Source organism: Pelobates fuscus, chromosome 12 (genome assembly GCF_036172605.1).
Source record: "Pelobates fuscus isolate aPelFus1 chromosome 12, aPelFus1.pri, whole genome shotgun sequence".
In the NCBI taxonomy this organism is placed as follows: domain Eukaryota; kingdom Metazoa; phylum Chordata; class Amphibia; order Anura; family Pelobatidae; genus Pelobates; species Pelobates fuscus.
This window is the reverse complement of record NC_086328.1, coordinates 7,064,483-7,306,203: the sequence shown is the minus strand read 5'-3', so window position 1 is coordinate 7,306,203 and position 241,721 is coordinate 7,064,483. Positions and strand designations below refer to the sequence as shown.

Sequence of the window (241,721 nt, the reverse complement as noted above, 5' to 3'; positions counted from 1 at the left end):
TGGCGCCAGCAGTCATTTTGGAGTTGCTGCCATAATTTTATCACAGCCACACCGCTGACTAAAAGTTTTCTACGGGTTGTGCTATTTATTTATTTTTTCTGGTTTTTTTAATTCTTTATAGATTTTAATTGATCTGCTTTGTGGGACAATAAGCTAACCCGTATGGTGCCACAGGCATAGTATACTGTGTGCCCATGTATACAGCCCTGCTGGAGAAAATACAGAGTGGACATTGCGTTCATACGGAATATCCCTTGTTACGCCCACGTTTATGTGAACCCCGAGCATCATCGGGCTGCAACCTTGCTTTAGGCAGGACAGTCCTGATTTCAGGGTCCTGTCCTGATCTAATTCCCTGGTGGCCCAAATTTGCATTTTTTGCGTGGTCCCTGTAGGTTAGAGGCCGGCTGGGATGTGGTGCACCAACCCTGCATGCTTGATGCCGGGAGGGCACGCTCCCTTCAGGGATTGAGCTCACTCATTATGGGTGTGAAGTTGAATCCCTGGTTACTCACCCTGGAAGGCACCCACCCATCCTGATTTTATACCTCCCAATATTGGGAGTTATGAGCTAGGGGAAGTCTAATTGTACAAGCTAATCCTTTCCATAGGAATGGTGCGGCCCTCGAGAAGTCATGTAGATGAGAATAAGCACTATGGGAACGAATAGAGGACAAGAGAAGGTCATTTAAAGTGCAAAGGGAACAAGAAGGGGTTTACATGCTATTTACATAGGACCTATTATACGGCCACCCCTTAGTAGTTTGAATTGGATCCTGAAGGGTGTGGGCTGCCCGTGTAAGGACTGGCAGAGGGTCACTGTGTAAAATCATGGAATAAGTGTATAACAGGTTTACCTTATAGTGGGATGTTGTGTCTAATGCAGAAAACTTGTGAAATACATCTTAAATGTGTAAGAGAGGGCTGGATGTGAAGGGAAGGCAGCCAGCTTATAGGGTGTGAGATTCTGGGAGGGTGCGTTGTATTCAAATCTGCATAGATAAGGAGTTCATCTTTAAAAAGACTGAGTTTTAGGAAACGTGCAGTCACCCAGTTAGAAGGGGCCATTAGTGACACATTCCAGGTGAGAGATAGGGGGGAGGAAAGGTAAACCACAACCTATGTATAGCTGCTAATTGAACCCAAAGGAATGAACTCCAGCATGGATGGGTATGAGTTAAATGACCAACTTCGGCGGTACCCCAAACCCCATTTATACCCCAAATCTTACATTGTAAGGCTTTCCCTAAAAAAGCACGTCATTTAAACATAAACAGTAAAATTACTTTTAAAATACCCATTATTCTTAAATGACAAAAAAGTAGAATTTAGTTCTTCAAATACATGTGATTTTTATCCCACCTGCGAGGTGCCCCTGCGTCTCATTCTTGGGGATACCACTTATTGTTCCAACTAAGAGACACATAAGGGGTTAATTCCCTAAACTGGGAATTGTAGAGAACTGACGAACAATGCAAGTTTTAGGTAAAAAATAAATAAATAATAAGCTGAATATTGAACAATCTCAAACTCTGTTATTTTCCCGCGTTGGTTATTTGTTGTTCTGTTTTTTCCCCGTCAAGTCTTCCCAATTCTTAATTTAGAAAATACAGCCTGGGTTACACTGTTACTTTGCCTCCCGATGGCGTGATTGACAGGGAGTGTTGCCATGTGCCGCTCTAGCTGGTAATATCATTCAAAGATGCACAGGATTTTTACTAACCATAATTCCTGTATTAATATATCACCAATGAAAGTTGGACAGGTTTTTTTTACGGACCATAATTCCTGTATTAATATATCAATGAAAGTTGGAGATGTTGTTTTTACTAACCACGTCGGCCTGATGAGCAGTAAGTGTACTATACAGTGCTTGCTCAGTAGGGCAATCATGGTTTACAATAACCTGGCGTTATCCCAGCCAGATCACCTTACTGCACTCCCTGCTCATTCATCGGAGCATTACTCACACAAAAGAATCTAATGAAAGTTGCAAACAATAAAGCGGCTCAGAGTTGGAACGTTTTATTCATTTAGTAAGTTAGAAATATGCAGAAAATTCCTTTTAAAAAAACAATAAAAATGAGAACAAGACAAGGAACTCGAGGTACCAGTGATCATTAATCCTTGTTCTCTCCTAGGGTGTCTGATCGGACCCCATAATCCCCTGTCCAGCATAGGTTTATGGAAATACATAGTGTAACTGAGCGCAACAGTTCCAATCGTCAGATCTGATGAGTGAAACGGCTTTATAAGATGGCAGCCATACTGCGGCTGTATAATTAATCTACAAATATGTCTGTGAAAAAATAATTATTCATAAACTTTACGTTCTTCTAATGTTCAAATTATAATAATGATGAGGTTGTTTTTCCTTCTTCATACTATACGGTCTGCAGGGTCCTGGTACCCACTGCACAACATGAGTGTGTCTGATACTCTCGCACTGTGCTGCCTGGTGTCTCCGGTCACAGGACACAATAAAACTAAATCGGCACAACAAGATAGGACCCTGAAATTGGGACTGTCCCACCAAAAGCGCGTGGTACGGGGAGGTGTTGGGTAGACCTCAACCATTGATTAAAATATCATGTGGCAAAGAAACAACCAGCTCTCCCTGCCCAAACTGGCTGTGCCCCAGGTAAGGAGCGGACGCCTCCGTTTTACATACTGTACCTACCACAACCACCATCTGTAACCGTGTACTCTTCTCAATTGGTATTTCATCTCTGCAATGTTGTTATAGTAACTCTTTTAGGAATATTGTCTCCATCACAGATACAGTAATAAAGGTTTCCATATTATATCCTGTCTTTTTATTCATTATCCACAAGTCCAACTGATACAGCATAAAAATACAGATATGTCAGAACTTTAGGGGGACTTCATTATTAGTAATTGTTAGCACCAACTCTCAGTATACACTTCCCATAATATTAAACCGTGGGTGTAGTGTCTAACTAGCCCAGTACGGATTCTATGGCCGTTACTGTGAGGGAATGAGCAATGACCAGCTCCAGTTTCAATTAAACGTCTATTGTGTTCCAATGCTATTGTTGGAGCTCTCTATGTAATTTCTGTGAGGGTAACATGACCAGCTGCTGTGATTGTCATGTCACATCGTGTGAGTGACAGAACGATTCACGGTATTAACTCAGGGCTATGGAAATCCCCAGCCTTTCAGCTTGTCACTCAGTTAGCCATTAACTGCAATTAGAGTTTCCTTAGGTGTGAATGCTCTCTGTGTATATCTCAAGGATCTACCATTACTTAATATGCTAATTTAAAATGAAACTTTTTTTTTAATGTATTATTTATTGGAACAGTCACTTTTCACGTCACACATACATTAGAATTATAATATAGTGCTTGATTTTTTATTATTTATTTTACGAGGAAGTGACGTTTTTATGTATAAAATAGTTATTTAAATTTCCTCCCCACTCCCTTTTGTCCATCGATTTTTAGCATAGTGTAACGACTCCTGGTAGTGATGTTGCAATATGGCGCAATCATTGAAAGGGGACATTAGTTTCAGCGGTCAATAAAATGACTTCACTCTCGGCATAGACTGTGACACTTGAACCCAGACACAATGGAATTAACGTGTTTAAAATAACTGAACACTTGTGTGACCTCCCAGAATACTGGAGTGATATGCACAAATAGGTAGAATCTCCTTAGAAGGGCTGGCAATGTCTTGTAAGATTAACTGGAATGGTAAAGCAGTAGAATCCTTCCCCTGTTTGATTTTTTTGCTGTTTTGTCGCAACGATTTCCATATTTCTTGGACAATATGTGAATATAAACCTAGATGAAATTCTCTTAGTTTATTTTTTCTCAACCAGAGACAAACACAATGCCTGTTACATTGCAGTATCGCTAATTGATCTCCAGTCTCCATCTGATTGCAATTATGTTCTCATCATAAACTTTCTAAGTCATTAAAGTACATCATTTATTTGTACGATATTTGATATATTTTAAGCTTAATATTCATTTTTTTTAATCGAATTGGTATTTGGCTTTTTTTAATTTTAATTGTTATATTTTTTTATTTCCTTATGTGTGTTTAACAGGTTTTTTTTTTTATATGCCGCCCTATGAAGTATGTGCGGCAAAGCCGCGCATGCGCACAAGAGAGCAATGATGCTTCCGAATGGAAGCGCCTGATTGCTCCCTGCTCGCGCCCGCCTATTTCGTCATTTTGACAAAATAGGAGGCGCGGTTTCACAAGGCTCTCGGCGCTGGAACCAGGTGAGTAAAAAGGGCTGCCTGGAGTGTCCCTTTAAGTCTCTGCCATTTAGAGGTAAATCACTTTTCTTCATGCAACCCTAGTCACACCTCCCTGCATGTGACTTGCACAGCCTTCCTAAAGTCTTCCTAAAGAGACATCTAATGTTTACACTTCCTTTATAGTAAAGTATGTTTAATTTAGAATTTCTCATCTCCTGCTCTGTCAATAGACTGCTAGACCCTGCAGGAGTCTCCTGTATGTAAATAAAGTTCAATTTACAGGAGATGGAGCTCTAGGGCAATGGCTCCCAACCCAGTCCTCAAGTACCCCCTAACAGTCCAGGATTTAGTTATTACCCAGTTGTGTTTAAGGTGTTTTTGAAAAGAAAAAGGAAAAAAAACTTTAGACACAACAGGGTAATCCCTAAATCCTGGATTGGTAGGGGGTACTTGAGGACTGGGTTGGGAACCACTGATCTAGGAGGACGAGCGATGATGTAAGCATGCATGCGCGCTTGCGTCCTGCTGGTGAGCTTGGGAAGGAGACAAGCGGACACAGTCTTAAGGCGGACAAACGAAAACTTGCAACTGCACGATTGAGGCTGATGCCATAAACTAAGGAGTCGGCGAGTGAGCTGAAGGGGGTCAGATTAAGAACACTGCGGAAACCTGCAAAAAGAGGCTACATAGAGCTGTTTAATTACCAACGAGAAAAATGTGGCAGGCAACTTCCAATGCCAAGACACAGCGAGTCTGGTACATTAAAGTGTAAAGGAATATAAATGAAGACTGCTTTGAAAAAAAAAAAACCTTTGGAAAAAAAAGATGGACAAGTCAGAAGCAAAGTCAGCGGAGAAATGGAAGATAGAGCTGGACGCTGTAATATAAGGACTAGAGGTATTCCAGAACATGTGATGCAAACCCATTTGGAAAAATATTTGATAGAATTTCTGACTTTCTTAGGATTACCCCCGAACAAAGATACACTTTCTAGAACGGTTTCACCGTGTTCCTACGGTCGCAGATAGAAATATTAATACTCCAAGAGACGTTCTGATATGCTGTCACACTTTCAGATACAAAGATCAAATTATGAAAGCAATGTTCGAAAACATTTTATCAAAAGGTTCTTCATATGAACAAATAAAGGTTTTTTTCAGTCTTAAAAGAGAGTCCTTTGATACAGCAATGAAATTGAAAACGTGGATGCTGCAAGAAAATTATTTGGTAGCTTCAATATCAGGAGGAAAGATCTGAGGACAGGAAAATCGAAGTCAAGAACATTAGAAGAAGAAAAGTGACATTTTCTTTTCTTATTTTAAGGAAAAAGAAAGGGGGGGGGGGAATGAAAAGAGATTTTTTTGTTTTGTTTTGTGAAAGTTGACCCAGTAAAGACAATTAATCTACAACTTAAAGGAACTTGTCCTGTGCTGAAGAAACCTGGTTTATTGGATATACTTAACAGAACTTTTGAAAATGAAATACAACTTGGGATTGTCAGCCTTACTCTAGAAGTGTTTTCTCTCTTTCGTTATAATTGGATGTACTTTAAATACAATGGGAATGGCACAATGGATTATTGTAGAGAGTGCACCTAATGATCTAGTAATATAGCTTGTACTATTATTCCTTGCACTTTAAATGTACGTACACTTCTTGGATTGATTATATGCACGTTACTATTTTTTCACTTACTTGTATACCGCAAAGGTGTAAAAGTGACAATATTACGAATATTAAGGAATGATTAAAGACACAGGTTAAATTAAAGGGGTATTAGAAACACCATAAAACACTATAAAGAGTTTAAGAAGGAAAGAGAATGGAAGGGTAAAAATTAGCATAAGAACACGATAATACTTATTAGTCATCCAATTATTTTATTTCCGTTGTCATTATTTTCGCTGAGGTAGTATTAGAGGGGAAGTTCATATTAGAGGGCTATCTGCTGGGCAGGCGGGCGGCGCGCGAGGGAGCTGATCAGACAGCTCAGAGGAAGTGCTCCCTCGCCAGCTGCCCGCCCGCCCAGCAGATAGCCCGCCAGTGCCGCCCGCCCGCCCAGCAGCCACTGGACCACCAGGGAGAAAGAGACCCTCCCAGCATTCCCAAAGGTAAGGAGGCTGGGGGGAGGTTAAATAAAAAAAAAAATATATATATATATATATATATGTTAATGTTAGTTTGTGTGTGTCTGTGTGTATGTGTGTGTTAGTGTGTGTGTGTCTGTCTGCCTGTGTGTGTGTTTGCCTGTTAGTGTGAGTGTGTGTGTCTGTTAGTGGGTGTGTGTTTCTGTTAGCTAGTGTATGCGTATCTGTCAGTGAATGTGTGTGTGTTTGTATTTAGAAGGTGGGGCGGGGGGAAGGGTTGGGTGGGGGGGAGGGGGGCGCCTGAGTTTTGTCCTGCCTAGGGCAGCACAAAACCAGGATACACCACTGGTGGGGATGCGGTCTTCCACCAAGATTTTTTTGATTGTCTATGGCTGATCATACGAAGGGTAGTGTGCCAGACATAAAAGGGGAGTTTTTACTCCTATGGGACTGGGTTCTATAAAACCTTGGGTTATATGTTTATGTGTGTGTCTCGGTATAACTGTGAGGATATTGTAAAGGTGTCTCTGCCAGGACTAGTAAGAGAGAAAGGGCTGTCATTTATGAACTTCCTAAAAGATAAAAATTTGAATATTTTCGCTAAAAGCGCAAGGTATTAATTTGCCCCAAAAAAGATATACCCTGATATACCCTGTTCCAATTTCTTGAGAAAGAAAAAGTTGAAATCTGTGGCCTGCAAGAGACCCACTTAGAGGGTGGAGGACCATTCTAGGATAAATTCCAGAAATGTTCCTCTCATTCTTGGGGCTTCTTGAAAAGAAAAGAGGAGTGGCTATTTTGTTTTCAAAGGAACTAGATGTAAAGATTTAATTTCAAAAGTTTGATCCAGAGGGAAGATATATAATTGTAGTAGGAGAAAAAAAATCAAATGTATTATATACGATGGTTACTATATATGCTCCTAACCAGTCTCAAATTACATTTATAAATAATATCTTTAAAGAAATAGGCTTAAACAAGGGTATGTGGTAGTAATGGGGGATTTTAATTGTGACATGGACCCAATGTATAACTGTAAAAATATCGGGGTTCCTAAAATCGACAAAAATACTCAAAATAATGCTAAAAGGCTGAGGGAATTAATTGGAAACCATGCCTTGTTAGATCTTTGGCGTGTGTTTCACCCAAAACAACTTGATTTTACTCATTTTTCAAAAACTCGTCTTGTATATTCAAGAATTGATCTCATATTGAGTGATATCAATCTGACCAATAAGATCAAAAAAGTATTTATAATAACTATTCCTTGGTCGGATCATACGGGAATAGTTTTAGATATCCAAGATTTCTATATAAAACAGAGAAAGCAATGGAGATTAAATGATCAAATTCTTACGAAAAAGAGTAATTTGGATTTTCTAAAGACAATGGCCGATCTATATTTTAGGGAGAATAGAGACAATGAGGTAGACACACATACTATATGGTGTGCCTACAAAAGTGTAATTAGGGGTTATCTAATTAAAATAGGGGTAAAGGATAAAAGAGAGAAATTCAATAACCTCCCGAAATTATATATAGAATTTGGTGGTCTAAATAATAAAAATAAATCAAACTCCTCTAATACTACCTCAGCGAAAATAATGACAACGGAAAAAAATAATTGGATGACTAATAAGTTAAAAAAAAAAGAAAAAGCAAAGAGATCAAAAATAAAAAATGGGGATAAATTGGTGATGTCGCCTAAAGAGATTGGAGAAACTTTTATAAAACATTGTATAATCTTCCAGAACCAGGTCCGACGTTTTGAAAACCTTAATCTACCTAAGATGTCCCAGGATCAACTAATAGAACTAAATCAACCTTTCACCGAGGAAGAAGTTGAACTAGCCATTGCAAAATTGAAAAAAAGTAAAACCCCTGTCCCAGATGGGGATAATAATTTATTTTATAAATTGATGAAAGACAACACCAAGACAACATTACTAAAGTCTTTAATGAATTTGGGAAATTTAGTAAGATCCCAGAGTAAATGGTCCAAGCCCATATAATCCCCATTCCTGCAGAGGAATTTAGATAGACTGGGGGACTGGGCACTCAAATGGCAGATGAAATTTAATGTTGAAAAATGCAAAGTTATGCAGTTCGGCGTAAAGAATGCACAAGCAATGTATTTTTTTATTTTTTTTGCCTTCTTTTGGATTAACAGCAAAAAACTATTGTGAGGAAGGCTGAACTTGATGGACGCAAGTCTCTTTTCAGCTATGTAACTATGTAAACACGGTAAAGACCAAGATAATGTACTGAATTATTGGCCAATCTCATTATTAAATGTAGATATCAAACTTTATTCATCAATCATAGCGGAAAGACTTAAAAACATTATACCCTCTGTGATAGATTTAGATCAAGTGGGATTCGTCCCTGAAAGATCTTCAGTATATAATATTAGGAGAATGATAGACATTGTAGATAAGGTCAAATTGGAGCAGAAGCCCTTGTTGAGCCTGTGGTTAGATGCCGAAAAGGCCTTCGACAGGGTCAACTGGGCCTTTATGAAAGAAGCATTATTGGCTTTTGGCCTACATGATGAGATAATGGATAACATTCTAACCCTTCGGCAAGGGTAGTGGGGCATGGTTTCAAGTCTACTTGGTTTCATCTTAGGAACTGAGTAACACAGGGTTGTCCCCTTTTACCTCTTTTTTTTGTATCAGTTGAGCCTTTAGCAGTTTCTTTCCGTTATAATTAAAATATTGGAGGCTTTGAGAATAAAGAGGAAAACATTACAATCAACTTATGTGCCGATGATACTATTCTAACGTTACAAGATCCCTGTACATCCATGGAAGACTTAATGAAAGAGATTAGAACGTTTCCCTTTGTTCTGGCTATAAGTTAAACATGGAAAAGTCAGTGGCTCTTGCAAGTAATATATCCTCTGATATTAAACAATTTTTGAGTAGTAAATATGGTTTCATTTGGGCTGACCACTATATCAACTATCTGGGCAGACCCTAAGAATATCGTGGAAATAAACTTTCTACCATTATGGACTCAAACGAAGAATAAACAACTGAAAGAATGGAAACCACATCGTGGGGCAGAATAAATATTATTAAAACTTATATGCTGTCAAAATGGTCCTATTTGTTTCACTGATACATACATACACACACAGACCGACACACACAGATGGACACACACACACACACTCATACAGACATATACACCAGGGCCAGATTAAGAGCCCAGTGGGCCTGGTGCTGACAATTATGATGGGCCTAATTACAAAATCTTATTGACCAAAAACACTAAAACAGTCCTACCTCCTAAGCATCATGTATCTGATGGAGATGGTGCTGGAGGGAAACTCATAGGATGCAGCTATGAGAAAATACATACCCTATGCTAATCTCACGCTTTCATCTTTCAAGTAAACCCATACCCCCTAACAGCAGTGTCTAGTAAAGCAGGAAGTCTATGGATGGGGTAAAAGGGTGGGCCACTGACAAATCACATAACAGGAACTGCTATGAAAGGGACGAACATACACAAAAAGGGGGCATGTCTGTGTCCCCATGTCTCCTAGTCCCTTAGTGTCTGTGTCCCCATGTCACTAGGACACTAGGGGACATTGAGAGACATGGGGACACTGAGATACTATGGAACACTGGGAGACCTGGGGACACCGAGACTCTTGGGGACACTGGGATACATGGAGAAATGGGGACACTGGGTGACTTTGGGACACAAGGGAACACTGGGAGACATGGGGCACTGAGACACTGTGATACATAGGGGACACTGTGATATATAGGGGACACTGGAGACTTGATAAAGACCTGGGTACAGGTCAAAACGTTGCGTTGTCCAATAAACCTGCTTAAATCTATCACAGTGAGTGCCTGAGATTTTTTTCTTCTATACTAGGGGACACTGAGACACTTGGGGGCACTGAGAGACTAGGGGACACTGAGAGACTAGGGGACACTAAGGACACTGAGACACTACGGACACTGAGAGACACGGGGCACTGAGATACTCTGATACATAGGGGACACTGTGATACATAGGGAACACTGGAGACTTGATAAAGACCTGGGTACAGGTCAAAACGTTGGTGTCCAATAAACCTGCTTAAATCTATCACAGTGAGTGCCTGAGATTTTTTTCTTTTGTACTAGAGGACACTGAGACACTGAGAGACATGGGGACACTGTGAGACTAGGGGACTTTGGAAGACTAGGAAACACTGAGACACTAGGGACACTGGCACACTATGGACATTGAGAGACACCAGGGACACTGGGAGACATGGGGATACTGAGATATGAGGGACACTGGGAGTGCCCCATGTCTCCCAGGTCTCAGTCGCCCAGTGTCCCATGTCTCAGTGTCCCCATGTCGCCCAGTGTCCCATAGCATTTGTATCCCCATGTCTCCCAGTGTCCCAATGTCACTAGGACACTAAGGGACACTTAGAGACATGGGGACACAGACACTGGGAGAGACATGGGGACACTGAGAGAATAGGGGACTCTGGAAGACTAGGGACACAGACACTAGGGACTCTGGGAGACTAGGGGCCACTGTGTCCCTATGTCTCCCAATGTCTCAGCGTCCCCAAGTCTCTTGCAGGCTCAGAGCTGCTGTCTGCCCTCTCTGTGCAGAGCTGCTCCCCCGCGGATCAGTGAGTAGAGAGAGGCAGGGAGGGAGATGCTGTAACTTCTTATCCATGCCTCTCTCCACACAAACAGCTACCCCTACTGGCCGGCGCTGGTATTGCAGAAAAATCTCTGTTTATACTGAGACAGTCATTTGTATTGCCGGTATTACTGCAATACCGGCAACGGCTAGGCAGCCTCAAATACCTGAGAAATACTTCTGAGAAATACCTGGCAACCATAAGAAATACATGAGAAATACCTGGCAACCCTAAGAGTAGTGTGTGTGTGTAAAAAAATAAATATATATTTTTTTAAATCAATGGGCCTATTCCCTGGGCCTGGGCCTGAGCCTGGAGCTGCAGCTCCATCAGCCCCTATGTTAATCCAGCCCTGGCCATCACGGATTATGAAGATGTTCCCTGAGAGAGGGGATAGGTGTTGGAGATGTGAGATATATAAGGGGGATTTTATGCACATTTGGTGGCAATGTGAACAAATTCAAATATTTTGGAGGAACATATGTAATAAAATCGAGACAATATGTAAATTCACACTAAGATGTAGACCTGAGGTCTGTCTCCGGCATTTAGATCCCCAAGAGTGGCCGATACAAATAAGACCTGTAATTATTCATATCCTGGTAGCAGCTAAATTAGTAATAGCTAGGCACTGGAGATCTTTATTAGCCCCCATTTGGCCCATGGCCATAAATCAAGTGCTATTCCAGCTCAAAATGGAGTTGGGAATTACTAATCCATTTAAAGGAGGTTTTAAAAGAAGAGATGATTTGGATAAATGGATTAAAGAGAATAGAGGAAATTGAAGAAGGCCTTTGAGGGAATAGTAAACGGTAAAGGAAAAGGCTGGTTTCCTTCGCTGTGGGTATTGACTGGCCTTTTGTTTATTTGCCTTTTCTTTTTGAGGATAAGGAGATAGGGGCAATTGGAAGTTGGGAAGAATATTTGTTCCCTACGTTAATTAAGGCAGGATCCCTGACAGAGATACTAAATGTGAATTGTTTTTGTAAAGCGTTGTCTTAAGTTGATATAGGTTTTATACTCTGATTTCATATGTACAGGTTTACGTATGACAGATTAAATGTCTGTAGACAGACTGTTATTAATAATCTTATGAAACAACCTGTATTTACGTATAGACTAGCCGGACCACAGCTTAATTATATCTATAATCTGAGTGTACATAAAGGGTAGGCACAGCTATGTGCCGAGATTGTGTGTGTATTGTTTTGTCTTGTTTTTAAATGTTTAATGTTTTTGTCCACAATCAGTGAAAGAAAATGAATAAAAAAATGTAACAATTAAAAAAAAACAAAAAAAAAACTATTTACAAAGCAGGAGATAAAAACTTTTAAAGTGAGTTACATCTGATTGAAAAGGAAACCATTTTCAAGCAGCCAGGGGAGCGCCAACGTATTCTGCAGCGCTTTACTATAGTATTAGGGGGAATTTAACAACAAATGAGACAATCCTGTTTGAGCACATGTACAATCTAGAGGGGTTGGGGTATAAATTCACAATAGGAAGGGCAGTGTGGGGTGTGAACCAGGTCACAGGGTGGGGAATTCTCAGAGTTTGGGGGTGAGCGTGGCCTCGCTCATTAAGTTAAGAGAGTTAGTAATAATCACTGTTATGTCCAGGCATGGCTAGTACAGAGTGTAAATAACCCAAAAGACCATGGGTCTGTAACCGCTTGCGGTTCCCTTATTTACCTCTATAATGTCTTAAAGCATAGAACTTAGCAGGGCTAACCATACAGATATCTTAGCCATAATGTTATATAGTTAGTAAGAGATCCTCTATTTAACATATGTAAATAATTGAGAATACAATATAAAATAAGGATTGTCTTGGAAGCAATAGTTTTGTCTTTTAGATATTTATTATATAAAAATATAAATATAGACATATAAAATCCATTATAGCAGAGTTTATAAGGTGAAATTAAATGCTTGCAATATCATTAATAGGTTAACATACCCTACTGAACATGTCATCATGTCAGCCTCTCAGTCATTTTCAGATGGAGCAGCGTCTGTCTCCAAGTCTCTCCTCTGTGTGTTAACATTTAAAAGTACACTTATTTATACCTTAGTTCATATATGAAAAAGTAACTTGTCTACTTTAAATCAATTTAGGACCTCCCTTAATTTGGCAAAGATACAAGGCAATAACTAAAGGGTGCATACGTCATGGAAATTTTCCTGACTTAGTTCAAGATGGCATCTTAAAGTCTGAATAGCTTATCTGTTGTTTATACTAAGACATAAGTGCACAGTCGTGGGAGATTCCCGGATTTGGGGAAGTTCCATTAACTTGGGGTTACCACAGTATATTGTGTACTGAAAGAGTCGTAGTATAGCCTTGAAACTTGTTTATGCGTTATTGTTATTGTAATTCGTCCGGGACAAAATGGCGCAAACATATTATGCACTGAGGTTATTGCTTAAAGAAACAGTTATGAAAAACAATATGTTCCATTTCTAACACCTTGTCAGTTTGCAATATCTCTTAAAGACAAAGTACACAGTTTAAGAAATACAACATTTCATTCTAAAACTTGTAATATTTGCATTTGCCCATAACAGGTCCTCATCCTATCCCTGCCAGGTGTCCCTGTTTAGAAAGGACAATCCCTATTTTGGGCCAAAACCCACCGTCCCTCTCGTCTCCTTAAGGTCCCTCTACAGCAATACTACTCCAAGTAATGTGTCTTTGAACTACAATGAATGTGTAATAAATGAAATCCGTCTGTGTAAATAAGATATAGTGTTGTTCTAAGTGACATTTCAGTTGCATAAACTGCACTTGGTAAACCGTCACCTCAAACTTTTCAGAACAGCCCTTGCCCCTGGCCTCATCTCTAAAATTAAAGAAAGACACTCTTTGTCTGAAATGCTGGGAGGTATGCTCATTCAGTGTCAGTTTTGGGGAGAAAATTTTCTATAAACCATATTGTTTCAATGAGATGAAGTTATGATCCCTGGTGTGTCACAGATTTATTTTAAAGTATCAATTAATAGAGGATTCTATGATCTCTGTAAAAAGTCTATGAATGTAATTTGTATCAGCAATTGGTGCCCGCTGAAACGAGAGTGACAGGCTTTACTTTGTGCTCATTGCTGATATCAGATGACGTTATGGGTAAATCTGCTAAATAATTTAGCAGTGGGTGAAGGCATTGCCGCTCACTCTGTTTTCAAACACCGTAGAAAGAATTAGACAGACATTTTTTACTGGTACCAATTGACCACAAACACAAAAGGACAAAACACTTAAAGAAATATGACCCCCCCTCCCCCCCCACCTACAATTTTAAAAAGATTACTTAGATACCACGTGTTTTCCCTGTAAAAAATAAATAAATATTCCTACCCAAACGAATGATTATTCTTCATAAAAAATAGCAGATGATATAAATCTTTTTGGTTTATTGCAAGTAAATGTTAATTCAACATTTAAAAATATATATCTTTAATAGAAAATAGATCAAATGTTTTTTTTCAAAATATAGGTTTCTCCTTTAAAAAAAGAAATTACAGTAATATTTAATATTTTAATATCTAAATTAGATTAGATTTTTGTTGTGACCGAACACTCCAAGAACCTTACTGACTACAACACCGCTGTGGTAGTTATAGTACCAGGACTCGTGCCCTCCCTAAGCAAGTAGTCAAACTGGTTGAAAGCAGTCTGACAATTTACGTGGGTTGTAATGGCAATTGCTAAATCTTTAGTATACATTTAAAAGCACATTAACATGGAGACCAAATGTATGAATTCATCCATGTAATACTATTTTTAAGAAATAATAAGACATTGAAGCTGAATATTTCATTTATTTACAAAAATGATAGAAAATGTGTACAAAAAGTCTTATTCAATCTTTGCATCAAAATTTACAATAATTGAGCTATTTAGCAACAATCGGGTTTCTCTCAAACATAAGGTAACTAGGCAAAGTACTTAAACCCTTAAGGACCAACCTTCTGGAATAAAAGGGAATCATGACATGTCATGTGTCCTTAAGGGGTAAACCCATGCCAAGGTTTTTAAAAACTCAGAAGCCTGGTTCTGATTGGCATCTGAGAAGCTACAGTTTGGTATGCTGTAGAACAAAACAAGGAGCGTACATGATTAAAGGGATCTGACATCATTCCAATTGCTTACGTTCTAGGGGAAGGCCACCCACATTTACTAATGCACGTCACTGATCCGAGGGGTTTGTTACAATGGTGTGACAGCTTACGGAGGAGTTGGCATGAGGAGGGATTAATGGAAGGGGTTTAAACTCTGGTCTCCAACTATTTCGATTTCCAAAACATGACAGGGGATTATGGGAGTTGTAGTCAGACAACTAATGGGGGCTTGAATTTGATCCCCAGCATTAACTTCCCCTCTTAATTCCTTTTCTTGGACCAATAAGACATACTAACTTCCACCAAATCATGAAGTACAATTAGGAGCCAGGCCTAATTATACCAATCAAACCAATATGGCTTCCCAATTGAAGCTTGAAGAGCGATGACTGATCTCACAGCGCCGGACACAGTTTATATTTATTGCTGGTATTGAATAATAAATGGATGCCTTCCCACTATCCGTGACATTAATCACCTCTGTTTTAAAGGCACAGTGACGTGAATTGCTGTCAGATATAAAACACATATTGGAGAAGTGTTTGCTGTGTATCACCAGATTACACAATGTCAGCCTCCCTGAACTGTAAATTCTGTTTTTGTTTTAACCAAGTATTTTCACGCACTGATGGTGTGTTTGGGATTTATTCCCCAAGTGGAGAATTATGGAGAACGGACTCCGTTGAATATCTTAGGCCGAAGCCATACTGGAGGTTTGTTTACAATATAGATAAATCTTGCCATTTTTTTCACAATTCTCTGCTTAGTGAATAAACCCTTTCTGTGGGAGAGCCTTTATTTCACATCTTGTGTTTGATGATAGCAAAGTACAATACATATAAAACAGCTGCTCGCTGCTTTATCTTCCAAAAAGTTTGGCTTAATCAGTTAGGCAAACACCCGCATCCCTTTTCATAAATAATAACTGCAGCCCCTGCGGCCGCTCAGCTCTGATGAGGTTTGATTGCAGATGGCATCCGCTCTGGTATTGTTGTTAAAACTTGATTTTGAAAAACAAACACTTTAACTCTTTCAAACACCCAGAGGAAGATAAGGAGGACACTGACATACTGAATCCAGGCAAACTTGATCATTTCCCAGAAGCCTGGCTGATACGTGCCACTGGTTAAGGAAATCTAGAGAGAATGCAGAAAGTTTCACACGTGGCATGGAAATGGCAGGAAATGGAAAGCATTCTGTCTGAACATAGTTAGATATCTGGTACGGCTGAAGAATACTAAACAGCAATAGCCAAAACATTGGCCCAAAGACAACAAGAACATGTGTGCCACACAGATTGGCCATATCCTGCAATCCTAAACTAATGGGGGGAGCGGGGGATAATCACTGAATAGCAAGTGTAGGGAATAAAGCTTATGCTTTATTACACTATAGAAAAATAATTGCTTCAGCTAATTTGGTTAACTACTATATACGAATCAGTGAATCCAAAGATATATCTTCCTTTAATGGACAGAGCTTTATGGGATAGGAAAGATGGAAAAACTGCCTATTGCAAGCCGTAAGTATTATTATTCCAAAAACAGAGATCACTTCCTGCATATTATGCCCATTTTAAGGAAGTTTATATAAAGAGAAATATTGGCATTAAATGCAAAAATCTTGCAGAATAATGTTAATGTTTGCCCCCAATTATAGAATATAAAAGCCACCCTAATAACGGGAATATATTACACATGTACCTAAACTTGGGCAACCTGTATATACTATAACACCATTCTGAACGATCAGAAGTTAAAAACACCCACAAATAAATATATATATATATAAAATGTAACCAGCGGATATACATCAAACCGGTATTTACATAAAGAAAATTTTACATATCTTGTAACAAGTGGTGGAAAATTGGAGAGAAACCCAGAAACTGTTACTGAGCATTTCTTAAGAAAATAATACAAATGTTAAATAAAATTGTTTCGATCTTGTGGCCACAATCTATTTAAATTGAAAGTATATTCACAATCTTTGATATTCCCCTGAAGAAAATATGCACATATGTACACCTGCTGTCTGCATCTTCTGCAAACCCTCCCCTTTATCCCCGGCTCAGTCTGTGCCAGGAAATTCAGCAATCACATGCTTCTCACTGAGACGCCTGTCTGCTGGAGCCACGAGTGTGCGTCTGTTCATAGCTTTCCTATGTTCTCAATTAACCTGAGTACCGGGCACTCTAGCCCAGCGCACCAGCCACTTCCATTAGCTATGTGGAGTTAACGGATTTGAAAGAAGAGCTTCCTGGTTGTCTGGGTGACAGCCAGGGAGGCATTTCAGCAAAGATTTATAAAAGTTTTTGTTTTGTTTTTATAAACTGTCACAAATATGACAGCAAGCTGAAATGCTTAATGCGTCTGGATTGTTGCTTTAATACCCCTTATTCAATAAGAGGTTTTATTTCTTTTTAAGAGACCGTAACATCTAACCTTACGTTGCTCTATTTACCATGTACACAGTCAGCTGTAAGATATTCAGTTTCACCTGTTTGAAATAAGAGGGAACTGGTAAATCAGGGGTACTTACCACACCTGTACACTTTGTTCCAAACAGGGGTACTTACCACACCTGTACACTTTGTTCCAAACAGGGGTACTTACCACACCTGTACACTTTGTTCCAAACAGGGGTACTTACCACACCTGTACACTTTGTTCCAAACAGGGGTACTTACCACACCTTTACACTTTGTTCCAAACAGGGGTACTTACCACACCTGTACACTTTGTTCCAAACAGGGGTACTTACCACACCTGTACACTTTGTTCCAAACAGGGGTACTGACCATACCTGTACACTTTGTTCCAAACAGGGGTACTTACCACACCTGTACACTTTGTTCCAAACAGGGGTACTGACCACACCTGTACACTTTGTTCCAAACAGGGGTACTTACCACACCTGTACACTTTGTTCCAAACAGGGGTACTGACCACACCTGTACACTTTGTTCCAAACCAAAACTTACCAAATTTGATAAGGTGGATGGGGGCAGTCAGGGACACTGCCTGCCTTCCTTTATTTTTAGATGGGCTTCCCAAAACCAGAGCAATGTTCCATGTTTGCACAAACATGTATTCAGATCCTTGGTATGTCTGCCAATGCAGAGAAGGCTCAGCCTAGCACTTTTCGTATGAAATTAGGTATTTTTAAAGTTTAATATTTTCTCTTTCATAATCAGTTTTATTATATATTGTGCTTCCTGTTGGGGGTTTCTTTAATTGGAAATCTAAATTTTAGCATTTGCTTTAATGATTGTTGTATAACCTCAGGCTTCATCACAATTAGATTTACTTTTTCCTTTTCCGAATTCCTATCTGTTACTTCAAATTCAATAATGAGTTTGGTTTTTAAAATTCTGGTATTAAGAAAATCATGACGTTCATATGCCCTTTCAAACTCCTGGGGGATATGTTGTAATCAGAGGGCCTTTCCCTGAACTCCAAACTCGCCACAATATACTGAACAAATACTTGTGTGATCCATGTTGGAGGTACATGGTGATAGGAGGAAGGACATCATATGCTAAAACATCTCATCAGACTCACAAGGAGTCTCAGAGATTAGAGGATTGATTTCATTGATCCAAGAAAACTACACAATTGACTATGAACTCGTTACTGACTTGTTAAATCAACAGAGAGTAACTGACTTTTGCATTGCTCACTCTGGAAGGTGAATGCCCTTTGGCCATGTATGTGCAGGTGGAAATCCCAAATGTTTTGCGTAGGTAAAGTGGACTTACCAGCCAGTCACTATGAATGCCATTTGGTAAGTCCAGCAGCCTCTGTCACACGATGATTAGCCCTGGAGGTGTGATTACAAACTCTGCCTCCTGATGTCAATGCAATATGCGTTGACAAAGCCTTTATGCAGAGTGCTACAATACAAGCATGTGGTTCTCTCGCAGTTATCCACAACATCCAGTGGCAGTGTGAGCCTTGGATACAGTAAGGCACCCAGTCCCAAGTATGCTCACTGTTAGACATATATTGTACGTCAGGCACTCATACCTTAATTAGAGGAAACTAGACCCTGGCTGAACAAATGTACAACTTATAAAGATTACATAAAGGATATGAAATTGTTTCCACTGGATATCGGATAGTCACATTTATAACAAATGGCTCAGCATCGGCTCTTCCGACTAGCCACACCTGGCTGGGGTTGTTCAAGACAGTAGTCACTGCAAAATGATAACATTTTGTTTTAGATGTAAAGGTAAAATAAAAACTGTTAATTCAACAACTCCTAATTAGTAGTTATTTTATTAAGCCATGCTAAAATTTCCTTACGGTTTCTCTGCTGGTAAGCTGCGATTATATTTGTGAGCTGATATGCATTTGCAAAGGGGCTTGATCCATTGATGACAGATACCTGCCAAAAAAACATCAACAATGGGATACTGTAAAAATCAAAGTACTACAGTCATTTAGGTTGGCAAAACAGTGGCATAAAATTAATGTTTAAACCTTTAAATTTCCTATCAAGCGGAAAAGGAGAACAGTCCCCCTCCCAACCATTTCTGGACTCCAGCTGGTAGTCTGCACACTTTCTGAACCATCAGATCTACATGTGTTTAAAAGGAAGGCAAACACTGCATTTTGTGAGGCTCCTGCCTTAATATGAAGAAGAAACATCTTGTTATTTGAACCTAGTCACACACGCTCTTTAGGCAGAGAAGCCAAGTGGAAGGCTACCTCCTGGCACCTTGGAGATTGATGGCCATACTGACTGGTTTCTCTAGATCCACTGTGAATAGATCTATTAGTGAGACAAGCCCTTTTAGTAATAATCCCAGCTTTGTTAGCATTCCTTCATAAGTGACGTTTGAATTGTTGGTGTTTCTGTCCTAATCCTGTTTGTAGAGCCTGTCCCCAGTAAAGCCCATCATGCCAGCTTTCACCGTCTGTATACTCGATTTTTAGAAAATGAGCCTGGAATGATTTTGCTTTCCTTTTTACTACAATAAAAGTGAGAAGAAAACCCTACGTTGTATGTTGTGTCCAGTCCCTGGTGTTGGAGAGGTTCTCTCTGCTGGAGTCTCAGGTCACCATTGATATACAGCTCAGCTCCAGGAATCGGTGATGCGTGTTGGATGAATATCATGCTCTGCATTATGAACGTGGACATGCGCTGGAAGACATAAGTTCTCAGTCAATCTCATTTGTGTTTGAAACTCGAGAATGTAATTACATAACTTTGTGGGAAAAGATCAGATGTGCACTTTTTAATATTGATTTCAGATTTCGTCAGAAAATGAAAACAGATACGCGTTCAGAAACTCTAGAAGCACAATTAATTCCGACACATACTTTTCTTTTGCCCCACCTTGAAGAATGATCCCAGACCTGCATTTAGGGCCAGCCACAGACCTAAGCCATTCAAGCATCAAGCTCTTTTAGAGCCAATATAACAATCTTAAAAGAAGTCATCTTACCGCTTCTATTATCTTTCATAAAAGCTTTGTTTGTGTATTATGTTTGCATTAATCTACTTGAGGAAACTCGAAGTACACAATCCATGAACCCCAGCTATACAATCAATGGGACAGTTGAAAATATTGAGCCACTTCCTCGTTCCTAGTGAACAAACAAAGGATATTTAGAGCAGAGGTGTTTTTTCTTTTCAATGTTTAATTTTTTTGAATGGATTACAAAGGGGGAGGAGAGTCCAGTCTGGAAGGTTGTATTTGGCAGGTATGGCAGCGAAGCTATGATACTATAGGCAGGCTTACAGCATTACAGGAGATGCAATCAACATGGGACATTCTCTTTGTCACAGTGACGCCCACACAAGATGCTAGATTCTGTAAGGTCACCTCTGAGAATAGGTAGGCAGGATGTTTGTACCTGCAGTGCTGTAACAAAGGGACAATACTGCCTTACCTTCATACAAATGTGCGTTAACCTGTGAGGCTTGTTGCCTCTGTAGATGGATCTATGTACTGCTCTCACCTGTGAAGCCCACTGAATCCGTTAAATGCTGTTGAATGTGAATTACTGGAGTGCAGAGGTCACTGTAAATGTCTGCCCCTGAATACTTACATAGAGCTGATATGAGAAGGTTAGCATAAGCTGCACACTGTAGACATTCTCTGTGGACTGAAGTGGAAGCTCTAATTTTAAAAATAACTGGTCCATCTTCCCATCACTGTTCTGGTCTTCTTCTCTTGCCTAGAATTTGCACAATATATATAGAATGAGACTGCAATACAAAGACACATACCAAGATATAGAGTGAATGCTGCAGAGGCCATTGGGGGCTAGAGGATGCAGATATTGAAATACCCTTTTTATTCTGTCACCAGTAAAGGCATTTTGAATCCTGTCAAGCTACATTTTAGTTGGTGATACATTATTGCAAGGAGACAGTGAAAGTGCCTTTGCAGTTATATTGCAGCTACTATACTATACCGTATACTAGCGTCTGGTTTTATATGTTAGTGAGTGTTCTAGAAATGGCAAGTAGGAGACGGTGGCAGCGCTAGAAAAAGTGATTCATCTTGAGTAACAGTGGACATTACCGATACTTGAGGCATTCTAAGCCGGTCACCGACCAAGCTGTTAAACTGTGGGAAAGTACTCCATGCCACGAAATCCCCGTTAGTACTGCTGGAAGCGATCAATAAGATCTCATAGCGGAAACGAACATTGGGCTGCTCTTGATATGTACTTTGCTTTAACCAAAAACCTTAAAGAAATAATAATAGGTTAGTACAATATATTTCCATTAACTGTCTTTATGCATTTTCAAGAAGAGGGTGGAATCTCACCTTGGCTCCTGTAGGCAACCAATAATGGTGGGATGTAGGTTAAAGCCAGTACAATCAGAAGGAATAGGGTGGCTGTGGAGCAAACCTTGGCTCGGTATCTTAGAAGGGCAGGGTGTGAGTAAACCTCATAGATCGTCATAGCGAGGCCTTTAACTGCGCTGAACCTTGACGGTCCTAAACAAATCAATTGGAAACAAATGGAGCAGGTGTCAAGGCTTGACAGAAAACATCAAACTTGAGTGGGGAAAATGGTAGGATTAGTATTTAGCAGGAAGAATTTCAGGCATTTGGGGTCCTGAATGTGTGTATTGTGTGCTAGGTGTGTACTATTTGTCACTGGCTCTCAGAATGTGATCCTATCTGTGCCACCTTGGTCTGTATAATATACATGGCTCTACCAATCCTGGATCTCTCATTTGTCTCACTCCCTGGGCAAATGCTGGAGACTCTTTCTTTCTCAACTTTCATTATATGGTTTCTACCACCTCTGACCCTATTTCAAAGTGTTTTCTCTAAATATCCCCATACCCCCCACTGTTATATGCCCATACTCTATAATCTTCCTATGTTTATATCCCCACCATCTGTTTATTTCCCTCTTTTTACACCTCTTCACCTTGTCCCTGGTACCCCCACTCTGTCTCTGGTAGCCCCTCTGTGAATCCCCGGTCCCCCTCTTTGTATCCCCGGTAACCCCTCTTTATATCCACGGTACCCTTCTGTGTATCCACAGTACCCCTCCCTCTCTGTATCTCTGGTACCCCCCCCCCCCGCCTCTCTATGTCCCCGGCACCCCAACCCTACTCTCTCTGTAAACCTGGTACCCCACTCTCTCTGTGAATCTGGTACCCCACTCTCTCTGTAAATCTGGTACCCCACTCTCTCTGTAAACCTGGTACCCCCTCTCGCTCTGTATCCCCGGTACCCCCACCCCCCTCTCTCTGTAAGCCTGGTACCCCCTCTCTCTCTGTATCCCCGGTACCCCCACCCCCCTCTCTCTGTAAACCTGGTACCCCCTCCCTCTCTGTATCCCCGGTACCCCCACCCTCTCTCTGTATCCCCGGTACCCCCACACCCCCCTCTCTGTATCCCCGGTACCCCCACACCCCCCTCTCTGTATCCCCGGTACCCCCCTCTCTCTGTATCCCCGGTACCCCCACACCCCCCTCTCTGTATCCCCGGTACCCCCTCCCCCCTCTCTCTGTGTCCCCGGTACCCCCCTCCCCCTCTCTCTGTGTCCCCGGTACCCCCCTCCCCCTCTCTCTGTGTCCTCGGTACTCCTCCCCCCTCTCTCTGTGTCCCCGGTACCCTCTCCCCCCTCTCTCTGTATCCCCGGTAGCCCCCCTCTTTCTGTATCCCCGGTACTCCTCCCCCCTCTCTCTGTATCCCCGGTAACCCCCCCCCCTCTCTGTGTCCCGGTACCCCCTCCCCCCCTCTCTGTATCCCCGGTACCCCCCCTCTCTCTGTATCCCCGGTACCCCCCTCTCTCTGTATCCCCGGTACCCCCCTCTCTCTGTATCCCCGGTACCCCCACACCCCCTCTCTGTATCCCCGGTACCCCCTCCCCCCTCTCTCTGTATCCCCGGTAACCCCCCCCTCTCTCTGTATCCCCGGTAACCCCCCCCCCTCTCTGTGTCCCCGGTACCCCCCTCCCCCTCTCTCTGTGTCCCCGGTACTCCTCCCCCCTCTCTCTGTGTCCCCGGTACCCCCTCCCCACTCTCTCTGTATCCCCGGTAGCCCCCCTCTTTCCGTATCCCCGGTACCCCCTCCCCCCTCTCTCTGTATCCCCGGTAGCCCCCCTCTTTCTGTATCCCCGGTACTCCTCCCCCTCTCTCTGTATCCCCGGTAACCCCCCCCTCTCTGTGTCCCGGTACCCCCTCCCCCCCTCTCTGTATCCCCGGTACCCCCCCTCTCTCTGTATCCCCGGTACCCCCCTCTCTCTGTATCCCCGGTACCCCCCCTCTCTCTGTATCCCCGGTACCCCCCTTTCTCTGTATCCCCGGTACCCCCCCCTCTCTGTATCCCCGGTACCCCCCCTCTCTCTGTGTCCCCGGTACCCCCCCTCTCTCTGTGTCCCCGGTACCCCCTCCCCCCTCTCTCTGTATCCCCGGTAACCCCCCCCTCTCTGTATCCCCGGTACCCCCCCTCTCTCTGTATCCCCGGTACCCCCCCCCTCTCTCTGTATCCCCGGTACCCCCCCCCTCTCTCTGTGTCCCCGGTACCCCCCTCCCCCTCTCTCTGTGTCCCCGGTACCCCCCCCTCTCTCTGTATCCCCGGTACCCCCCCCCCTCTCTCTGTATCCCCGGTACCCCCCCCCTCTCTCTGTGTCCCCGGTACCCCCCTCCCCCTCTCTCTGTGTCCCCGGTACCCCCCTCCCCCTCTCTCTGTGTCCCCGGTACTCCTCCCCCCTCTCTCTGTATCCCCGGTACCCCCCCCCTCTCTCTGTATCCCCGGTACCCCCACACCCCCCTCTCTGTATCCCCGGTACCCCCTCCCCCCTCTCTCTGTGTCCCCGGTACCCCCCTCCCCCTCTCTCTGTGTCCCCGGTACCCCCCTCCCCCTCTCTCTGTGTCCCCGGTACTCCTCCCCCCTCTCTCTGTATCCCCGGTACCCCCCCCTCTCTCTGTGTCCCCGGTACCCCCTCCCCCCTCTCTCTGTATCCCCGGTACCCCCCCCCTCTCTCTGTGTCCCCGGTACCCCCTCCCCCTCTCTCTGTGTCCCCCTTTCTCTCACTTCGGTCTGTTGTCGCGCAGTTTGATAACTCGCTCAATGAGAGCTGAAATTCTGGAAGCGGGTTACTGCAGAAACTCGGTCGCCATGGCAACGGACGCCATGACCCGGAAATAACTCCGAGCATCACATCCGGTACAGACTGACAGCTCCCAACACCTGCCCAGCACTGCATGGGTTAATATAACATAAAATGGGTTAATATAACATAACATGGGATAATATAACCTGGGTTAATATAATATAACATGGGATAATATAATATAACATAATATAACATGGGTTAATATAATATACCATGGGATAATATAATATAACATAATATAACATGGGTTAATATAATATAACATGGGATAATATAACATAACATGGGATAATATAGTATGGGATAATATAACATAACATAACATGGGATAATATAGTATGGGATAATATAACATAATATAACATGGGTTAATATAATATAACATAACATGGGATAATATAGTATGGGATAATATAACATAACATGGGATAATATAGTATGGGATAATATAACATAACATAACATGGGATAATATAGTATGGGATAATATAACATAATATAACATGGGATAATATAATATAACATAACATGGGATAATATAATATAACATGGGATAATATAATATAACATGGGATAATATAGTATGGGATAATATAACATAACATGGGATAATATAGTATGGGATAATATAACATAACATAACATGGGATAATATAGTATGGGATAATATAACATAATATAACATGGGTTAATATAATATAACATAACATGGGATAATATAGTATGGGATAATATAACATAACATGGGATAATATAGTATGGGATAATATAACATAACATGGGATAATATAGTATGGGATAATATAACATAACATGGGATAATATAGTATGGGATAATATAACATAACATAACATGGGATAATATAGTATGGGATAATATAACATAATATAACATGGGATAATATAATATAACATAACATGGGATAATATAATATAACATGGGTTAATATAATATAACATGGGATAATATAGTATGGGATAATATAACATAACATGGGATAATATAGTATGGGATAATATAACATAACATAACATGGGATAATATAGTATGGGATAATATAACATAATATAACATGGGTTAATATAATATAACATAACATGGGATAATATAGTATGGGATAATATAACATAACATGGGATAATATAGTATGGGATAATATAACATAACATAACATGGGATAATATAGTATGGGATAATATAACATAATATAACATGGGTTAATATAATATAACATAACATGGGATAATATAATATAACATGGGTTAATATAATATAACATGGGATAATATAGTATGGGATAATATAACATAACATGGGATAATATAGTATGGGATAATATAACATAACATAACATGGGATAATATAGTATGGGATAATATAACATAATATAACATGGGTTAATATAATATAACATAACATGGGATAATATAGTATGGGATAATATAACATAACATGGGATAATATAGTATGGGATAATATAACATAACATAACATGGGATAATATAGTATGGGATAATATAACATAATATAACATGGGTTAATATAATATAACATAACATGGGATAATATAGTATGGGATAATATAACATAACATGGGATAATATAGTATGGGATAATATAACATAACATGGGATAATATAGTATGGGATAATATAACATAACATAACATGGGATAATATAGTATGGGATAATATAACATAATATAACATGGGATAATATAATATAACATAACATGGGATAATATAATATAACATGGGTTAATATAATATAACATGGGATAATATAGTATGGGATAATATAACATAACATGGGATAATATAGTATGGGATAATATAACATAACATAACATGGGATAATATAGTATGGGATAATATAACATAATATAACATGGGTTAATATAATATAACATAACATGGGATAATATAGTATGGGATAATATAACATAACATGGGATAATATAGTATGGGATAATATAACATAACATAACATGGGATAATATAGTATGGGATAATATAACATAATATAACATGGGTTAATATAATATAACATAACATGGGATAATATAATATAACATGGGTTAATATAATATAACATGGGATAATATAGTATGGGATAATATAACATAACATGGGATAATATAGTATGGGATAATATAATGTTATGGTACTTTTTGAAAGTAAACCAAAATGTTCAGAGTCTATCTGTTCCTGTCCAAATCAATAAAATTAAATTGCGTATATACGCTGAAGTAATTAAGTCTGACACACGAGGTTCAGGTTAAAATAACTTCGAGAAAGTTTATTGGCAAGTGAAGAAAAAGCGGGCGCGCAGGCCCTTTTAAGAGGCATTTTGCGTCATCATTGATTATTAGAATATCAGCAAATAAACATCATCAATTGGATTAATTGTTAAGTGACGGAGTTAGTGTCTTACCTATTGGTTAGTAAATTTAAGAGGTTAGTCCCGTGCCCACCCATCAGAGGTGGGATTATTCTGGACACGGGTGGGGGACAAGGGGGTCCTAAGCGTCATTTTACACGGTCAGTGATATCAGGCTTTATGTCCAGGTGCAAGGTCTCTTATGAATAGAACATTTCATTACTACTGTGTTCTGTGGCCTTCAAACTATACTATCTTACAAGCTCTTAAGGAGTAGCCAGCAAGTCTTAAGGAGTAGCCAGCACCTCCTGGTACTCGTCCTTGAAGGAAACACGGTCTTTGTCTACTGTATTAATTGGGTTGAGAAGTTCAGTCACGTAATGTAGTTTTAAAATGAACAAGTTAAGTCATGAGGACAAAATGGAGGATTGAAGAAGTCAGGTTAGGAGGACAAAATGGAGGATGAAGTCACAGTATAAAGTTAAAATGGAGTTAGTACAATAATTCAATACAAGTACAATAAAGATTTTTAATAATTCCACATCAGTCCCCCCTATGAAATGTTAGATTCTAAGAGATAAAACTTTATTATATTAGTATCAGAAGACGTGTTAACCCAAAGGCACAGAAACCCCGTGGCCGCTAGCTAGGTGTTAATGCAAAGTGCAAGGCTGTCCCTAGGTCTGACCCTAATAGGCTAACCATCCGTCAGTATGGCTCTCGAACGCTTCACACCCAAGGGTATCCCATGGCAGCTAACCCACCACTTCTCCACATGGGGCCTTTACCATTCACTGACAGATGCTGTCCTTGAGCTAGTCCCTTCCTAGAATTCCTGCACTTTATCGACAAAAGGGAATGTTTGCAGCGGCAGACAGGGTGAGTTGATGTCTTGGAATTCTTGGTCATCAACTTCGAGATGGGTCAAAGTGGGTGCTGCTTGGTCAACAGTCTTCATGAGGGATTTTCTCAGACATGGGAGGACACAACAAAAGAGAAGAGCAAAAATAAAAAGAAAAATTAGTATAGCCATACCAATCTGCATTAAAGCCTTTTGCCATCCTGTCATCCAACCAAACCATCTTTCCCAGGGATCCTTTATCCCAGAATTCCTTTTTAACTCTTCAGACAAGTCATTTAATTTTTCTATAGCTAGTGTGACTTTACCATTAGGGCCTGTGTTTTCTGGGATGTAGGTACAACATGTCATAGTGTCGGGTAAAATCTTACAAACCCCTCCTTTTTCGGCTAAGATCATATCTAGGGCCATTCTATTCTGGAAAGTCATTTGGGATGTGGCCTGCAACTGTTCGGCCAACCCCTGGAGGGCGTCTCTGGTGTAATTGACAAAACGCTGTTGATTATAATAAATGTAATTTATCCAATTTAGATTCTTGTTTGCGGTAACTATGGTAAAAATTGATTCAAATCCTGCAGCAACTTCATCCCTAGCTTTAAACTCATTGGGCACCCCCCTGGGCACTCCAATGGCATCAATATATACATGAGGATCAAAACTTCCTTTCACTGGGGCGTCACGTTTAACCTTAGTGTGGCTGAACTCGTGGGTGTTGAGGTGTGTGTCAGAAATAATATGTATAGGCATAATGGCCTTAGTCAAAGTACACTCTCCCCACCATTCTGTGTCCATTCTGGATCTTAGCTGTAAATCCCCACACAACCAATAAATGTCCCCTAGTGACCTAGTGTGATGTTGCAGCAGACGTACAGGGACAGTTCTGTATGTAGCACAATAGCCTTTGGAAAAGTTACCCACAAATTTACCAATACCATCGTACATGGCATAGCAAGTGTAATTACCTTTATATACGGTAATACCATCAGGGGGTTTGACATCGTTGGCTAGGAGAGGATACTCCTTTGTCCATGCAATACATATGGACCTGTTAAAATTATAGTGATAGGCAAAAAGGCTTAAAATACATTCTTCTATATCTACAGGTAGGATTAAAGGTACGGTACCCAGGTGAGGCCGGGCACCTCCACACACGTAACATGCAGTTCTATTATGCTTATTAGCGTTATATTTCATCCATTCTAACCATAAATTTACATCATTAAAACCTGTTTCAGCGGCCATGGTATCTTCAAAAGTGGGGTTAGCAATGGCCATCATGTCTTGAAAGGTCTGGATATGAGGTTTTAATGGGTTAGGGACCATATGGGTGGCCCCTTGCCACTCAGAAGAGTTGCACATATCTTTAAGGTAGAAATGCCCTAACTTTTGGTAGGAACCCTTTTTCCAATACATTCCCATCACATACTGGTCTGCATCTGTTGGACTTGGATGCTCAATGTTAAGGATTAATTTCATTGGTGTACTCCCCCCAGGCTTTCTCAAAGTCATTCTCTGGAGGAGCGATCTACCATGATCATCTACTTTAGCTACGGCACTTTTTGGTTTGTAACCCCAGGCAGGCCCGGCATTCCACCCCGCCGCCCCCCAATGGTCACAATTGTGCCCCCATTGTTTGTCAACTACACAAACATATGGGTCTTTCGAATGAGGGATGTCTCTATAGATGCTCTGGATTTGTGGTGTGGGAAATGGGCATTCTACAATATCACAATAGTCAAAGGTATAAGTAGCCACCTGGGTGCATGATGAATTATACCAGAAGGTGTACCCACTAATGTCTTTGGTAATGGCTACTTGCTGGGCTTTCATGAGGCTAATTAAGGAGAAGATGTACCAGAGATACATGTTTGTGCGATATTCGCTTCCTCTGGGGCAGGAGATTTCTTGCAGTGGGAAGCGTGGATCCAATTTGGCCTACCGGCCAATTTGACGGAGGTTGCGGTAATCAGGAGAACTTGGAATGGACCGTCAAATCTCGGTTCTAGGGTATTTTTCCGCACAAACTTCTTAACCAGGACCCAATCTCCGGGGAGTAGGTTATGGGAACCTGTATCCAATTCGGGATCTGGAATTGAAGAGAAAACTTGGGCATGTATTTTGTTTAGGACATTTGCAAGTTCAGTTACATAGTCTACTAAAACATCTGATTGGAGTTGCAACTGCTGCGGATAATAACAACCTAGTCTGGGTGCTGTCCCAAATAGAACCTCATATGGGGACAGTGAATGCTTCCCTCTAGGTGTGTGTCTAACACTAAATAGAGCTATTGGTAGGCTTTCTGGCCAGGGCATCTTTGTTTCTTGTGACATTTTTAACATTCTGGTTTTTAGAGTGCCATTCATGCGCTCCACTTTACCACTACTTTGTGGGTGGTAAGGGGTATGAAAGGCTAGAGTCACCCCTAGAGCAGTCCAAATTTCTTTAGTCACAGTTGCAGTAAAGGCTGGGCCTTGATCACTCTCAATAACTTCTGGGAGTCCGAATCTACATACAATATCTGTAAGTAGGCGCTTTGCGGTTGTTTTTGCAGTGATATTGGCCACTGGGTATGCCTCTGGCCATCCTGAGAACATGTCCACTATGACTAGTGCATATTCATGGGGCCCACTCTTGGGCATTTGGATGTGGTCAATTTGAATTCGTTGGAAGGGGTACATGGGCTTTGCCAGGTGTTTCGCAGGCACCTTAATTGGTCTTCCTGGATTGCATTTTGCACAGATGACACAGGCCTTGCAAAAGCTATTGATCAATGTTGTGATTCCAGGTGCTTCATAATACTTCTGTATGAGGGCGGCCATCAATTCTTTTGACAGGTGCGCAGGCCCATGTGCCCATTGGACCACTGCTGGGTATAAATTTCTGGGAAGACAAAATTTGAAGTTGTTGTAATATATTCCGTCCTTTTGGACAGCTCCTTTCTTTTTCCATTTCTGGATTTCCTCAGGAGTGACTGCAGCTTGTTGTTCTTGTAAGATTCGCAAATCAGTAGGAAGAGTTTGCAAAGCAAAAATAGGGACTTCTTCTTCTTCTTCTTCTTCCTGTCCGGACACTTCTTCATCCACTTCCTGCAAATCCCTGGCCGCTAACTTAGCAGCTTGATCAGCCAAATGGTTGCCCTTTGCTTCATCTGTATCCAATTTCCCATGGGCCTTGACTTTCAAAACGGCCACCTCTTTGGGGAGTAGGAGGGCATCCATTAGCTCCTTGATTGCAGTGCAGTGTTTGACTGGTGTACCGGCGGTGGTAAGAAATCCTCTAGTCTTCCAAATAAGGCCGAAGTCATGTGCCACACCCAGAGCATATCTTGAATCTGTATAGATGTTAGCACGTTTTCCTTCGGAAATTTTGCATGCTGAAGTCAGAGCCTGTAATTCAGCTTCTTGCGCAGACATTGCTGGCGGTAAGGATGATGATTTAATGACTTCATCTGTTGTGGTTACGGCATATCCTGTGTGATATGTTCCTCCTTCATCGGCATATCTCGATCCGTCCACAAACAGGGTAAAATCCGGATCTGGTAATGGGTTCTCATGCACAGTTGGTAAGTGCACTGTTTCCATTTTCATCTGTTCAAAACAGTCATGAGGTGTTTCTGGGTCATAATCATTCTTTATGACTAGATCTTGGAATTCCTTCTCCAGGAAATGGCGTGGCCATGCTTCTAGAAGGTCAGTTGTTGGGTATTTGACAATACCATTTTCCTGTAGCTGTTCTTCGTTCATGGTGGCCCATAGTTTTGCCATAGGCCCAAGATCATTCCATGACCTTGTCTTCAACTTGGTAACAGGAATATGTGGGATGGCGGTATCCCAATGGCGGTAAAGGTAGTTAAGTTGTTGAGGTAGCTGGATCAAGACCATGCTATTGCCTTCAGAGTCACAATAGAAGTCTTGTGCAGTGAGCTTTACATCGGTCCGGTGGTAAAGCTCATCTTCATAGCAAGGTTCAGGAGTAATGTTCGGTTTGTACCACATGGTGCAGAAGGCGTAATCCGGGCCTTCACAGAGAGGTTTTTCGCCTTCATAAAATGTCAAATGTGGATGCATGACTTTCTTGATACATCCACAGAGCAGGTGAATGTAGGTTTCATCCGTGATAAATCCATAATAGATACCCCCCTCAGGGAGTGGAAGAAGAGTGGACGGATTAAGCACTTGACATCTTTGGATGGAAATGTTGTCAGGCAAAAGAAGATGACACTGTAGGCGCAGATGTCTGGCTGGAGACACGTGCTTGAGCTGGACTTGGTTGATGATGGCAGAGATGTCATGAGGGGCCAAAACAACCAGAGGGTGGCCAAGGACCAGGTCTGAGGTCCTTTCAATGAGTTCTCTTGCAGCAAAAACAGCCCTGAGACAGGAAGGAGTCCCTCTGGCCACAATGTCCAGTTGACATGAGAAATATCCAATAGGCCTCTGGCGACCTCTTAAGTCATTAGTTTGGGTGAGTACTCCTGTTGCGTGGCCTTGTCTTTCAGAGACAAACAATTTAAAGGGTTTGGAGTAGTCAGGTAGGCCCAAGGCAGGAGCAGAAGCAATGGCCCGTTTTAAAGCATCGAAATTGGCCAGGGCTTCATTGGTCAGACAGAACGGGTCAGACTTAAGAGCATCATAGAGAGGTTGCATAAGCAGAGAGGCTTCGGGGATCCATGCTCTGCAGTAGGAAATGAGGCCTAGGAAGGCATGAAGAGACTTTGAAGTCCTTGGAGGTGGAATGTCCAAAACAGCTCTCACCCGGTCCCGAGTAAGATGTCTGGTACCTTGAGATAGGCAATGTCCAAGGAAGATCACTGAAGATTGACAGAATTGTAGCTTGATGAGTGAAGCTTTGCATCCTTGTTCTGCCAAATAGCAAAGGAGACTAAGTGAACACCTTTCAGTAGTGGGTACATCATCTCCACATAGCAAGAGATCATCCACATACTGAAGCAGGACAACTTCTGGGTGCTCAGCTTGCCATGGGTCAAGGATGGTGCCCATGGCCTTAGCAAACTGACTTGGAGAATTTTGTGCCCCTTGGGGCATGACAGTCCAGGTATACTGTTGCATTTCATGAGTGAAAGCAAACAGGTATTGACAGGATGGGTCCAGTGGGACACTGAAAAAGGCATTGGCCAGGTCAATAACTGTAAAGAATTTTGCAGATGGTGGGACTCCAGAGAGCAGAGTATGAGGATTTGGTACAAGAGGGGTGTCCAGGACGGTAGCTTCATTAACAGCACGGAGGTCCTGGACCATCCTGTACTTCTCTGGTTCACCCTTTGGAGTTTTCTTTTTCACAGGAAATAACGGGGTATTGCATTCAGATTTACATTTTACCAGGGCACCCTTCTCCAAGAGTGCCTTGATGTGGACAGAAATTGCAGCGGACTGTGCTGGTTTTAATGGATATTGTGGTTTCCTTGGTAACTTAGCTCCTGAAATAAGCTTTACCACCACAGGGGGAACATTTAGGTGACCTATGTCCTCTGGGCCTGAGGACCATAACTTAGCGGGCACCTGTGTTTTTAATTCCTCTGGGAAATTAGACCTTAATTCTGCTGCCTCCTCACGGGGCTTTTCTAAATGCAGCATCAGAGGCAAAGAGCATAGGGCTGAAGTGTCTGATACAGACAGAGGTGTAAACATTTCTACCTGCCCATCCGGGGTAAAGGTGATGGATGCTTGCAGGCGTGAGAGAACATCAGCACCTAACAGGTTAATGGGGCATGTGGAGGATACTACAAAGCGAGCAAGCAGGCTAGAGCCAACTCGTAGTGGAGTTGTTAAAGGGCTACGTCTTGGCTGGCCATCCACTCCAACACAAGAGACATCAATACTGGACAGGAAGGATGGGTCTGGCAGGTCTTGTTCTCGTAGAACACTACGGGCTGCACCTGTGTCAACTAGAAATGTAGTAGGATGGTCTTCAATGGGCAAAGTCACTGTGGCAAGTGGCCCTCCCTTATCCCCTATAGACGCTGCCATTATAGGGGTTACAGACACAGGCTTGCCAGTTTCCTAATCATCTGGTTCTTCAATAATTGGAATCTTTTTCTCGGTCTTGGGGCCTGGGGCAGGCTTAGAGAACTTTCTGGGTGCCCCGGGTTCCTTTTTAGGTTCCGGACAATCACTTCTGTAGTGTCCCTGAGCCCCACAATTAAAACAAGTTACATCCTCTAACCTGGCACCCCTGGTGCCAGAGGTGATGGGGGTAGCGCGGGCCACCATGAGTGGAGCTGGATTGGGTCTTCTTGGGGTCTGAACAGATTCCAGACCTCTAGCAACTAAAAGCAGGGTATCCAAGGGAACAACCTTGTATTCAGGACGTGCAGCAATGATTCCTTTGCGTATAGAGTCTTTAACACCTTGGACAAACGCACCTGACAGCATTTGTGAATGAATCTTATCTGTAAGATCAAACCCCAAATCTGTGAACATTTGATACAGTCTTGCATGAAACCTTTCCACTGATTCTCCTTTATCTTGAATAACATCAGTAAGGCCAGCAGCCTGATCTGCAAGTTTGTCCTCAGCCCATTCTCTTAATTGGGTGCAAAAAGTTACTCCAGAGGGGTAATCAACATCACTGCTGAGCAGATCTGTACTGAGGTGTCGGGCCATACTTGGCCAATACGCATCCCCTGCTTTGATAGCACAAATGCTCAGTAAATCACGCCATGCGGCGGAATAAGTCTTTTGAATTTGAACTATCCCTCGGTAGAAGGGCATAGGCTGCTTTTCTGGGTCAGGGAGTGATTTCATTAGAGCACTAGCTTGAGTGGGATTAAAAGCAACATATTTAGGAGGGGCCTGTTCTCCCCGACCCTTGTGGCCAAAGGGGTCATCGATAGAACGATGAGTTGGGGCTCCCGCGGCAAGTTCCGATGAGACATGGGACACCCTGTCCATCTCGTCATCATCGAATTCTATGATATTGGCTCTTTTACGCGGTGCAGGGCCCGCATGAGGTGAAAGGGTCGGTGGTTGGGAACGAGCCCCGGATGCAGGGGTGGCTAGCGAGTCATAACCTGGGGATAGGTAGTCACCGGGAATTACCGGCATCAGGGCCGAACTGGGGGCCGCCATATTGGTGGCCGGAAAAGGTGTTACATTAGGGTTAAGGGAAGGAGTGGCGGCCATGTTAGATGTGGGCACACCCGGAGCAATCTGTGCCGGACTGGGCATAACCGGAACTTGGGGAGTGGCTTGTGGAAGGGGTAGTGGATATCCGGGATAGGGCAGGGCCATGGGATAAGGGAAGGGGTAGGGCCAGGCTGGGGAGGGAAAGGAGGTGGGGTATTGGGCTGGGGCGGAGATGGGAGGGGACGGAGAGGGATTGGTAGGGGTGGGTGTAGAGGGAGGAGCCGGGGTGAGGGTGGACGAGGTGGTTGGCTGGGCGGATGCAGAGGGGAGGGGATCATTAATGGAGAGGGATTGTAGGGAAGGGATGGCAGATGAAATGGTAGGGGAAGGTATAGCAGGTAGCGTAGGGATGGATGAGGATGATGGGAATGTCAAAGATGGGGAAGGGGAAAAGAAAGATCCATCAGAATTCAGGACCGGGCAGACAGGGGAGGTAATGGGATGGGTGTTAGGAGGATTGGGAGTGGGGAACATAGTCGGCTGGCTATCACTTATGGCTGACTGAACCTTGGGGATAGACATTCCCTGGGCGCCGGTTTTGGGCGCTGGCTGAGGGTAGACCCCAGCAACACAATTATTATGATACACAAACAATTTCACACCTTTGTGATTTATCTCTTCCTCAACCCAACCTTCTAGCTGAATAGCCTTCGCTACTCTATACCATGCTTCAGCAGTTTTTAATAAACCATTATCTGTAAGCTTGCCTTTCTTTTCTGTCAGTAACCTACGCCAACTTTCTGGTTGCAATCTTCCACATGTCGGTACAGCAATTTTACATACTTTTGCAATCTTTTCAACACCTTTAACCATTTCCTCACCCTCTCTGTCTTCGACTAAATCACATGCTAACCAGCCCTTACTGGGCTTGTTTAAATCCTGTCCCATAATCCCTTTACCCCTATACCAGCGTCCTAGATATAGGGAGAGAGAAGGAAAACTGAACAAGAACGTCTACAATGCTCGACTGCCACCCGAGAATCGTGGGATTTTCTCAGGTGCGTCTTCCCAAAACGTAGACTAGTCACTGAATCCGCCTACCCGGGGTGGTAGACACGGATTGGAGCGAGGTGAGAAGTGTGTGACCAATCACTTCTCTTTCAAGAGAAATGGGAGTGGACAGTATAATAATATAGGAAGTTTAGAAAAGATGAAAGGTAAGGAAAAATCCTTAGAGACAGACACAGGAGTTCATGAGACTCCTAATAAAACAGACAAGACAACAATACAATTGAAATACAGTGCATGCATTACAGTTCAAATAAAATCAGCAATAATCCCTTTCCTTCTACATGTGCTTACTCCAAAGTCACCTTTCTCAACCTCGTAGTGTCCCCGCTCGGAGAACGACTTTCATAAGTCTCACTACCAGCGGCCAAGGATAACAGCTAACACCGGTCCGAAATCCTTTCCAGCCTCCCTCTACTCTGCAGTCCACAAGAATGTGGCCACGTCTATCCTCACTCCCGTAGTGCCCCTATAAATCCCACTTTATAAGTCTCACTACTACGTGATGCGAAAAACAAGCAATACCTGCCTGAATTCCCCCAGGAAACAAAGTCCCCTGCCACAAGGCTAGGTCTCCTACCACAATTAAATAATCGGTGGGCCCTCAGCTCAACTAGAGCCGAAGGGTCCGGGTCAGGACGTCCCCAACTCAACTAGAGCTGGATGGTCCGGGTCAGGACGTCCCCAACTCAACCAGAGCTGGATAGTCCGAACGCGCACAGTGAAGCTAGCTAGGCTATCAAAGTGACACAAAACGGGATCACAGGGAAACTGTGATTCTACACAGATCCCACAGTTCCACAAACTTCTTTTTCCTTACAGCCACAGCCACGAGGCTCCTAAAAGAAGTAAACAGGCAAAGAAGACCCCCCAGGAACACATCCACGGGTCAACCCCTCTTTTTCCTTACAACCACAGCACCGTGGTTCCTAAAAGAGGTAAAACAGGCAACAGAAGACCCCCCAGGAACACATCCACGGGTCAACCCCCCTTTATCCCAAAAGAGGTAAAATACAAACAGACAGACACACTGAAGACCCAGGCAAGTCCCCTCAGGTCCACCCCCCTTTATCCCAAAAAGGGGAAAACAAGCAAGACAGAACCCCAGGCAAATCCCCTGCAGGTCCACCCCCCCTTTATCTCAAAATGGGGAAACAGGCAAACAATTCAAACACACCCAGGCAACAGATAGACTAAAATGCAGGTAAACAAGTGAGTAACGAGACACCGGGCAAGATATTACCTGTCTTTGATGTCCTCCCGGGAAGCAGTCACAGACACGTGGACGGGTCAATCAAAGGGGCTGGAACGTACCGGTGGCTCTGCAGAAGTCTCTACCGTGTATCTGGAGGTGATCAGTCTCCCTTCCTTCCCCCTGGATTCCTCCGTCCACCCTTGTCTTCCTTAGGACGGCTCACCGGCCAGACATAGCCCGGTGCCCCACGTTGGGCGCCAAGTTGTTATGGTAGTTTTTGAAAGTAAACCAAAATGTTCAGAGTCTATCTGTTCCTGTCCAAATCAATAAAATTAAATTGCGTATATACGCTGAAGTAATTAAGTCTGACACACGAGGTTCAGGTTAAAATAACTTCGAGAAAGTTTATTGGCAAGTGAAGAAAAAGCGGGCGCGCAGGCCCTTTTAAGAGGCATTTTGCGTCATCATTGATTATTAGAATATCAGCAAATAAACATCATCAATTGGATTAATTGTTAAGTGACGGAGTTAGTGTCTTACCTATTGGTTAGTAAATTTAAGAGGTTAGTCCCGTGCCCACCCATCAGAGGTGGGATTATTCTGGACACGGGTGGGGGACAAGGGGGTCCTAAGCGTCATTTTACACGGTCAGTGATATCAGGCTTTATGTCCAGGTGCAAGGTCTCTTATGAATAGAACATTTCATTACTACTGTGTTCTGTGGCCTTCAAACTATACTATCTTACAAGCTCTTAAGGAGTAGCCAGCAAGTCTTAAGGAGTAGCCAGCACCTCCTGGTACTCGTCCTTGAAGGAAACACGGTCTTTGTCTACTGTATTAATTGGGTTGAGAAGTTCAGTCACGTAATGTAGTTTTAAAATGAACAAGTTAAGTCATGAGGACAAAATGGAGGATTGAAGAAGTCAGGTTAGGAGGACAAAATGGAGGATGAAGTCACAGTATAAAGTTAAAATGGAGTTAGTACAATAATTCAATACAAGTACAATAAAGATTTTTAATAATTCCACATCAATAACATAACATAACATGGGATAATATAGTATGGGATAATATAACATAATATAACATGGGTTAATATAATATAACATAACATGGGATAATATAGTATGGGATAATATAACATAACATAACATGGGATAATATAGTATGGGATAATATAACATAATATAACATGGGTTAATATAATATAACATAACATGGGATAATATAGTATGGGATAATATAACATAACATGGGTTAATATAACATAACATGGGATAATATAGTATGGGATAATATAACATGGGATAATATAACATAACATGGGTTAATATAACATAACATGGGTTAATATAACATAACATGGGATAATATAGTATGGGATAATATAACATAACATGGGATAATATTATATAACATAACATGGGTTAATATAAGATAATATAACATGGGTTAATATAATATAACATAATATAACATGGGTTAATATAATATAACATAATATAACATGGGATAATATAACATGGGTTAATATAATATAACATGGGAAAATATAACATAACATGGGAAAATATAACATAACATGGGATAATATAACATAACATGGGAAAATATAACATAACATGGGATAATATAATATAACATGGGATAATATAATATATAATATAACATGGGTTAATATACTATAACATGGGTTAATATACTATAACATGGGATAATATACTATAACATGGGTTAATATTAGAGGCAGGATATCTCTATACACAGTATAATTAATTATTATTATTGATTGACAGACAGGCCAGGCTCCCCATGTGCTCTGACTCAGTTAAGCCCCGCCCCTTTACTAGCTCATTCTGGGGGCGGGACCGTAGTCTGCCGGAAGTGTCGTCATAGGGAGACCCCGCCCTGTTGTTGTTGTCGCTCCTGTCACGGCTCCGGTAACATGAAGTGGATGTTTAAAGAGGATCACACGCTGGGTGAGCGACCCCCTGCCTCCCGTCAATCATATTATACCGAATACCCACCCACCCACCTACATCTATAACATACTGCAAATAGAATGTAACCTGCCCTGACACTACCCCTCCCCCACTGTAACCTGCCCTGACACTACCCCTCCCCCCACTGTAACCTGCCCTGACACTACCCCCCCCCCACTGTAACCTGCCCTGACACTACCCCTCCCCCCACTGTAACCTGCCCTGACACTATCCCTCCCCCACTGTAACCTGCCCTGACACTACCCCTCCCCCCACTGTAACCTGCCCTGACACTACCCCTCCCCCCCACTGTAACCTGCCCTGACACTACCCCTCCCCCCCACTGTAACCTGCCCTGACACTACCCCTCCCCCACTGTAACCTGCCCTGACACTACCCCTCCCCCCACTGTAACATGCCCTGACACTACCCCTCCCCCCACTGTAACCTGCCCTGACACTACCCCTCCCCCACTGTAACCTGCCCTGACACTACCCCTCCCCCCACTGTAACCTGCCCTGACACTACCCCTCCCCCCACTGTAACCTGCCCTGACACTACCCCTCCCCCCACTGTAACCTGCCCTGACACTACCCCTCCCCCACTGTAACCTGCCCTGACACTACCCCTCCCCCACTGTAACCTGCCCTGACACTACCCCTCCCCCACTGTAACCTGCCCTGACACTACCCCTCCCCCACTGTAACCTGCCCTGACACTACCCCTCCCCCCACTGTAACCTGCCCTGACACTACCCCTCCCCCCCACTGTAACCTGCCCTGACACTACCCCTCCCCCCACTGTAACCTGCCCTGACACTACCCCTCCCCCCACTGTAACCTGCCCTGACACTACCCCTCCCCCACTGTAACCTGCCCTGACACTACCCCTCCCCCACTGTAACCTGCCCTGACACTACCCCTCCCCCACTGTAACCTGCCCTGACACTACCCCTCCCCCCACTGTAACCTGCCCTGACACTACCCCTCCCCCCACTGTAACCTGCCCTGACACTACCCCTCCCCCACTGTAACCTGCCCTGACACTACCCCTCCCCCACTGTAACCTGCCCTGACACTACCCCTCCCCCCACTGTAACCTGCCCTGACACTACCCCTCCCCCCACTGTAACCTGCCCTGACACTACCCCTCCCCCACTGTAACCTGCCCTGACACTACCCCTCCCCCACTGTAACCTGCCCTGACACTACCCCTCCCCCCACTGTAACCTGCCCTGACACTACCCCTCCCCCCACTGTAACCTGCCCTGACACTACCCCTCCCCCACTGTAACCTGCCCTGACACTACCCCTCCCCCCACTGTAACCTGCCCTGACACTACCCCTCCCCCCACTGTAACCTGCCCTGACACTACCCCTCCCCCCACTGTAACCTGCCCTGACACTACCCCTCCCCCACTGTAACCTGCCCTGACACTACCCCTCCCCCACTGTAACCTGCCCTGACACTACCCCTTCCCCACTGTAACCTGCCCTGACACTACCCCTCCCCCCACTGTAACCTGCCCTGACACTACCCCTCCCCCACTGTAACCTGCCTTGACACTACCCCTCCCCCCACTGTAACCTGACATTCCCCTTCCACTGTAACCTGCCCTGACACTACCCCTCCCCCACTGTAACCTGCCCTGACACTACCCCTCCCCCCACTGTAACCTGCCCTGACACTACCCCTCCCCCCACTGTAACCTGACATTCCCCTTCCACTGTAACCTGCCCTGACACTACCCCTCCCCCCACTGTAACCTGCCCTGACACTACCCCTCCCCCACTGTAACCTGCCCTGACACTACCCCTCCCCCACTGTAACCTGCCCTGACACTACCCTTCCCCCCCCCCCTGTAATCTGCCCTGACACTGCCCCTCCCCCCACTGTAACCTGCCCTGACACTGCCCCTCCTCCCACTGTGTGTATATAATGCAGTGTGTTTAGTGTGTGTATATAATGCACACACTGCATTATATACACACTACACACTATTCATTATATACACACACTATACAAACACACTGCATTCACTTTACGCACACTACACACTGTTCGCTATACGCACACCACGCACACGGTGTTCGCTATACGCACACCACGCACACGGTGTTCGCTATACGCACACTACGCACACGGTGTTCGCTATACGCACACTACGCACACGGTGTTCGCTATACGCACACTACGCACACGGTGTTCGCTATACGCACACTACGCACACGGTGTTCGCTATACGCACACTACACACACGGTGTTCGCTATACGCACACTACACAGACGGTGTTCGCTATACGCACACTACACAGACGGTGTTCGCTATACGCACACTACACACACGGTGTTCGCTATACGCACACTACACACACGGTGTTCGCTATACGCACACTACACACGCGGTGTTCGCTATACGCACACTACACACGCGGTGTTCGCTATACGCACACTACACACGCGGTGTTCGCTATACGCACACTACACACGCGGTGTTCGCTATACGCACACTACACACACGGTGTTCGCTATACGCACACTACACAGACTGTGTTCCCTATACGCACACTACACACACACTGCGTTTGCTATACACACACCACTCACAACATTTACTATACACACACTACACAAACAGTCACTGCATTAACTATACACACTACACAAACACACCCTGCATTCATGATATACACACTACACATATACACACAGCTCCCCTGTCTAAACACACTGCATGTGGCTTGTATATTTTGTGCATTTACCTTTAGAAATAGTTTATTTTTTCAAAATGGTAAATGCACAGAATATCGGCAAGTTATCGGCTATCAGCCTGAAAGTTCACAGATTATCGGTATCAGCTCTAAAAAATCAATATCGGTTGATCCCTAGATGTCAGGCAGTCCCTCAAATCGTAATTAATAAAATGACTTAACGAAGTAAAAATATTACATAATATATATATATATATACACACACACACATATGTATTTTTGTATATAGTTATATATCTAATTTTGTTCTGAGTGTATTTTGATATCAGTATGTATATATTATCAAAATACAGTTAGAACGAAATTACGCATGTATATATAATTTTAACGTATTTTATTTTAAAAAATGTTACTTTATATTATATAGATTTATAAATTACTGTTTAAAACTTTACTTCAGGCACAGGATGACTGCCTGTCATTCCAGGCAGGCCCCTGCAGGCACTGCTGTGGACAGCTATTCCGTCCATGTGATTGTGACATCATCGCAATCACATGGTCCGGGAGGGCCAGATCAGCCGCAGGGGGACTCCCTGGGATGCCAGGTAATTCCCCTCATCGCGATCGCCAGCGATCAAGTGGGAAGGACGGCGGGGACGTACTATGCCGCCCACATGCGTTTAGGACTGGGTCCCCAAGAACGGCATAGTATGCCCACCGTCCTTAAGGGGTTAAGATTGTTTTTTTTTTTTTATAGCGAAGAGAATGATTTGAGCTGGTGGGCAGATTGTGAACCACTTCATACCGTCAAATTAAAAATATATATCTTATAGATTTATACATTAAATAAAAAATTAAAGTTTACTCACTTACCTGTTATATTTGTCACGCAAACACCATATAGTGCTTATAGTGATTATTCCCCCTTTCAAGGAAGGTTTCACAGACCGTAGCCTGCATGAGTTCAGCCCTCCACTACCCATATCCCTTATCTCACTTGGACATTTTATGTTTTTACAGAACACAGGTGTGTGGAGTCGGCGAAAATCCGAGCCAAGTACCCAGACAGAGTTCCGGTAAATATTGGTTTGTTTTTACTCCGTACTACTAAATTATTTAGGTTTTCATGCAATACACTTTCTGTGGGCACAACTTTGCAATTATTGGTTTTGGAGCAGTGTCTGCGCCGGGAATAAAGGGAATCTGGGCCAAGTATGGCCCCCTTCTTTTTTAAATGAATTTGTCCTTCATATATGATTAGATTTGAGTCCAGTGCCTTTAACTTCTAAAATAAACTTTTTACGCTTTATTTTCCAACCATGGAGGATGCGGACAGCTGACATATTGCCATCACAGTCTATGTTTCCACTTCAGAAACTGCACACGCTGCCCACAGCCTCCAGTTAGGATGTTTTAAGCCTGCTGTATATTGCGTTATTGTGATCAGCTCAGCATAATAAGTATGTTTATCTGTATCCCTATCAGAACTAGCATTTCAGTTTACAATTAGTACAATCGCATTATATACAGTAGCTGCTCAGAATTAGGAATGAAGTAGGTGAATTTGCCCCAAACACATAAAGCAATGCTAATGAAGCAGTTACCTGCACAGCGCACACTCCTCCTCTCTGTCCCCATAGAGTCTACACTAAACAAAGAGTGTGCTGGGGAAAAGCAGCTCAAGTGTTATTGAGAGATGTGCGGTTTGTCACCACCCGGAATGGCCCATGGTGTCCGTAATGTAAATAATGAAACCCCAAAATATGGGCAGACTAACACATAGTGTAATCAGGGTTATTCACTAATGTGAGAATTCAAACTGATTTAGAGAGTTTGTTTCAGTTTGGCCTTAAATTTAAAATTCACTTTGAATTCTCCGTTTAGTAAATAACCCTAGGTGTTGTTTTCTGGGCTGTCCTCTCCCTCTCAGATGAGCTTAAAGAGACACTACAAGCACCAATACATCTCTCAATGCATTTGCTATTTTTCGGCCTCATAAACATGCTGAAATCTATCCTATGGTTTTAACACTAAAAATGCTGCATCATAAGCCTGTCTCTTAACTCACACCCTTCCCTCCAGAAAGAAGACTTCCTTATCAGATGTATGTACACAGCTCAGCTACTGACAGTATTAAATCGATCTGCATTACCCCAGGATATCACTACCTGTTTGTCACCATTCTGACTGTCTGCAGCCAGGTTATCCCTTAAAAATGACTAATTCCACGCTGTTAGAGGCCGAGCTGTGTACAAACATTTGATAAAGAAGTCCTGGTGGCATGAGGGGGCAGGGTTATGGTGCAGAATTCTGCAAAACATTTTTTTATGTGCAAAAACTATAAAGATTTGTGTATTGAAAATTAAAACATTAGCAGCCCTATCAAAAAACAAACTATAAAATGTATAAGTTCAAATTTTATTAAAGACACGGAGGCTCCTATTATGCTTCTCTTTCTTTAATTCTCCCTCAGCAGCGAAGAGAGATATATGCAAAAGAGATAAAAAAGAACAAATAACATAAGCATATTGACAGTGCTATCATGGGTATCCACCCCCTTAGTATATAAGGTGTAGCACTTCCTGTTTCTTCCTCTTTCTTCGCTGCTCCCTCAGGAGATAAGTACACCTCCTTTTATCTATAATGTGCTCTGGTGGGATTTTTCTGTTATTGTGCTGTATATAACCCGTTTTTTTTTTACTTATATTGGGATAGACTTAACGTTTATTCCCCTTTTTTCCCACTAGTTTACTCCATTATCTGTTTTTTACTGTGCCTTTACTATATCTCTTGTGTGACCGTGTTACCCTCCCTTCCACCTTTGGGCTTATCTGTTTTCGCTCCCTCCCGCCCCCCCCCCCCTCCGGTTGGGGCTCCCCCCCCGGTCACTCCATACTGGTTTCGCCGACGGGACTCCACTGTCTCCCCCACGGCGTTTCCCGGCACTATTTTCAGCACCGGCGGCCGGACCTACTTTCGGCCGCGCGGCGATTTCACTTTACTTTCGTTTTCGCCGCTCGCGAGCAGCGCGCATGCGCGGTAGCTCGCGGCGGCCATTTTATTGGTTTCTGGTCGCCGGTTATGGCGGCGGCCATCTTATGATCCGTTTATCGTGCTTTGGTTCGTTCTTGCACGCTGATTTCGATCCTCTCATCTCTCCAGGCGGGTACAGTGTCTTCCTAACCTTTTATTCTTTGGAGCTACCCTCCATCTCCCTGTACCTTCCCATCTTGTACCTGGGTTAATCAATCCTAGTACTCTAGTTCACCTTTTAGCTTCATTTGTTATTTTCTCACTTGCATTCATCCTGCTACCATGCAATCTGGGGATAAACTCCCTGGCATACTTAGCCCCTCTATGGCCAATGCTATCCCTGACCCCATAGTTGACCCTGGGGTCATGGGCTCGGAAGAATTTCAATGCCTCCTGGACACCACCATGTCCAACTCTATTTCTAAGGCCATATCATCAGCCATGGGAGCTATGTCCTCTACCATCTCAGACTCCATCGCACAAGCGCTCAGGCAGGTCCAGCCCCACACTACCCCTGCCTTGACTCATACCCCCCCTGAGGGGACCTTGTCAGGACGCAAGGCTTCAGGCAAACGCAAGCACTCACAAGACCCCCCCCCCATGCAGGTTGACCCTGCTCTGATTGACACGCCTCAGGCTGTCCATGATGGCGCGCAACAACCGCGCAATAGAGCTTCTGGGCGAGCTACGGCTACCAGAGACTGGAAACGGGCAAGAGCCCAAGATATACTGTCTGATTCAGACGAGGAGGGGGAAGAGGGGTCAGACGTCCCGTACTCTGATCCGTACGAGGACGAGCTCTCAGAGGGCGAAGGCCTGCAGGGTAAACAATTCCCCTTGGCGCCAACACGTACCTTGGCGCACTCAGGGGCGCCCGGGGCAGAGCCTACAGGCGACCCTAAAGAGGTTCCGCTATTTGACCCTGACAACTTGAGACACCCACGCTCTGCTGAGTGGGAACCACCCGTACACATCGCCCAATACCTGGCCCTCAGGGTACGCAAGTCCCTCTCTCAGGAGGGCCGTAATAAGTTGAGAGCGGAATGCCCCCGACCCATTATACCTGATGCTGTGGCAAAAACCCCAGAAGTGGACCCCCAATTAGTCCAGTTTCTAGCCAAAACCGGCTGGAAACCTAGAAGGGGATTGGACTATTCCCTCCGTAATTGTCAGGACAAGTTCCTAGACACCCTGGGTCCCGTCACTAAACTGTATGAACTGCTGGAAGCAGCTCAGTCGGGTGAGGCACCATTAGACTTTGAGGTGGCATTTGGCTGGCTCCAACGCCTGGTCTGCATGATTGGCAACGCCAATACTGCCATGTCAACGGAGCGCAGGAAGGCTATCCTGATGAAAATTGAGCCCAAACTGGCGAGCATGGCCTCCACTGAGCCAGGGGCCGCGGCTAAGGGTCTATTATTCGGCGAATCATTCGTCAAAGACCTAGGCTCCTATGTCAAAACCTTCACGGCTCTGGATAAAGCCCAATCATCCATAAAAAGGGTCTTCCACCAAAAGGTTTTCGGTGGGGCCGGTAGAGGTAGGAGCCGTCTACCCGGCCGCAATCCCCGAGGTTTCTCCAGACCGGGCAGAGGCTCCTTCAGCACACAGAGGCAAAACCAGGAGCGCTCCTACACTCCATCCTACACTCCATTCTTTCCCTCTCGAGGAAGAGCTTGGAATACCCGTGGCGGCAGAGGAACGGCCCCAGGAAAACGCCCTTATGGTGAGTACGATCTTTCCCCATTTTTCCCATATAAATGTGGGGGGCAGATTGGCTTTGTTCTCTCAGACTTGGGCCACTATCACGTCCGACAACTGGGTGTTACAGACTGTAGAGGGATATCACCTAGAACTGACGGACCCCCCTTTTCAGGTTTGCCCCCCAAACGTACCACACATGCCACAGTCACACCGCGACCTCATCTCCGCAGAGATAGAGGTCCTTCACAACAAAAATGCCATAGAGGAAATCCCTCTAGATACCCCAGGTTTTGTAAGCAACCTGTTTTTGGTACCAAAGAAAGGCGGGGGTGTCCGCCCGGTTATCAACCTAAGACCCCTCAATGCCTTTATCCGATACCATCATTTCAAAATGGAGGGCATACACTGCCTCCGAGACCTCCTTCTCCCAGGAGACTGGATGGTGAAACTCGATCTGCAAGATGCGTATCTCACGATCCCGATAACTCCTACACACAGGAACCTATTACAATTCCAATGGGACACAAGGAAGTGGCGCTTCCGCTGCCTTCCCTTTGGTCTATCCTCCGCCCCCTGGTGCTTTACGAAAGTATTGAAACCAGTGGTTACATTCCTCAGATTACACGGAATTCGTCTCATCATCTACCTAGACGATATCCTCATACTGTCAGAAACGAGATCCCTTCTACTATCACATCTGTCGTGGACTCTGCACCTCCTACAGAACCTAGGCTTCCTAGTGAATTGGGAGAAATCGGTACTACAACCATCTCAGCAGATGGAATTCCTGGGATTCCGAGTCGATTCGGTACAACAGATTCTATGTCTCCCTGCGGACAAGATGTCCAGCATCAAGAAGGAGATCAGGAAGATAAGACACCGTCCAAATATCTCCCTGAGACAACTAGCCCGAGTAATCGGATTACTAGCGGCCTCCATACAGGCGATCTTCCCGGGACCACTCCACTATCGGGCGTTACAGCGCCTGAAAGCTTCTTGCCTACGGAACGGGCAGTCGTACGAGTCCAACATCACTCTAGACGAGGAATCCAAGGAGGAGTTGGACTGGTGGTTGACCCACATGGAAGCATGGAACGGACGAGCGATCTTCGGTTCCACTCCGGATATAATAATAGAGTCGGATGCGAGCTTACATGGCTGGGGCGCGCGCTGCGGCTCCATCTCCACAGGAGGCAGATGGTCAGTAGACGAATCCTTCCTCCACATAAACTCACTGGAACTACTGGCAGCCTCATTTGCCATACGCAGCCTCACTCCCAGGAGCGTCTCTTGCTCAATCCTCCTCAAGTTGGACAATATCTCGGCGGTCAGGTACATAAACCATCTGGGAGGTACCAAATCACGCATCCTGGCGGTTTTAGCTCGAGACTTCTGGCACTACTGCTTACAAAACAATGTGTCGGTGACCGCGGAGCACATACCAGGCCTAGACAATTACGCCGCGGACTGGAACTCCAGATACCTGAGGGATCTGGGGGATTGGAGGCTTCAACCGAAGGTCTTTTCCAAGATCGCACGGCTATGGGGTCCACTGAGTGTGGATCTCTTTGCATCCAGACTGAACACACAACTTCCTCAATTTTTCATCTGGCGACCGGATCCGGAAGCCTTGGCAACAGATGCCTTTCTTCAAGACTGGACCGGGGGACGAGCATACGCCTTTCCCCCGTTCAACCTGATTGCTCGGACTCTGGCGTACATCCGACGGTTCAAAGCAACAGTAGTTTTGATAACACCATGCTGGAGATCTCAACCCTGGTTCCCTCACCTTCTGGAAATGGCAATCGATTTCCCACATCTACTGCCGGATCACACGTCCCTGTTAACCAATCCGGATGGGGAGAACCACGACCTGATAGAGCGGGGAATGCTCCGTCTCATGGCATGGCTCCTTTCAGGGGACCCTGGGAAATCACGGAAGTTTCGAGAACAACTACCCAACTCTTGGCGAACGCATGGGCACCAGGAACTCGGCGCACATATGCTGCGGCATGGAGAGTTTGGTCCGATTGGTGCCTGGGAAAATCAGTGGATCCCATATCAGCTCCTGTGAAGACAGTACTAGACTTCCTCACTCATTTATTCGAATCGGGCAAGGCGTTCCGTACAGTCAACATCTTCAGATCGGCTATCTCGGCTGGTCACGATAATGTAGACGGAAGTCCTCTCGGACAGAACCCCCTGATCTGTCGCCTGCTCAAAGGCATACGTTTTGCACGGCCTCCAAAATCCAGATACGGGTCCTTTTGGGATGTCAACATTGTGTTCAAATTCTTAGAAGAGTGGCCCGACAACTCGGCACTATCACTTAAACATTTGTCTGCTAAATTGCTCATGATTTTATGCTTACTATCCTGTAAACGAGTATCAGATGTACGAGCCTTAGACTGGCAAGCCCGCACATTCACCCCGGAGGGGGTGTCATTTGATATTTCACGAAGAACTAAGTCAGCGACTAAGCATGTTTTCTATCCACGCCTCCCGAACCAACAGAAGCTGTGCCCAGTACTGTGCTTGAAAGAATACGAATCCCGTACTTCTTCCCTCCGACCATCAAACGAAGGCCCATTGTTTATTTCTCTGAAGAGACCGCACCTCCCGGTATCTACACCTACGCTTGCCCGTTGGGCCAAGTGGTTATTAGCTTCAGCAGGGATAGACGTAACAGTTTTCTCGGCCCACTCGGTGAGAGGCGCTATGGCTTCTAAAGCATCGACGATAGGATGTCGATTAGAGGATATCCTGAAGGCCGCAGACTGGTCTACGGAATCCACATTCCGGAATTTCTACTTTAAACCAATCCAACATTTTTCGGAAAGAGTTATTGCTCAGCTTTGAAAGAGCATAATAGGAGCCTCCGTGTCTTTAATAAAATTCCTAGATTTTACTATTAACATGACGTAAAGTCATGATTTTATTAAAGACACGGAGGCGAGTATTATTCCCTTCCCGCCCTCCCTGGGTGGAGGGATTGGATTTAGCAAGGATATCGACCTCAAGCGGATGTAACCGTAAGTTCAAACTGCCTTTTACAGGTTTTCCTACATCCTTCAGGTAAGTGACTCTACGTGCTACTGTGGACATAATCTGATAGATATCTTATGTGTGACGTCATGACGATAATGCTGTACACATTAATTATAACTGTTGTGGGGGTATATGATACAACCAGTCATCAACCGAATATTACCATATTTCTCCTTTCATTTTAGCCTGAATTATACTGTCATGGTGTTGAAGTACCGTTACTAAGTTCTACAGTCCATCATCAAAGAATGGAATTTTGACTACCGCCCACTGTTCCTGTTCGGGCCAAGTTTATCGTTCAGTTATGGATCTGGTCTTCGGATCGCAGAAGAAAGAGGAAGAAACAGGAAGTGCTACACCTTATATACTAAGGGGGTGGATACCCATGATAGCACTGTCAATATGCCTATGTTATTTGTTCTTTTTTATCTCTTTTGCATATATCTCTCTTCGCTGCTGAGGGAGAATTAAAGAAAGAGAAGCATAATACTCGCCTCCGTGTCTTTAATAAAATCATGACTTCACGTCATGTTAATAGTAAAATCTAGGAATTTATATTTAGTTTGAAAGCAAACCTGTGCATTGTATGTATATCCAGTGTCCCTTAAATGCATACTATAATGCTATACAAACCTGTATTCCTAGAACGTTACTTCCCACTTACCCGATTCCAGTGCCGATGTTCCTCTGCATTCTTCCTCTTCCACTGTCATCAAACTGGGAGGGGAGGGGGGAGGGCTTGGGGCAATACACATATGCGGTGAGTGCCACAAGCTTATTAGGCCCTAAACATAAAAGCATTGACTCAATGCTTTCCTATGTGGATTGAACGGACACTGGATGGCCTAATGGAGACCGTGAGGACACCCAATGTCAGGCAACAAAGTCCAGTAAAATCCCGGAAGCGCCTCTAGTGGCTGTCTGGTAGGTAGCCACTAGAGACTCTTAGTGCTGCAATGTTTTACCTTGCAGGACTATGGGCAATAGGGACACCGTAGGCACCAAGACCACTTCAATGAGCTGGAGTTGTCTGAGTTGCCTATGGTGTCCATTTAAGATGTAAGTCTGCATATCATAAACTAAATAGCCACTTACCTTAATGGTGAAGGCCTGGCAATACAGCTATTGGTAAGTAATTCCATGGTCTTCAGCCTTCCACTTCAAAACCAGAACTAATCCATTAGGAAATGAGTATTAAATGGTCTTGTCTTCCTTAAATTGTGTGGATGGTATGCAAACCTGTGGTAGATGTACATTTAATCTAGACATTGTGCAGGCAGCGACTGACCCCTTCCTCACTAATAAGCTTTGGTATTTAGATCTCTCTGCAATTAACTGTAATACATTTATACACTGTCATTGTGCAAACAATTTTAGCTTACACAGTTTTGGTGTATTCTCACTGCTCCATTATCTGCCATTTAGAAGTTTTTTTGTTTATGCAGCCCTAGCCAAACCTCCCCTGGCTGTGACTGACAGCCTGTATGAAAACAAAATTGTTTCATTTTTGAATCAGGTGCTAACTGCTCTGTAAATGTAAATGTAAATTTAATCACACACAGGAGGCTATTAAAGGGCGGGAGATAAAAAATTCTTGGGGGCGGGGCCTGGGCTTCATGGCGGCTGGACGTGCTTCGTGTGAGCTCCGAGCTCAATCCTCCCATGCAGCCTGATTACCTGCACTCCAGCCAGCCCGGACCCTCACAAACGCCAGAAGCAAGTCTCACCCACCCCAGGAACCAGTCAAATTGCCCTGGGTCTGCCGCCCGCGGGTGCACGGAGCGCCTGTCGAGGGTGACGGGAGTGAGGCCTAGCAGTATCGCCGGACGGGTGAGGCGGCCGATCCCCCGCTCTGTGCGACCTAGTGCCCTCCCAAGCTTGCAACACAGCCCTGTTCCCCCCCTCTGGACCGGCGGGGGTTATCCCGGTCCGCACTAGCCTGCACCACGCATCAAGCAACAACCTCATTCTGACTCGCTGAGACACTGCCCCAGCAGAACTCCACAAAATGGCGGCCAGACTAGCCCTGAACGGCGCCAACTCCCAGCAACCTGAGCCGGAGCCTCTAAACTCGGCTCAGATCACCCACAGGAGGCTGGATGAAATCTTCACCCACTTCTGGGCCAGGTTGGAGGCACGACTAAACGCACCAAAGCTCCAACACCAGGAGGACGACCGGGAGGCTGAGGGCCGGATGGTGAGTGGGCCCCCTCCGATCACCCAAGTCCCCAAACCACACAAACCTCCCCACAAGAGATCACCTAGGCCGAGGGCCACCAGGGGCAGAATCCCGCGGCACCGTCCACACAGGCGGAGGACCCTGCGCAACAAGCGGCCACCTACCACCATAACCTCCTGCCTACCCCCCAGAGGGGAGGACTGGGACCCCAAGAGTCCCCAAGTCCGTGGCATGAAGATGCCGGCCTATCAACCGGCCTGGGGCTGGAGGGATACCCATCAGAGCCGCCAGAACGCTACAGCCACCCTCGTCCTCCACACACAGGGCTCACGCTTCCCATCCTTGGGAATAGGCTGAACTCTAGCTCGCTGCCTAAAGCTGAAACGCCATTATGGGACTAAGCGCGAACAACAGTCACCACTGCTGATCCCTGACACAGAGAACATAATGTAGTATACTCATGTTTTTTGCCTCTAACGTGAACTCTACATATATCTTGCATATGACTAGTTTACCTGACCCACCTGCACTAGCCAGCCTAAATAACTAGCGCAATGTAATCTCTTTTATACTTCACCAGCATGATACGTTGATTAAGCTCAGTTTTTTTTTTTTTTTTTTATTATTATATACTCTAATCTCTTATTTTTTGTTTGTAATGCGCTACGAAGATATACACTTAAACGACCAGCCAGCTCCATATCTTAAGCGCAATTAACATTGTTCTATGCATGCCTAGCTTAGCCTGCCATAACATGAAAACGAGGTTTAATAGCTTGATACTCTCATTTATTCTAAACAGTCGTAAATATGGTATAAGCGTCAACGTTTGACCTACTCGGGTATGCAATACCATAGCTATGACGTAACATTTCACGCGATCTTAAACGCGACTAAACCACTCACAAGCTTGTCTAGCATAACGTTTGTAACCTTACCTAATATTGTTAAACAGCCTGTTATTTTCATTTTAAAACAAAAATGTGCAAACCTCTCATGCCACTGCTAATCCTATGTTTAACCATTCAAACACGCTGTTGTGGCGTATGTTTATGCTTTGTAATCACCTGCACGTCAAAAATAAAGAATTTAAAAAAAAAAAAAAAAAAAAAATTCTTAATTAAACACAATGTGCAACAAAATAACTTTAAACATTAGATCTCTTTACAGGAAGTGTTTTGGAAGGCTGTGTAAGTCACATGCAGGGAGGTGTGACTAGGGCTGCATAAACTAAGTGATTAAACTCCTGAATGACAGAGGATTGAGCCGTGAGACTGCATGATCTATACACCAAAACTGTGTAATTAAGATAAAGTTGTTTTGGTGACTAGTGTCCCTTTAATTCCTTTATCTCATTTCCCTCTCATTGATGTCACATGAAGCATTGCATCTCCTAGGTGCTGTCCATGTACTTCTAGGAGTAAACACTATTGCTGTGCGTTTGGGGTTTCGAGTGTTCCTTTAATACAGACTAGCAATGTACCAATAGTTTGCTATACACATTACTTCTCACTTGTCACAATAAGTATTCACACCTCATGCTGCTAACCTATACCGGGATATAAGCCCTGCGTGTAAAATTTACCCACATTTTATTTGTACTCCTGCAGGTGATTGTAGAAAAGGTGTCAGGCTCGCAGATAGTGGATATTGATAAACGAAAGTACCTGGTACCATCGGATATCACTGTCGCACAGTTCATGTGGATAATCCGAAAACGAATCCAGCTTCCATCAGAAAAAGCAATCTTCCTCTTCGTAGACAAGACTGTGCCCCAATCTAGGTGAGGTTGTGTTTTACTCCCAGCACGCTGTATCGATTTTGTGATGAGGGATTTTTGGTTTTCTATTTTTAGTTTAAAATGAATTAGGATTTTGGAAACTGTAACAAGCTTAGCTTGGGCAGAGATCTTCCAGTAGATCTCAGATAATCCTGGCACCATAATCACTACAGCACGCTTGGAGTTCCTTTACCTTTAATGAAAACAAACTCTTTCTTTATAGATTTTTAGTAAACACTCTGAGCACCATAACAGCAGCATGCTGTAGTGGTTGATACCCATAGTAAGTAGTCAAACCGTTTTAGAACAGTTGGACTTCCTACCTAGTTCCACCAGGTGCTTCTTGCTGTTAGAGCTGGGCCGCGCAGTCGACCCATGCTTTGTAAATGCGGTAGCGGAGGCAGTGAGTGCTACCTAATGGACCTCCGGTAAGTAGCAGAACTGTTTTACCATTTACAAAGGAGATGGGTGGGGGGGGTATTCAGAGAACTCCATCCACCATAATCACGAAAGCCTGCTGGAGTGTTCCCTTAATATGTAAAAGCAGTGGAATTCTAGGTTTCTGGTGCTACCTGACAATTACTGATCACATACATGAATGGGAACCACTGGTGCATGAGCAGTACACCCACAGCTACATGTGTGCTATACTGCCTCTGACATTTCATGCTCAGTGCTGCAATCTTCCCTCCAATGCTGACTAAAATGAGTTACTTGTTGTACAAGATGGTGTGGATGTTGGTTCTAGCAGTGTTCTGGCCTGCAGTGTTTGAATGTTTTCTCTTTTCCCAATTCCAGCCTAACCATGGGACAGCTGTATGAAAAAGAAAAAGATGAGGACGGATTTATGTATGTGGCTTACAGTGGCGAGAACACCTTTGGCTATTAAATATGCTGACAGCTTGTGAATCTTGTAAATAGGTGGTTTGATTTTAACACGATGCATCACTTTTCTCCCTGTAGTCTCGATGTTTCGGTTGTACAGACTTTTTTTTTTTCTTCCTCTCTCTGTGTATGTGACCAGCTGTTAAAATGTAATGTCTTGAATTTCTTGTGCTTTGTGAATTAACCCTACAGCTGCTGGGCTTGCATTGCAAAGCCAAACAATGTGCCCTCTCTGGCACTGGTGGATGTTAACCCTGTGGCGTACAAGATAGCTATGTAACAGCTTGTGTGGCATCCTCTCCTGGTAGCCAATGGGTTAACAGTCTACCATTCTGCATTTATTGAATACGGAGATGTGAAATTAGTGTGATCACAGTCCATATTCAGACGAATCCTGGATTCATTTTTAGAAATGATTTGCTTATTTAAGAACGTAGAACACAAACTGTTAGTGGGTAATATATAATCATTCATTTATCTTGTTACTGGTGTGTAACTAAAATACTAAACTTTACAACTTCCTGCAAATAAGGTTCAACCATATAATAAAATAAAAATAGTGAATTGAAATGTTTGTAGTTGCGGTTTTATTTTTGGGAATGGGAAAGCACTACATTATAGTAGAGAAGTGACAGGGTCTAGTATTCCCCTTTATCATCCTCTATGGTCTGAGAAGAGTTTTTAAAGGGATAATCTGCTTCTATTAAAAATCAGACATGACTTCAGAATTGTACAGCCCACAATTGGAAGGGCTGGCTGATGCAGAATCAATACGAGCCCAGCCAAGCGAGAGAGGGATTTAGAATCTCCACTGATATGAGAGAACTTACTTATTTAAGGGGAACAGTGAGTGAGTGTTTCACACTGGAGGTATCAATCTGGCTAAAATAGCAAGCATGCTAGAAAAATCAAAAACTTAGTTTAAGATAAAACTGTGTGTACTTGTACATTCACTCAGACCATTTCATGTCATTGCAGTTTCCCTGCCCCGTTTACATTCTAGAGTTAACTCCACCTCTAGTTTCTACCACACAGTGACTGCAAGTGTTTCCTGCTCCCCAGCAGAGCTTTACTCTGTGAAATGATGTTGGGTGTTCTCATGCATTGCATGAGGAATGTCCAGTGTCCCCCCAAGAAAGTCATTGATTCAATGCTTTTCTATGGGGAAGCTTTGATGTGCACACAGCGAGCACATCACTCATTAGATCAGACAAGCTCCGTGACTTCACAAGAGGAGACCTAGCCAGTACGAATTAATGTTAAGTAAACAGTCATTTCTAACCCTTTACGTTTTGGTATAGGGATCGGTATTATGGACAGAGGCACTACAGAGTTTTAGGTTTGTATTCCTAACACTAAAGTGTTCTTTAATCAAGTGCTGGTTCTGTGTAGCAAGAATACTATGTGTTTACATACTCTCATTACATTACTCCAGACAGAGTAATGATTTGCAGATCCCTTTCTGCCGCATTCTAAACTATAACCTGCAGGAATGGTGTCTATAGATCCCGATCATCGTGGTTCTCAAGGCACACTAATACACTAAGATTTAGGAAACTGGTAATGCTGCTCCAATACTGACTAAAAGAGATATGATGAGAGATCAGTGAATTGGATTTGCAGTGATGCTACGAGTGACCAATTTCTAAATCTCACTACACCCTCATTTTTACATCACTATTTTTACTGTAAACTTCATTACTTGCAAATGCTGAACAGATTTTAAATATATCACAAATGTGTGAAAACAGCTCTGTGTTAAGCAGGTCCCACTGTAATTTCAAGATTCAGTTCTATTCTCAAACAGTAAGAATAATGATAACCTTTAATGCCTCTTAAAGGCGACCTGCTGAAAATGAGGTCCATTACAGCTGCCGTGCCGTTTAACGCTACTTGAACTGCCGTTATGGACAAACACCAGGAAAGAAATAAAAACAGTACAGGTCTGTAATTTGTATCAGTGGAATTTAATAATATATTAAGATGGAGTGTCTGTCAAGAGCTGCTCTCCAGTAAACTGTAGGTAATCGCGTGACGTTCTGACCCACGATGTAAATGCTTGTTCGCGTAACTGCTTCCATGCTTCCTGGTAGGCGATAGCTGCCTCTTTGTAATCCCAGTAGGTCTTCAAATCTCTGCCCCTAGAATGCAATTATAGGATACTCGGTTGCGTTACAATCTTTAAAGCATTTCTGACAAAGTACTGTCAATTTATCATACACTCAACCTAGTAAACACAGTGCACCAAAGAAAAGTACAAACACACTAACCTCCGTTGTACGTGTCCAAGATGACATCACCACTTCATGGAGCACCTGTCTAAGTCTATATTTAATTAGCAATCAGCTAAAAACCTGAGTCCATTCCATTGCCGACAGGCATGGTGGTTACCAATGTACCTTACAAGTAAACATATACATATCCCATTGTTCATTTAATGCAAGGCATACTAAATAGATTGCACAATAATGTACATTGTGTGCAAATAACCCCATCCTATGTGAAATTAACCTGTAATGGGGGTCTGCCTTCACGGAACATGTGTCAATACAATCAAAGGTTTCACAGTGAGACCTGGTACAGGCAAATGCCATGAATTACCTTACTGTAACCCTTTCAAGCCCACAGCAACAGTTACAGTAATGAGAACGTAGAGCTTCATTAGCAAAGCACTGTATGTCCTGATTATTTATATAGCGCTGTATATAAAGAGTTCCATCAACACAATTACATCCAGGTAGATACATTCACTCATTGTCACTAACACAACACGTTCACTTCTCAGAGCTACGAAGCTACCTGTACTTAATCTACAACTTGTGTTAATCATGTGCGACATGGCACACCTACAGTGTATATATCAGAGCCTCACACTAACATGTTAAAGTAATGATACCCGTGACCCCTCCTATAATGGAGTGCTGGGTGAACACCGACATCGCCAGCCTTTTAACAGTTTCCCTAATGAAAGGTTTCAGGGTTTTAAATCCAAATGACATTTAGGACCAATTTAACTGAAATCTGAATGCCAAATGTTTGACTACAACAGCTGGTTTGGAGAGATTTCCCAACTCACCTATAGTCAGAAACCCATAATTTGGCACAATTTTACCCTTTTAAAGTTTAGTGAATAATGGAGGATGGATTCTGCCCTATTAACCAGCCAGGATGAGCGAGTGCATGTTGATTTGTGTATAAAGCACAGGGACTCAATAGAAAAGGCGTGCCCTCCAAGTAATAGCTACAGCTGTATAATTGGATCCAAGTGCACAGACACCAAGCTGGGGAGGGGTACGGGTGAGGTCAGCTTCCATGGGAGAAGTACAGTTACAAGTAAATAGTTTATTTGGGGTTTCGGAACATACACGCTCTCCAAGAACTCACGTTCGCCTGGCAACAGAAGGCTCATTCATGAATCGTGCGTTGTGACGCTGACACAACTGCTGGAATGGCTTGTAGACATTAGCCAACATTTCCTGGCGATGTAATGGGCTGTGCGGAATCAACACACGACTCCCTCGAGGATAATTTAGGGAATGTCTGTCCATACGGTATGCCAGTAATCACTATCTAGAAACTGAACAACGGCAGTAACCACAGGAGATTATCCAATACATTCAGTACAAGGGACTACCTGATAGACAGGTCTAAGAAGCACTCTGCGTTGTGAGGGCTAAAGGGACACTATAGTCACCTGAACAACTTTAGCTTAATGAAGCAGTTTTGGTGTATAGAACATGCCCCTGTAGCCTCACTGCTCAATCCTCTGCCATTTAGGAGTTAAATCCCTTTGTTTATGAACCCTAGTCACACCTCCCTGCATGTGACTTGCACAGCCTTCCATAAACACTTCCTGTAAAGAGAGCCCTATTTAGGCTTTCTTTATTGCAAGTTCTGTATAATTAAGATTTTCTTATCCCCTGCTATGTTATTAGCTTGCTAGACCCTGCAAGAGCCTCCTGTATGCGATTAAAGTTCAATTTAGAGATTGAGATACAATTATTTAAGGTAAATTACATCTGTCTGAAAGTTAAACCCGTTTTTTTTTCATGCAGGCTCTGTCAATCATAGCCAGGGGAGGTGTGGCTAGGGCTGCATAAACAGAAACAAAGTGATTTAACTCCTAAATGACAGTGAATTGAGCAGTGAAATTGCAGGGGAATGATCTATACACTAAAACTGCTTTATTTAGCTAAAGTAATTTAGGTGACTATAGTGTTCCTTTAAATTCTGGGGCTAGCCACCCGTCACATTAAAAAGTAAAATAAATGAACGTCTATGGGGGTCAATATGACTAAACTAAGGGGGCTCGCTATGCATCATTAAAGAACAGCTGTAGAACCAGTGCTTGTACATTTTGTGGTTTACACACTGAACTGCTAACTGGGATAAGGAAAATCCACTTCGAAGGACAAAATAGCTCAGCAGGAAAACTCTCAATTGGGGGTAATTTAAATTTTTTTGCAGAAAAGAAACACACGCGCCGTGGAGCTAAGATAAACCTGATTGGCAGAAAATAAATCCTTACTTAACGAAAACCTGATATAAACTGAATAAATAAACAAAACCACTTCGAATCACGCAATATTACGTGGAAATACCAATTGCCATTTAAACAACATCTCTTCATAAACACGCCATTGAACAAATATAAGAATCATTGTCTAAACATTAGGCTGTTTCATCAAGAGGAAAGAAATAAAATAAGATGCAGCTAATCGATGTCCGCCTTTTAGCATAGATCTGATAGAAGCCACAGATTATACCGTGCTTAACTCCTTAGGGACCAGTGAAGGTTTATGCCATCGTCATTAACAATGATTTTACAAAATTAAATGTCCCAGTCAATGAGCAGTCATGGGGTTTTTAAAGAACAGATTGTTCTGACAGCAAAACACATAACGGGTTTAAAGCAATTGGGGTTCCTCTTCCTGCAGAAAATAAATTATTTGAAAACATTTAAATCAAAAATCTTACATACGTACCTTATGTATGGGGATAGCTATAAATCTTTAGGGGTTTTAATGAAAGGAACATTAAAACAAATCATTTTGGGTATGGGTGTTGATTGGCCTGGGTACCGGCCACACTATCCTGTGCTACAGAAAGTCCCACACTTCAGTATACGGGCTGCCGAAGTAACAGTCACTCACTGACTGCGTCCTGTAGGGGAACTTATTTTTACAAGCAATAGGTAGATGGGGCCCCAACATATTCTCTACCACCAAGGGCCACGCTGCTGGAAGCACACCGATACAGTCATTATACCCTTTACCCACCCGCCAGCAACGACCCACGTCTATTTCCACCATTCAGCCTTTAGTTAACAATTCACTGTCAGAGATACACGGGGCAGCAAGCTGCATGACGGACACCGATTTGGGATACACGGAGGACTCCGTGAATTCTTTACCTGAGAGAGTCCGGAAGCTGCTCGGATGACAAGGACCGCACAATCCTACGGAACAACTGAAATAATTCGGCTTTACAGATCCGAGATCTGGAAAATAAAAATAGGAAAATATAAGCATATAACTGCATTTTATTCCAGAAAGAAGCAATATTTCCTGTACTGTTAGACATGAACACGGACTCTATCATCAAAAGAGACATTTCGCAGTATTTCAGAAGAGTATCAGGGCTAATCACTAAAGTAGAAATTAAAAGAGAATTTCAAATTTAAGACCAAAGTAGCCAAACTGCAGAGATTTGGCTATTATGACCTTAAACTTTAAATTCAATTTAAATTCTCACTTTATTGAATAACCCTGGATGTCTGGCGTATATCTCAATGTTGCCAGCACCCAGAAATGTAGCAGAGGTAGAGGTGTTCTATACTGCACAACGGGAAGAGAAACAGTTACTAGAGAAAGGCTTCAGTTCCCCTTTAAATCTGGAGCTTGCAAGGCAGTACGTCTTGTGTGTCCTACCTGGATTGCGGGCTTCCAATTGCTTTTTTGGTTGTTCCTTGTCTGTAGCCATTAGCAGTGACATCTAGTGGTTGAAGTGGTACTGCGCTCCAACTAACAGCTGCAGAAAATGTTTGAAGATTTTGTCAGTCTGCCAAATGAAGGAAGTAAAAATGATTTATATTCTAATTATCAACGGACTCTACTGCCTTAATTAATTAAGAGGAACTTTGTTTTAAGGTTGAGATACTGCAAGGTCAGTCTTATTGCCGAACGAATTCCACTTTCAGCACCGAGGACCAGGAATTCTTGTTTTTTTCCCTATTATTTGGGATCTAAAAATGGAGGTTTCTTTCCAGTCCAAAATACTCTTGCTGCCTTCATTAATCTCTTGACCAACCAGGATTAAACGTCTCGTCTGTTGGAAAAGTGGCTAACTTACTTTCTATAGACAGATGGGCTCCAACCACATGCCTTAGCGAACAGGTTTAAGGTTTTATAAAAAAATTTAAAAAAAAAGTGTTCTTCACTAAAGTATGAATTGTCAGGAATTGAAGGAGAATTTAAACTTTTAGGCCAATGTAGCCAAGCTGAAAACACAGCGGACTTAAAATAAATGTTTCGAGTTTGGCATATTGTGAAAATTAGAATCCCCTCTGAATTCCTGACAATACACAGTTTAGGGCAGAGGTAGGCAACCTTTGGCACTCCAGTTGTTCTGAACTACCTCTCCCATAATGCTGGCAACGATGTAGTTCACAATATCTGGAGTGCAGAGGGGTTTTTTTTAATTCGTTGAATTGACTTTTTGTGCAGACCAAGACAGAGTTTCCAGTTTGCTAGGGGAACCTGCACCCACCTAGATCAGAAATAACACAATGGTCACTATATGGGGGCAGCACCAAACTCACGCTAAGCATCTGCACCTTTATCCTGAAAGATCCAGGGGAGACCTCACCTGCACCACAAGGAAAAAGTTTTTTGGTATTGTTTTTTTCAGTCAGGGCATCCTTTCCATGATGGAACTGTAGGCTGGACTGCGTGATATCCACTGTGTGTGTCCTGAACCCATCTGGAAGGGAAGTCACCTTCTGGCACCTGTAGGTAAGATCACAACCACAAACTCATGTTCTCCGCTCAGTCTTCTAACCATGAATCGCAAATACTTGGACAGATCATCATACCTGATGTGAAGAGCTCTCTCCATAGCTTCCGTGCTGTACGGACATTTTCCAACCACAATAGCAGACAGGTAGATAGGATCCTGTAAGCAGTGCATGAGCAGGGCTCCCTGGCAGCCCAATATGTTCCAACGCGCAATTTTATCACTGCAGGACATGGACCAAGAGCGATCGCCGCGACCCGGCTTGACACGAAGAGCCCCCACACAATGATAATCGACTCCTGGTTTATGACTGTCTTGGGGTTCTCCAGGAACACACTTTGCTCCAGTCCTGTATAAATCCACTGAACCCGAATCCTTATGAACAGGGATGATCACCTCCCCATCCACAGACCCTCCATCATCCGTTTTTATCTTCTTCTTTGTGCTACAAGAGTCTTCCCCACTCTTTTTCCTCTTGCGTATCAGATCATCACATACACTCACATGGTCAGCAGGTGCCTTCTTACAAATCTCAGACATTAGCGTCGGAATTAGCTGATCCTCCTGGGAGATCACAGGTATAATAGATGCGTCGCCACCTAATGCACAAAGGGCTCTACGTCACATCATGTCAATCCAAACAAACCAGATGGTACCAAGAACCAAGTCACTAACCGACACACTGTCAAAAAATATTAGCATAACATTTACATAAAACACAGAGTGCAATGTTAACAAAGACAAAAACAGCAAATTTGTTACAATTTGTTAAAAACGTTAGCATAGAAACATTTCCCCTCCCCTCTCACCCCATAATATAGATGTGACAAAATAAATATAAAATGATGACATGTACTGGATATGGGCAATTTTAAGGCGCCTAATAACAATTTAATGGAGCAGCCCAGAAATCTCGCCTGAATGTAACACTAGCGTAAGTGGCCATAATGCCTACATACAGTAAGTACAGTTACACTAAACAGCAGTACTACACAGGGCTTTGTATGTGCACTTCTCAACTACTAGAATGAAACCGTGAGGTTATACCTGCAAAGGCTGCTGTATATGGGAAGAGATAAAGGATGGGAGGGTTTCAGCAGAGATGCAGAAATACATAAAGGAGCTCTAGCATAGCAAAACGAGAGCCGGCGTATAGAATTGGGAAGGGGGGGGGGGAGGGGAAGAGATATTGATTAATATTGAATGAGCACAACTAATCGTTTTATTATAAGAGGAAACTGACGGTGCACTCTATTACTCACACGGAGTGTGGCTAGTGAAAAATACATAAGATATCTCTGGTTTTAGTTTCCATTTCCCCTTGTCGGTACTTGGTATAAACGCCGAATCCTCCTGGCCTTTAGTGACCGCCAGTGACAGCTGGTGCTGGAGATACCTATTGAAGAAGAGAGGTTACAGTCTATGGTGAGACAAAAGTCGTATGTTTCCAAAAGTACACAAGATGAAAGGACCACTAAGCCCAATTTCTGCTCAGTTACAGAAACAGCCTCTCTCTCTGTGCTGTAACCCCGCAGGTTTCTGTCCTTGGAGTGAAAGACATTACACACAATGTCTCAGTGTCTGCACTCCAATAGCTGCAGAGAGTCAGGACGTCAGAGACGTGAATTGGCCTTTCATTCTCCCTAATGCTTGGTAGTTCAGAACATGCACTATTTACACACATATAAAAACAACAAACTGTAGGGCACGAATGGCTAATCGAGGCACTGCAAATGTCTGCAAACTGCGTTTCCCATGATGCCCAGCCAGCTACCTTAAAAACCATAGTTCCCAAATGTCTGTAATTCCATGGTGAGCTCCATACATGCAACAGGCCGGGGAGATCCAACAGTGGCCTCTCAGACGCATCCGAGCTAGATTATTATTTTATTATTTATATATCGCCAGCAAATTCCGTAGAGCTGTACAATGATATCGCTTGATGCCCACCGTCATTAATGAGTTATTCTGAGCACCATAACCACTACAGCCAATTGTAATGGTTTTGATGCCAGGAGTACCCAAACCCTGTCCCCTGGTAATGGGGCAAACCGTTTTACAAAGTCTCACTGTGTTACCCAGATCTCTCCCGGGTAATTAGGCTCCTTGCAGGTCTGGTGACGTGCATCCGGCTTCTGCAGAGTGGATTTCATCGCCATTCGTTCGGTGAGAGCATCAGCTGATTACTCTCAGCCAACGAATGACTTTCTGTCCAAAGAAATATTAGCCAGCCAAGGACTCTTGTTGCAGGCTGGCTAATGACGCTGCCGGATGTAGTGTTACACCTTAGGAAACGCAGCATTTTATAGAGAAACTCTGCACATACAAATTCAAAGCACCATGACCACTTGAAATTACTGAAACTTGGCTGGCTGAGCATTCTGGGAAATGTAATTCAGAAATAACCAGTGTTAACCATCTCTGCTATAGAGGATGAGAATGATGAGAAACCCTAAAATAGAATTATTACCAACTAACTACTTCCACTCCGGTGTTGGATTTTTTTTCCTAATCATAGAGGTATGAAGATTCTGAAGATTAAAGTGGACAGAATGAAAGCGATTACAATCAAAGGGGTCTAGCAATCTTACAGTTAGACCACTTGTCTCTTGAACAATACAGCCTTTTCACGTATTAACGAGATCTGTTACGGTCTAATGAAAGTGATATTAAGATAAAGAATCTCTACCTCTGAAAGCTCCTCTTCGCAATTATCTCTGCATGACTGTCTTGCAAGATATCACCTGCACGGGAAAAGCAGAACAACGTTCATTGAGGATGTCTTCACTGTGGGCCTCAAAACACAAATGGAATACAATTTTCTTTTGCACATCTGTACCTGCGCTAGAAGCAGGTTGTCAGGGGAGGGAGCAAGGGAAAAAAGGGAGGGGGGGCATGGCTAAATACCCCTTGCTAAAGCATTTGAATTAAAATGACTTGATTGCAGCACCACATATTGCCACTAGGTGGGTCCGAGGATAGCTGAATAAAATCTATACATTACATCTTTGATATCAGTCAGCATTCGTTGAGCTAGTGACTCTTCTATACTAATCTATTATGCTGCAAATTGCAAAATCCCCACATTTCACTGGAATTAACACTGGAAGATGTGACATTGTTTGGGAGTTGGGGCAGATATCTTTTATGGCTTAACAAATGGAAATATCATGAGCACAGGGTGCAGACTGGATTTTAAATACTATGTAATGGTGCAGAAACTTTCTGAAGAAAGAAGTAAAAGCCATACATGAGACACATTCTCCAACACAGGCAGATTACCTGTTTTGCTTAACTTTGATTGGCCAACACATTTAGTTCCGGTTCCCATAGAGACCACTGTAATTGAAAGAAGACAGAATTAGAAAGAATAACGTAAGTTTATTTTTTCATCAAAATACTGGAAGCTCGGGTATCATTCACAAACAGCAAGTACGGATCAAAATGCAAACTAAAGAAAGCTGGCACCTTGGAGGTGCACAAATATATAGCCAGAGCAAGACAAGAGAAACAATAGCTATACTGTGAGCACACCACCACCAAATGTAATCCGTCAAACCATTTAGTAGCAGTTTGACTTCTTACCTGGGGTATGCTGGGCAAAACTCCCTGCCCGCTCAGCTCTGAACTAAACCATGTGATGCAGGCTTAACCCCTTAAGGACACATGACATGTGTGACATGTCATGATTCCCTTTTATTCCAGAAGTTTGGTCCTTAAGGGGTTAAAGGAACTCATTGATGTGGTCTGGGGGCAGAAACTACAAGAAACACATTGCAGGACTAAGACTGCCTCTAGTGGCTGTCAATCAGACAGTCACTAGAGGCACTTCCTGGATGCTAATGGGCTAATTTGTATTTAACACCACAGAATCCCTTTAATAATCAGCTGATGCTCCCAAACAATCAGCAGCCCATTCAGGAGATAGGAAACAGCACCCGGCAAACCCAAGGTAAGAAATCAAACTGCTAATACTGGACTACTAACATTAGAAGGGCACATGGCACTCTAGGTACCATAACCACTACCATAAATTTAAAGGGACATTATAGTCACCAGAACACCTACAGCTTATTGCATTTGTTCTGGCAAGTTGAATCATTCCCTTCAGGCTTTTTGCTGCAAACACTGTCTTTTCAGAGAAAGTGCAGTGTTTACATTACAGTCTAGGGATACCTCCACTGACCACTCATCAGATGGCTGTTAGATGTTTCTCCTGGGGCAGTACTGCACAGTGTGACTGACATTCAGTGTCTCCACCCTCTTCATGGAGACACTGAACTTTTCCCATAGAGATTCATTGCTTCAATGCATCTCTATGAGGAGATGCTGATTGGCCAGGGCTGTGTTTGAATTGTGCTGGCTCTGCCCCTGATCTGCCTCTTTGACAGTCTCAACCAATCCTATGGGAAAGCATTGTGATTGGCTCAGACCACCACTTCTGATGATGTCAGCAGATAGGTCAGAGGCAGACAGCGTTCCTTTAATAATAACCTCTTGCACATTGATGTAACATAGAATGGTGCTTTCATGATTTCATGGGCTAAAATTAGACATTATGCATTGCAAAAATAATAATAATATTTTGTTTATATCAACAGCTAGAAAATGCACAAATGTTGAGTCAGTGCCAGATTGTGCCGCCAAAAACTATATATAGAGTTGGAACAAAAGAGAAAGAGGGAATCTGTCCCTGGGATAAAAATACTTTATTAATGTGATTCAAAAGACGTTCCTAAAATAGACTACCTCTGACACTCTAATATGGTATAGATTGGTTGTCTAAACTAGACAGACCAAATAACCAACATCAGGTGCTGAGGGCATATATATAGGGGAAAAGGGGAATGAGGGAGGACATAAAACAAAAATAATAAGTGCAAAGGGAAAATCTCAATGCACAAAATATCGTGGATAATCTGGAGTAAAGAGAATAGTCTCCAGAATCCAACTTAGTAATCAAGCTAATAGCTGCAGTATAGAGATAACTATATGATTTGTGACCAGTAGGGTTCACTATAGATGTTTGTCTAAGTCCATTCACTTAATCTTTAGACACAATGTGTCTTCTCTTTTGTTCCAATCATTTAGGGTTACCCCCTTTTCTGTCCTTCTTACTCATCGGCCACCCTCTCGTCTTTCTTATATATAGAGTTGGGTCAAAATTCAGAGTAGGATTTGACGAGTAAATCATTTATTTGTGGCAGGTACAGATTATAAGTGATGTTTTACTGTTAGTGGTTTACATTTTGAACTAATCTGAATGAATGTTAATAAAGAGCCTGTTAAACTTAGATCTGGGTTAAATTCTCCTTAGATTACATGTAATGTGCAATAAAACCATCTTACCCTTTTTCCTAGTCACACTTTGATCCTGCCCAGATTCCACCTGTATAAAAGCAGCCATTAGGGTCCACTCCCGGCTTGGATTTGGGAGTCCCTGTTTGGGTAACCGTGTCCGGTAATGTTCATAACTCAGAGCGGCAATCTCATCTGCGGTCCACAACCTTTTAATACGAAGCAGAACAAAACCTCAGCAACTCCACTGTATATGTTGGTACTTCAAAAATCATCTGTAATAACCTGAAAGTGGCACGTGGAAAGTGTATACGGCACACACGGGATTAGTGATAAGGAAAGCCTATCATAGCTGCTAACCATGGCACCGCAACCTAACTACGTCAGTCCATCACAGTACCTGTGTATCTCTCTGCAAAGCAAAGAATGCATCATATGGGTTGATAATAATACTAAAGTATTTAACCAGGAAAGGTACATTCAGATTACTCTGGTTTACGTCCTGAGGGTGTTACCTTAGACCAACATCCAGGGGTTGTTACTATTACCCAATTTAATGGTACTCATTTTATCTACCTCGGGAGGATGAAGGACTGAGTCAACCCTGCCGGGATTTGAACCTGCGACCCAAGGGTTGAACAGATTCTTTTTTTTTTTTTTTAATTCTTTATTTTTGTAGTGCATGCATCGTAGACATTAACAGTTGTCATGTGATACAAGAATCAAGTAAGGCTTTATAACAACGGTTCTAGTGGTGTAAATTCGGTTAACCGCACCATTTTATATGTTTTATTTTCAGGTTGTGTCTCTCCAGGTCAGTCGGGGTCTAGTTTACTAAGGTTGGGTTTTGTGTGAGTGTATAGCGTTCCCAGAGACCTGGGTTGGTGGGCCTGGGTTTATGCGGGACGTGGGGAAGCAGGGTATGAGGTGGTATTCCGCATATTAGTGTTTGTGTAGGTTCGGTCAAGCTGTTACTGTGTGAGTAAGGTGCCTTGCTATGGGTCTTTTGTGCCATGCTGTGGGCGTTTTTAAGGCCCCTTTCTCTGTTGAGTGGTGTACCCCTTACCTAGGGGGCGTCGGGGGGGTGGGAGGGTTTAACTCGCCTGGGTCAATGCAGGTGTATGTGGTCTCAATCTGTCAGCTTTGGTTGTATCGCGTCTAAGTGGGTTGCACATGATGCTTATATAAGATCAGTCCGGCAAGTTTAAACGAAACATTAATGAACAGTGAACTAATCAACTTTTGGTTAACAAAGACATGTCCATGTTCTCGAGGTCGGTGTATCGGCTCAAGTCCCGGTCAGGGGTTGGATATTCAAATCCTTCATGTGTTCAGCCCTCTGGGCACAAAGGGTGTGATGGTGGCTGGGTCCCAGCTGCTGCAGGAGGTTCCAGGCGATGCTTGTGTGTCCGGGATTGATAGTCCCAGGGCTGCTAAGAACGCTGGTGAGTTGGACATCGAGTGAAGCGTGTGTGTAGCGCCATTGTGTGTCGCCACTAGGGATCCCATCGTTCCCCATCTGTACTGTACCCCTGAGGATCGGAGGTGAGCTGTGATAGGCCCCATGGATCTTCGCCACTGCAGGGTCGCCTTGGAGAGGTCTTGGAAAAAGTTTAGGTGTGTGCCTTCGAACTGCAGGGGTGTTTTGCCACGTAGAGCCGCCATAGTGTGGGCTTTGTCTGCGATAGAAGTGATGCGGATTATAACATCCCTTGGCGTGGTGGAAGAGTTAGTGGTAGTGGCGAGGCGGTATATGCCCGCTAGGGCGATTTTCTTGGCAGCTCCGGGTGAGAGGATGGTCCCCAGCAGCCGCCGGGTAAAGTGCGGCAGTTCCTCCGCCGTTATGTCGGCTGGTACACCCCTTATTTTTAAGTTGTTGCGGCGTTGTTGGTCCTCCAGGGCGGTCACTCTCTGAAAGATGTGGCTCTGCTGGGTGTGGAGTTGTTCTACCGTGCTGCTCAAGGAGGTCACCGTTTATTGGGCAGATTTGAGTCCGTCTTCTGTAGCTGTTATGCGAACGGTGTTGGCGTTGATCTCACGCCTGAGCATTGCTCTGTCAGCTTCCATCATCTTATGTAAGTCCGAGAGGAGCATTTTAAGGTCCCCCTTTGTGGTCGGAGCTGAGCTGTCTGTTAGTTGCAGACTCAGGGTGTGCTCCGGTGGTGGAGAGGGTGAGGTATCCCCTGTAGCGCTCCGGGTGTCGGGTGCCGGTACCGGCGTTTCCACATGCTCCAGAGACTGTGCTTTCTGTGCTGCCGGTCGTTGGAGCATGACCCCAATGTCCCTGTCGGGCTTTTGTGTGCGACGCCCCATTAGCTGTGTGTGGGGCTGCGGCGTCGGCAGAGTGGTTTCCGGCTCGTCCCAATCATATGCCTCCAGTAGGCCGTTAAAGAGTGTATCCAGGCCTCGTGTCTGTGGAGCGTGGTAGGCCCCAGACTTGCGTTTTTGCTTTGTGGGCCTCGGCGTGTACGAGAAAGGCATCAATCGGTGCAGTCCGACGCCTAGTGTGCAGCTTTGCGGTTTGTTTCAGTGTTGGTCGAGACGGACGGGTATTTTTGGCGATATTTGTGCGGATAGATGAGGAGCAAGCAGAAATGGCGTCCGCTCTGCTCCAGCGTTGGTCCCGCCCCCCCCCCCCAGGGTTGAACAGATTCTACGGAACAACCTCATAAAATGACTAACCTGTGATGAGAGAGAATTTTTTTGCCACTGGAATTTTAATCTGTCACAAATCTCAATTGAGTGAATAAAGTATATGGTTCACATTCATCATCTGCTCATTCTGTGATACACAGTGCTGTGTTTTCATAATGTGTTCTCTGAAAGGATTACTCTGACTCTTTTTAATATTTTCTTTTGTTCATAGTGCCCTATTGGAGACCAGTTAATAGATGCCCCCTTATTACTTTTGAAAACCCCTGAAAATTAAAAGTTACTGTAGACACCATAATCACTTCAGTTTAAACAATCACAGACTGCTCATGTTTATATCAACTTTCTACACAATAATAAATGAATGGATTTCAGACAGTGCAGACAAGGGGAATCTGTTGCTTTGATAAAGAATATATTTGCATTAAGTACCACTCGTGGAGTTTTCACCATCATTTGTGTGGGATTGACCAGGAAATTACAAATTTAATGGAATACTTGCAACTTTCCCTGTCACTTCAGCATAATTCCCAGTTTAATATTTAAACTCCTATTAGGATTATTATTTTTTATTAAACTCCAAGTCTGAGTGTTCTCCCCCAGATCACACCCTGTGCCCTGGATTCCTACCTGTTACTATTCATTAAACTCCAAGACTGAGTGTTCTCCCCCAGATCACACACCGTGCCCTGAATTGTGCCCTGGATTCCTACCTGTTACTGTTATTAGGAGTTTTATGTTAATACAGAGATATTCACTAATGTGAGAATTAGTGGCAAATTAAAAGTCAATTTAAAAACCTGTATAACTCAGATACAATGAAACCATGTAGTAAGTACCACCCCCTGTGAGGGACACCTACTACCCCCTGTGAGGGACACCCACCTGCCCTGCAGCCCCAGCTCCATATCTGTCAATACTCAGTCCAGCCAGCTCTGAGCAGCATGTGAGACCAACACACACTGACTTCCGGCGCACCGTCATGACGTCACGCACACCCAGAACCCGAATAAACAGTCCCCGGGTGGCGGGATTTGATGCAGACTAGTAATACAATGTCTGTGGGGGGTGGGGATCACTGTCCCGGGTCCAGCCCGTGATACAGGACAGGCTCACCCGCGATATCAGCGGCTCATGCCCTCCGCGCACAGAATTCTGGGACGTGTAGTTCTCAGCATTGGAATGAATACAGTGCGTGGGGGGAGCGCGTCATCACTCGAACTACAACTCCCATGAGCATCGAGGGCCCCACCTGGCCTGCTATACTGGCTAATGTCTAATATGAGAGGACCCAACAGATAATAAACAAACATTATAACAATAATTAACATTATACAGACTGGGCTTATTATCATTATTATACATTACTCCAAATTCTCCATCTTTTATTCTGGCTGTAGCCAGCCTCAACTTCCCTCTCACACATTATTATATATATTATTATTGAGAATTAGTGGCTGTACTGACAGGGACCCTCCATCTTCCTGAAATGCTGTGCGTGTCTGGAGTCTGATATTTGAGACGGTTTATAGAAGATCAGATTTCACAGCCTTTTATAAAGCCTCGCCAGCTGTCAGACACCCTGAGGGGGTTTCTTCCTCCTCCATTAAACCCCAGCACATCTGTCCCCTTCTCAACAAGCTGCGCTACAACGCATGGCGATGCATTCGAAGGCCTGAACCGTTGGCTGCGCATGTGTTTTGTTTTACCCATTGCACTAACAGATTATTGTATTTATTTATCTCTAAACTAAGTAAGAATTTGTTTTTCTGAATATGACCCACAGGAAAAGAAATCTTCACAAGATGTTAATACCTCTACAGAGTCAACATAGATAAGTTTACTTTAAAATCCATACAAATACATTGTTTCTATATTGGATGGGCTTTTGTGGAGACTCTGGGCTTGTACACACAGAAGATCTGGATTGGGAACAATCAACCGGTTTTCGGCATGAAAAGTTCAGCCCTCCCCATATCCCAATTACAGAGCAGGAGAAGGGGCTCCACAGCTTCGCCACATCTGCCTATTCATGATTTAGTAATCCTGGAACAAATTCTCTTTGAAAGCTTACAAAAAGAATGACTGTCAAAATCAACCCTCATTTGTTTTAATGCACCATATTGGATGATGTAATAAACAATTATACAAAAATATATGCACATTAAAAGAAAGGATGGAAGAGTCTCCACCAATCAGAAGCCCTTCATTCTGGTCCATGGGGGTCTGCTCTTATCTCCAGTCTGGCAGATATTTATGGGATAAATCCATTCTCCATCCAAAGCTTTGTTACATAAATGTACCTGCTGTATTTACTAGAGGCTGTAATACAGTTTATACATCTTACAGTCAGTTCTGTGAACAGGACAGTGTACATAGCTGTGGCTCAGTTCTCTCTCTGGGGAGGAGGGACCCTTTTTTTACTTATGTATACAAGTTAGACAAAAAATTGTAAGGAAGCATAGAACCGAGAATTCCAGCTAGTTGATTGACAGCTTTGCAAAAATAAAAATTGCTTCAGTTAGAAGCCACTCAGTCAGAGAACGTACCAGGTACTCAGTCACCATAAATTGCCAATAAATAAAACACGTAAAATTACACCAAAACCACCTCAAGTTCAAGTCAATATACACTTCTGACTGTATTCCTAAAAGGGAAATCCTAGGGCAGGGTGGTAACGATGTAGCAACACATAGGAACAAAACCCCCAAAAGATCCCTTCAAAGAAACTACAGCTCACACCCCCCTCCCATATAACGTTACCCATAAGAACTTGCGATTTAACACATTTACATAACATGAAGACCAGCTGGACAGATTGTGTATTACACTGAGATAAAGCATAATGCAGTGTATTTTATTTTCAATATAAAGACGGTAAGAGCAGTCAAGATTCACAGGACAGGTGTCTTCGACGAGGACACATATTAAAAAGGAGACAGTTCTTGAGGTTAAACAGATGTTCCTTCAGCATTCTGACTTGGAGGGGAATCTTTCTTGTTGTCATCTGGCTTCATCGCAGGAAACAGAAGGACCTCCTGTGTAAAATAATAGATCAGAGAGATATTCATTAGCCATTTGCATTAAAATACCCTCTGAAATGGATATGAACATGGTCTTGCAGATGGTGTGTGTGCACTCTCTTTAGAGCTTGCTACCCCCAGAGTTTTAAACCTGGTCGCATTCTTACAAATCCAGTAATTTGGTCGCTGATGGCTTCTATCACAGTTCATGTTATAAGAGACCCTTTTTATCACGGTAAATTAAAGCCAGGTTTTTCTATATATATTTATGGGAAATAAAAGTGACCAAGAGCGATGGTCATGGACGCTGCCCATGTCCTCTGAACAGCTGAATGATAAAGCAAGTAACTGGCAATGGTGAAACATCATTTCAAGTAAATAAATCAATCATGTCCTTAAAATAAATAAATCCAGAAGAGCCCCAAATAAAACATTCAAGTTTAGTGCCCTGTGAAACAAACATAAATGTACAGTTTATTTTACCTTTATATTATTTGAGTCTGTAAGGAACATGGTCAGCCGGTCAATGCCCATTCCCCATCCAGCGGTTGGTGGGAGTCCATATTCCAGCGAGGTACAAAATGTCTCATCTATAAACATTGCCTCATCGTCTCCCTCAGCTTTAGCCTGTAAGGAAGAATGCAAATACATGATACATTGCTAACATCACGTAGCCTGTATAAAGGTTAAAGGGCAAATGTATAAAGTCTCCGGGATTTATAGGCGGGTGGTCACAAGTATGAAGGTTATAGCATTTCATAACATGGAACTGCTGACAGAGGAAATACAGCACTAAATAAGCATAAGGGGATTTTATTCCTTATACCAGAAAGTGGATAAAACTGACAAAAGGACACACAATATCTCCAAAAGGAAAACAATTTAAAAACCCCACTAATTTATAAACACAACAGCTAAACTCTTTGCCTGGATGTAAATAGTGAAAGATTCACAGTTCGTGATGAATCCCCCTTTCCCAGAGATTGTGTTTTCCAAGGATATGAAAACTCGTACAGGTGTATCATTTGGGAATGTTGTCACAATTTGACCCACCAGCACCACCACCACTTTAGTAACATTTTGTGCGAATCTGTCAGAGACACTGAATATTGTACTGAAGTAAATGGCAAGCTGATGATCCCCCAAAAACGAATATCTATTATAAGAACATCTTCTTACAACAAACAAGCCTTAAATGATCCTACATTAAAATGGAATGTTCCACTAATTGAATGTCTCCAAGAAAAAACATTCCATACCTGGTACAGGTTCTTTAGGGACCCATTAAATATTTTTTATTTAACTGGTTCAGCATAGTCCACTAATCTCCATAGATATCAGTTCTTCTTAAAGCTACATTCTAGCAGATTAAAGGACCACTCTAGTGCCAGGAAAACACTTGTTTTCCTGGCACTAGAGTGCCCTGAGGGTGCCCCCACCCTTAGGGTCCTCCTCCCGCCCAGCTCTGGAAAGGGTAAAACTTACCTTTTTCAAGCGATGGGCGGGGAGCTCTCCTCCTCCTCTCCGCCCCGTCGGCTGAATGCGCACGCGCGGCAAGAGCTGCGCACGCATTCAGCCGGTCGCATAGGAAAGCATTTACAATGCTTTCCTATGGACACTTGCGTGTTCTCACTGATTTTCACAGTGAGAATCACGCAAGCGCCTCTAGCGGCTGTCAATGAGACAGCCACTAGAGCAGAGGTAGGCAACCTACGGCACTAGTGCCATGCACGGCACTCGAGGTGTCTTTGCACGGCACTCAAGGCTGCTAGAGCCAAACAGGCTCTGGCCTATTAGGAGTCCCAGTAAAACTTCAGATATCTGCTAATCCGGAAAGGTGGTGAAGGACAATCCTCAATTTATGCATTGCAGCACATAGAGGAAGTGATCTATGAATGGGAATCCACACAGTAGTAGAGCAGCACGCAGTTGCAGCTCCTGTCTTTGACATGTACCTGGCCGGCCTGGTCCCCACTGGAACCCAGGGAAGTCACCCACACTGCTAGATATACACAGAAATGCAGAATAACCCTTCCCACCATACAAATAATACGGACAGCCCACACACAAACATACGCACAATCCGAACAAACGCAACACCACTAACAATCCACATACATGCACACAACCTCACATGCAATACCCCAAACAGCCCCCACACACTACCAAACACACAATGTGACATATCCATCCACACACACAATTCCACAAGCAGCCCCCATACACAGCTTACATTCATATGTATCATACACAATACCATAAACTACTCATGAACATATACAATATAATAGCTCATATACGCAGGGCCGTCTTTAACGCGGGGCAAATGGGGCAGCTGCACCGTGAGCCCCGCTGGCCTCAACTATTTCTCACCCCCCGGCCAGTAATCCGCAAACTAAGGAGGCCCACCGGCTGGCCCATGCACAAGGGGCCACCCGGTGGGCTTCTGTCAGCAGGGGTCTGGTCGCGCGTTGAGGCGCTTTAACAGCGCGAGTGGACCCCTTGATTTTCGGCAGCAGGCTGGGAGGAAGGGACGGCCATGCATCACTTCCTCCCACAAAGAGAGGAGCGCACGGGAAAGAAGAGTACGCAGAGTGGAGGGGGGCTGGCCAAGAGAGCCAGACTCCCAACTCCCAACACCTTCAGCCACCAGCAGGAAAGGTAGGAAACTGGAGGGTGGGTTTTAAAGTGTAAATTTTGTGTGTGTGTGTGTCAGTATATCGGTATGTGTCAGTATATCGGTGTGTCTGTGTGTGTCAGCATATCGGTGTGTGTGTCAGCATATCGGTGTGTCTGTGTGTGTCAGCATATCGGTGTGTCTGTGTGTGTCAGCATGTCTGTGTGTGTGTGTCAGCATGTCTGTGTGTGTGTGTCAGCATGTCTGTGTGTGTGTGTCAGCATGTCTGTGTGTGTGTGTCAGCATGTCTGTGTGTGTGTGTCAGCATGTCTGTGTGTGTGTGTCAGCATGTCTGTGTGTGTGTGTCAGCATGTCTGTGTGTGTGTGTCAGCATGTCTGTGTGTGTGTGTCAGCATGTCTGTGTGTGTGTGTCAGCATGTCTGTGTGTGTGTGTCAGCATGTCTGTGTGTGTGTGTGTGTCAGCATGTCTGTGTGTGTGTGTGTGTCAGCATGTCTGTGTGTGTGTGTGTGTCAGCATGTCTGTGTGTGTGTGTGTGTCAGCATGTCTGTGTGTGTGTGTGTGTCAGCATGTCTGTGTGTGTGTGTGTGTCAGCATGTCTGTGTGTGTGTGTGTGTCAGCATGTCTGTGTGTGTGTGTGTCAGCATGTCTGTGTGTGTGTGTCAGCATGTCTGTGTGTGTGTGTCAGCATGTCTGTGTGTGTGTGTCAGCATGTCTGTGTGTGTGTGTCAGCATGTCTGTGTGTGTGTGTCAGCATGTCTGTGTGTGTGTGTCAGCATGTCTGTGTGTGTGTGTCAGCATGTCTGTGTGTGTGTGTCAGCATGTCTGTGTGTGTGTGTCAGCATGTCTGTGTGTGTGTGTCAGCATGTCTGTGTGTGTGTGTCAGCATGTCTGTGTGTGTGTGTCAGCATGTCTGTGTGTGTGTGTCAGCATGTCTGTGTGTGTGTGTCAGCATGTCTGTGTGTGTGTGTCAGCATGTCTGTGTGTGTGTGTCAGCATGTCTGTGTGTGTGTGTGTGTCAGCATGTCTGTGTGTGTGTGTGTGTCAGCATGTCTGTGTGTGTGTGTCAGCGTTGGGGTGGAGGACGTGATTGCACGCCTGGGGAGGAGGGAGGGGGGACAGGGTCCAGTGGGCCCCAAGCAAATGCTTTGCCCAGGGTCCAGTCAATATTAAAGACAGCCCTGCATATACGCACATATGCAACGATATACAACGTACAAGCAGAATACGGCAGCATACATACCTCAATTTAAAAAAAAAATAGGACCGCACGCTACGGGACATCACAATCCTATATCGGCACGGTGCTGCTAAAAGGTTGCCTACCCCTGCACTAGAGTATTAGGGGGAAGGCTTAACCAATTTATAAACAGCAGTTTCTCTGAAACTGCTATGTTTATAAAAAAAATGGGTTAACCCTAGCTGGACCTGGCACCCAGACCACTTCATTAAGCTGAAGTGGTCTGGGTGCCTAGAGTGGTCCTTTAAGCACCAACTACAATCAGTCCTACTTGTTAATGGAACAGCAACTTTGCAGATACCTTAGCTTGCTCTTCAAACATCTCCCTTTGTCTGATTGGGTCATTCAGCTCAGTGTAGGCATTGCAGATCTCTTTCTTCATAACAAATAGCTCAAATCTCTCCGTCAAGCCTTTCTCTGAGCGATGCCTAGTGCATTAGGAGAAACAAAACGTTAAAAGAAGGACTTGTGTAATACAGAAACAAATTAGAGGAGTTTACAATACAAGGATTTGGTGAGAGTCTTACCATTTAGCGAGCGGACTCATGATTTGTGGGTGGTCACAGATAAAGGTTGGATTAATGCAAGTTACCTCTAGAAAATCACCCACCAGCTGGAAGAACAAGGAATCAGAAATTAGATCTGTATCTAGATTGACAACATAACAGTCACATGACCAGCAGCCCAGGTACCGTATCCCACCTTGTCTAGTAGTCTCGCAGTGGTTCTAGGGGGCGGACACTCTACCTCTTTCTCCACACAAATGTCATCGAGGAGTTTGCGAGTTTCTGAACGCAGAGACATAAAATGCACGGTCACATTAAACATTTCACCATAGGAAGTACTTCTAAAGTGACAGGAATATTCACTTAAGGGAAAATGTGAGATTCCAAAGTCAATTTTATGTTGGGTCAATAATCTAGTTAGTGGAGAGAGCGGTACAATCTAAGCTTTACCTAGAAGATTTATAAAAAAATAAATAAAATGAAAGTTTGTCGAAAAAAAGGCCAATCTAGCCAATGTCAACTTCATTTTGTTTTAAACTTTATAGCCAGTGGGTTAGCTCAGTTCTGGAACATCTGGACAACCAGAAAATTCAATACACTGTTCCTAGTTAAACACGATTATTAGACCAGTAATGAGATATCTGCCGACAAACACATGCTCTATTTAAAAGTACATTTTATATTTGATTATATTGAGAAATAAGATAAAGTTTAATGCAACTTAAAAAAAACAAACAAAAAAAAACACTTAATACCCAATTTTGTCCAGAGTAACCCTTTCTGTACTGGTCCCCCTACTCAAAAGAAAACAAATTCTAAGAAGTTAATAGAGCAATAAATGCACAAAGACTACTTCATCTCAACAAATAAAGAGGAGGAGGAGGAGGCGGCAGCAGCAGCACCGAGGGAGCCTCAGCATTGTAGAAAAGGTAAATAAACTGCTTTTTTCCAGCTTTATTGCAAATGATCGGGATCAGATCCTAAAACTAATCAAGATCTAGGACACTCTAGTGTTAGGAATACAGGTTTTAGGTCAAAGCCTTAAAAAGTTACTACAAGCACCATAACCATTTCAGTGATATGAAGTTGCAACGGTGCCTGGAGTCTGTCTGAATAATTTCAAGATGAAACACAGCACAGAGTTTAACATGTGGCAGCAACATTGGGGCATCATTAGCCAGCCCAAGAGAGTCGTGGCTGGCTAATGTCAATTCGGTGCAAATTTTCATGTGCAGAATTGCATTCATTGGCCGAGAGCAGTCAGCTGACACTTTCAGTCATTATGGTGACCAATACCAGGAAACCGGAGCAGGGTACTCCTAGCATCATAGCCATTCCAGCTCACTATAGTGATTATGATGCTTGGAGTAACCCTTTACAGGTTGGCATGCATCCATTCTCTACAAAGTGGTTTACTCCATTAAGAAGGATTTCAAATCAAAATATCAAGTTTTATAAAATGATAGCCAAGTGGGAGAAAGGGAGGGAGGGGGGGTTTCAGCAGAACTGCTACCGCGAATGCACAAGTAGTTACCGGTAGTTTGAGAAAGGTTTTGCATTATCGAATGCATGTAAGAGGTATATTGTTTTAACCCTTCCACGACAAGTGTTTCAATAACAATACAATAAACAACATTAGAAAGTTACAACACATCAGTCAAGAAGGGGTTAAAGAAAACGAACATAATCTACAACCTTAGAACAATGGATTCTTGTAGAGATGAGATTTAACTTATATTGACTGGGTTCTCTTCAAATAAAGAAAACGGACTATTGAGTACATTTAAACCTAAACCGTCAAAATGGGGAAAAGGTCAATAAACTGCTCCAAAGTTACAGGATTGTGGTCGAGTCGGTAATTTGGTTATCAATGCAACTTACCTGATCTCCAGTAGTACATCCATTTCACAGGATTCCTATAGTTTTTATAGAATTCCTGTTAAATGATAGCAGTACCCAACAGCCAGCCCTGGCCTGCCCTCGCTGCCCAATTCCTATAACTCACCTTCGCTGTCAAACTGGTCAGTATTAGGCAGCTTTTTCCCCAGGACCTTTTCCAGTTCATGCACCATGCTAATTTTTCTGAATGGTGGAGTAAAATCTATTTCAAACACAGGACCTTCGGGACCTTCCGGATGGTAAGGGACTTTGTAGCTGCCAGTGATGTGTTTAACCATTCCTGCCACGAAAAAAAAAAAACATTAAGACAAAACATGGCACAGCAGGGGTTACATGTTGTTTACCAAGTTACACATTCTAGAGTCAAAATCAGGTGTGCCAGAAAGGTACAAACACAAAGAGTTTTAAAATAATAATAAAAAAAAAAAGACCAAGTGATTTATTCGCTAAACTGCAAATTGTAGCGATTTGAAAAACTGGCTTGAAAAACTTAGGCAGCCAAGCTGAAATCAAATAATTTGGGCAACGTCAGATATTCATGTATCATTTATGGTTGTTTTCCGATATACATTCTTTAACTATTGCAAAAATTAACGCACACGATTGCAGTTTTACTTGCATTGTACAATTCAGTTTGCAATGCGCTGTCATGCTGGCTCTCAGGAACTACCCGCCCAGTATAACTGGTCCAATTCAAAGGAAGTCACAGGGGAAAAAAATAAATAAATTGAAATTCAAAATACAAGCTACAACTGGGCAGCCTATAGGGTGTCTGTGCATATTATGCATAGGAAAGCACTCAGTGCAAATGAATGAGAGGCTTCCCGTACGACTGGAGCGTTCTCGATTTCTCACCATACCAGATAGCAGCTTTTCTGTTATTTCCATGAGGTCGTGGTAGTCCGCGTAGGCCATGTAAAATTCGCAGGTTGTGAACTCTGGATTGTGAGTGAGATCTATCCCTTCGTTCCGGAACTGCCTGCCCACTTCATATACTCTATCAATGCCACCAACTACCAGCATCTGTCAATACATTAATAAACACCATTCCTGTTAATAGTCGTCCTATGGATTCATTACACGCCCAGAACACACAGGTTGTTCGAACAGCTCACCTTGTGATACAGCTCTGGTGCTATCCTCATGTATAGATCCATGTCCAACTCATTATGATGGGTGATGAATGGCTTGGCTACAGCTCCCCCAGGAATAATGTTCATCATTGGAGTTTCAATCTGTCACAAGAAACTCATTGTTAGGGTAATTGTTAAGGTATCCGGCCAATACATACAGCATACATGTCCCTGGGTGTTACTCCTTCTGCTGGAAGGAAAGGTGTCATGCAGTTAAATGAATACTATAGTGTCACAGATACAAATATGTATTCCTGACACTATGTTTTAAATAGCCACTTAGGTCCCCACCCTCCGCCTTTTACAGCACCGCGCATGTCTCCTCGGCTGATATTATAGAAACTGACCATCTCCCAGGCCAATGCTTTACCACAGGAAAGCATTGAGAGGATATTGCGTATGTACGACAAAAAGCCGTGCTGCACAAATCAGCATCTAGTCAGATGCATTGAATGAATGCATCATTAAGAGGAGCGTTTAGCATCTCGTTACAGATCAAGGAGACGCTGAATGTCAATGATGCACATTGTGAACCAATGACCCCGAAAGCACCTGTAGTGTCCATCTAGATGTCAGCCACTAGATGTTCCCAAGCTGTAATGTAAACACCTCTCTCTGAAAATACAGTGCTTACATTAAAAGGCCTGCAAGGACAGACTATATGCACCTGAATAACAACATTAAGCTTGTACCCTTAATTGCTAAATCTTGCACAGCTATTATCCCACAAGCTGCCACGAGAGATTCCACTGCCATCAGATGCACATCACATATGAACTAGAGAAATTCCACTTGTGGTGATGGGTCAAAAAAATTGGCACCACCTCCCTAGTGGAAGAGCACCTTAGTGGACACTCCAGGAGTGTCCTGGGGCTTAACCCCTTTAAGTCAAAAGAAAAAAATGAATGATAATACTCAAAAGGCTGGAGTGATCCAGACTAGCTGAGTATAGTCCTGGAGAAAAAAAATCGATAGATAGATAGATAAATAAATAGATAGATAGACAAATAAATAAATTAATAAATTGATAGCTGTATAATGTGGATACCATATAATCTGGATAAGATAAGTAGATTAAGCCAAAATACAGTGATAACAAGCCCTAATGGCTCACCTCCATATATTACCAAAGATACCTAATATCCTATTCACTCAGAAAATCACAACTGGATACTGACTTTAATCGGCAATTGGCATGGTCAAGTCCAGTGGATTAGAGTGTACACCATAGGTAAATGTCAGATAGCTGACCCAGGTATCCGAGAAAGGTCACTAAAAAGTCTGTCATGCAGGTGAATGCCGAATGGCTATTAGTTGACGCCAGTACATACAGAGCCCATATTTCTACGGCTGTGGATAGCTGGTTAGATCAAAAAAAGCCCAAACTCGGCATTAGGGATAGCATGCAACTACACCTATAACTAGTTGCTATTGCACTATAGTGCTAACCTATACATGGTTATCATAGCTAAAAAGGAGATGAGTTCAGCATGCTTCCAAAGGTTACCCCATAACACCCAGAGGAACTCCCTCTATAGACTCCAATATAAAATAGTGACCCAACAGCAAAAGGAGGTGTAAGAAATAATTCAATTAAAGTGCCTCCATGTGCAGAACCATACTTAGGATGTTGGTTGCCTGCACATGGTGATAGATAGCTTAAAGTGAGATAAAATGTGTGAGAAAAGAGCCCAAAGAGCCCGACGCGCGTTTCGGTGCTTGCTTAGATGCACCTTCGTCAGGGGCTGACTGGAGACTAGTCCATAGTCTCCTTTTATATGTAGTCAGTTACTTGAGCCTCTAAGCTATGTCCAATCAGAAAGCCGGTGGTCCGTTCATTCCGGCGCCAAAACCCCACGTGGTGGTATGTAAATGAGCTGCCTTCCATCATCCAATCCTGTATCAGTGTTAATCTATCTCGGTCCAGCCTGCATTAACCCCCTCAGTGCCGGGTAAGGTCCCAGACACCCAGGTCTCTATGAGAGGGGTGGTGCTAGTGTAGCTGTAAACATAGCTACAGTGAATGTTGAAACTCACACATCATATCTCTGGGATCAAAAACGGCTCCGTTGTTTCAGTATACGTCGTGATGAAACAAATCATGTATCGTTTACACTGTGCTGAAAGTAACAGCCGACGGTGACAGTGATATTTACCGACTTTATATAAATAAGAGATAGAGATTCGTCGTATAGCCTAAGTGACGAACGGAGGAAGTAATGGGTTATATAAGATTGAAAATAACCCAACGAGTCCCATTCCATACTTATGATGATGGTGGTTCACCTCCCTTCGGGTATCTGTTAGCGAGATACCATTAATTGCTCACTAGGGATAGGGGTTATTATGAGCCTTTCCGAGTTTGTTAACCATCTGGGTGCCGAGTGGGTTCCCAGGCCTCCAGATGTATACGAGGGGTCAAAATGGCTTCAGTCATTCTCAGAGTTCCAAAGCACATCTCTGAAGTCTAATAAGGTTTCGTAGCTTGGTATCTACCGTTGTGATTTAAAGTAGTCATGGATTAGTAACTTTGTTGATGAAAAATGTAGTAGCTATAACAGTGTTTGCTGTTCTCGTTCTTGTTTGAAAGCAATTAATTCATGGCTATGTGTAGCTTGGAGAGACTCCGCTAAGAGTCCAAATATAAGTAGGACTAGAAAGTACCAATGCTTATTCTAATCAAAATTCATTTACTACGAGATGTGATGTGAGTTGTCACATGGCCTAATTGACCTATGATCAGCCAGGACGAGGATAAAGGTCGTTGGGGATAGTCAGCATTATTATATCAATGGTTCAATTCCTTTGAAATGTCAGGGATAGAAGTCCCGATGAGTTCATGCATGCAGAGATCTGAATAACTCAGCGAATTACAGCTGCTATCACTATGACAGTATGCTCCTCATCCTTCCTGTCATGTTTATACTAATCCTCAGGTTTACAATGCCATTTAAAGCATATGTGGAGATTGGATGGTGTGAAGGATAGATGTTAATACAGAGGAGGGGTTTAATATAGTTCTATTTCTAGGGACATGCCAGTTGTGGGTCTAAGAGGTACAGTGGTTATGGTAGAACGTATTTATATATTTACAAAATTTACAATATATACAGATTACATTTAATAATAGTCTATAATATTAAGGCATGCTCAAAAGATAGACATAGGCGATAGGTTAGAGATTACATAGTTTTCACAGATCAAATGAAAGGGGTATAAGAGAAGCCTTCGTTTAGGCCATTGGGAGATAGGGTTTTGAGTGTAAAAATCCAAAAGCTCTCACGTTGTAATAGTTTTACGTCTATATCTCCCTTTCTAGGTCCTAATTTAATTTTTTCAATGCCATTGAAACGTAGGCCCTGTGCTGAGCCATCGTGTCTTAGTTTAAGATGTCGAGAAATGACCGTATCAATTTGTCTAGAGGGGTTTACAGAGTTTACATGCTCTAGAATTCTTTTTTTAAAAGGTCTAAAGGTCTTGCCCACATATTTTAGATTGCAACTGCAGGTTAAGAGATAGATCAATCCTGTTGTTTGACAATTAAAGAAGGTATTGGTTATATGTGTTTGTGTGTTGGTTGAATCCGAAAAGATCTTAGACTTTTTTCGAATGTATTTACAGGCTTTGCATCACCACATTGAAAAGTGCCGGTTGCTGGAGTCCTCAGCCATGTATTTTCTACTTTTGGCAGTGAAAGATGGCTTGGCACCAGTAAGTCCTTCAAGTTGCGGCCTCTTCTGGCTGTAAGTGATACATGTGGAGTTAGAACCTCTTTGAGATGTTGGTCTTGATATATCAAAGGCCAATACCTTTCTAGTATCCGTTTCACCGGGTCCCATCCAGTATCAAAAGTACCAATACATCTGATCAGGTTTTGTGTCGTGTCTTTAGTGATATTGTCCTCTAGGAGAGTTGATCTATCAGTCATTAGTGCTCTTTTATAGGCGGTTTTAAGGCATCTATTGGAATAACCCTTCGCCTTGAACTGTAACCTCAATGACCTAGCTTTGGTTTTGAACTCATCCATAGTGGAGCAATTACGTCTAACACGAAGGTATTGTCCTACTGGTATCCCATACTTCAGAGGCCCAGGGTGATGACTTTGCCAGTTCAAGAAACTGTTGGTGGCTGTGGGTTTCTAAAAAAAGAATTTTTAAAAAAAAGAATTCTAGAGCATGTAAACTCTGTAAACCCCTCTAGACAAATTGATACGGTCATTTCTCGACATCTTAAACTAAGACACGATGGCTCAGCACAGGGCCTACGTTTCAATGGCATTGAAAAAATTAAATTAGGACCTAGAAAGGGAGATATAGACGTAAAACTATTACAACGTGAGAGCTTTTGGATTTTTACACTCAAAACCCTATCTCCCAATGGCCTAAACGAAGGCTTCTCTTATACCCCTTTCATTTGATCTGTGAAAACTATGTAATCTCTAACCTATCGCCTATGTCTATCTTTTGAGCATGCCTTAATATTATAGACTATTATTAAATGTAATCTGTATATATTGTAAATTTTGTAAATATATAAATACGTTCTACCATAACCACTGTACCTCTTAGACCCACAACTGGCATGTCCCTAGAAATAGAACTATATTAAACCCCTCCTCTGTATTAACATCTATCCTTCACACCATCCAATCTCCACATATGCTTTAAATGGCATTGTAAACCTGAGGATTAGTATAAACATGACAGGAAGGATGAGGAGCATACTGTCATAGTGATAGCAGCTGTAATTCGCTGAGTTATTCAGATCTCTGCATGCATGAACTCATCGGGACTTCTATCCCTGACATTTCAAAGGAATTGAACCATTGATATAATAATGCTGACTATCCCCAACGACCTTTATCCTCGTCCTGGCTGATCATAGGTCAATTAGGCCATGTGACAACTCACATCACATCTCGTAGTAAATGAATTTTGATTAGAATAAGCATTGGTACTTTCTAGTCCTACTTATATTTGGACTCTTAGCGGAGTCTCTCCAAGCTACACATAGCCATGAATTAATTGCTTTCAAACAAGAACGAGAACAGCAAACACTGTTATAGCTACTACGTTTTTCATCAACAAAGTTACTAATCCATGACTACTTTAAATCACAACGGTAGATACCAAGCTACGAAACCTTATTAGACTTCAGAGATGTGCTTTGGAACTCTGAGAATGACTGAAGCCATTTTGACCCCTCGTATACATCTGGAGGCCTGGGAACCCACTCGGCACCCAGATGGTTAACAAACACGGAAAGGCTCATAATAACCCCTATCCCTAGTGAGCAATTAATGGTATCTCGCTAACAGATACCCGAAGGGAGGTGAACCACCATCATCATAAGTATGGAATGGGACTCGTTGGGTTATTTTCAATCTTATATAACCCATTACTTCCTCCGTTCGTCACTTAGGCTATACGACGAATCTCTATCTCTTATTTATATAAAGTCGGTAAATATCACTGTCACCGTCGGCTGTTACTTTCAGCACAGTGTAAACGATACATGATTTGTTTCATCACGACGTATACTGAAACAACGGAGCCGTGTGAGTTTCAACATTCACTGTAGCTATGTTTACAGCTACACTAGCACCACCCCTCTCATAGAGACCTGGGTGTCTGGGACCTTACCCGGCACTGAGGGGGTTAATGCAGGCTGGAACCGAGATAGATTAACACTGATACAGGATTGGATGATGGAAGGCAGCTCATTTACATACCACCACGTGGGGTTTTGGCGCCGGAATGAACGGACCACCGGCTTTCTGATTGGACATAGCTTAGAGGCTCAAGTAACTGACTACATATAAAAGGAGACTATGGACTAGTCTCCAGTCAGCCCCTGACGAAGGTGCATCTAAGCAAGCACCGAAACGCGCGTCGGGCTCTTTGGGCTCTTTTCTCACACATTTTTTCTCACTTTAAGCTATCTATCACCATGTGCAGGCAACCAACATCCGAAGTATGGTTCTGCACATGGAGGCACTTTAATTTAATTTAATTATTTCTTACACCTCCTTTTGCTGTTGGGTCACTATTTTATATTGGAGTCTATAGAGGGAGTTCCTCTGGGTGTTATGGGGTAACCTTTGGAAGCATGCTGAACTCATCTCCTTTTTAGCTATGGTAACCATATATAGGTTAGCACTATAGTGCAATAGCAACTAGTTATAGGTGTAGTTGCATGCTATCCCTAATGCCGAGTTTGGGCTTTTTTTGATCTAACCAGCTATCCACAGCCGTAGAAATATGGGCTCTGTATGTACTGGCGTCAACTAATAGCCATTCGGCATTCACCTGCATGACAGACTTTTTAGTGACCTTTCTCGGATACCTGGGTCAGCTATCTGACATTTACCTATGGTGTACACTCTAATCCACTGGACTTGACCATGCCAATTGCCGATTAAAGTCAGTATCCAGTTGTGATTTTCTGAGTGAATAGGATATTAGGTATCTTTGGTAATATATGGAGGTGAGCCATTAGGGCTTGTTATCACTGTATTTTGGCTTAATCTACTTATCTTATCCAGATTACACGGTATCCACATTATACAGCTATCAATTTATTAATTTATTTATCTATCGATTTTTTCTCCAGGACTATACTCAGCTAGTCTGGATCACTCCAGCCTTTTGTGTATTATCATTCATTTTTTTCACATCACATATGAACATGCCTTTCCCATTAACATTCACTCGAAAAAGCTGAAAAGGGGAGTAAATTCCTTAGCATGTCTTGTACAGACCTGGAATTTTAGTGAAATTCTAAAATTCTGATGCAGCTGAATAATAAATTAATTTGAAGAAGAAGGGGACATAAATAAAACACACACACCACGTACACAGCAAATTAAAAGAAGTTTCAACATTAACGGTCACTTCACAAAGTTATTTAGTATCAAACAATGCTCCTTTTCAGAGCTCATTGGTGGTTAAATATCTCTGGACAGTCTTGCTTCAGGGAGGTCCCAGATTATCTGGGGAGCCAAGGAAGCACGCTCTGCCATAAAGAAATCAGGATATTCAGCAAGCTTCAGATCAGAAAATTAAGAAAAACCATAACCGTGAGAAGTAAAAGCAGACTTTTTGCCATATTTAAGAGACACTAATTTTACTCCAATCACAAAACAAATGCTTAATTTAACAAAGTAAAAATGACAAGGATTTTAATATTACCTCAAGGAAGCCCAGATCATCTAGAAATCTTCTGAGGTATGTGATAAGTTTGGCGCGTGTAATAAACTTCTGCCTTACGTAGTCATTCAAGATGAGATCCAGGTACCGCTGGCGGAATCGAGTTTCCTGAAATGATGAATTGATCACAAGATCAGATCACATGACACAAGATCAGATCACATGACAGGATAAGGTCAGGGTGACATGGACACATTCTCTCCGCATACCTTGTCTTTCAATCCAAAGTGGAGATGAGGCAACATGTGCAGACAGGGAGACAGCAGGGTTATCTCCGTAGGTATAATACTTAGTTCCCCCTTTTTGGTTTTTCCTGGGTTTCCTTTCACTCCAATAATATCACCGCGACGCAGACGGTTATTGACTGCTATAAACTCTTCTTCTGATTTGTAAAACCTGCATCCAAAAGTAGAGCATAATATCACTTACTATCACTCTTCACAAACAGCAGAACATGTTGATGATGCCTCTATTTAAAGGTATAGGGACACAGTCACCAAAACCATTTTATCTTAATGAAGTAGTTTTGGCTGTAGATTATATCCCTACAGTCTCACTGTTCAATTCTGCAGTTAAATCACTTTGTTTATACAGCCCTAGTAACCTCCCTGCATTTGACTTGCATAGCTTTCCTAAATGTTCCTGAAAAATAACCTATATATTTTATGTTCCCTTATTGCACATTCTGTTTAATCTAGAATTTCTTATCCACTTCTCTGTTAATATCCTCCTAGAGTCTCCTGGTGTGAGAGCAGGAGGTAAACACTTGTAAAGCAAGTTATCATCTGAAACCATCCACCCCCATGTAGTCTGTGTGACTCACAGCCAAGAGAGGCATGGCTAAAGCTGTATAAACAGAAAAAAAAAAAAAAAAACGACCGATGAGACAGCAGGGACACGACCCATAAAACAAAATTGCTTCATTAAGCTAATGTTGATTTGATGACCATAGTTTCCCTTTAAGCACCACAACCACTTCATCTCAAGTGCAGTGTCCCTGTCCCTTTAGCACTGCAATGTAAAATATTACAGTCTCACAGAAACTGCCAAGCACGCCTCTGGTTGCTGTCCAACAGACAGCCACTAGAGGCGCTACCTGCAATTCCACAGACTAACTCCATAAACGGATGCTGGATGTCTCACGCTTTGCATGAGAACGTCCAGTGTCTTAACATCCCACATAGGAAGGAAGTGATTTAATGCTTTCTTATGGGGAAGGCTTAACGTGCACGGTACTTACAGTGCATTAGGTCTCCACGTTTCCTACGTTGGAGGAAAGAGGTAAGGGTTAAAAGAATTTTATATTCTTAATGCTATAGTGTTCCTTTAAGTTCAATATCTAGTTACAACTCACCCTCTCTGTATCAGGATATTGTGTACATTACAGACATTGAGATGCTTTACACTAGGCCAAGTGGGTCTCGTATTCAGATTGTCACACTAGAGCTAGGACTATACAGTCCAATCCCTTTCATAATTACACTATTTGCCTTCCTACATTCGTAGTCATATTCACACATCCTAAACCCCTAGGTTTGAAACTCACCATCCCACAAACATTGCAGCCACATACCTAGACATAAAGGACTTACTTAGAGTTAGCCATAACTTGCAGCTTTGTGCCTTCTCCACGCAGATCGTAGAAGATCAGTTTGGCTCCAGAAATACGTTTGGCATGGATCCTGCCTATAATCAACGATATACCGTAAAATAAACATTACAAGATGATCATTGATACAGACTTTTATCATCATCTTAGACACATCTTCCTAAAATTACGCAAGCCGAATGCCAGCATATTAAATGAATAGGCCCATTGTGAGATGTTTCATGAATGAACAGTTGCTGTCACCAGGTTCCCATTCTTAAAACAACATTGTAACTAACCAATCTGGACACAGAGAGCAGGGAATGCATAGTTTGACGCTAGTTTACGTGCATTATTTGCCATAAAGTAGCTTCTGCTTCTCACACGGATAAAGAAATGTTGTAATAAAGACCGTCAGCCTGAGAATGTACAATACTTTAATGCTGAGGTTTTATTTTATAAATTAAAAGAGACAGTTTAAACTGCAGAGTGTGTTAAGATTTAGTACTCGGACTGTATATTTATTCTTTGCTATTGCCCTCTCGGTGGGGTATACCTTTATTAATGGGAAAAACAGGCAACCAAATCCAAACGCAATTTAAACTTTTCATGTTTTTTTAAGCTGTTTTAGCCGAAGCAGAGCAATGCTGAGGTCTGACAAAGGAAAAAGTTTGAAAATAATAATAATAATAATAATAATAATAATAATAATAATAATAATAATATATATATTAATGTTATATAGAAACATCTACAATTTCACAAGGAGTTTTCCTGATGAACAACCAGTAAAAGCTTCTTCTACAGTAAATTTCAGAAATTGTAGATGTGAATTTTCTAAGTTAGTTTCACTTCCTCTGCACTAAAAAGGGGGAAGAAAAACTGCTGAACAAGGAACTCCTCCCTCCCCCCCGAAACCCCATTGCGGTGCAGTTGTTAAAGGGAAACTACATTGCCACGCTCACATTAGGACTTCCCGTCCCATAAGAAAGCATTGTATAATGCTTTCCTATAGGGTTTTGGGTGACAGAGGATGTCCTAATGCAGAGCGTGATGATGTCCAGCGTAAGGCGATCAATAGTCACTAAACCGCCCAGAAGCCCCTCTAGAAGCTGCCTGATAGACCGCCAATAGAGCTGGAGTTAACACTGCAAGGTAATTATTGCATGGTTAGGTTACCTGGGAAACTGCACTCAGACCACTTCAATGAACTGAAATGGTCTGGGTGCCTATAGTGTCCCTTTAAGGGTGCAGGAGATTTTGGGTGCCGCCTTACCTTTTAACTATTAGAAATACACAAAAATTACCTGCCACACTGACGATCTCCGTTAAATGGTCCCCAGTCTCCAGACTGTTGTATTTTGTAATGAAATCTGTGAGAGACAGATCAACTTGGTACTTGTGTGGATACGGGTCATTCTTTGTTCCCTTCAGCTGCTGAATGGCTTGGGAGCGAATTTTGAAATATTGCTTTTGAAGAAGAAAAAAATAAAAAATATTGCATTAAGCACAACAAAGCATGGGCTATACATTGTTTAACACAGGACTAAACATGGAGAATAGTAATATTTGCAATCAGAGATCTATTGACATGATCAATCTTACATTAGGATCGAGCGTTTCTTCATCAATTTCTGTGTCCGCACTGGGCAATTTCTCATTTTGTTCTTTTTGCTTGGCATCCTTTTCAGCTGCTTTCTTCTCAGCTTTCAATCGCCGTTTGAGCTCACTGAAAGGAAGAAATAGGACAATTTAAGCAAACAGAAAACTACATTTCATGTCGTTGGTATCGATTGTAGTACTAGGTACAAAGCAGGAAGCACAAAACTAAAACAAGTTCAATGTGTAAACCATTAGGCTCCTGGTAATATTCCAGCTGGTGATTAATATGGATTTACAGGCTACCAAGATTGGCTCCCAAACAGGCCTGTCTGGTTACAGCACTGAATTGGAATCAATATCTGGCTAATACCCATGCATCATCCAACAGGCAGCATGCCCACAAGGGTAACAGGAGATTCACAGAATGAAAAGTTGGCGTAAGTCATAGTGAAACAGCACCAACCTTTTGTTCTGGTGAAGGTCCTGCTCCTTGAAGAGAGGTGAATGAGTAGAAAGGTGCTTCACCACGAACTCCTCTTTAAGTAATCTCTGCACCCAAAGTGGGCTTCTAATAAGCCTGCATAGAGAGGCTGCCATCACTGCACACAACTCCCAACCTCTAATGATGTTACCACCTAACAGGATGACAACAAGGCAGGATATCTGAGACCAGGAGACCTGTATATATTTACAGAAAATCAAAGAGCCACAGAGGACAAGACTGATCTGGGTTTCATCCTTACTGTAAATAAATAAGGCAAATTTTAGGACCAGATTCTAGAAAACAAAAAAAGTTATGAAATAGTATTTAGATATGCTCATTAATACAACCAGTATATTTTAAAACCTTTTAAAGAGACTCCCCAGTGTCTGTTTTCCTGGCACTGCAGGTCCCCTCTCCCTCCCACCCCCTTTCCCCGGTTGCTGAAGGGGTGAAAACCCCTTCAGGTGACTTACCTGAGACCCCGTTGATGTCCTTCGGCGGTGGTTTCTCTCTTGCCGCCGCTCCTCCCAGTCTTTACGTCGGCCGGTGGGCGAGACTGATCCCGTCCACCGGCCGGGGAGACCTAATGCGCATGCGCGGCAATGCCGCGCATTAGAGCTCCCCATAGGAAAGCATTGAAAATGCTTTTCAATGCTTTCCTATGGGGAATTGAGCGATGCTGGAGGTCCTCACACAGTGTGAGGATGTCCAGCGACGCTCTAGCACAGGTTTTCTGTTCTATAGAGCATGAAGTGCCCTCTAGTGGCTGTCTAGTAGACAGCCACGCTCTGTCTAGTAGACAGCCACTAGAGGTGGAGTTAACCCTGCAAGGTAAATATTGCAGGGTTAAGGGTAGTGGGAGTTGGCACCCAGACCACTCCAATGGGCAGAAGTGGTCTGGGTGCCTGGAGTGTCCCTTTAAGTATATTGAGGGACAAAAAATAAAATAAAAACTTCCCTCAGACAAACGACAGTCTTACACCTGGCTATTTAAAGAAAAGAGCTGGTCACTTATTCTGACAGCATGCGTGTTGTGCAAGTTATGAAACAATTCCCAATACCAAGCATTGCTACAGTGCATGACTACAAAGTTCTGTGTACGAGAGGAGCCCAACATAAAGCTCATAGCTTTCTGTTTCTGAATAATGGGCTAATACAATAGTTTACAAGTCAGTCCTCACGGCACACGGAACAGCCCAGAATATAGCCATTTCCCAACTCTGTTCCAGTGGAGATCCTGACAAAATCTGGTTTCCTTGAGGACTGAATAAGGAATCACATGTCTATTAGATGGAATGTAGTTACCCATTACCACCACGGAAAGCCATTACAGAATTCAACTCAGGACTGGACCAACGACAGTTCGTTTATTGCCCAGTAGCATTTACAAATAGAAAACATAGTTACGCTGTGTAGAAAGAATAGTTGTTTACAGACAACAAACTCTTTCTTTACCAATGCAATCTCTCCAGGTCCATTTAGCGGAATATTATGGGCCGGTGTATAGCTCCCCACTGTACTTCTACTATAATCCCAGGACCTTTACTCACTATAAATATGGTTTGTTTAGTGCTGGAAGCTGAGGAAATCAAATCCCTGCAGCTCTGCATTTATAGAAGTATCTCGAATAGTATATTATTATTTATAACGCACCAACAAATTCTGCAATGCTGTACAATGGGATATATGCTGCCTCCCTGCTAGCAGTGAGACACACTCAGTCTATGTTTGAGGTCTAGTTCCAGTCTGAGCCCGGCTAGCAGTGATTCTATGTTTGAGGCCTAGTTCCAGTCTGAGCCCGGCTAGCAGTGATTCTATGTTTGAGGCCTAGTTCCAGTCTGAGCCCGGCTAGCAGTGATTCTATGTTTGAGGCCTAGTTCCCGTCTGAGCCTGGCTAGCAGTGCTTCTATGTTTGAGGCCTGGTTGCAGTCTGAGCACAGCTAGCACTGATTCTATGTTTGAGGCCTAGTCCCAGTCTGAGCACGGATACAGAGGCGGCTCTCTAGTAAGGCAGCGGCCTAAGGCCTCGCGCTGGCTGGGGCCTTGCGGCCGCCTAAACCACCTGTGGGCAGACTGTGTCACTGACCTAGGACCTGACACCAGGAGGGGGCCCGGCGGCTTGCCCTGTATGCCGCTGGGTGCGAGGCCCCTCCTGGCTGCCCGGCCACCATCGCAGACATAGGTCTGCAGCTCCGCAGTGCGCAGAGCTGCAGACCACGTGTCTCGCAAAAACCGGCCAATCAGAGCGTTGCCGCGGGTTACCACGGCAACGCTCTGATGGTCTCGCGAGATTACACCACCCTCAGCCTCACCCCTCCTCCTTCCTTCTCACCCCCCCTCCTCCTTCCTTCTCACCCCCCCTCCTCCTTCCTTCTCACCCCCCCTCCTCCTTCCTTCTCACCCCCCCCTCCTCCTTCCTTCTCACCCCCCCTCCTCCTTCCTTCTCACCCCCCCCTCCTCCTTCCTTCTCACCCCCCCTCCTCCTTCCTTCTCACCCCCCCCTCCTCCTTCCTTCTCACCCCCCCTCCTCCTTCCTTCTCACCCCCCCCTCCTCCTTCCTTCTCACCCCCCCCTCCTCCTTCCTTCTCACCCCCCTCCTCCTTCCTTCTCACCCCCCTCCTCCTTCCTTCTCACCCCCCTCCTCCTTCCTTCTCACCCCCCTCCTCCTTCCTTCTCACCCCCCTCCTCCTTCCTTCTCACCCCCCTCCTCCTTCCTTCTCACCCCCCTCCACCTTCCTTCTCACCCCCCTCCTCCTTCTCACACCCCTCCTCCTTCCTTCTCACACCCCTCCTCCTTCCTTCTCACACCCCTCCTCCTTCTCACACACCCCTCCTCCTTCCTTCTCACACACCCCTCCTCCTTCCTTCTCACACACCCCTCCTCCTTCCTTCTCACACACCCCTCCTCCTTCCTTCTCACACCCCCCCTCCTCCTTCCTTCTCACACCCCCCCTCCTCCTTCCTTCTCACACCCCCCCTCCTCCTTCCTTCTCACACCCCTCCTCCTTCCTTCTCACCCCCCCTCCTCCTTCCTTCTCACCCCCCCTCCTCCTTCCTTCTCACCCCCCCTCCTCCTTCCTTCTCACCCCCCCTTCCTTCCTATATCCCCCCCCTTCCTTCCTATATCCCCCCTTCCTTCCTATATCCCCCCCTTCCTTCCTATATCCCCCCCTTCCTTCCTATATCCCCCCCTTCCTTCCTATATCCCCCCCCCTTCCTTCCTATATCCCCCCCCCTTCCTTCCTATATCCCCCCCCTTCCTTCCTATATCCCCCCCCCTTCCTTCCTATATCCCCCCCCTTCCTTCCTATATCCCCCCCCCTTCCTTCCTATATCCCCCCCTTCCTTCCTATATCCCCCCCCCTTCCTTCCTATATCCCCCCCTTCCTTCCTATATCCCCCCCCCTTCCTTCCTATATCCCCCCCTTCCTTCCTATATCCCCCCCTTCCTTCCTATATCCCCCCCTTCCTTCCTATATCCCCCCCTTCCTATATCCCCCCCTTCCTTCCTATATCCCCCCCTTCCTTCCTATATCCCCCCCCCTTCCTTCCTATATCCCCCCCCTCCTTCCTATATCCCCCCCCTTCCTTCCTATATCCCCCCCCTTCCTTCCTATATCCCCCCCCTTCCTTCCTATATCCCCCCCCTTCCTTCCTATATCCCCCCCTTCCTTCCTATATCCCCCCCCTTCCTTCCTATATCCCCCCCCCTTCCTTCCTATATCCCCCCCCTTCCTTCCTATATCCCCCCCTTCCTTCCTATATCCCCCCCCTTCCTTCCTATATCCCCCCCCTTCCTTCCTATATCCCCCCCCTTCCTTCCTATATCCCCCCCCTTCCTTCCTATATCCCCCCCCTTCCTTCCTATATCCCCCCCTTCCTTCCTATATCCCCCCCTTCCTTCATCCCCCCCCTTCCTTCCTATATCCCCCCCCTCCTTCCTATATCCCCCCTTCCTTCCTATATCCCCCCTTCCTTCCTATATCCCCCCCCTTCCTTCCTATATCCCCCCCCTTCCTTCCTATATCCCCCCCCTTCCTTCCTATATCCCCCCCCTTCCTTCCTATATCCCCCCCCTTCCTTCCTATATCCCCCCCCCTCCTTCCTATATCCCCCCCCTTCCTTCATCCCCCCCCCTCCTTCCTATATCCCCCCCCTTCCTTCCTATATCCCCCCCTTCCTTCCTATATCCCCCCCCTTCCTTCCTATATCCCCCCCCTTCCTTCCTATATCCCCCCCCTTCCTTCCTATATCCCCCCCTTTCATCCCCCCCCCTTCCTTCCTATATCCCCCCCCCTTCCTTCCTATACCCCCCCTCCCTATATCCCCCCCTTCCTTCCTATACCCCCCTCCCCACTTCCTTCCCACTGAGGCCTGGTTGCAGTCTGAGCCCGGCAAGCAGTGATTCCAGGCCCGGATCCCACGCTGCAAGCCGCATTGCTGCCAGTTACATCAGCCGGCTGCGAGCTGCTGGGAGTTGTAGTTTATTGCTGGGGGCGACTCATAGGACAGCATGGTCGATCAGACAGGATAGAACTACAGCTCCCCGAAGCCCGCGCGGTGGCACTCTCCGGCTCCAGGGGAGCTCTGGCCATTGTTGGCCCCTGGCAGCTCTGTCCGCGCGCTCTCTGTCAGTCAGGGGCCCCTGTCTAACCCGCCGCCCGCCGCCCACCGGGGGCCCCCCGCTCACTTTTTGCTCAGTTTGCTGTCGGTGTCAGCTGGAGCCGCCACTTGAACGTCCGCCATGATCGCTGGGAGCTCGGAGAGAACACTTTCAGTTTGGTAGCCAATCAGCGGCGAGGGCGGGGCGCGCTCTGATGACGTTTCCTTCCCCCATTGGCTTGTCTCATTCCATGCCTTAATGTGGATATACTGGGTGATGGCATGAGCGAGACCCCAGTGTCCCCCCTAACTACTACCATTCCCATCATCCCTGTCCAAACTACAACTCCCATCGTCCCTGTCCAAACTACAACTCCCATCGTCCCTGTCCAAACTATAACTCCCATCATCCCTGTCCAAACTACAACTCAAATCATCCCTGTCTAAACTATAGCTCAAGTCATCCCTATACAAACTATAACTCCCATCATACCTATCCAGAATGTAACTCCCATCAACCCTATACAAACTATAACTCCCAGTAGTGTTAAACCATATTCTAGTGGTTTAACACAAAGATGTTTATTTACTAAAGTGAGAATTCCATTGAATTGTAAAATTAAAGGCATAGAAGCCAAACAGACAGCATAGCTACCTAAGGGATTTCTCCTGTTAAATGTGACCTTAAATTATAAATTGACTTTGAATTTGCTTGGAATTCTCCCCCTCCTTCCCCCAGCCATGTAAAGGGTTAAATAATCCTTTAAACACTCACCTGATTCCAGCACCGAAGTCCCTCAGCGTTGAGTCGGGCTCCTCCTCGTTCAACTTCTCTTGCAGCGGTATTAAGGAGCTATCTACCAAAAGGCTGAAAGACCTAAATTGGTCTTTCAGCCAAATTTACTAATACTAAGTAAAGATTACTTAGTATTAGTAAATTGTGCCCCTACTCACTATACCGCGAGTAGGGGCATCTCTAGTAAAAAAAAAAAAAAGGGTCCCGCCTCCCTATCCCCCACCCGCGACTTAACTGTCAGTCTCTTCATTTACCTGTCAGAGCACTCTGATTGGATGGCTTAAACCCACCAATCAGAGTGCTCTGAGCCTAATTGCAGGGCGGGGCAAGGCTTCTGAAGATGGCTAAAAAAAAAATTGCGCTTGTTTTTTTTTTTTTTTTAAGTGCGTCGGTTATTATGGCTTTTTATTTGGCCTTTTTTGGCGCTGAAAAAATACGATTTTAGAAGAAAGAAAACATCAAATGGTAAGTTTAATTTTTTTTTTTTTTTTTTAATAGGTATGTAACGGAATGCAGTACATTAGTCCACGATATCCGTTGGTATCTTCAGGAAATCCACAGTCAGAGCAGAAAGCACGGCAATATTCCCCATCCTCCCAATAACCGGACGAAACACAGTTTGGGAGTCAACTAACTCAGTTTATTCGCAAGCTGGCATATTTAAGCAGTTCCCCATGCAAGGGGTTTCCACACAGATAATCCAGGGGATTTCTCCCAACATGCATTGTGACTTTCCCAATAGGCACCGCTGCACGAGAGGGATACTCCCACCAAAATGGACGATTAAGTGGATTATCCCCTCGTGCAGCAAAACCGACAATTGACTTTAAAATATATATTTTACACAATATTCGGTACTTTGCGCTGGCGGAACGTTCGGTAGATAGCTGGGGTCGGAGCGCATACTTTGTGAGAATACCGCTCCGATCCCAGCTGAATTGACCAAACGCCGCACAGAATACATTCAAACATTGAGTTCGGTTTAAAAGTACTGAATCGTTGTGGGGAACATAATGTACCGAACGCGGAACTCCCGAACGCTCTGGAAGTCCAGCGGTGTTCGGATCATTGAGTAGCCGTTTTCAGTTCCAGGCTCTCGACGACCGAACACCGCTGCAGAGACAAAGGATCCAAGATGGCCGACCGCCGCATGGTCGGTAGCCGATCGGCGGCCACCTAGGAGAGCCCTTAATTACCGATTGCAACATTGTTGCAATCGGTTAATTGGTGCCACACGACTTGTGAATGTGTGGTCTACCTGGGGAGCCCGCATTCGTACGGCGAACGGCCGGGATAGCCGTGTTTCGTCGAACAAATGCTTTGTATGCTGGCAGCGTACGGCTGCCAGTATGCGAACGGCCATAACATAGCACTTATACAGGTAAGGACTTACAGTATACATTCAGCCTATGGACAACCTGCAATACATATAGTTCAGAAGTGGCTAGGTTTGCCACAATGCTCCCCCAGAACCAAGCCGGCATACACAGTCTGATCCCAACGGATTGGCTTGGGGATGTCCAGGGGAGTACTCACAGATCACTTCTCTAGTTCAGTCTGTCTGGATAACCCGTCAGCGTTACCGTTTTGTTTTCCTGGCCGGTAGTGGATGGTAAAGTCAAAGGGCTGCAGCGCCAAACTCCAGCGCAGCAGCCTGGCGTTGTCCCCAGATACACGGTTTAGCCACACCAACGGGTTGTGATCTGTGAGTAAGGAAAAAGGTTGTCCATACAAATACGGCTGTAACTTTTTAAGGGCCCACACCACGGCCAGGCATTCTTTCTCAATGGCGGCGTAGCTCACTTCACGGGGTAACAGCTTGCGGCTTAAGTAGGCTACGGGATGCTCTCCGCCATCGGCTCCCACTTGGCTCAGCACTGCCCCCAATCCAAACATTGAAGCGTCTGTGTGGACAAGAAATCTTTTAGTTGGATCAGGAGCCGTTAACACAGGAGCATTAGTTAGGGCGGTCTTGAGCTGTTGGAATGCCTGCTCGCACTCTGGGGCCCAGACAACCAGTCGAGGAAGGTTCTTTTTGGTCAGGTCCGTCAGGGGTTTGGCCAGGGTGCTGTAGTCGGGTACAAATTTCCTATAATACCCTGCAGTCCCTAGAAACGCTAGCACCTGGGTTTTGGTCCTTGGGGTAGGCCACTTAGCTACGGCCTCAATTTTGGCTGGCTCGGGTCTCTGCTGCCCACACCCTACTCGGTGTCCTAGATACTGCACCTCGGCCATACCTACGTGGCACTTACTTGGTTTTAACGTTAACCCGGCTTCCCCAATACGGTCTAAGATCGCCCCTATATGTTGGAGGTGATCTTCCCAGGTCTGGCTGAAGATGGCTATGTCGTCCAGGTAGGCACAGGCATAGTCCTGGAAGCCGTCCAGTAGCCGATCTACCATCCGCTGAAAAGTAGCCGGAGCGTTTTTCATTCCGAATGGCATGACCTTGAACTGGTACAGGCCAAACGGAGTGACAAACGCCGGCTTGGGGATGGCATCATCGGCTAAAGGAATCTGCCAGTATCCCTTACATAAGTCAATGGTAGTGAGATACTGACCCCGTGCCATCTTATCTAGCAGCTCGTCTATCCGAGGCATCGGGTAGGCATCAGACACTGTCTTGTCATTCAGCCTCCGGTAGTCAACGCAAAATCGGGTCGTGCCGTCCTTTTTAGGCACCAGGACTACCGGCGATGCCCAGGGGCTATCTGAGGGTTCGATAACCCCTAGCTGCAGCATTTCATCCAGCTCGGCCTTCATATGGGTCCGGACTGATTCCGGAACTCTATATGGCGTCTGTCGCATAGGTAGCTGTCCCGGGGTTTCAACTCGGTGGGTGGCCAGCGGAGTGTACCCAGGTAAATTGGAGAAGGTAGCCCCTTTAGCTACGATCAGCGCCTGTATCTGGGCACGCTCGTGAGGGCTTAGCCGCTCCCCCAGTTGAACTCCCCGGGAGGGCTCTACCGGTTCTTCCGGTTCTAGCAGATCAGGTAGTGGCAAGTTCTCCTGATCTTCTACGGCGGAGGCACAGATTGCCGTCACATCCTCTATCCGCTCATGGTAGGGTTTGAGCATGTTTACGTGAAGCATGCGTCTCTTCCCCACCCCTGAGCAGGGGCCGATCACATAGGTAGTGTCGCATCGCTGCTCCACTACCTGGTATGGGCCTTGCCAGATGGCCTGCAGCTTGTCTGTGCGGACAGGTTTTAAAATTAAAACCTTCTGTCCCACTTGAAAGCTGCGGTCCCTGGCTCCTCTATCGTACCATCGTCGCTGACGTTGCTGGGCCGCCTGGAGGTTGGTGCGCACAGCCTGAGTTAGCGCCTCCAGACGGTCTCTGAACTCCAGTACATACGATACGATAGGGGTTTCGCTAGCGGTACTCTCCCCCTCCCAGTGCTCCCTAATCAAGTTTAAGGGTCCCCGTACTCTTCTCCCAAACAATAGTTCAAATGGGGAGAACCCGGTCGATTCTTGGGGGACCTCTCTATACGCAAAGAGCAGGTGAGGTAGGAACCTCTCCCAGTCTTTGTGGGTTTCCCCGAACGTCCGAAGCATCTGCTTCAGCGTCCCATTGAATCGTTCACATAGTCCATTGGACTGGGGGTGGTAGGCTGAATTGACTATTGGCTTAATGCCACATACCTTCCACATATGTTGGGTGACCTCAGCAGTAAATTGGGTGCCCCGGTCGGATATTATTTCCTGGGGAAACCCTACCCGGGAAAATACTTTCATTAGAGCTTCCGCCACGGTTTCAGCGTGAATGTTAGTGAGGGCCACCGCTTCGGGGTATCTGGTGGCGTAGTCCACCACAGTTAGAATGTACTTTTTACCAGAGGGACTGTGTTTTGGCAGGGGCCCTACTATGTCTACTGCTACCCTGCTGAAGGGTTCGGCGATAATGGGTAGGGGGCATAACTTGGCCTTGTGGCGATCCCCTCGTTTACCTACTCGCTGGCAGACGTCGCAGGAGGTGCAATATTGTCGCACATCCTGCGAGATTCCGGGCCAGAAAAACACATGCGTTAGGCGGTATCGGGTACGGGTCATCCCTAGGTGTCCTGACAAGGGGATATCGTGAGCAATTCTGAGCAGCTCCTGCCTATACTTCCGTGGTACCACTAACTGTTTGTTAGTCAAGGTGACAGACCCCCCCCCACGTCCTTGGCCGTGACACGGTACAATAACCCTTTCTCCCACGTGTAATGCTCCCCCTCTAGCCCGGTCTGGTCAGCTTGTGCCCGGTCCCTATAGACTTGTAGAGTGGGATCGGTCTGTACTTCAGTGACAAAGGTAGTCGGGGTATCCCAGGATATGGGAGTCGGGTGGGGGTCATGGTCTCTTACCTGAGCCTCAGAGTGTATCGGTGTAGCCGTGGTGCGAGCCTGTTGCCGTGTGGTTACTGGATGGGCTTCCTGGTAGGGGGCCTGTGGAACAAAGGCAGAGGTCATCTGACCCAAATCATTCCCTAGCACAACATCTGCTGGTAAGTTCTGCATTAGCCCCACTTCTACTGTCCCCTCTCCCGCACCCCAGTTCAAATGTACTTTCGCCGTGGGTAGTCGGTATACAGCTCCCCCGGCTACCCGAACAGCCACAGATCCGCTGGTATGCGTGCCCTCCGAAACCAAATGGGGGGCTATCAGGGTTAAGGTAGCTCCCGAATCCCGCAGTCCCTGAACCTCGTTCCCCTCAAGTGTTACCAGCTGTCGGTGATGCTGCCGGTTATCGGTGGCTCGGACCGACATTACTTCGTGTAAGATACCCAGAGGTTCCTCCGCATGCACACTCCATAAATCCTGAGTGGCTGGTTCCCTCTGGTAATGGTGAGCAGCCGCCCTGGGTGCGGGGTTTGGACGCCCCTGATTCCAGGTGGGCCTGCCGCGATTCTGGGTGCATTCTCGGGCCATATGCCCCCATTGTTTACAGGAATGGCACTGGATGTTGGCCCGCCCGTTGTATCTGGAAGGTGGCGGTATCTGTCCTTGTGAAGGACGGAACGGGGCGGCGGTGGGCGCTAGAGGTGGTGTAGCGCTAGGTAGTCCTGGGGGTCGGGAGTAGCTTTTGGCTACAGGTCCCTGGTGCCTCCGGGCATCAAAGTGTTGATCGGCCAATCTAGCCGCTTCCGTTAGGGTGAGGGGTTTCCTGTCCCGCACCCATTCTTGAGTCTCCGGGGATAATCCATTAAAAAATTGCTCCAGCAACATCAGCTGACGCAATTCCTCCATGGTGGTGGCGTTGCTGGCCTGTATCCACCCTTGGGAGGCTTGATCCAATTTGTGTGCCCATTCTGCGTGCGAATCTCGCTCTGGTTTGCGTAAGTGTCTGAACTTGCGCCGGTATGCCTCTGGGGTAATGGCATACCTCTCCAAGATTGCGCGCTTTACTTTTGCATAATCTTTGCTGTCCTCACTGGGTACAGCACGGTACGCTTCGGCTGCCCGACCTGCTAGTTTGCTTGCTAGCAGTTGCACCCATACTGACCGTTCTAGCTCATGCAGATCACACAGTCTTTCAAAGTCCTGCAAGTACCCATCTATCTCGTCCTTTTCCTCGCAAAAAGCCCTGAAGGCCTGGTACGGGATCTTGGGCTTTACCGGGTTGTAGAGGGACCCTGTGTTGGACTCGGTTCGAGTCAAGGTGTGTTGCGGGCTGTGTGCCATAACATATTCCTGCACATTTGCTATTACCATTGTCAACATGGCCTCCGATATAGGTTGCGGCAAAAATGCTAGCCTGGTCCTCATCTCTCTTTCATAGAGCGTTTCCTCCATAACTACTGGGGGTGTAGCGCTGCGGGCTTGGTCTCCCTCCATCAGCTCGGCAATTAGTGTAGCCTTGGTTTTGCTGCTGGCTACTTTCCCTCTGGCTTCCAGTAGTTCCTTTAAAGTCTGTCGTTTCAGTATGGTATAATCAATCTCCATACGAATTGCCTTTGCTTTCCTCGTTCGGTAGTTCCAGTTACACGAACTCCGTTTTTCGGCTGTAAGGTTCGGATCCCGTCGCTTGCCACCAATTGTAACGGAATGCAGTACATTAGTCCACGATATCCGTTGGTATCCTCAGGAAATCCACAGTCAGAACAGAAAGCACGGCAATATTCCCCATCCTCCCAATAACCGGACGAAACACAGTTTGGGAGTCAACTAACTCAGTTTATTCGCAAGCTGGCATATTTAAGCAGTTCCCCATGCAAGGGGTTTCCACACAGATAATCCAGGGGATTTCTCCCAACATGCATTGTGACTTTCCCAATAGGCACCGCTGCACGAGAGGGATACTCCCACCAAAATGGACGATTAAGTGGATTATCCCCTCGTGCAGCAAAACCGACAATTGACTTTAAAATATATATTTTACACAATATTCGGTACTTTGCGCTGGCGGAACGTTCGACAGATAGCTGGGGTCGGAGCGCATACTTTGTGAGAATACCGCTCCGATCCCAGCTGAATTGACCGAACGCCGCACAGAATACATTCAAACATTGAGTTCGGTTTAAAAGTACCGAATCGTTGTGGGGAACATAATGTACCGAACGCGGAACTCCCGAACGCTCTGGAAGTCCAGCGGTGTTCGGATCATTGAGTAGCCGTTTTCAGTTCCAGGCTCTCGACGACCGAACACCGCTGCAGAGACAAAGGATCCAAGATGGCCGACCGCCGCATGGTCGGTAGCCGATCGGCGGCCACCTAGGAGAGCCCTTAATTACCGATTGCAACATTGTTGCAATCGGTTAATTGGTGCCACACGACTTGTGAATGTGTGGTCTACCTGGGGAGCCCGCATTCGTACGGCGAGCGGCCGGTATAGCCGTGTTTCGTCGAACGAATGCTTTGTATGCTGGCAGGGTACGGCTGCCAGTATGCGAACGGCCATAACATAGCACTTATACAGGTAAGGACTTACAGTATACATTCAGCCTATGGACAACCTGCAATACATATAGTTCAGAAGTGGCTAGGTTTGCCACAAGGTACTTAGCTAATGGTCCCACCTCACTATTTTTAGGGTGAGGGGGTTAGGTAGGGGTTAATTTTTGGGGGGAGGGGGGTCACTAGGGGTTTGGGGACCCCTAGTCACCTGGGGAGGGGAGGTTCATTTTTTATTTAGGGCCCCCACCCACTGCTCAGGGGTGGGGGACAGGGGGGAGGACAGTAGGTCCCCCCGTAATTAGTATTTAGGGCCCCCACCCACCGCTCAGGGGTGGGGGCCAGGGGGAGGACATTAGGTCCCCCCCTCATTCTAATTTAGGGCCCCCACCCACCACTCAGGGGTGGGGGCCAGGGGGGAGGACATTAGGTCCCCCCCCTCATTCTAATTTAGGGCCCCCACCCACCACTCAGGGGTGGGGGCCAGGGGGGAGGACGTTAGGTCCCCCCTCATTCTAATTTAGGGTCCCCCACCCACCAATTAGGGGTGGGGGCTCGGGGGGAGGACATTAGGTCCCACCCTAATTGGTATTTAGGGCCCCCACCCACCGCTCAGGGGTGGGGGCGGGGGGGGAGGACAATAGGCCCCCCCATTATTTTACTTTAGGGCCCACAACCGCCACTCAGGGGTGGGGGCGGGAGGGGAGGCAATAGGTCCCCCCCATTATTTTACTTTAGGGCCCACACCCGCCACTCAGGGGTGGGGGCGGGGGGGGAGGACAATAGGTCCCCCCATTATTTTACTTTAGGGCCCACACCCGCCACTCAGGGTTGGGGGCTGGGGGGGAGGACAATAGGTCCCCCCCCTTATTCTAATTTAGGGCGCCCACCCGCCGTTCACGGGTGGGGGCTGGGGGCAGAGCCGCCATCAGGGGGTGACAACCATGACGGTTGTCACGGGCCCGGCGGTCCTGGGGGGCCCGGACTGCTCTGGCAGTCCTGGGCCCCACTTTCCCTCTCTGCACACATAGATAGTGAATATCGATATCTATGTGTGCAGCCGCGGGCCCTCGGCTCCCTGTTACTGCAGAGAGGGCCCAGCACACTGCCTCTTCTCTCTTCTAATAACTCTCGCGAGGCCCGGTTACCATGGCAATGCTCCGCGGGTCTCGCAAGAGTTATTAGAAGAGAGGAGAAGAGAAGAGTATAAGTAGTGTGCTGGGCCCCCTCTGCGTTACCAGGGAGCCGGGGGCCTCCCCACCAGACCACCAGGGATGGAATCTCCCCCCTCCCTGGACACAGGTAAGCAGGGAGGGGGGAGAAACATTTAATTTAATATATACTAACACAACACACACACACTGCATACACTAACACAACACACACACACTGCATACACTAACACAACACACACACACTGCATACACTAACAACACACACACTGCATACACTAACAACACACACACTGCATACACTAAAACAACACACACTGCATACACTAACACAACACACACACTGCATACACTAACAACACACACACTGCATACACTAACACAACACACACACTGCATACACTAACACAATACACACACTGCATACACTAACACAATACACACACACTGCATACACTAACACAACACACACTCTGCATACACTAATACAACACACACTGCATACACTAACACACACACTGCATACACTAATACAATACACACACTGCATACACTAATACAACATACACTATGTATACACTACACACTCACTGCATCCACTACACTGACACACACTCTGCATTCGCTACACATTAACACACTCTGCATTCACTACACTAACACACACTCTGCAGTCACTGCACTAACACACACACTGCATTCATTACACACTAACACACACTCTGCATTCACTAAACTATGCACACACTCTGGATTCACTATACTGACACACACTCTGCATTCACTATACTGACACACACTCTGCATTCACTACACTAACATACACTCTGTATTAACTGTACACACAGCATCCACTACACAAACATCCTGTATTCACAGTACACACACTACATCCACCACAAATTGAAACACTCTGCATTCACTATACACAGACACTGCGTCCAATACACACACTGTATCCACTACAGACACTGCACCCACTAAACACATTTCATCTAGTACATACAAACACGACATCCATTACACAAACACACACTACATCACTGTACACACACTACATCCACTACTCAAACACACTCTGCGTTCACTATACACACTGCATCCGCTACACAAACACACACTCTGCATTCACTGCACAAACAGTATCTAATACACACAAACACTACATCCATTACACATATTCTAATTCACTTCCACTATACACACCACATTCAGTCCTGCATCATTGTCAGCGGACTAGGTAGGGCGTGGGCGGGCCCGGGATGGAGGGGGGCCCAGACCTTGTGCTTTGTCAGGGGCCCCAAAATTTCTGATGGCGGCCCTGGCTGGGGGGGGGCAGTAGGTTCCCCCTTCAGGTTAGAAGCCCCCACTCGCGCGGCACAGGTGGGGGCTTGGGAGGGGGGATGTGTTGTTTTTTTTATTTTTTAAAAACAGGCTGCTCACTGTTTAATAGACATGCCCCTACTCGCGGTTTAGACCAATTTAGGTCTTTCAGCCTTTTAGTAGATAGCTCCCTAATACCGTGGGAATTAGGGAGTTATCTACTTACTCATTCCTGTCATTACATTGACTGGCTAAGTAACTTACATTTTATATGAATGTATGTGACTTGATTGTTGTAAGTGTTGCAAATGCTTACAGCTGAATCCTGGCTATGTTTGTATACGTTTTATTTAAAATTGTATACAGTGTAACACTCTTCTTTTTCCACTGGGTAAGTATATTAGTCAATATAGTATATTAGTATATTAGGCAATACTGTGCTTCGGGACTTCGGCACTTTGACACTTCGGAACTTCGGGACCTCGGCACTTCGGCTATTCAGACATTCGGAAGTACCCGAATGTCCGAATTGCCCGAAATTCGTCCGAATTCATATTCAATTCTGCCTAACGTCTGCAAATCCTCAACTGTACACATATATGCAGACGACACTGTAATCTACGCTAGTAAACCCAATCTACTGCAGCTTGAGGCTGTGCTCCAAAACCAATTCACAGAGGTAGAAAAGTGGATAGCAGATAGCATACTCTTGACAGTTTTTAAACACAAATTGACAGTTTTTAAACACTGTCTGACCCCAGGTGTGTTTACATGGTTAATGGATCCTGTTATATACTAAAGGGTGAGATGGGTTTTTACCAATTTTTACATATGCTTCATTTAACACAGAATATATTTCCTTTCAAAACTTGATGAAATGTTTATTATATTAAAAATAATTTGGGGTGACAGTTGTCCATTAACTTCTTTGGTATAATGTGGTTTATTGTATATAATGGGCTTTCAACAAACTCTTTGATTCTGTCCGACGATACAATATTTTGTAATGTTTTCTGCCTGACGTGTTTAGTATTATTTAAAAAAAAATATTATCTTACAGAGACTTTTTAATTTCTTCTCTCTTTTCGACAACCTTGAAAGCAATCGAAAGACGGGTAATGATGTGTAACGTGGGATGTTAAATGGAAAGATGTCTTATGGGAAGGGTAGTCACCAATCCTTGTAACCGTTCATTACAATAAGTGGCATATAGTATGGGACCATGGCTGCAGCTAAATCAGATCTGGGTTAGAAGGAACCAGGGCTTTTCTCAGACAGACATTTAAACAGTTGATAGGAACTTGCTTGATTCTGATGTCCCCAGTAGGGGGCAGGCCGAGAGAGTTTTCTGCAGTACCAACCATCACCTTCATAACATTAAATCATTCAATTACTGGGTCAAAAAGCAATGATTTAAAAAAAGTCATAATGAATTGTGGTCTGCTACAAAATGTTTACCAACATTTTTTAAAAATGTTTACCAACGCAACTAAACTTTCAGTGTAAATCATATGTCCCAGGTGTCCTGATTTAGGAGGGACGGTCCCTATTTTGACACAAATCCATCTGTCCCTCTTTTCTGGGAGCTCTATATAGTTGGTGCGTGTGAGTGTATCACAGAGCTTCACAGCAATAATACTCCCAGTAATGTGTCTGAGTGTATAACAGAGCTCCACAGCATTAATACTCCCAGTAATGTGTCTGAGTGTATACCAGAGCTCCACAGCAATAATACTCCCAGTAATGTGTCCGAGTGTATAACAGAGCTCCACAGCAATAATACTCCCAGTAATGTGTCTGAGTGTATAACAGAGCTCCACATCAATAATACTCTCAGTAATGTGTCTGAGTGTATAACAGAGCTCCACAGCAATAATACTCCCAGTAATGTGTCTGAGTGTGTAACAGAGCTCCATAGCAATGATACTCCCAGTAATGTGGCTGAGTGTATAACAGAGCTCCACAGCAATAATACTCCTGGTAATGTGTCTGAGTGTATAACAGAGCTCCACAGCAATAATACTCCCAGTAATGTGTCTGAGTGTATAACAGAGCTCCACGGCAATAATACTCCCAGTAATGTGTCTGAGTGTATAACAGAGCTCCACGGCAATAATACTCCCAGTAATGTGTCTGAGTGTATAACAGAGCTCCACAGCAATAATACTACCAGTAATGTGTCTGAGTGTATCACAGAGCTCCACGGCATTAATACTCCCAGTAATGTGTCTTTAAACTACAATAAATGTGTTTAGAACCGTCTGTGTGAATAAGATACATTGTTCTAAATGACACTACTTTAGTTTTAGATGGTTTCGGTACTATTCTAGAGAGTATTTAATAGATGTGATCGTTTCTGTACTATTCTAGAGAGTATTTAATAGATGTGATCGTTTCTGTACTATTGTAATAGTTGTGGTCCACTTCCCCCAATCTCCCTGAAAACGATAAGTGCGATCAGTTTCTAATCATTATATACTATTATATAATATACTATTATATACTATTATAAACAGCGGGTAAAATATGGTTTAAACATTTTGGAATGAAGAGCCATAGCTCACACATTGGCAGGATCTATTGTTACTGTCAAAATTAGTAATAGTTTATCTTATTTGTTGTTAAATGTAATGCACTGTGGAATAAGTTTGCGCTATATAAATGCCAATAATAACTTTCTCATAAAAGTCAGCGTTTACATTGTGATCTAAGGCCACCTCTAGTGGTTGTCACTCAAACTGCCACTAGAGCGACTTCCTGGGTTCAGTCCTTGAAAGATTGCATGACTGACATTGAGCGTCTCAACGCTCTGCAGGGAAACACTGAAACAGTGCTTCTCTATGATGAGATTGGCAGAGTGTGATGATTTTGCAGTGCATGCACACAACCGACCCAATGCTTCTCTACGAGGAAGCATTGGATTGGGTGAGATCAACGTGATTGATGATCTTAATCATGGAGGCAGGCTGCCAGGGAGTGAACTGTGCTGCACGGTCTAAAAAGTGAGAAAATCTATTTTTTTCCTTCATTAAAGTGTGGCCTAGGAATCGAAATGCTTACTAGAACACTATAGCGTTGGGAATATACGTTTGTATTACTATTGATATTGTTCCTTTAACACAATACCGGTTTACTGGATATAGAGTATCTTTCTGGTTATGAATTATAAAGTGATTTCAATCATATAGAATCCTGTTTTTGCTCCCTTAAAGGACCACTCTAGGCACCCAGACCACTTCAGCTTAATGAGGTGGTCTGGGTGCCAGGTCCTTCTAGGGTTAACCCATTTTTTCATAAACATAGCAGTTTCAGAGAAACTGCTATGTTTATGAATGGGTTAAGCCTTCCCCCTATGTCCTCTAGTGGCTGTCTCATTGACAGCCGCTAGAGGCGCTTGCGTGCTTCTCACTGTGATTTTCACAGTGAGAGCACGCAAGCGTCCATAGGAAAGCATTATGAATGCTTTCCTATGTGACCGGCTGAATGCGCGCGCAGCTCTTGCCGCGCATGCGCATTCAGCCGACGTGGAGGAGAAGAGGAGGATCGGAGGAGGAGAGCAGGAGGAGATCTCTCCGCCCAGCGCTGGAAAAAGGTAAGATTTAACCCCTTTCCCCTTTCCAGAGCCGGGCGGGAGGGGGTCCCTGAGGGTGGGGGCACCCTCAGGGCACTCTAGTGCCAGGAAAACGAGTATGCTTTCCTGGCACTAGAGTGGTCCTTTAATGGTTTACTTTTTCCTTTGAATAATGCCTTATTGACATTATTCTACTGTTCTCCCCCCTAAAAGACCCTGAAAACATTTTTAAAATAAGGTTTCAAGTTATCTTAATCCAGCGGCAGGTGAAGCTCCTGATGCTTCTCGGCACGCCCCTTGTGACACGGTAGCCGGGCAGAGGTCTAGTCAAAGGTGCATGTACCAGCTCAGAACCAGCAGAGGCAGGGGAGAGGAGGTGGAGGGAGTGTGGGAGGAAAAAAATAGCAAATTGCAAAGGAAGGAGGGAGCGCTGCAGTCAAGGAAGGAGGGAGGAAGAGGAGACATGAGCTTCCTCCTGCAGGATTTACCTACGAGTGAGAAGCAGTGAACGTCTGTGCCAGTGTGCAGTGTGCGCTGATGACAGGTGTAATATACGCACAGAATTGACATTACGCAGCCCAGAACAGATTACTGTCATGTGCGTCAGGGGTGTAACTAGCCAGAAACACTGCACATCCAAACTCCTTCCACCATGACCACTTCAAAAAGCAGAAGTGGTCATGGTGGTTGGATTAACTCTTTAAGCATTAATTTGGACAGAACTTAAATTTTGTATTAGACATAGCCAAGCTGGACCACGATGCTAATTCAGCTATCGTGGTCAAAGATTTGCAATTTCCTTTGTCAGTTAAAAAAAACAAACCCAGTTTAATGAAAAGACTACAATAAGCAGACAGATTGTACATTCATGACCCTGCTCCAAGTGTTTGTTAAATAGTCCTAAATTAGTTAGTCCCTCATTGATGCTTGGACTGCTGATTTTTTCTCTGAGACTTGCTCTGCCACGGTAAGAGAAGATCTAATGAGGAGTCTTTCTGATCCTCTTCTTTTGCCAGAATCTGGTAGCCAAATACTCCCATGGCTTCAGCACAAATATTTTGTATTGTCTGAATTGTTTTAAAGGGCAGAGCGTTCCTCCATGCTTTGGACACGTTCTGGGCATCTCTAGAAGTTATGATGAAACCTTCTCCTTGTCCTTTGCCATGCGTTATGTTGTGTATCCACGTCTTAAGTCTGGAGGTAAATTGAAGGTTTGCAAATTGGTACATCTGCTTGGCCTTTACAATAGGTTCATTGACTATGTCTTCATAACGCACGGTCAGGTAGCGGCCATGAAGAATGTTGGGGCTCTGCTTCGTGGCCATATGATACATCTCAGCTTGGCTCCTACAGATCTCCTCCATCACCTTGTATTCCCTAACCATGTCCGGTTCTGCTTTCTGCCCCATAATAATATCACTGTCCCTACTGAGCTCATCGGTTCTCTTTAGCCGAGAGTTGAAAACGCCACGGGGATCTCGTACCAAGTGAATTATCCTGAGGTTAAGAGACGGATCCTGGAGTAGCGGGTTGAGCACCTTTAAATCAAACAATCTCACTTCTTTAAGAACAATATGGCTGTATGTTCTACAAGCTTGCCTAATGGTCTCAAATGGATATTTACCACAGAGAGTTCTGCAGTCACTCTGCGAAATGACCTCATGTCGTTCGAAAGCTTCACACGCTGGCGGGGTACATAGAGCGCGACTGGTCTCCCACTGAAACAGGCTTGATTTGATCTTATGTGATGGCAAATAAGCATCAAACACCGACATATCACACAGAAACACCGAGCGGATCAGATCCCGCACCGCCATATGCAATACTTTAGCGCTGTTCTGATACATTGTAGACCACACATGCCATGCTGGTTCCATTAAGTAGAAGACGTTGGGGTGTTGGCTGAATATTTGCCCGGTAAATGAAGATCCAGATCTCCACGAAGACAGGATGAGCACGTGCGTCCGTTCATGCGTCTTGACCGGAGCAGAAGGGCTGTAATGCAGCTGCAGAACGAAACAGACCAATGCTGCAGTTTGTGCTACGATCAGAAGAAAGATAGAGAACTTTCCTAAACTGAATTTGACCATGATACTGGATAAAAAGAGAGAAGAAACATTCATTAGGAAACACACAAAAAAAATGATAAAACAAAACCGTATCAGCTGGTCCTGTGAAGGGCAATAATCATCAGCCTTTCTAATAAGTGAGTGGGCACTGCCCACAGGGTATTGTTGGCTATTAATGGCACTAATACCCCCCCCCCCAGATATTTGTCAACTAAATCTCCCATGATGCTCGTCACTGTCTCGTTGATGTGGAGTGCCAGACGGACATAGGGCAAGCTTTTAAGACTAATCTTCATTCTTGTTGTGTCATCAATATGTTTTTTTTTCATAGTGAGATCAAAATATTTTACTCTCCGTTTAACTTAGAATAGTACAGTTTTTCCAAGTCTATCTCCATTATTGGTGTTGTGTGCCCTCCCCGTATGGAGCCCTTTAGTATGTCCCCATCAATATTTATTAAGGCCAAATTCTGGTCAAGTCAGGAGGTAGTGGGATTTGAATATAAAATGTTAAAAAAGCTAAGTAGGGCTACTGCAGCGCCTTGCATGCATGCCACCCACATGGGCATTTTGTCATTTTGTAGTTTCACAACTCAGGAAATGAAATGAATTTTATTGGTATTTTTACCATTTGATTTGCACACCATATGCTGTATTGTGGTACAAAGGTTTATTGAGCAAAAAGACAAACACTGATCATACCACACATTCAGTAAATTACCAAACGGCTACACTTTACTGGAGATATAGTTATTTATAAGGGACGGGGGAGTTGGGGCTATCCTTTATTTACTTGGCATGTCAACCCACTCATCCGTAAATGAAAAGAGGTCAGTGACTATTTCTGTTTTGGAAAAAATATAAGCTGTCCATTGTTGGTTTAAATATTGTTTGAGTAAAACAATGCGTCATATGGAAATAAACCCGTGACAGACTGCACCCCCCACACACACTGTACCTCTCACACAACCTGCCCCCAAACACACACACTGTACCCCTCATGCACAAACTGCCCCACATACACACACACTTCATCCCTCACACACACACACACACACACACTCAAACTATATCCTTCACACACAATGCACCCCTATACACACACTGCATCCCTCACACACACATGCACACATGCACACTGCATCCCTCACACACACATGCACACTGCATCCCTCACACACATGCACACTGCATCCCTCACACACACGCACACTGCATCCCTCACACACACGCACACTGCATCCCTCACACACACACGCACACTGCATCCCTCACACACACGCACACTGCATCCCCTCACACACATGCACACTGCATCCCTCACACACATGCACACTGCATCCCTCACACACATGCACACTGCACCCCTCACACACACACATATTGCACCTACCTCCCCTCCCCTTCCCCCCCCCACACACACACACTACAGCCCCTATCCCAGCAGACCCCAGGTAAGTTGTCAAACTGCAAAACCTGGGACATTACTATAATACTGTATGAGAGTGTTTTGTCTGTTTATCTTTTCAGAAAGAAGCATTTGTTGTATAATCCTTCTCTCACCACCAATACTTCCAATTGGTATCCTTTTGAGAGAAATCCACTCTGCGTTGTGTTTTAATAGTGAATGTAATATCCCTGTGTCACCTCTTCCAAGAACTAACATATATCTTTATCCCCTCGTCCAGATAAATATATGACTAGCACTACTAAGGTATTCTACCCGATATTACAAATAAACAGCCAACACCATAGTTCTTACCAGAGAGAAATCTTTACTTAGAATCTGCCCAGTTAAATATTACAGAAGAAGAATGTTACAGAGTTATAGTATTACGGAGTTACAATACATTCATAGCACTCACACATTCCATCTATCTAATAATATCGGCTACATTGTATCTAATAATATCTTCTCCATTGTGTATAATAATATCGGCTACATTGTGTATAATAATATCGGCTACATTGTGTGTAATAATATCGGCTACATTGTGTATGTGCTGTGAGATGTTATGTGCAGCATGTGTGTCTTACCAAACCTAATCTAATGTGATGTCAGTATCTTCTATTTTTAAAGGAATTGGTTCCCATGTTGTAAATAGCAAACTCCTCAGCTCAATTGATATGTAAATGTGATTTACTTTCCCAAGGCCCAAAGTGTTGTCTATCCTGTTATTTTATTTAAGTGTTAACTCTCCCAGCCATCCCTTTGCCTCTAACCTAAGGTGTGATTTCCTAGATAGACTCCTTTGAAGACCAGTTGATATGTAAAATGTGATCGGTGTCTTTCAGGTGCTGTATCTGTCCAACTATCTAAACAGAAACTCCCTTTGAAGATAATTCCTGACCTCCCATACACACAGACTTAATCAAGCACATATTAAAAAGATATATATATATATAATATTTTCCCCAACACTAGTGTCATTGTATTCATCCTTAGGTATATTTATACTCACTGATGTACACATATTTTTCTTTCTGTCTGTCTGTCTATCTATCTATCTATCTATTTTTTTGTCTGTCTGTCTACCTATCTATTTTTCTGTCTGTCTGTCTATCTATCTATTTTTCTGTCTGTCTGTCTATCTATCTATTATTCTTTTCTGCAGACATTTCCCTAGCAGAAACAAACTTTTATATTATGCGACGTATTTTTCTAGTTAAATCCAATTAACCTTTAGATTATAACCTTGTTTGGGTTGAGCCTATTGTTCCTGTAACATGTTGTAATGATCTAATTTAGTGTGAAATTTCCCCATTATAATATTGTAAAGCGCTGCGGAATCTGTTGGTGCTATTTAAATACCGATAATAATAATAATAATAATAATAATAATAAGGTGACAGATTGTCGGTTTAAGATTCTTGGTTACAATCTGTTCAATGTGACGATAAATGACTCCTTTCTGTGCTGCCTGGACATTTACTTTATGTTTTATGTTAGTCTGTCATTACTGGTTTTCATTTTTTTTGTTATATTTTCAGCGTCTAACTGTTATTTTATTTTGCAGTATTCTTTATAATATTTATTACTCCTGCTATCACTTTATTCTAATAATAATTATAATTATAATATCATACAAATATTCACTTACCTTCTCCGCTGCCTGTTTCCAAAATTCAAAGAAAAAAGAGAGATCAGGGATAGGATGTTTTCTATATATTTCACTTTTTAGAATTGTTGTTGTTGTTTATTTTGTCTGTCTTTCCCCTTTCTTGCAGAAGTCTACCTCTTCTTGCCTCCAGTTCTCTTTTGATTTTCAGATAACTGTGTGATTCCTTTTACCTGTATCAGAGATCACACCCTTTCATTGTTCTGTATGTCTCCATGATAGCACAGGACCGGTCCCTTCCTCTTCTCTATCTCATTGATTCATTTCGGCTCATTGCGTCTCCGAATCACTGGGATGTAGAGAGGGCATCAGTGCGGATTAGAACGCTCTGTATGTAATGTTCAGACAGGGTTCGGAAAACAGGAGATTGTGCAGATAAGGTATAGGAATTAAAAATTCGAGAACAGAAATCAACTAATTCAGTTATTTTGTCCTATAATGATAATAATAATAAGTTATGTTGTCCTATAATGATAATAATAATAAGTTATTTTGTCCTATAATTCTAATTTGTTTATGATTTCTATTTCCATCACTTACACCCAATCAGATTATTTTGCAAGTGTAGAAAATTTACCAGGTAATTAAAAAAAAAATGTAATACAAAATAGTCAAAGTGGTTAAATTTGCCACGTATACCATTTTCCGCAGTTTTACTGAAATCATTATGTATATTTGTTGATTTGCCCCTTGGGATACTGTGGGGTAGGGAGAATTGAGGAAATGCCAGACGTATTTTAACGTTAATGATAAGTACACTCACACTCAGTTTAAAACGAATTGCGGTTTATCAGAATTTTGGGTAAAATCCTGAACTTTAACACGCTTCATGGCTGAAAAGGTAAGTGCTTTTTTATACTTTCCTATGCCGACATAAACGCCTCAAAAAACACATCGATAGTCTTTATTGGAGTGAGAGAACGAGGAATTGTACGTCTCGACTGCACTTTGTATTTTACATAATCATCCCCAAATAAAGGAGGGTTCTGGTCACCCCGCTGTGTGTCTGACCTCTTCATTATTATTATTATTATTATTATTGCCATTTATATAGCGCCAACAGATTCCGTAGCGCTTTACAATATTATGAGAGGGCATTTAACTATAAATAGGACAATTACAAATAAACTTACAGGAACAATAGGTTGAAGAGCTTACATTCTATAGGAGGTGGGGTGTAAAACACATTAGGACAGGAGACCTGAAAGTTTGTGTACGGTCCCCATTGTACGGTCCCCATTGTACGGTCCCCATTGTACGGTCCCCATTGTACGGTCCATAGTCAAACTGTGTTTTTCTATTACACGATTAACAATCAATCTTTCCCCCTAAATGTCTGAATGTTAAGCTACCCACTCCGTAACGAATTGGATAACACCGGCTTAGTACATCCTTGCTTCATAGTTTCATCGTTTTTGTTTCTTGATACACCTGGTGTGATCACACACAAGCATAGATCATCTGATAACAAGAAATGATTATTCAAAGGTGAATTGTTGTGCCCGCTGCTTCTTTAATTCATTTCATACAACGTGGCTGATGTCGCCCAAATTGTTCTCTGGGCAAGATAAAAAAAATGTTACTGTTTAAGAGTTTGGGATATGCATTGCGCATGGAAAGCAGACCCTAGCTCACTCATAAAGGGTTAACACAGTCTGTGATCTACACTGATACTAATAACAACAGCTCGAATAATAGCATAATTAAATGCTAATAATACTCACAGACCTGGGCAGCACAAACTCACCTGAACACGGGTTAAATACAAAGTGTCGGGTTTCGTATTGTGATGTTGTATATTGTTTTCATCACAGAGAACAAGTGATATCAATCACTGTATATCAATGGAGTGTGTTTAAAATCTGATTAATACTGCCGATTGAACTGGCCCTGGTCCTAAATAATAATTGTTTTTTTTTCTTCCTGTAGTTAGACTGAGTTCATAGAGAATTTATCCCATATTGATTTCACGGACTTAGAGTCATAGGAAGAGTAAGCGTGTTTTGATAATTATCTAGCTGTGACAATACATATTTTCTTATTGAATCCGATCAGATTGTTAAATAGCTGATATGTATGTTTAATATTGTCTAATCCAAGGCTGCCCCTTGTTTCCAGTCAATGGTAAAGGTTTAACCAATGCACAGCCCCATTCTCAGAACTCATAGTAGCCACAGCATTCCACTCATCCCATGGAACAGCTAAACTACATCTCTTAGAAACTCCTGCTTGTAGAATTTATGGCATAAGATCGGACCCCGAAGATCAGAATTAGAAGCTCCTGGTCCTAGTCTGACCACCGAGAAGGTTTAAGATCCCACGGGCTTTTGACAGGGTGCCAGTATGGGACCCTCTTTATTCTTCAATAGGGATGGGTAATTGTCAGGGTCTTACCTGAGTTGGGAGTCTGTAGCGCAGATATGTTGGTCACCCTTGCAGATAGCCACAGGCCAAGGTGGTCAGGTAAGAATTCACCCGGCCTGTGGGTCTGTGCATGGGGGCTGTGCAGGATGCAGTACCAATACACAGGACAGGCAAGGACTGAACCAGCAGGATCGTCAGGGAATAGCCGAGGTCAAAGGATGCCAGAGAACAGGAACAACGAGGAGTAGCCGAAGTCAAGGGATGCCAGAGGTCAGAGTAAGCAAGTAGCAAATCAGACGACAGGAACACTGGTACGAAACACACAACAGGATCAAAGACTTGATACTGAGCACAGGCGAGGCTGGGTTTAACCCCTTAATGACACAACTTCTGGAATAAAAGGGAATCATGACGGAATATATCCGTCGTCTGTCCTTAAGGGGTTAAATACCCTGCTGATGATTGATCAGGGTCAGGTGGAGCCAGGGCCGGTGCTAGGATTTTTGACTACACAGGCGAAGATGCATTTTGACGCCCCCCCACCCAAAAAAAACCAATGCATCTTCACCTCTGTGTCTCGTAGCCCCCCTTTTGAATTTTACCCCCATTAGTGTTGCATATCCACTCTCTTACCCCTCTGGTCCCTTTGTGCCTTACACCCCCCTTTAGTGTGTCTCATACAACCCCTCAGCCCATTTCTTCCCCTCTTTTTCTCCCATATAGACATAGACATAGATACAGGCAAAAATACATACATGCACAAATACACAAACATACAGACACACAACCATACAAGCACACAGACATAATTATTCAGGCACACAGTCACAAAGATATACAGACACACAGTCATAAAAGGCCCACAATCAAACAAACACAGTCATACAATTTACACATACAGGTACATTGTCGTACAAACACAGACATACATGCATACAGACACAGGCACACACAAAAATACAGACACAGACATAAAGAAACATAGAGATTGGTATATAGAGAAATACATACACAGTGATACAGAGACATACATACGCAGACAGTCATAAAGAGACATACAGACAAGGCATACAGAGACATACATACACAGACAAACAAAGAACCCGGCACACTGATTCCGTGTAAATGCTCCGGCCATCCACAGTGATAGATGCTCCGTGCCAGGCAGACATCGCTGGATCCACCGGTAAAGTCTTCAAAAGGAATAAACGCAGGCAATACTCCAATAGTAAGGATGGTATATTTATTGATAGGTGAACCACCCCATAGAAAGTGTGACGTTTCAGCTCAGCAGAGCCTTAATCATGCAATAATGCTCTGCTGAGCCAAAACATTGCACTTTCTTTGGGGTGGTTCACCTATCAATAAATATACCATTATTACTATTAGAGTGTTGCCTGCTTTATTCCTTTTGAATACAAACACAGATCGTCATACAGAGACATACAGACTGTTTGACGGTCTGTGTATGAACACAGGATGGCTAAAAGATAGATCCCCATCTGTCGTGCAACTTTAACAATGCTTTGAAAGCTGGGGCTCTACCGATTCCCCATGCTTGCAGGATTGTATTTAGCACGTTGCAGTATTTGTGTGTTTGACTGTAAGCATGTGTTTGTATAGAGTATGTTTGTGTGAATGTAGGGGTGAGTTTGTATGTAGTGTTTGCGTGTAGTGTTGGGTTTTTGAATGCAGGTGTGTGTTTATATATAATTTTGGTGTCTGATACAGACGTGTGTTTGTATGTAGTGTTGACATTTGAATGCAGGGGTGTGTTTGTATGTAGTGTTGAAGTTTGCATGCAGGTGGTTATTTGTGTGTAGTGTTGGTGTTTGAATGTTGAGATGTATGCACATATACACATACACTGCCACACACGCACACACTGTGATACACATACACGAAGATACACACACTGACACATATGCAGATACACATATACACAAACTGATACACATTCAGATAGACAGACATACATATACAGATACACACAAACACTGACAGACATACAGATAAACACACACTGACATACAGACACACTGACAGACATACAGATACACACATACACAATGATAGACATACAAATACACAAACAGACACACTGACAGACATACACACACAAAGACACAGTAACAGACAGACATACACAGACACACTGACAGACATGTAGATACACACAGACACACTGACAGACAGATATATACACACACAGACACACTGACAGACATACAAACACAGACACTGACAGACAAACACACACCGACACACTGACAGACAGATATATACACACACAGACACACTGACAGACATACACACACGGACACTGACAGACAGAAACACACAAGACACCGACAGACAGAAACACACACAGACACACTGACAGACAGATATACACACACACAGACACACTGACAGACAGAAACACACACAGACACACTGACAGACATACAGGCACACTGCCAGACATACACACACACACACAAAGACACACTAACAGACAGACATACACACACACACATGCTAATCAAAAAAGACACTTTTCTAGCCATAGACAGGAGGGTGGCTTACCTGGGGAGTGCTGGCTCAGGTAGTTGGGAGTTGGAGCTAGGCCTGCCCAGCCCCCCTCCTAGCTGCAGTCTTCTTGGGAGGAAGTCCTCACATGCTGACATGAAGGTGGCCGGTGTTCCCTGCGGTAGCACTGCCCATTCTGGGCGCGCTGTGTGCTACAGAGGGAGCAGGGATATGACGTGTTCATATCCCCGCCCCCTCCACACAGTCCGCGGCAGGAAGGAAGGCTGGTCTGTGGGGATGCTGCTGCCGCTCGGCCATGCTACAAGAAGTGGCCGTCAGGAGAGGGGAGCTGTGCGCTTCCCTCCTGCCGGTCACCCCGACATTTGCGCCCCCGGGCCGGTGCGCCCTAAGGCGGCCACCTGTGCCGCCTTATGGACACGCCGGCCCTGGGTGGAGCAAAGCCATAGTCAAAGTACAGCCCCCAGGTTAGTAGACATGCCAGGCTGAACAGGCCCGGAATCACTTGTCACGGTATAAAGCTGCTGTGGTTCAGAGGTAGGAAGCGGTACCAGGACTGAGAAGTTCCCCGGTTCAAGTCCCCTGTTGGAAACTCCAGGACCGACCACGTCTGGCCGTCTGTCTATCTGGTGAGAACCGTGACAGTAATAGGGTCAAGCAAATACTTAAGGGGCCCCTGTCGAACCCTGGGCCCTATAATTGGCGTCCAGTTGATCCTGCTCTGTCTAGCCGGGCTCTCCTGTAAACCTATCTGTGCATGTTCAGCAGCTGCAGGATTTCTTAATATTTATTTTAGGGACACTATAGGCATCCAGACCACTTCAGCTCATTGAAGTGATCTTGGTGCTATGTCCCATCCTATAGACTGTAAGCTTGTTTGAGCAGGGTCCTCTTTAACCCATCGTTTCTGTAAGTTTTCTTATAATTGTCCTATTTATAGTTAAATCCCCCCTTCTTATAATATTCCAAAGCGCTACGGAATCTGGTGGCGCTATATAAATGGCAATAATACATAAATAAATAAATGCCACTTAACCCTATAGTGGTAATTATTGCAGTTTCTGAGACAGTTTCTAATAGACAGCCACTAGAGGGACTTCCGGGAGCTTGGACCACTTTTGGTCGTCTAAATGATGTAGGACGTCCTCACGCTATGCATGAGGACTTCCAGCGTCACCGGAATCCCCATAGGAAAGCACTGATGAATGCTTTCCTACGGGAGATCCTAATGCGAGCACGGCCATTGTCGGGGAGCGAAGCCTGACCCAGCGCCAAGGGACATCAAAGCTGCATTCAGGTAAGAGACTGAAGGGGTTTTAACCCCTTCAGTGCCGCGTGAGGGGGGGAGGGTGCGAGGGAGGGGGACACTGTGTGACATGTCATAATTCCCTTTTATTTCAGAAGTTTGGTCCTTAAGGGGTTAAGTAGAAGACGCAGGCCATGTTGAGAAATTATAAATAAAAGAAACTAAAATTAAAGTTTAGCCAGGCACAGATGCGTTACCTTTTCACAGGTGCAAGCTGGTTTTTATCTTTTTGTTTAACAGTTGTGAAACAGAATTTATGAGCAAACAAGGAAAGATTGTCTCTTTAGATCCGTTCATGTCTTTGCCTCATTGCCGTTTTAAACAATACGGCCCTTCCTGGGAGGTGAGGGTGAGGCAGCTGGCATCCCAAACCCAGAGGACCTTGCCAAAAAAACCACAAGGGCAAGAAGTAGATTTATTACAAAAAAAAATTGTGCAAGGCAGTAAATTTGTGATTAACCATTTTATTGGACTGTAATTTTCCACTGCGGACGTTTAGAGATGGAGAGAGGCTCGTTTTTCCTGTTTCCTTGTTAACATAGGATGACGCGTGTCGAGTTATTCACTTAATGAAATACACCTAGTTTGGGGATTTTTTTCTAATTTAGCTCTTTTGATATTACTAAGGTCTTGATCACGATCTATCATTTGATAATTATTGACATGTTAATGTCCGCTGATGAGAAATGAATCAAAATCACATTGTTCCAATAACTTTAGAGAGCTTTTACCCGATCGTTTCAACATAAAGGGACCCTTTTACTTTAGATTAAATAAACAATCACAATCATTCCACGACTGTCTGACCCAAGGTGTTTGTATATGGCTGAAGGATCGAGCCATATACTAAAAGATATGATTTTACATATACTTACATTTTTTTTTTCAAAACTGTATGAAAGGATTATTGTTTTAAAAAATAGTTTTGAAGAAACAGATGTCCTTTAAGGCAGGACAGCCCCTTTTTTGACCCCATCCTTGAACCTTAAGATCATTTTCACCCACTGCAAGATTGACAAGATTGCTGGGCTGTCTGAATCCGACACACTTGTATCCAGCTAATATGCTCAATTTGCCAGCGTTTGTGTGTTACAAGTGGCACATATTGCTTCACTGGCACACCTCACTGAGCCCTCACTTCCTCCCACCCCGATTCCATACCTGAAATGTCCCCAAGGTGTGCAGACAGGGCTCCACCTAGAGAATAATTAGCTCTAAAAGCACATTTATTTACGTACAGTTAAAAAAATTACTTTAGCTTCTAAAAATGAATTGATTATTTTCAAACTTTCTAAATAAATGATTTCACCTTTTTAAATATGTCCCAAGCGGGCTTGTCACCTGCCCCAATGCATGGATTCATTATGTTACCTAATTACGTAATCACAGCCTTAATACAGAAATCGTGACGAACGTCTCCGCGTAGTCAGAATGCCAAGTTAAATATCGTTTGTCATGCTGTCATGAAATTACATTTCCGTGTGAACGTAGCGTTGTCTGATTCCACCAAACCATATTCAGTTCATCCAAAAGAGGATTAACGACATGGTTTCCTCTCCTGCTCCGCACGGATAGTGGCAGTGGGCACACTTGGAAACTCTCCCATGTGAGTACTGGGCAAATGGGCATGACGCCTTTGTGCCATGACTGCTGTCGTACCTTATTGTCGGGTGGTCAGGGTATCTCTCCCTGTTTGCCTGATCAATATCGCCTCCTTTTCTTTTTCACATCCAGGGGTAGGCGACTGTCCGCACTTCCAAATGTCATGGACTTTATCTCCTTTGATGCTTTGCCAGCATTGTGACTGTAAGAGCATAGTGGGAGATGTAGTCCATAACATCTGAAGTGTCGAAGGTTGCCTACCCCTGATCTAATCTATCCTTCTCCAATATAAGGCTATTAGCCACCAAACCTGTATATCCCCTGTTAGGATCAACCACCCTACTGCCAGGCCATCATCCATAACATTGCTGCCAACATAAATTACTTTCTCAAGCCATGCATCTGTAGGCATAGGCAGTGACAATGGAAAACGTTCCTTTCGTGGGTACAAAGTAGAGCAGGAAAGCCTAAAAGGAAGATCTACAGATGTTATAGAACTACAACTTCCATGATGCTTTGCAAAGTATAATTGGAACTGTTGTTTTCATACGTCTAGGGATCTACCTACCTGTTTTCAGGTTAGTATGCTCACTTTATGGTATGACACAGAATTAATGAATATCTTTGATGGGCGATGGGGTGATATACACGGACACCCACTAACTGGAGCACTTATTGCATCATGAGATTGCGGTCTCGGGTAACGGAGCCAAGCCAAGGTAACAGCTCTTGCATCAGAAAATATATATTTTTTTAAATACACTGACCTTCGTGGATAAGCTTTTGCAATTTCTGGTAATTCACCTGAAATCAACTAATATTAGACCATGGTTCGTTACAGCTAAAGGATTCTCATTTTTTATTTATTTTGGAAGTTTTAAGAATTTCACAGAAATGAAATTGAACATAAATGGTTATGAACAATCAGCTGATTCTGTCAGCCAACGTGCGCGCCCTGGGTTGATCTCAGTCGACCCAATGCTGCCCCAGAGAGAAACATTGGGAGGCTAGTGCGCATGCGCAGAAAATCTCAGTGCTGCACCAATTCCATTCTCTCTTTGATTCTGCAAAACTGCAGTGTTTACATTAACGGGTTCTAACATTGGGACACTTCATTGAGATGGTGTGGGTACCTCTAGGGCTTGTTTTCTTTTTCTTTTTGTTTTCTTAGGAATGGTCTAAAGTTCTAAACGTGGGCCAATCACCATGGAAACAAGCGAAACCCAGCAGGCACATTGAATTGGCGACTCCTCCTCTTTTTCATATTTTCCCAATTTTTTAGATCAGACATTGTTCTGTACATAACCCCCATTGTTTAATTTCTCCTCTTCTGTGTAATCTCTCTCTAGGTGACTATCAGGTGCAGAGGACAGAGCTTATATCAATGACTGACAGAGAACCAAGATGGAGGCGCCCAGTGGCAGAAGAGAGGTAAATGTAGTGTAATGGATTTCTTTATTTTATTTTAATTTTCAGAGGAAGAGAAATTCATAATATGTGCTAGTTACCTTATAAACATGCTAGGAGCGCAGCAGGATAGACCCAGGGCCAGTGCTTCCTATAGGCCGATTAGGCGGCCGCCTAGGGCGCTTCTTAAAGGGGGGCCCGGCAGCATCTTTACTGCTGGTTTGGGCTGCCCCCCTCTATGTGGGACACATTCTGTATTGCGTGCCTGAGGTCATGGCACCGGGTGTTAGGGAGAAAACTAGCGCTCAGTGCCATTAACCTGGGCACGCAAAGAGCACTGAGACCCCCCCATACCTCATATTCCGGCAGCGCACGATCGATCTCGTCCCTTCCCCTGTACTCGGGGTCAAGTGGGCGGGAGGATCGCGTGGGCAGAGCTAAGAGTGCATGAAGGCAGCCAGGCCTGGAATGGGACCCACGGAGAGCTAACATTAAATGAAGGTAAGTGGGAGACTTCATGGTGTGTGTGGCTTCATGGCTGATTTCAGTCAGTATGTTTGTGTGTGCTTGGGTCAGTGTGTGTGTCTGTCTTGATCCGTGTGTGTGTGTGTGTCTGCTTGGGTCAGTGTGTGTGTGTGTGCGTCTGGATCAGTATGTGTGTCTGCTTGAGTCTGGATCAGTGAGCATGTGTCTGTATCAGTGTGTGTGTCTGCTTGGGTCAGTGTGTGTGTCTGCTTCGGTTTCTGTGTGTGTGTGTGTGTCTGCTTGGGTCTGTGGCTTTCCTTTGGAACAGCCTGCCTACCCCTGTCAGACTCTCCCCTACTCTTCAATCCTTTAAGAAGACCCTCAAAAACCATCTTTTCAAGATTACTTATGGCCTCCAAGAGTAACTTCTATCTCTCAAACCTTCCTCTCGCTCTCTCCTATAGGGCCACACTCCACTCTCACCTGCAGGTCTGCTTCTTTCCCACCATGTCTATTTGCTGTCTCTCTCAGTAGCCTTCCTATTGTGTTTTTATACCCCACCTCCTATAGACTGTAAGCTCGTTTGAGCAGGGTCCTCAACTGCCTATTGTTCCTGTTACATTTTGTTATTGTCTCATTTGGTAAATTCCCCTCTTATTGTAAAGTGCTGCGGAATAAGCTGGCGCTATATAAATACCAATAATAATAATAATAATAGTGGCTGTCACTGTGACAGCTACTAGAGTCTTGTTTAACCCTTCAAGGTAAGGCATAATTTTATCTTATGGGGTTAAACCTACAGGACCACTGTGGAGCGAATGGGGCGGCAAAACATTTTTTGCCTAGGGCAGCAAAGATCCTTGCACTGACCCTGGATAGACCCCCACAGCCCCCTGCCTGGTTCATATGGTCACTCCACTTAGCAGCAGGGTCCTGTGGGGCCCTTGGAGCCCCTGGGTGCAATCTGTGGTTGTTAAGGTAAGGACCCAGCCTTGCATCATCCTGAACCCCAACATTTCCCTGCTCCCGTACTTTAATACATAAAAATTAAAGATACATTTTATTCTTAATGTCTTCTGTAGTTTCCTCACAAATTCCGGTCCCATACAAACAGAGAACATAATTAATAATAAGGGGGAAGAAAACAGACTGTATTCTTTATTTTCACAATTGATTTCTAGCCTTTATTTCAGGTAGGTAGGGCACAGACACCATTAACTTCTTGCTTTCTGAAATGAATCATTCACTTGGGAGATGGCACCAACCCATGCATGCATCACCCTCCTCACATACTATAAACTGAGGGATAAGTTCCCCCCATTAACCACGTCTCTTCTTTTCTCACGTTTAATTGCAAAGCTATAGCTACAATATTCTCAAACCTACTGCTGTGGACTGGGACAACTCTCGATGGACTGTTCCTTAACTGGGATATTTTATTCTATACTGTTCTGATCTACATTCACATTACTATTCAACTACCCAATAATCCTGATCCTCACGTCTTGTGTGCTAGAGTGTTTGCCAGGTAGTTAAAGGCACACTATAGTCACCAGAACAACCACAGTGTATTGAATTTGTTCTGGTGAGTAGAATCATTACCTTCAGGCTTTTTGCTGTAAACACTGTCTTTTCAGAGAAAATGCAGTGTTTATATTATATCCTAGTGATAACTTCACTGGCCACTCCTCAGATGGTTGTTAGAGATCCTTCCTGGGTCATGGCTGCCGAAAATGCATCCAAACATTCAGTATCTCCTCCCTCTGCATGCAGACACTGAACTTTCCTCAAAGAGATTCATTAATTCAATGCTGATTGGCCAGGGCTGTGTTTGAATCATGCTGGCTCTGCCCCCTCTTTGTCAGTCTCAGCCAATCCTATGGGGAGGCACTGTGATTGGATCAGGCCACCACTACTGATGATGGCAGCAGACTGCTTGTTTTTCTGAGGCAAACAGCATGCAGATCTACAGCTTCATGCTTGAATACTGTAAGATTTTTCTATATTTCTGGATGAATGAGGGCCCCAGGGGGGCTAGGTGGTGGTTTTAACACTATAGGGTCAGGAATACATGTTTGTGTTCCTGACCCTATAGTGTTCCTTTAAGTCCCTGTCCTTGTTTTGATGGAGTTTAGTTTTGTTAGTGAGAGAAAGAAAAAAAAAATTACCCTGATGATTTAAAAATGTTAGATTTGGAGTCTTCCAAAAAACCACAAACTTCCATCAAGAGATTTGTTTAATATATATTTACTCATAAAAAAACACAATAAGTTATTATCTTTACAGCAGATATTCACTAAGAAGGCATGCATTTCTAGATCATGCTATAAAACAGTTTTGAAATATATAACACCAAGTATAATATTATAATATGTGCAATAATAATATATTTAGACAAGCTTTGTAATGCCTGGATGAGATTAAAAATAATATATTAGAAATTCTAAATTAGAAATTGTATAGAACTACCATATTTATCACGTTGGAATCCTGAACGCAAACTATCTTTCTGTGACATGGAGTATAGAGAAACAAAACACAATATCATTTCTTTGGACAAACGTTAAAAATAGGCACAGCGAAAGACAATTGCAATCCACGAAAAGCCATCTTGAATCTGGTTCCGCAGACGCACTTCGTGATATGAAAACTACACCAGATCTAAAGATCTGGAGATTGCTAAATTGCAGATTACTTTATGCAGGTAATACTACTTGAATTTTACATGTTAAACATTCAGTAATGACATAATACACGTATTAAAACCTTATATAATGTAGAACGTAGTCAGACATTCATGATAATGTCTGTAAAGAAAATGACCTCTTGCACATTTTACTGCTGTGTGAAGTCCTACATTTAAGAGAAAGTGTGTAATGTCTGATGGAGAGGAAAATTTAAAATAAATAAAACAAAGCTGTGTTTTGATTGGCTGCACTGTGTTTTTCAGCCAATCAGAACATAGCTACGAGCGAATCATTACTAATGGTAGCCCCACTCTCTGCTATAAAATGCTGACTTGGAGCAATAAACGTAATAATAGGCACGGGTTTTAAAGTTGACGTATGTAGTCAAACTTCATTAAAGATCTGCTTTCATGTAAACTAAATATTCGTAGAAGCACTTCTGCCTCTAATAATTTGCAAAGACTTTTGCCATTTGAGCAGCGAAAGCAGCTCACCCCAAATTGAGTCAATAGAGTGTCTGAGCTCTGCTAGTGACCACATGGGTGATGAGCCCTGGGTTTTACACGTCATTATTACAATAATTTAAATATGGACACTCTGATGCATGCTTGTCTAATACAATATGAAGTACAATATATCGATAACCGTTTGTCTGCTAAAGACTGAGAGGATGTTAGAACTCTGGCTTGGATTCAACACAATAAAGTCCTGGGTTTGGTGGTGGAGTTACTAAGGGTGAAGGTAGAAAAGCCATAAGTGAGCAGGACAACGCCAACCACTTTATTTGTCACATTCTAAGTCCTGCGACCCTTCTCCACCCTGATAGTGTTGTTGGCAGAATTCTCGGATGCGTCGGCAGGCTTCAATCATCATGTCTTCTGGGACAGTGAGGACAATGCGGAAGTAGTTGGGATATTCGAAACACTAACAGGGAGAACAAAAGGTCAAGTGAGAAAAGCAGGAAAAGAGGTCGAAAACAAATCTAATTGAGACATTTTTTTGCAGCGCTCAGTGGATTCTTAGTACACAAAGAACAATTTTATGGGAATTCGATCGTAAACAGGGAGACCTCCACTCTTAGAGCACTTACTGTGGCTGGGAGGCAGAAGACAGATTGTTCTGATATCATCCGTTCTGTGAAGTCTACATCATTCTCAAATTCTGGGAAGTGCTCCATATCAATGCCAACCTGTTCATTAAAAAGAGAGCACGTGTCATTCCATTCGTGTTATCAAAACAACAAAACACAGAGGAGCCAGCTCTAGTCTTGGAAGGTCAGTAAAGGTGAGAGACAGGTAGACCACTGGAAATGACCCCCGATTCCTAGAGTTTCTCTCGGCGATATTGTTTTCATTTCAAAAAAGTGTTTACTCCTCCCACAAATCTCACCCTGAAATCCCGACCGACTTCCTGTTTATACAAGTATGTATTAGTGTCTTGCCCCAAGGTGCCGTCTGTCAACATATATAACCATGTAAAACAGCATGGGCTTCCATTTAACAGATGGAAAGTTACAAGTTACACGTTAATGATTGTTTTGTGTCTGGCAAACCAACAAAATGTCTCACCATTAGGTACATGGCCCCAGCCGGCCGCACCGGGCAGAGTCCAGGGACAGACGAGAGGGTGGTATAGCACAGGTCAGCATTAGACTGCAAAAATAAAGTACACAAAATAGGATATGTTTTAGCAAATGTTCTAGAGAACAGATAATTGGCTTGATGGATTGCCAAAGGGAAGATAAGGAGGTCAAAATGTGGAAATCAAATAGTTCTACTGCTGGGGCCCTGAACCACTGGCCTTTGTAAACAGTAGAATCAGATTCTGCACACCTACAATGGCCAATATACGTCAGATGTACATTCGCACAATCTTGTATGTCCCTCCGACAGATACACACAAACGGCAACACCAGTCTTTTTACTCCAAAGGGGATTTACTTCACAATAGTAAATAGCAGCAAAAGATATGTAATAGGCACTCACTAAAAACTAATACAATATAAAAAAACAGGCTGCAGTAACCAATACAAGGATTCCCAACCTTGTGAGTGGTAAAACATGAAAGGAAAAGAAAAGAAAGAAACTGCGCCCAAAGAATATGAATAAAGTGATATACGTACACAAATATGTATGAATGATATACACTTTGAACCTCGAGGGAAACAAATAATAATAGTGCAGTACAGTATGTACAAAATGATAAGTGACATGTGATCTGTGATGATTACACTCACATTTTCTTGAGCTATATCAGAGCTCAGCTGTATCAGCGCCTGGACGGAACAATCCCCGTCTAAGGATATAGGTAGGTGCAGATGTCCAAATGGCTCAGATGAATAGCAGTATGCAGTACATATATGGGAATAAATACAGAAAGATGTGCTCCAATGGTGAAATAAGTATGCTTAAATATATATAAAATAAAAAGGGTATCGTACTCACATTTACTAGAGCAGAACTTGCTCTAGTGTGTATAGCGTTGGTGGTATAATCCCCACCCAGGGATATGCTGGTACTAGGAAGTGAAGTTTGGAAAAGTTAAAGAAGTGTAAATATAGATATAAAATACACTATTTATTAACCAAACATAAAAAACGATAAGAACAATAAAAATAAACTTCAAGAGTAAACTTCAAACATTTGAATAAACTTCAAACTTTTATTGTTCTTATCGTTTTTTATGTTTGGTTAATAAATAGTGTATTTTATATCTATATTTACACTTTTTTATTTTTTCCAAACTTCACTTCCTAGTACCAGCATATCCCTGGGTGGGGATTATACCACCAACGCTATACACACTAGAGCAAGTTCTGCTCTAGTAAATGTGAGTACGATACCCTTTTTATTTTATATATATTTAAACATACTTATTTCACCATTGGAGCACCTTTTTCCCCCCATATATGCACTGCACACTGCTAATCATCTGAGCCATTTGGACATCTGCACCTACCTATATCCTTAGACGGGGATTGTTCCGTCCAGGCGCTGATACAGCTGAGCTCTGATATAGCTCAAGCAAATGTGAGTGTAATCATCACAGATCACACGTTACTTATCATTTTGTACATACTGTACTGCACTATCATTATTATTTTTGTTTCTCTTGAGGTCCAAAGTGTATATCATTCATCCATATTTGTGTACGTATATCACTTTATTCATATTCCTTGGGCGCGGTTTCTTTCTTTTCACAAATGTAAATTGGACAACACGCAACACTTCAATCCAGCTAGACCTGAAAAATAACTGCTAAAGTTATTTTCCTGTTCCAGTCTGATCTTTGCAACTTGTGTGTTTGTTCTCTATCTTTAAAGGTTTAAAAAGAATTGGAGGCCATATCTTCGCTAATTTTATTGAGTATAAAAGTATGTATTGTGGGGGTTTATTTATTAACTCATACATTGAAACTTAAATTTACAAAACAGTTCGGTTGGGATTGTAGCCTCGAACAGTGGGCAATGGTTACTTGAAAAGGAAGAAGAAATAATTCAAATTCTGTTCCTCCTCGTGATTTTACACAAAAAACACATGGGAAAATGCAGATAAATGGGTAGGAAACTCATTAATTCCGGAGTTTAACAATTACTAAATTTATAATTAAAATAATAAAAAAATAATACGGTATTTCTTGCTATTTATTGTGCATATCCCATGACATATAATCATCAAAAAGAGTTATAGGAATTCTTATAATTGATTTATTTATAAAATATTTTACCAGGAAGGATACATTGAGATTTCTCTTGTTTTCAAGTATGACAGTTCCCCTTTAACATGAGATCAGCTTGCCCGATAGGGGCACACAAAGCACATTGTACCTGGCTTTCTGCTCCTGAAATAATTCAGCAAACCAATTAACAGTCCTTAAAATGGCAAACCATTGTGAATGTTTGTTTTAAGTACCAAAGAGCTAGGTCACACTGGCACAAGCTCATATTAACTGGCCGGAGAAATACAATTAGGGCTTTTGAAGCTGAGAAATTAATTAATGCTTTCTTTTTAACGAAACTCTGTCAGCACAGTTTAAAGAGCAACGAGTTTCCTATTCCTGCCTCATTTCATCATATTCATTATAGTTGAAGAAAGTTTTCCATATGGTTTGAGCTTTGTGCCTCCTCTCCTACCTAGTTAATAAATTGACCTCCAGATTTCATATCACGCCTTTCTTAGTGGATATCATTGACTTGAGCACATTTCGAGCTACAAGTAGGGTGCATACCTTGATAAAGTTAATGGTGTTATCGTAGAACTCTTGAGGTGTCCTTTTCACAATGTGCTCCAGGGCACCTTGGACAATGGTGCATGGTCCAAGAATTCTTTGGCTCAGCCTCAGAAGACCTTCTCTGATCTAAGGACGGTAATAAAATCAACTCTGTGAATTCTATTTAATATAAGGCATTCAGAAGCTGTATCAAAAAGGCCACGTATGCTACATATGACATGTTTTCCGCTCTATGTTCCAACTGGATGAATTCCTAGTTTAAGAACTAACAGTTATCAGATGTATCATTCTTTTTTTTAAGATAACTTCTGTTTGATAGAAACACATGGAAATAGCATTCTTGGGGCGGGGGATTGTACATTTCCCTTCTATGGGACAGAATCATGCAATACATTTATATGGAGAAACGACCTTGTCTCGGTAATTCCAAGATGTTTAAAAAAATAAAAATAAAAAAACTAATATGCCATTTTACCAAAAGATACAATGTTTTAAAGTGCTCAACGATAAAAACACAACAAAGAACCGGCTAACCCAAGTTATAGATCAAATATTGCTTAACTTAAAGGAACACTCTGGACTCCTAAAGTGCTTCAGCTTGCAGAAGTGATTAAACCATGAAAAGTGTGTCCTCTTTTTTTGTCATTTTACAAAAAGCGCAGATTTCAATAAAAATTTACACTTTTATAATTTAACCTTGTTACACCCTCACAGGCTGTCAATCAGACACCCGGTCCTGTTACTTCCTGGTTTATTTAGCTCAGTGGAGATAAACTCAAGAGGCAGCGATTTCCCAGAGCACCTGCCTTGCAAAGACTTCTCATTAAGCTGCATTGGGAGTCTGTGATTGGACAGCCACAGAAATTCTGGTCTGGGTTAGAAAGGAAGGGTTTGCAAAGGCTGCAGACAAGTGATCTGCAGCTACTGCAAGCTTATTTTACATATACCCAATGAAAAAAAATAATCACAATTAAATGTATTTGGAGTATATCTACTAAACTTTTTGTAGTGGTGTGTTCCTTTAAAGAAACCACAATAACTGTTGTTAACAGGTTCTTGCTAGGTTCTATGAAATACAAAGTATTTGTATTTACTTTGTATCACACAGCCTGGTTACAATGCTGCCGCCCATCCCATGTGTTCCCTATTAAGGGTTAATAAGTATAGGGGTGTGTATATAAAATATACCCCTCTCTATCTCATTAGAGATATCTTTGCCAGAAGCTCAAGGAAGCAGGCTGAAGGGTCAGTGTTAGGACCCGCTTACGGGGGTCTGCCTTGACGTTGGCAGGCGGGCATTCCCTCCAATGGCCATTGGAGCAACTAAATGACCTCCATTTGTCTAAATATACATAGGGATTAAGGAGAGAATGCAGGTAACTTTTTCTTTCTTTTGTTTTTACTATATATTGGGGCTGATGTGTACTGTAGTCATTGCAGCCGCCCAGTGATGGGAGTGAGCGCAGGACTTCTCTTTTTGTAGGTTATATGAAATGATTGCCAATAAATATTGAAAATGATTGTAAAGTGGGATTACTGTTATTACTACTACAGTGTAGTTGACAAAGGAGCCCCTTGCCTCTGCTCCCTGTAGATGTTTCACAGAGTCTGATCTGAACCACTTTACAAATCAAGTTGGAATTTGGTTAATTTCCCATTATCTTGTCCATTTTTGCAACAATTTTCCTATTACCTCTTTTCCAAAGATTTCCTTCCGGTCATGAATTAGAATCCACCCCATTCTCCAGCCTGGTACCAGCCAGCGTTTAGCGAGCCCTCCGAATGAAAGGATTGGGATGTTGGTGCTGAGTGGTGCTAAGTAATGAAAAGCCCCTTCCTCAAAAACCTAGAGGGACAAATGTGGAGAAATGTAAATAAGGAAGCCAATTTCTACCTGGATTTACACATCATTGGTACAAACTAGATCTATACACTACAATTTAAGGTTAAACATAATAGCACAGAGAGGAATACATTTTGAGAACGTGATCCAACGTGAGCTCAGATATGCAGGGTATTGCCAATTACTGGAATATTTGTGTGTCCACACAATGTCACAATGGTTTCACAACTGAAGACACATCCAGATTGGCCAGAGGACGTTCCATCAGCACAATGATTTACCACTGACCAAAGTCCAACTAGATCCATCTAACATCATAACTGGGTCTACAAAGATCTGCTTTGTTTTTTAGCTGACATTACATTACAGTTACCTTTTATTATGATTTCCTTATTTAAAATATATTATGAATAAGAGGTATTTTTGTTTTGTGCACAATTCTTGTAGAGAATTAAACCAGCAGTTTTGTAAAGGATTTCCTCAGAAATCTAAAGAATGTTTACTGCTCAGGCAAAATATTTTTTAGAGAAAATTACATTAAAGCGATTAGAGTAGAAGAACACAGAGAAAATGAGAATTAATGAAAGTATGTGGAACATATCCAGAAGAAAAATAAATACTGGAGAATATAGTTGTCTCTAATTACTTATGAATACTTTATGACCCAGTCATGACTGGTCTCCACTGGAGGAATAATTCCAAGCTATTGTCTTCTCCTAACTCCCGGTTCTGTCCTACCAGAATATGGCATGGTGGGTATATTTTTGATGATCTGTCTGGTAACCCTAAGAAATATTTCCTATAAGAGGTAATGGAACTCAGAGGGTGTGTCTATCTTGTTATTGCTTTGTGAAGGAACCATTAGACATCTGGAAGTATTTAATGAAGAACAGATCGTCCAAGAAAAAGATCCACTTCAAAAGAACACAAACTGCAAAGTCATTGTGACATCTGGACAGCAGGGGTGTCTGGAGGAGATGGCTACGGGCTCGCCATGAGGGCTCTTGAGGGTTTTATCACCTGTTGTTTACCAGTTATGCGAGGTATCCGGCTGTGAGATACTACTTAATCGTTCTATTTTTTTCAAACTGAAGTTTATTGACGTTTAGAGAAAGTAAAGCAGAGCATGTATGTGCCCCAAGGGTGTGCCAAGACACCAATGAATGACGATAAACATAATAAATCGACAGTCAGTAATACAACAGAACAAAACACATTAAATGTCCATGCATGACTGTCAATATAATAAAGCACAAGGAGGAATTAGATAACAAGATAGTAGAATAAAGATAGAAAGAAAAGGGAAGTGGAAGAAAGGAGTTGGGTGGGAGACACGGTCAAAAATTCTTAAAACCATAAACCAGAAAGCTAGGATAAGCAGTCCGGTCAGGTAAAGAGAGAGAGATACAACTGAGGATAAAACACCGGGAGGAACAAAGGGTGCGTTAGCCTGAAGCAACATCCAGAATTAACAAGGTACCCCAATCTCGACAGTAAAAGGTGGACAATATAATTTATAGATGAGTCCCTACAGTTTCATTGAGTGTGATTATCCCTAGAATGTCCATACACCTTGAGAACTGGTTACAATCCCAATGTTCTGTCTAGAACATCGTGGATCTGCTGATTCTTTCAGCCTTATTTCAATACTATGTCACTTTACGATACTAATAAGATGAGGACGTACAATCAAACATAAATATAACCCACTCACCATGTCGCCGTAGATTTCATCAGAAAGGAGGGGCACACATTGCCTTGATGCCACTGTGAAAACATTAAGAATACCTTCAGATATGCCTATGTCTCTAGCAGTCTCACCAGGTCACAAATGCAGACGCTACCTGGTTACCAAAACGGTGACAAATAAGGAAACTCAACAATATATAAAAGAGAGAAGCAAGGAGAGAGGCCTCGATTTCTCTTTGAGTTCAGATTTATTTATAATGAATTGCTTTCTAGCTTTCAAACTAATGACATATGTCTGCCCAAAGAGTTAGTTCATTGAAAACCACGTTACCCGATTCCCACTTGGAATAATATAGAAATATCTCCATTTACTAGTGGAACCGTCCTTGACGTGGCAATATAGCAGAATGCTGGACCTCCATACTCTGCACTCGGGCTTGCTGACTACATTTCACCAGATTCCCCCAGTTCCCCATGGAAAGTAATAGGGATCTCCAAAGTTTTTTTTTTTTTTTTTAGCAATTTGAGAATTAGTGAGTTCACCGCCGAGTTAATCTCACATCCCTTATTCAGTAAAGAGGTCACTATGTCTCAGCTACATTCACCTACACTGTGTGTTCCTTATCTGCACCCATGGTGGTGGGATTAGATGGCATAGTGAAACATTCTGATCTTTGCATGACATGAACAATGAACTCAGAATACCATTTGGTGATGGCCACATTATCACCACCTGTTCTATTACCGTATTTGGCTATATGTTGCTATTGTTAATGTGCATTGATTATTGGTCACTCCCATGCCACTATTGTGGAATTACAACTCCCATAACGCTCAGCCAGCTTATACTCTTAAAGCTACAATTCACATTGGCAGGCCTAGCATCATGTGCCCTTAGAATGACACCTGGCACTGAATAATGGACTCACCTGCCAGGATCTTCTGTAGGTGCTTCTTGCTGAAGACGGAGCCGCAGGGGTTTGACGGGTTATTGATTATAATGCAGGCAGTTTTGTCATCCACCAGAGATTCCATGTGCTTCAGGTCAATCTCCCATGACTTCTCAGGCTACAAAGAGGAATAATTGGGATTATTCGTTCACTAAACTGGGAATTGTTGTCAATTCACCCAATAATTGTAAATCTGAGACCAAATTAAGTGCCCTATAAACAGATCACTGTGGTTTTTTTCTCCAGTTCAGTTTGGTTGGTCTAACACAGGCTTCCCCAAACTCCGGCCCTCCAGATGTCGCTGAACTACAACTCCTATGATTCTATGAATGAAATAGATAGGCTGAGAATCATGGTAGTTGTAGTTCAGGAACATCTGGAGGGCCGGCGTTTGGGGAAGCCTGGTCTAACACATAATATAAAATATACCATTCTCATTGTCGCTGCAAGCAGATATTTATTTTAATTTTAAGGGCAGCATTGTCTTTAATGTCTTCCCAGCTTGTTACAGTGAGTGTAAGTATATATACTGTCTGCGAAAGCCACTCTCGGCAATGTGAGATTTACTAATCTTTCTCGTACCGTCTGTTAAGTCATCGCTGTGATTGACAGCGTTAATGAGAAAATCAAAATCCCACAGGTCAGGTATCCACACATTCGCTCAGGTATCCACACATTCGGTCAGGTATCCACACATTCGGTCAGATATCCACACATTCGGTTAGGTATCCACACATTCGGTCAGATATCCACACATTCGGTCAGGTATCCACACATTCGGTCAGGTATCCACACATTCGGTCATATATCCACACATGCGGTCAGGTATCCACACATTCGGTCAGGTATCCACACATTCGGTCAGGTATCCACACATTCGGTCAGGTATCCACACATTCGGTCAGGTATCCACATATTCGGTCAGATATCCACACATTCGGTCAGGTATCCACACATTTGGTCAGATATCCACACATTCGGTAAGGTATCCACACATTCGGTCAGGTGTCCACACATTCGGTCAGGTATCCCCACATTCGGTCAGGTATCCCCACATTCGGTCAGGTATCCACACATTCGGAGGGTACCTTAACCCGTAGAGAACTGATTTTTTTTGTCTTCCTATCTGTCAGTAAGAGTGTACAGTTAACTTGCCTTTACATATTGTATCTCCTGGGTACTTGAAGTAAGTGAGCAATATTACTCAATTTTAAATAATGAGAATTAATTTACTAAACACAACGATTTGTAGTTAAATGCAAAACTCAGTATGAATTGTCCAAACTGTGACTATAACTGAATTGGAGAATTTTTCAATATCCGCCATTTTGTTTGCTAGATGCACAATCACAATTCGCATGTCCGGGTGGCTATGTCTTGATCCAATAAGTCACCAAAATGCCTTATTGCAAGACTCAATAAACTGCAGACGCCGAGCAGCCATGGCTAATGAAAAGTTACAGCTAGCTCCGACTTTGTGTATATTTCACATAGAACTCTATTATCCTAAAAAAAAACAGTCTGGCTCCTGAATACGGCTGTCTTACTACAAATGTGTACAGCTCTATGCCAGATCTAGGATTTTGACATGATCTGAGTGGCTTGCACATGTCCAGCCTCCTGCACCTGTGTGTCACACAGCCCAACATTGAGAGGTCATTGCCCTAAACATGGCTATCTCTACAATCTGAAACTCACCAATAAGTTGTACAGTTTGACTTCAATTCCGAGAGACAGGGCTAATGTCTTATAGAGAGAGAAACCCGGACGAGGGACCAGGATGTTCTGACCAGGATTGGCGAGGACAGACAAAGCTAGCTCGATAGCTTGACTGCAGCCGCTTGTCAGGATGACGTCCTACAGAGAGAGAGATAATATTATTACAGCTATTATTATTGCGCGTCATATGCATCTGTGAGACAGATATGGTTTTCAATAAGGTTTCATATATCAATAAAATCTGAGATTATTTTCATCTATGTAGCACCAAAGACTATTGTTTTTCATATTTTAACACGTTTATGCTTCTGTTTCAGTAATGATGCGTGGAGTTGTTTTTTTCTGTTTTTACTTTTTTAAGCAGGGCTCATGTAATCCATTCGTAGATTTATTCACTAAACTGGGAATTGTGGAGAATTACAAATTGTTGGCCGCAATAGCCAAGCTGCCAACATTTCTATCTTTTTTGGCCTAAAACTTGTAATATTTTTGTCAATTCTCTTTAATTCCCATTTTGGTGAGAAACTGAAAGGGCCAGTCCTGTCCTGTCCTGTCCTGTACTCTCTGGTAGTGACTGATAAGTTATTATAAGCACAGAGTATCAGTTCGGCTAAAATTATTTTTGTATATTTTGTTGTTCAAAAGTTAATTTTCATAAAGCCTTCCATTTCATGGACAGATTTTCATGTTGAGATATTGTTGCCGTCTATCCCAGATCTCGCTGCTGGCCACATATCTTCTCTCTTGTCACCTGCAGGAGAGGTGAATTTCTGAACCTCTGATTACTGCAGCTCCATACTCCTTGTGCAACATTAGATGCTGCCAATATATCTGATGGACTATAGTACTGGATTGTCATGTCTTTAATTTACAGTTAAAAGAAACTGGAACATCCCATGAAGTACAGGATAACATGAATCATAGGAGCTTTTTAATGTTTCATTCAGTGATATCATGTCTAGAAAAGTGACGCTTCCTCTTAAAACTCAAACTTTGCACAATAAAAAGTTGACATTTGTTTCTAACTGATGTGAAAGGCATTTCAGAGGGCTGTCCCATAATTAACATGTAAACAGTGAACATGGCGGCTCACGTCTGAGGACAGTTCCCAAGGGATGAACGCTCCCCTCTTCGAGGGGTTGCAAGGATTTAGATCAGGGTTCTCCAAACTTTGTTCCTTGAGATGTTGCGGAACTACAAATGCCATGATGCTTTGAATTAAATAGATAGCCAGAGAATCATGAGAATTGCAGTTCAGCAACATCTGAACATCAGAGTTTGGAGAACCCTGATTTAGATCCACAACTGTTGCAGAACATGTCACATGCTGCTTAGCCTATCTGCCCCAGCTCCCCATCAATGCACCCACCTTGGCTTCCAAAGGAGCGTCTTGGCAGGTAAAGTATTTAGCAATCACCTCCCTGCTGGACTGGTATCCTGCCAATGAAAGAGCAGAGAAGGCTTCATTAAGAAAGGAAAAATGATCTTACAAATAAAATAAAAGCTTCATCAACTCTGGTGGCAGAATGCTGGTAAGGATAAGGGTGATGGGTTTGGATAATGCCCGGGCACAAAGGCTTTAGCTAGAAATGACTTTCCCCAGTGATGCTGGCTTAGCCCCCCACTCACTGCATGAATCACTGGGACACCCTGAGAGATATTATTTCTTATTGGGTTGGGTGTATAGAAGATGGAAACTAGCAGTCTGGTACATTCAGAACTTACAGTTTGGCATCTGATGGCAATGACTGGCCAATGTAACTGTTAATAATAGCCAAAGCTGATATTAATTAAACAATGATATACAACTTAGAGAACAAAATACTTTAGATAATAATGTGCATGTGAACAACTTTTATTAAAGTAATAAGGTCATTGTATGGGCTGTTATAAACCTCTACAGAGTTTAAGGGACCAACAGATATAATATTTAAAGTGCTTTATTCAGAGATTTAAATTTAATATATTTATAATTTCAAATATATCCTAGAATAAATGTTATTCTAATTAAATGTAATTCACTTTATCAGTCTTGTAAGTATTTAATCTGTTTGTAATGTAGCTCCCACGTTTCACCAGATTCTATAGTTGGTGCTTTAACCAACTGGGCTATCTCGCTGGTAGGTAGAATTGCAGTCTGGAGGATGCTTGTTTTAGAAATAGGAGATGGACAACGTAAGAAACTGTTATAAAATGTATAGTTACCTATACTTGGTGCGTATCCATTGTATTTCTCAGAGTCTATGGCCTCCTTCATGGCTCTGGTGACCTGTTCATCAGTGGGTAGATTCCCAAATACTGTTGGGTCTCCTAAAACGGCAATGGCATCATTGAGTAACTCTCACATATAAAGCGTTATTTACTAAAGTGTAACTTGTCAAGAATTCCAGTGAACATAACAAAAAAATAATAATAATTGTGAGCATTAACAAACAGGAATATGTTGAAGCTTGCTGAAATAATTCAATCTCAAGTATGGTAATGTTGAATAAATAAACAATTGGATAAAATAGTCATGAAAAAAAGGACAGTTCGCTAAGTGTTATAAAGGCAGAAATTGATTGAGTACAGACCTATAGACAATGCGATCATCTTCTTGTTGGGATTGGGAACAGCTGTCATTGTGTCCACGATGGCACGGATGGGATTGAAGGTTTTCCTGGACATCTCGGATGCACGCACTGCCCATCTTGGCTTTCGTGCTTTTAATTTATCCACGGTGTTGGGACCTTGAATATTGACATGCACGTCGAGGACCTTTGGGTGGGCCACTGATCCATTGACATGGATTATATAGGCGTCCGTCTGCATTTCTACGAGAAAAACAAAAATCTGGTTACTGTTGGCTGAACAAAGAACTCCAGTAGGTCGAATGCTATTGGGAAGCTGTGTTTAACATGAATTAGATATAATTACCTTTTATGAAACATGCAATCTACCCTCTCCGAACCTTTTTTTTTTCATTATTATAATAATTTCACCAAAAACACAATTATGCTTTATAACATAGATTACGTGCTGTTATTGCAAGACAGTAAAAGCCTGTTATATTTTATATTTACAGCTACTGTTACTTGTGCAATGTAGTCTACAAAGTAAAAAAAATAAATTAAAAAAAAATTAATTAAAAAATCAGGTTTATAGTTTATCCAACACTTCATATGAATTCTTCAACCAAAGTTAACCTCAAATGATGTCTTTGAGAAAAATCCAATTATTGCATTCCTCTCGCATATATATATATATATATATATATGTTTATATATTTGATCAAATTCAGCAGAGCATGAAAAATCGTATTCTAAAAAACCTCCACTAGAGGTACTAGAGGCTGTAATTTCTAACAAAGAATATTAAGAACCAAATGCACGACTCTACACGAGTGTGAAATTGGTTTATAGTTTGCACAGACAATCAAGCTGTTCAAAGAGTCAAATCACAACAGATGTTCCTATGTGTGTTATATAATTAGCATGTTATGTGTAAATCCAAACAACTCCATATAGCATTAGGAATCAGTAAATGTTTTTTCCTAAATATACAAAAATGTACATTTATATAGTAAATATTATATTTTAAAGGAATAATCTCCTCTTATACATGGTGTGGTTTTTTTTCATGTTCATTTTTAATACAATGTATACACCTACAATAATTAATGAATGAATTAAGTAATTGTTTCAGATATTCAGTTGATGTTTCAATATATCTTAGTGCTAGATTAAGGAAATAAAAATCAGTATTTTTTTTTAAAAGTAACTTCTAGTTTTTCTGTAATGATAATTTAATTATAAAACTATTGTTTTTTTATAAACAATAAAAACTACAAAAAATATTATTACAATTCTTTTGTAGGGTAGAAAGCAATATTAAGAGTTCTCGTCCAAATATTGCCCTGAATTAAATGAACACCTAATTACAGCAACTTTAACGGTGCAAGAAACAGATAAACTATGGAAATAATAAAGTTAATAGACAAAAACATTTATTAATATTACAAAGATACAAAAAACTAATAAATTCTCATACCTAAATCTATTAAATAATAAGAAAATACATGCGTTACAATAGAATTACGGTATTCTTGATGGACAAAAACAATAAAGTTAATAGACAAAAACATTTATTAATATTACATAGATACAAAAAAATAAATAAATTCTCATACCTAAATCTATTAAATAATAGGAAAATACATGCGTTACAATAGAATTATTCTTGATGGATACATAGCATACAGCTCAATATTATAGAAATTACACTGCATAAATTAAACTTAATTTTAAGCAAGGCGAAAACTGGAAATATTTAAAAAGAGGACATATTTTGCAGATTATTGTGCATAATTTTATTGTTTAAAACATAGCTCGTTACATATAATTCCAATAGTTAATTCTAATAAGTAAATTTAAAATTACACTTTTTTTCAAACTCAGATTTAGGAACATAATTCTAAAGCCTAATCTGAAATGGGAAATGTAATTAATTTTCATTTAACGCTGAACAGGTTATTAGGAATTAAAAGAGTATTTTTGTCCACTGTACCTTTTTATTTGTATAGAAAAACTTGTTTTAAAGTTCGGGCTGTCAGACTGTCACTCTGAATTCCTCTGCACAGCTAACCAGATGAGTCACAGATAAGGCACAAGTTGTCCATAAAATAGTCCCAAAAAATGGGAGTTGGACCTAAATCTCAGTAACTATTGGCTGAAAAGTGGGTAGTGTTCCACTACAGAAATGTCCCTCCTATCGGTTTATGTACCATATTGAACTGATTTTGAAGGCATTCGAGTTAACACTTTCATTCTTTTTTTCACTTTATTATAAACATGGGTTTTGTATCCCCATCCCATCTGTTGCATAGGTGCACGATAAACATGTTGTTTAAAAATCAGATAGACATAGTATTCCTGATACTGGGCAGCAAGGGACATCTAAAAAAACAAGCACCCATTTCAGAACGATCTGGAGGACTAGGTTATTCTGGTGATTGTTTTATGCTGGGATGTGGTATCCCAGAACACACATTATTACAAACTGTATTCAGGTTCCATTTGTACTGCGCTTCTCGATTGCGAGCAGCAAAGATATACATGGTGTTAAATTGAAGATCATCTCATAAATTGATGACGGTTCCAATCGTAAGAAATTTCATTCTGAAATATTATGAGCTACAATATGACTAGTACCATAACAAAGACATCCCATTTAGTATATTTGCCTTAGAAGGAAAACAATCTTAGTTTGAGTAAATCTATGAGCAGCTTAATATTATTAGGAAATGTTTGGAATTTGAATTACTCTCATAGTATACTTGTTACAAGTTTGATGTAGACTGGGGGCCAGTCAACTTCTAGTAGGGTATTCATCTCGGAAGGAAGGCTGTTTCTGGGTCTTGGCTAGGCTCAGTACATTATATTTTATGAAGTTCTTACATTTAGCCATTGCTATCTTCTCCCCAATGTCTAAGATGTCCTTAGGTTTGTTCCTTGCATCCCAGAGAAAAGTCGTAATGCTATCTCAGACTGAATGCGTCACATCAAACCTATTTCATTAACTTTTTACTATAATACTATATCAATTATCTCATCCCAAATCTTTGGGTTACCCCAGTCTTACCAAGTGATTTTGCATCCATGGTCTTTAATTTGAGAAATCCATCTATGTAATATAATCTGTGCTGAACCAAGGTGATCTTCTCAGAGTCCTGGTCTAACTGCAAAAACCACATTCTTGTTTCCAGATTCTCTTGTTTTACTGGTATTACTAGCTTATTGTTTCTAGATTCCCACACGTCTTATCCAATACAAAGATCACGACTGGTGGCATCTAAGGTGACATTCAATGACTGGTTAACTTGTGTCATCAATTTGCCTCAAGGGAGCCTATAATTATTACTGTAAATATTTATTTACGAAGAAGAACAAAAACACAACTTCTAAAACTCGTCCACAACTTAGACACCATAATCTTGGCCCACGTTGATATTTATCATACGGTAGAGTTCTAGAATTTCAGAAAGGCCCATAATCTTGGCCCACGTTGATATTTATCATACGGTAGAGTTTTAGAATTTCAGAAAGGCCCATAATCTTGGCCCACGTTGATATTTATCATACGGTAGAGTTCTAGAATTTCAGAGAGGTTCCTAAGAAATTACTTTCCAGAACCGCAATGTTGCTCATTGAACGTTTTATTGCCAGATATAGAAACATTGGGAAAGGGTGGCGTGTCAATATAACATAGAATTTGTACCAGCTGTGAGCAATATTACTGAGGTTCCTTATCCACACATATTCCACTATCGGTCTAAGGATAATATCGTAGAAAGCTTCCAAAATTATGAAAAGGAAATAAAAAACAAAACCTCCAATATAGTGTAGTGAACTGTGATCCTAGAGAGGTACTTTTAATTATTTTAAAATATAATGTACCGATATTACCTAAATGTCATTTCTGTGCCTTTCCAAGTCTCTTGTTTTAGCTCCCCGGTGTCCAGGTCCCTAGATAAATTAACAAAACAAAGAAAATCAGCACAAAAAGTGGTAACATACAGAGATTTGATATTGCTTGAGTAGACGGTGAATCTTGGAACAAATCTCACATATCCCTATGGTAATAAATTGCCACAAACACAATACTTTCTGTCTGTCGTTTCAGTATGGTATAGTCAATCTCCATACGAATTGCCCTTGCTTTCCTTGTTCGGTAGTTCCAGTTTACACGAACGCTGCTTTTCGGCTGTAAGGTTCGGATCCCACCGCTGCCACCAGCTGTAACGGAATGCAGTATAATAATACACGATATCCGTCGGTATCCTCAGGAAATCCACAGTCAGAGTAGAAAGCAAGGCAATATCCCCAATCCTCCCAATAACCGGACGAAACACAGTTTGGGAGTCAACTAACTCGGTTTATTCACAGGCAGCATATTTATACAGTTCCCCATGCAAGGGGTTTCCACACAGATAATCCAGGGGATTTCTCCCAACATGCATTGTGACTTTCCCAACAGGCATTGCTGCACGAGAAGGATACTCCCACTAAAATGGACGATTAAGTGGATTATCCCCTCGTGCAGCAAAACCGACAATTGACTTTAAAATACACAATTCACACAATATTCGGTACTTTGGAATAACCGAACGTTCGGTAGATAGCTGGGGTCGGAGCGCACACTTTGTGAGAATACCGCTCTGATCCCAGCTGAATTGACCGAACGCCGCACATAATACATTTAAACACGGAAGTTGGTCTAAAAGTACCGAATAAGTACGGGACACATAATGTACCGAACGCGGAACTCCCGAACGCTCTGGAAGTCCAGCGGTGTTCGGATCATTGAGTAGCCGTTTTCAGTTCCAGGCTCTCGACGACCGAACACCGCTGCAGAGACAAAGGATCCAAGATGGCCGACCGCAGCATGGTCGGTAGTCGAACGACGGCCACCTAGGAGAGCCCTTAATTACCGATTGCAACAATGTTGCAATCGGTTAATTGGTACCACACGACTTGTGAATGTGTGGTCGACCTGGGGAGCCCGTATTCGTACGGCGAACGGCCAGGATAGCCGTGTTTCGTCGTACGAATGCTTGTATGCTGGCAGCGTACGGCTGTCAGCATGCGAACGGCCATAGCACAATACATATACATGGAACGGAACACATTATACATTCAGCCTACGGACAACCTATACTGCATATAGCTCAGAAGTGGCTAGGTTTGCCACAATGCTCCCCCAGAACCAAGCCGGCATACACAGTCTGATCCCAACGGATCGGCTTGGGGATGTCCGGGAGAGTACTCACAGATCACTTCTCGAGTTCAGTCTGTCTGGATAACCCGTCAGCGTTACCATTTTGTTTTCCTGGCCGGTAGTGGATGGTAAAGTCAAAGGGCTGCAGCGCCAAACTCCAGCGCAGCAGCCGGGCATTGTCTCCAGATACACGGTTTAGCCACACTAACGGGTTGTGATCTGTGAGTAAGGAAAAAGGTTGTCCATACAAATATGGCTGTAACTTTTTGAGGGCCCACACCACGGCCAGGCACTCTTTCTCAATGGCAGCGTAGCTCACTTCACGCGGCAGCAACTTGCGGCTTAAGTAGGCTACGGGGTGTTCTCCGCCATCGGCTCCCACTTGGCTCAGTACTGCCCCCAATCCAAACATTGAAGCGTCTGTGTGAACAAGAAATCTTTTAGTTGGATCAGGAGCAGTTAACACAGGAGCATTAGTTAGGGCCGTTTTGAGTTGCTGGAATGCCTGCTCACACTCTGGGGCCCAGACAACCTGTCGGGGTAGGTTCTTTTTAGTCAAGTCCGTCAGGGGTTTGGCCAGGGTGCTATAGTCTGGAACAAACTTCCGGTAGTAGCCGGCCGTCCCTAAAAACGCCAGCACCTGAGTCTTAGTTCTGGGGGTAGGCCACTTTGCTACGGCCTCAATCTTGGCTGGCTCGGGTCTCTGCTGCCCACACCCTACTCGGTGTCCCAGATACTGCACCTCCGCCATACCTATGTGGCACTTGCTAGGCTTTAACGTTAACCCAGCCTCCCCAATACGATCTAGGATCGCCCCTATATGGTGTAGGTGGTCTTCCCAGGTCTGGCTAAAGATGGCTATGTCATCTAGATAGGCACAGGCATACTCCTGGAACCCGTCCAGTAGCCGATCTACCATCCGCTGAAAGGTAGCCGGAGCGTTTTTCATTCCGAAAGGCATGACCTTGAACTGGTACAGGCCAAACGGAGTGACAAACGCCGACTTGGGGATGGCGTCATCGGCTAGCGGAATTTGCCAGTACCCCTTACACAAGTCAATGGTAGTGAGATACTGGCCCCGTGCCATCTTGTCTAACAGCTCGTCTATCCGGGGCATGGGGTAGGCATCAGACACCGTTTTGTCATTTAGCCTCCGGTAGTCGACACAGAACCTGGTGGTGCCATCCTTTTTAGGTACCAGGACTACCGGCGATGCCCAGGGGCTATCGGAGGGTTCGATAACCCCTAGCTGTAACATCTCATCGAGCTCGGCTTTCATATGGGTACGGACTGATTCCGGAACCCTATATGGAGCCTGCCTCATAGGTAGCTGTCCCAGGGTGTCTACTCGGTGGGTGGCTAGCGGAGTGTAACCAGGTAAATTGGAGAAGGTAGCTCCTTTGGCTTCAATCAGCGCTTGTACCTGGGCACGCTCCTGGGGGCTGAGCCGCTCCCCCAGCTGAACTCCCTGGGAGGGCTCTATCGGTGCCTCGGGTTCTAGTAGGTCAGGTAAGGGTAAGTTCTCCTGATCCTCTAAGGAGGAGGCACATATTGCCGTCACATCCTCGATCCTCTCATGGTAGGGTTTGAGCATGTTCACGTGGAGCATGCGTCTCTTCCCTACCCCTGAGCAGGGGCCGATCACATAGGTAGTGTCGCATCGCTGCTCCACTACCTGGTATGGGCCTTGCCAGATGGCCTGCAGCTTGTCTGTGCGGACGGGTTTTAAAATTAAAACCTTCTGTCCCACCTGAAAGCTGCGGTCTCGGGCTCCTCTATCGTACCAGCGTCGCTGTCGTTGCTGGGCAGCCTGGAGGTTGGTGTGTACAGCCTGAGTGAGCGCCTCCAGACGGTCCCTGAACTCCAGTACGTAGGATATGATAGGGGTTTCGTTGGTAGTACTCTCTCCCTCCCAATGTTCCCTAATCAAGTTCAAGGGTCCCCTCACCCTTCTCCCAAATAGTAACTCAAACGGGGAGAATCCTGTCGACTCCTGGGGAACCTCTCTATAAGCAAAGAGTAGGTGAGGCAGAAACCTCTCCCAGTCTTTGTGGGTCTCCCCGAACGTCCGAAGCATCTGCTTCAGCGTCCCGTTGAACCTCTCACATAGCCCATTGGACTGGGGGTGGTAGGCGGAATTAACTATTGGCTTAATGCCACATACCTTCCACATATGTTGGGTAACTTCGGCCGTAAATTGGGTACCTCGGTCCGAGATTATCTCTTGGGGAAACCCTACCCGGGAAAACACTTTCATTAACGCTTCCGCTACGGTCTCAGCATGGATATTAGTGAGGGCCACAGCTTCGGGGTACCTGGTGGCGTAATCCACTACAGTTAAAATGTATCTTTTGCCAGAGGGACTGGGTTTTGGCAGGGGCCCTACGATATCCACCGCTACTCTGCTGAAGGGTTCTGCGATAATGGGTAGGGGACATAGCTTGGCCTTGTGGCGATCCCCTCGTTTACCCACTCGCTGGCAGACGTCGCAAGAGGTGCAATACTGGCGCACATCCTGAGAGATCCCGGGCCAGAAGAAGGCATGCGTTAAGCGGTATCGGGTACGGGTCATCCCTAGGTGTCCTGACAAGGGGATATCATGAGCAATTCTAAGCAGCTCCTGCCTATACTTTTGCGGTACCACTAGCTGTTTGTTAGTCAGGGTGACAGACCCCCCCACATCTTTTGTCGTGACACGGTATAACAACTCTTTCTCCCAGATGTACCGCTCCCCCTCTAGCCCTGCTTGGTCTGTTTGTGCTCGGTCCCTATATGTTTGGAGGGTGGGATCGGTCTGGACTTCGGTCGCAAAGGTAGTCGGGGTATCCCAGGGTATGGTGGTCGGTTGGGGAACATGGTCTCTTACCTGAGCCTCAGAGTGTATCGGTGTAGCCGTGGTGCGAGCCTGTTGCCGGGTGGTTACGGGGTGGGCCTCCTGGTAGGGAGCCTGGGGAATAAAAGCGGAAGTCATTTGGCCTAAGTCATTCCCCAGTACAACATCTGCAGGTAAATTCTGCATAAGCCCCACTTCCACAGTCCCTTCTCCCACACCCCAATCCAAGTGTACTTTGGCAGTAGGTAGCCGGTATACTGCTCCCCCGGCCACCCGTACTGCCACTGAGCCGCCAGTGTGGGTTGCGCCTGGTACCAAATGTGGTGCAACCAAAGTTAAAGTGGCTCCCGAATCCCGGAGCCCTTGTACCTCCTTCCCCTCTAGGGTTACTAGCTGCCGATGATGTTGTCGGTTGTCGGTGGCTCGGACCGACATTACTTCGTGGAGCACCCCTAGAGGCTCCTCAATTTGAGCGCTCAGCAATTCTTGGGTGGCGGGTGCTACTTGGTAATGGTGCGCAGCAGCCCTTGGTGCCAAATTTTGTCGCACCTGATTCCAAGCTTGTCGGCTCCGGTTTTGGGTGCACTCCCGAGAAATGTGTCCCCACTGCTTGCAGGTGTGGCACTGAATGTTAGCCCGGCCGTTGTATCGGGAGGGGGGCGGTGGAGTGTTCAGTGCTGGCCTGTGCAGGGGTACGGTGGGGCCGGTAGGAGTAAAATTATTGGGTGGCCCTGTAATCCGAGGGAGAGTCTTATTCTGTGATCCGTGATGCCTCCTGGCATCAAAATGCTGATCCGCCAACCTAGCGGCTTCGGGTAGGGTGAGTGGTTTACGGTCTCTCACCCATTCTTGTGCTTCTGGGGACAAACCATTAAAAAACTGTTCCAGTAGCATAAGCTGTCGCAACACCTCCATATTAGTAGCGTTGCTGGCCTGTATCCAGCCCAGTGATGCTTGATCCAGCTTGTGCGCCCACTCTGCGTGAGAATCTTTCTCAGGTTTGCGCAAGCCCCTGAACTTGCGCCGGTATGCCTCTGGGGTAATAGCATACCTCTCCAAGATCGCCCTCTTTACTTTAGGGTAATCTTTGCTGTCCTCTCGAGGTACAGCACGGTAGGCTTCAGCTGCCCTACCCGATAATTTGCCTGCCAGCAGCGGCACCCATACTGCGGGTTCCAAATCGTGCAAATCGCACAGCCGCTCAAAATCCTGTAAGTACCCATCAATTTCGTCCTTTTCTTCAAAAAATGCTTTAAATGCGTAATGTGGGACTTTGGGCTTTACCTGTCCGTAGGTGGAGGCAGTAACAGACTCTGCCCTAGGCGGTGTCGCTGGTGGGTTGGTTGCCATCAGATAATCCTGTACATCCGATACCATCACGGTCAATATTTCCAACGGTACTGGTTGCGGCAGAAACGCCAACCTGGTTCGTAGCTCTTTCTGGAATGGGGTCTCTTCCATGGCTGGTGGAGGTGTAGCGCTGCGGGCTCTGTCTCCCTCCATCAGTTCAGCGATCAGCACAGCCTTAGATTTGTTGCTGGCTATCTTGCCCCTGGCTTCCAGTAGCTCTTTTAAAGTCTGTCGTTTCAGTATGGTATAGTCAATCTCCATACGAATTGCCCTTGCTTTCCTTGTTCGGTAGTTCCAGTTTACACGAACGCTGCTTTTCGGCTGTAAGGTTCGGATCCCACCGCTGCCACCAATTGTAACGGAATGCAGTATAATAATACACGATATCCGTCGGTATCCTCAGGAAATCCACAGTCAGAGTAGAAAGCAAGGCAATATCCCCAATCCTCCCAATAACCGGACGAAACACAGTTTGGGAGTCAACTAACTCGGTTTATTCACAGGCAGCATATTTATACAGTTCCCCATGCAAGGGGTTTCCACACAGATAATCCAGGGGATTTCTCCCAACATGCATTGTGACTTTCCCAACAGGCATTGCTGCACGAGAAGGATACTCCCACTAAAATGGACGATTAAGTGGATTATCCCCTCGTGCAGCAAAACCGACAATTGACTTTAAAATACACAATTCACACAATATTCGGTACTTTGGAATAACCGAACGTTCGGTAGATAGCTGGGGTCGGAGCGCACACTTTGTGAGAATACCGCTCTGATCCCAGCTGAATTGACCGAACGCCGCACATAATACATTTAAACACGGAAGTTGGTCTAAAAGTACCGAATAAGTACGGGACACATAATGTACCGAACGCGGAACTCCCGAACGCTCTGGAAGTCCAGCGGTGTTCGGATCATTGAGTAGCCGTTTTCAGTTCCAGGCTCTCGACGACCGAACACCGCTGCAGAGACAAAGGATCCAAGATGGCCGACCGCCGCATGGTCGGTAGTCGAACGACGGCCACCTAGGAGAGCCCTTAATTACCGATTGCAACAATGTTGCAATCGGTTAATTGGTACCACACGACTTGTGAATGTGTGGTCGACCTGGGGAGCCCGTATTCGTACGGCGAACGGCCAGAAAAGCCGTGTTTCGTCGTACGAATGCTTGTATGCTGGCAGCGTACGGCTGTCAGCATGCGAACGGCCATAGCACAATACATATACATGGAACGGAACACATTATACATTCAGCCTACGGACAACCTATACTGCATATAGCTCAGAAGTGGCTAGGTTTGCCACACCAGCCCTCCCCCCATCACCCAAGCAAACCAAGTGTATGTGTGACTTTAATTGCAGTTCCCATAGGCTTATGCGATTGGTCCAATAACAATATTTTATGCACTGGTAATTTAACCAATCATATGTCTTAAAACAGTTGGCTATATTTTTGTTTAGCTACAAATCCAGATTTTAGCCAGTAGGGTACTTGGTAATTTTACAAATAGATATAGGAATATATACTAATATAAAGTAATGTAGACATACTGCAATGAAGCACATTTAGAAAATGTTTGCATGAAACAGGTCTGAATTTTCATCTTAGTTGCTGGTACGGACAGAACTCTCAGATGTCTTACTCCCCCCCCCCCTGCCCCCCCCCCCCCCAAAATCTGCTTATTATTATTACTATTGATATCATAATAAGTATTGTTGCTGGCTCTGGGTTGTTTGCTTCGTGATAGAGAGTGCATCGGCCACTTTCTTTCTCCTCAATTAAAAAAACAACAAATTACCGCGTGGAAAAATGAAACGCTTTATCAAAATATGTCTAATAAGGAAATACATGCAGACTTGTGATCAGGGTATAAACCTCTAGTAGACAGACGAATGTAAGCAGCTGCCTATCGGTAATTGTAGCCGTGTTAATATCAGTATATTATACTGGTGTAAATGTATAGTGAATGACAAGAATGCGTTGTAGGCTTTACTCCAGGATTTAATATCATGAACTATAAGCATTTCATCTTTTCTATGTCATGGTCATTCAATATATATATGATGGTTGTTAATAATTCCATCACAGGGTTCTGTTATGTTAAATGTTTGTTTTTCCCAATATATTTATTTATATGGAGGAGCGAATGGTACGTTTTAAAGTTTTGCTAATGGCAATTCCCTGAGGGCAAATTGAGAAAAAATGTTGGAACTCCGGCTCTGTTGTAAATCCTTTTAAATTACAGAAAAAACACGCACACAGTGAAATGATCCTCAGACGTTACAATTAGTAAAAGGATATACAATTTATTGAAAATCGTATTTTAAAATTGTATGTTTTTTTTATTCATTTTATCATTTCTTCCTTCCAATCCCTTATTTTTCTTCATATGGGATTTCCATAGTGTATATATATTTTTAAATACTTTTTAAGAATATCTAAATTGTACAGTATGAATTATAAATATTTGAACCATTAGGAATTGTAAATATACGAATCATTACCATATGTTAAACCTCTGATGGATTGTCTGTTGTGATTAATTTTTTTAAGCAATTTTTAATTATTTTTTCTTGTCAAATTTGGTTAATTGTAAATTTTATTAATTAATTTATAATTAATTTTTATTATTATTTTTTTTTTTTATTCTTTATTTTTGCAGTGCTTAGGTTTAACATACACGCTTGTACCGCCACAATAGTGGGTACCAGCCAATGGAATAATACATGTTGTACAGCATCATGGCATGCAATTGAACAGCACTTTTTTTTTTTTTTGCTTTTGTGCAAAGAGAAGATACAAGTGAATGCAACACCACAATAGTTGTTGCTCGCATGGGTATCAATCAGGAAGTACAATAGTGGCATCAGAGAACATTGCATATATTTTATAAACAACATTAGGTATAACAGTAGTGGGAAGCAATTATTGTGCCCCTTGCGGGTATGGGTAGAGTGGTGCGCTATTCTGTAGGTGATGTCCACAGTGGGGTTTACCCCATGCCTATTGACCTTATGAGTGTACGTAGCGGGGTCGCCCAGGATTCGGCCGGGGGGGGGGGGGGGGGGGATGGTGTAGTGCATATGTGTGTCTATGTGGTATGATTATGTGAGCGTGTCGGTCTCCTGTTGCCGGTGTGTTAGTAGCTCCTGGTGTATCTGTACAAAAGTGGGAGCGGGTTGGATTAAAGTCTAAGTAGTACTATAATCGGGTATGTGTGGGCAAAAGATTTTGCAACATAACTAGGCGTAGTCTCTAACTTGTGTAGTATGCTCAAAGTGTGAGTAGTACATTGAAGAGTCACCACTGGTGGTCTTCTTCCGTCTCCTCAGGTAGGCAGGCTGCTAGGTGAGGCTCTGGGGTTGTTCCTTGGGACGAAGTCTCGGATGGCGGCCAGGTTTATTTGAGATAGTCCCTGTTTCTGTATTGTAGCGCTTTGTAGAATGCCTGTTGATTGCAGGTGTACTTCAAGTTCTTGGTAGTCTTGCGCTTTGTATACAGTCCCGTTATGGGTAAACATTACGGCTTGAGGTGTACCCCATCTGTACAGCGTTTCTCTGGCCCGTAGGTGTTGTAGGAGAGGCTGTAAAGATTTCCGCCAGGTTACGGTGTTTTTAGTGAGATCTGGGAACACTGTTAGTGCGGCTCCCTCAAACAACATAGGGGTTTTCCCTCTCAGTGCGGTCCGCAGTGCGGTTTTGTCGGAGAGGGTTTGGAAGCGCAGTATGAGGTCTGGAGTAGCATTTGTTGGTGCTCGTGGTGGCTTTGGTATTCTAAACATCCCATCCAGTCTCAGAGACTTAATTTGTTTTGGTGGGAGCAGGGCTGTTAGGAAGCGCCTTATGTAGTGGGGAAGATCAGCGAGGTCAACTGACTCAGGTATCCCCCTTATTTTCAAGTTGTGGCGCCTCCTCTGGTCTTCCGGGGCGTCCAGTCTGTCGGTAGTGATTGTCTGCCGCTTTGCCAGATCTGCTATTTGCTGCTCCACCGTTGTAAGTCTAGCCTCGTGGGTGTCAGTGCAGGCCTCCAGCCGTGTGATTTTTGTAGGTTTTTTGGGCTTGGTTGTCGCTTGATAACGCTATATTGTATGAGTTAGTGTCGGGGCTCCAAGAAGTGCGACCGTTCCGTTACCTCGCTTGCTCCGCCCCCCAATAGTTCTTTTTTTTTTTACATTCTTTTATTTTTGCATTTTCAAAAAGTGACTGTTTTACAGAAATAAAGAGAGGTGTGTTTGTGCACGGTGTGCATAGTGAATATATAAAGTATTCTCTACAAATAGTTCTCTTTTATACCCATATGATATAATCTGTGAAGATGTATATTACACGATAATTAACAATATTCTCCATGTTACAGAAATATTATGTCTGTCTGATCTATTTATATAATCGTATGTTATGTAGAATGCCTCTACTGGTTTTATTATGTTATTGGAATATTTATATATATATAATATTTTTCAGTTATATATATTTGATTCATTCTATTTTTTTTGTTTTTGTTTAAAAAAATTTGATAATATATATATTTCCTTTTTTGATATAAACACACAAAGTCCTAATTATATATATGTTATGAAGTTAGCATTTTTGTTAGCGATATAGGTATAGGTACTTATGTAAACCCAAACCACAAAGACTCTGAACTGTGTAAAGTCCACAAGTACAGAGATGTGGTTGTGTAAAGTATCAATAAAGTAAGGTTGCGTTCCAGGGTGGATTGCCTCGCATGCACGAAGCAGCCGCTCGTGCGTCATGACATATGATGTTACGTTTGGCGTGGTTCGCGAATGCGCGGTCACCCGATGGGACGTGAGTACCGGCGGATTAAAAAGGACGAAAACCGGGAAAGCAGATAGAAGTTCCTGAGGAAGTCGGATGATCGACGAAACGCGTTGAGCCCTGTTAAGAAGAACCCTGAGATTTAGTATAAGCATATTTAAAAGATTTGTGCACCTTACATATTTGCACTTTATTTTATACTGTGAATTATGTGCTGTGAGGGGAAAGCTGGTGTCAGTGGCTTTTCAAGCAGTCAATAATTGTGTCAATATCCAATCTATATTTTTAACTATTTTCAATAAATTGTATATCCTTATACGGATTGTTTTTTGTTCCCTCTCTGCTTTGAGATATTCCATACAAGGCTGGTAAATATTCGTGATTGTGGCGCCCTGTGTTTTTGTATTGATTTTATCTTTATGTTCTTTATGTATGTACTAGGTTAGGAGTGACCTTCAGACAGAGGCTTGCCTGCACATAATTATCACTCACTCCCCCCATCCACTTTAAGTTGTTTCTTGCAATGCGTTTATTTTATATGTAATCTATAACTCCCATAACCTTCTGCAGCTTCCGAAGCTATTTAAAGATTTTAAGTTTAGTAGTTAAAAAAAAATAAAAAAATTTGAGAGACAGCCGGACAGCTATGTGTTACCCCAACACGAATGAAAGTTGTTAGTGGTCCCACTCTTATTGGCCCAGGCTGTAACAAAACAGAGATAATATCTTTATTTGAAGTTTGCCAAAGGAGCTGTAGCAGCATGTTATATAAACGCAATTCGTTGTCAATTGGACATCTAGTCGCGGATAATTGTAATTTCTGGAATATTTTCTTTGTTCGTTATTGGAAGCTTGTTATTGTTGCTGGTCATGTGTTACATCCAATATCTACCTCCTGTTAACTGTTTCAGTAGCAGCGATCAGTCGTTTTAGAAAAGAACAAGGTTAGACAGTCACGCGTCTCCCTTAATACGGTCAGGTTCAATGTCCTGGTAACTAGACTGGGCTTTTTGTTGAACAAACTAACACTGCTCTAACAGGACATCACCCTTGTGCTGTTTTTTTATCCAAGCTGTTTTTCCCTTGATTTGAACTTGTTGTTTGTAGATCTGGACGTCACTTTATTGCAAAGGAAAAAAATAGGAAGAAAAATGAAAGAAGAAGCGAAAACAACATACATTTTTAAAAAAACATTCACACGTTGAATATATGTTTTGTGATATGTGCGATTTACTTATGGCTTTGTATGATGAAGCTGAGAGGCAGATACATCATTTATCAAGATACTTGCCACATTAACAGATGCTGACCATCAGGGCACCATGGCTGAAGCTACAATGGACAGCTTCAGATAAGTATAACGTACCTTCCCCTGCACCCCACGGTCACTGGATACCCAGCGGCAAAGTCACTGACTATCAGCGAGTTGCTTTAAAAATTTTAAGGCATTAAGAGGAAAGATTTGTTAATGGCTACATTGAGGTGTATCCTGAAACAAATGTAAAGATGGACTTTTATAGAAATTATCCTAAAAAGGAAAAGCTTCTTTGACCGAAAACAAAATCACCCCACTAGGATGTTACTGTCAGGAATTCAGGTTCTGTGGTGTAGAACAGTGATAGAAAAAGTGTTACCAGGCCTTAGCGAGGCTGGGCTTAACTTAGAGAAAGGCACCACCATGAGCAGTCTAAACCAGGAAACCAGAATATAAGCCAAAGTCTGGCTAGAACTTAGTCAGACTAGCCAGGGTCAGGCAGCAAACAAGGAAAAAAGCTGAACAAGCCAGGTCAAACACAGTAAATTAGAACAGGAACAGAATCGCAAGCACTGAAACCCAGAAACTAGCAAAGCACAAACGGACGACGGCTTAAATAGGCCTGACCCAATATGGAGAACTATGTTAGCATTGCCTGTCAGCAATTTACTCGTAGTGTTCCAACTTAGAAATGCTAATGGCGTGCGGGAGACACTGGACATGCAGAGGTCCTGACAGTCACCCCTTTATTAACTTCAGTTCTAAAACACCCTGTAGAAGGTCTTTCACTGCCCATGCTTTTTTATCCTCTAGGTGCCCACAAACCTCGGGGTAGGACATCTAAGAGATGCTGTTTATATAGGACAGACATTCCACAGAACAGGCGAGTGCCATCAATGCAGTAGTTCTCTTCCCATTAAGTGTCGTAAACGATAATGGGAGAAGGGAGACAATTGGCAGAGGTAAAAGCATTTAAGAGATCTCGGGGGATGACCGTGGATCCGCACCTCCAAGGTGTAAGCTTACCAACTCAGAGCAAATGGTGAGAGTGGATAGGATTGGGCAGACCTAGAAACGTGTACCCTCTCTGAGTCCCCTTGTGGGAAATTCAAATTGTTCCGTATAGGAGTCAATGGGCCTTGGTGGAGGAGAGATTGCAGTGGGCCACACACTGTACCAAGCCCAGGGAGTCGCTTCGATGAGGGAGTATGAGATACTGTGGCGAGGCATGGAGCTTCTCCAGCAGGTTATGGACAGGAGTGGAATATTGTCCATAGGTCTCCAGCAGGCCCCACATTTTAGGGTCAGCCTTATAATGCCATTCCTGTAGCTTGAGCAAGTGGTGGCCTTAATACTTAAACAAGGGCAGGGGGGTTAAGTGTTCAAGCACCATCACCACCAGCGTTGATATAGGTACTTTTAATTTGAATTATTATTATGTTGACTTATCCCCCCATTTATCGAGTATGGGTTTGGGAGGTCTGGAAATAGAATTCCATTTAGAAATCAGCACTGCTGTGTGAGCCCCGCCATCCTGGCTCCCTGTCAGTCATCGTTATCATCAGCAACAAACGTTCTCTCCTCCTTCAAAGCAAGGTATGCCATGGCCGTGCCAGGGCTGAACTGGATTGTGAGATTAACTGCTAAATCTTTCATATACCTTTAAAAGAAAATAGAGCATCACCTGTAAAAAGTAAACGAGTAACTGTCAATGTTTTAATTAGTGGTGTAATAACTCCTCTTTATCCCCTTTTAGTAACTCAATAACATTTTATGTAAAGGATTAAGATGCTTCCTGTTTAATGGGAATAAGGCATGATGAAGAATGTTTGTTGTAGGAACCAAACTGAGATCTTACATTTTCATGAAAGCTTCTCTGGTGTCTGTGGAACCCAAAACAATTATATGTTTAACTCTGTCACACCTCTGTTACGTCAATCCCCCAAGGCCAGTGTTCAAGCTTCGACCAGTAATGACTGTATGAAAGAATGGTACAAAGGCCATACCTCCCCGAGCTGCAATCAGGGTTCACAGTAGGGCATAACGAAGGACTCCTGCCTGACACTCTCCTCCGATTACATCATTCAGCACCCAGGACTGCAAAAGCCACCGGCTGCACCAGATAACGGATCAGGAAAGCCAAACCCACAGCTAAGTGCACTGTTACATGTCTCATTGACCCCAGCACCGTGATACTAATTGTGCACACAAGGCAAACACATAACTAGCGCACCGTTACATGTCTTACTGACCTGTCCTGTTACACTCACTGTAAGACACCAAACAGAAAATATTTGTCAAAAACCCGGATTCTTTGCCGTATCCCTTTTGTTTTCTTCCTGATGTTTGCTTTCTCCTTTGGATAGGGCACCTTTATTGCAAATTGTTCATCTTTAAGGTAAAATCATTGAAACGTCCCGGCGCATGATGGTTTCTCAATATAACTCTCTGTCTGGATGCATTACATACAGGTTTCAAACCCAATTCTGACAATAAGAACCAAACATACTGTGTGCATTCCATGCATCCTGACCACAATGCCATGGCACTTCAATGAGGGTTACCCATTATATAGAACAAGGAAAACCATAAAAATAAATAAAAAGTACCCCTCAGTGGAAGAGACTAGAGAGGCGTTTGTTACAACCGCATAATTGGATGACCCTTCTCTGGCTACCAAAACTGTGCCGCCCAGGTTTAAACTCTCTCCCCCCCAACTACGTATAACTTTCCACATCTGGGACACCTATAGGTCTAAGCCTAGTAGCTCCCAAAATCTCTCGCTAGCAATACCAGTTAAGGCCCTCCTTTATTGTATCCCCACGTGGTATGCCAAGTGAGACAGCGGTGCAACACACCTCTTTCATTTATTCTCTCAAGATGGACTAACTGATTACACCACACTATCCTCTAAATATGCCCTACCTATAACCTCCCACTTTTCCTCCCTCCAACTGAAATAGTTTCTGAACAAGAAAATACAGGGATGCAAACCCTCGAAAGATCAGTATGGGAACAACTTTGTATTAATGCAAAACTCCAGCCACAATGTAAGCCAATCTTCATGTGTTACCAGTTACTCCTAGACTTCACACCTTTCGCTGGGTCTGCTTCTGCCAAGAGATGGACAATAGACCTAAATTGCGATATTCCCATGTTACAGTGGGATAAAATTCCTAATATCCCACAGAACTATATTAAGGCTTCCGCATTACTAGAACATGGGAAACACCTGTACCGATGGTACATGGTCCCCACCAAGATCAACAAAATCTATCCAAACGCCTCACCATTATGCTGGAGATGTGTCTAGTAAACGGAGACATGTTACACATTCGGTGGCACTGTGCGTCTATAATGTTCTTGTGGACACAAGTGCACCAACTGATACTAAATGTCAGGACCAGCTCGATACCCTTCGAACCAGAACGTATCCCTTGCTGGACCTACCAGAAACTGTTCCTAACCACGAGAGTAAACTGATGTATCATATTCTTACAGCTCCATAGCAAGAGCATGGAAATCCCCCTCACACCACAACATTCTTAATGAAATCGACCAACAACACATTTACGAACTTCGTTTTAAAAATGTCTATAGAGGCCTGGGAGCTGTGGAGATCGGCGCCCCTAACACGATTGTACAACCACACTTGTCTAATTATACCTAGGTAACTCATACTTAACTGTGTTATTCTCTGCTGCCAAATACTGGTTGGGATGCGCCATGCCCCGATATGCTTGAGACCACACGGTCAGTCATACTATACTCTGCTACCAGTTGCTCACTAGCATTTTACCTTGACACCTATACGGGAAAGCACTATATTATATTACACCATGCAAGGTCGCATCACCACCCCAAACCTCCTGACGGACAGCTGAGTTTGGTGGCTCCTTACATTTACAGCCATCACAATAGTGGTCACACAGTCACTGATATAAATTCAGGCGTAGCACCACCTGTAACTGACCCAATAGGTTCTATGTTCTGGGGTCGCCTGACTGCAATCCCTGAATGTTTGTGCGAATAAACTGCTCTGAGAATGTAAAGAATTTGTGATATGCCTTCCCCCCATCCCCCTCTTCCTTTCTGTATCCCCCCCATGTGTTTTAAAAAACAATAAAAAAAAATTCAACATCAACAAAAAAAAAGCACGATTCCATTTTACACTAGTGTCAAAAGTATGTGTAGCTGTCATTGTACAGGAGGTTTGGTGTTTTCTTGCACCTTATTGTTTGTTCTAACCCATGCTCATGTTCTCTTTTAAACATTGTTAGGAGAAAAGAAAAATGACAATGAATAAAAAAAAAAAATGTAAAAATAATTGTAATTCAGCATTGTATCATCATACAAACACATACAGTTATATTTATTATATCTAGATCTTTCATGTAACTTCAATGCTACAAATATTATATTATGATTAACTATGACATTCCTGCGGTAAAGGAGTCCAGGCCAAGACACTAAATTATTTGGCAGTTGCATTTTGTGCGCTAATCAAGGTGTTCTCGAAACACAATTTGGGAGATATGAATTGCCAATTGTCAAAAACAGCTGTGTTGGGATGAAAGATTAAACAGAGCAGGGCTAGGCAACCTTTTGGTGGTGCTGTGCCAAAGTAAAACTTTGAAGACCCATAGGGTATGCAAAGAAATTTGTCTGGTGTTATTTATGGGCGCTTAGTGAGATTGTATATGAGGGTCGGTTTTATGCATACGTGTGGGATGTTTGTGGTGTTATGCAAGTGCACATGTGGGCTGTACGTAGTTTTGTATGTGAGCCGTTTGTGTTAAGGTGTGTGGAGGGGTTTGCTTGTAGGTTTTGTGTGTGAATGTGGTCTGTTAGTGGTATTTTGTGCGTATGGGTTGTGTATGTGTTGTGGTTGTGTGTGTTTGCGAAAATAAAGTAATTAACCACTACCTCTTGGCTTACTTTGCCCAGAGAGAGGGGCATGAATCCTCAAAATCCCTGGTGGCCAAGTGGTGGAACTTGCAGTCTGCACCTTCCACGGGTGCAGACCTCCCCTGGCTCTGTCTGTAGTTTGACATGTTACCAGGAGTCAGAGCATAATCATGGGAAAACGCAGCAATGCTCTGAATCACTGGGAAGAGGCAGATCGTGAATCGGTTGCATATGCACCCACTGGATGTGCAGAACACAGGATCCCTTATACTCCGTGTGCTGGAGCACCCTGGGATGGCTCCTCTGATCTCACCATCTGGCCCAATTGAATCTGGCAGTCTCACATGCTATAGGTTGCCAACCCCGGAGTTTTCAAATAGGGCTATTTCGGCTGAAAATGTACTATTCCCTGGTAACTTCTCCTCAATTCACAGTTTAGTGTGTATATGCACGTTTGCAAAATATGTCCAACAGTGTTTGCCTGTTTCAGCAAATGTCGGTCTCTTCTTTTTATGAGCTTCCGGGAATGAGTGTATGTTCAGCTCTCCTGGAATGAATATTAAGTTTAGTGTAAACACAACGGGAACAGAATGTCCAACCTCGCTGCTGTAAGAAAAAAAAATAATTCCCCATTGGTTGCGACACCATATTGACTAAATCACATTGCACATAGAGCAATTCATGATAGGAATATTCTGAGCCATGTAGCGGCCACAGGAGCAGGGGGCACAACGCTGTGTTATCACAATATGGCTTTGAAAATGGTGATCCGAGAATAAAGCAGAATGCTTATATACAGCCCAAGTGCATTCTCTCGGGGATAACTGGGCAACAAACAAGGAAGAGTGAGCCTAGGACCGTCTGCCCGGTCCCAAGCCCTGCTTTCTAGTGATGCCCAGTGTGGGCATCCAAGGTATTTCTGAACTAAATTTGCCATCATTATCAATTAGCTGATGGTCAGCAGAGAACTGGAAGCTTATATTCCAAAGATAAAAGGATACATTATATACAGACAATACTCAGTCTTTGATTCATAGATGTAGGTAATGTCCCAAAACAGTGATTGGCTCAGGAATACACACACACCCCAACACAATGAACGGCTCTCTTTAAAAGCAACCCGGTACATAATCAGGATCACTGCCACAGTCACCAGAGCACGTGTCCATCCAGCTTTCAGAATCCCTCCAAGTTGTGGCGTATGAAAGCTCAGTGTCATCTGTAGGGGGCACCATCTCACTTGCTGAAGATTTGGCATCTTCCTGTTCTGTGCACTTGTTAGGTGTGCTAACGTTTTCCACTGGTAATTGCGTCAGGATCACCATTGGTTGGTATTTAAAGGACACTGGCATTGGCACAGAACAGTTGAACAATGTAGTCCTCCCTGCCACGCTCCTAGTGTGAGGACCCAGTTTATAGGAGTCCTGCCCTACACAGTGCAGTGACTGATGTGGAACATCTGTGAGGGCAGCACTTTGCCAACGATGCAGAATTTCATTGGCCTGCAAGACATCTTGCTCCTGTTCTGTAGCACATGCCAGCCTGCTTTTCTCATGGGTTCCTGGCAATTCCAGCACGTCACAGCCCACTGACGGTGAAGTGCTCCTTGTGACATCCCTGGACAAGCTTGGCAGAACCTGTTTGCCCAACAAAACGTCGTCAAATTCCTGTGACTGCAAAGGGTTTGGTGGTGAAAGTTTATTTAGATGGTTTACCTCCAAAGCTTCACTAATGTCCCAGCCAAAAATGTCAAAAACAGGATGCTGTGCATTTGGGTACTCAGAATAGAAAATAGAGATATTGGGGTCCGGCTCCTGCTCAATTACCGTTTCATCTAAAAACTTCTGAGAGTTGGCAACATTCTGCACAGGGACCCTGCTAAGTCTGCAGTCGCTGGCTAGTTTGGGATCTGTGAACTCCTGACTTGTTTCACGCAGAGCTTGTAAAGTCTTATCCAGTTTCTGTTCTCCTGCAGACCAGGCACTGCTTTTGTAAGATAAAGAGTCTCCATGCTGATCTCTTCCTGCTGGGTCTTCAGTACAAGTATGGCAAGGAGTGCTTGATGTATCTAAAAATAGAAAGGAAAAATAATAGCTTTTCAAGCTCCTCAAATTACACTTTAATTTGGATTTCACAATCTTTGGTTTTTTATTTTGTTTGATATAATTTGCACACATGCTTTTTCACACATCCTGTTCAACGTGATGCCATTCCAAACCCTTAATTTTGCTCAGATGATGGATTACGTAACAGAGTACTGAGGCAAGTTCAGGATTGCAAACTATAAGACAAAACAAAACCTCCATTATGTTGGAGATCATTTCCATCTGGTCAACACTGCAGTTTGGTTTTAGAACTGACTACAATGCACAGCTTAGTGAATAAATCCCCATCGCTTCTATATAATGTCCTCAAAGGCGTTCCTATCAACTTGGCAGAAGACATCTTTATCAGCTTTGGGGTTAATCTACTAAAAACAATGATCTGAAAATATCAGATTAAATAGCTAAGCGCTCGCTATAACAATGTAGAAGAATTGTTAGAACTGCGCTATTTTGCCTGAACTTTGCAATTCATATTACAGTTAACTCGAATTGGGTAAAGAGCGTGTGTCTGTATTAGTACAATATGCTGGATGTTTAAAATTTACCCCGGCCTCACAGGAGTCATTGTAACATTTCTGCAAGAAGCACCTTGTAAAACCAGCATGTTTTTACTGTTAAACAATAACCCTTCATCTTGGGAAAGCTACAAAAATCAGGGGAAGATGTAGCATTTTCAATCTCAGCTGTCTATAGCAGATTGAAGGATATTAACGTGGACCCATTTTTACCCAAGCTGGGAAAAGAGCCCTTTTCCAGAAACTGCTAATATGTTAACCAATACACTCTGTTGGCCTAATAGACAATTATGTGGATTGAAGGAAATACTTACCGGATACGCATGCAGTGACCTGGATTAAAGGATTTACCCTCCCACACTGCCAATCGCAAAATCCCACAATGCCTAGTGTGTGCCTGAGTGCTAAGAACCTGGAGATGTTGCAAGATGCATTGTGGGTATTTAGTGATGTCAACACGGCATGAGCCACACTTGTGATGCACGCATAAGTGTCAGCAGCACAGAGAAATGATTCTAAGTCCCTCACCATGCAGACACTATAAATTGCACTATTTACAGTGGAGGCCGAGAGCACGTCTCGTTACACGACCTTTATTGCCTTATACGTTACAATTGATTACTGGCAGCAACACCGGACTCAACATGTTAGCATGTCTAATGGTCACATGACAGATAGGATTACTGCCCCGAGAATAGGATATAAATAGGACATTTCATGATGGCTAGGATTTGTAGATGGACACCTTGCCAAACACCATGACAATCTTTGCTTATCAATAGGAGGTTTGCAGCATCATTTTAATAGCCATGTTTTGCATTTTTTTTTTGTGTAAAGGTTAAGAAGTGACAAAGAATCAAAGTTTTCTTCATTTCATAGGATTCACTAAATTACCTGAAGCATCTCGATGGTGAGAGTGTGGTCTTTGTTGCAGCTGATGCGATGGCTCAAGAGAGACAATCTGGTTTTCTGGGGACTCTGTAAGAGTTTTATCTAAATTTGATGCCTAAAATATATGAATAGTTAATCAATTACCAACTACTCAAACTTAATCAAATCCATTATTAAAGTACTTACAAATGCTACCTATATCGCAATTAAGATAGTCTAGCAGCCCAACACTACAAATTACTGAACCAGCCTACTTTGCAAGAAAAAAAATCGGCAGACTTTAAAATGTTCTTTTGGTGTATTAATTTGGCCCCGAATCGATTTCTAAAGTATTTTCTTTAAGATCAAGTCATACTATGTGACAGTCACTCTTTAAATAACGTTTGTATGATCGCTGCTTCCACTTCAACCCAAACTCTATTACATGTTACCTTGTGATTGAGAATTGACTGCATTCTATGTAACAGTTCCCATAAAAGTCTCTCGAGAGCAGCCACAAAGGACTCTCCATATTCATTTTGAAGCTTGGTCTGCAATGATACAACGTCATCATTAACATCTCTTCAGGTTTCTGTAGGGTAACCGTACTCCAGGTTCGATCAGAGTTGTTAAATATTATGTACATTACACCTAAAGCCTGACAGAGTTATAATAGAAACGGATGACTTAATCCAAGAAATATTGCTAAAATGTGAAAGGAGCCATCCATTTGACATTTTTAGACAAGCTTTTCAAAAACCATCATGTTTTTTTGGATAAACTTACAAGAGATATTATATATACATATATATAAAATAAATTATTATATCCAAAAATGTTCGTATTTTTCAAAATATGAAATCATTTCAAAAATGTTATCCAAAAAGAATAAATCCTTTGAAAAGTCTAAATCTTATCTAAAAATATTAAATTGATGCTGTAAAAAGTAAACAAACAGCATCAGCACAGTATATACAGAGTTACTGGAACCCATCCACATTCAGCACAGTATATACAGAGTTACTGGAACCCATCCAGATTCAGCACAGTATATACAGAGTTACTGGAACCCATCCACATTCAGCACAGTATATACAGAGTTACTGGAACCCATCCACATTCAGCACAGTATATACAGAGTTACTGGAACCCATCCAGATTCAGCACAGTATATACAGAGTTACTGGAACCCATACACATTCAGCACAGTATATACAGAGTTACTGGAACCCATCCACATTCAGCACAGTATATACAGAGTTACTGGAACCCATCCACATTCAGCACTGTATATACAGAGTTACTGGAACCCATCCACATTCAGCACTGTATATACAGAGTTACTGGAACCCATCCACATTCAGCACTGTATATACAGAGTTACTGGAACCCATCCACATTCAGCACAGTATATACAGAGTTACTGGAACCCATCCACATTCAGCACAGTATATACAGAGTTACTGGAACCCATCCACATTCAGCACAGTATATACAGAGTTATTGGAACCCATCCACATTCAGCACTGTATATACAGAGTTACTGGAACCCATCCACATTCAGCACAGTATATACAGAGTTACTGGAACCCATCCACATTCAGCACAGTATATACAGAGTTACTGGAACCCATCCACATTCAGCACAGTATATACAGAGTTACTGGAGCCCATCCACATTCAGCACTGTATATACAGAGTTACTGGAACCCATCCACATTCAGCACAGTATATACAGAGTTACTGGAACCCATACACATTCAGCACAGTATATACAGAGTTACTGGAACCCATCCACATTCAGCACAGTATATACAGAGTTACTGGAACCCATCCACATTCAGCACTGTATATACAGAGTTACTGGAACCCATCCACATTCAGCACAGTATATACAGAGTTACTGGAGCCCATCCACATTCAGCACAGTATATACAGAGTTACTGGAACCCATCCACATTCAGCACAGTATATACAGAGTTACTGGAACCCATCCACATTCAGCACAGTATATACAGAGTTACTGGAACCCATACACATTCAGCACAGTATATACAGAGTTACTGGAACCCATCCACATTCAGCACAGTATATACAGAGTTACTGGAACCCATCCACATTCAGCACAGTATATACAGAGTTACTGGAACCCATCTACATTCAGCACAGTATATACAGAGTTACTGGAGCCCATCCACATTCAGCACAGTATATACAGAGTTACTGGAACCCATCCACATTCAGCACAGTATATACAGAGTTACTGGAACCCATCCACATTCAGCACAGTATATACAGAGTTACTGGAACCCATCCACATTCAGCACAGTATATACAGAGTTACTGGAACCCATCCACATTCAGCACAGTATATACAGAGTTACTGGAACCCATCCACATTCAGCACAGTATATACAGAGTTACTGGAACCCATCCACATTCAGCACAGTATATACAGAGTTACTGGAACCCATCCACATTCAGCACAGTATATACAGAGTTACTGGAACCCATCCACATTCAGCACAGTATATACAGAGTTACTGGAACCCATCCACATTCAGCACAGTATATACAGAGTTACTGGAACCCATCCACATTCAGCACAGTATATACAGAGTTACTGGGACCCATACACATTCAGCACAGTATATACAGAGTTACTGGAAGCCCATCCACATTCAGCACAGTATATACAGAGTTACTGGAACCCATCCACATTCAGCACAGTATATACAGAGTTACTGGAACCCATCCACATTCAGCACAGTATATACAGAGTTACTGGAACCCATCCACATTCAGCACAGTATATACAGAGTTACTGGAACCCATCCACATTCAGCACAGTATATACAGAGTTACTGGAACCCATCCACATTCAGCACAGTATATACAGAGTTACTGGAACCCATCCACATTCAGCACAGTATATACAGAGTTACTGGAACCCATCCACATTCAGCACAGTATATACAGAGTTACTGGAACCCATCCACATTCAGCACAGTATATACAGAGTTACTGGAACCCATCCACATTCAGCACAGTATATACAGAGTTACTGGAACCCATCCACATTCAGCACAGTATATACAGAGTTACTGGAACCCATACACATTCAGCACAGTATATACAGAGTTACTGGAACCCATCCACATTCAGCACAGTATATACAGAGTTACTGGAACCCATCCACATTCAGCACAGTATATACAGAGTTACTGGAACCCATCCACATTCAGCACAGTATATACAGAGTTACTGGAACCCATCCACATTCAGCACAGTATATACAGAGTTACTGGAACCCATCCACATTCAGCACAGTATATACAGAGTTACTGGAACCCATACACATTCAGCACAGTATATACAGTTACTGGAACCCATCCACATTCAGCACAGTATATACAGAGTTACTGGAACCCATCCACATTCAGCACAGTATATACAGAGTTACTGGGACCCATCCACATTCAGCACAGTATATACAGAGTTACTGGAGCCCATCCACATTCAGCACAGGATATACCGTTACTGGAACCCATACACATTCAGCACAGTATATACAGAGTTACTGGAACCCATCCACATTCAGCACAGTATATACAGAGTTACTGGAACCCATTCACATTCAGCACAGTATATACAGAGTTACTGGAACCCATACACATTCAGCACTGTATATACAGAGTTACTGGGACCCATACACATTCAGCACAGTATATACAGAGTTACTGGAACCCATCCACATTCAGCACAGTATATACAGAGTTACTGGGACCCATACACATTCAGCACAGTATATACAGAGTTACTGGAACCCATCCACATTCAGCACAGTATATACAGAGTTACTGGAACCCATCCACATTCAGCACAGTATATACAGAGTTACTGGAACCCATTCACATTCAGCACAGTATATACAGAGTTACTGGAACCCATCCACATTCAGCACAGTATATACAGAGTTACTGGAACCCATACACATTCAGCACAGTATATACAGTTACTGGAACCCATCCACATTCAGCACAGTATATACAGAGTTACTGGAACCCATCCACATTCAGCACAGTATATACAGAGTTACTGGGACCCATCCACATTCAGCACAGTATATACAGAGTTACTGGAGCCCATCCACATTCAGCACAGGATATACCGTTACTGGAACCCATACACATTCAGCACAGTATATACAGAGTTACTGGAACCCATCCACATTCAGCACAGTATATACAGAGTTACTGGAACCCATTCACATTCAGCACAGTATATACAGAGTTACTGGAACCCATACACATTCAGCACTGTATATACAGAGTTACTGGGACCCATACACATTCAGCACAGTATATACAGAGTTACTGGAACCCATCCACATTCAGCACAGTATATACAGAGTTACTGGAGCCCATCCACATTCAGCACAGTATATACAGAGTTACTGGAACCCATCCACATGCAGCACAGTATATACAGAGTTACTGGAACCCATCCACATTCAGCACAGTATATACAGAGTTACTGGAACCCATTCACATTCAGCACAGTATATACAGAGTTACTGGAACCCATCCACATTCAGCACAGTATATACAGAGTTACTGGAACCCATCCACATTCAGCACAGTATATACAGAGTTACTGGAGCCCATCCACATTCAGCACAGTATATACAGAGTTACTGGAGCCCATCCACATTCAGCACAGTATATACAGAGTTACTGGAACCCATCCACATTCAGCACAGTATATACAGAGTTACTGGAACCCATACACATTCAGCACAGTATATACAGAGTTACTGGAACCCATCCACATTCAGCACAGTATATACAGAGTTACTGGAACCCATCCACATTCAGCACAGTATATACAGAGTTACTGGAGCCCATCCACATTCAGCACAGTATATACAGAGTTACTGGAACCCATCCACATTCAGCACTGTATATACAGAGTTACTGGAACCCATCCACATTCAGCACAGTATATACAGAGTTACTGGAGCCCATCCACATTCAGCACAGTATATACAGAGTTACTGGAACCCATACACATTCAGCACTGTATATACAGAGTTACTGGAACCCATCCACATTCAGCACAGTATATACAGAGTTACTGGAACCCATACACATTCAGCACTGTATATACAGAGTTACTGGAACCCATCCACATTCAGCACAGGATATACAGAGTTACTGGAACCCATCCACATTCAGCACAGTATATACAGAGTTACTGGAACCCATACACATTCAGCACAGTATATACAGAGTTACTGGAGCCCATCCACATTCAGCACAGTATATACAGAGTTACTGGAACCCATCCACATTCAGCACAGTATATACAGAGTTACTGGAACCCATCCACATTCAGCACAGTATATACAGAGTTACTGGAACCCATACACATTCAGCACAGTATATACAGAGTTACTGGAACCCATCCACATTCAGCACAGTATATACAGAGTTACTGGAGCCCATCCACATTCAGCACAGTATATACAGAGTTACTGGAACCCATCCACATGCAGCACAGTATATACAGAGTTACTGGAACCCATCCACATTCAGCACTGTATATACAGAGTTACTGGAACCCATCCACATTCAGCACAGTATATACAGAGTTACTGGAGCCCATACACATTCAGCACAGTATATACAGAGTTACTGGAACCCATCCACATTCAGCACAGTATATACAGAGTTACTGGAACCCATCCACATTCAGCACAGTATATACAGAGTTACTGGAACCCATCCACATTCAGCACAGTATATACAGAGTTACTGGAACCCATCCACATTCAGCACAGTATATACAGAGTTACTGGAACCCATCCACATTCAGCACAGTATATACAGAGTTACTGGAACCCATCCACATTCAGCACAGTATATACAGAGTTACTGGAACCCATACACATTCAGCACAGTCTATACAGAGTTACTGGAACCCATCCACATTCAGCACAGTATATACAGAGTTACTGGAACCCATCCACATTCAGCACAGTATATACAGAGTTACTGGAACCCATCCACATTCAGCACAGTATATACAGAGTTACTGGAACCCATCCACATTCAGCACAGTATATACAGAGTTACTGGAACCCATCCACATTCAGCACAGTATATACAGAGTTACTGGAACCCATACACATTCAGCACAGTATATACAGAGTTACTGGAACCCATCCACATTCAGCACAGTATATACAGAGTTACTGGAACCCATCCACATTCAGCACAGTATATACAGAGTTACTGGAACCCATCCACATTCAGCACAGTATATACAGAGTTACTGGAACCCATCCACATTCAGCACAGTCTATACAGAGTTACTGGAACCCATCCACATTCAGCACAGTATATACAGAGTTATTGGAACCCATCCACATTCAGCACAGTATATACAGAGTTACTGGAACCCATCCACATTCAGCACAGTATATACAGAGTAACTGGAACCCATCCACATTCAGCACAGTATATACAGAGTTACTGGAACCCATACACATTCAGCACAGTATATACAGAGTAACTGGAACCCATCCACATTCAGCACAGTATATACAGAGTTACTGGAACCCATACACATTCAGCACAGTATATACAGAGTTACTGGAACCCATACACATTCAGCACAGTATATACAGAGTTACTGGAACCCATACACATTCAGCACAGTCTATACAGAGTTACTGGAACCCATCCACATTCAGCACAGTATATACAGAGTTACTGGGACCCATACACATTCAGCACAGTATATACAGAGTTACTGGAACCCATCCACATTCAGCACAGTATATACAGAGTTACTGGAACCCATCCACATTCAGCACAGTCTATACAGAGTTACTGGAACCCATCCACATTCAGCACAGTATATACAGAGTTACTGGAACCCATACACATTCAGCACAGTCTATACAGAGTTACTGGAACCCATCCACATTCAGCACAGTATATACAGAGTTACTGGGACCCATACACATTCAGCACAGTATATACAGAGTTACTGGAACCCATCCACATTCAGCACAGTATATACAGAGTTACTGGAACCCATCCACATTCAGCACAGTCTATACAGAGTTACTGGAACCCATACACATTCAGCACTGTATATACAGAGTTACTGGAACCCATCCACATTCAGCACAGTATATACAGAGTTACTGGAACCCATCCACATTCAGCACAGTATATACAGAGTTACTGGAACCCATCCACATTCAGCACAGTATATACAGAGTTACTGGAACCCATACACATTCAGCACAGTATATACAGAGTTACTGGAACCCATCCACATTCAGCACAGTATATACAGAGTTATTGGAACCCATCCACATTCAGCACAGTATATACAGAGTTACTGGAACCCATCCACATTCAGCACAGTATATACAGAGTAACTGGAACCCATCCACATTCAGCACTGTATATACAGAGTTACTGGAACCCATCCACATTCAGCACAGTATATACAGAGTTACTGGAACCCATACACATTCAGCACAGTATATACAGAGTTACTGGAACCCATCCACATTCAGCACAGTATATACAGAGTAACTGGAGCCCATCCACATTCAGCACAGTATATACAGAGTTACTGGAACCCATCCACATTCAGCACAGTATATACAGAGTTACTGGAACCCATCCACATTCAGCACAGTATATACAGAGTTACTGGAACCCATCCACATTCAGCACAGTATATACAGAGTTACTGGAGCCCATCCACATTCAGCACAGTATATACAGAGTAACTGGAGCCCATCCACATTCAGCACAGTATATACAGAGTTACTGGAGCCCATCCACATTCAGCACAGTATATACAGAGTTACTGGAACCCATCCACATTCAGCACAGTATATACAGAGTTACTGGAGCCCATCCACATTCAGCACAGTATATACAGAGTTACTGGAGCCCATCCACATTCAGCACAGTATATACAGAGTTACTGGAACCCATCCACATTCAGCACAGTATATACAGAGTTACTGGAACCCATCCACATTCAGCACAGTATATACAGAGTTACTGGAGCCCATCCACATTCAGCACAGTATATACAGAGTTACTGGAACCCATCCACATTCAGCACAGTATATACAGAGTTACTGGAGCCCATCCACATTCAGCACAGTATATACAGAGTAACTGGAGCCCATCCACATTCAGCACAGTATATACAGACTTACTGGAACCCATCCACATTCAGCACAGTATATACAGAGTTACTGGAACCCATCCACATTCAGCACAGTATATACAGAGTTACTGGAACCCATCCACATTCAGCACAGTATATACAGAGTTACTGGAGCCCATCCACATTCAGCACAGTATATACAGAGTTACTGGAACCCATCCACATTCAGCACAGTATATACAGAGTTACTGGAACCCATCCACATTCAGCACAGTATATACAGAGTTACTGGAACCCATCCACACTCAGCACAGTATATACAGAGTTACTGGAACCCATCTACATTCAGCACAGTATATACAGAGTTACTGGAACCCATCTACATTCAGCACAGTATATACAGAGTTACTGGAACCCATCCACATTCAGCACAGTATATACAGAGTTACTGGAACCCATCCACATTCAGCACAGTATATACAGAGTTACTGGAACCCATCCACATTCAGCACAGTATATACAGAGTTACTGGAACCCATCCACATTCAGCACAGTATATACAGAGTTACTGGAGCCCATCCACATTCAGCACAGTATATACAGAGTTACTGGAACCCATCCACATTCAGCACAGTATATACAGAGTTACTGGAACCCATCCACATTCAGCACAGTATATACAGAGTTACTGGAACCCATCCACATTCAGCACAGTATATACAGAGTTACTGGAACCCATCCACATTCAGCACAGTATATACAGAGTAACTGGAGCCCATCCACATTCAGCACAGTATATACAGACTTACTGGAACCCATCCACATTCAGCACAGTATATACAGAGTTACTGGAACCCATCCACATTCAGCACAGTATATACAGAGTTACTGGAACCCATCCACATTCAGCACAGTATATACAGAGTTACTGGAGCCCATCCACATTCAGCACAGTATATACAGAGTTACTGGAACCCATCCACATTCAGCACAGTATATACAGAGTTACTGGAACCCATCCACATTCAGCACAGTATATACAGAGTTACTGGAACCCATCCACACTCAGCACAGTATATACAGAGTTACTGGAACCCATCTACATTCAGCACAGTATATACAGAGTTACTGGAACCCATCTACATTCAGCACAGTATATACAGAGTTACTGGAACCCATCCACATTCAGCACAGTATATACAGAGTTACTGGAACCCATCCACATTCAGCACAGTATATACAGAGTTACTGGAACCCATCCACATTCAGCACAGTATATACAGAGTTACTGGAACCCATCCACATTCAGCACAGTATATACAGAGTTACTGGAACCCATCTACATTCAGCACAGTATATACAGAGTTACTGGAACCCATCCACATTCAGCACAGTATATACAGAGTTACTGGAACCCATCCACATTCAGCACAGTATATACAGAGTTACTGGAACCCATCCACATTCAGCACAGTATATACAGAGTTACTGGAACCCATCCACATTCAGCACAGTATATACAGAGTTACTGGAACCCATCTACATTCAGCACAGTATATACAGAGTTACTGGAACCCATCCACATTCAGCACAGTATATACAGAGTTACTGGAACCCATCTACATTCAGCACAGTATATACAGAGTTACTGGAACCCATCCACATTCAGCACAGTATATACAGAGTTACTGGAACCCATCCACATTCAGCACAGTATATACAGAGTTACTGGAACCCATCTACATTCAGCACAGTATATACAGAGTTACTGGAACCCATCTACATTCAGCACAGTATATACAGAGTTACTGGAACCCATCCACATTCAGCACAGTATATACAGAGTTACTGGAACCCATCCACATTCAGCACAGTATATACAGAGTTACTGGAACCCATCCACATTCAGCACAGTATATACAGAGTTACTGGAACCCATTCACATTCAGCACAGTATATACAGAGTTACTGGAGCCCATCCACATTCAGCACAGTATATACAGAGTTACTGGGACCCATCCACATTCAGCACAGTATATACAGAGTTACTGGAACCCATCCACATTCAGCGCAGTATATACAGAGTTACTGGAACCCATCCACATTCAGCACAGTATATACAGAGTTACTGGAACCCATCCACATTCAGCACAGTATATACAGAGTTACTGGAACCCATACACATTCAGCACAGTATATACAGAGTTACTGGAACCCATCCACATTCAGCACAGGATATACAGAGTTACTGGAACCCATCCACATTCAGCACAGTATATACGGAGTTACTGGAACCCATCCACATTCAGCACAGTATATACAGTTACTGGAACCCATCCACATTCAGCACAGTATATACAGAGTTACTGGAACCCATACACATTCAGCACTGTATATACAGAGTTACTGGAACCCATCCACATTCAGCACTGTATATACAGAGTTACTGGAACCCATCCACATTCAGCACAGTATATACAGAGTTACTGGAACCCATCCACATTCAGCACAGTATATACAGAGTAACTGGAACCCATCCACATTCAGCACTGTATATACAGAGTTACTGGAACCCATCCACATTCAGCACAGTATATACAGAGTTACTGGAACCCATACACATTCAGCACAGTATATACAGAGTTACTGGAACCCATCCACATTCAGCACAGTATATACAGAGTAACTGGAGCCCATCCACATTCAGCACAGTATATACAGAGTTACTGGAACCCATCCACATTCAGCACAGTATATACAGAGTTACTGGAACCCATCCACATTCAGCACAGTATATACAGAGTTACTGGAACCCATCCACATTCAGCACAGTATATACAGAGTTACTGGAGCCCATCCACATTCAGCACAGTATATACAGAGTAACTGGAGCCCATCCACATTCAGCACAGTATATACAGAGTTACTGGAGCCCATCCACATTCAGCACAGTATATACAGAGTTACTGGAACCCATCCACATTCAGCACAGTATATACAGAGTTACTGGAGCCCATCCACATTCAGCACAGTATATACAGAGTTACTGGAGCCCATCCACATTCAGCACAGTATATACAGAGTTACTGGAACCCATCCACATTCAGCACAGTATATACAGAGTTACTGGAACCCATCCACATTCAGCACAGTATATACAGAGTTACTGGAGCCCATCCACATTCAGCACAGTATATACAGAGTTACTGGAACCCATCCACATTCAGCACAGTATATACAGAGTTACTGGAGCCCATCCACATTCAGCACAGTATATACAGAGTAACTGGAGCCCATCCACATTCAGCACAGTATATACAGACTTACTGGAACCCATCCACATTCAGCACAGTATATACAGAGTTACTGGAACCCATCCACATTCAGCACAGTATATACAGAGTTACTGGAACCCATCCACATTCAGCACAGTATATACAGAGTTACTGGAGCCCATCCACATTTAGCACAGTATATACAGAGTTACTGGAACCCATCCACATTCAGCACAGTATATACAGAGTTACTGGAACCCATCCACATTCAGCACAGTATATACAGAGTTACTGGAACCCATCCACACTCAGCACAGTATATACAGAGTTACTGGAACCCATCTACATTCAGCACAGTATATACAGAGTTACTGGAACCCATCTACATTCAGCACAGTATATACAGAGTTACTGGAACCCATCCACATTCAGCACAGTATATACAGAGTTACTGGAACCCATCCACATTCAGCACAGTATATACAGAGTTACTGGAACCCATCCACATTCAGCACAGTATATACAGAGTTACTGGAACCCATCCACATTCAGCACAGTATATACAGAGTTACTGGAACCCATCCACATTCAGCACAGTATATACAGAGTAACTGGAGCCCATCCACATTCAGCACAGTATATACAGACTTACTGGAACCCATCCACATTCAGCACAGTATATACAGAGTTACTGGAACCCATCCACATTCAGCACAGTATATACAGAGTTACTGGAACCCATCCACATTCAGCACAGTATATACAGAGTTACTGGAGCCCATCCACATTCAGCACAGTATATACAGAGTTACTGGAACCCATCCACATTCAGCACAGTATATACAGAGTTACTGGAACCCATCCACATTCAGCACAGTATATACAGAGTTACTGGAACCCATCCACACTCAGCACAGTATATACAGAGTTACTGGAACCCATCTACATTCAGCACAGTATATACAGAGTTACTGGAACCCATCTACATTCAGCACAGTATATACAGAGTTACTGGAACCCATCCACATTCAGCACAGTATATACAGAGTTACTGGAACCCATCCACATTCAGCACAGTATATACAGAGTTACTGGAACCCATCCACATTCAGCACAGTATATACAGAGTTACTGGAACCCATCCACATTCAGCACAGTATATACAGAGTTACTGGAGCCCATCCACATTCAGCACAGTATATACAGAGTTACTGGAACCCATCCACATTCAGCACAGTATATACAGAGTTACTGGAACCCATCCACATTCAGCACAGTATATACAGAGTTACTGGAACCCATCCACATTCAGCACAGTCTATACAGAGTTACTGGAACCCATACACATTCAGCACAGTATATACAGAGTTACTGGAACCCATACACATTCAGCACAGTATATACAGAGTTACTGGAACCCATCCACATTCAGCACAGTATATACAGAGTTACTGGAACCCATACACATTCAGCACAGTATATACAGAGTTACTGGAACCCATCCACATTCAGCACAGTATATACAGAGTTACTGGAACCCATCCACATTCAGCACAGTATATACAGAGTTACTGGAACCCATCCACATTCAGCACAGTATATACAGAGTTACTGGAACCCATCCACATTCAGCACAGTATATACAGAGTTACTGGAACCCATCCACATTCAGTAGAGTATATACAGAGTTACTGGAACCCATCCACATTCAGCACAGTATATACAGAGTTACTGGAACCCATCTACATTCAGCACAGTATATACAGAGTTACTGGAACCCATCTACATTCAGCACAGTATATACAGAGTTACTGGAGCCCATCCACATTCAGCACAGTATATACAGTTACTGGAGCCCATCCACATTCAGCACAGTATATACAGAGTTACTGGAGCCCATCCACATTCAGCACAGTATATACAGAGTTACTGGAACCCATCCACATTCAGCACAGTATATACAGAGTTACTGGAGCCCATCCACATTCAGCACAGTATATACAGAGTTACTGGAGCCCATCCACATTCAGCACAGTATATACAGAGTTACTGGAGCCCATCCACATTCAGCACAGTATATACAGAGTTACTGGAACCCATCCACATTCAGCACAGTATATACAGAGTTCCTGGAACCCATCCACATTCAGCACAGTATATACAGAGTTCCTGGAACCCATCCACATTCAGCACAGTATATACAGAGTTACTGGAACCCATCCACATTCAGCACAGTATATACAGAGTTACTGGAACCCATCCACATTCAGCACAGTATATACAGATTTACTGGAACCCATCCACATTCAGCACCGTCTATACAGAGTTACTGGAACCCATCCACATTCAGCACAGTATATACAGAGTTACTGGAACCCATCCACATTCAGCACAGTATATACAGAGTTACTGGAACCCATCCACATTCAGCACAGTATATACAGAGTTACTGGAACCCATCCACATTCAGCACAGTATATACAGAGTTACTGGAACCCATCCACATTCAGCACAGTATATACAGAGTTACTGGAGCCCATCCACATTCAGCACAGTATATACAGAGTTACTGGAGCCCATCCACATTCAGCACAGTATATACAGAGTTACTGGAGCCCATCCACATTCAGCACAGTATATACAGAGTTACTGGAGCCCATCCACATTCAGCACAGTATATACAGAGTTACTGGAACCCATCCACATTCAGCACAGTATATACAGAGTTACTGGAACCCATCCACATTCAGCACAGTATATACAGAGTTACTGGAACCCATCCACATTCAGCACCGTCTATACAGAGTTACTGGAACCCATCCACATTCAGCACAGTATATACAGAGTTACTGGAATCCATCCACATTCAGCACAGTATATACAGAGTTACTGGAACCCATCCATATTCAGCACAGTATATACAGAGTTACTGGAACCCATCCACATTCAGCACAGTATATACAGAGTTACTGGAACCCATCCACATTCAGCACAGTATATACAGAGTTACTGGAACCCATCCACATTCAGCGCAGTATATACAGAGTTACTGGAACCCATCCACATTCAGCACAGTATATACAGAGTTACTGGAACCCATCCACATTCAGCACCGTCTATACAGAGTTACTGGAACCCATCCACATTCAGCACAGTATATACAGAGTTACTGGAACCCATCCACATTCAGCACAGTATATACAGAGTTACTGGAACCCATCCACATTCAGCACAGTATATACAGAGTTACTGGAACCCATCCACATTCAGCACAGTATATACAGAGTTACTGGAACCCATCCACATTCAGCACAGTATATACAGAGTTACTGGAGCCCATCCACATTCAGCACAGTATATACAGAGTTACTGGAGCCCATCCACATTCAGCACAGTATATACAGAGTTACTGGAGCCCATCCACATTCAGCACAGTATATACAGAGTTACTGGAGCCCATCCACATTCAGCACAGTATATACAGAGTTACTGGAACCCATCCACATTCAGCACAGTATATACAGAGTTACTGGAACCCATCTACATTCAGCACAGTATATACAGAGTTACTGGAACCCATCCACATTCAGCACAGTATATACAGAGTTACTGGAACCCATCCACATTCAGCACAGTATATACAGAGTTACTGGAACCCATCCACATTCAGCACAGTATATACAGAGTTACTGGAACCCATCCACATTCAGCACAGTATATACAGAGTTACTGGAGCCCATCCACATTCAGCACAGTATATACAGAGTTACTGGAACCCATCCACATTCAGCACAGTATATACAGAGTTACTGGAACCCATCCACATTCAGCACAGTATATACAGAGTTACTGGAACCCATCCACATTCAGCACAGTCTATACAGAGTTACTGGAACCCATACACATTCAGCACAGTATATACAGAGTTACTGGAACCCATCCACATTCAGCACAGTATATACAGAGTTACTGGAACCCATCCACATTCAGCACAGTATATACAGAGTTACTGGAACCCATCCACATTCAGCACAGTATATACAGAGTTACTGGAACCCATCCACATTCAGTAGAGTATATACAGAGTTACTGGAACCCATCCACATTCAGCACAGTATATACAGAGTTACTGGAACCCATCTACATTCAGCACAGTATATACAGAGTTACTGGAACCCATCTACATTCAGCACAGTATATACAGAGTTACTGGAGCCCATCCACATTCAGCACAGTATATACAGTTACTGGAGCCCATCCACATTCAGCACAGTATATACAGAGTTACTGGAGCCCATCCACATTCAGCACAGTATATACAGAGTTACTGGAACCCATCCACATTCAGCACAGTATATACAGAGTTACTGGAGCCCATCCACATTCAGCACAGTATATACAGAGTTACTGGAGCCCATCCACATTCAGCACAGTATATACAGAGTTACTGGAGCCCATCCACATTCAGCACAGTATATACAGAGTTACTGGAACCCATCCACATTCAGCACAGTATATACAGAGTTCCTGGAACCCATCCACATTCAGCACAGTATATACAGAGTTCCTGGAACCCATCCACATTCAGCACAGTATATACAGAGTTACTGGAACCCATCCACATTCAGCACAGTATATACAGAGTTACTGGAACCCATCCACATTCAGCACAGTATATACAGATTTACTGGAACCCATCCACATTCAGCACCGTCTATACAGAGTTACTGGAACCCATCCACATTCAGCACAGTATATACAGAGTTACTGGAACCCATCCACATTCAGCACAGTATATACAGAGTTACTGGAACCCATCCACATTCAGCACAGTATATACAGAGTTACTGGAACCCATCCACATTCAGCACAGTATATACAGAGTTACTGGAACCCATCCACATTCAGCACAGTATATACAGAGTTACTGGAGCCCATCCACATTCAGCACAGTATATACAGAGTTACTGGAGCCCATCCACATTCAGCACAGTATATACAGAGTTACTGGAGCCCATCCACATTCAGCACAGTATATACAGAGTTACTGGAGCCCATCCACATTCAGCACAGTATATACAGAGTTACTGGAACCCATCCACATTCAGCACAGTATATACAGAGTTACTGGAACCCATCCACATTCAGCACAGTATATACAGAGTTACTGGAACCCATCCACATTCAGCACCGTCTATACAGAGTTACTGGAACCCATCCACATTCAGCACAGTATATACAGAGTTACTGGAATCCATCCACATTCAGCACAGTATATACAGAGTTACTGGAACCCATCCATATTCAGCACAGTATATACAGAGTTACTGGAACCCATCCACATTCAGCACAGTATATACAGAGTTACTGGAACCCATCCACATTCAGCACAGTATATACAGAGTTACTGGAACCCATCCACATTCAGCGCAGTATATACAGAGTTACTGGAACCCATCCACATTCAGCACAGTATATACAGAGTTACTGGAACCCATCCACATTCAGCACAGTATATACAGAGTTACTGGAACCCATCCACATTCAGCACAGTATATACAGAGTTACTGGAACCCATCCACATTCAGCACAGTATATATAGAGTTACTGGAACCCATCCACATTCAGCCCCGTTTATACAGAGTTACTGGAACCCATCCACATTCAGCACAGTATATACAGAGTTACTGGAACCCATCCACATTCAGCACCGTCTATACAGAGTTACTGGAACCCATCCACATTCAGCACCGTCTATACAGAGTTACTGGAACCCATCCACATTCAGCACAGTACATACAGAGTTACTGGAACCCATCCACATTCAGCGCAGTATATACAGAGTTACTGGAACCCATCCACATTCAGCACAGTATATACAGAGTTACTGGAACCCATCCAGATTCAGCACAGTATATACAGAGTTACTGGAACCCATCCAGATTCAGCACAGTCTATACAGAGTTACTGGAACCCATCCAGATTCAGCACAGTCTATACAGAGTTACTGGAACCCATCCACATTCAGCACAGTATATACAGAGTTACTGGAACCCATACACATTCAGCACAGTATATACAGAGTTACTGGAACCCATCCACATTCAGCGCAGTATATACAGAGATACTGGAACCCATCCACCTTCAGCACAGTATATACAGAGTTACTGGAACCCATCCACATTCAGCACAGTATATACAGAGTTATTGGAACCCATCCACATTCAGCACAGTATATACAGAGTTACTGGAACCCATCCACATTCAGCACAGTATATACAGAGTTATTGGAACCCATCCACATTCAGCACAGTATATACAGAGTTACTGGAACCCATCCAGATTCAGCACAGTCTATACAGAGTTACTGGAACCCATCCAGATTCAGCACAGTCTATACAGAGTTACTGGAACCCATCCACATTCAGCACAGTATATACAGTTACTGGAACCCATCCACATTCAGCACAGTATATACAGAGTTACAGGAACCCATCCACATTCAGCACAGTATATACAGAGTTACTGGAACCCATACACATTCAGCACTGTATATACAGAGTTACTGGAACCCATACACATTCAGCACTGTATATACAGAGTTACTGGGACCCATACACATTCAGCACAGTATATACAGTTACTGGAACCCATACACATTCAGCACAGTATATACAGAGTTACTGGAACCCATCCACATTCAGCACTGTATATACAGAGTTACTGGAACCCATACACATTCAGCACAGTATATACAGTTAGTGGAGCCCATCCACATTCAGCACAGTATATACAGAGTTACTGGAGCCCATCCACATTCAGCACAGTATATACAGAGTTACTGGAACCCATCCACATTCAGCACAGTCTATACAGAGTTACTGGAGCCCATCCACATTCAGCACAGTATATACAGAGTTACTGGAACCCATCCACATTCAGCACAGTATATACAGAGTTACTGGAACCCATCCACATTCAGCACAGTCTATACAGAGTTACTGGAGCCCATCCACATTCAGCACAGTATATACAGAGTTACTGGAACCCATCCACATTCAGCACAGTATATACAGAGTTACTGGAACCCATCCACATTCAGCACAGTATATACAGAGTTACTGGAACCCATACACATTCAGCACAGTATATACAGAGTTACTGGAACCCATCCACATTCAGCGCAGTATATACAGAGATACTGGAACCCATCCACATTCAGCACAGTATATACAGAGTTACTGGAACCCATCCACATTCAGCACAGTATATACAGAGTTACTGGAACCCATCCACATTCAGCACAGTATATACAGAGTTACTGGAACCCATCCACATTCAGCGCAGTATATACAGAGTTACTTGAACCCATCCACATTCAGCACTGTATATACAGAGTTACTGGAACCCATACACATTCAGCACAGTATATACAGTTACTGAAACCCATACACATTCAGCACAGTCTATACAGCGTTACTGGAGCCCATCCACATTCAGCACAGTATATACAGAGTTACTGGAACCCATACACATTCAGCACAGTATATACAGAGTTACTGGAACCCATCCACATTCAGCACAGTATATACAGAGTTATTGGAACCCATCCACATTCAGCACAGTATATACAGAGTTACTGGAACCCATCCACATTCAGCACAGTATATACAGAGTTACTGGAACCCATCCACATTCAGCACAGTATATACAGAGTTACTGGAACCCATCCAGATTCAGCACAGTCTATACAGAGTTACTGGAACCCATCCAGATTCAGCACAGTCTATACAGAGTTACTGGAACCCATACACATTCAGCACAGTATATACAGTTACTGGAACCCATCCACATTCAGCACAGTATATACAGAGTTACTGGAACCCATCCACATTCAGCACAGTATATACAGAGTTACTGGAACCCATACACATTCAGCACAGTATATACAGAGTTACTGGGACCCATCCACATTCAGCACAGTATATACAGAGTTACTGGAACCCATCCACATTCAGCACAGTATATACAGAGTTACTGGAACCCATCCAGATTCAGCACAGGATATACAGAGTTACTGGAACCCATCCAGATTCAGCACAGTCTATACAGAGTTACTGGAACCCATACACATTCAGCACAGTATATACAGTTACTGGAACCCATACACATTCAGCACAGTATATACAGAGTTACTGGGACCCATACACATTCAGCACAGTATATACAGAGTTACTGGAACCCATCCACATTCAGCACTGTATATACAGAGTTACTGGAACCCATACACATTCAGCACAGTATATACAGTTACTGAAACCCATACACATTCAGCACAGTATATACAGTTACTGGAACCCATCCACATTCAGCACAGTATATACAGAGTTACTGGAGCCCATCCACATTCAGCACAGTATATACAGAGTTACTGGAACCCATCCACATTCAGCACAGTCTATACAGAGTTACTGGAACCCATCCACATTCAGCACAGTATATACAGAGTTATTGGAACCCATCCACATTCAGCACAGTATATACAGAGTTACTGGAACCCATCCAGATTCAGCACAGTATATACAGAGTTACTGGAACCCATCCAGATTCAGCACGGTCTATACAGAGTTACTGGAACCCATCCAGATTCAGCACAGTCTATACAGAGTTACTGGAACCCATACACATTCAGCACAGTATATACAGTTACTGGAACCCATCCACATTCAGCACAGTATATACAGAGTTACTGGAACCCATCCACATTCAGCACAGTATATACAGAGTTACTGGAACCCATACACATTCAGCACAGTATATACAGTTACTGGAACCCATACACATTCAGCACAGTATATACAGAGTTACTGGAACCCATCCACATTCAGCACAGTATATACAGAGTTAATGGAACCCATCCACATTCAGCACAGTATATACAGAGTTATTGGAACCCATCCACATTCAGCACAGTATATACAGAGTTACTGGAACCCATCCACATTCAGCACAGTATATACAGAGTTACTGGAACCCATCCACATTCAGCACAGTATATACAGAGTTACTGGAACCCATCCACATTCAGCACAGTCTATACAGAGTTACTGGAACCCATCCACATTCAGCACTGTATATAAAGAGTTACTGGAACCCATACACATTCAGCACAGTATATACAGAGTTACTGGAACCCATCCACATTCAGCACAGTATATACAGAGTTACTGGAACCCATACACATTCAGCACAGTCTATACAGAGTTACTGGAACCCATACACATTCAGCACTGTATATACAGAGTTACTGGAACCCATACACATTCAGCACAGTATATACAGAGTTACTGGAACCCATCCACATTCAGCACAGTATATACAGAGTTACTGGAACCCATCCACATGCAGCACAGTATATACAGAGTTACTGGAACCCATCCACATTCAGCACAGTCTATACAGAGTTACTGGAACCCATCCACATTCAGCACAGGATATACCGTTACTGGAACCCATACACATTCAGCACAGTATATACAGAGTTACTGGAACCCATCCACATTCAGCACAGTATATACAGAGTTACTGGAACCCATACACATTCAGCACAGGATATACAGAGTTACTGGAACCCATCCACATTCAGCACAGTATATACAGAGTTACTGGAACCCATACACATTCAGCACTGTATATACAGAGTTACTGGAACCCATCCACATTCAGCACAGTATATACAGAGTTATTGGAACCCATCCACATTCAGCACAGTATATACAGAGTTACTGGAACCCATCCACATTCAGCACAGTATATACAGAGTTACTGGAACCCATCCACATTCAGCACAGTATATACAGAGTTACTGGAACCCATCCACATTCAGCACAGTATATACGGAGTTACTGGAACCCATCTACATTCAGCACAGTATATACAGAGTTACTGGAACCCATACACATTCAGCACAGTATATACAGAGTTACTGGAACCCATCCACATTCAGCACTGTATATACAGAGTTACTGGAACCCATACACATTCAGCACAGTATATACAGTTACTGAAACCCATACACATTCAGCACAGTATATACAGTTACTGAAACCCATACACATTCAGCACAGTATATACAGTTACTGGAACCCATCCACATTCAGCACAGTATATACAGAGTTACTGGAACCCATCCAGATTCAGCACAGTATATACAGAGTTACTGGAACCCATCCACATTCAGCACAGTATATACAGAGTTACTGGAACCCATCCACATTCAGCGCAGTATATACAGAGTCACTGGAACCCATCCACATTCAGCACAGTCTATACAGAGTTACTGGAACCCATACACATTCAGCACTGTATATACAGAGTTACTGGAACCCATACACATTCAGCACAGTATATACAGAGTTACTGGAACCCATCCACATGCAGCACAGTATATACAGAGTTACTGGAACCCATACACATTCAGCACAGTCTATACAGAGTTACTGGAACCCATACACATTCAGCACTGTATATACAGAGTTACTGGAACCCATACACATTCAGCACAGTATATACAGAGTTACTGGAACCCATCCACATTCAGCGCAGTATATACAGAGATACTGGAACCCATCCACATTCAGCACAGTATATACAGAGTTACTGGAACCCATCCACATTCAGCACAGTATATACAGAGTTACTGGAACCCATACACATTCAGCACAGTCTATACAGAGTTACTGGAACCCATACACATTCAGCACAGTATATACAGAGTTACTGGAACCCATACACATTCAGCACAGTATATACAGAGTTACTGGAACCCATCCACATTCAGCACAGTATATACAGAGTTACTGGAACCCATCCACATTCAGCACAGTATATACAGAGTTACTGGAACCCATCCACATTCAGCACAGGATATACAGAGTTACTGGAACCCATACACATTCAGCACAGTATATACAGAGTTACTGGAACCCATCCACATTCAGCACAGTATATACAGAGTTACTGGAACCCATTCACATTCAGCACAGTATATACAGAGTTACTGGAACCCATTCACATTCAGCACAGGATATACAGAGTTACTGGAACCCATACACATTCAGCACAGTATATACAGAGTTACTGGAAGCCATTCATTGTGTTTAGCAGCAGGGACAGAAGGGAGCCGTGTCTCACCTGCACGTAGTCCTTGCGAAACCTCTCATCCCGTATCATGCGAAAGATTAATCTGCGGAAACCCAAGCTGCACTGATGGACTTTGTAGAGGTCTCGCTTTGTCTGCAATGAGAAGCATGGAAAACAAACAGCAGGAAATGGAAAGTGAATAAAGATGGAGGCACACACAAGAGACGGCAATGCTTCAGTTTAAATTGTATATGTTGTTTTTCAGGCGTGTGTGAACCTTATTCCAAAGAAAATCCGGTGACGCTTTTTACATTCTGTTTCACAGTTTAAGAAAGATAAAAACATATGAAAAGGGTTGGTTATCCTATTCTGTTAATAGACTCCCTAGTGATAATATTCATTTGGCCTGTTGAAAACGACTTCCAAGACGGATTGGTTGGTAAAATTCTGAAAAGCATGTAACAATCAGAGCTGGTGTCTCTCCCGGCCTGGAATGGGTCCTCTATAATAATAAACTTCTGAGATTTACCATGGTTCCATTTCTAAAATACTCAGAAGCTGAAACATCAGAAAAGTTTGCATCAACACAAGAAAAGGGGAAAAACAATAGCGCCACCTAGTGAGCAAATTTAGATAATCACATTACTTCTACTTCTGCAGTGTCACTGATCAATTAGCTGCTATTTAGGAGTTAAATCGCATTGTTTATGCACAAGTCACTCCTCCTCTGGCTGAGACTCACACTACACACTTCTTGTAAAGAGAGATTTAATGTTGAAACTTCCTTTACTGCACATTCTGTTTAATTTAGAATTTCTTATCTCCTGATCTGATAATTCCCTGCAGTGTGTGATTAAAGTTCAATAACAGAACAGGAGATACAAACTTTTAAAGTAAACACACTGTGCCGTCAGATCTGATTGAAAATTAAATCATTTTTCCATGGAACCTGCATGCCAGGAGGAGAGATATGTCTAGAGCTGCATAAACAGAAGTGATGTAAGTCCTAAGTGGCAGAGAATTGAGCAGTGAGACTGCAGAGGGATGATATACACACCAAACGCCCTTGGTTAAGCTAAAGTTGTTTTGGAGCTTGGAATATCTCTTTAACACCCTTAAAATTATTTTACAGTGCCATGTTTGCACACAAACGTATGATATTTGGAATAAAATTCCCAATATCAGCGTATTCCAGAATCCCACCACAAAGCATGAGGTATCTAATAACGGTTTTCCTTACTGCATGTGGATTGTGAGGATACACAGAAGGGAAATGATGGTTTAAAGCTTTCATGATATCCAACAAGGAGCGGCACTTCTCAAACATGTCAAGCACCATCTGTGAGCAGAAATTAGCGACATATTAGACAGGACAAACCTTGGCATGGTTGGAATAATTCTATAGACGGAGTCAATGTTCCAACAAACTCACCTTTCCTTTTATACCCAAGCACAGCTTGGCATGGTGTCTGTAACACACCATCTCAGGAACCTGCTCATGGATTAATTCCAAAAACTCCAACACTCTCCCAAAGTGCTGGATGTCTCTCGTCTTCATCACATGCCAAACAGCTCTGGCCACAACTGGAAGTCCTGATGTACTGTGGGGACCCAACGGAACTGAATCTAAGAAATCCACAAACAGAGAAGTTAAAAATTATTTCATTGTGATGAAAAAAAAAAAAACACACACCACCATCATAACAGACTCAGAGGTGTGGCTCTGACCATTAATAGTTCCTCGCAGGGTCACTATCAACACTCCACATGTTGCAGCGGTACTACACACGCTGATGGGGCCCATGGGGTGGCCCAAGCACTTATGGCCATCCGATGGGCCCTATATCTTTAGGGGTCCAGTCAGCACTGTGGCCGTGGAGTCCAGTCAGCGTGGAGGCCTTGAAGAGATAGAGCCAGGCTGACTCCCATCAGCCCAGTCACCCTCCTGCAAGGAAAAGGTAAGAAACAGGAGGGTGGCTTAAAAATGAGCTGTGTGTGTGTCAGTCAGTCTGTATGTAAGTAAGTATGCATGTATGTATGTCAGTCTATGTATATCAGTATGCATGGATGTCTGTATGTCCTTATGCGTTTGTGTCTGTATGTATGTTAGTATGTGTATGTCTGTGCCAGTATGCATGCCTATATGTGTGTATGTCTGTCTGTTTCAGTATGTGTGTATCTTTGTGTGTGTGTATCTGTGTCCTTTTGTATCATTGCATGTGTTTGTGTCTGTGTGTGTATTCCTGTGGGTGGGATTTGGAGGCAGACCCCAGGGGCCCAGTCCCTGAGCTAGGGGCCTGAAAATTTCTGATGGCAGACCTGGTTCCTCGTATGGCAGCCTGTGCTACGCACCTAAATCTCCTGTGATCATCGCAGCTCCCACACTGCTCTATTATACAGCTCTATCGGACACATCAATTCAGCAATGCAAAATAAAAAACAAACATTTGATACAGTAGAATTCTAAGGATTATTCTGTATAATTTGGACCTTTTCCATGTTGGTGTGATCCCATCCTACATTGAATCAATGCTTTCCTATGAGATTTTTTAAGACTCTGGACGTCCGACATTGTTTCACTGAGTTAAACGCTGGAAGCGCCTCTAGTGACTGGGTCTTGACCCAGCAACGTAAACACTGCAGTTTTAATGAAGACAAATGTTTTTACATTGCAGGATTAAGGGAATCAAGTAACCCGGGTGTCTGTAGTGTCCCTTTAATGTGGCGTGTTATATCATTAAAGTGGTTATAGTAGCTAGAGTCCCCTTGCGCTGTCAGTGTTAAATCTTTTTTAAGCAGTTTAACACTAAGTGTTCCCACAGCATGGCCTCACAGTATATGTTGGCGCTATATAAATGTCAGTACTAATAAAGCGCTGTGGAACTAGTTGGCGCTATATAAATGGCCGTATTAATAAAGCGCTACGGAACTAGTTGGCGCTATATAAATGGCCGTATTAATAAAGCGCTGCAGAATTAGTTGGCGCTATATAAATGGCCGTATTAATAAAGCGCTGCGGAATTAGTTGGCGCTATATAAATGGCAGTATTAATAAAGCGCTGCGGAATTAGTTGGCGCTATATAAATGGCAGTATTAATAAAGCGCTGCGGAATTAGTTGGCGCTATATAAATGGCCGTATTAATAAAGCGCTGCAGAATTAGTTGGCGCTATATAAATGGCCGCATTAATAAAGCGCTGCGGAATTAGTTGGCGCTATATAAATGGCAGTATTAAGAAAGCGCTGCAGAATTAGTTGGCGCTATATAAATGGCCGTATTAATAAAGCGCTGCGGAATTAGTTGGCGCTATATAAATGGCAGTATTAAGAAAGCGCTGCAGAATTAGTTGGCGCTATATAAATGGCCGTATTAATAAAGCACTGCAGAATTAGTTGGCGCTATATAAATGGCCGTATTAATAAAGCGCTGCAGAATTAGTTGGTGCTATATAAATGGCCGCATTAATAAAGCGCTGCAGAATTAGTTGGCGCTATATAAATGGCCGCATTAATAAAGCGCTGCAGAATTAGTTGGCGCTATATAAATGGCAGTATTAATAAAGCGCTATGGAACTAGTTGGTGCTATATAAATGGGCGCATTAATAAAGCGCTGCAGAATTAGTTGGCGCTATATAAATGGCCGCATTAATAAAGCGCTGCAGAATTAGTTGGCGCTATATAAATGGCCGTATTAATAAAGCGCTGCAGAATTAGTTGGCGCTATATAAATGGCCGTATTAATAAAGCGCTGCGGAATTAGTTGGCGCTATATAAATGGCCGTATTAATAAAGCGCTGCACAATTAGTTGGCGCTATATAAATGGCCGCATTAATAAAGCGCTGCAGAATTAGTTGGCGCTATATAAATGGCCGTATTAATAAAGCGCTGCAGAATTAGTTGGCGCTATATAAATGGCCGTATTAATAAAGCGCTGCAGAATTAGTTGGCGCTATATAAATGGCCGTATTAATAATAATAAGTGTGTATGCATTATACAGAGTACAGGCACTGACTGGGAGCCAGGCATTATATTGTAATATATGTTGTATACAGCAATGCATGCCCTCTATGGGCGGGGGGGGGGTGATGATTTATTAAATCAGTATACCCTCCCTCTATTGCTGTAATAATCACAGTTTGTTTACTACCTCCTCCAACATGGCTGCCAAGCTGCATCTTCCAACTTCTGCAGACAAGTCCAGACTCAGTGCAGCAGCTCAGGTCACCCGCAGCCAATCAGCGCGCGAGCAAGTTCCCGGCAGCCAATCAGGGAGCGGCAGGGTCAGCTCGTGCCAGTAAACACTCTGGGAGGGAGCAGCTTTTCAAAACATGTAGATAGAGTTATAAACAGAAGAGCCAAGACTCAGCTCAGCTTACATGGTCTCCAAAGGCGCCATGTTACTGGAGACTAAGGGCACCGATCGCAGCAGATACCGGAGAAGCGGCCAGTATCCGGGTTCTCCACACATAGCAGCTGTCAGTGCGGTGTGCGGGTGTACTCCCTGCTCTACAGCATCGAAATACGGCCCCTAGCAAGCAGCGGCTTCCGGCAGGGGCGCGCACGCAGCGTCATGTTCCAAACACCGGGGGCGCGCACTCAGGTGTATTCACTGCCGGGAGCGCGCACTCAGGTGTTTCGGGTTCTTGTTCCGGGTGTTTGTGGTTCACGGCGATAACATAGCGAATTGAGGTAAAAAAAACTACTTTCATAATAATAACAATAATAATAATAATAATATTATACTGTGACAGGATGGAAACAACTTTATTAATAATAATAATAATATTATACTGTGACAGGAGGGAAATAACTTTATTAATAATAATATTATACTGTGACAGGAGGGAAATAACTTTATTAATAATAATAATAATATTATACTGTGACAGGAGGGAAATAACTTTAATAATAATATACTGTGACAGGAGGGAAATAACTTTATTAATAATAATATTATACTGTGACAGGAGGGAAATAACTTTATTAATAATAATAATATTATACTGTGACAGGAGGGAAATAACTTTAATAATAATATACTGTGACAGGAGGGAAATAACTTTATTAATAATAATATTATACTGTGACAGGAGGGAAATAACTTTATTAATAATAATAATAATATTATACTGTGACAGGAGGGAAATAACTTTAATAATAATATACTGTGACAGGAGGGAAATAACTTTATTAATAATAATATTATACTGTGACAGGAGGGAAATAACTTTATTAATAATAATAATAATATTATACTGTGACAGGAGGGAAATAACTTTAATAATAATATACTGTGACAGGAGGGAAATAACTTTATTAATAATAATATTATACTGTGACAGGAGGGAAATAACTTTATTAATAATAATATTATACTGTGACAGGAGGGAAATAACTTTATTAATAATAATAATAATATTATACTGTGACAGGAGGGAAATAACTTTATTAATAATAATATTATACTGTGACAGGAGGGAAATAACTTTATTAATAATAATAATAATATTATACTGTGACAGGAGGGAAATAACTTTATTAATAATAATAATATACTGTGACAGGAGGGAAATAACTTTATTAATAATAATAATATACTGTGACAGGAGGGAAATAACTTTATTAATAATAATAATATACTGTGACAGGAGGGAAACAACTTTATTAATAATAATATTATACTGTGACAGGAGGGAAATAACTTTATTAATAATAATAATAATATTATACTGTGACAGGAGGGAAATAACTTTAATAATAATATACTGTGACAGGAGGGAAATAACTTTATTAATAATAATATTATACTGTGACAGGAGGGAAATAACTTTATTAATAATAATAATAATATTATACTGTGACAGGAGGGAAATAACTTTATTAATAATAATAATATACTGTGACAGGAGGGAAACAACTTTATTAATAATAATATTATACTGTGACAGGAGGGAAATAACTTTATTAATAATAATAATAATATTATACTGTGACAGGAGGGAAATAACTTTAATAATAATATACTGTGACAGGAGGGAAATAACTTTATTAATAATAATATTATACTGTGACAGGATGGAAACAACTTTATTAATAATAATAATAATATTATACTGTGACAGGAGGGAAATAACTTTATTAATAATAATATTATACTGTGACAGGAGGGAAATAACTTTATTAATAATAATAATAATATTATACTGTGACAGGAGGGAAATAACTTTAATAATAATATACTGTGACAGGAGGGAAATAACTTTATTAATAATAATATTATACTGTGACAGGAGGGAAATAACTTTATTAATAATAATAATAATATTATACTGTGACAGGAGGGAAATAACTTTAATAATAATATACTGTGACAGGAGGGAAATAACTTTATTAATAATAATATTATACTGTGACAGGAGGGAAATAACTTTATTAATAATAATAATAATATTATACTGTGACAGGAGGGAAATAACTTTATTAATAATAATATTATACTGTGACAGGAGGGAAATAACTTTATTAATAATAATAATAATATTATACTGTGACAGGAGGGAAATAACTTTATTAATAATAATAATATACTGTGACAGGAGGGAAACAACTTTATTAATAATAATATTATACTGTGACAGGAGGGAAATAACTTTATTAATAATAATAATAATATTATACTGTGACAGGAGGGAAATAACTTTAATAATAATATACTGTGACAGGAGGGAAACAACTTTATTAATAATAATATTATACTGTGACAGGAGGGAAATAACTTTATTAATAATAATAATAATATTATACTGTGACAGGAGGGAAATAACTTTATTAATAATAATAATATACTGTGACAGGAGGGAAACAACTTTATTAATAATAATATTATACTGTGACAGGAGGGAAATAACTTTATTAATAATAATATTATACTGTGACAGGAGGGAAACAACTTTATTAATAATAATATTATACTGTGACAGGAGGGAAACAACTTTATTAATAATAATATTATACTGTGACAGGAGGGAAACAACTTTATTAATAATAATATTATACTGTGACAGGAGGGAAACAACTTTATTAATAATAATTTACTGTGACAGGAGGGAAATAATCTTATTATTAATAATATTATACTGTTACAGGAGGGAAATAACTTTATTAATAATAATAATAATAATATACTGTTACAGGAGGGACATAACTTTATTAATAATAATATTATACTGTGACAGGAGGGAAACAACTTTATTAATAATAATATACTGTGACAGGAGGGAAATAACCTTATTATTAATAATATTATACTGTTACAGGAGGGAAATAACTTTAATAATAATAATATACTGTTACAGGAGGGAAATAACTTTATTATTAATATTATACTGTGACAGGAGGGAAATAACTTTATTATTAATAATATTATACTGTTACAGGAGGGAAATAACGTTAATAATAATAATAATAATATACTGTGACAGGATGGAAATAACTTTATTAATAATAATATTATACTGTGACAGGAGGGAAATAACTTTTTTTATTAATAATATACTGTTATAGGAGAGAGAGAACTTTATTAATAATAATATACTGTTACAGGAGGGAAATAATTGTATTAATAATATTATACTGTTACAGGAGGGAAATAATTGTATTAATAATAATAATATACTGTGACAGGAAGGAAATAACTTTATTAATAATAATATTATACTGTTACAGGAGGGAAATAATTGTATTAATAATAATAATAATAATATGCTGTTACAGGAGGGATATAATTGTATTAATAATAATAATAATAATATACTGTTACAGGAGGGAAATAACTTTATTAATAATAATATTATACTGTTACAGGAGGGAAATAATTGTATTAATAATAATAATATACTGTTACAGAGGGAAATAATTGTATTACATAGAAACATAGAATGTGACGGCAGATAAGAACCATTCGGCCCATCTAGTCTGCCCAGTTTTCTAAATACTTTCATTAGTCCCTGGCATTATCTTATAGTTAGGATAGCCTTATGCCTATCCCACGCATGCTTAAACTCCTTTACTGTGTTAACCTCTACCACTTCAGCTGGAAGGCTATTCCACGCATCCACTACCCTCTCAGTAAAGTAATACTTCCTGATATTATTTTTAAACCTTTGTCCCTCTAATTTAAGACTATGTCCTCTTGTTGTGGTAGTTTTTCTTCGTTTAAATATAGTCTCCTCCTTTACTGTGTTGATTCCCTTTATGTATTTAAATGTTTCTATCATATCCCCCTGTCTCGTCTTTCCTCCAAGCTATACATGTTAAGATCCTTTAACCTTTCCTGGTAAGTTTTATCCTGCAATCCATGAACCAGTTTAGTAGCCCGTCTTTGAACTCTCTCTAAGGTATTAATATCCTTCTGAAGATCGGGTCTCCAGTACTGTGTACAGTACTCCAAGTGGGGTCTCACCAGTGTTCTGTACAATGGCATGAGCACTTCCCTCTTTCTACTGCTAATACCTCTCCCTATACAACCAAGCATTCTGCTAGCATTTCCTGCTGCTCTGTTACATTGTCTGCCTACCTTTAAGTCATCAGAAATAATCACCCCTAAATCCCTTTCCTCAGATGTTGAGGTTAGGACTCTATCAAATATTCTGTACTCTGCCCTTGGGATTTTACGTCCAAGATGCATTATCTTGCACTTATCCACATTAAATGTCAGTTGCCACAACTCTGACCATTTTTCTAGTTTACCTAAATCATTTGCCATTTGGCTTATCCTTCCTCGAATATCAACCCTGTTACATATCTTAGTATCATCAGCAAAAAGACACACCTTACCATCAAGACCTTCTGCAATATCACTAATAAAAATATTAAATATTAATAATAATATACTGTGACAGGAGAGAAATAACTTTAATAATAATAATATTATTGTTCATTCAATGCATGCTTGGAGTTGTGTTCCTATCCCATAAGTTCCTGCACGTTTTTAATAGAAATAATTGCAAAGTTGCTTGGACATTCTCATAACTTTAATTTGTGAATTGAAGTCACTCGTTTTTACTGGCGCCGGAATAACTGTAGAACGTGTTTTGAGGGGTAGCGCATACATAGGACACCATGAAAAATCATATGTAGTAAACCCAACAGCTGCTAATAAGTTGGCAAATTAATAAAAATAAGTTTTAGAGAAGCACATTTTAATTTTTTTTTTTTATAAAGATTATTTACTAAGAGAAGTAATATGAAATATTGAGCCACCATATAGAAGTATATACTATTCAAGTAATATATTGTGGAATAAAAGTAAATGATTGTGATTTTGATTGGTCTAACACTTCTCTTGTCGCTTTGTAGATCTAGCGATGGGAGAGTCAGTTCCCCATCAGCCTGATGGGGAACGAGTATCAAGGCAGCAAAGATCTCAGCAGAAAGGTGATCAGAGAGGGGCACGGAACAATCCGAAAAGCCAGAATGGAAATGGTCAAGAGAAAGACTATCGTCATTCCAAAGGCTACAATGAAAGGCCCGATAGAAAGAGCTCTCAGCACCGGCATCGGGAGAGAGATAAGTACCATGAAGAGAGGTCAGAAAGAGGTCATCATGATGACATAGGGAGTTGGCATCACGATAGAGAACGATATTATGAGGAGCGGGCTACAAATAGAGACAAAAGCGAGAGACGTCCAAACCAATATGAGAAAAGTGAGCACGATCACAAAGAGAGGGAGCATGGTAAATCTCAGCAAGAGAAGACTCCAAACAGATACGACGTAAGACACAACTCTCACATGGACAGTGAATCGTCCTGGAAGCAGGATGACAGGATTAATAACCGATACAAGGAAAGGGAGCGGCCGAAGAACGATAGGGAGTCTTATAGGAACCAAGGAGACAACCAGGAGAATTACCGCGAGAGAGACTGGCATCACAAAGATTATCTGTATAGTATAGACAAAACACAGAGACATCCAATGGACGTGAGTGACAAAGAGCCTTATTTCAAAGCTGAGAGGTAAGAAGCCAGTGCATTTTCATTTTCCAGTTTAAATAAACTTGCTTGGTATCCGGTAACATTAACATTATTGATACAAAATGACAAGTGCCTGATGCCAAAATCCACTGAAGAAGACTTCATGCACGCAAGGTGTTATAATAAAACTGATAGGACATCATGCAATGTGCCTCATTTACTGCAATTCCCAGAGACCTGCAGTTTTTCCAAGGATGTCTGTAGAGAATAGGAAATGGGGGTAAACCCCTTTTTTTTTTTTTCCACTAAATTAAGGTTTAGGCAAGGTAACACACACGATATTAAATAAGAAACATTAAAGTTAACGAAGAGGAAATGGAACACTCAGATATATAATCTGCACAAAAACAATTAGAAAGAATTAAAATTAACGAGGCACTTTAAATCACAAAAGATGTATACCAATTAAAAGAGTATTGAAACACAATATAAGGTGGAGAAAAGAAGGGAAAAAAAAGAAATGAGAGGTGTGAAAATTAAATGTATATAGGAGAGGGAAGGAGAGGGGAATGGGAATAGAAGAGAAGAATAGCAATATAGAAGTGTTGTTTTGTTTAAAGGCTATAAGAACAACAGCGATAAATTAAAAGGGTCTAAACGACTAAAGAAACAAAGAGATGAGTTTTTCTAGATTAGTAGGAAAATAAGGTAAAAGAGGGAAATAGGAAATAATCTAGTAAGAAAAAGTAAGATAATCTCCAGAGCGTTTTTTTTTTTTTTCTCTTTTTTTTTTTTTTTTTCCCCTCACCCTCTTTCGACCCCTTATCTCTCTCCTCAAGGAAAGGAAGCAGAGTAAAAGTAAATACTTTAGAGAGCAGTAGGAAGAGAGGGAGTGATGAGTGTTGAGAAGAGAGAGGAAAAGGGAAAATGAAAAGTCTCAGGTGGGTTCCTCCAAACCCGAGAAACAGCCTCCCCTGCTGTAACCTGGAAAAGGTTATTAGTGGATAGCAGATCCACTTAGAAAAGTGTTTTTTGACTCTTTTTAGAGTCTTGGAATGAGTGGAAATATACTCCAAGTGTTGAAGATACTTGTAGATATTTTAGTTATGTATTGTAATGTCAAGTGTTTGTATTGTTCACGAGAGCTCAGTAGGTTAATTAAAACAAAAAAATCTTCGGAAAATGGTTAAAATAATTACGTTAAATATTCAAGGTTTAAATATCCCCCAAAAAAGACAAGCTTTCCAAGATTACTTAAAAAAAGAACAGGTTCAAATTGCTATGATACAAGAGACACACTGGCGTAAACAGGATGAAAAACGATGGAATAGCAGGTCCTTCCCCTTAAAAATTTGTTCCTCTAGAGAGGAGGGAAAAAAAGGAGGAGTAGCAATATTTTTTGCAAAAGATCTAAAAATAAACATAAAATATATGGAAACAGACTTGGAGGGGAGATATATTATTTTAGTAGTCACAATAGAAGATGAACTTTTCACCCTAATCAATGTATACTTGCCTAATAAAAATCCCGTATGCCTATTGAGAAAAATATTAAATAAGGTTGAGAAAGTAGCAGTGGGAATAAAGATATATGCAGGAGACTTTAATAGTATACAAGATCCATTATTAGATAAGTTCTCTGAAAAAAAAAATAATAATTGGGATAAACAAGTATTAAAAAACGCAAGGAACTTTAGTAATTTGATAAAAAGAGAAGGTCTATTTGATATATGGAGACTCAATAATCCCACAGTAAAAGAGTTTACATTTTATTCCTGGCCCCACGATTCGTATTCTCGAATAGATCTTATTTTTGGGGATTTAAAACTGATAGAAAGAATACATAAAATAGAAAACAAAACAGTAATATGGTCAGACCATAATAGCGTGTGCCTGGAATTAAATAGTAATAGATCTAAGTGCTGTAAGAATACAACCTGGAGGTTAGATGAATCAATACTGGCAGAAAAAGAATATAAAGACTATATAGATAAAATGACTACTTGCTACTTTGAAGAAAATAATAACGGACAAGTGGAGAATGATACTTTATGGTGTTCATTTAAGGCAGTAATAAGGGGACATTGCATAATGCTTAATAAATTAAAGAAAAAAAAAAAGGTGTAAATGTACAAGATCTCTACATTGAATTATATAATTTAAATAAAATAAACAATGTAAAACCAAGTAAGGAGAATCAGCTAAAAATAGAGAAGATTAAATCCGAGATACAGGAAAAAATTTATGAAAAAATTAAAATAAATATGCATAAACTTAAAATTAAATATTATCATAAATCTAATAGAGCAGACAAAATCATGTCGAACATGTTGAAAAAAAAAAATACATCAAATAAGGTCGACAAAATAATAACTAATGATATCATCTCCCTTCTCCCAGAACACATAGGGAAAGCATTCAATGAGTATTATGCTAATTTATATAGTCAATCAACAATCACTTCTTCAGAAAAAATAAAAAGATATATTAAAGCAGCAAAATTGAATAAAGTAACAGAAATACAAGTAAAAAAGCTAAATAAAGAAATTACGGAAGAAGAGATTAATATAATAATAGACAGATTAGAAACCTACAAAACCCCAGGCCCAGATGGATTTGGAAACAAATTTTATAAAGTAATGAAATCACAACTGATAGGTCATTTAAAAAACACTTTTAATACTGCAGTTAAAAAGGGCAGATTCCCAGAAGAAATGCTCAAAGCAAACATTCTACCTATATTGAAACCAGGGAAAGACCCAACAAAAGTACAGAGCTATCGGCCAATATCATTAATAAATGTAGATGTAAAGATATTCTCTTCTATTTTGGCTAGTAGATTAAAAGAAATAATAAATCAAATCATTCATCCTGACCAAACAGGGTTCGTCCCAGATAGAATGTCAAGCAATAACATCAGACGTCTGATAGATGCACTAGATACATCAAAGCGTAAAAAAAGTCCCATGCTGATCCTGTCTTTAGATGCCGAGAAAGCCTTTGACAGGGTCAGCTGGGACTTTATGAAGCTTACTTTAGAAGAAATAGGCATACAGGGATGGTTGTTTGACGCAATCTTGGCGCTATATAAAGATCCAATGGCGAGAACAATTGGCCCGGGCATATGCGCAGACTGGTTCAAATTGAACAACGGAACCAGACAAGGCTGTCCACTGTCTCCCCTATTGTTTATAATGACAATAGAAGTATTAGCTAACAGAATCAGAAATAATGAAAACATCAAGGGATATACAGTAGGACAGAAAGAATTGAAAATTTCCCTTTATGCTGATGACACCATTCTTTTTCTAAATAACCCGTCAACATCAATAGTAAACGCAATGGCGGAAATTGAAATGTATAGTTCAGTATCAAATTACAAATTGAATAAAACAAAATCAATAGCTATATACAATAATATATCAAGTCAAGAAATAGATCTTTACCAAAAAACCTATAACTTTATAAAAGTAAAAACGTTTTCATATTTAGGAATAAAAATATGTAAAAATCCCAAAAATATTATGCGAACAAACTTTATGGACCTCTTAAAAGAAACTAATAAGAATTTGAAAGAATGGAGAAAAATAGAAGTATCTTGGGGAGGAAGAATTAATATCTTGAAATCATATGTTCTGCCAAAATGGATTTACATTTTTAGAATGATCACTCTAAGCATCCCGAATGAATGGCTGACAATGGTCAATACTTCCTTTTCTAGTTTCGTATGGCAAGGAAAGAAACCTAGAATTAAAAATGGAATATTATCAAAAGGACTAAAGAAGGGAGGTTTGGGATATCCAAACATAAGAAAATATTATGAAGCAGGGATCATAATGCATGCTATGACTACCCAGATAAATCAAAATAAAGAGGAAATATGGTGGTGGTCAGAAATAGAATCAAGTCAATTAAGCGACTCCCTAAACCTAGTCTGGAAGAATAAAAAAGACAACTTCTTTAGATCATATATTCTAGACCAGATTATTCCAGTCTGGCAAAAGATAAGGAAGAAAATTGATTTAACCAATAAAATATTTGATTTTCAAAGAATAGACATAATAGAAGCAAGCATAGAGAACATCTCCTTAAAAACATGGAAGGAAAAGGGAATAAATACAATAAAAGAACTGATTAAGGAGGGCAAAATTAAACCCTATAAAATATTGATAGAAGAGCTTAAGGTTCCTGTTAATGAAGTATATACCTATCTTAGAGTAAAACACTTTCTGGAGAAAGTTGAGATAGTAAAAGATGGTAAGATGTATGAAATTTTAAAACCAATGTTACATCAGAATAAAATAAAGCAAATGTTCTCTAGGTGTGTCAGAATGTTGGAACAAAAGGAGGACTTAGCCCTCCCCAACGTTATAAAAAAATGGAATATGGAACTAAAAATAAATATAGAAGTAAATGAATGGTTACATAATATACAAAAAATCTGTAAATTTGTCCACTCCTTTATATTAATAGAAACACACTTTAAGCTAGTTCACAAATGGTATATGACCCCAACCAAAATAGTTAAATTTGATACATCCAAGGATGTGAAATGTTGGAGGTGCAGAGAGGAAAAAGGAGACTACATTCATATGTGGTGGTCCTGTAGACAAGTGACTGCTGTCTGGCAGTGGGCTCAACTTATCATCCACACACTTTGTGGTGTTGAAATACCTCTAAAACCAGAAACAATGCTATTACATCATCAATGGCCAAAATTAAATAAAATAAATCAATTTTTAATTATTCATTGCTTAATAGCATGTAAAATAATAATAGCTAGAAATTGGAAGGGAAACACCGTCTTTAATATAAAGTTGATAATAATACAGATGATCTATCAAATTAAGATGGAAAAGGATCACTGCAGGACTCTGGATGATAATTTGAGCCTATGGTCAACTTGGGAAGAAAAACTAATACAAATGTAAAGGTAATGAGATTACCATCTGAAAAAAGTAATAGAAATTGGAAGTATGATGAGCTCTCGTGAGGGAGGGGGGGAAGTCTTTGTGTCTATGTGTATGAATATTTTTTATAGATATTGTGTATGAATGTTTTTATGTACCTTTTTGTAAAATATTTATGGTGATAAACCCAATAAAAAGACTATATAAAAAAAAAAGGAAATGGGGGTAAACATGCCCTGTCTTAAAGTCATTATGATGGGGGCCAACTCCAGCCAACATCATCCAGAAGAAGTGCATTTTTTGCGTGTGAATTAAGCATCACTTGCTGCATTTCACAGGCATATTTCTTAAAGGGACACTATAGTCACCAAAATAATTTTAACGTAAAGAAGCTATACATCATGCCCCTGCAGTCTCACTGTTTAATTCTCTGCCATTTAGGAGTTAAATCACTTTGTTTATGCAGCCCTAGCCACACCTCCCTACATGTGACTTACTCAACCTTCCTAAACACTTCCTGTAAAGAGTCCTCTAATGTTTACACTTCCATTATTACGAATTCTGTTTAGTTTAGAATTTCTCCTGCTCTGAGAGTATCCCTTAGAATTGGTATCCAGAATTCTGGTGAGCAGGTCTCACAGTCTAACTCACTATAGGTATGACATAATGTTAGCAGCTAGTTCAATGCATGTCATTTGTTTGTGTTGCACAGGTCGTTTGCTCCAAATGGCTCCCAGATAAACGATGTAGAATATTACGACACAGAATCAGATGGTGGAATCCTCAATTGTCACAAATGCAGATACCTATGTACAGGACGTGGTAAGGACCCTTTAAGAAACAAATTTAGCCAGTCTTGAGTTTTAGTGTATATTGCACCAATATATCCCACTGTTCTGTGGTTTACATAAGTTGGGCAATGCGGAAACTTCTTGTGTCCGTAACAAGTGGCCTTGCAGCCTCTTTTAACGACTGTTTAGATTGTAATAAATAACTCCTTTGTTTAGACCCAAAGCCGAAACTAGCAGCCGTCTGCCTTGCCATCGAGTGGAATTTCTGGTTCTTCTAGGTGTGTTTTAGAAAAAATGAGTTTCACTTTGGTTGTATCGTCCAAAAGTGGCTGTACATTGCAGAGGAGTGTTACTGTGTTAGCAGAGTTTTTCAAACACTTTCGTGATCAAGTCATGTGTTTTGTCTAATTGAACTCTGATCAAATCATCTTTGTTCAGTAATCACCCCTTGTAATTTCTGATTTTCTGTTCACCTAGTTACCTGACATGGATTGCAATTCCAATGGTTGTTTAAGTGTAAGCTCAACTGCCACAACAAGGCAAATCCTCTTAGGTGAGCCCTACACTAACGATTCACCTTGCTGATTTCAGGGGTATTTTTATGGACCACCTAGACACATATTAACCCATAAAAGGGGAACACGTGATGGGCGGCAGCACTGTAACATGGCTGTCTGATACAAAATGAGCTCTGCACTCAAACTCCCACTACTCCTGGGCAGCAGTAATGACTATAGTACACAGAACAGAAATAAAAAAAACTGTTAGCTGCGCTCTATCCCAATTCCTATACACATTTCAATAAATGGCGTTTTTTTAAATTTTAGTTTCACTTAAATGGCCATTGGAGTGATTCTAAAAAAACAAACTCCAGTCGTTGTGCTTGGGGTTACCCCCTCTGTTTCTTCCCAGTTTATACTCCATTAGCTCACCCCTTACTTTTAATTAGGGATTTCGCATAGAGCACAGGTAACTCTTTTTGGTTTCTGTTCTATGCATTTGGGCTAATGAATTTAGTTTTGGGAGTTTAAGCGCAGGTGTGTGTGTGTGTGCGTGTGTGCGTGTGTGCGTGTGTGCGTGCGTGCGTGCGCATGGATTGCAATTCATTAAGTGTGTGTGTGTGTGCGTGTGTGTGCGTGCGCGCGCATGGATTGCAATTCATTAAGTGTGCCAGTCACCCACATTTACTTTATTCAGTAGAATATGGAAATAAAAATCTTCATTTTCAGATTTATTTATTTTTTGATAAAGTTATGAAACATCCCCCTCCTCCCCCCCTCGCCCCCAATCAGATATCTGGAAACATTATAAAACAGAAAATGCTAACTATTCTTTGAGAGCACCAAGTTAGGTTCAGCAATGCATGTTCACAGACCCCTTTGTACAGCGCTACGGAATCTGATGGCGCTATACAAATAATAATAATGTTAGAAGCAGGAACCTCCTGTTTATTTTATCCCAGTAGTAGAGGAAGCTGATTGTATGTACAGCTAAGTATCTCATTTTTAGACTTTCTCTCTAGTTGGAACGTGCAGATCTACCTGCATGTCCCTCGGATCAGTGTCCATTGTGCCAAGAGAGCCTTTGACACACTTTTCATTTTATTACAAATAGAGTTAAAAAAAGATGTTTTAATAATCGGAAATGTTATTTTCTTAAGTCAGTCTGAAATAATCTTTACCTCTTCCCATTTACCATGTTGGCAATGCATAACAATTTGGAAGTCCCTTAGATGGGCTAGCAGCATTTCACGGTGACCCTGTAAACATTTGTGCTCTTTTAGTCTCTCATTGATGCTGAATACCCAGGTGATCCGCAGGAATTTGGATGAGCTGAACATTTTATATTTTATAAAAACGTAAATTAAAAACTTGCGGAACAAACTGTAACTAAATCGTATTTCTGATGTCTGTTTAATTTCAGCTTATCTGAATAACTATATTTAAAGTCCAGACATATGCAAACGTTACAGAGCAAGGCAAGTCTTACGATTTAGATGTAAATATTGGAATTATCTAGGTTTATTTCATAAATAATCCGTTTCTAATAAGATGTTACTAATCTAATTTCTATTTTTATGGTCTGTTTTGTGTGAGTGGAGCGTTTGCCACCAACAGTGACTCGAGACTAGGATCCCTCTGTCCCAATAACCTATGTTACTAATACTAAGCAGTCTCGAGACACTGTTGCTGCAGCACCTCATACTAAAGTGATCTGTACGCTCTGAGATTTTTCTGCATATTACAAATGGAACAACACAATGAATATTGGATTTTATTTTTATCACATCTTATACCAAACACTACAATTATACCTGCCCCAGAAATAATAGACCTGGCTCCCTTCCTCTGGGTCCACTTTCTAAAATGCTCCTATTTATTCTGCATTTACTCATACTCACCATTCCCTATTTGACTCTGTGACTCTCGTTGATTTTTATGGCCAAATACACGTCATGTTCCCTCATATAAATAAAACGGGGTGAAAGGTTCACTTTCTATAACCGTAATTATGTTATTATTAAAGGGACATTGTAGTAACATAACTATATCTTATCTCCTGCTCTGTTAATAGCTTGCTAGACATTGCAGAAGTCTCCTGTGTGTGATTAAAGTTCAATTAACAGAAATGGGTAAACACTTATAAAGTAAGTTAACATCTGACTGGAAATTAAACCATTTTAAAAAAAAATTCATGCAGGCTCTGTCAATCACAGCCAGATGAGTTGTGACTAGGGCTGCATAAACAGAAACAAAAGTGATTTAACTCCTAAATGGCAGAGAATTGAGCAGTGAGACTGCAGGGGCATGATCTATACACCAAAACTGCTTCATTAAGCTAAAGTTGTTTTGGTGCCTATAGTGTCCCTTTAAGCTTAGTTTGCACATTTGTAGATGTTCTAATTCGGAGGAGAAAAGTGAAGTATTCCTAGATTGCAAACCATGTAGATCCATAGACTGTTGTGTTTTAGAGAATTTTACAGTAATTGTAAGTGTAGCCATGTGGTATCCATAGGGATTTATTCACTACTCATTGAGTTGGAGTGAGGTATTGAGCATCACTAGTTTCCGATCACAATCCCTGTTTAACCCAATTCCATGATTTGGTTATTGTCCTTCTTTCATCCACTAACCTCTTGGATGCCCCATCTAATGTGGGCTCTGTCTCCTGAGCCTGCACTTCCTTTATATGTTCTTGTCAGCAGGAGAGTTACTAAGAATCCCAGCCAGGAGTGCTCTGATTTGGTGCTATCGCACTTGTAAAACAAAACACCAAAAAGGACTGGAGCATGCAAATATATATTTAGAGCGTTATTTACTGAATCTTGAATAGTGATTTCTCCAAGTATTGCAAGTTTTAGGGCTAATTAGCCAAAATGGAGAAATTTGGAAGCAGTGATCAGGGTCATACAGCAATGTCAGCTGATGGACAGAGATTTAAAGAGACCAGCGCCTGTTTTGTACGATACATCAGTGTAACTCCCATCACAGGGACCCAGCCACTGCCGCTCTGTTTTGCATCTAATGGCTCCCTCCTCTTTTTAATCTTTGCAGCTTTCTGTCAGATGGTGGAAGCTCTGCTGAACATGTTGATCCTGATCTGCTGCTCCGTGTCCTACAATTCTACCGGGGGTTTCACTGGGATCACTAACCTGGGCGGGATTTACTATTACCAGTTTGGCGGGGCTTACAGTGGCTTTAGTGGTGCAGATGGAGAGAAGGCCCAACAGTTGGACGTCCAGTTCTACCAGTTAAAGCTTCCCACCGTTACAGCCTCCATGGCGTTTGGGGGAGCTCTCATGGCATTCAGCTGCTTGCTCCTTCTGCTTGGGGTGCTCCGTGTTCCGTGGCGACTTCCTGTCCTGCTACTTGTGGAATGCGTGTTGGACATTGCGATCTCTGTGGGCTATATCCCAGCGCTGTATTTTTACATCACTAAGCTACAACAAGCGTATGATTCCCAAGTTTGCAAAGACCGGGAGAGCCTTTATAGCAGCAAAGGTTATCAGGGCTTCACCTGCTCCCTTCACGGCGCTGATATTGCAGCCGCGCTGTTTGCATGCATGGCTATTATAGCCTTCATCCTCAGTGCCGTTTTGGCTGTCAAAGGATTCATAAGAGTCCGGCGCATAAAAAAGAAACCGCAAACTTCACTCGACTTTTAGCCTGGCTTAGCTTATAGTACTTCTCAGATCCTATACATGGCACATAGACTGGGGGACTTCGAATAAAATGTATTAAATGTCTCCTATTTAACCCTGTTTTACAGATGTGAAGAAAATTGGAAAGGGGTGGGTGGGTGGATGGAAGGTTTTTTTTAAACATTATTATTATTTTTTTATTTTATTTTTACATATTATGTTGCAAACTGTGTATAAATATATACTGACCACAAGTTATGGATACATTTTAACATTCCGGATTTGTAAAATGACGTTAATAAACTATTTTGTTACTGAATTTTGCAAATGTTGTTTTTGGTAATAAATAAAATGCAAAGTATGAAATATTACCTCCATAGACCAAGCACCTCTGATCCTGCATGAAATAAAATATTAGAATTGAGATATAGAATAAGATCGGTTCAGGAAACAATCACGTTAACGGCTTCTGTATGTTCATGGCCAATCCTTTTAGCTTTCTGCAGCATGGACGGCTGGTCTATACAAATAAACATATTGAGGAAGCATGCTTAACTCTAAAGAAGATATATATTTAAGAACAGATCAATGTTAATATTGCCCATTGAAGTTTCCATTTTGTAGTAGACTGGGGGCTGCCATTTTTCTTCCTTTCTCTTTGCATGGGTCGCCATTGTGAATTCTAGCTGTATTCTGATTGGCTGGAAACAAAGAGCAAGCAATTAGAATGCAACTTCCGTTTCTGACATCTTAAGGCTTTGTGTCCTGATATTTCAGTTCCATTCTTTCAGTGCCAGAGTCCAGAGGGTTGAGGGACGCTGGGCAGTTATCGGTAAATGAATGTTTGTCTGTCTGTTGGGTATGGATGGTGGGTGCTCAGATTTCTCTCTCTCTATCTTGCCCAGGTATACTGCTGCTGCTGGAGGTGATCCTCAACGCTCTGGTTCTCATTTGCATTGTCTCCTCCTATTTTGTCCTTGCTGGGTTCAGTTCTGGACTGACCAGTGGTGGGTTCGGAAGTGGTTACTATCCATTTGAAGGGCAAGAGCTCCAGCAAGTCCGAGAGTTGGACCAACAGTTCACATTACTACGAGCTCCCCTTTTATACGGGGGGTTGACTGTGTGTGTGGTGATGGGGGCTCTTACACTGGGGGTCCTGGCCGCAGGATCGAAGCACCTGCTGAGTCTGTCCTGGACATGGCTCCTGGCTGAGGCTTCCTTCTGTTTGCTGGCCTCGTTGGGTTACGGAGCTGCAATTGGGGTATTTCTTCACTTTGCCCTTCAGATCAATGCCACCGATGTGTGCACGAGGCGAGCGAGATTGTACGCCAGGAATGGCCTAAACTGGATGAACTGTGACCTTGCTGGGACAGATGGAGGAGCTGCAGCTTTTGGCGTTTTGCTGGTATTGTTATATGGAGCAAGTGTAATTTTAACATTCCGTGCGTACAGGGAAAATAAATTTTACACAAACCATGATAGCAACCACTAATACTGAGAATGTATACCAATCTGTACATTCATCCATAGCCCCCAATACCGAGCCGTTATAGAGAACTGCTCAGCTAACAATAGAGGTCTTCCTCCCCAATACAGATAATTTATTAAGATTTTTATACATTCATCCATAGCCCCCAATACCGAGCTGTTATAGAGAACTGCTCAGCTAACAATAGAGGTCTTCCTCCCCAATACAGATCATTTAAGATTTTTATACATTCATCCATAGCCCCTAATACCGAGCCGTTATAGAGAACTGCTCAGCTAACAATAGAGGTCTTCCTCCCCAATACAGATCATTTATTAAGATTTTTATACATTCATCCATAGCCCCCAATACCGAGCCGTTATAGAGAACTGCTCAGCTAACAATAGAGGTCTACCTCCCCAATACAGATAATTTATACAGATCTGTACATTTATATACATTTACTATCTTTTGTTTAACTTATTTAAAATTGCAAGAAGGTTCTTATCCCCCTCCTGCTACCCTGTCACTCAGATTCACCAAGGCAATATGTACTTTCATGTCCCATTACTTACTGTTAACCCCCTGCTCACTTCGGCTATAACCCTGGTGGTACAAAGCTGTAATCTAACTAGCAAAGAAACTGGATTGATGTAGAATAGAACATAACATTTTATATTTGAGACTAATTATTGTTCTAATTTTTAAATTCTATAGACTAAAGCAGTTCACACTGCTGAGAGAGCTCCAATTATCTGTAACCATGGCAATGCATAAACCAAATCTGTACACATTTTATATATTGTTAAAACTTTTTTTTGATAAAATAAAATTAACAGCTTTAGAATTGTATTTGTGTCGGCAGAGTAGTGATGGGTGACCTTCGTACCCCAGTAGTTTGGGAGGTAGATGTCCCATGAATCTCAGCCATGTAGATATAGTGTGTACTTTCTTGCTATTTCTCTCTCGTTGCCTTTTGTCCAGTTCTCGAGGTACACCAACGGACCAGGTATCACCCTAAAACAGAGCTGGGGAAAGCCTATATCCTGGAGCGTGGTTGTGTCCTGAGAAGCAATGCATAGTGCACAGAAAACTCTTCAATCAGAAGTATTGGCACAAGATCTCTCTCAGGGGTTTCAGTAAAGGGTGAATGGTTGGGAATTTTAAAGTGTATTTTAAATGTTAGTTCATAGAACCAAACCATAAAAAGTCGCGAAGCCAGCTATGCTTTTAGTTTGGCTACTTTGGCCTTAAAGGGACACTATAGTCACAAAAACAACTTTGGGTTAATTAAGCAGTTATGGTGTATAGATCATGCCTTTGCAGTTTCACTGCCCGATTCTCTGCCATTTAGGAGTTAGGACACTTTGTCTATGCCACTCTAATCACACCTCCCTGTATATGACTTGCACAGCCTTCCTAAACACTTCCTGTGAAGTGAGAGCTAATGTTAAACTTCCTTTACTGCACGATCGGTTTTATTTAGCATTTCTTATCTCCTACTCTGTTAATCGCCTTCTAGAACTTGAAGAAACCTCCTCTGTGTGATTAACACTGCCACTTGCCCGAGATAAATGGGCATTTCATAAAAATAGAATCTTTAAGAAATACAGAATGTCACTGAAATTCCAACCCAGTCAAGAGCTATACTGAGGAAAAAGTAGGGACTACTTTGTCTCAGTATTTTTCCAATGCCTAACACTTCTAGACAGTGGGCGGAGCTTCCCCCACTCCGTGGTGCAGAAGGGGTTAAAAAAAAACTGTCACTTACCTTGTTCCTGCAGCAATGGCCCTTGGCACTGGCTTGGGTCTGCATTCACTCCTCCCCCGCTGACATCAGCCGGCAGGGGAAACCTAATGCTTCCCAATGGGGTTTTGGGTGACGCTGGACGTCCCCATGTATAAACCAGAAGTTCCTTTTAGTGGCTGGTGGAATTAACCCTAGCCGGTTATTATTGCAGTTTGTTAAAAAACTGCAATAATTACCATTGCAGGGTTAAGGGACCTGGGGCACTGAAGAGTTCTGGGTGCCTATAGTGTCCCTTTAAATTCTTCACACTGCCTGGGAGAGGAACATATAGTGTAAGCAGGACATTATAGCATTAGGAATATAATATATTTACAAAATGCTAAATCAGTTATTGACTTTTTTTTTTTTTAAACAGAATTTACAATTTGATTCAGCTGCATTTACCTGAATCTCCATATAACATTCAGTTGTTCCAATTCTATAGACCAGGGAAATTACATCTAAACCTTTAAACTTCTGTAATCCCCAACCCCCCCTTATCACTAGAAGCATACCCTTACCCAATACAACCCCAATCTACTTTTACATGAGTCACTTTTTTGTAACAGGATAATTTGTTTGAGTGGTTTTAAAATGTGTCTTGGTGTGGCTGTGAGATTTATTTCAATATGTCAGGGATCCATTCGGCTTCGATAGAATTCGATTGTTATGGAGTTCAGTGAATCAGAGGAATTTTAACAGCAGATTAAAAACACCTCACTGCTGCCCCCTCACAGCTCCTGCTAGCATTGCAGGAATCCTTTTTGCATTATTGGTCCCAACATTCCAAACTACAAAAACCCACAAATCTGTCACCGTGTGGGCTGGGCTTATAAAGGAAGGCGATTTTCAGTTGCAGCAATAGTGCGTGTTGACTACAGCCAGCCAAAACAACACAGAATTTACATCAGTCAGACCGGGCTGGCTAATGTCGCTGCACATGCAGACACCGAGCACCATGACCACTTTAATACACCTGAATTAAAGCAAGCTTACGGCCTCTGTAGATAAGTACTGAAGGCAGCTTTAGAAGAACACAGACGTAGCAAGTTGTATATCTCTACATGGTTAATAATTAGTTTGGTCTAAAATATTAAATTCACTTTAGCCAACAATTTTCAAAGCAGACTTGGAGAATTTTTCAATTCAGCTATTCTGGTCTCAATCTATTAGATTCATTAGATGAAGGCCACATACTAGCTGCAGGATGTTTTGTAATGAAAATAAATTTATTGTAGGTTTTACATTTATAGTTATTAATAGCTGGACACTGATATTGCCTAATCAATAAGAGTAGTATGCCTTTGGAAAACACAAAATGTGTCACGAAAATGTGATAAACCTTAGATAAAGTAAAATCACTGAATTGGAAACACAATCTCTAAGGTACCTATGTTTTAAATTTAGCTATATCTGGCCTAAAAAGGAATGCCCATTTATTTCACTTTTTTTTTCTATTGGCAGCAAACAAACATACAGTATGGCCATAATTCATCTTTATAAGCATATCTTGTGCATTATACAGGATGGTAGCAGACAGGGTAAAAAGTACACTCCTGACACCATAACAACTTAATTGTAATTAAGTTGTTATGGTGCCAGGCAGTCCCTGGCGTGCCAACGTCTTCCCTCCAGCACGGTTTACCTCTGCCCCATTCTTCTAAAACAAAAAGCCTCTAGCTGCCACCAATTGACGGAGAGCATCAGCTGACACTAAGATAATCAGCAGTGCCCCTGTCCGCGGCTTCCTGTTGGACGAAGCTCAGAGAGTTGGAAAGGCAAAGCAGACCTAAACGCTGGAGAGAAGACTTTGAGGTTAGACTGTTCGGGATTGGTTTAATCTCTAAAGGACACCATAGCAATTTGATACTGATGCCAAAAGTTCCCTTTAAGGAACTTCCAACTTATCAGAAATTATATCTCCCATGATCCTCTTCTCTCCGGTGCACCATAATTATAGCCGGCATTGCAGTTTACCAGCACTCTGCGCTAACTCCGAACCATTAATAAATATACACACACACACTCAAAACATCAAACAGAAAAGCCCACAATATTTTTATTAACAGAACTTTGATTTTTCTAAATTTTTCTAATATTTAATTAACATGTTTTACAACGTATCAATCAAATTAAACCCAAATAAAATGGTTTGAAACCATAACTTAGCTAAGGGGGCTGTATTGAACTGCGAGGGCAAAAAGAGGGATTTTCACGTCTTTTCCTCTACCTAGTCCTGTATAAGAATAAAGGGGCTGTTTAGATCACATTGCTTGGAAAAGGGTCCAAATCCCTTCCTTGAACTACCAGAGTCCAAGTTATAAAGGAGTCAACTCCCTGACTGTATTCGTTGTGGGATTCGTCCACCTAAAGTGCAAAACTTCTCTTGAGGTTTCCCATGATCCCTCTCTGGTACCCAGAATTAAAGCAGCCAGAGATTGATTAATAAATATGTGAAAGAAAAATAAACGAACTTGCGTTGGGAACGGAAGCATGCTGGAAAGCAGTTTTGTTTTGTTAAAACATGATGAGAATGTAAAACTAAATTGAAAGTGCGGTGAGCTGCCTTATTAATAAAATATTGATCACAATTGGCTTTGTTCTCTTAGAGAAAAAAAACAAACAATTAACTCAACAAACATGACTGGGATTGTCACATTCAACATTAAAACGGTGCATTGGGCAAATCACGCCATACCACGCATCTGGAGTCACTCCCGGCAACAAGTGGAAAAAGCTGTAGTTATGGTGGGTGCACCTTCATAATTATAGGGTAGAAACAAGACTTGCAAACATACACAAATTATATATATATATTTCACATTTTTCCAGTGGCTCAGATTTAAACCTTGAAGAAATAAAAATGAAATGGTATTTGGCTTCGAAAAAGGGTGAGGATTAAGAGGTAAGCAGTGGTTTGCTGTTCAACCTGCCATTCACAACAGGTGTAGGGCGAAGGGAATGTCATTGTGCATTAGAATGCAAAAAAATATATATACTTTATGGGGGGCATGGTCAATGGAAAGGACCATAGCAAACTACAACTAACATGGTCAGCTTCTAAAAATGTGCAATTCAGAGTATTGGTTAGTGTAGCTGCTAGGAGTCTAAATCTCTTTAAACATCCCATATCCAATCAATGTCCTGCCCAGAAAGTTACAACGCTGTGTCGAACTCTTCGTGTCCGCTGATTTTGTCCTGGGCTGCAAGTTCTACTTCACCCAACTGCTCCCGTACTTCATGCTGCAAGTGAGGGGGAACCACAAACTGGTCATCGGGATCCATCTGAGAAGGTGCAGAAAAGTAACCAGTCTTTCTTTTAGGGGCCTCAGAGGCAACTTCAATTAGGTTAAGAATTTCTTCTAGAGGCACAACAGAGCCATTGGAGTGCTTCTTCCTATACATGCATGATCCAGACATGGTTGGAGGCATGTCGTCCTTTTCTTGGCTTAAAAGAGATGAACTTTTATGGTTTAGGCTGTTTTGTTGAAGAATCTGAACAAAGATCCCTCCACTGTCATCTTCTGGACCATGAACAGTGCTGGTGCAAGGAACCTCAGGTGTCTGCTGTCTGCTGCAGTGAATGTCCACTTCCACCTCTACTCTACTGCCATTGGTAATGATGCCTTCAGCTTGTAGCTCATCATCGCTGTCCAAACCATTGTCAGACTGGTTGCTGGAGAAAGTAGCACAAGATGGCTGCCGCTGGAACGTGCCTGCTGATGGAATGGGATGTAAACTGCAGCGCCTCTCAGTCCGAGGGATGACGCCACAGTCTAAACCAGCCATGGCATGCTCATCAGAGGCTGTGGACCCGACCTCACTACTGACCTCAGAGACAGACATCTCGCTGCTGAACTCTGATGCAATGCCACTGCTGGAAGATGGAGTTGCCGAGTCAGGAGATTCTTTTGTAGAGTTTGAACCAGAGGGGTTAGGTAAAGTAAGTGTGTGCATTTCACAAGTGCAAGCATCCTCTCCGATGTTAAGAAAAACAACCAGGGCAGCGACGTTATCTGGGCAGCCATAGCTTTGTGCTAAAGTGCAAAGTTTCTTGGCAGCAGCCAGTGTGTCGGGAAGGTGGCGAATGGCTTTTACAGCTTCCTCAGGGGACACATACTCCCACAAAGATTTATTCCCCAGAATCAAAAGCTCATCTTGAACACTAAGTGCTACTGTAGTGACATGAGGCCTGGGCCGTACCCACGGATGAAGATAAGTACAACCCAACATACGAGTGCAGCAGGTTACTCCGTTTACTTTGTTATCCTACAAGGGAAAAATAAATTGTAATCAGAACAATATTAACTAGTAAAATTAAAGTGGGTCGTACTCTGATTCTCCCCCTTCACTAGGCAACAAGCTCTCCAGTAGTGGCAGGTGATGTGTGGATGGAGGGTTTTTAAATAACATCTATATATGGTTCTCACACTGACAATCCAATAAAGGCATGGCTTAGTTTGTTTAGGAATATAGATAAAACCTGGACAACTGGTGGTGGCACTGTAAAGTCTAGATCAGTGGTTCCAAGCACAGTCCTCAAGAACCCCCTAACAGTCCAGTATTTAGGAAACAAACAAACAAAAAAACAAAAAACACTTTAGACACTACAGGGTAATAATCCCTGAATCCTGGAACCCCTGGTCTAGATGATTGAGTTGTACCATGTTTTTGGTGATACCCAAGGAAAAAAAAACAAATAACATGCAATTCTCAATACAGGATGAAAAGACGTTTGTTGGTGGGAGTTTGCTTAATTAGAATTCAAAAGCCTTTTTAAGCCAAAAGGCTAGCTGATCTTTCTTAACTTTGCCTGTGGACTACAAATGTTCAAGGCAAAATCATAATAAGTGACTGGTAAAGGTGTAATGGCTAAACAATTTAGGATTTTAAAGTTGGGATAAAACTAAAAAATGTAATAATTGTGATAACATTTCATTCCACGAATCACAGAGTACCGCCACACACAGGGGTGCGCCGTTTATAGAACCAGTGAGTCACAAACAATCTGGTGATTTTATTGGCTCCAGTTAATCAGCAGATGAATATTAAAATAGGATAGAATCAGAGTTGAAACCTTGCTAGAGCTGCCCGTGGCTTTATTTCACTAACCTCTGTGATAATTGCCTTTTGTTCCTTAATCTTTAGCAGATCCTCAGGGCAATGCTCCAAACAAAACACTCTAGAGAGAGACAGAGGTTGTCCGTTCCGACACAGTACCGCTTTACATGACCCCACGTTGGCTACAGTTAGAGAGAAACCGCTATTGTGGTCTGCTGCTCCGTGTCCGATGTAACAGAGAAGGGCAGAAGAACCCAGCTTCTGACCTGCCACTCCTAGCTTCCTAAAACAAAATGTCAAATATGGACATACAATAAATATCAAAATGGGGGGGGAGGGGGGAAGAGGGTTACTCAGTCAGCCTATCTCAATATTGAGTTTTAACGTGTCTGAGAGCTCTCACTCTGCTTCATTTATAATGAAAGTATACCTTTTTGACCTATGTTTGCCATGGTAAGAACATTCACTGACCTGTGTGACACAAGAAAGGTGTGGCACATGAAGGTTCGATCACTGCTGGACTGTTGCATTTCTTCCAGAAGTACATCACCCATAGTGCACTGCAACAGTCGTGGAACCTCCTCATTTCGGTCTCCATCAAATACGCCGTACAATGCCTCCACTCCCTCGGCAAAGTCACCCACGGCAAGGGACGATACGCAGAGTCTGTGGAAAGTGGAGAAGGTCACGGTCGCTGCATGAAACTCCCTGAGAAATCTCCCAACTACAAACAGGACGTCACAGGGTGGAATACTCACTTGTTCCTCTGTCCAGACATCTCTGCGAGTCCATGACGCCACGGGGTATTTGGCGCAGCCAGGTCTGCGCTCGGAAATAGTTTATGGTCTATTTTCAATATTGAGATATGACTGAAAAGAGAAAAATTGTGAGTGGTCTGTCAAACCTGGGGGGTGGGTAATCAATTTTCAGAAAGAAAAAGTGTTCTGTTTCACTCTTTTCCCCACCACCCCCCTAAATTTGGCAGTTCTTCGAAATGGAAAATGGTGGAAATTATAACGAGAACAGTCACTTTTTAGATAAATAATTTAGTTAAATCATAAGAAAGATATCCTATACAAAGATCAATATGATGTATACAAACCCCCCCCCCTCTCCCAAAAAAAACAAAAAACGCAAACGGTCTGAAAAGCTATACATAAAAAGCGGTTTGATCATGTTGGAACGCATTGTGCTGGAAGCAGACACATTGTATCCTCGGATCAGGATGATTAGCGTTGGGGACTGGATATGAATCCAACGAGATTCTTCTGAATAGTTTGTGGAATTTCTTGTATTTGTGATCAATACTGAGGGTGGGGCTTGGCAGCTATGCTGGAGGGAGGCATTTCACTCTGATTTTACTCGTTAAGTTATGTTTTGAGATCGAATACCCTAATTTTGTACTCCAATTGGAAGCAGCTTAAATTGTTTTGCAGCTACCCAGAGAGAACAACTTGAGGGATTGGGGCTTGGTCCAGCTAGCAAGCTCAGAGGGCAGGAGAAGAGGTTCATCTCCTGGCCTAAAGAGGTTGGATCTTTGAGATTCTGCTTGTTCCCCATCTTTGGAGCGGTGAGGGTTGTCCAAAGCAGCTGGCTCATAAAGGACCACTATAGTGCCAGGAAAACAAACTCGTTTTCCTGGCACTATGTAGTCCTTAGGTTCCCCCCACCATCATGGCCCCTCTCCCACTGGGCTGAAGGGGTTAAAACCCCTTCAGCCACTTAGCTTTATCCAGCGCCGGGGAACTCTCCTCCTCCTGCCGATGTCAGCACCGAATGCATTACTCAGACCACTTCATTGAGCTGAAGTGGTCTGGGTGCCTACAGTGGTCCTTTAACCCCTTAAGGACCAAACTTCTGGAATAAAAGGGAATCATGACATGTCACACATGTCATGTGTCCTTAAGGGGTTAAGCTTACCTACTTGGTACACACCTTTCTCCTAAGGCAAGCTGGCTACGCGAGGCTCAGATAACATGGCCCCCTCTCCAGCTACATCGCCCCTGCTCATGGAGGTTTCCTTGCAGGGCTGGAAATATTCAATCTGCTCAGCCTTGGACGCGGTATACAAGTGGTTATGGTAATGTATATCCAGACGTGAACTGCAACTCACTTCCATTGCCAATGAGTCGGATCCGAGCAGTGCCTTGGTTCACTGCTCTCTATCTGAGTCGGAAACCCAGATGGGGATTCACCCTGTCTGCAGTCCACACCACCTGGAGGATCTCTCTTATGTGGGACTCTCTAAGGAACTTGACCCACCTGATGTGGAGGGGGTCAGTGCACGTTATGTACCAGTTCCTGTAACAGTGTGGGACTGGAGGAGTGAAAAACGAGGGCCGAACCCAACAGCTTTCCATACCTGCAGCGTGCAAGCCCTGGCAACCCTTGGCAATTTGACTGGCTCACAAAGAGCCCATGGTGTGCTCTATGCTTGCTCTCTGATCGGAGATTCGGATGAAGGCCCGGGGCTGATGGGCTTTGTCCTACCAGCAAAGCTATCTCACTGCTTCATGGGGAGAGCTGGTGCAGGGGAGCGTCCCCTTTACATTTTATTCTGTTCTATTAAACCATTTTATTATATTTTGGGATATTTCCACATTATTTATCTGGTAGTCCGCTCCGGTGGTATATATTCACTTGACCCGGTTATAACAGTATAGGTCAATTAAACTAATTACTTTCATCTGATCTAGCTATGTGTTTATTCTCTCTATAATGTGTAAACTAAAATAAGGTAGCTGTGCGCTCTTTTGAAACCAAGTAATATGTAGCATTGTCCTGCTATAATTATCTTAATATTGCTTGACTTCATTTGCATATCTTACTCGGTATGTAATCCATTTATCTCAGTATATACACACACACACACACACACATATATATACACATACACACACACACACACACACACATATTATATATATCTCTAATAACTCTCAAATCTTGTGTCGGGTACCTGAAGATATCAAGGAGCTGGTGTGTGAGGGCCAGGTCATGGTTCCCTTTCAAATCCAACTCATGCAGGGCCGGAGGGAGAGTTTCCGGGGGCAGAATTTCCGTCAAGCTGTTACAGCTCAGGTCGACCAGCTGCAGAAACAGAGAGCAAAGACGTCTCATGCCAAAGGCCGTATAAAGTACAATGAACACAAACCTACGGGGTACCAGAGGGGTCAGGAAGAGCTGTACGGGTTAGAGGAAGAAGCACAGCATTGAGAGAAGTGTCAGGTGGTGGGAGACCTGGATATGCGGCAGATTGAAGATTTCTGGGAACACTGTGATGCAGTTGGAGTGAGCGGACAGTGTGTGCAGTCGCTTGCAGTTGGACACCGTGCTTGGAATGGTCCTCAGGCGATTCCCACTGAGATTGAGCTCCTCTAACTGTTCCAACTTATGGAGTTTACTGGAAGACACAAACATGGAGCAGATTTGGATTCATCATCTTTTTATTTATATAGCGCTTACAGGTGTCCTTAGCAAGTAGAGTAGCTGTACAGGTAACAGTAAGACACAGTGCATACTTTTAGGATAAAGACCTTGTCCTGTAGCACTCAGTGTGACCTTGGGACTGAGCAGTAAACGCCAATTACAGTTATGACCAACCTATCCCAAACATCTCACCTTGCTGGGAAGGTATCAAGCTGATTGAAAGCCAGATGGAGAATCCTGAGGTTGAGGTGTTCAGTCAGTACTGGAACGTACTGATCCGTGAGCCGGTTATTAGTCAAATAGAGAACTTGGAGCTGGCTGATCGTGTCCTCCCCATAACTCGCAGAGGGAAGGGTCTCCAGAAAATTTGCAGACGCATTTAGGAACCTGAGACTGAACAAATCCTGGATATATTTAATGGGCGATCATAAAGGCAGACAGGGTACATGCAGACTATTCTAACGTGTTCCAGAGTTAATTATTCAAGGAACCAGCAAACATTCCTTTGTTATAGATGTCATAATTCTTTATAATACCATGGCTTTATGTGTATTTAAAGCAAGCTATACTTAAATCAGAGAATTTATGTTTTCATTCTTCCCTGAACTTTCCCCCCAAATAAACAGTTAAACTTCACTGACTCAATAATACTCGGAGAACAGAAGAGCCATTTGCTCCATGCACAGTTTGTGTACGTGTGAGGGAAACGGTGTCGAGAATCCGTAGATCATGTCCATTTTTAGATTGATCGTTAGGTGAAAGTTAGCATTTCATTCTTCTTCCGAGGTCAATAATACGAGTTCCATTAAGTTGGGTAAAACATTTAGATCTCAGGAAGTACTTGAAAACTACAAACTATATGTATCTTTCCTGGATAACTACTTTAATATTTCTATTTCCACGCTCATGACATAGGAATAATTATTGTAGCTAACTTGCGATCTACTGTCTGTTGCTCCTAGAATCCATCTGCACCGTGCGCATTGTACCAGCAGAGGGATTAAAGAGACGCTTGTAATACTTACTTTAACGCCATTGAGAAAAGAGCATCGGGAAGGTGGCTTAGAGAATTGTGCTGCACATCCAGCGTGTCCAGGGAAATGTTCTCCACGGGATTTGGCAAGCTCTTCAACTGGTTATGTCCCACAGCCAGCTTCCGGAGACTCTGACTACACATCAGCCTTAGGAGGAAGGAAGAACAATCAATGATGGAAACAAAGCTGGAATCCAACATTGCTGCCACTTAGCTCTGTGTACCTACCTCAATGGAACCTCTGTCAGGAGATTCCAGCTGAGATCCAAAGCTTCCAGCTTCTTCGACTCACACACCCATTCTGGAACTGCAGCCAAACAATTCCTGCATCGATAAAATTATATTAATGGCTTCTTTAAGGAGCCAAACACTGAACATTGCGCCGTCTTTTTATGTTACGTACCTCGATAAATCTGCAGAAGCGAGCAGAGCAGGGGCCACAAAAACAGTCATGGATGTCAAACCTGTGACACAGGAATCACACACATAATGGGCATCAGCCAATCATCAAGTGCCAGCAGTTTAGATATAACATGATACAACAGCCGAGAACAAGGCTTTAGAACTCACGGTTGGAGTTGGCATAAATGGCTCGCAGAGAAAAGCCACAGAGTTTCAGCTCCTTGAGTTGATTCCGTTCACAATGGAGCTGCTCCAGACTTCCCAAGCAGCTCAGATCGAGTTCTGTCAACCGATTGTCCCGGACATCAAAGTAGGTGATATGCTTTATACACTCCATGCTGCCCCCCATGACCTGCCGAAGAAGATTCATTCTAGATCGGAGAAAGAGGAAAAGAATATTCAGATGTTGTCTAGAGCAGTTTTACCAAACCAATCCTCAAACACCACCAGAAAGATCCAAGTGTGTTTAAATATGGACATTATAGCAAAATGACATAAGTAAAACGCTGAGTGACCGAATAGGGCATGATCTGAATGGCACATCATATTGAAGTCCCTTCTGGGTGATTTGACTAAAACAATCTTTAAAATCTGCTTTGAATAGACTTTCAATATTCTACATGTCTTGGTCAGCAGGTGCTAAGACCAGTCCTCACTGCCCCGTCAAACTTATAAAGAAGACTAATCTATCTTTAATGGGTAACTAGGACATTAAAGTAGGATATAAGTTACAAACACACCTCTACCATCCGATCCGTTCAGGACGGTCACCCTGCAAATCTGTGTATTTAACTTAAACAGTCTGTCAATGTGGACAACTTCTACTGTGCCAGTTATACTCAACATGGTAGCAACAATGAATTAACGTTTACAAGGCAAGAGAAAGAATTAAACTAGGTAAAGAAGGTGAGTGAGTATCTGCCAATCTTTTCAATGTCTAACCTAGCTGTAATGCATAAAGTCAGCTATGAAATACCCATCACAGCGCGACAGATCTCCCGTCCACGATGTGTCCCCTGTACACATGAATAACGAGCCAACGTAGCAGTGGGAGAATCTCACCTCAGGTCTATATGCTTCAAGTGCGGCATGTTGTTTAGCATCTGGAGGCTCAACATTCCCACGCAGTTACCGGCCATGCACAGCTTTTCCACGGAGCAGAGTTTCTCGTAGACCTTGGGGATATTGCTAAAATCGTTGAAAGAAAGGCCGAAGGTGGAGAGGTGCTGCAGACAACCCAGTTCTTCAGGTACTGAGGTCAGCGAGTTCCCATCCAGGATCAACGTCTGAAGGCTAGAGACAGAGAGGGAGAATACATAAACAAGCCATTAGTGTCCCTTCTAAGGTGACAAGTCCAGCAAAGAAACGGCTAAAGGAGGTCTGGTTTTACAAACCCACAAATGGCAGTTTGTAAAAGAAAAATAGAACACACAATACAGATATCACATTCACATATTAACCTGCTAGCCAGGCTGCAACGTTACTTCTCCCAACATAAATTCTGTTTCTGGATTTATTCACTAAACTCCAAATTGAAATCTGAAAGGCAAGACGTAGGAAAATAGGCGGATCTGGAAATGTTCCACTTTTTAACGGTAGTCACAGCATGGATTTTTTTGTTTGTAGGAGAAAGCAGGAGTGTTTGTTGAGATTGTCACTGTGTTTGATAGTCAGTGTGTGTGGTGTATGTGCACTCCCCTGATTTGCAGGCAACATGTGGAGTAGTAAGTTTAACTAAATGTCACAGTCCTGTTTATCTCTTATTGTCTCCACTCCATTGTCACTGTCTCTTCTTCTCTGTCACCGTCTTCCTCCCCAATAATGTCCCAATTATTGTCCCCACTCTTGATAGTTAAAAAAAAAAAACCCAAAAAAACAGACAGTATCAAGTTTTGTCCAGTACGGACAGACACATCTTCCTCGTTGCTCACAATGTTGTAGTACAGGATGTGGGTGTTAGGTCAGACATTACTGCAGCACAAGCATCGGGGAAGCTGTTGCGTGTGTGTAACAGACCAAGTCACACCTTGCGTGGCTATGGTTTCCAGCACTGGCTGAGGTTTGTTTCTGGAGCCTCCAGAGTGCCTCCTGGTGGCAACATGCTACGCTGTGTGCTATATCTTTAAGACACCCAATATATTGCAGAGTGCCTACAATGTATTCTACTCAATGATCAAATATATATATATAATACACACACACACACACACACACACACACACACACACACAATATATATATATATTTTTTTTTATATAATTGTGAACATAAAGTGAGCCACAAGACAAACTGTGTAAAAGTGCACAGTGATATAAAACACAATAAAGTGCAAAGAAAATGGTGTGAAAAGTATTGCCTTCATGAATTACATGAGAACACTCTATACATACTATTGTCTGGAGTATCTGATGTAAAAAATAAATAGAATAAATGATAGGGTAATACAATAACAATGAGTGTCACAAAGGAGTAAGGGAGAATATTCAACTCACAAGTGAATATCAGAGAAGCTCTAACTGTACAGCTCCCTCTCATAAACCGGGTGCCAATGCTCGTTCTGGGAGGCGGGGCTTCCGACCAGCTTGCAAAACGTTTCGCCGATGACTCTGCTTCCTCAGATCCGCCTTCCAATAGTCCACAGTCTCTACTTGGGTTTAAATAGAGATGGTGGACTATTGGAAGTCATCGGTGAAACGCGTCTTTGTGCCTTCACGTCATCACGTTCTGCACGCAAGTGGGAAGCCCCGCCTCCTGGAACGAGCATTGGCACCCGGTTTATAAGGGGAAGCTGTATGTAGCCGATGTCTACCTGCCAGCCTGCGTGTTTTTTTATACCACAGTCGTCACTCTGGTTATATTGAAGAGCCCATACAGTTAGAGCTTCTCTGCTATACACTTGTGAGTTGAATATTCTCCCTTACTCCTTTGTGACACTCATTGTTACTGTATTACCCTATAATTTATTCTATTTATTTTTTCACTTGAGATACTCCAGACAATAGTATGTATAGAGTGTGCTCATGTAAGTCATAAAGGCAATACTTTTCACACCATTTTTTTTGCACTTTATTGTGTTTTATCGCACAGTGCACTTTTACACAGTTTGTCTTGTGGCTCACTTTATGTTCACAATTATAAAAGCTATATGTATATATGCACTTTATCATTGAGTGGAATCCATTCTAGGCACTCTGCAATATATTAGGGGTCTTACAGATACAGCCCACTATTTGTATGGAAAACATTGGTAGCAAAATTATAAAATCCTGTCTTATATTATAATTATAAAAGCCTTGGTTTTAAAAGATACCATCCAAAACAACAACAAAAAAGTAATAAAATTACACAAAATAAACATGCTTTGAGCAACTGAGCCACTCTACCTACTGACCTGAGCAATTGACCAATCTGTGCGGGTAGCTGGGAGAGTCTATTACAAGACAGATTCAGCTCCGTCAGGTTAGGAATTTCACAAATCTGCAACGGGAACTCTCCCAGTTTATTGTGGGACAGGTTGAGAACCCTCAGCTGTGAGAACCTGAAACAAAGTGACAAAGGAAAGGTATTAGTCCTTCCTGAGAAACCCCTATAACCTTTCTATAGACTGCCACTAACGGTTTATTCCAGGCATGGCACAATGAGTTACTATACACAGTGATATTGACTTTCACATTGAGAGAAGCTCGGTTTTCATTTACTAAAGGCATCACATAGGTCATAGGTTACACAATCTTGTAAGGTTAGGACCTGCACAGGCTGTTCACCCCACCAGGACTCTCCAGCTGCATGAAGTTGTGGCGTAGATTCAACGATGTGATATCTTGGCAGTAGAAGAGGTGCTCCGGAACCTCTTCCAAGCTTTGACACGAGAGATCCACAGTGCTGAGTCTCTGAGATACCACCTGCAAGGGATCCAACACGGAGAACTGTGACCCACCAACCAGGTCTCCATGGAGAATAACCAGAACCCTTAAAATAGCACCAAAAATATTTATTCTTTGTGAACAGAAGGAGGATGATGTTATCCTGGACTGCTCTTACCTTGGTTGCCTGGCGGTGCCATCGCTGATAGTCTGTGGGCGAATCAAAGCTAATGTGGTAAGTCGGAGCCTGGGCTTCAGCCGAGCAGAATGCCAAGCACAACGGTCTTCTCTTCACCTCCTCAATCTGCACAGAGAATACGCAATCAGCATTTTGGTAAAGAAGAGAATAGTTATATCGAACTGTTGGGATATGCCTCACGGTCTGATGATCATTGACCTCACCTTGCCACCTACAAGGGGTAGAATGTGCATTTTTCCCGTCTGACATTCCTTCACGGAAGACACAATTAAGCATGTTCCACAGAGGACCACCAATCTCTCAGACCATTTGTGCAGTTGTGTTTTGCCTTTACGCACATTGAATACTCCAGACAGCAGAATTCTGTCCAGCTGCTCCAGTGGACTGGGTTTCTCTGGAAGGAATACAAGCTGCATTATTATGGATATCACCTGCGGTCGAGACATGGCATCAGAGCAGTGGATAGACCCATTCCAATTCTTAGTCTCAGTTACTTGGAAATTGACCCCCATCAGTATACCAACCACCATGCTTACTGAAAGATTAAGATCAGACCAGTCAGTCATCTAGCGAAGGAAATCACCCAGCCAGAGGAAGAAATGAATAGAAAGACTATCACTATAAATGGTACACACTAACGCAGTTAATATGAGATGTACAAGGCCCCAGAAAACAGATACAATCCCACTCCTCCATGTCTACAGCAGAATGCAAACCATATATCCAACAGTGCAGAGAACCAGCTGTCGCTGCATCATAGGAAACATTACACCTTAGTACCACGACCTTTTAGTCTCCCACCATTTTAACACTGAAATCACCTGAATTTTATATACCGTATATACAACACTTTTTAATTAAAAAAATAAAATAAAATATTTTAATTTGTTGTGACTAAAGTCCCGAACGGGGACTGAAACATTGACATCTATATACTTTAACATGAAGAAATCAGTGTTAATTTTGGCAGCGAATTTCAATTAAGTTTTAGTCATAGACTTTGGACTAAAAAGCCATTTTATCTGAATTGTTTTAGTTTTATCCAAAATTTTCATCGACTTAAATCTGGAACAATCTAAAATTGTTAGTCGACAAAATTAACACTGGAAGAAATAAAGCAATATGTTAATAAGTGCGTGCTCATAGCTCTACTAATATATGTATTTAATGTTGTATTGGTGACTATAGTGTCCCTTTAGCTTACTGAAGCAGTTTTGGTGTAGAGATCATGTTCCTGCAGTCTCACTGCTCAATTCTCTGTCAATGAGGACTTCAATCACTTTGTTCATGCAGTATTAGCCCCACCTCCCTGCATGTGACTTACACAGCCTTCATAAACACTTCCTGTGAGGAGAGATCTAATGTTTAAACTTCCTTTATTGCAAATGCAGAATGTCTCATCTCCTGCAATGTTAATAGCTTGTTAGACCTTGCAGGAGTCTCCTGTATGTAATTAAAGTTCAATTTACAGAGCAGGAGATAAAAACTTCTAAAGCAAGTTACTTCTGATTGAAAATGAAATCATTTTGCGTTCATTCAGACTGCGTCAGTCACAGCCAGTGGAGGTGTGGATAGGGCTGCATAAACAGAAACAAAAGTGATTTAACTCCTAAATGGCTGAGAATTGATTAGTGAGGTACACAAACAGGGAGAAAAAGCAAAAATTGTACTACATTGTTGTAATAAAAGGTAAGGCAGCATGCAATCTGGTGTGAGTTACAGTAAGTACAGCTGTTATACAGGGGTTTTAGTGCGAGGCACAGCAGTTATACAGGGGTTTTAGTGTGAGGTACAGTAAGTACCTCTGTTATACAGGGGTTTTAGTGCGAGGTACAGTAAGTACCGCTGTTATACAGGGGTTTTAGTGTGAGGTACAGTAAGTACCGCTGTTATACAGGGGTTTTAGTGTGAGGTACAGTGAGTACCGCTGTTATACAGGGGTTTTAGTGTGAGGTACAGTGAGTACCGCTGTTATACAGGTGTTTTAGTGTGAGGTACAGTGAGTACCGCTGTTATACAGGGGTTTTAGTGTGAGGTACAGTGAGTACCGCTGTTATACAGGGGTTTTAGTGTGAGGTACAGTAAATACCGCTGTTATACAGGGGTTTTAGTGCGAGGTACAGTAAGTACCGCTGTTATACAGGGGTTTTAGTGTGAGGTACAGTGAGTACCGCTGTTATACAGGGGTTTTAGTGTGAGGTACAGTAAATACCGCTGTTATACAGGTGTTTTAGTGTGAGGTACAGTGAGTACCGCTGTTATACAGGGGTTTTAGTGTGAGGTACAGTGAGTACCGCTGTTATACAGGGGTTTTAGTGTGAGGTACAGTAAATACCGCTGTTATACAGGGGTTTTAGTGTGAGGTACAGTAAATACAGCAGTTATACAGGGGTTTTAGTGCGAGGTACAGTAAGTACAGCTGTTATACAGGCGTTTTAGTGTGAGGTACAGTATGTGTAACAGTTACACAAGTGGTTCGTTACACCACGTATACAGGTTTTACTGAAGGATGTCTCTAACTCTTTGTAGGTGCAGTCGAGTTTATTTGTATATATAAAATTGACAGCCCTATAACTCTATAGACAGCACGAAAAGTAAAGTGAAAACCACACCTAATGCCACCTTTACCCTCCTCCTTGCACAGGATAGATCCACGTGAGCAGCTAATGAGCCCACAGTGCAGACATGGCACTTTCTAGGAGAATGGGGTGAGAGAAGGTGACTGGTTTATGGCAGAGCGGTGATAAAATCCAGATACAATCTATGTGATCTGACACAGACAGCATGGGGAGAGTCACTGAATGACCTTTACATGAAGTAATCATTCTGGTTCCAACTACCTGTAAAACAGTGTTTTTACACCTACTGCCTCAGGCAGAACGATTGTATGGGACTTTCTATCTGCAGGGCACGCACAGCACAACACAACACATACAGCACAGAAGGCACGCACAGCACAACACAACACATACAGCACAGAAAGCGCGCTCGGCACTCTCAGCCCAGCACAGAAAGCGCGCTCGGCACTCTCAGCCCAGCACAGAAAGCGCGCTCGGCACTCTCAGCCCAGCACAGAAAGCGCGCTCGGCACTCTCAGCCCAGCACAGAAAGCGCGCTCGGCACTCTCAGCCCAGCACAGAAAGCGCGCTCGGCACTCTCAGCCCAGCACAGAAAGCGCGCTCGGCACTCTCAGCCCAGCACAGAAAGCGCGCTCGGCACTCTCAGCCCAGCACAGAAAGCGCGCTCGGCACTCTCAGCCCAGCACAGAAAGCGCGCTCGGCACTCTCAGCCCAGCACAGAAAGCGCGCTCGGCACTCTCAGCCCAGCACAGAAAGCGCGCTCGGCACTCTCAGCCCAGCACAGAAAGCGCGCTCGGCACTCTCAGCCCAGCACAGAAAGCGCGCTCGGCACTCTCAGCCCAGCACAGAAAGCGCGCTCGGCACTCTCAGCCCAGCACAGAAAGCGCGCTCGGCACTCTCAGCCCAGCACAGAAAGCGCGCTCGGCACTCTCAGCCCAGCACAGAAAGCGCGCTCGGCACTCTCAGCCCAGCACAGAAAGCGCGCTCGGCACTCTCAGCCCAGCACAGAAAGCGCGCTCGGCACTCTCAGCCCAGCACAGAAAGCGCGCTCGGCACTCTCAGCCCAGCACAGAAAGCGCGCTCGGCACTCTCAGCCCAGCACAGAAAGCGCGCTCGGCACTCTCAGCCCAGCACAGAAAGCGCGCTCGGCACTCTCAGCCCAGCACAGAAAGCACGCTCGGCACTCTCAGCCCAGCACAGAAAGCACGCTCGGCACTCTCAGCCCAGCACAGAAAGCACACTCGGCACTCTCAGCCCAGCACAGAAAGCACACTCGGCACTCTCAGCCCAGCACAGAAAGCGCGCTCGGCACTCTCAGCCCAGCACAGAAAGCACGCTCGGCACTCTCAGCCCAGCACAGAAAGCACGCTCGGCACTCTCAGCCCAGCACAGAAAGCACGCTCGGCACTCTCAGCCCAGCACAGAAAGCACGCTCGGCACTCTCAGCCCAGCACAGAAAGCACACTCGGCACTCTCAGCCCAGCACAGAAAGCACACTCGGCACTCTCAGCCCAGCACAGAAAGCACGCTCGGCACTCTCAGCCCAGCACAGAAAGCGCGCTCGGCACTCTCAGCCCAGCACAGAAAGCGCGCTCGGCACTCTCAGCCCAGCACAGAAAGCACGCTCGGCACTCTCAGCCCAGCACAGAAAGCACGCTCGGCACTCTCAGCCCAGCACAGAAAGCACACTCGGCACTCTCAGCCCAGCACAGAAAGCACACTCGGCACTCTCAGCCCAGCACAGAAAGCACGCTCGGCACTCTCAGCCCAGCACAGAAAGTGCGCTCGGCACTCTCAGCCCAGCACAGAAAGCACGCTCGGCACTCTCAGCCCAGCACAGAAAGCGCGCTCGGCACTCTCAGCCCAGCACAGAAAGCACGCTCGGCACTCTCAGCCCAGCACAGAAAGCACGCTCGGCACTCTCAGCCCAGCACAGAAAGCGCGCTCGGCACTCTCAGCCCAGCACAGAAAGCACGCTCGGCACTCTCAGCCCAGCACAGAAAGCACGCTCGGCACTCTCAGCCCAGCACAGAAAGCACACTCGGCACTCTCAGCCCAGCACAGAAAGCACACTCGGCACTCTCAGCCCAGCACAGAAAGCACGCTCGGCACTCTCAGCCCAGCACAGAAAGCGCGCTCGGCACTCTCAGCCCAGCACAGAAAGCGCGCTCGGCACTCTCAGCCCAGCACAGAAAGCACGCTCGGCACTCTCAGCCCAGCACAGAAAGCACACTCGGCACTCTCAGCCCAGCACAGAAAGCACACTCGGCACTCTCAGCCCAGCACAGAAAGCACACTCGGCACTCTCAGCCCAGCACAGAAAGCGCGCTCGGCACTCTCAGCCCAGCACAGAAAGCACGCTCGGCACTCTCAGCCCAGCAGTGACTGCTGACAGTAACACTTTATTAATAAAAGACCAAAGCTTACATAGGTCATAGGACATTGATTTTCAATAAGTTTAAATTAAAGGATCCAATTTCTACCATAGATAAATGAAGGGTGCTGCTCTTTTATTTAATTTGATGGAATGAAGTTATCCCGGCAATGTACAATATATTAGATCTGGACCGGGTGCCAATCCTTTTACCGCTCAGGGATGGAATTGTAAAAGCAGAAGACGTCTCTATACGTTCTATTGTGATACGATGTGTGGAAAGGGTACACTCTAAATGAAAATTCGTTTTTCCTCTTTTACATTTTTAGTTGCACTAAAAGACACATAGTAACATCCAATGGAGACAAATCATCTTTCTGTGATCCTGTGCATTGGGGGAAGATGGCAGTGCCAACCACAGAGAAATGAATAGATTTTTGTTCTATACACCTGGCCCCAATCATCACATGAAGAGTCCAAGTGTGACATTTCCTCTATAAAGTGTAGTGCAGCAAGGCAGATTTTACTGGATGTAGACAGATTTAATGCGGTTGACTGAAAGCCTTTGTGTGTCCAGTTTTAACATTCTTATCTCTGATAATCTCTCATTTCCCGGGACGTCTGACTTACGCCCTCACATTGATTAAGTAAGAAAACCTAGGGGTAAATTCCAAAATAAGCAGAACCCATGGGGAAAGTGCTCTGTACATACAAATAGGCGCTTAAAATAAAAATATATTTGAAATGCCGCTCTATCAGCTGCTGCAACACTGTTGTGGAGATCTAACCAAACATTCAAGTATTGTACAGATAAAGGGAATTAAAGGGAAATATCCACAATTAATCCATGGCTAGTAGTAGGTTGGCTAGTAGCTTCCCCCCTTCTGACTAGTAAATCTAGATGTGTGCACCTGGTAATGTGGTTTCAAACACGTCTTGATATTGTTAAAGGAAGTCCTTACCGCTGTAAAATCGGATCATGCAGCTGAGGTCCGAGTATGCGGCTTCTTCCTGGATCCGTGAAGCGTCCTGGAAACCCAAATCCGCCAGGTATGTGTAAATCATGTGCAGCGGCCGCTCCTGTGGGTCCAGCTTCCTGCCGAGCAGAAAATACACGTTAGTATCCAGCTGATTATCACATACAAAGTCCGACCCAGAATCTCATGGGTGAGCTTCCAAACATCTGAGCCTGGCAATCGGATTATCATTGCATTAACCATTTGTTTCCAGACTCCCTGTGTCAATGAAGTCATTATAGTCTATTATACGTTTATGATTAAGTGCTTACAGTGTGCTGAATACATCAGGTGAGTACTGCGTCTTTTCCCACCCTCCCGGAGATTTCACAAGCTTCTTTCATGTAAAAAATAAAAGCTGAAGATTTTCGACTGATGCGGATTTTTGAGAGATAGGGATGCTGCGCATGTTTTGCGATTTCTATCAACCGTGTGCAGGAAAATTACCATCAGCCTGACCGGTTAACAAGTTATTTCAAATGGCCGCACCCGTTAAAAGTCCCATTTAGCAAAAGTAAGACGGATTTAATTAAAAAAAAAAATTCTCACCTCTGCTTGCTGTCTGGCACACCGACATACATACAGTCTACCATAACACATTCGTGTAACCCTTCTCTGGAAACTTATTTATATTTTAAATTCTCCTGGACCCACATGAAAATCCCACCAACTTTCACAAAAATAAAACAAACCCTGCTGGACCCAGAAATTAGTCCTTGGCAGCCATGTAGGAAAGAGACAAACAACATGCGCAAACAATCCATTATGACTTCCAAGGGCTGCCGAACAACCGTGTTCTGTGCAAAAATCTTTAAAAATGAGCGGTGTTCAGGCAGGTGGTACAATCCGTGAATAGGTCAACTGCGCATGTTTTCTAATTTCGGAAACCTTAGTCTTGTCACTTTTTAGCATTTGCACGTTTAGCACTTTAGTATAAGGTTTTTTTTTTTCTATCTTGATTAGGATTGGGGAGAGGACGGGTTTGCTATGGTATTGAACCTTTCTAGCTTAGAACGCCCTCGAAGGGGATATTCAGGAGTTAGCTACTTCAGGTTCCATCACTACTATAGAACACGGATGAAGGGGTTTACATAGGAGCTGCAGACTTTTCACTATCATTGACAGTCATCACCTGCGTTTAGTGACTGTAGCTTAACTTTGTAGGTGGGATTATCTAGGATCTTTTTTGTTTGTTTTTGAGAGAGTGACAGATAGGAACCTGATATCTGCATAGTAGCAGTGACCTTCTAGCAGCTCTCTTTTTTAGCCATTTCTACGTTTATTTCACCCTCGATCTATACCACTCTTTGACATGCATCCGTTCACTACCTTTTATGCGGTTGTTCCTCCTAGTGAACATAACAATGCACGGTTTAGTGGATTATCCCCCTGTGACATTTTTTTCCTGACTATTGATTGCGTCCAACAATAGCTACTGATAAGGATAGTCACTATGGGCATCCCACTTATATAATCAGAGGCAATTGCTTACCACTCCCCCTAGTGGGAATATATTGAACAACTGTATCGATTTTTATTTTAGGGACTACAATAACATTTACATTTTGATACACTGTTCTGAATTAGCTCCCTGTGAGGTTCCGTGGTTGTTTATCCTATCAAGGTTTTAATTGGTACATTGGTTTTCTTTGAATTCAGCACTCTTTCGTTGATTTACCAGTCTGGAATCGCTCACTCTTGCCCGGAGTGGGATCCATTCCTTCTTGCATTGCATTTTCTTATTTCTGTCCTTTATGGCTGCCCACGTCTAAAAAGAATGAATTAACATAGTATTCACCACTAAACCATTAACCTTCTCTTAGACCTATTGCACAGTACTGCAGAATATGTTTGAGCTATGTAGTTATTAGTAATAGGATTCACCAGATGTGACATTTGATCCATTTGAGACCATCCCAAGTGGGCTCCTTGATACAGTCGGTAGACATTTCTCTGGCAGTACTGTCCGGCAACATTTAACAATATCACAGGGTTGAATGTTACTTCCTGCCCACAGCATGCTGCACATGTATATTAATACAAATTTAAACCTCGTTTTAGCTCCGTGAGGCTTTCAGTCCATTTCCTCCACAAACAAGCTCGTAAAACCACTGCAATCACTTCAGGGCTGGTAAACAGAACAAAACTATTAAACAGGTTTTAGGGCACCGGGCAGATTCAACAAAAGGAAAATGAATGGCAAACTGTTATGGCCATAAATGGGGCAAAAACAAATTCTCCTTTAGATCTGTATCGCATGACAACAGTAATGGATAAACATTGCCAGGGAAGGCCTGGTGGCGAACAGATAATACAAACAGAGTGAAACATATCAGGAGATTTAATATTCTTTACCAACACCATCTATGTGCTTGTTGGACTTTTACTGGTTAAATATGTTTAATGTTTTAATTAAGATTTCACTATGAACGTATCGATGGGTATACAACAAACAGAACCAAAATTAAAGAAAGTCTGAAAGAACAAAAATGGAATTTCAGAAAACAGAGAAAAACCCCAGAAAAGGTACAACTCAGGTCTAGCCAAAAACAGTCACGTCTTGTGGATGAAATGCAAAATGAGTCATCAAGAATGATGAATAATGAAGTATTCAAAAAACAACATTAGATGTTTCTATGACTAAACTTCAGCAAGAAATGAGGAACATGCCAATAAAGTTCCAAAAAGGGCATCCCAGGTGGAGGACACGCGTAAAAGAGGGAGAGGTGAACAATGCAAGAGAAAGCCAGTGTCCCCATATCCTTCTACAACTTCTGTCCAATATGGGATTTGCTTTGACAGTCTAATGAGATTAGCAGAGAGGACGTCGGTGAGTGGCAGGAGATATGATAAAGCCCGGCACTGTGCGCTGATTAACGTAGGAAATTGTTAGTGGAGCAGAGGTGATATCCTCAAAGGCAAAGAGCAATAAGACTTGTTTAAGAAAAGAAGTAAAACTAAAAGAAGCTCGATCCTTCAATGGACGGCTTTCTCACTGCTGCAGACATCCTGTCCCCTGCCACGGCTTGTGGTTGGAAAAGTGAGGTTCCACTTCTCAAAGAAAGTCACAGACTAAGAGAAGGGACCACAGCAATTCTCAGAGATCCTCTCGTGCCATTTCATTTTTTTTTATTTTTTTTTTTTACAAATTATTGTTTTTTTAATCCACACATTCTCCTGATATCCGGACGCACCCAACGAACATAAAACACTGTCCATGCACCTTGAATCATAGCCCTCTGTATTACAAATATAAAGTATACGGCAATTCCCGATTTGTCATACCCCTTTACAAATAATTAATGCAGGTTCACATTGTTAAAAGAATTTTGTCTTTTCTATAAAATGTTTTCAACCTCTACCACCTCCTGCAAACACAACCCACGTAATATTACGGGAAAGAAAGGCATTGGCCGGTCCTTCCATCACATGGTTCGTGGCTGGAGTGAGCACAGACATATTACGTGTAAGGGACTAAAACCTTTGAAGGTCACATGAACAAGTGGCCAAACAGCCAGTGTATGTTCGCACACTGTCACTGTGGGGACTGAGGACCATCACAATATTATCCCAATGGAATGAGAGAGTGGCTATGGTGGTGGAATATCCCTTTATTTAAAGGCACACTCCAGCAGACAGCCGAGAAGTGATTGCTTCTCATAGAGATACATTGCTTTTAATCCTTACCTAACACGGGCACGATGGCAGTGCCATGATTTTGTTCCAGTAATCTATTTACAAATTGGAATCCTCCACATAAAGAATATAAAAAGTATCCATTGTATGAAACAATGGCAGCTGATCGATACAGTGCTGCACCTAAATTATGTTTTTCCACAAACTTGTATTCCCATGTTAGACTGTTTTCCCTCTTCTTTTTCCCCCCTTGGAATCCCAAGTTGTCCACTGTCCATTTACAGACAGGTTCGCCTGCGTGCCCCCCAGCCGCCCTCTGAAGTATATGTAGTAATTAGAATGTTTTAGTAGGCTTTGTGAAAAGAATCCTGAATGTTCGCATCAAGTGAAACTTTTCATTATATCCAGCTAAATTTTCACAAGTTGACCCAGTGACGCCTGCTCTCTGTTCCATGGTTCCATTCTTGCCTTCACCCAGTTGACTGTTGGAATGTCTGATGTAAAGAGACCCAGGACACTCATGGCCTCTTTTTTTTTTTTTCTGTAGGAAGAAAAAAATCTTCATTAGAGAGGATTCTATGATCGGACTTAAAAATGGAATTCTTTTTGTGGAACCAATTCTGTTTCTTGATCATTTAGAATCCAGCCATGGTTTTCTATGTACTTTGAAGCGGTTTGGTTATCCTGAAGAGGTTTTGTTGCGGAGTTTGTTTTCAATAGCCAATCGTATAGGTAAGGGACAATGTGAAGACCTTCTTTTCTCGAAGCTTCAGCAATAACTTCTAGATCTTTTGTTAAAACCTGACAAGTAGAGAAAAGGCCAAAGGGAAGACTTCTGAACTGGTAATGAAAAAGTTAGCTTTTTACTGAAATACAAAATCTTAAAACATGTTCTGCTTTCCTCTGCAATGGGAAAGTGTAGGTCCAAAAGAAATGTGACCAGTCCTTATCTTTGATAATACATGTGGCTAAAACTGTGGTCTCCAGACTGAATCTTTTCTGTGTAAAGTTAAGATGAACTTTATCGAGATCTAAAATTGGTCTGAATGAGCCGTCTGGTTTCTTTACTAAAAAGAGTTTTGTGTAAGTCCCTTCAAAGTAATCTGTGGGCTGAAGTTCTTCGAAATAATTTTCTGGACCAGGTTTAGAACTTCGAAACCATGAAAATTTCTTGACACAATGAGAGACTGAACTGTGGAACAAAGGTACCCACTTTTAAGAGGACTTTTGAATTTCCTGTTCCAACGGTCCTTTTTCTTTTCTGGTGCTGGTCTTCCTTTCCACCATATGTTTTCGAAGATCATCTAGTTAGGAACCAAAAAAGAACAAATAAAAAAAACAGTCTCCCCTGTTCCATTGACATATCACATAAATATTGCCTGGATGCAGAGGCTGCAGACCATCTTCTCAGCCAGACTGCCCTTCTTGCCAGAGTAGAAAGTCCCATTGATTTGGCCGGCAGTTTAACCCCTTAAGGACACATGACATGTGTGACATGTCATGATTCCCTTTTATTCCAGAAGATTGGTCCTTAAGGGGTTAAAAGCTTCCGAAGTAGAGTCTGCCAATAAACAAAAACAGAAGCCATTCTGATATTTTGCAGAAGTTTGACTGGAGCCTCTTTCGATTCTCCCACAAATGTTTCCCAGTGAGTCCAACCAGGCGAGTTTTGCCTTTGCTACAGAAGATCCCATAATCGAGGCCTTACACTGTGCAGCATTGGTTAGAAAATGTTTCTTTCTTTCCGATTCCTTGTCTACGACATCCTGCAATCCGCTAAAATCTCCAATAGGCAGAGTGGTCCTTTTGCCCAATTGTGCAATGGATAAGTCTTCTCTCTGGAATTCTTCCTGTTTCTTGTTGTCTTCTTCGTGAATAGAAATATAGTTGTAAAGTATTTGGCAACAACAACCTTCTTGGAAGGATATCTCCACTCTCTGAGCATGAGATATTTAAGCTTAGGGTGGAGCAAGATGGATTTCATTTTCTCATGTTTGCTAAGGTCTGGATTATCTTACATACACAATGAAACTTCTCTAATGAGTGTAAGTAAGAATTCATCAGGAAATGCAAAATCATCATCCGATGGAGCATCAGAATCCTCAGAAGAAAAACTGCCTGAGGAATCTGTACGTGAGTCTAAAGACTCTTCCCATTTATGCTTCTTATTTTTTTGAGAGGGTCTTAAGCACCATTCAGATGACAGAGACGCTTGAATATCTGCTTCTCTTATCTCACCAAAAGTTTGTTGGAGATTGGAACCAAGACCGGAAACATCAGCTTTCTTAGATTCTTCCTCTGCTTCTTTCAAACTAATATTACAGATCTTTGTATATCCTGATCATGCTTAGGCTGACTGCAGGATGCACAAATATGGCGCCTGGACTTGGACAGGCACGTTCCTTTCTCTACACGTTTCAGGATTAGACATACTAGAAAAGAAAAGAAAGAAAAATTCCCAAATGAATTAAATAGGGGGCAAAAGGCCCAAAACCAAAGTAAAAGCAAAAAGTTTTACCTTGCTAGTCCTCAAGGTTTGCTAAAGGACTGGTGATAGCACACCTACAACAGAGCTAAACAGCACCTGGCTGCCAGGTAGTTGTGGCTGGGTATATAAAGTCTCCAAGGAGCAGAGATGGCAGTATGCATGCGCTCCAGCAGAAAATAAGAGTGGATCCTACCTACCCTCCCCAAGGCATGCAGACAACTGGTGCATTTGGGGGTCTTTTATGGCAAAGTGCATGATGCACTGCCTCCAATCTGGGGAGAAAGCTGAACTTTTCTCTTTTTTATACATTGAAAGTATTACATTTGTGAATAAAAAAAAAACAACAGCAAATTGACAAGAGGCACAGCAAGGAATAATTTGATGCATAAAAAAATGGGGAAGAGGCCAGAAAATACACACGAGTGAACATGATAATTTTAGACATAACCCTAAACATTCCAACAGCACCTGTAACGTGTAATTCCTATTGGCTGCTGCATATAACTTCAGCCAATAGGGAGCTGAGCCATTGGCTGCTAAATTCCCTACACAAAAATGGCCGACCGTTGTATTACCCAATATAATCTAAAATTGTGACCTACCGTATGAAAGCTCATTTATAAAACATGGCTGTTCAGATGCGGGCTAGATGTGGACAGCAATGGCCGCGTTCAAATATAAAATCTCACGAGCCCCATTAAAACACATCATTACTTTAACAGTGTTATGCATTACAAAATTACTGCGTATGGTAGGTACCGCAAAACTGACCTATACAACGAATGTTGCCCTGACCAAAAAAAATATAAAAATAGAAAAATAAACAAGATTTGGAATTGTTACGTAATCCAGCTGCTACCTTCATGCAGTAAATTGGTTTAGTTACACAACAGAAAGCACCAAACACCAGGGTAATCTCGCACTGACACAGAGGAGGGGGATGTGGCTGTTACGGACTATCCAAGAGGTGGAATTTCCCAGACCCAGAAGATAGGGGAGAGGTAAGACATTGTATAACTTCGAAAGAAACGTTTAAATTGTAGCATTAACATCTGAAGGGAAAAAGTTCCGGTATTTTAGATGTGAAATATCAGTGAGCGTTATGGCCGCGACATAGTTTTAATTAACAGATGATAAAAAAATATAAAACATTAATAGGGTTAATGTACGTAAGTGAGTATTGTCAGGAATTCAAATTAAATGTCAATGTAACCAAACTGGAAGCATAGCTGGCCTAAAATGTGAAATTCACTTTGAATTCCCGACAGTTCTCGCTTTAGTATATATCCCTAAAAAAAACAAAAACATATGAATCATGTGCCCGCAAAACTATATTATTAGTGATTTCAAACACATAATGGCACATGTCTGCATGAAACACACAGCTAGGGAACAAGATTGGTGGAAAATATTATAAAATACCAAATTATATATTTTTTTCTCATGGGGAGCAGGGGGGGGGATCAAACATCTTAGAGGATGCTCTCGGACGTAACCAAACCAGCAACCGATTAGTTGAGCCCAACGCAACTGTATTTATCTTATTGATTCAGCAAGATGGAATCTGAAAAATGATGGTGTGTTCGCAATATAGGAATTATGCTGCCAACTTACTGGTTTATTGGACACAAGAGTGAACACGCATAAAGATCAATTTTGTGGGTAATCACCAAGGGAAACCAGGAATGCTTCCACTGATTGCCAGTGTTTATAATAGATCTTATCTTAAAGTGATACTATAGTCCCCAAAACAATTTTAGCTTACTGAAGCAGTTTTGGTGTAGAGATCGTGCCTCTGACATTGCACTGCTCAATTCTCTCCTATTTAGGAGTTAATACACTGTTTATGCAGCCCTAGCCACACCTCCTTGCATGTGACTTACACAGCCTTCATAAATACTTCCTGTAAAGAGGTCTAATGTTTAAACTTCCTTTACTGCAAATTCTGTTTAATCTAGAATTTCTAATCTCCTGCTCGGTTAATAGCGTGCTAGACCCTGCAGGAGCCTCCTGTATGTAATTAAAGGGAAGCTCCAGTGCCAGGAAAACAATCCGTTTTCCTGGCACTGGAGGTACCCTCTCCCTCCCACCACCCAATCCCCAGTTGCTGAAGGGGTGAAAACCCCTTCAGTCACTTACCTGAGGCAGCGGCGATGTCCCTCGTCGCTGTCTCCTCCTCCGCGCCGCTCCTCCTCTGCATTGCGTCGGCCAGTGGGCAAGACTGATCCCGCCCACCGGCCCGAGGAGACCTAATGCCCATTAGCGCTCCCCATAGGAAAGCATTGAAAAAGATTTTCAATGCTTTCCTATGGGAAAAAGAACGACGCCAGTGACGCTCTAGCAAAGAAAATCTTTGCTAGAAATCAGGAAGTTCCCTCTAGGAGGAGTTAACCCTGCAATATAATTATTGCATTTAGAAAAAAAAAAGTTTACATCTGATTGAAAATGAAACCATTTTGTTTTCATGCATGCTGTGTCAGTCACATCCAAGGCTGCAGAAACAGAAACAAAGTGATTTAACTCCTAAATTAACTCCGAATTGAGCAGTGAGACTGCAGGGGCATGATCTATACACCAAAACTGCTTCATTAAGATGAAGTTGTTTTGGTTACTATAGTGTCCCTTTAATAATAAAAAATAAAACTTTAAAAAAAAGTTATACATTCACATAAAACAGTCACACAGAACATGAAAGGAATGGAGCATTTTAGTTATGAAGAAAGGTTAAAAAAAATAAAATCTGTTTAGTTCGGAAAAACGTCACCTGAGAGGGGATATGGTAACTTTATACAAATATATTCGGGGCCAGTACAAACCTTTATCTGGAAATCTATTCATAAACATGGCTATACATAGGACACAATGTCACACATTTAGGCTGGAAGAAAGGAGATTACATCTAAGTCAAAGAAAAGGTTTGTATACAGTAAGAGCAATAAGGATATGGAATTCTCTGCCTGAAGAGGTGGTTTTGTCAGTCACTACAGATGTTAAAACTGCAATTGGATAAATTCTTGCAAAAACATAACGTACAGGTATAGTGGGGTAATAGCTGCTTGATCCAAGGAGACATCTGACTGCTATTTTGGGGTCAAGAAGGAATTTTTTCCTAGTTTGTGGCAAAATTGGAAGTGCTTCAGACTGGGTTTTTTGCCTTCTTTTTGATCAAAAGCAACAACATATGTGAGGAAGGCTGAACTTGATGGACGCAAGTCTCTTTTCAGCTATGTAACTATGACAGGTTCTAAAACATACATATCACACAATTATCAAAAACTCCTTAGCGGAGGCAGCTTTCCCAAAAGAAACTGCCAAACACCCAAGTACATGAAGTAGAATCCCTTGTACCATCACACATTACACAAAGTGACAGCCTCGCTCTCTACTCTCACCTGACCAGGTCTCCATTGAGCTGTACGTACAAGCCTTCTTTGCCCTCACTAGCACAGATTTCAAGGGCCGATGTGTCCACTGTGCAGAGAACCACGTGCAGGTCGGGGACCGAGCTGGCCTGATCTGCTGCATAAACATACACACATCCCCTGTTCGGATCCTCCCTCAGCCACTCTCTCTCCCGGGATCCCAGGCAGCTCTTCTGGCTCAGGCAGTTCCTGCTCCCGCTGCGTTTCATGTTCCTCTGCAGGAGAAACAATCAAACGAGATACAAAGTAACAGTGATCAGTCTGCACCAGCGTAATGTACATAGAATGATTACGTCATACGCTTTACATGTGTACAATGTGTCCCAACTTTCCCTCAAGTCAACACTCCTGGAATTTATTCAAACCCACATCCCCCATGTCACACGTGCCCGGTTTAATCTCCCTATCGCTTTCCCCTTGTTCTCTGCAAACAGTATTACCTTATCATATCTCTCCTGTACATTCCTCGCCACACATGACCAGTCCACCTTTTCTCATGGGGTTCCTGGTCTAATGCCTCTAAAATGACCTCTACTTTCACAATGCATTCCCCATCAACTTGTCCATTAGTTTGACCTACTCAGTATCAGGTCCTCTGATTAAAATGATTACCAAACCATACACATTTAATTCTTTCTGGTGATTACAGATTTCACGATAACCCAAGTTAATGCCACCTTGAGTACGGCCTGTGCGCTAGCAGTGGTCTTAAAAGTACTGTATCTGTGATTGCCTGAGCAGCTGCTCCATAAACGCTGGGAAGCTACTTTGGTCACAACTAATCTATTCTAAGGAAATATAATTAGTCTTCACTCTCCCTGTATCTCCCATCATTCCATTATCTTGCTGTTGGCGGACAGTGGCATCCCACATATTTCAGACATACGTTTCCAAACGCACAGCCAGGCTAAGTGGAGACTCAATCATGGGAAACATAATGCATGCTCTGCAACTTCTTGAATATTTATCGAACATTTAAGTATCTAACTGAATTTCACAATGTCCCTGTACCACGCCTGCCATCCCAACATTAAATTATAATCCGGCTATCCCCAGGCACAGGATTACAAAAATAATTCAACGCACGCCCAACAAACCCTCAAAAATAACAACCAGGATAACCCCCAACATTCCCAGGGTACCCATACACAAGCCATACCCAGAGTGCCCACACAATTCCCCTAGAATACACATTATACCGCCCCCCCACTGCCCCACCTTCCCCAGCCAGAACAACCTCCAGAGTTCCCCTATATGCCCAGGGCGCCCCCACCATGCCCAGCCCCCCCAGACTGCCCACACCGTTCCCAGGGCGCCCCCACCTTGCCCAGCCCCCCACACTGCCCACACCGTGTCCAGGGCGCCCCCACACTGCCCCCACTTTGCCCAGCCCCCCACACTGCCCACACCGTGTCCAGGGCGCCCCCACACTGCCCCCACCTTGCCCAGTCCCCCACACTGCCCACACCGTCTCCAGGGCGCCCCCACCTTGCCCAGTCCCCCACACTGCCCACATCGTGTCCAGGGCGCCCCCACACTGCCCCCACCTTGCCCAGCCCCCAACATTGGCCACACCTTGCCCAGCCCCCCACCGTGTCCAGGGCGCCCCCACCGTGCCCAGCCCCCCACACTGCCCCCACCTTGCCCATGGTGCCCCCACCGTGCCCAGCCCCCCACACTGCCCCCACCTTGCCCAGCCCCCCACACCGTGTCCAGGGCGCCCCCACCGTGCCCAGCCCCCCACACTGCCCCCACCTTGCCCAGGGTGCCCCCACTGTGTCCAGGGCGCCCCCACACTGCCCACACCGTGCCCCCACCTTGCCCAGGGCGCCCCCACCGTGCCCACTAACCCCGCAGCGCCCCCCAGCCAGCATGCCCCCAGTCTGGCCCCCTCACTCCTCCTGGAGCTGACCTTGAGTACCCGGATCCCGGCTGCCCTGGGTGGCGGTGGCTCAGGCCCTCCCTCCCCCGGCTGCCCCGGGCCCGGTGTGTGTCCGTCCATCCTCACAGACCGAATGACAGTGACAGCAGCTCGGCCAATCCCGGCAGACCCCGCCCAGGAGCAGGTGACAGCCTGACCGAGTCAGCCAATCACAGCGCAGCCGCACACACACACATGGCCCAGCCAATGACAGTCACCTCCGCCTACCCTGCGCGCATGCGACACTACCCACGGCGGCCATCTTTGTTACTGGCAGTGAGCTTCTATCTCCCACTCAGGGCAGGTGTGACTACAATTCCAACTCTCCCCAGCCAACTGTATAGACTAACTAAATTGGGAAAAATCAATCATGGAAACTTTTATATTAATAAACACCTCAAAAATAGAGCATATATTATTACTCCACAGCAATAATACTTCCAGTAATGTGTCTGAGTGTATAACAGAGCTCCACAGCAATAATACTTCCAGTAATGTGACTGAGTGTATAACAGAGCTCCACAGCAATAATACTCCCAGTAATGTGTCTGAGTGTATAACAGAGCTCCACAACAATAATACTCCCAGTAATGTGTCTGAGTGTATGACAGAGCTCCACAGCAATCATACTTCCAGTAATGTGTCTGAGTGTATAACAGAGCTCCACAGCAATAATACTTCCAGTAATGTGACTGAGTGTATAACAGAGCTCCACAGCAATAATACCCCCAGTAATGTGTCTGAGTGTATAACAGAGCTCCACAGTAATAATACTCCCAGTAATGTGCCTGAGTGTATAACAGAGCTCCACAGCAATAATACTCCCAGTAATGTGTCTGAGTGTATAACAGAGCTCCACAGTAATAATACTCACAGTAATGTGTCTGAGTGTATAACAGAGCTCCACAGTAATAATACTCCCAGTAATGTGCCTGAGTGTATAACAGAGCTACACAGCAATAATACTCCCAGTAATGTGCCTGAGTGTATAACAG

The 241,721-nt window shown here is 42.7% G+C and overlaps 9 protein-coding genes across 11 annotated transcripts; 2 read left to right on the top strand and 7 right to left on the bottom strand.

Annotated features, from left to right (window-relative positions):
- Positions 1–15,029: 15,029 nt before the first annotated feature.
- On the bottom strand, positions 15,030–24,808 carry TMEM231 (transmembrane protein 231). Its single transcript, XM_063438506.1, has 8 exons — positions 24,634–24,808; positions 21,901–22,074; positions 21,652–21,818; positions 21,173–21,301; positions 20,118–20,261; positions 19,421–19,502; positions 19,195–19,311; positions 15,030–16,215 (listed from the first exon to the last, which is right to left on the bottom strand). Exons 1-8 carry the CDS (start codon positions 24,803–24,805, stop codon positions 16,055–16,057), a joined length of 1,146 nt encoding a protein of 381 aa, XP_063294576.1. The 5' UTR covers positions 24,806–24,808; the 3' UTR covers positions 15,030–16,054.
- Positions 24,809–39,172: 14,364 nt separating this feature from the next.
- Positions 39,173–55,194, top strand: GABARAPL2 (GABA type A receptor associated protein like 2). The gene is made up of 4 exons (XM_063438484.1): positions 39,173–39,281; positions 43,016–43,071; positions 53,570–53,742; positions 54,538–55,194. Exons 1-4 carry the CDS (start codon positions 39,248–39,250, stop codon positions 54,626–54,628), a joined length of 354 nt encoding a protein of 117 aa, XP_063294554.1. The 5' UTR covers positions 39,173–39,247; the 3' UTR covers positions 54,629–55,194.
- A 1,384-nt stretch (positions 55,195–56,578) lies between these two features.
- On the bottom strand, positions 56,579–70,555 carry ADAT1 (adenosine deaminase tRNA specific 1). Its single transcript, XM_063438755.1, has 10 exons — positions 70,474–70,555; positions 66,988–67,145; positions 64,921–64,977; positions 64,328–64,382; positions 62,901–63,034; positions 61,718–62,237; positions 61,492–61,631; positions 60,555–60,654; positions 60,038–60,124; positions 56,579–56,765 (listed from the first exon to the last, which is right to left on the bottom strand). Exons 1-10 carry the CDS (start codon positions 70,494–70,496, stop codon positions 56,603–56,605), a joined length of 1,437 nt encoding a protein of 478 aa, XP_063294825.1. The 5' UTR covers positions 70,497–70,555; the 3' UTR covers positions 56,579–56,602.
- Positions 70,556–72,424: 1,869 nt separating this feature from the next.
- Positions 72,425–95,707, bottom strand: KARS1 (lysyl-tRNA synthetase 1). 2 transcript variants are annotated; one of them, XM_063437268.1, is made up of 15 exons: positions 95,598–95,700; positions 90,887–91,058; positions 90,427–90,550; positions 90,129–90,291; positions 88,826–88,919; positions 87,443–87,629; positions 87,216–87,341; positions 80,008–80,127; positions 79,753–79,915; positions 78,999–79,172; positions 77,190–77,275; positions 77,015–77,100; positions 76,789–76,915; positions 73,095–73,238; positions 72,425–72,626 (listed from the first exon to the last, which is right to left on the bottom strand). In XM_063437268.1, exons 2-15 carry the CDS (start codon positions 91,018–91,020, stop codon positions 72,540–72,542), a joined length of 1,815 nt encoding a protein of 604 aa, XP_063293338.1. In that variant the 5' UTR covers positions 91,021–91,058; positions 95,598–95,700; the 3' UTR covers positions 72,425–72,539. The 2 variants fall into 2 exon arrangements, with proteins under 2 accessions (XP_063293338.1, XP_063293339.1); XM_063437269.1 differs by lacking the exon at positions 90,887–91,058 and having other exon boundaries at positions 95,598–95,707.
- A 14,405-nt stretch (positions 95,708–110,112) lies between these two features.
- On the bottom strand, positions 110,113–111,356 carry LOC134578783 (carbohydrate sulfotransferase 5-like). The gene has a single exon (XM_063437820.1). It carries the CDS (start codon positions 111,337–111,339, stop codon positions 110,167–110,169), a length of 1,173 nt encoding a protein of 390 aa, XP_063293890.1. The 5' UTR covers positions 111,340–111,356; the 3' UTR covers positions 110,113–110,166.
- A 15,549-nt stretch (positions 111,357–126,905) lies between these two features.
- Positions 126,906–141,860, bottom strand: TAT (tyrosine aminotransferase). Its single transcript, XM_063438584.1, has 12 exons — positions 141,773–141,860; positions 139,801–140,040; positions 139,433–139,537; positions 138,597–138,664; positions 137,207–137,365; positions 135,488–135,626; positions 134,584–134,636; positions 132,720–132,872; positions 131,024–131,152; positions 128,365–128,448; positions 127,887–127,985; positions 126,906–127,720 (listed from the first exon to the last, which is right to left on the bottom strand). Exons 2-12 carry the CDS (start codon positions 140,036–140,038, stop codon positions 127,577–127,579), a joined length of 1,371 nt encoding a protein of 456 aa, XP_063294654.1. The 5' UTR covers positions 140,039–140,040; positions 141,773–141,860; the 3' UTR covers positions 126,906–127,576.
- A 17,657-nt stretch (positions 141,861–159,517) lies between these two features.
- On the bottom strand, positions 159,518–190,753 carry LOC134579016 (uncharacterized). Its single transcript, XM_063438154.1, has 7 exons — positions 190,379–190,753; positions 187,661–187,854; positions 187,469–187,567; positions 186,280–186,381; positions 164,056–164,154; positions 163,628–163,739; positions 159,518–162,181 (listed from the first exon to the last, which is right to left on the bottom strand). Exons 1-7 carry the CDS (start codon positions 190,404–190,406, stop codon positions 161,223–161,225), a joined length of 1,593 nt encoding a protein of 530 aa, XP_063294224.1. The 5' UTR covers positions 190,407–190,753; the 3' UTR covers positions 159,518–161,222.
- Positions 190,754–190,767: 14 nt separating this feature from the next.
- MARVELD3 (MARVEL domain containing 3) lies at positions 190,768–208,361 on the top strand. 2 transcript variants are annotated; one of them, XM_063438156.1, is made up of 4 exons: positions 190,768–190,920; positions 195,589–196,246; positions 201,827–201,936; positions 206,952–208,361. In XM_063438156.1, the coding sequence occupies exons 2-4, from the start codon at positions 195,597–195,599 to the stop codon at positions 207,536–207,538; spliced, it is 1,347 nt and encodes a 448-aa protein (XP_063294226.1). In that variant the 5' UTR covers positions 190,768–190,920; positions 195,589–195,596; the 3' UTR covers positions 207,539–208,361. The 2 variants fall into 2 exon arrangements, with proteins under 2 accessions (XP_063294226.1, XP_063294225.1); XM_063438155.1 differs by lacking the exon at positions 206,952–208,361 and adding an exon at positions 205,460–206,201.
- Positions 208,362–211,346: 2,985 nt separating this feature from the next.
- Positions 211,347–240,817, bottom strand: PHLPP2 (PH domain and leucine rich repeat protein phosphatase 2). The gene is made up of 19 exons (XM_063438633.1): positions 240,718–240,817; positions 238,776–239,020; positions 229,206–229,339; positions 223,494–223,684; positions 223,270–223,395; positions 222,976–223,130; positions 222,620–222,766; positions 220,291–220,521; positions 219,397–219,599; positions 219,230–219,290; positions 219,055–219,150; positions 218,819–218,974; positions 217,986–218,186; positions 217,605–217,767; positions 217,324–217,454; positions 215,123–215,233; positions 214,836–215,030; positions 214,416–214,647; positions 211,347–213,572 (listed from the first exon to the last, which is right to left on the bottom strand). Exons 1-19 carry the CDS (start codon positions 240,805–240,807, stop codon positions 212,460–212,462), a joined length of 3,981 nt encoding a protein of 1,326 aa, XP_063294703.1. The 5' UTR covers positions 240,808–240,817; the 3' UTR covers positions 211,347–212,459.
- Between the last annotated feature and the right edge of the window lie 904 nt (positions 240,818–241,721).

Bases quoted from the DNA above. Each gene is read 5' to 3' on its own strand.
- GABARAPL2 (XM_063438484.1), top strand. From the start codon at position 39,248: ATGAAGTGGATGTTTAAAGAGGATCACACGCTGG. The intron at 39,282-43,015 runs GTGAGCGACCCC...ATGTTTTTACAG, and splicing joins TAAAGAGGATCACACGCTGG to AACACAGGTGTGTGGAGTCG. The intron at 53,743-54,537 runs GTGAGGTTGTGT...TCCCAATTCCAG, and splicing joins AAGACTGTGCCCCAATCTAG to CCTAACCATGGGACAGCTGT.
- PHLPP2 (XM_063438633.1), bottom strand. From the start codon at position 240,807: ATGGACGGACACACACCGGGCCCGGGGCAGCCGGGGGAGGGAGGGCCT. The intron at 229,340-238,775 runs GTGAGAGTAGAG...TCTGCTCGGCAG, and splicing joins CTCAATGGAGACCTGGTCAG to GAAGCTGGACCCACAGGAGC. The intron at 217,768-217,985 runs GTGAGATGTTTG...TGTGTCTTCCAG, and splicing joins CTTGATACCTTCCCAGCAAG to TAAACTCCATAAGTTGGAAC.
- TAT (XM_063438584.1), bottom strand. From the start codon at position 140,038: ATGCAGACGGACGCCTATATAATCCATGTCAATGGATCAGTGGCCCAC. The intron at 135,627-137,206 runs GTGAGTTTCAGA...TCCTCTTTGTAG, and splicing joins TCAAACTGTACAACTTATTG to CCTGAGAAGTCATGGGAGAT. The intron at 127,986-128,364 runs GTGAGACATTTT...TTTAATGAACAG, and splicing joins CTGGGGCCATGTACCTAATG to GTTGGCATTGATATGGAGCA.
- LOC134579016 (XM_063438154.1), bottom strand. From the start codon at position 190,406: ATGCAGCTTGGCAGCCATGTTGGAGGAG. The intron at 187,568-187,660 runs GTGAGTTTGTTG...TTCTGCTCACAG, and splicing joins GCTTGGGTATAAAAGGAAAG to ATGGTGCTTGACATGTTTGA. The intron at 186,382-187,468 runs GTAAGGAAAACC...TTCTCATTGCAG, and splicing joins ATCCTCACAATCCACATGCA to ACAAAGCGAGACCTCTACAA.
- ADAT1 (XM_063438755.1), bottom strand. From the start codon at position 70,496: ATGGAGCTGGGGCTGCAGGGCAG. The intron at 64,978-66,987 runs GTAAGATGGTTT...TTTCAATTACAG, and splicing joins AAGTGTGACTAGGAAAAAGG to TGGTCTCTATGGGAACCGGA. The intron at 62,238-62,900 runs GTGAGTAATAGA...TTTGTGCATTAG, and splicing joins TTTCACTAGCCACACTCCGT to GTGGCGACGCATCTATTATA.
- MARVELD3 (XM_063438155.1), top strand. From the start codon at position 195,597: ATGGGAGAGTCAGTTCCCCATCAGCCTGATGGGGAACGAGTATCAAGG. The intron at 196,247-201,826 runs GTAAGAAGCCAG...TGTGTTGCACAG, and splicing joins CCTTATTTCAAAGCTGAGAG to GTCGTTTGCTCCAAATGGCT. The intron at 201,937-205,459 runs GTAAGGACCCTT...TAATCTTTGCAG, and splicing joins ATACCTATGTACAGGACGTG to CTTTCTGTCAGATGGTGGAA.
- KARS1 (XM_063437268.1), bottom strand. From the start codon at position 91,020: ATGGCAGCCTCTCTATGCAGGCTTATTAGAAGCCCACTTTGGGTGCAG. The intron at 90,292-90,426 runs GTAAGATTGATC...CTTCTTCAAAAG, and splicing joins AAGAAACGCTCGATCCTAAT to CAATATTTCAAAATTCGCTC. The intron at 77,101-77,189 runs GTGGGATACGGT...TTGTTCTTCCAG, and splicing joins CTGCGAGACTACTAGACAAG to CTGGTGGGTGATTTTCTAGA.
- LOC134578783 (XM_063437820.1), bottom strand. From the start codon at position 111,339: ATGGTCAAATTCAGTTTAGGAAAGTTCTCTATCTTTCTTCTGATCGTA.
- TMEM231 (XM_063438506.1), bottom strand. From the start codon at position 24,805: ATGCAGTGCTGGGCAGGTGTTGGGAGCTGTCAGTCTGTACCGGATGTG. The intron at 22,075-24,633 runs GTGAGAGAAAGG...TGATTTGTTTAG, and splicing joins CTGCGCGACAACAGACCGAA to GACCGTCAAGGTTCAGCGCA. The intron at 16,216-19,194 runs GTAATCTTTATA...CGTATCAGCCAG, and splicing joins AACAATTTCATATCCTTTAT to GCTTCTGGGAAATGATCAAG.